We start from the raw sequence: 279374 nt of genomic DNA, 5'->3' as shown, positions 1-279374 counted from the left end.
TCATTAACTCCCGAACCACTTGACGTAGACTGACGAAATTTTCCTGAAATCTTACTTTTATCAAGAGAACATCTGGTATTGAAAATGGGGTCTCTGGGTCCATGTTTTGATATAGCCCCCATATAACCGTACCTCCCGATTTAAGGTATTTTTTACCTATTAGCCACATTTTACAATCATATTGGATGAAATTGGACACAGTGAGTTCTCAATATGTAGAAAATATCCTTGCAAAAAGTTTTCAACATAGGTCCACGTTTGCTAATAGCCCACATTTAAGGGTACCCCGATTTCGAGTATTTACCCAAAAGTTGGGTAAAAACTATTTATCTTCCGAACCAATTGACGTAGGTTGCAAAAAATTGAATGGAATCTTTGTTGTATCAACTAACTTCTGGTACTGAAAATGGGATCTTTGGGTCCACGTTTTGATATAGCCCCCATATAACCGCACCTCCCGATTTCAGAAACCCCATATTGGGGCTACAAGAAAACGTGGACCTACGTCGACAATTTTTTGCAAGGATATTTTATACATATTGGGTACTCAATGTACCAAATTACAGTCAGTATATCAGTATATATAGATGAAAAATACCTTAAATCGGGAGGTACGGCTATATGGGGGCTATACGAAAAAATGGGCCCAGGGACTCAATTTTCAATACCTTTAATACTATTGATATAAGAAAGTTTTGAGCCCGGTAAATACCATATCTAATCAGAAGTGACGCCATACTTTACTCACACGTTGTCGGTGGTTTTTTGCATTATTCTGCATCAGTGTATCAACATTAACCAAAAGGTGTTTTAATTTTGCCATAACTGTATTTGACCAAAATTTCGTTTACAAAAAAACAAACTAAATATATGTAAGTTTAGAAGCCCAGAAATTTTTGGGATAGGTCCACGTTTTTATATAGCTCAATTATTGCGCAAATACGGTATAGGAATAAAGAACGACAATGGAGAACGTCTAATTGAGTTATGGGGAACGAATGAGATCAAAATTGATCGCAGTGATGTTGTTTCTGATCATCATTTCTCACATAGTTGGACAAATAAAATTCTCTCTAAAAATTATGACATATAACCGAATTCCATCAGAGTATAATACATTACTATTAAGCTAAACACCCATAAACAACGGTGTACATTACCCGAGCTTCTACATGCAAGTATAAATGACCAACAATGTTGACCTCAACTGGAATAAATGTAATACCGCAGTTACGAAGGAATGCGAGGATGGTTTAAGACGTAAAAAGAAACAGGTACAAAAGCGGCGACCGGGCCGAACTTATTATACACTCCACAGTGAAATATTCTGTACTAAAAAATAAAATTTAGTTTTATTTCTGTTACGAAAGTCCATATTGTTGGCGGGGAAGTTTTCTGACCACTGGAAACCCTATATTCGGGAAGGTACCAGAAGAAGTGGACCGATATAATCCATGTTCGAACTTAAACTAAGTTTGGACAAAATCCGATCCGAGAGTTATCGTGCGCTCCAGCCAGACAGACGGTCGTCCATATATACTTGGGGTCTAAAATCGTTATTTTCATGAGACACATTTTGCCCGTATGAAAGTGTATATACCATCGTTAGCATAAATGCTGAGGGTATAAAATTTGTTTTGTTCAGTCTTTCCAGATTTATAATATTATCTTAATCGACTTTCATCGCCAAAAAGAATTTTTCACCCCAGTGATATTTTACATGAAAGTTTTAATCAGCTACTTGCTGTCATTTGATTGACCATTTTATTAGCTTTCTAACTATATACATATACGGTTAATCGGTTACTTAAAACCGGTTCCAAAATCGGTTTTAATACCAGAATATCCGGTTCAACAATTTAGATAACCGGATCTATCATCTACTAAAATTTGTTATTAACGTGTTCGTCATTACAAGAGCTATTTATGGTAAGAAACACCGCAGACCAATAACGAATATACATAAAAGAACAAAACATAGTTTTCTGAACAAAAACCGGGTAAATATCAAAAACGGGGAAATATCGATTGGTCATCAATGAGAACCGTACCTAAAATTTTCTGAACAAAATTTTTGCAGAATATTTTGATGCTGTAAATTGTCGTCTTGTTGTAGTTTTACTACGGTTCAAAAAATAAAGGACGAAAAGGACATGGAAGGAATTGAGTTGGAGGGATGAAATATTCTACAAAAAGATTCACCATTCGGTTTGACTGAAGACATGTAATCTCAAAAAGCTACAATAACGCGTAACAGAGATATAAAGCTATTTTCTCACAAATTAAGGGGCCAAAATTAAACCATTAATCACGCGATATCTCTGAAACTTGACTTATGGTGAAAATTTCCTTTTGAGTTCTTAGTACACTCACTAAGGGATTTCATCTCCACAAGGAATTTTCCACCCAATGACTCCGAGTTCCATTTTGTAGCACAGTGTCTTTTATCGATAGTTTCCGAAAAATTTGCACTTTCTCGAGGCCATAACTACCTGAAGAAGCGTTCCAATGATTTTGCGGTGCACTAGAGAGTTCTTAATTATTGTCTTGGCTACAATTGTTGTCTCTGTGTTGGATCGAAAATCTCAGTGGTTTGGTTGTTATACGCCAAAATATCCAAAAGACCTTGAAAAAAACTTCAAGCCAAAAATCGGGGGCTCGATTTTCACCGTAGACATATGGTCTAGTTGACTTTTTTGCTCAGTACAATACCAAAAAATCTGAAATTGCTGGTTGTTCGGCCAAAAAATGTATCTGAACTCCTCAAAATACCGAAAATAGGGAGGTGCCGTTAGATGGGGGCTATACCAAAGCATAGGAGAGATATTCTGTGACCACTGGGAACCCCAAATTTTAAATCACAGGTAGTTTGGTAAAAAAACTAACTCAAATCCTCAACCTGCCGATAATTGGGAGGTACCGTTAAGCCTATGTTAAAAATTTTGGTTGAGATTCAAAGAGAAAAACTTCAGTCGAACTTGTTTGTTATGTTGGCATAGATAATGAGCCGTAATTCAGTTGTTTGTCTGTCTATGATAAATACAATTTCTTTGTATTCCAATGATGTTCAGATTATAGTATCGAGTGATTTCTCAAATGTATATGTGCATATTTGTACTAGAGTCAAAAAATATTTTTTTTAATACAACCTCATAATTCTCCTTTCTGAGGAGATACCATTTTCACTACCATTATGATAATACTATGAAATATGATTTACGCAAAAAGACAACAACAACAATAAAATTATATCATAAAACGATGTAGGGTGTTAATTCCCAATGCGATAACGCATTAATTACTCTGCATTTTTATTAATTATCAGCTTTTAGGTATTAAGTCTGGTGGCAACAGAACACACACCCTTAATTGAATCTAATCTATGTCAATTATCATTCATTCGAATATTTACAGTATCTAACAAACATAAAATTAAGATTCAATAACGTCACAATTTAGATTAGACAGGTGTGACCTGGTGGGTGTAATTTTATTTGAATGGTTGAGAATACGAAGGGTATTCCTAACAAAGAAAACAAAATGTAAACAAATTGGTGTTATCAAAGAAGTTATTTTAGTTCTATGTTCGCAAGTTAAGAACTTGAATTATATTATTTCCGCACCACAATGCATGTAGCAATGCGAAACATATGTCTCACACGCCCTTAATGTATACAATTCTTAATATCTCCAGTCCGCAATCATGGAGCGATCCCAACGAAATTTTGAATGGAGATCGGAGATGGAGATTTGTTGATCTCCCCCATGCCAAACTTCCTCCCCATGCCAAACCTTTTTTAAAAACGCTATTTTAGCACGCCCACATTTTAACAGTGTTCGAAAATAAACACTATGGTATCGTACCGTACCGTTCTGTACCGTACCAAGGTGGATAGGTACACTACGATAATGTACCGGTACACAAACACTAAAAAATATTTTAGTGATACTGTACCGGAGCGGTACGCTACGATTTTTTAGTGAACCGACTGCGGTACAGTACGATGATCGTAATGTACCGCTGGTCGGTTCACTAAAACATAATGTACCGTACATGTGTGGTTTGTGAATTGTGATGAAAAATTTTATGTTTGATGTTTTGATAATAAGAGTAAGAATAGTAAATAAAATTCAAGACTATATAAATTAAAAGCACGAATGTGGTAAATTCGGTCGGTTACGAATTTTGCAAAAATTAGTGTGAAATATGAAGATAGCTAAAATTGCCAATGAATACATATTTTTAATTAATTCTATAAGAAGTTTTAAGTGAACCACTATTATGGCATACGGGTTGAAATCCACATTATTAATGTATATATTTCTATTTACTCCTTTGAGAAATTTTTATTATGGGCTCATTCGGGTCCTTAAAGTCAATGTACATATCAAAACATTATCATACCCTACACAACAATGTGGAAAGGGTATTATAAATTTGTTTTTCGAAAAATTCATGTAACACCGCGAAATATGTGGTATACCAAAATTCATAACTCGGCGAGCTAAAGCGATTTTGAGACGTGTGTCCGTCCGTCCACTAAAAATTGCAATTATGAACCAATCGTCACGAAACTGTATATGGAGGTCGGGTTCAGACCAGAATAGACCCCTATAGTTGGCGTTGATCGTGAAATATTTATTGGGTGAAATGGATATTGGATATTGATATGGATATTTTTAGCGACTCTGCAGGTCGCAATGGCAGTCTGAGAGACGCGAAATTTTAAGTAAGTTTTGGGTATACGACAGAGAAGTTGCTTGCGATATTACGTGATGATTTGATAATATTAAGGGGGTAAAATGAACCAAAACTTTTGTGTGAAATTTGCTAAAATTTTTAATTTAATGACTATATCTTTATTACTGGAAGGCATGTTCCTTCCTCGTAAGTTATATTTGAAAGAGGAACTCCCTATACTAATTATGTTGAAGTACGTGGTCAGATAACAGAGTTACAGCATAGTTTATACATAGATCCCACAGTTTCAATTGTGCAGTGTAATCATAATCAACCTAGATGTCGTAGTTATAGTTCAATACTCGAAAAAATTTTCACGAGTTTAGGGTTTTGGTCATACCAGTCATCTTGGATAATAACAGGATAGTATTTAGCGGATGAAATCGGCCATAATTTTTTTGTGAAAATATTCACATTTAGTTTTTGTTCCATATTTTCGAAACTTGAAAACTAACTCTTGACCTCTCCCCCATGTAAATTATAGCAATATAGTGGTTGAATAACAGAACTACTGTAAAACATATAAGTGGGTTCCTTTTCGTTAAGGTTTGTTTGCAAATAACTACATTTACCTCATGCTAGAAAATGTCGCAATCATTATAGAAATGTTTTTAAACCATGATAGAGAATTTTATATTTTTTTTAATTGATGCAAATTGCAATGCTGTACGGGGTCTGAAGTTTGTGTATCACCTTTGGTAAAAAGCGATACAATACCTCGATATATTGTTTAGTCTTCTTTTATCTCGACCAAATATGTGCCTAATAGAAATAACGGTTTTAGACCAAATATGTTTGAAGGGTATTCGTTTAGAAAATATGGACTCGATTTAGCCCTGTCCGTCTGCCTTCGAACAAAATTTTGAACTTCGTAATATTTTTCCCAAACTTCGTTAAAGTTCAAAGATGCGCCATATCGGGTCACTCCTTCCCCACAAAAGTTCAAAAATTTTCCAAAAAATTGTGTGAACGATAACTTTCGAAGGGAGATCTCTATTTGGTCCAAATCAGTACATTATGTTATTCCTCCTACATATACATACATCGGGTTCGAAAATATACTTTATCGATCCATTCTTTCGAGTACCGTCTACACTTAATTTGGAGAAAGTGAAGTTTAAGAGCTCCTCTCGGATTGTTTTGAATTTTTTTCAACAGAAGATTGAAGCAGATATTTGCTAAATAAAATTGTTGGCACATGCCAGTGATTTAGTATAGTCCCACATTATTCCACTAATTTTGAAGCAAACTTGTGATACAAAATCAATATATTTAATATACGCTATAATTATGGGGTTTGATTCTTTTTATTTTTTGGTCAGAGGCACAGCTAACTGGTGCTTTCTTACTTGATCTTTGGACAATTCGTTAAAAATCAAATTTTTTCTTAATACACATTCTAAAATGACATATAACGTGTCGCCATAAAATTAAAAAAATACAAGTAGTGTAGGGTATCGCATGTTCGGCCCCATCCGACTATAGCCCTCTCTTACTTGTTTTTAAAATATTGTTTGTTCCTTAGTTAAATAATTAGACAATTTCTACAAGTAACAAGTTAGAACGTCGTTAAGTTCGGCCAGGCCGAACTTGTTATAGCCTCCACCACGATTTGTATTGAAGCAAAAAGGGAACAATTAGTTTCCTTTCGTTTATGAAGAAGACTAAATACAAAATTTCAGCAAGTTCGGTAAAACAACGTGGCTAACCTTAAAAATGCCGAAATTCGGGAGATACCGTTCCTTGGGCCTATATCAAAAAGTCGATCTATAACTAAAAATTTCAGGCGGAAAGTTTTTAGACTCAAAGAACACTAAATACCAAATTTCCAATAATCCGGTAAAACCTTTAAAATATTCTTTTCAGGAATATTAAATAACCCCACGGAAGACTAAATAACGAATTTCACTCTTTCGGTGGAATAATGACTTCACAACCTTCAGAATTACGAAAATGGGGAGGAACCGTTCTATGGACCTATATCGAAATGTGGACCTATACCGACGAATTTCAGTCAGAAAGGCCTTTTCCTCCAACAAAGACTAAATACCAAATTTCAGCCATTTCGGTTGGTTGCTGCGGCCACAACCTTAAAAATATAGAAAGTCGGAGCTAGCGTTCTATGAGGGCTATACTAAGGCATGGACCTGTACCGACAAATTTCTGGTAAAACGTTTTATAGCTCCAGCGAAGAATAAGTACCAAATTTCAGCCATTTCGTTGAGATAATGATGCTAAATCCTTCAAAATACGGGAAATATGGTGGCACCGTTCTGTGGGGGCTATACTAAGGCGTGAACGTATACCGAAAAATTTCATATGGAACGTTTAATATCCCAAATGAAGACCAAATGCCAAATTTCAGCGATTTCGGTGTAATATTGAGGCCACAACCTTCAAAATACCGAAAATTGGTAGGTACCGTTCTATGGGGGCTATATGAAAGCGTAGGTCTATACCGAAAAATTTCTGGGCGAAAGTTTTTTACCCCCAACCATTTCGGTGTGATAATGTGGCTAAAACCTTCAAAATACCGAAAATCGGGTGGTACCGTTCTATGGGGCTATATCAAAACGTGGACCGATATAGCAAATTTGCAATACCAAAAATCCTAAGAGAATAGAAACTTCTACACAAAATTACAACGCTCTATCTTAAAAATTGCGAGCTGTGTCTTGATTTCAACAGACGGACGGACGGACGGACAGACGAAAATGGTTATATCGACCTAGAATTTTACCCTGATCAAGAATATATATTTTTTGTGGAGTCTCCGATGAATATTTCGTTGTGTTACAAACGGAATGACAAATTTAATTATATCATCCATATTATGGTGGAGGGTATAAAAAGGGGATACTGTTCACTACAAACAAAATACATGGGTATTATTTGTTGGTACAGGTAATATTAATGCGGATTGTATAGCAAATATTACATTTTTTTAATAATCTTTTTCGCAAAAAATGCTAATGACACGTAAATGATTTTATAATTCATGAATTGTCACCCTTTTTTACATATTATAAATGTCTAAGTGCCTAACTTGGTAAACAACATTATATTTTCTAGTATTTTTTTCAATATTTATAAACGATTATAATGTAATTATATAATATTGAATTTATTTATTATACTTGCACAGAGCAATTCATATTTCCTCATAAATAAAAAACACATGTGTGGTACATTACCGGTACGTTATTTTTTTAGTGAACCGACCAGTGTTACACTACGATATTTTAGTGTACCGACTGCGGTACGCTACGATTTTTTAGTGTACAGACTGCGGTTCACTACGATTTTCGTTGTGCTCCGGTACAGTACGCTAAAATATTTTTTAGTGATACCGTACCTGGAGCGGTACGTTATTTTAGTGTACTGTTTCTTTTCGAACACTGTAATAAACCCCAACTTTTAATATTTGCGATTTTAATTATAATGACGAATATCACAGCTTTTGTTGGAGACTTTCCAAAGGCAAAGCCTGACTATGAAAGAAGAAAATCCCATCATTATAATGATGCAAAGTAGGTTGGGGCAGTTGGCCAAACAACGGAGATATCGCTAAAGTCGATAATGCATCCAATTTTTTGCAATCACGCTACAGTTCGCAATTTTGATAGGATCGTCATTTTGGTGGTTAATAGGGCTCCCAGAGAAGAAGAATCATATTGAGATTGGTGACGGTCGGATAATATTGAAAAGTCTGAATGGGCAAAAACGTATGTGGGCAAAAATTCTAAGTTTTATTCTTATGCGAATATCTCCGCTTCTAGTAGGCGTATTCCAAAAGGAAAGCCCATTAATGAAAGAAGATAAGATTTCCTTTACATTGTTTCAAAGTAGGCTGGCGAAGGTGGTCAAACAACGGAGATATCGCAAAGTCGGTAATGCATCCCATTTTTTTCATTTTTTTAATCACGCTACAGATCGCAATTTTGATAGGATCGTCACAAAATGTTGGTGGTTAATAGGACTCCCAGAGAGGAAAAAACATATTCAGATGGTCTGATAATATCCAAGAGTTGGAATGGGAAAAAATTATGTGAACAAAAATTCAAAGTTTTATTCTTTTTTGGAGTAGTGTATTTTTCTCAGGGCTGTATATAACGTAACCTTTTAAATATTTTTTTTTTTATCTCACTAAATTTTAGTATTATTTTTAGTAATAAATATAGGATTTATTTTTTCCCGATTTTGGAGTAGTGAATTTCTCAATGTTATGCATAATGTAATCATCTCTTTTGGCCGTATGGCTTTGTTTACATGAAAGAATTTTTAAATAAATAAAATAAAAAAATAATATATCCGTGTTTAGTAGTCGTATTCCAAAAGGATAGCGCGTCAATGGATGATGAAAATGTCGCCATTAATATGACGCAAACTACGTCCCACTTTCCCATTCCCATTCCCATTTTTGGTTATATGCGTTTCAACAATGAAGACATTCTGATCTTGAAAATGTTCCCATTTGTGTTATCAAAATTGGTGAACTACTTGTGATGTTGAAAAATACCTTGGGATATCCCAATTTCCAATTTATGGAATTTTGTTATTCTGTTATTAATAGAGTTAAGTGTTCAGTATTTTGTGATAATTTGTGGGTTAAAAAATCGCAATAAGAAAAGTTTAAAGGGTAAAACTCAAATATGGAGAACAAAGATGATAGTAACTAGGTTAATTTTCCAAAAAGAACAGAAGAAAAATTCGGCCTAAGAACAAAGTTATCAACATATTTCTGGTACAATCTGAAATTATTGCCTTTTTTCAAAATTTAAAATTGTTCTGGACCAAACTAATTTTCATCGCTAGAGGTTGATGTTAAAAAAATATGAATTACTTTGATGTGTATACTTTAATAAAAAATCATTTCTAGTTGCGATTCCTTGCGATAAAAGAAGCAGCAATTTTTTCAGGATATGTCAAATTCTGAAATATTTCATATTCGGCTGGTTCAAACTTAATTCAAAGAAACACAATTTTGAACCGATTTGCCTGAAAATTCTGAATTTTTATATTGAGAGTCCAGAGAATATTTCAACCAAAAATTGTCGACATATGTCCACGTTGGGCTATAGCCCCATATAAGGATACCCAAAATTAAAAATAATTGCAACATTTTTGATATATATTTAAGCCGATTTGGATGTAATTTTATATGTTAATTCATTAGAAGATATGAACACTTCGCACCAAAAATTATAAATTATTTTATAATTTTTTTTACTGCGGGATCACCCTGTTTTATGTATTTTAAAGTTTTAAAAAACTAAATATCAATACAAAACGGACGAACAAATAGTATTGGCCGGAAAAATTGGATTTGGGACCAGTATACAATGGTACAGACGCTTCTCAACAACAGTTGTGAACACTGGTCCAGGTTTTGGTAACGGTACCACTCGATTTCAGGGCATTTTAATGTTTTTATCTACATTTTCGGTCAACATTGTAATTTGGTTTTGGGGTTATCAGTGGGCAAGAAAATTTTATTTACTAAAAAGTTAAAAATAAAAAATAATTGAACAAAATTAATCGACAGTATTTCATTTATAAATGCCCTAAAAGATTGAAGATGCTTTTTCGCTTAGCATCAAGTAGTATATTCTTCTTCATGATTGAATCTCTCAGATAAAACGCTTGCATTTAAAATAAAAATGGTGACAAAATTAAATAGCAATAAACGGCAAGTATTTTATTTGAGAGATTTCATCATGATGAAGAGTATACTACTTGATGCTAAGCGAAACATTATTTTCTATCTTTTAGGGCATTTATAAATAAAATACTGTAGGTTAATTTTTTAAATTATTTTTTTATTATGGATTGAATACTTTGGAATTATTTTTCCTTAGTTAATGAAGCCTCATTGTCTTCGTTTTCCAACAACAGGATGTACACACTGAATTGTTCAGTATACAGACATAGATATGTATGTACATATGTATACATTTATTTAATTTTTATTTATTGATGACTCAAAATATATTTATGTTTATATTTATTTGAATAAATCTCTGGTTGAATAATGTTCTTATTTTTTATGGATCTTATAAATTTATAAATAATTTATTTTTGTTGCTCAATTTAATGTAAATATATCCACGCAAATGTTTGGTTTGGCTTTCTTTTATACATTGTAATCGCCTTAATAGGTATTTCAAAGTTGCCATAAAATAACGCATAAACAAATCCCATGTTTTCAATTTTATTTTATTTTTGAATAATAAAAAAGTGGAGGGCGGCCAATAAATTGAGACACTTTATAACTTCCGATTACATATTTATGCACGTAAATCGACAAGAAACATATTAACATACAAATAAGTTAATACGGTCATACATATGTATGTACATATATTAAAGCAAATAGATGGCGCAAAATTAAAGGGATAAATCGAAATCGTCAAAGCAAATAGAAATTAAGATGTTAAACAAGTACGAGTACACACGAGAATCACCCAAATGCATATTTAATTCGATTTCATTATTTACTTTACAAATTAACACTAATTATATACTCACTCGTATGTTTTTGGTGTGAGAGAGAGTTTAAGAGGTTGAGATTTAATAAAGATCAAACAACAAAAGCCGCCACCTACCACCCTCTTTTAAATTAAATAAATAATCAGAAATTAAAGAGAGATAAATAAAAATAGCTGCCATGGCAATTTTACTGCTCCATAATATTGGTTAACAGATAAGTAGCTGGAAAATGGTGTACACACACACAATTTCCAAATGCAGTGCAAGTGTCTAATATAAATATTTATTTTTGTAATATACAACACTGTCCTACAGCCAGATTGTAATAAGCAATTAAATGGTATTTCAATTACAGGCAGAGAATGCACTTATTTAGATACATACATACATACATACATACATATAAAAACAATTTGGTTTTATTACCATTTTGTACTCTTGATGCCGATTGAATATCGTTTTGTCTTTTAAATAGCATTTATGTGTTAATTTGTAGATAAGTGTTTTCTTTATTATTTTTTCGCGTAAATATTTAGTATTTTCCCCTTACCTTCGCTTTGTAAACAATTTTTCATTATGATGAATGAATATCTAATAGCCACACATATTGTACAGTGAATTTCAGAAGAGCGGTTGAGGAAGTCTTAAAAAAGCAAACACACAAAACTGGGAACACACGTACTGTTATAGTTGTGCTTATACACAAGAAAAATAGGTTTACACACCCACATACATACATAAGTATGTATGTATATACACGGAGGAAGAAAAAGGCCTCACTAACATATCGACACCTCCAAATAATAGTATGCTAAGTCTGAAAAGTGAGTTTTGCAGGAGAAGCTCTCAAAGTTTACAGTTTTCTTTGACCTTCACTACTATTCTGAGTAAACATTTGTTTATAACTTCTGTTCGGATTGACCGATCATTACCAAAATTTGACAGAATTTAAGTTAAAGGACGTAAAATGTAAAAATGTAAAGAACTTGAAAACATGCTAAGTCGACTTAGCATACTATTGTTTGGAGGCGTCGATATGTCCAAAACATATTTTACCGGAAACAAATATGTGTTTGCAACAGTCCCTAACATAACATATGTTTGGTTCCAGCAAACAAATATATGTTTGGGTGAAAACAAATATGTGTTTGGGTGCAAACAAATATATGTTTGGATGCAAACAAATATATGTTTGGGTGCAAACAACCTTAAATCTTTCGATATGAAAGACATACTACAATACGTTGGAAAAAAACTGTCGATTGTAATATGTTGCAATATTGAAAAAAACTGATTTCTAGTAAAGAAAGGGGACAAATGACTCGTCTTTGAAAATAAAAAGTTTCAATTTAAAACCCACAAATGCAAATTTGCAATGGTGTATGTGTAAATGGGGTTCCAAATGACAAAAATTGTCTAGCAACAACAACATCTAATTTGATTGATGATGTTAACCTTAGCAGTTATTGTGGTTGATATATAGGACTTCGCTAGATATCATTTTTTCAAAATGAAATCTCCTGAGGTCATATAGCTCGATTAATTAAATTAATCAAAATAATATATGTTTGTATGAAACCAAAACACACTATGGCCCATCTTATTTTTGGCTGACTGATGATCTCATCAATAGCACTCACATCTGCATCTACGGTGGCATGGTTATGTATCGTTTGAACGTCAGTTAGTTCTGATACATCCGTGCAGTTAGGGAAGTGAGTGGTAGCAAGGAGATCTAGAGTCTCTAGGCCTGAGTTAGTCCATGTGCTGTCACCCCGTTTAAACACATTCAAGACCGGCCATAAACACAGTCAAGCCCTTTAAATCACCCGGACCAGATAGAATCATAACCGCAATGATACACAATGCCTTGGAGTCACTGATTCCACATCTGGAACTTATCTTCTGGGCTTGTCTGTGTTTATCGTACATACCGGTTCTATGGAGGGAAGTGAGTGTGGTATACATCCCTAAAGCGGGGAAGTCAAGCCACACCCTTCCAAAAGACTATAGACCAATTAGTCTCTCCTACTTTTTACTGAAAACTCTAGAATGGCTTCTGGATCTTGGCATTAGAGCCAAGTTTTCAGCCACAGACCTAAGTTCCGCCCAACATGCCTACCTATGAGGCAAATCGGTGGAAACAGCATTAAACGAGGTAGTCGGACATATTGAGAGAAATATGGAGGGCTCGGACTATACGCTAGCGGCATTTCTCGACATAGAGGGGGCCTTCAATAACTTTAGACCCGAATCCATACACAGCTCTCTAATAAACCTAGGTGTCTCGCCTACACTGGTCAATTGGATTGACGGCATGCTCAGTAGCCAAATAATCAATTCAAGCATCGGTGGAAGTTCCATTCGGAAGCAGGTCACTAGAGGTACACCTCAAGGTGGTGTCATATCACCACTACTGTGGCTTCTAGTGATAAATGAACTACTCAAGGATTTTGATAGGCAGCGCATAAAGACGATCGCGTATGCAGATGACGTCATCATCATGTTCAGTGGGAAGTTCCCACAGACACTATCAGAACTCTTGCAAGGAGCTCTACTCAAATTATCTAGATGGACACTTAACAACGGACTTGGAGTGAACCCACCGAAAACAGAGCTAGTTTTGTTCACAAATAAAAGGAAGGTCAGACCATTCACCATTCACCAGTGCTGGATGGAGTTAGTCTTGAACTCTCATCGGAAGCCAAATACCTCGGCATTATCTTTGACCACCAACTCACGTGGAAAAGAAATGTCGAGGAGTGCACCAAGAGAGGTCTAATAGCTCTATATTCCTGCAAGAACTCTATTGGTAAGAGTTGGGGTCTGAGACCAACGGTCGTCCATTGGATCTATACGACCATTGTCCGCACAATTCTTACATATGGCTCTCTGGTATGGTGGAATGCCCTGAACAAAACGACATATCTAAACAAACTGAACAGCGTCCAAAGAGCGGCATCACTTCTAATAACTGGTGCCATGAGGATCACTCCACAAGCTGCCATAAATGTGCTACTAGATCTACACCCACTGGACCTAGTAGTGCAGGAACTGGCAGCAATGAGTGCCCTTCGGCTGAAGGAGCTAGGTTCATGGCGCAGTTCCGAACACGGACGAACTGCAATCTTACGTCGATTCGGACTGTCAACGGCCCCGGGGAACATTAGTGACTATATGTCACCACAAATGTCGTTCGAGGCAACGAAGGTGCATATACCCCATAGGGATGATTGGACACTTAGCAGCCCACCTCTAGACAGTATAGATATTTATACCGACGGCTCTAAGATGAAAACAGGCACAGAAGCAGGTGTCTATAGCAATTCCCTGGATCTACGTATTTCATACAAGCTGAAAGAATATTGTAGTGTCTTCCAAGCTGAAATTTTTGCGATCAGGAAGGCCGCGGAACTGATTAACAACATGAGAGGGGACATATCTGGACCGGTGACTATTTATGTTTATAGTCAAGCGGCCCTAAGATCTCTCAGGTTCCTTTACATCAAGTCCGCGGCAGTTCTGGATTGCAAACACGCTTTGGAGCCACTAAAATCAATCGTTGTGTTGGGTCCCAGGGCATTGCAACATCGAGGGGAACGAGGCAGCCGACGAACTGGCACGCTGCAGATCGGAGTCACAAAGTATTGAAATCGACAACTCCATCAAGCCACCATTGTGCCACTTCAGGAGAGGGATAGTACAAAAATGTCGAGAAAAATTCTGCCAACACTGGCAAACTTGTCCAGCTGCAGCACATCAATGGCAATCTGGCCAACCCGGTCGAAGACAAGAACCGCCTGCTCTTAATGAGGAAACCAGACCTGAAACTAGCAGTGAGGATCATCACGGGTCACTGCAGAACAAGATCCATGACGAGTAAATGGGAAGAAGACTTGGCCGACTACTGTAGGCTTTGCGGGGATGAGGAAGAAATAGAGACGATTGAGCACCTTTTATGCCGCTGTCCTATGCTCATTTCTAGAAGACTGTGGATCATGGGGCTACATACCATCCAATCATTAACAGCATTTAGCCAAGCAGAGCCGTCGGATCTACTTCACCTTGCTAAAGGTCTGAAATGGCTCCAACGTACTGGGAATGCTACAAGCACCACCTCTACACAGTAGCATCGTCAAACGCATCCCAGCTACATCTCACCCAATTTCACCACCTCAATTCTAACAATATTCACTACATATATCCGTATTTAATGAACAACATCACTACAACTGTAGTCTCAACAACCTCTTCTTACCTTTACAGACGAACCGCTAATTGCTTCTCATCCACAGGCAACACCTTTACACCACATCACTACACCTATGGTCTCATCTACACACCCATAGTCTACATCTTCAACTTCTCTCTAACATATGCACATCTATATGCACATCTAAATTGCATGCATAACCATCAATCCATCAACAATCACGACCACTAACTAAGATGCCAAACAGTCGCACACACACCAGCCCAGAACCTCCAGAATCTACATCCACAACCACATCACCTACAATCTTCATCTATACATAACTACAGTCACACATATGTATCTGCATCATACCAAAACATCTTCAACCAGTTTTCAATATCCAGGATGAACACAATGGACCTGAAGGTCTCCGAGCGGAGTGGCTGCCCATACAGCAGCTGCGCATACTATAACCTAACCTAACCTAAAACACATACCTTCATAGATGGTGGCTTTCTTTTTATTACTTTTATTGAAATGCATAGAAATACCAAACACAAAAGCAACAACAGACGCTTAGGTACATAAAAAATTCCAAATACAAGAAACATATAACAGACTACAATGAAAGAAAAATAAAATAAAAAAAATTTATAAAAAAGTAAATTATAATGTAGTGGCACACTTTTAGGAAGAACAAGTAAACAGTCCTTAATTTCCGACGAGCCGAACTTTTTACACCATCATAAGACCACCATAAAATATTCTTAACTAAAATGTTGTAATTAGTTTCCATACCTTTTTCGACCTCGGATAACCAAAATGTTTAAATAATCTAATCAAATCTAAAAAAATGTGTTCAATCAGGTGGTATCTTTATATGCCGGCTACATCAAAATGTGGACCTATGTTGAAAATTTTTGGTGCAAAAGTTGTGTGACTTTAGGAAACCTAAAATGTCAAATTACACGTAGTTCCGTCAAGCAATGTAACTAATACCCTCAAAATACCGAAAATCGGAAGGTAACGTTATGGTGGAGCAGCGTAAATGCCAAATTACAGCTAGTTCGGTAAAAAAATTATACCTAAAACCCTCAAAACGCCGAAAATTTGGAAGTACCATAATATGGGAGCTTTACCTAAACATGAACCAACGTTGACAATTTTTGGGGAAGTTGTGTAGTGACCCGTAAGAACCTTAAATGCCAAATTACAGCTTATAGCAGCTCGGTTAAAAATTGCATCCAAAACCTTCAAAATACCGAAAATCGGGAGGTACCGTTATATGGGAGCTATATCAGAACATAGGCCGATATAGCCTATCTTTGAACTTGACCTGCCTATAGAAAAAGGTACTCGTGTGCAAAAATGTGTGTTATTGTAATAAATTATTGTAATTTATATTAATGTAATAAATAAATAATATTTCAAATATAACAAAAATATTGCAAACATATATTTGTTTAGACCCAAACATAATATGTTTGTAAATTTGTTAGTTGTTGTAATTCGATGCATATACCTTATGTAAATTTGCCTTGCTTGAAATACTCACACATATATTAAAAAAAATTATTAATACTATTACAAATGCTGTCCTGCATGCCGCAAAAATATTTTTTTTTTGTGTGTTTGCAAGTTTTTATGTTTGAAGTAAATCAAAAAAAATTTTTTTTTTTGCAAATTTTGCCTGTTAGGGCGAAAGTCATTTAATATTAATTTTAATCAATCTCTCGTTGATTTTAAAAATGGAACCCAGTTAATATGATTAGTAGGATTTATTTTCATAATTATCAAAATTATTTTTGGTAAATAGAAAATTGAGTTTGTGAAGAAATAAAATAAAATAATTCATCAATTTTTTTGAGGATTTTAAGATTTTAATTGCTGATTGAATGCTTTGCTACGCACCTATCAAGCACACACGTACAGATGGAGTTCATCGCCTGGACAATAAAAATTGATAGTGTTTTTGCACTGCTTAACAACTTAAAGTGCCTCAATAAATTTGTTACATTTCATTTGAAAACATTTAAGAGAATAAATCATTTTCATGAATTTGAAATTTAGGAAATGAAATCAATAATGAATTCCAAATGAATTTTTTTAGTTAGAATAATTGTCTAACGAACCATAAATAGAATTCCCGAAATGTTCTACTTCCAATTTAAAAACTATAAATTAGAAATGAAACTCTCGGAATGTGGAAATGAAATGTTCATGTTCGAGAAAAACGATAATATGTTCAGAACCACTGTACGCTCACCTGCATGTACATACCTATAGTCTCATGTTCTTGTCACATTTGTTGTAGCTGTCAAATTGAATTGTAATGATTCGAAAATGTTGAAGTGAAATATATTAAACGCTGATGGGTAAACAAACAATTTGATACTCAATACGGTCACTACTTGAATGTATAAAATAACCGTATGTATGTGCATTAATAAACTTCTTAACAGATGAGAAATCAATTGCTGATGTTAAAATTGTATCGGTAATTAATGAATATATTAATTATTTACAAGCAACTGACACCTACAAACAATGTCAGTGTATCTTAGTATAAAAAGAAATAAAAACGTATTTTCAAATTAATACTCCAGCTTAAGCAATCAAATGAGATAGAATCTTCAACAATAAACAAACAAAAAACAGCGAATGGCAAGGGAGTTTGTAATAAATTCCAACAACAATCACTCACAGGCAACTGTGAACTCGGTGAGTTCTTAGTTGATACGTGCTGATAGTTGTTTGCAAATATTTTTGTTCTGAAGTTTTTTTTTTGGAAAAGCCGAAAAGTGAGTGTGATTCTCATTTATGTGAGAATACTAGACACTTAAAGAGTTCGGTTTTTCGCTAAAAAAAGGCATAATTTCAAAAAGCGGAAAAAGCCAATTGATAATTCCCTTCGCCTGAATAAAATCATGATATTGGTAGCGATCAGTAAAATTTTGCAACACTGTCACTTTGTTTTGAAAAATATTACTCTCTGTAATAGATAGGATAATAAATGAAGTTAAGCCATTGGGGGAATACTCCAGGTTAAGCAATTTAATGAGATTGAATCTTCAACAATAAACAAAACAAACATTATAAATTTATTTTATTTATTCTGAGACATTTTGCAATGGAGTGCATTTTTATTGCACCTTTGAACTGATTAAAAACCTTTAAGTTCAACTGCTACATAAAATTGGAACACACGCCTAAATATGCAAGCTACCGCATATTTATTTTTGTGTATTTTTGCTTATTGTTGTTGTAAAGCCACTAATTGGAAATTAACACAAAAAACTCGTTTCCTTCAACGGTTTTTCCTATTTTTTTACATTAATACAACCACAGCTTCCGCTCAAATTATTACTTTAAGAAACCCATATGTGAATCGAGTTAAAACAATTTATTCTACCAAAATGCGTTCAAAAGTTATGGTGTAGTATAACTGTTCGCGAGTTACAATACCCCATACCTCAGTTTCAACATAAGTTAATTTTCTACAAAAAGATCGATTCATATATAGGCGAAATCTTCAGATCCCTGCCCGTATGTTACATACCGTTTTGGTATTGGTCCCATTCCTCTACACTAAGGTCTTTAATATCAAGTCAATACGAGTAGAAGATATTGTTCTCATATCCCTGAAGCCATAAAAGCCACTTATCCTCACCCCGTTACTGTCATGCAGAGAGAAAACTAATTATTTCATTTAAGTTAAGAATATTTAACGCTTTTGTACATGTTTCTTTTAACATGTTTTACAAGTTATTGTGTGGGGAACACATACATAACGAAGTAGACTTGCTTCCGAACTGCAACTAATATGAAAATAGACTATTGATAATTACTGTTTTTTGTGTAATAGAACTGACAATAGAAACATATTAATTAACTAATTGACACCTGTTAATTTTCAAAACAAACAAAAATAAAGCGTTGAAGTCGGTACAGATGATAGATACATACATATGTACCTGTTAATCTATATTATTGTAAAATTTCGAATCAGGAGTTTGTAAAGTGATTATGACGTTTTAGGTATTTGTGTACACTTTGGGAAAATATTAAATTTGTTATTCCATATCCCAGCAAAAGACCATTACCGAATAATGGGTTTTTATAGTACTTTTTTTGCTATAGACTGGTGAATTTAGCATAGCGATGTCATAGGAAGGGGTCTATTGTCTCCTCACTGCATTACCAGTAACCACCCAATTCGATAGTCGTGTGAAAGGCAATTGTCTCTTCATTGCATTATCAGTAACCAGTCAATTCGATTGTCTTGGAAAAGCCACTTGTCCCGTCATTACATTACCAGTAACCAGATAATTCGGTAGTCAGAAATGATAGCCAAAATCACTAGTAACTTGTAATCAGTATACCAGTTTAAACAATATAATTATAACAGTTAATCTGTATATTTCTTAAATGCGCTAACCACGCTTTATTTAATTACATGACGTGTATATACATATATTGCAAATGAAAATTTAATATTCATCAGGTTCCTTGTTGTGAATCCTTGATACTGGAGCTAATGTTTATTTGGTCCTGGGAATGTGCATCTCCAGTGTACTTCAGATAATTCAGTAGTATCTGAAATAAAATGTATAAAAGTTTAATTAGATAATGAAAAAGTGTATTGTCCCAAAAAAGTATCTATTACTTACCAAATATTCTCCTGAAAATATTCACCCTTTTTAATTGAGCTCATTAACACGTTTTTCGCAACATTATTTAACAATAAGTTTTCGCACATCAAAAAAAGTCTTTTTTTTAATTCTGAATAAAAAATAAGTTTTAAACAAAATGACAAAACATTTATTCTATTTTATTTTCAAAAACAGAAATTATGTTGAAAAGAGATTTCAAGAGAGAAATATTGTACATTACGCTATCCATCAGTATTATATAAAATAGTCAATATATTACACGCTGCATTACCTGCAACTAGAGAATTGACATGATAGGCAGGGGAGCCCATTTTCAGTGACAAAAACAAGCTATAGGATATTTTGTGTGCCATTTTTTGGGTGTAAAGTAACTAGGATCAATGAGTAACTAGTTAGATAACTATGTCAAAGTAGACAATAGCTATTTATTGAACAACTGGGTACTTACAAAACCCCCTACTAACACATTATTTTAACAAGGGTTTGTCGCACTGAATAACTAGTTATTCTACGACCACTAGAATAACTAGTTATGCTATGGCCACTAGAAGTTGAAAAATAAGCTAAAAACGTATCGTTACCATAAATGCCAAAATTTATGGAATATTAATCTTATTAAGCCGAGTATATGGGATATTATCAATCATATTCGAATGGGAGTAAGTAATGAAACCAAAACGGCGAAAACGCTTGGTTTTGGGATCCGTCATTACAACAAATTCTGCAATGTTATCCCATTTTCCGAAAAGCCTTTTCTCGATTAGGATCGTTATTTTTTAACGTAGAAGCTTGAAATTTTGCATGAGCATGTATTTTATTCGTATGTATTAGATTTAATTAAAAAACTAATTTTGACTTTTATGGAGATTCGACTTATGGCATTTTTGGTAACGATATGTTCTATTTAATTGAATTAATTGAGCTATCATTACCAGGGAATATAAACCCCTTAGGCCATCATAGCTCAATTAATAAAATTTAATTTGGTTTACATATGCGGCTACGAGAGTTTTTAGGTGTTTCGGTTGAATTCGCATTTAAACGAATTCATCAGTCACACTTATTCTTGAGCTCGAGTCGTCAGAAAATTGGGGAAGGGATCTTTGTTTCAATACAAATAACTAAGAGAACTGATGAGTCCAAGTGGCGTTGGACGAAACTAGTCTTCTCTGCCATCCCCTAAAGTAATCAATTTTAACTACACCCTAATTTAAACTTGTTGTTTTTTAAATTTGATAACAACAAATGAGAGATTAAGCTTGACTTACATACAAATAGTAAGTAAAGCACACATCTCAACAAAACTACCAAAGTGAATCTAAAAATTAAATAAAACTATCACAAATAAATGACTTTCGTCCTAATAATGTCATGTTCATACGAGCGTTTGAAGTACATTGTTCGCCTCTCGAAATACGTACACGAATTAACCCGTTTCCACGACATCATTTGTAATTATGAGAAACATAATTTATTTTTCCTTACTTTTTGTTTCCTCGTTTGCATGAGAATTTGAACAATTAACACGTGTAACACACATTAAATGAACAGGAAAAACACTAACCTTTCCTGCGAATGTATATTTTACATTTAATTGCACACTTCTCATTCATATTTTCCATTAATTCTGAAAATTTTGGTTTTTCTGTACATTTTTATATGTTTCTATTTTCAAAATTAATGAGAGAGACATGTCAAAACAATATTTGTGTATACAGACTTTCAAAGCAGGTATTTGACTTTTGTTTCTAGACTTGTACGCGAATTTGAAACAATGGGCAAAAAATGTAACTGCAATGAAAGACAATAGAAAATTTGCTATGCTTTGAATGTATACTAATCTTTGAACCGTTTACTTTTCATTCATGTTTTGTAGCTTTTCTAAAAAAGCCCTACATTTTTAAATGTTGTATTTTGTCTGTTATAATTAATTTATTTCGATAAATGCTCTCATTTGTTAGATATGGGACATATTTTATCGTTGTTCGGTGAGTATTTCTACTTGAACAACATAGAAAAATCATCGTTCGTTCTCAGAATTTTGTATGGGGAATCAAGTAATTTATTCGTATTTGGGGGTCAAACAACGAATAGAGTACGAACGACGCACACTGGTCGAAACCACTGATCTAGCGGCGCGAAAGTCAAAAAATCGAACGATAAAATTGCGAAATATTTTCCATTGTATCGATTACAGACACTTTGCAGACAAAGATTTTGTTTTTTCATTTTTGTTGTTGTAAATACTCACTCAGTTATTCACTATCAAATACAACAGTTTTTGTTGCATCAGATTTTAAAAAATTGTTGCAAAAAAATAACTTCATATTTGTTTAAATGTTAAATAAATACGTAATGAAAATGGACAAGATATATTTTTAATTAATAGCAGAGGGTGTGATTTAAATTATAAAAATTAGTTTGGGGTCTAGAGGTACTTAGTTATATAGCAATAAATTTTCAAAAAATTAATTTTTTTAGTGTTTTTATGGGTTGTACGCCCTTGTTCCATAGAGTGCATCTTGTAAACTTGACCGAACTTAGGTCCGATTATTTTTTGGGGAATGAAATTGGACTCTCTCCATATTCGGGCTGCAAATATTTGCAAATCTTTTGATGACTGTACTTTTAAAATAAGGGATTTTGCATAAACTCATACAAATTTAGCTGTGTATTTGTATGGGAGCTAAATCAAAATATGGACCTATCTTGAGAAATGTTTGCAAGGAGGAGTTCTACCCCCGGAGACACTATAAGACCATATTATAGCTAAATATGTTATTAAATATGGGGTAACAAGTAAAAATTCAACGAATCGGTGGTGCCATAAAAGGAGCTACATCGAAACATAAATCTGTATTGAAAATGTTTTTCAAGAAGATTTTATACGCAGTGAGAACACGGAATGCAAAATTACAGCCAAGTTGAATTATAAATGTGGTCATGATATTCAAAATACCTTAAATTGGGAGGTACGGTTACATGGGGGCTATATCAAAACGTGGACCAATGTTCATAATTTTTGGTGGAAATATTTTGTGACCACTAGGAACCCTAAGTACCAAATTACAGCTACTTTGCTACGAAATTGTGGCTCAAATCCTCAAAATACTAAAAATCGGAGGGTACCATTATATGGGGGCTATAACAAAACATTGGCCGATATTGTTCATATTTGACCCATTATTACCCACAGGTACAAGCTGAGTTTGTGCAAAATTTCAGTGACGTATCTCAATTCGTTTGCAAGTTATGAATTTCGCGCAGCTAGATCAGTGCTTTCGACCACCGTGCGACGTACCGTGGAAACGGGCTATAAGACAACAAATAAAGATATGTTCTATTTTTAGAACAGTTGAGGTGGAATTTATTTTCAATTTCAACATACTTCATATTTTTATTTTATTTTGCTTTTTGCTAAATTTGACCATGCAAACTTCTGATTCGTAGACAAACATACTACTCACTATTGCTATTCGTACGAACACAAAGGATTGTTGAAACGCTTACATGTGCACCACCAATAGAGATGGGAAATGGGAAAATACCCAAATGGTAAATACCCATTAAAATCGGTAAATTGGGTACAAATAGCTAAATACCCAGATATTTACCCAATATGTGGGTATAAACTACACAAACTAAAATCATCCAATTAGATGAGAAAACGCGATGTTTTAGCAAATTTTAGCTGACTATGAATAAATTTAACTTTTTTTGGAAAAAGGGCAAAATAAAATATGACTAATTTTGGTAAATCACAGCATAATTTTTGACATATGAGACTTTTAGAGCGTTTTGTTGAAGTCATCCTTGCGGAAAAATATAAATGCTGGACTGAGCTTGAAATTTTTATACCCTACACAACTATGTGATTGTAACTCATCGAAATAATGGTCGTAGACCTATACTTATATATACCAAAATGATTGTCTCGACGAGCTGTCCGTCTGTCCATCTAAACGCTACAGGTCGCAATTTTTTACAATGATGCAAAGTAGGTTGGCGTAGATGGCCAAATAACGGAGATATAGCAATAGTCAATACATCCCATTTTTCCATTTCTTTGTAATCACACTACAGGTCGCAATTTTGAAATGTTGGGGGTTATTTGGGGTCCTACAGAGAAAGAAGCCTATTGATTTTGGTGATGGTCGGATAATATTCAGGGGTCGGAATGGGCAAACAACTTATTTGGAGAAAAATTCAACTTTTTATTTCAAAGCAAATATCTCCGCTACTATAAGGGGTATATCAAAAGCAAAACCTGCTAATGAAAGTAGAAAATATCACCTTTGCAACGATGCACAGAGAGGATTAAAACTCCTGAAGGGTTCATTTATAATCCGATTGCTAAATCGACTCTAAATTGTCTGAAACACATTTCATCCAAACATACTTGGGGTCTAAAACGATTATTTCGATGAGGCACACTTTGCCCGTATGTAAGTTTATAAGTATACCCGTGTTAGCATATAGGCTGATGGTATAAAAAATTGTAAAGTCAAATTCTCACGCTTATTGAGACTTATTGAACAGAGTGGTCATCAGTTTTCAAACGTGAGCGTGGTCCGGTATTTTGGTTCCAAATATGTCGGAGACACATTGTGTCCCAAAATTAATGCTGAAATCGATAGAATCAGAAGTTTGGCTTATACATATAGCGTTTAAAAGAAAGGTGTGGGGAAGATACCCCATCTTCTTCGACATTTATGTAATATACATTACAACTGCAAACCTTGAGCATTTTCTGCAAATTTCAAGGAAATCGGTTTAGTAGTATTGGAGATAGATTCTAAATGAATTCGTAGGTTTTCAAACCGATACAATCGTTATAATTGCAAATGTAGCTGTTTTAATATTCAAAAAAATATACAGCCTATTTTCACAGGGGCCTTGCCTGTATATTTTCTGAAAATTTCAAAAACGGTTCAGTAGTTGTATAACCTATCCAAATTGGTCGAGCCGTTCTCAACTGATTATACACTACACCACAATATGGAGGGGGTATTGCAAGTTTGTTTTCCGAAAATTCAGGTAAAACCGCGAAATATTCATCGTAGACCCCCATGTGGTATACCAAAATTCAAATCTCGATGAGAGCGTTTTTGAGATGTGTGTTCGTCAATTAAAAATTGTAATCAAACTAGAGGCTGCATGGACCAATCGTCACGAAATTTTGCATGGAGGTCGGGATCGGACCAGGATAGACCCCTATAGTTAGTTATTGGTGATGATTGCAAAATATTTAGTGGTTGAAATGCACGAAAAACTATTGTTTTCGATTTTGTAGCGGCAAAATTTTCTCGCAATTATAAGCCAGCAAAATTTTGAGTAGTGTTTGAGTTTATGACAAGAAAGGAGGTTCCAATTTAACGTGATGATCAGATAATATTTAACCGGTTAAATGGGCCAAAACGTTTGTGTGAAATTGGTAAAATATTCAATATGTATCTTATATTAGGTTTGTCCTTTTACGTACTGAACTTTACTGAACATTGTTTCTTCAGTAATGTTTAGCAACATTTCAATTATACAATTGTCAAAACTTTACTGAAGAAAAAATGTTCAGTAAAGTTCAGTACGTAAAAAGACAAACCAATTTTCATACGGGCAAAATGTGCCTAATCGAAATAATGGTTTTAGACCCCAAGTATGTTTGGACGAAATGTGTTTTAGACAATTGGGAGTTAATTTAGCCATCTCCGTCCGTCCGTCTGTCTGGCTGGAGCGTACGATAACTCTCGAACGGATTAACCGATTCGATACAAAATTTGGATTTCGTAATATTTTGTCCAAACTTAGTTTAAGTTCGAAGATGGGTTATATCGGTCCACCCCTCCGGTACCTCCTCCACAAAAGTTCGAAAATGTTCGGAAAATTTGTGCGCACGATAACTCTTGATGGAAGTAACCGATGTGATACGTACTTTGTACATCGTGAAATTTCTACTAAACTTAGATGAGGTTCCAAAATGTACTCAATCGGTGCACTCCTTCGGGTACCTCTCACACAAAATTTCGGATAAGTTCACATTAGGACCTGCTCTCGATTTGATTTTGGTTGTAACAACTTGTATTCATTTCCCCGCATACAACGGTACAACCCAGCAAACCAATCGTACCGATATCGTAACGAAATCGGAACAAATTTCGGACGTTACGTCCGATATCTGATCCGAAATCGTAACGATATCTTAACGAAAGTTGTATGGAGTGGTTGACATAATTTCGGAACGAAATGTCGGAGCGAAATCGGATCGATTTCGGTCAAAATTCGTAACGAAATCGGAAGAAAATCCTTGGGAAATTCGGAATTCGAATTTTTTCCTCCGAATTTTCGTACAGATTTCTGAACGATTTCGGAATAATGTCGTATAAAAATCTGAGGTTCCTTCCGAACTTTCGTAAAGATTTCTGAACGATTTTGGAATAATTTCGTATGATTGACGAACGAAAAAAAAATTTCTCTGATGCCTCTTTTTTATTGATAAATTTTCTTTGTTATGTTTTTTATTGGAAGATTATAATTTCAAAGATATCTAATGATTTTCACTGTTGTTATCATTTTGTAGTTATAGTAGAACAATGTTAACTTTGTGTACGAATATGTTGAGTCTATCAGCACTAGCTTGAATTATTATATCTTGCATTTATATTTAAAATATTTAAAAAATGTATATGCGAATTTTATAACCAACCATTTTGTTTTTCGACAACAAACTAAAATGTTGCTTGTTAGATATATACAAAAGGTGGTTGATGTGCGAAAGGAAATTTGTTTCCGACATATCGATTCGAATTCGTAACGAAATCGGAAGAAAAACATTAGCAAATTCGAAGGGAAATTTACTTCCGACATTTTCTCTGAAATCGATACGAAATCTGAACGATTTTGCTTCCGAAATTGTTCCGATATGTCGGACATCCGACATTTGGTTTGCTGGGAAGTTTCATCAGGGGCAAGTACATACTTCCTAAGAAAATAGACTGAAAGATGCAAAAAGCCCCTATAACACCGTGTGTTGTGGATGGAGCGCAGGATAACAGTCCAAACATAGTTTAAATTCGAAGATAAGCCACATCGGTCCACTCCTTCAGGTACCTCCCCCACAAAAGTTCAAAAATGTTCGGAAAAATTGTGCGCAAGATAACTTTTGAAGGGAGTGACCGATGTAATCCATACTTTGCACAGCCTAATATATCTACCAGATATAGATCAGGTTCGAATATGGACTATATTTGTCCACACCTTACACACAAAATTTTGGATAAATACTCTTTAAGACCTGCTATCGAATCACTTTGATTTTTGCTGAAGCAACTTGCATTCGCTGCCTCAATTACGGCAGTAAAAGTTTTTTCAGGGGCAAGTCCATACTTCTTGAGAAAACAGCCCGAAAGTTGTAAAAAACCCCTATGGCACCATATGTAGTGACTGCAGAGCTAGAACCGAATACTGCGTTCGTCCACACTTTGGATATTGTAATATTTCATCTAATATCAGATTATATTCGAAGGTGGTGCTTATAGGTCCATTCCTTTCGGTACCTCCCCCACAAAAGTTCGAAAATATTTGCTAAAATGGTACGCGCGATTTCTCATAGACGTAGCAACCGATTTGGTCCAAACTTTGAATCTTTAAATATTGTCGAGACTTAGTTTATGTTCAAATGTAGGCCCTATCTGTCCAACCCTTGTTGTTCCACGCACACAAATATTCAACATTTTTGTGTGGTTAAGGGTCTGATCGAGGATCCTTTGTTCATTTTTACCGAAGGTTTTTTTAGTGGCCCTGTTTACAGCGATATTATGTTTTTCGTAGGATAGTGTGATAAAAAAGCCCTATCTATCGATATCCCCGCAAATTTTTGAGCTTGATTCCTATTCATACTTTTGTCGGTTCATACGGCCAAAATTTTTAAAACCCCCCCTAAATCTATAAGTTTTTTTATTTGGAAAAAAAGGATGAGGGTATATCTCTGTCGGCAAAACCGACTGATTCTTTTTGACTTGTTATTTCTGGAATACACATTCCTCTCACGTGAGTAATATTTAGATGAGGAAACTTTTACCTTTGCATTGATACCAATTACGTTGATGTACGTGATCAGATAACAAAGTTACAACCAAGAACATATAAGGATTCCACAGCTGCAATTGTGTGTAGGGTCCCCATAATCACGATAGGGGTCACATGTATCGTTCAATACTAAAAAATTGACCATAATTTTGTGTGGGACAAATTTCCAAAATTTATATACTTGGTCCATTTTTTAAATTCTGGGACATATTCCGACTAGCTACGGAAACAAAACATGAAAGCCAACTGTTTTCCTTTCCTTTTATGCTAATTATATCAATGTAGCAGTTAGAATATGAAACAGCTGTCTAACATACGAGGGTCAGTAAAAACCTTCTGGCCCTGCAACACGCAGTGTTGCCAGGCGTCATTTGACTTTTTTTTTGGAAAGTTTGACAGTTTTTTAGCCTAAGAGTATTCAGGACAGTACGACCATGTGTTGGGTTGTTTACAGTGGCTTGATTGAGACACCTCCAAAACATGGATTTTGAAAGTTTTTACAGCATCTTCTCACGATTGCTGCTATTTTCCGGGTTTCATACGCATAGTTCGATGGTTCGTCACCTGGATCCATCTTCTGAAGCGCCGCGATCGTATTTTTTCGAAATTTCATGCACCGATCGACAGGGGATCCGACGAGAAAAACCCAATTTTTATCGCGAAATTTTCATGCAATATCAAATGTTAGTTGGAGGAATAAATGTCCAAGGACTCCTCTATCTCCCGGTATATAGCACTGCGTTCTTGCATTATCCGTTAACAAACGGCTTAATTTTTTCTGGCACAACGGCCGTTTTATTTTGGCGGACTTCGTTTTGTTTTGGCGAGTGTCGGCCACGATTGAATTCATTAAACCAGTTTTCCATAGTTCTTTATCCTTCATCGACATACAAAGATTTAATCAGTTAGCGAATTCTGAAGAGGTGAAACTCGGATTCATCGACTGTAAAACATTTTTGGGTTTTACCATACAAATTGTGTGTAAAGGAACGCGAAATGTCTAAAAGTGGTAAAAACTTTAAAAAATTTTAATTCTGAGCAGAGCGATATTTGTTATTTTTTCCTGTGTGGGAAAAAGGATAAAACATACCCACAGAAAAAAAATAACAGTAACTTTTATCGATTAAAAGGTTTTTAAAATTTAATTTGTTTTAGTAACAAATACAATACAAACAAATGCACATGCTGTAAAATAAATAATGAGTAAAATTTTTAAAAAAGTTACAGAATATGCCATACTCAAATTATTGTATAGACAAAAATATGTATTCCATAATATTTGAGAGTATGTACATTGTACATATGTATTATCTATATACAAAATTCCAGTAACAACACATATCTTCCCAACATTTAACGTTGCTTGTCCTAAGTATGTTTTAATTGCCTTGTAGGATACGCGTGATTTTATGCTATTGTCAAGTGTCAAATTTCCCCCCTGTTATCATAAATGTTATGTGTGCGTGTGATGATGTTGTAATACTTTTTCATGGCACAATTATCCATGTAGAGGTATCACACCAGCTGTTCGAATATGAAAAGTCAACTCCCTTTATAAAAAAATGATTTTTGTTGTAATTTCCCCAACAACATAAAGAAAGTTTTGACATAACATATTCAAAATTTTACGATGCCAATACCTGGGTAATTGTACATGTTCTTTTTGTTGATATCAGTGATGCACAGTGGGTTTTGTGTCAAAAATTTATACAGTATAGTCCCGATATACTGTCGAATTGTCCGGATTACCGAGTAGTCACAAAAATACATAATTCTGTAAGTTCAAATGATTAATGTCGGACGTTTACTAGATAATAACCTAACATCTTAATTAAATGAATTCATATTAAGCAAATATCACGAGTTGCGACCATTTTAAGCAGCTTTCCTGGCTACCAAATTTACTTCTTAATTTTACTGCTCCAGAGTAATTAAGGTGACATTTCCTGTTTATTTATGTTGTCTAAAACTTCTCTGCAGTTGGTGTAATAATTGTTCCACAAAAGTCCCAGAAAGGACAAAGGAGACTTCTTTCATATCAATGAGTGCACCCCGATTCATATTAGCTCAATGATATGGGACTTACAGTTTTTCGCCGAGTCCGAACGGCGTGTCTAAGACACCACTTTTAGAGAAGTTTTACATTGCTGAAATACTCAGGAAATGTCGCCAACATTACTGTGGGGTATTTTGCCACCGTTGAAAAATGTTTGATGTTGCCTTGCCGGGGGATCAAACCACGACCTTCAGAGTGTAAGGCGCGTTGCGCCACGCAGCAGTTGGTGCACTCGTATATTTATTAATATTTATTTCATGTTAACATTGTTTCCCACGTACACGTATAGATTTTCAGTGTCCATGGGACATGAGCCTCTTACGACTTGAGATATAACTTCAGAATTCAAATGCACTCATCTCATTATGGTGATATATATTTTAGCCATTTCTATGAACATCCGTAACTGACTTTACCTTGTAGTCGAAACCAAAAAGAAAAGGTTTTATATACATGTTATAGTTATGGAATAAGACAATGGAATTTAAATCTATTGGTTGTATAATTACAAGAATACAATCAAGTAATTTATTGAAATTTCTATACAAGATGTGCGATTCTCCAACTCAGTCTTTTGCGTTACCGAAATAATCGATAAACTTAAATTGCTTATAATTTCGGTAATTAACGATATTATTCAGTAAGTTAACGACCAAAAAAAGTCGTCGTTAAGTTCTGCCTATAGCAAGAGTTAGGAATACGCAGTGAAATGCTATAATCGGTTTTTCAATCATTCGGTTTTTGTGAAAACTTAAAACTCGATTGTCGGTTAGTCGATTATTTGAGAGTGTTCATTAATCCTTAACCGCCGAAAACCGATTATAATCGACCATTTTCGTTGATGCGATCCGTGATGGTTATATGTATAAAAAAGTACGATCGATTACCCGGTTTTAGCATGCCCAATAGTCAACTACGACTAATAGTCGACCACGATTAATAGTCGACTACGAATAAAAATGGACTACGACTAATGGCTGAATACGAATAATAGTTGACTCCGTCTTCCGAAAGTAGATTAAGAATAATCGATTTTCCGGTTTTCGCACATTCAATAGTCGACTACAACTTTTATAAATTTTACGGCCAATAACCGATCAATCGATTAACCGAAATCGATTTTACGTATCCTTAGCAAGAGTGATGTCAAATTTTATTTAAACTTTTCATTCATAATTTCCCATTTAATTTTACCGATTTTTGTGGGTAACTCAAAAATGAGTTGCAGAATCTAAAAACAAAGCTATTATTCCCAACGCACAGTGGATCCACCCATTGGCCAAAAATAAAAAAAATTAATGTCAAAATTTTGGTACAACATATGGCAATTCTGACAGCTATGACATGGACCTTTTTAAAAATATATTAGTTTTTGTTTCATTCGAACGCGATCTTCTTAAGATCAGCTTCAAAAGTCGGAACATTTGACTAATATTTTTTGTTGTGAGTACAACCTATATTTTAAATGCAAGTAAATATATTCAAAATATCGCGAAACTGATACGTATAGCAAAATATTATAGTGGATTTTGAAGGTGGAGGTAATAGCTTAATTTTCATTAAAAAATAGTGTTTTAGCGTGTTGTGGAATTCTAGTTAACTGCATATTTTCTTAGTGAATTTTGTAATGCCAATTCGATCACATACTTAAATTTGACCTAAGGTTTTAGTCATGATGCCCACCAATGCCCACCTCGGGAATAATTTTCCAAAGTAGCTCATGGCTTTAAGATTATTCAGCATTAAAATCAGCTGCCATCTAGTTACGCTCGTGGTTTATTAAAACACTCTTCGCAGCAGCACAAAGCTGTAACCGGAGCATTGGCTTGAATTTTACACTCTAAATATTTTTGGCCACTTTCTCCATACAAGTGGATCCACTGTGCAACGCTTGAAATGTTTTAAACATTTCTAGGTACAGTTGCAAGGGACTTTCTCACTAATCGGAGGACTAATGAACTAATTCCTTTAGAGGAAAGGAACACGCAACAACGATTTTTAAGGGAACTTGGCTACCCAACACTTGGTTTAAAATACTGTGGCTTATCATAGTCAGCTATTGATGGTTAAAGAGTAAAAACATCATTCGACAGATTCAAATAGTTAAAATATTAAAATATTGTATGGAATTTTGAGAAGCTTGACAATACAAAAAGTGGAAATGGATAATAATTAGCAAATGATAAGTTTTATATTAATTAATATGTTTCAAAATAGGGTCAAGATTATCGATCGAAATTTCAACTTTGAGCTAAATAGGTTCGAAAATGTGCCGAAAACGCTTAAAATCGGTAAAATGGGCGGTACTGTAATAGGGGGGCTATAACGAAAAATTGACCTGCATTGACAATTTTTCTAAGGAATGATTTTCACTTGCCGAGAACCCGAAATATCAATTTGATTCAAAAATGTGACCAGAAACCCTAAAAAACCTTAAAGAGGAGGGTACCGTAATATGGGGGCTATATTAAAACATGAACCTGTAGTGACTCAAAGAAGACTAAATACCCAATTTCCGATATTTCGGTAAAACCGAAAATCAAGAGGTGCGCTTTTATGGGGATATATGAACCCGCGGACCTATACTGAATAACAAATTTCAGCCTTTTGGTGGGATATCGACGTCACAACCTTCAGAATTACGAAAATCGGGAAGTACCGTTCTGTGGGGCTATATCGAAACGTGAACCTATACCGAAGAATTTCGGTCAGAAAGGCTTTTACCTCTAATAAATACTAAATTGCAGCCATTTCGGTGGGTTGCTGTGGCCACAACCTTCAAAATTCCGAAAGCCGGAAGGTAACGTTCTATGAGCGCTATATGAAGGCGTTGTATACCCCCAACGAAGACTACATACCAAATTTCAGCCATTTCGGTGTGATAATAAGGCTAAAACCTTCAAAATACCGGAAATTGGGAGGTACCGTTCTATGGGGGCTGTACTAAGGCGTGGACCTATACCGACAAATTTCATGTGGAACGTGTGTACCCCAAATGAAGACCAAATACCAAATTTCCTTATGAAGAAGACTAAATACCAAATTTCAGCCATTTCGCTGCAATATTGAAGCCACAACCTACAAACCACCGGAAATATGGAGGTAACGTTCTATGGGGGGCTATACTAAGGCGGGGACCTGTACCCCCAACGAAGACTAACTACCAAAATTCAGCCATTTCTGGGCCACCACCTTCAAAATACCGGAAATAGGGAGGTACTGTTCTATGGGGGCTATTATAAAGGACCTATACCGACAAATTTCTGGGAGAAAGTTGTATGCCCCCAATGAAAACTAAATACCATATTTCAGGCATTTTGGAGGAATATTGAGGCCACAACCTTCAAAATAACGAAAATCGGGAGGTACCATTCTATGGGGGCTTTATGAAGACGTGGACATATGACGACAAATTTCATGTGGAATGTTTTATACCCCGAACGAAGACTAAATATCAAACTTCAGTCATTTCGGTGGGATATTGAGGGCACAACCTTCAAAATACCAGAAATCCGGAGGTACCGTTCTATGGGGGCTATATGAAGACGTGGACCTATACCGACAAATTTCAGGTGGAAAGTTTTATACCCACAACGAAGACAAAATACCAAATTTCAGTCATTTCGGTGGGATATTGAGGCCACAACCTTTAAAATACCAGAAATCCGGAGGTACCGTTCTATGGGGGCTATATGAAGACGTGGATCTATACCGACGAATTTCAGGTGGAAAGTTTTATACCCAATATGGGGGCTTTATGAAGACGTGGACATATGCCGACAAATTTCAGGTGGAATGTTTTATACCCCGAACGAAGACTAAATACCAATTTTCAGTCATTTCGGTGGGATTTTGAGGCTACCGAATATCGGTAGGTACCGTTCTATGGGGGCTATATGTAGACGTGGACCTCTGCGTACAGATTCCAGTTGTAAAGTTGCATACCCCTAACGAAGACTTAATACCAAATTTTAGCCATTACGGTGGGATATTTCGACCACAAATCCTTGAATATATTTTTGCATGTAGTTTTGCATATGCTAATTGTATGCAGATATGTTAAAATATGTATGCACGACATGCAAAATATGCAAACATTTCTGGCCCTAATTCGTTTTATTTTGTAATAAAACGAGTTTCTGTCTAATCAGATTTTTTCTACGACCATCCCAACCATATGAGTATATGCATTTGCATAGGATTCCGCTGTCTACAAATAACAAAGCTCTATCTTAAAAATTGCGAGCTGTATCTTGATGGTTATATCGACTTAGAATTTTACCCTGATCAAGATTATATATACTTTATAGGGACTCCGATGAATATTTCAATGTATTACAAACGGAATGACAACATTAATTATACCCCCCATATTATGGTGGAGGGTATTAAAAAGGTTCCAAAACAAATTCGGCTACTCTATACATTGTAATACGTTACGCTTCATACTATTTGATAGCAAAAAGGACCATTGAAAAATTCCAAATAACTCGTGATAATATGGTCCACAGAATATCAAAGAAGTTTCTTGCGATTTTGGGTATTTGTTTTAACGAAAAAATGTCATGTTATAGGTGACGTTACTTCAATTATAACGGTAAAACAACGAATTTTTTGTTTTTCTTTCTTAGCTAGCATGTTTTCTATCCCTTCGTGTAAAATTTTTAGGAATTTTCGAAAATTTTATTTTTGACACAAAATATTGATTTGGTCACACTGTGGGATGGTTTGTAAACCAACTGGTTTTGGCGTAGAAGGAAGGGAAGTTGTGTATTCGGATAGTTAACGATCACTTAAGAAATACATTAGGGTTACGACGTTTTTTCAACCTCGTATCCCTGTATCATATTTTGATGAGTTATTACATAAGTTTAGATAAAATCAAAGTCATTTGAAAATTGTTCTATATGAGCTTTTTTTGACAAATTTTGAAGTCAATATAAGCAGATATATAACTGAAAATAAGCTTTCGAGCCTGACATAACCTTTCATTTCTCAATAAACTTTTCATCATATCATTACATATATAATTGTATATAATTTAGTTTTATTTTATATCTGTGTTTCTCACTAACATTTACATTCACATTTAGTTTTACGTCGTTTTCACTTGAAATAGGATCAATAAATACTTTAATTTTTTTCTGCAAAATAGCCTAAGTCATATTGTGCTTTTTACGAATATGTTTGTGATTTACTGCTGCTTATGTTGATATAATAAGTTTATTATGACAATTATTTTATAAAAATGCCCACTAACGTTGTTTTGCGGCTAAAATACTTAAATAGAATAAATTTGTAGGGCCTGTTTATGTATGTCGATAAGAAAACGAATGTGTAAGAAACACTACCAAACTTGAGTGTGTTTTCAAATTGTCTCTTTGTTTTGAAGTAAAAGCAAAGGAAATGATATTTTGAAAACTAAAGTTTGTGTGTGTTTTAGTTACACACTTTTTCGTTTCGACATACATAAACAGGTTGTAAGTTTTTAGTAGGCAAAAGTTCATTCATTATCGCTACAGGAAATAATTTTTGAGAACAAAAAAAAAAACAACGTTCAAAAAGCCATAATCCTAATATACATACATACACTGGACTATATGGACGGAAAACGTATCGTTGTAATGTTGGCGACGTTTTCTGAGTATTTGAGCTATGTAAAACTTCTCTACAAGTGATGTTTCAGGACGCGCCATTCGGACTCGGCGATAAACTGTAGGTCCCATATCATTGAGCTTATATGAATCGGGGTGCACTCATTGAAATGAGAGAAGTCTCACTTCTGGGATGTTTGTGGGACAATTATTACACATCACGGAATAATAAGCCAGGGGCTCAATTCTGTTTTTATAAATATGTGAAATGAAACCTAGTATAAATGATACCCTACATCACTTCCCCCTGTGCATAAGCATTTCACTGGTTTGTTTAGAGAGCTTTTTTACCAAATGACTTAGGGCTAACTGAAGAAAAATAATTAAACGGTGATTTTTGCATAGAACAAAACAAAAAAATAGTGGTGCATTATTGTAAAGGTGATATTTTTTCATCCACTGACATGCTTTCCCACATTCGTTTTTTGCTCATTCCGACCCCTGATTGCCACCATTGCCAAACTCAATAGGCTTTGAAAAATAGGATGCATTACCGACTATTGCGATATCTCCGTCGTTTGACCGCATACGTCAACCTACTTTGCACCATTGCAATGGTGAGATTTTCTACTTTTATCGACAGGATTTGCTTTTGGAAGGCCATCAATCAAATCTGTGACATTCGTCATTAATTAAAATCGCAAAAATGAAAAATTGGGTTGGATTAGCGACTAGTACTGTATCTCCGTTGTTTGACGTCCTACGACAACATTCAACATTCCTACGACATACATTCATTGCAATGCTTTGCTTTTGGTATACACTTTATGGAAGAGGGGATATTCACTTTGGAAAAAACTTTGGGTAAAAGGGGTAATAATGAATGACGTCGCAATGTGGAAGAAGAATATTTAAGCTAAAGCTGAATTTTAAAGTTTACACTTTTGTTTTTTTTTTTTTCAAAATAGCCACATAAAACTGTATCTACCGATTTTCTAATTAAATTAGTTGTTATAAAATAATAGAACAACAACAATGGGATAAAGCCAGACTATTTTGAAAAAAAAAACATAATTATCTTCTGAAATATTTTATACCTCCATGGATGACTAACACCAAATTGAGGCTACAACTTTTAAAATACCGAAATGCGAAAATCGGTAGATACCGTTGTATGTGGCTATATGAAGACATTGACCTATACCAATAAGTGGTGAAAACTTTTATAATCCCAACGAAGACCATGTGCTAAACCAGCTACAACGTTTAAAATACCGAAATTCGGGAGGTATCCTTGTATGGGGGCTATACTCATAATTCTGGTGGAAAGTTTTATACCCCCAACGAAGACAAAATGTCAGCGATTTCGGTGGGATATTAAGGCCACCAACTTCAAAATAAATCCCGAACTGGAAGGTACTGCTCTATGGGGGCTATATGAGGACGTGCACCTATACCGACAAATTTATACCTCCAAAAAAGACTAAATCCCAAAGTTAAGCGTTTCGGCCACAACCTTCAAAATACCGAAAATCGGTAGTTACCGTTCTATGGAGACTAGATCAATTTGCAATACCAAACATCTTAGGAGTAATAGAAGATTTTGTACCAAATTATAAGCACTATCTAAAAAACTGCGAGCTTCATCTTGATTTCAACATATATAGACGGACAGATGTACATATAATACTTTATAGCTATAAAGCCAAATCACTTGCTCCCATGCATCTTTAACATTGAACACTTTGCTGGTTTATATACATTAGGGCGGCCCAAAAACAACAATTTTTTTTGAAATGCCTACCCTCTAAATTTTTTCCATTTGATCCAAAAACCTTATATATGAAATTTTATGACGATCGGTTAACGTTAACCCGTAGCACCCGAGCGATCTTTGTTTCCATAGTAATTTGTATGGGACCAAAGGTGAATTTTCAAGAAAATTCTCTAAATTTCTAAATTTTACCAGTTCATTGTTGTGGCTAAAAAACGACTTCTACGATAATCGGGCGACGCCGACCGATCTTTATTTCTATAGCACTTTGTATGGGTGCCATAGGCGAATTTTCAGGAAAACACTCTACAGGCCAGAATTATTTTCCAATCGATGACAAAATTTTACTAGTTCAATGCTTTGGCTAATAAACGAATTCTACAATAATATATGAAAATCGGTCAGATGTTGATATTGCTCCAATATGCATATTTGGCCAATTATAGGTTCCCCATGCAAAGTACTATGGAAAAAACGAATTTGTCGCTTTTTGTGTCGCCCTAATATAAATATGTATATGTATGTACTATGTTTTCCACTCATGTTCTGAGCGTAACAGTAACGCAACTCTGGTCGTCCTTATCCTAAAAAATAGTAGGAAACGTACATTTGCTTTTTTTCCTGATTAAATTTGTAGATTCTACTTAAATATTCTATACTCCACCTCTCTGCCTTTATCGTTGCTGTTGTGCTTTCTAATTACAACCGACAACAGAAATTTACGCACTGATAAAACAAATCGATGTGCCAATAGCGATAACGAGTCAACCCACGAACATATCTTCGTGGTATGAATGAATGCATTCTCACCTAGTAATGTGGGATGATTTTCATTATTTCATGTTCTAGATGTTCATTCTCAAGAGGCTTGCTTGCTTTGCCATACAACGACGTCAGTTGTTTATTGGCATTTTCAGTAAGCAGTCGCGCTAGTAAAACGCCGCCTATACACAAACGTTGTATTGGTGGGCTGGTTGACTCCTCACCATTGAAAGGGAAAGACAACAAATTTAAACAAACGACGGCAAATCTGTAAAAAAGTTACGCATTCTTGAACGCGAAAATGTGAAAAGTAATCAAATCATTTGTGATTATCGAGAAGGAATATAAAAAGAAAATTAACATTTTATTACCGAATACCGCAAACGGTTCTTGCATGCGTCGGTGTTGGGTGATTGACGTTTGATGATGAGTTTATGAGGTTTTTCTTTGTTCTTGGCTGTTTTTTTGTTTTCGAATGTTTCTGTTAATAGGGAAAACAAATAATATCGCTAATATGGATTAACCGAATTTAAATAAAATATCATTGGTTTTAAAGAGATGTTTCACCTTTGGAATGTGGCTACTTTTATTGTGGGAAATCAAATGAAAACGGCTTTTATGTGTCAATATGGAATGTTTTGTTTGTGTGATGCTATCTAATGAATAAAAGAAAAAATCTATGTACCTACCACATATAAAATAGATCAATTACCAATTTTTATAGCATAAACAAGTTTTTGTGTTATGTCGACAAGAAAATACCACAGCCACAATTTATTTTGTTATGATTTGAAAATGCAATTGGAATTTGATTCTGAATCAATGGTGAGTATAACATATATGAAAAGAAATGCTAATATATATGAGTGAAAATACAAAAAAAAAATAACTGCGTTGAAGCCCAGGTTTGCCCTATTACAAGTTGTTTTTTAACAAAACTCAAAAATTTGGCTGCCAATGTTAATTTGCGTGGTAGATATGACCGCGCAAATGAAGAACAATAGGTAAAAACGTGCTGTAGGTAACGAGTTTTTACACGTTATCACACGATTGGTGGTTAAACCATGTAAATGACGGATATCTGCCCAAAGTAGAAATAGATAAATACCAAATAGAGAACCCACTGGCCCGTAGATCTTTCGAAGAATTTTTCTGTCAAACACACCACACTTACCGAGGCGGAACCATACATCAGCAAAGGTAATAACATGGTACAGCCATCACTAGGTAGGGCAGAGCAACCAGCTGATACCAATTTTTTTCTTTTGGTCCCCTTATTCTTTCAAAATAGCCTTGTAGGAAGCCTGAGATCAAGTGTCGACATGTCACCACTTTGTCTACTATCAACATATCTTCAAAATGTTGTCTACAATCTTTACTTTTACTTTAGTGTTGTTTTAAACTTAGTTCAATGTTTTATAGCTCGTTTAATTTTACAAATTCCACTGAATTTCATTATATTTCCATTACATATACATTAAAGAAGTCCTCATCATAAATCCAGTAAATTTCATTTTACGTATACGCTATGAGTTGTCTACGATTTGCCGGTAGTACTGTTGACAATGTCAGTAGTAAGTCAGTATAGATTCAATATTGACATTTCCTACAGGGAGTATACACAATTTGCATATACATACATATGTACATATGTGTGTATTGTTTTGAAAAATATGACAACCCACCATACCATTGTTATCGAAAAATGATATCGTTTTCGAATGTTTCTCGATAGTTTTGCGGATATTTTGTTCGAGAACGACGATTCATTCGTCGCTCAATTTGTGGCAGGAAAACCTTCGATTTCGAATATCGGCAATAATAGTATTAGCGAATGAATGACGACAGTTTCTAAGATAGTGGCGAAAAATATTTTTTGTGTAGTTACTTTCTTATGTAACTCTTGATAAACATTGTTGTCTTGTGTTTGGCAACCTACCCATATGTTATCTTTATCAACACTTATTGTTTATATTATAAGTAGCATTTATATCGAAATTATTTGAAAAAAGCAAATGGTAATTTTATACAAAAACATAAAATCATTTTTTGAAACAAACTAATTTTCGAAGTAAAAAATGTTTCTTGAAACAATTTTTCTTGTGAAGAAAGAACATTCACCAAATGTTCGAAAATGATATCGTTTTCGAACTTTTGACGAAACACAAGAAAAACATTTGCTAAACATTCGACAGTGATTGTTGTTTTCGAATGTTGTGCCGAACATTCGAATAATATCAGCAACTGGTATGGGGGAAAGGGTGACGTAGGGGATGGAAGATACCAAGCAACGGTCCTGACCGGTTTTAACATGGCAAAGCCCAGGATTTATCTTGGTCCCTCTTTCATCCCAAGTGGACACTGACCTCCCCGTGGTGTCACCTGGGGGACTGCCTTTAACACCCGTTAAAGGTAGTGAGCTAACATGTGCCGCGCGTTCTCCCATAAGAACGTTAAAAACTTGGGTTTGGGCGTCGGGTTAGTAACCCTCCCCTAGAAAAAACAGCCTACTATGAAAAAACGAAAGAAAAGAAAAACAAACCCCTCTAAAGTTGACGAACCCCGCAAACGTTTTAAGAACCATGATCTGCGAATCTGCACCTGGAATGTTCGCACTCTTTATAGAGAAGGTGCAGTCTTCGCATTGGCAGACGTACTTGAAAAGTACAAGGCCGATATTACTGCCATACAGGAAATACAATGGATTGGGAAAGGCGTCACAACAACACCTAAAGGTGACGCACTGTATTATAGCTGCATTGACGTAAATCATGAGTTTGGTTGCGGATTTGTAGTTAGTCGGAGACTAAAACATCTGGTATCCAGCTTCACTCCAGTGAATGAAAGACTTGCTGCAATTCGAATAAAGGCTAAATTCTTCAACATCAGCTTTATTTGCGCTCATGCTCCCACTGAAGAAAAGGACGAACAGACCAAAGATATATTTTACGAGCGCTTAGAAGAAACACATGACCGTTGCCCTGCCAATGACATTAAAATCATTCTAGGCGATTTTAATGCCAAAATTGGAAAGGAGAATATCTGTGGCCCAACAGTCGGGAAATTCAGCCTCCACAGTGAAACATCTGACAATGGTATGAGGCTGATAGACTTTGCAGCTGCAAAAAACATGGTAGTTAGCTGTACCAGATTTAATCATCTCGATATTCATAAGGGCACTTGGCTGTCTCCAGATCAGAAAACAAGAAATCAAATTGATCATGTTGTGATAGGTGAAAGACATTCATCGAGCGTGTTGGATGTACGATCGTTCCGAGGCGCAAACATTGATTCGGACCACTACCTTGTTGCAGCAAAGGTACGCACCCGCTTAAACGTAGCAAACAAAGTACGAACAGACACAACACGAAAGTTAGACATCGGTAAGCTGCAATCACAACAGATAGCCACAGCATATTCCACTCAACTAGCCCAATTGCTTAATCAAAGCACTCCTCATCCCGATAACATATCAGCGCAATGGCAAAGCATTGCCCACTCCATGCAAACAGCCGCAAAATCCATACTTGGATACCAGAGACCTCCACCAAGGAATCCATGGTATGATGAGGAGTGTCGTGCTGCCACCGAAGAGAAAAATGCGGCATATAAGGCTACTTTACAATCCGTAGCAACGCGTAGCGCACGAGAGAGATACAGGGAGAAAAGGAGAGAGGAGAAACGTCTTTTCCGCAGGAAAAAGAGAGAGATGGAAAAGCGGGAGTGTGAAAAAATCGAGATGTACAGGAGCCAGAATGAAGTCCGAAAATTCTACCAAAGAGTCAAGCATCAAACTGATGGCTTTGGTACAGGCACATCCTCCTGTAGAGACCAGCAAGGTAATTTGGTAACTGATACAGATAGTGTACTCAGGATATGGAAAGAACATTTTTCAAATCTGTTGGTATCCAATAGCAGCGAAGACGACGAAGATACCACAGTCCCAATCCCAGAAGATGGTATTGAATGTATACCGCCCAGCCAAGATGAGGTAAAGACAGCAATAAATCGGCTGAAGAATAATAAGGCAGCAGGGGCCGATGGCTTACCAGCCGAGCTGTTCAAAACCGGAGGCGACACGCTGATAAGGTGTATTCATCAGCTAGTTAGCACCATCTGGCAGGAAGAACGAGTACCCGACGATTGGAACCTGAGTATCCTGTGCCCCGTCCACAAGAAGGGAGATAAGACTGTATGCTCTAACTATAGGGGCATAAGTCTACTCCCTATTGCCTACAAGATCGTGTCAGGGATATTGTGCGAACGACTAAAGCCAATGGTCAACGAGATTATTGGACCATACCAATGCGGCTTTAGACCTGGCAAGTCCACCATTGACCAGATATTTACCCTGCGGCAAATCCTGGAGAAGACCCAAGAGATGCAGATCGACACCTACCACCTTTTTGTCGATTATAAAGCAGCCTTCGACAGCCCGCTGCGTTCAAAGGTATTCCAAGCCATGTCTGAATTTGGTATCCCCGCAAAGCTCATCCGGCTTTGTAAAATGACTTTAACTGACACGAGGTCCTCAGTTAAAATAGGAAAGAACCTCTCCGAAGAGTTTGGTACCAAAAGAGGTTTCAGACAAGGAGACAGCCTTTCGTGTGACCTCTTCAACATCCTGCTAGAAAAGGTTATACGAGAGGCAAACGTCAAAAGAAGTGGCACAATCTACACCAATAGCCACATGTTACTTGCTTATGCTGATGATATAGACATCATGGGCCGATCAGTAAAAGAAGTAACTGATACCATTATGAAGGTCGAAGGAGAATCTGCTAAAGTGGGTCTGGCGGTAAACGGTGAGAAGACCAAGTTGATGGTGTCGACGCGCAATGCGTCCATTGAGCTCGGACCGACTGTGGAAGTTGGTTCCTATAATATTGAGGTAGTAAAAGACTTCGTCTACCTCGGCACCTCCGTAAACACAACAAACGACATCAGTTGTGAAATAAAAAGAAGAATTGTATTGGCCAACAGATGCTACTTTGGTTTAAGTAAGCAGTTTAAAAACAAAGCCACATCTCGTCAAACAAAAATAACGCTCTACAAAACACTGATACTACCCGTGCTAATGTATGGCTCCGAAGCCTGGGTACTTGCGCCAGCAGACATGGCAGTGCTTGGTGTGTTTGAGAGAAAAATTCTTCGAAAGATCTACGGACCAATCTGCGTTGACGGTGAATATCGACGTCGCATGAACCACGAGCTGTATCTGCTATACAACGACATCAATATTGTTAAACGTATCGAGATGCAGCGATTGCGTTGGCTAGGCCATATCATAAGAATGAGCTATGATGAACCCGCTAAAAAGGCATGCAGGTGCATGCAGAATTGGCAGACCAAAGAATAGATGGCGCAAACAAGTGGATGATGAGATGACAAGGCGCGGTATTCCAGAGCGCGAAGCAACAAATATAGAGGAATGGAGATCTCTTCTTAGTTCGGCCTATAGAACAAATGTTCTGTAATGGGCCAGCTAAGTAAGTAAGTATGGGGGAAAATATTTTAAACATACCCCCTATACCAGTTGCTGACATTATTCGAATTTGCTTTTTTCGAATAATTTCGAGTCGCAAACATAACAAAGAAACAAATAAGAACGGAGTTAAGTTCGGCCGGGCCGAACTTGTTATACCCTCCACCACGAGTTGTATGGAAGTAAAATGGAACAATTAGTTTCCTTTTCGTTTACGAAGAAGACTAAATACCAAATTTTAGCAATTTCGATAAAACAATGTGGCTTACCTTCAAAATACCGAAATTCGGGAGGTACCCTTCTATGGGAGCTATATCAAAACATTGATCTTTACCTACAAATTTCTGTCGGAAAGTTTTTAGACTCAAAGAAGACTAAATACCTAGTTTCCTATATTTCGGTAATATAATGTGGCTAAAACCTTCTATAGGAATATAGGAATACGTATACCTATACTGAGGGAATATTTTATAAGCCCATGAAAGACTAAATAACAAATTTCAGTCTTTCGGTGGGATATTGACGTCACAATATTCAGAATTACGAAAATCGGGAGGAACCGTTTCATAGGGCCTATATAAGCGTGGGCCTATACAGACGAATTTTAGCCATTTCGGTGGGTTGTTGTGGCCACAACATTCAAAATACCGAAAATCGGTAGGTACCGTTCTATGGGGGCTAAATACAGGCATGGACCTGTACCGACAAATTTCTGGAGAAAAGTTTTATACCCCCAACGAAGACTAAGTACCAATTTTCAGCCATTTTGGTGGATTATTTTGGCCACAACCTTCAAAAATCGAATCGTTTTCATTTCATTCCCGCGTGCCATTTCTATACCCTCAGCATTTATGCTAGCGAGGGTATATACACTTTCATACGGGCAAAATGTGCCTCATCGAAAAAATGGTTTTAAACCCCAAGTATGTTTGCACGAAATGTGTTTCAGAAATTTGGAGTCGGTTAAGCAATGTCCGTCCGTTTGTCTGTCTGGCTGGATGGAGCGCACGATAACTCTCGAACGGATAAACCGATTCGGTTCAAATTTAGGCTTTCGTAATATTTTACCCAAACTTAGTTTAAGTACGAAGATGGGCTATATCGGTCCACTCCTACCGGTACCTCCCCCACAAAAGTTCGAAAATGTTCGGAAAATTTGTGCGCACGATAACTCTTGAAGGGAGTAACCGATTTGGTCCATACTTTGTCCATCATGAAACGTGCACCAGACTTAAATAACGTTTCAATATGGACACCGTGTGAGGTGGTTGGAGCGCAAGATAACCCTCAAACTCTGCCGATTCGGCCAAAATTTGGCCTTAGTAAAATTTTGATCAAACATAGTTTAAGCTTGAAGATCAGGTATCTCCCCCACAAAAGTTCAAAAATGTTCGGAAAAATTGTTCGTACGGTAACTCTTGAAGGGAGTGGCCGAATTTGTCTATACTTTACACATCCTAATATATCTACCAGATATAGATCAGGTTCAAGTATGGACTATATTTGTTCACTCCATCTGGTACCTCACACACAAAATTTCGGATAAGTTCACTTTAAGACCTGATATCGAATCACTTTGATTTTTGTTGAAGCAACTTGCATTCGCTGGCTCAATTACGATGGTAAATGTTTCGCAAAACGTTTGATCTTTAATCCTAATCAACATGTTTGTTTGTTCAAACGCCCTAAATACATACGTATTTTGGGGACAAAATTTTTTCAATATACACAGGCTTACCCTGCGTTTACAAATGACAGGACAGTTGACTTCATGTATTGGTTGTTAAAATCCCAAAACTTGACTTTATGACGTAGGCGTCCAGACAACTGCAAAAACAGTTGTAACATTATGAATGAAAATCGTCGATTTCTTTTTGTTTTCCGTTCACATATTTTGTTTTGTTCATGTTCTTTTGTTTTCAACACATTTCAATTATTATCTCACACATTTTTACAAAAAATTTCAAAATTTTGCTAACCCGGCTGTCTGTGAAAGAATGATGGACAGCTGATGGACAGCTGGGAGACAAACGACAAATGTATGTATGTGTTAGTAAATCAGAGTTGTATTTAAAGACAAACTGTCTAGTGTAAACGCCTAGTTAGGGTATAGCTCGGTCGGCAAAGCCGACTGATACTTTTTTACTTGTCGATAAAAATATGCGCAAAACTATCGAGAAACATTCGAAAACGATATAATTTTCGATGGGTGGGTATTAAAATTTAGTTGTAATAGAGATTATTATTACAACGTTTATTGGAATGAAATTCAATAGCCTTGTGATGATATAAACTATTAAGCATATATAAAAGTTGACTCCGTAAAGAAAACTTGGCCGTCCATTCATTTTTTGTTTTTAACAAGGCGGCGATCCGAGTCGACGTTTGCTCCTCGGAACGATCATACATTCAACACGCTCGATGAATGTCTTCCATCTATCATAACGTGATCAATTTGATTTATTGTTTTTTTGTCCGGAGACGTCCAGATGCCCTTAAATCCATGTTTTGCCTGCTCCCATGTTTAAAATTCTGTTTTGTTGAAAATGTAGTTTTTATCCGAATCCGAGCTGGAGACGATATGTTTTAACATCCGACTAACTACAAATGCGGATATGCTTTATTTTGTAATAGCAGACACGGGTCCGCCTTGCTTGTCCGTCGTTTTGTTTTATTTTTTTAATGGCATAACAAGCCTTTTTTACTTTACAATTCCAAAATAGGTATTTTGTACCTCAATTTTTCGGGTCCATTGCCAAACCGAGTTATTCGATATGTAATCTTCCAAGGTGATAAAGGTGATGTTTAGGATTGATTCGTCCATGTTTGTCCTATCGCGATATATGTATATATAAAAGTTTTAAAAAATTGTTAAAGTCGAATTCTCTAGACCCCAAATAAGTACTTAAGGTAGGAGACACAGCCGCCATTGCTTGGATATTAATTTTCATTCCAATACATTATAATTTTTTTGGCAAACCTAGCGTTTAAAAAAGGGCCTCCACTATACCCTATTCCCCACTCCTTCTAAAATTCAACAAAATATGTTGCCTATTTTACATCCCTGTATATTCCTTGAAGATTTCAGGAAAATCGGTTCAGTAATTTTGCAGATATAACATATTAAAAAACAAGTAGGAAAAGTCTATAGTCGGACGGAGCCGACCATGGGATACCCTATACCACTATCCCTGGACAATCGCTCTCCACGGAACTTATTTTCAATGATTGTGAAAATTTAATTATCAATTGTCAGAGATGTAATGTATAATACTTGTGACCAAAACCAAAAAGTTGTCTAGCATGACAAAGACATTTTTGTAGCAGGAAAGGAAAATTTAGTTCACACAAACTAAAATGTAATGAAAACCACACATATGCAGTACTACTACTTCCATTGTTTAACCGCTGTTTCCATATGTAGGCTACTTTGCAAAATATATATGTCCTCAAGGAATTAAAATATCTACCAAAAATATAATTTTTATATTTTTCATGCAAAAGAAATGGTCCATTTCACCCGCTAAAGAATATCAAATCATCATTCAAAATTGTAGGCATCTTTTTCGACCTATACTCTTACCCGGTGCATAATGTTGTGACTATTGATGTATAATTGCGACTTCTAGCGCGTTTATTATTACACTACAAAAAACGGAATATATTAGGCTGTTACTCTGTTATCTGATCATGCACACCAACATAATTGGCATCAATTGAAAGGTCAAGCGTTCCATTTCCAAGGGTAGCTTACTTGTCCGGAATGTCACTTCCAGGAATTAAGATATAAGCTGTATATTAAAAATTTTCACAATTTTCACACAAAAGTTTTGGTCCATTTAACTCTCTAAATATTATCCGATCACCATCTCAAATTGCAAGCTTCTCCTTTGTGACATACTCTTACATTATTTAAAATTACGCGTTGATCGGACTATTATTGAGACCTAAAGAGCCGCAAGAAAATTGGATAAATATTATGTTTTTGGTCCATTTCACCCGCTAAATATTTCACGATCGTCACCAATAAGAATAGGGATCTATTCTGATCTGAACCCGACCTCCATACAAAATTTCGTGACGATCGGTCCATAATTGCGGCCTGGAGCGTGTTTACAATTTATAATGGACGGACGGACACACATCTCAAAATCGCTTTATCTCGTCGAGATATGAAGAATGGTATACCACATTGGGGGTCTCCGACTAATATTTCGCGGTGTTACATGAATATTTACCAAAACAAACTTATAATACCCTTTTCCACATTGTGGTATAGGGTATAAAAAGCAAATGGGAATTTTTTTACAAAGAACATAAAATTATTTTTTGAAACCAAAAATATTCCAAAGTAAAAAATGTTTCTCGAAACAATTTTTCTTGTGAAGAAAAAACATTCACTAAATGTTCGAAAGTGATATCGCTTTTTTTCGAACAAAAGAACAACATGCTTGTGTACACGCGAAAAACATTTGCCAAACATTCGACAGTGATTGTCGTTTTCGCAAATTGTGCCGAACATTCGAATAATATCAGCAACTGGAATGTGGGTTGTTTTGAAAAATCCCCCCATTCCGTCTAAAGGTGCTGTTTAGGATTGATTCATCCATGTTTATCCTATCGCGAAATATCTATAAAAGTTTAAAAAAAATTGAAGTCGAATTATCTAGACCCCAAATAAATACTTAAGGTCGGAGACACAGCCGCCATTGTCTCGCAAATGAATTTTCAATCCAATACATTATTATTTTTTGGCAAACATAGCGTTTTAAAAAAGGCCTCCCCTGTACCCTATTCCCCGCCCCCTCTGAAATTCAACAAAATATGTAGCCGATTTTACTTCACTGTACATTCCTTGAAGATTTCAGGAAAATCGGTTCAGTAATTTTGAAGATATAACATATTTCAAAAAATTTGCGTGTTCAAATTTTCTTTTCATAAAAACCTAAGTTATAACGAACACTAAAAATTATCTAAATAGGTGTAGCATTTGATTTTTATTTATAATTATTTTGGCGGTTTGGGAAACATCCATCGTATTTCCAGTATGGCAGTAATATCTGCCTTGTACTTTGCGAAAGCTGTACCTTCTCTATAAGGAGTCCGAACATGCCATGTGCAGATTCGCAGATCATGGAGCTTGCGGGGTCGGCAACTTTAGAGACGTTTGTTTTTCTTTTTCCTCATTTTTTATTGTATGATGTTTTCTTAGAGGTGGGTTACTTGCTCAACCGTCCTCATGTTAGCTCACTACCTTTAACGATTGTCAAAGTCAGCTCCCCAGGTGACATGACACCACCAGTTGACATCAGAGTCCACTTGAAATGAAAAATGTACCAAGATAAGTCCTGGGCTTTGGCATGTTAATGCCTGTCAGGGCCCTTGCTTATAATCACCCACATTTTAATTAAATTATTATAAATATAAGTTTACTTTATTAAAGCCCTTAAATGGGTTTTACTTTTTTTCTAAAATCCAACCAATAGCAAAAGGTAATCTACAATAATCAAATAGAGGGAAAAAAGTCGATTTAAAATCAACAACGTAAGGTGTCTCTATTTTGTATGTGTTGTCTTAGAGCAGACAGACATTTTTAACTTTTGTGAAGTATATTCGAATGTTCGGCGCAACTTTCGAAAACGACTATCGCTGTCGAATGTTTGGCAAATGTTTTTCGTGTGTACACAAGCACGTTGTTCTTTTGTTCATCAAAAGTTCGAAAACTATATCATTTGCGAACATTTGGTGAATGCCTTTTCTTCACAAGAAACATTTTTTTTAAACAAAAGGTGTTGATAAAAACAACATATGGGTAGGTTGCCAAACACAAGACAACAATGTTTATCAACAGTTACATATCGAGTCGCAAACATAACAAAGAAATAAAGACGAAAAAGGCACATAACAGAAACATCAAAGAAACTCCACAAAAAATGTTTTTCGCCACTATCGTAAAAAATATCGTCAATCATTCGCTAATAATATTCCCAGCAAAATAAATTGCAAGTAGTGCAATGTAGACTAGTTCTTTCACGGCATGTTTTTATGCAGTTCAAACGGAGTCGTAAAAAGGCACTCCATTCCTCACATTTTAACCGCATTTGGATGCAATCCAAAGAATCACATCCATTTGTCACATTTTAACAACATCCGGAGGCAGTTCAACGGAGTCGTGAAGAAGGCACTCTAATTCCTCACAATGTGACAGCATCCGGATGCAGTGCAAACGGAGTCGTGAAAAAGGCACTCCGTTCACTACATTTTATTAACAGTTGTTAGAGATCCCTACATGTATGTACATAAATCAGTTTGTACATCTCTACAGGCAGCGGAATACATTTCTAAAAAGAGATATTCCAAACATTTGTTAATACAAACTAAATAATATTTAATTTGTGAACATTTTTCCGGTAACTCACGAGAAGAAAATTTCCCAATGGAGTGCTGTTGGAGTACATGTCGAAATCTTAACTGGTGATGGGAAGACAATATCAAACCCATTTAGCAGTTGAAGCAAAAACACTTAAGCTTGAATTAAATGAAGAGCGGAAGAAACACACATGTTTGCGATTGAATTCAATAGAGAATTTTCATAATTTGTGTTAATTGAATAAAGTTATTAATATTTTTGTTTTACACAAATAATAAATGCATTTTATTTTGTTATTCAAAACACGTGCTCTGGACTGCCTCCTGTTCTACCCCAAAGGGTCAGTTAAAATGCAATGCCAAAGGGTCAGTTAAAATGCAGTGCCAAAGGTTCAGTTAAAATGCAGTGCCAAAGGTTCAGTTAAAATGCAATGCCAAAGGTTCAGTTAAAATGCGGTGCAATGGAGTGCCTCTTTCCGGGGTCAGTCCCTTGTAAAAATCATGAGTGAAAATGCATAACTTGATGCACTTCCAAATCACTTATACGTATCATTTAACTGCCTCTTTGGAGGCAAACTTTTCGCTGGGATTATTAATGATATTCGAAATCGAAGGATTTCCTGCCACAAACTGAGCGACGAGTGAATCGTTTTCAATTCATTCTCGTGTGTCGTTCTCGCAGAAAATATCCGCAAAACTATCGAGAAATATTCGAAAACGATATCGTTTTCGATAGCAATGGTATGGAGGGTTATTCTCCACCCCTTTTTCTAAAATAATTATTGAAAGCTTAATACTTTTGAAAGTTCATACATACATAAATACATTGTTATACAGTTTTTAGCCTTGAATCTTCTTTAGACTCTTAACAAAATTACTAATTATTATTTAGTTAATTTTAATTGACAATATTTCAACAGAGCATGACTTCAAAACCTACACTTCATTAATTCAATTTTTTGTGCCATTCTGGAAAGAATTTAAAGTAGGCAATGATGCAAGTTTCAAACAAGGTTTATTTTTTTCAGCCTTTTTAACAAACATAATAATTACAGAGAGTGGTAGCGATAATAAGAAAACTTAGGATTTTAATGTGTTATTCAACATTACAATGTTGGTAGATATGTGGACAGCACCAGTATTTTAAAAATATTAGAAAAAACATACACAATAAAATTAATGATAAAAAAGTTATAAATTTCTTGCTCCAGAGAATACATTTCTTGACTGTAAAGATCTCAAATTATCTTACAAACTAAAATAAAAACTTAAAATAAAAGTAAAAGAAAACATGCACATTAACCCCTGTGTGTACCAGATATAGTTTTTGTATAAAAAACATATCGCGTATTGACATTGATGTCAACATTTGGTGAAACCTCATTTGCGTGAGCGATAGGAGATAAATAAATAGTATTCGTTCAACTTTACGGTTTTTGGATTGCAAAAATCAATGATACATAACGATTTTGATGATCACTAACACGATTAACAAATTAACAAGTCACAAATGTATAGTCCTACAGGAGTAACCTTGGATTCTTTATATATTACATTTTTAGAAAAACGTTTGCAACTTGATTCATAATATTTACCAATACAGTGACATAAAACCTTCCTTTCCAAAATTTCCATTTCCTTACCACGGAGACACACTGAACCATATGGGAAATTCATACATAAACACTAGCCTTATACTTGTTTTATATAAAATAAGTTTCGTTCTCACGGGGAGAATTCTAAGACGATCTAGCCATGTCCGTTTGTTCGTCTGTTGTAATCACTCTAGCGTTTGCAATAATTGAGGTAGAGGGCTATATTTTTGCACCCCCGTTTTGGTATAGGCCCCATATAACGGTACCTCCCGATTTTTGGTATATTGGGGATTTTAGCTACAATTTTTGACCAAACTACTTGTAATTTCGCAGTGGTCACAAAATATCTCCACCAAAAACCGTCAACATAGGTCCACGTTTTGGTACCGCCCCCATATAACGGTCCCTCCGGATTTCCGGTATTTTCAGGATTGTACACCTAGTGATGACTATGTATATCAAATGTGAGGCATTGCGGTTCGATAATGTGGTAAAATCGTTCAAAATACCGAAAATTGGTCGGTACCGTTCTTTGGCGTTATATCAAAACGTGGACCGATATAACCCATTATGAATACCAAACGTCTTAAGAGTAATGTTAACTCCTGTACCAATATACATATAAACAGACATCTATATACTTTATTAAGTTTGCGACGAATATTTCGATGTCTTTCATACGGAATGACAAAGTTAGTATCTTATGGTGGAAAGTGTCTTTTGTCTACTACCTCAGAAAGAATACAAGTAAAACAAACGTTAAGTTCGGATAAGGCAAACATAAAATCAGAAATGATTAAATATAACTAGAAATAAATATATCCGCCATCATATAGAGGTAATGCTCATAATTTAACGTCGATTTGTAAAACATTTTTCCTTCCTCAGCATAAATCTATTGATAAATTTACCCCACATGCCTGACTTAATCGAAAAATCATTTGATCTCTTCTCATCGAAGAACAACAGGATACGAATACGTCCTTTCATAGAGAAACAAAGGGTTAAGTAGGTTTATTATAGATGACCACATACTATTCTGCTGCTTTTTTAAAAAATAGGTCTTTCACAGAATAATAATAAAAAAACAAGTAAAAAAGCATAATTCGTCTTTGCCGACAGAGATATACCCTCAGCCTATATGAATCGAAACTTTCATCTACGTACAGAATTTTGTGGCTCTTTTTGGACATTTGAACTTGCCGACAAAAATGTGGATTAGGATTAAAGTTCAAAATGTTGCGGAGGAGAACGGAACGACTCGTCCATTATGGAAGTTGATCTTTGTTTCCATTGATATAGCGCCCACTAGTCACTTTAGTGGGTTAGAGTATAACTTTTGGATCAGTATGCCAGAATGCATGGACTTGTCCACGGAAAACATAATGTCACTGTACACGGAACCACAACGAACAGCATCGGTATACATTTCCCATGGATCTTCGAACAAACCCTAAACTGCACTTAGACTTAAATGTTTGTGGGGGAGGTAACCTAAGAAGAGGACTGATATGGACCATTTTAGAAGTTAAACTAAATTTGGACAAAATTGGTTGCCCCGTTCAAGATATATCGTGCATACCTTTTTAGTGACATTTTTAAATATTTGGGGAAATACCAAAATATGACGAAGACCAAATTTTGGACCAAATCGGTTGATCCGTTCGAGAGTTATCTTGCGCTTCAACCACTACACACGGTGTCGTAGGAGTTTTTTGCACCTTTCAGGCTATTTTCTCAAGAAGTATGGACTTTCCTCCGTAACTTTTGTGGGGTACCTGAAGGAGTGGAACGATATGGCTTATCATAGAACTTAAATTACGTTTGGACAAAATATTACGAAGGCCAAATTTTGGACCCAATCGGCGGATCCGTTCGAGACTTATCTTGGGCTCCAACCACTACTAGCCACGGTGTCATGGGGTTTTTTTTTTGCACCTTTCAGGCTATTTTCTCAGGAAGTATGGACGTGTTCCTGATGAAACTTGTACCGTTGTATGGGGGACAGTGAATACAAGCTGCTACAGTTAAAATCAAAGCGATTCGAGAGCAGGTCCCAAACTGAATTTTTCCCAAATTTTGTGTGGGAGGTACCCGAAGGAGTGACCTGATTGAGTCCATATTAGAACCTCATCTAAGTTGGGTGGAAATTTCACGATGTGCTAAGTATGGACAAAATCGGTTACTCTCTTCGAGAACTTTTGGAACTTTTGTGGGGGAGGTACCGGAAGGAGTGGACCGATATAACCCATCTTCGAGCTGAAACTAAGTTTGGACAAAATATGACGAAGACCAAATTTTGGACCAAATCGGTTGATCCGTTCGAGAGTTATCTTGCGCTTCAACCACTACACACGGTGTCGTAGGTGGTTTTTGCACCTTTCAGGCTATTTTCTCAAGAAGTATGGACTTTCCACCGTAAAAACTCTTGCCGTCGTATGCAAGTTGCTTCAACAGAAATGATTCGAGAACGCGCCTTAAAGTGAACTTATCCGAAATTTTGTGTGGGAGATACCCGGAGGAGTTGACAAATATAGTTCATATTCAAACCTGGTCTATATCTGTTAGACATATTAGGATGTGTAAAGTATGGACCAAATCGGTCACTCCATTCAAGAGTTATCGTGTGCACAATTTGTCCGAACATTTTTGAACTTTTGTGGGGTACCTGAAGAAGTGGAACGATATGGCTTATCATAGAAATTAAATTACGTTTGGACAAGATATTACCAAGGCCAAATTTTGGATCTTACGCTCCAACCACTACTACCCACGGTGTCATGGGGTTTTTTTCACCTTTCAGGCTATTTTCTCAGGAAGTATGGACGTGTCCCTGATGAAACTTGTACCGTTGTATGGGGGACAGTGAATACAAGCTGCTACAGTTAAAATCAAAGCGATTCGAGAGCAGGTCCCAAACTGAATTTTTCCCAAATTTTGTGTGGGAGGTACCCGAAGGAGTGACCTGATTGAGTCCATATTAGAACCTCATCTAAGTCGGATAGAAATTTCCCGATGTGCAAAGTATGGACGAAATCGGTTACTCTCTTCGAGAACTTTTGGAACTTTTGTGGGGGAGGTACCGGAAGGAGTGGACCGATATAACCCATCTTCGAACTTAAACTAAGTTTGGACAAAATATTACGAAAGCCCCAAATTTTGGATCCGTTCGATCCGTTCGAGAGTTATCGTGCGCTCCATCCAGCAAGACAGACAGACAAACGGACGTACATTGCTAATCGACTCCAAATTGTCTGAAATGGATTTCGTCCAAACATACTTGCATAAATGCTGAGGGTATAACAAGAGGAGAAGACCAGTGAGTCTTCTATGAGATCACCAGTAAATCTTCTGGAAGATCTTCCCCAAGAATATGTGGGATATGAAAACATTATTCCAAAGTGTATTATTTTATTTATTTCAAATATTTATTATAAAAAAAATTACAATGAAATTATATACAGATAGCAAAATAGCACTAGCATCTAAGGCTATCGGCTATTATTAACAATCAATTGAGCCAAAAAATGTTTCCGATATGTTGAGATTAAGAGGGTTGTATTTAAATTATGATATTTTAACAGATTTAAAGAATTTTTGATTTAACAAATTGGGATATATGTAAAACAAATTGTTGTCGTGAAAAAAGCTCGACCCCGGCTCCGACTCTAGCACAATTTGCTAGACTCCGACTCCGAAAGCCTGCATTAAAATTTAGTACCTGAATATAAAAAAAAATTGCTCAATTTGATGTAAACCCTACGGTAATTAACAATATCTTTTATAGTTTCAGAGAAACAGCTCTTTCTTTCTCCAGAAATTTGCAAAAATTACGTATTTTCCTTCGTTTCAATATGAATACTATCGAATCCCATATAGAAATTAGCAATCGGTGACCACAAATAATTGGTGTTTTGGCCAGAAAGCTCTTCGTCATATGACTAAAATCTTAAAAACAAAAAAAAAACTTAAATCGGATATTGGATATTGAGGTCACAACATTCAAAATAAATAATATACGAAAACGTCAACCTATATAGTTTATTCCCCGTCGAAGAATAAATACCAAATTTAATCCATTTCTGGTTGATAATGACGCTGTAACCTTCGAAATACCGAAAATCGTGAGGGACCGTTATATAAGGGGTATATGAACTTGAATATTTCCAAATAACTCATAAATATTTCAGTACAGGTTTCCTACTAGCTTCTATAATCGAGTTGAAATCGTTTCAGATTTGGATATGGCTTCCATATATATTTTCTACCGATTTGAGGTACTTGTTGCATCAAACACATAATATCTGGCCAGTGTGGATGAAAATCGGAATGTGAGGCGGAATTCGATCTAAAAATAGGTTTAGCAATTTATTATGAAATCGCTACAGATTGCTTAAGATTATTCATTATTTAGTAGTTTTCTACAGGATATATATTAAAATATCTTGATTTCGATTGGAGAGTAATTCTTTTGGTTCAGCTACTGTTAAAAATTTAGTTGACCCACATATATTGGACAACTAAATTGTTAACAGTTACTGGTTGCATCATTCAATTTATTGAAAAAGAACAATGATACAACTAATTCAAAGTTCAAGCTGTGTTTGTTTTTTCGTATTTGAAATTAAAGCCAATTTTTCCAGTCTCTCTATAACGACGTTTTCCTGTAATATTTGATTTGGTTGATAGAAGGAGTTTGACTTTACTTGTATATATGTTCGTACATACATATGTTTGTACACATGATATGTGTGTGCCCTGCCAACGTTTGCTATTGTTGTAGAATAGGATTGTTGGAAAGGAAGTGACAGTCGTATTTTTAACCAAAAATATAAAGTTCACGGGAATAACTGTTGTGGCCTTGCCACTACAGAAAGTTAAAATAGCCATAAAGTTAGAGGTAATGGAAAAATTATTATGACAATATTTCCTTTTTTCTTTTTTGTTCTTTTTATACTCTATGCCATAATGCGGAAATGGTGTTATAAGTTTGTTTTTTTTTCGAAAATTCATTTAACCCCGCAAAATTTTCATCGTAGTATACCAAAATTCAGATCTCGAGGGGATAAAGCGATTTTGATATGTGTGTCCGTCCGTCTATTAAAAGTTGTAATCAAATTACAAGCCGCAATTATGGACCAATCGTCACCAAATTTTGCATGGAGGTCGGGTTCGGACCAGAATAGACCCCTATTGGTGATGATCGCAAAACATTTAGTGGGTGAAATGGACGAAAACAAACATTTTACCCGATTTTGTAGCGGCTCTGTTGGTCGCAATTATAGTACGTTCGGTGCGTTCGGTGAAATTTTGAGTAATGTTTGAGTTTATGACACATAAGGAGGTTGCAGTTTAACATGATGATCAGATAATATTTTGCCGGTTAAATAGACCAAAACTTTTGTGTGAAAATTGGTAAAATGCGTAATATGTATCTTATATTTTTATTTCTGGAACACACATTCCGTCCACGAAAGTTTTACTTAGAAGAGGAAACTTTGAGGTTTCGATTGATGTCAATTATGTTGATGTACGCGATCAGATAACAGAGTTACAGCTTAGAATAACCCATAACCCTTAACCCCTAGGGGTCGCAGGTATAGTTCAATACTGAAAAAATTTTGCACGATGCACTGTGGTTCCGCCCGTGGACAAAAATCGAAAAATTTATGTCGACAAATTTGATTGCGATTGAAATAAATATTCTCTAAACACATTAACTTTTTATTATCCAGTACTATTTTTGCCAATTTACAGCGGTAATATAAGTTAAGTCGAAGAAGTTGAGATTTGTATGTGCTACCTTAAAAACGAAAAAAAGATCCACAAAGCATTCGGAGCTTATGAGTGAAATTATAAAAAAATTAAGTGGCAAATGTACAATTTCCAAGATGAAACTTATAGTTGATGGCATTGACAATATTCTTACGAAAATTTAAATTCAAAAATCGTTTTCTAAGTTCCTTAAAAATAAATTCTTTGTAAATGACTTTTTGTGCTATTTTTAATAACATTGCTATAAATTTATGTTGAGTTTTACTAATGTTGGACGCGTAAGGGCTAGTCCATATTTTTTTGAAATACAGGGGAAAGTCTCTAGTTTACGATAAAAAGAAATCCAGCTGCCACCATCTGCCACCTTGTATGTTTTTCCCCTTATACCACGCCTGTAATAATAATAATTGTTCCACAAACATCCCATACGGGACAAGGGAGACTTCTCTCATATCAATGAGTGCACCCCGATTCATATTGGTTCAATGATAAGGGGCCTACTGTTTGTTGCCGAGTCCGAACGGCGTGTCTAAGACACCACTTTTGTAGAGAAGTTTTACAAGGCTGAAATACTCAGGAAATTTCGCCAACATTACTGAGGGGTATTTTGCCACCGTCGAAAAATGTTTGATGTTGACTGGCCTGGGAATCGAACCCACGACCTTCAGCGTGCAAAGCGGGTGTGCATACCATTGCACCACGGTGGCAACCTGTAAAATCGTCAAAATTCCGAAAATCGGAAGGTACGTTTATATGGGAGCTATACCTAAACTTGGACCTATATTGAACATTTTTTGCACGGACGTATGATCTTCCCTCCGAAGTCAAGATACAAAATTACAACCAACTCGGTTAGAAAATCTGGCTAAAATCATCAATATACCGAATACAGGGAGGTACGTTTATATGGGAGCTATACCTAAACGTGGACCTATATTGAACATTTTTGCAAGGTGGTATGTTGTTCCCTCAGAACACAAAATGCAAAATTACAGCAAATCGACCGGAAAATTTGGATAAAATTTTCAAAATATAAAAAATGGCCCCCTTTATATGGCGGCTACACCCACATCCATTAAATTAGTTTTGCACCCGTTTGGGCTCTGTTGGGCTGTGTTTAAAATTTCGAGGCGTTAACTCGATTAGAACTATTTTTTGGCACTCCTTTCCATACAAGTGGGACTACTGTGCGATGTAGGAGTTTTGGTCAAGGAAGATGCCAATAATTTTAGATAATGATCGGGTATATTTAGCGGGCGAAATTGTGAGAAAAATATCCAAAATGTAATAATTTGGTCAACATTTTAAATTCTGGGGCATATATCGACAAATTACGGAAACAAAACTTGAAACTGTTTACCTCTCATTTAATGCTAATTATATCAATGCACTGTGGGGCCAAAGGCAGGGTTGTGAGGCAAAACATCACAGGGGTAAGCTACCCTTCAAAATTTTGTACATATATTTATAGTGGGCTTAGAACCAAATCTGAAAATTTTGGTTCATGTCGCTTCAGATATAGATATAGCTCCTTTATATAATTTTTTCCAGATTTCAGGTTTTTGGCTCATAAAAGCCATAATATGCATCAGATCATAACAGAATTTGGTGTGCTACTTCATTATAAGTTAATACAAAGGCATTCAAAATTTGGTTCAAAACATGGCACAATTACCCAGGTAGTGGTATCAGACCAGCTGTTCGAATATGAAAAGTCAAAACCCTTTATAAAAAAATTATTTTTGTTGTAACTTCCCCAACAACATAAAGAAAGTTTTGACATAACATATTCAAAGTTTTACGATGCCACTACCTGGGTAATTGCGCCATGGTTCAAAAATAAGATATAATTTTTAAGTTATTTGTCCATTGGGAACTCTAAATGTCAAAATATGGCTCATTTAGTAAAAAAATTTACTTAAAAGCATAAAAATGCCGAAAATCGGGAGGTATCCTTACATGGAGGCATTACCAAAATGTTGAACCATGTTCATAATTTATGGTGGAGAAATTTTCTGAATATTGGGAACGCTACATGTCGAAAAATATAGCTAAAACCCTTAAAATATCGAAAATCGGACGGTACCGTTATATGGAGGCTATACGAAAACGTGAACCGATATTACCTATTTTCGAACTTGGTCTAAGTTAACACCAAAGACACATAAAGACAAAATTTCAGCGCTCTATCTCTATCCATTCGGAAGATAGCGTGATTAGAACAGACAAATGGACGGGCATTGCTAAATTGACTTAGAATTTTACTCTGATCATCATAGAAATTTCATGTGTTTTTAAGTTGATGCAAATGGCAATGCCGTACGGGATCTTGAAATCCTTTGCTAACGTTGGTAAGAAATAATGCAATACCTCGAAATAAATATTGGTCGTTTATAAATTGGTCGATAAAATCGGCCAAAAGCTATTTATAAAATTCTGTTTTAAGAAATACTCTGAAATGCGACTCAAAGGCGAATATGCTTACCATTGCACCACCGTGTCATACAATCCTGTGTAGGCAAAAAGCCTCGGTACATAAGAAGCATGGCTGTTTGACTTAAGTCACATGCAGGTATATTCGTATATGAATAAAGGACTTTCAAAGCCATTTTTGAACTAAATTACCCTTGCCTTTTGAATTTTTGGGCGAAAATGCCAGCTATGAAGCAGACGAAACAAACCAACTAGCTTCTGTACCGGCCCAGCAAAAATTTGGATCCGTTAGTCATTGTGTAACCCATTACAAAGAGATGTAAACAAAATAACTACTTATATTACCCCTTACTAAGTTATGAGTACGGTGGTGCAGAGCGTGTGTGTCCGACTACAAATCAGACGATTGTGTGTTCAACGTTCACCGCCGGCCGAGTACTTTTAGTTAAAAAAACAAAGAACAGTTGGTGGTGCACATGCAAGCGCATAAGCAACCTTTAATATTCGTGTGCGTGGCCTAGTGTGTAGTGTGTTCGGCTACAAATCAGCAGGGGGCGAAATAAAAACATAAAATAAATAATATAAAGTGTGTTGAAATTGAAAACAATTCCACCTTAACTGTTCTGAAAATAGAAAATTTTTTAAACTTTCAGTGGCCATGTGGTAATTCAGTGCGATATGCCCTTGTTAAAATAATGGGTTAGTAGGGGGATTTGTAAGTAGTTACGGCTGCCAAAAATCGCTTATAAAACACATTATTTTGGGAGGATTATTCCTGCTGGGGGGCTTAATGTAAGCTTTTCTAGGCACTTTATGAAAATAGATTGTCATTATACTAGTATAGCATTGTTATTGTTATATAAGAGTTATTGTTATTTGCCTGCATTTCTCTGCATTACATTTCGTAAAACTGTTTACAGTGTATATTTTTTTGTAAACAATAGGCGTGTTGTCCAATAGGAAGTCACCAAATAGTGACTGAATTTTAAACGTATACGATGTAAAAGCGATAACAATGTGATTGGTATATTATTTTTACTTCAGCGTCATAAATATCATCTGATTTGTTGGTTATGTGTGTGTGTTTGTTGTATGTGTGTTCTTTTTAAAATCATAATCTTGTTCAATCAAACAAACCTTACATAAAAACAAATAAAAGAGGGCTATAGCCGGACTGGGCCGACCATGTGATACCCTACACCACTTTCCCTGGGCACTAGTTTTCGCGGTATTTATTTACAAGATTGCAAAGTCTTCCTTGTTCCTTCGGGGATGTTGTGGGAATATATGTACATATGTATGATTGCGACATGTTATATACTATTTTCATTATTTCGTAATGGACAGCTGGACCATTTTGGCTACATATATGTTTCCTCATACATACATATTTCTTCAAAAAAATTTAATAGGAAAGAAAAAACAAGTGAGCAAAGGCTATAGTCGGGACGGGGCCGACCATGTGATACCCTACACCACTACCCATGTGCATAAGCTTTTCACTGGAAAACATTTCTTTTAGAGAATATAAACCGACTACCACCAAAAATAATGTGCCTCTTTGTGTCTGGGACCCCCATAAGCAACCAAAATTTCGTGACCATCCGATCAAAATTACGACCTGTAGCTTGATTGCAAAAAAATGGAAGAATGGGATGCATTACCGACTATTGTGGTATCTCCCTTGTTTGACCACCTTCGCCAAACTGCTTTACACCAATGTAAAGGTAATATTTTCTTCTTCCATTGACAGGCTTTGTCGTTGGAATACCCCTACCCCTAGAAGCCACTATATTCACAAAGAATAAAACTTTGAATTTGTCTCCAAATGAGTTTTTCCCCATTCCGACCCCTAAATATTATCCGGCTATCACCAAAATCAATAGGCTTCTTTCTATGTGGGACCCGCATCAACTCCCAAAAATTCGTGACGATCCGATTAAAACTAAGACCTGTAGCGTGATTACAAACAAATCGGAAAATGGGATGCATTACCGACTATTGCGATACCTCTGTTGTTTGAGCTGCTACGACAACCTACTTTACATCGTTGTAAAGATGATATTTTCTACTTTCCTTGCCAGGTTTTGCTTTTGATATACCTGTTAAAGAAACAGAGATATTGGCTTTGAAATAAAACGTAGAACTTTTCTCCAAATAAGTTTTTGCCCATTCCGACCCTTGAATATCATCCGACCATCATTAAAATCAGTAGGCTTCTTCCTCCGTGGGACCCCCATTAACCCCTAAACTTTCGTGACGATCCGATCAAAATTGCGACCTGTGGCGTGATTACAAAAAAATCGGAAATGGGATGCATTATCGACTATTGCCATATCTCTGCTATTTGACCACCTATGACAACCTAATTTACATCGTTGTAAAGGTTGTAAAGGTGATATTTTCTACTTCCCTTGCCAGATTTTGCTTTTGAAATACCTCTTGAAGAAACAGAGATAGATATTGGCTTTGAAATAAAACGTTGACCGTTCTCCAAATAAGTGTTTGCCCATTCCGACCCCTGAATGTTATCCGACCATCATCAAAATGAATAGGCTTCTTTCTTTTCGGGACCCCCATTAACCCCCAAAATTTCGTGACCATCCGATCAAAATTGCGACCTGTAGCGTGATTACAAAAAAATCAGAAAATGGGATGCATTATCGGCTATTGGCATATCTTTGCTATTTGACCACCTACGACAACCTGCTTTACACCGTTCTAAAGGTGATATTTTCTACTTTCCTTTCCAGATTTTGCTTTTGATATACCTCTTAAAGAAACAGAGATATTGGCTTTGAAATAAAATGTTGAATTTTCTCCAAATAAGTGTTTGCCCATTCCGACCCCTAAATATTATCCGACCATCACCAAAATTAATATGCTTCTTCATCTGTGAGACCCCCATTAACCCTGAAATTTTCGTGACGATCCGATCAATATTGCGACCTGTAGAAAAATGGGATGTATTACCGACTATTGCGATATCTCCGTTATTTGGTTACCTACGCCAACCTAGTTTGCATCATTGTAAAGACGGGATCTTCTACTTTCATAAACACGCTTTGCTTTTGGAAAATATTCAACCAAAGCTGTGATATTCGTCAATATAATTAAAATCGCAAAAATGAAAATTGGGGTTTTATTTGCTACTATTGCGATATCTTTGTTGTTTGATCACCTACGAGCACCTACTTTACATCATTAGAAAGGTGATATTTTCTGTTTTAATTGTCAGGTCTTGCTTTTGGTATACCCCTTACAGAAGCTGAGATATTGGCTTTGGAAAGAAACGTTGTCTTTTTATCCACCTAAGTTTTTTGTCCTTTCCGACCCCTAAATATTATCCGACCATCACCAAAATCAATAGGCTTCTTCCCCTCCGGGACCCCCATCAACATCCAAAATTTCGTGATGATCTGATCAAAATTGCGGTCTGTAGCGTGATTACAAGGTTTAGCTGGACAGACGGACGGACGGACGGACTGATGGACGGACATACATAGCCAGACTCAGCTCGTCGAGACATTCATTTTGATATATATAAGTATGGGTCTACGACCATTATTTCGATGCGTTACAAACTTTTTGGCCAAAACCAACTTATAATACCCTCCCCACATAGTGGTGTAGGGTATAATAATACCCTCCCCACATAGTGGTGTAGGGTATAAATACAAAACGGATTTAGAAATATATTTTGTTGACTTTATCCGATTCAATCAATGAAAGAGATCATTACTTCGAGGTATTACATTATTCCTCTATCATGATTTTAATACTTTTCTATCATGGTTGCGAAATTTTGTAGCATGGAAACGTAGAGATATACCCTCAGCCGGTGTGTATTGAAATAAATTTTTCCAAAAAAAAATATATTTATTTAGGGGGGTTTTCAAAAAACCGACAAAAGTATGGATAGGATTAAAGCTGAAACATTTCACACTAGCCTACGGAAAACATAATATCGCTGTGAACATGGCCACTAGGAAAACCTTCGATAAAAATGTCCAAAGGATCCTCGAACAGACCCTTAATCACACAAAAATGTTGCACATTTGTGTGGGTGGTACAACAAGAATTGGACAGATAGGACCCAAATTTGAACATAAACTAAGTTTCGACAATATTTAGAGATCCAAAATTTGGACCAAATCGGTTGCTACGTCTATGACAAATCGCGCGTACCATTTTAGCGAATATTTTCGAACTTTTGTGGGGGAGTTACCACATTCGAATTTCATCTAATATTCGAAGAAATATTATAATATCCAAAGTGTAGACGAAAGCAGTATTCGGTTCGAGCTCTCCAGACACTACATATGGCGCCACAGGGTTTTTTTTACAACTTTCGGGGTGTTTTCTGAAGAATGGACTTGCCACTGAAAAAAAAAACTTTTACTGTCGTAATGGAGGTAGCGAATGCAAATCGCTTCAACAAAAATCAAAGGGATTCGAGAGCAGGTCTTAAAGTGAACTTGTCCGAAATTTTGAGTGAGAGGTACCAGAAGGAGTAGACAAATATAGTGTATATTGGAACCTGATCTATATCTGGTAGATATTTTAGGATGTGCAAAGTATGGATGGCGACCGATGTAGCTTCCTTCAAGAGTTATCGTGCACAAAATTTTTCCGAAGTTTTGAAGTTTTGTGGGGGAGGTACCTGAAGGAGTGGACCGGTATAGCCCATCTTCGAATTTAAACTATGTTTGATCAAAAATTACAAAGGCCAGATTTGGAACCGAATCGACAGATCCGTTCGAGAGTTATCTTGAACTACACAAGGTGTCATAGGGGCTTTTTGCACCTTTCCGGCCATTTTCTCAGGAAGTATGGACTTGCCCCTGATGAAACTTGTACCGTAGTGTGAAGGAAAGTGAATACAAGTTGTTGCAACAAAAATCAAAGCGATTTGAGAGCAGGTCCTAAGCTGAACTTATCCGAAATTTTGTGTGGGAGGTACCCGAAGGAGTGGGCCGATGGAGTCCATATTGGAACTTCATCTAAGTTTGGCAGAAATTTCACGATGTGCAAAGTATGGACCAAATCAGTTACTCCCTTCAAGAGTTATCGTACCCACAAATTTTCCCAAAAATTTTGGAACTGTTGTGGAGGAGTATATACCCTTTCTAGCCTAAAGGCTGAGGGTATAAAAATCCAGTAATTTTAAATAAATCGCGGTCAAATGTCACATTTTTATGGTTTGGTAGGTTTGCAGGATTTTGCTAGGAAACCGCAAGTCGTATCGAAATGAGACTAATGAAAGTGTTGTAGCAGTGAATTCTCTACAACATTTTCTTTAGTCCCATTTCGATAGGACGTGCGGTTTCCATGCAATATCCTTAAAGCCTAAAAATCCTAAAAATGTGAACTTTGACCGCAATTAATTTAAAAATCCCTTCGTCGATTTTTTTGGATTTTTCTCATCTATGAACGTTGCTGTTTCAGAATCTGCGGTTTGAGGTTTTTATTTGAAGTTAGTTAAGGCGCACCGTACATGACATTGCTTTATAAGGAGGCCATACAGTCAGTGCAATGCACTATAGGTAATTTACCCAGTTTTTGAGGCAAAAAAGTCGATTTTGCAACTTTTAATAATAATATTTTTTTAGTTGACATTGAAAAAAGAACATGTCAAAATTTATTAATATGAATGATATTTTTCAAAATAGCGTCATTATCGCGGTTTAAATTGACGACAAAGTGACAATTTCATTTCACTAAAAACTTAACAAATTCTCACACATTTAACCCGCTATATGATCAGATAATAGATCATCACGTGCAAAATAATTCTCTGTCGTAAGCCCAAAGCTTTCATAAAATTTCGCGCCGATCAGGCTACCATTGCGACCTACAGAGCCGCTACAAAATTGGATACAAATTTTGTTTTTATTCCATTTCACACCCTAAAGATCTTCGCCAAAAACTATATTGGTCTATTCTGGTCTGAACCCGACCTGCATACAAAGTTTCGTCAAGATTGGTTCATAATTGCGGCCTGTAGCGTGCGTACAATATTTAATGGACGGACTGACACACATCTCATAATCGCTTTATCTCGTCGAGATATGAATTTTGGTATACCACATGGGGGGTCTACGAGGAATATTTCGCGGTATTACATGACTTGTTTTCGAAAAACAAACTTATAATACCCTTTCCACATTGTGGTGTAGAGTATAATAACATTATACAGCATTTTCCTATGGGAAATGCGACACACATCACTGAAGCTGGTAATAACAGCTAATTAGTTATGGTTTCATTGGAAATGAAATATTGTACCGAAGACATTCGTTTTAATCTTCTTAAAGCTTACCCTGCAAAAATATGCGTATTACGGTTATTAATAATAACGTTATAAAGAACTTTATCACAAAATTTTTCACGGGTTCTGGTGAAAAATTCTGTCCTCCATGGAAGTCAAAAATATATTTGGTTTCTTTGGGACACATCGTTTTTTATTTTATAAAGTTAAATGTAGTGAGAAACGGTGTTTCTTAGATCTTCAACTTTAAACGTGTACACCAAGAACTCGCTTTGCATCGTTTCACTTTGTGTTGTTTTCGAAGTTGCGTCGTTGCTTATTTAATACCAACTTTCACTAAGCGCAGTTTGATTTTCGATATTGCGTTGTTTTAAGTTTTGGTGTCCACTTTTTTCTGAAATAATCATTTGCGACCCTATAAAGTATATGGTAAAAGCAAAATTTCTTTTGCAAATCCATTTGAAAAAAATTTAAAAAAAAAATTTGCAAGCACATCTACGATTTTTGGTATAAAGGTTAATTAAATTTTCGATATTTTATAAAACTTGAGGCAATAAATGTAGTTTTTCGGGTTCATTATTATTTTGCAAGTATTTTATTCTTGCCCTTTTCTACAAATTTGCTTCAGACATCATATGAAGATTCACATAGGTTTCAGACATATAACCCAGAATCGGTTTAAAAAGTCAATATTTAACCTATTTAGATGGGGACACAAAGTCCAAGCTGGATCTTACACAACAAAACCCAACTAGGGTTTTTGTCGTTTGGGTCTGAACTTTTAAAAAAATCCTCAAATTGTTTGCCTAAGATTACCTTAAAAATTTTGCACAGTGTAATCCTATATAGACAAACAGCCTCTTTACCTAAGAATCATGGGTGTTTGACTTAAGTAAGTCACAGACAGGCACATTCGTATATGAATAAAATGCTCTCAAAATAATTTCTGAACTAATTTAATCTTGCCTTTTGTTATTCTTGTGCGAATATGCCAGGCTATGATGCTGACTAAGCAAACAAAGCTGCTTATATACCGAGGCCTAAAAGTAGACTTTCACTTTTGTATTCAAATCAAGTAACCAAAAAGATTAAAGATTAAAAACTCACTTCAAAATGCTGCAGGACCCAAAGTCATAAATGTCACCCGTTTTGTTGTACACGTGTGTGTGTTTGTATGTGTGTTCTTTTTCAAAGCATTCGCATGTCGGAAATGCGACACACTCGGTAATTAGTTAGGTTTTCATTGAAAGTAAAATAATGTACCGAAGATAATCATTTCAATCTTTTTAAAAGAGCTTACTCTGCAAAAATATTAATTACCCTACAAAATATTAATTAATAATATTGTTATATAAAGATTTAGCAAAAAATTATTCATGGGTTCTGATGTAAAAATTCTGTCTTATTGATAAATGAATCTAGACAAGACACTAGGTTGACTTGATAAGAAAAATGCTTCATATCTGCAAATTTGTAACAATGCTTGTATAAATAGACGTTATCAAAATCAAGCTTTGTCTTCTAGCCATTCACATCCGATATGGCTGATGAGCTGAATTAAACCACCAACCGAACGTTCGTAGCATATTGGTTGTGTGGGGGGGCTTCGCTAGAATTCACTTTTTCAATACAAACTACTTAGTTCATGTTAGCTCGATACAAATTCCATTAATTAAATAAATAATGACCTTCGTCCTAATAAGACAACAATAAATGAAAATACCTTTGGAATCAATGTTGCGTATGATACATATTAAGCTTTTAGTACTTGATATGTATCATACGCGACATTGCACAGTTGTTTTGCCCGTGCACAAACATCGACAAATTTATGGCAACAAATTTGATTTATTGAAATAAATATCTATATATATAAATTAGAAAAATGTTTGTATGTTTTATTTGTTTGAAATTTATGGACTCAAAAACCACTGAACCGATCTTGCTGAAATTTTCAGGGTATATTACTACATCGCCTGAAAGTAACATAGGCTATAAAAAGTTTTGAAATTCCACTCTGATCCGGAGATATAAAAAATGTCAAATTTTTATGCAAAAATCTATAGAGCCGTTAAAAATACTGTCTCCAAATTTGGCATGTGTGACGGAATTTGGCTTACAAATAAATGTGCCAAAACATATCGAAATCGGTTCAGATTTGGATATAGCTCCCATATATATTTTCGTCCGATTTCAAGTATTTGATGTACCAAAAACGCTATATGTGTCCGATTTCAATGAAATTCGGAATGTGTGACGGAATTTGGCCTATAACTAAATGAACCAAAATATATCGACATCGGTTTATATTTGGATATAGCTCCCATACATATTTTCGTCCGATTTTAAGTATTTGATGCACGAAAAATGCTATATATGTCCGATTTCAATGAAATTTAAAATGTTTGACGGAATTTTGTCTATAACTAAATGTGCCAAAACATATCGAAATCGGTTCAGATTTGGATATGGCTCCGATATATATTTCTGTCCGATTTCAAGTATTTGATGCACCAAAAACGCTATACACTCCGTTTCAAGTCAATAGCACATTTCAAATTGCTTTTTGTTACTTCAGTTTAGTCGATATCCGTGGAATGTTTATATATCTTGGTTTGTAATCTTATGAAGTATCTTTCAACAAAAAGTTTGGCTTCGATAACGTACCGTTATAATTTTTTTCCATTTTCTTTCAAAAAGCCCAAAATTTGTTCGGTTTAAAGTGTTTCATCGGAATAGCACATTCTTTAATAACTTGTGTAAAAATGCAAATTTTGAATGCTACTGTTACGATTCTTTAAAATTGGAATAAATAAAAGCTATTTCAAGTTTAAAACGCTTAAATTGGTCGAAATATGACCTTAATTCCGGGGAAATAAGACCTTATGAAAGCTGTGGACTTTAATTGTCTATAATACGCTAAAAATTTGGAATAAATTGACAGTTTTTTCTTAGTTTTATAAAAATCTAAAGAAAAACGAAGGAATGAAGAGAGATGGTGCAAAATAAACTTGAAATTCTACTGAAAATGGGGTATTTTTGATCGAGAAACTTCAAATTCTTATGACTCCTATTACATAATACGGCTCATTGTTAGCATTAAGATAAGTTAATCATTAAAATATCAGGTGATTGTTATTGCTCTGAGTCTGAGCCAACATACTACAAAGAAAAAACGAGATCCTTCCCATACACTGAACGAAAATAGGTTAGATTTCTGACACAGACATAAACTGGAGATAACCCTAAATGTTGTACCGCAATATTTTGTACTTTCCGATTCCATGAGGCGGTCACCTCGAAAATGCAGATGGTCTATTAAGTTCTTCTCTTCCAGGAGATCCAAGAAGTGAAAGTTTCTGCCATCGAGAACCTGCAAATAATGATTATTTTGCCTGGGGAAATGTCTACTGGCTTTTCCTTATAATATTCATTATACCTGCCGCAGAAATTCCACTTAATTTCTTTCTGTGTATAGGAAGGATCTCGTTTTTTCTTTATAGTATGTTGGCTTAGACCCAGAGCAATAACAATCACCTGATATTTTAATGATTAACTTATCTTAATGCTAACATTGAGCCGTATTATGTAATAGGAGTCGTAGGAATTTGAAGTATTTCGATCATAAATACCCAATTTTCAGTAGAATTTCAAGTTTATTTTGCACCATCTCTCTTCATTCCTTCGTTTTTCTTTAGTTTTTTTATAAAACTAAGGAAAAACTGTCAATTTATGCCAAATTGTTAACGTATTATAGACAATTAAAGTCCACAGCTTTCATAATGTCTTATTTCTCCGGTATTAAAGTCATAGTTCGACCAATTTAAGCGTTTTAAACTTGAAATAGCTTTTATTTATTCCAATTTTAAAAAATCGTAACAGTAGCATCCAACGTTTGCATTTTTACGCATGTTATTAAAGAATGTGCTATTTCGATGAAACACTTTAAATCGTACAAATTTGGGTCTTTTGAAAGAAAATTAAAAAAAATTATAACGGTACGTTATCGAAGCCAAACATTTTGTTGAAAGATACTTCATAAGATTGCTAACCAAGATATGTAAACATTCCCGAAGTTATTACACGGATATCGACTTAAATGATGTAACAAAAAGCAAATTGAAATGTGCTATTGACATGAAACGGAGTGTATATGACCGTATTCAATAAAATTTGGAATGTGCGACGGAACTTGGCCTACAAACAAATGTGCTGCGGGGTAGCGAATCGCACCGGGTTCTGCTAATTCTCTATAAACATGAAATTTGTAAAACTCACTTCAAAATGCTGCAGGACCATCCGTTGTTCATCATGTGTGTGTGTTTGTTTGTGTGTTCTTTTGCCAAAGCATTCGCATGTCGGAAATACGACACACATCACTGAAGCTGGTAATAACATTTAATTAGTTAGGTTTTCATTGGAAATTAAATAATGTACCGAAGATAAATATTAATTACCCTACAACAATATTATTTAATAACGTTTTTATATAAAACTTTACCAAACAAAATGTTCATGGGTTCTGTCTTATTGAAATCCATAGAAAACGAAAATACCTATATTTGAAATTTTTGCCTTTTTAGGCGAAGATAATTTTTAGTATTAATTTATCGTTGGAAATCGAGCTTAATGTTCAATAATGCATCTGAAAAAGGAAAGCCGACGACTCGAACCCACACAACCACCACCATGTGACATGACATGTTTCGCCTTTGGTATTGAAGGCTCCTCAGATATATTGGATGTGGGACGGCCTCGCTATCATCTAACTTTTACTCATTCAAATGCAATTTGTTTTTTTACAATGCTGAATGTTTTTTTTTCAGTCATTGTATGGCTTTCATGACAAACATCCTCAGGCATATTATTTGAAGCCCCTATTTATACATCCAAGATTTATTTCCAAAGACGAGTCATTCGTCCCCCCTCTATTCCAGAAATCAATTTTTCAATATTACATTCGTATTGCAGCCGATGACTTTTTTCCATCGTAGACTGTATATGTCTTTCACATCGAAAGATTTTAAGTGGATTGTGGTTCAGAATGCTAAGACGTCAGCAAAATTGTCTGTTAGTTGGCGACGACCCAAGTTCAAATCCCAGTCGGGCTCAGGTGAATTTTTATTATTTTTTAAGTTTTTGCCTTTTTAGGGGCGAAGGCCATTATTTGTGCGAAGATTGCGAAGTCTCCCGTGTTCCTATGGGGATGTTGTGGGAATATATGTTTGCATGTATGATTGCAACACGTTATATATAATTTACACTATTTCGTAATGGACAGATGAACAATTTTTGCTACTTATACATACATACATATTTCTTCAAAAAATAAAAATTTGTATTGAGAAAGAATAAAAAACAAACCCAAACAGCTTCTGATGACTTTGTCCGATTCGACCAATGAATGAGATCAATATTTCGCGGTATTACATTACTTCTAATCAAATATAGCATAAAAATTTCATAACCCCGTACAGTGACACAGTTAGTTCATTGTCCCAATTTCAACTTCTGCATCTCAAAAATGGTAAAACCTAGGAACAACTCATAGAGGTCAATTTTGTAGAGAATTTTCACAGCTGCAACACTTGCTCTAATCCCATTTCAATAGGACTTGCGGTGTATTTATTGCAGTACATTTATTTATTTCTGCAAACAAAGAAATGAAATTGGCTTTCGAAAATGCAAAAAATTAATAAAATCAGATAAAAAAGATGAGTTATTAATTTCCGTGTGTGATATGATTTTTTTCTTTTTAAGACATTTTTTACGTTGGAATTAATGTTGCGTATGATATATATTACGTTTTTATACTTGATGTGTACCATACGCAACAATGCACAGTGGTTTCGCACGTGGACAAACATCGAAAAATTTATGGCAACAATTTTGATCCTATTGAAATAAATAGTATCTATAAACATGAAATTTGTAAAACTCACTTCAAAATGCTGCAGGACCCAAAGCCATACATGTCACCCTTTTTGTTGTTTATTTTGTGTGTGTTTCTTTGTGCGTTCCTTTGTAAAAGCATTCGCATGTCGGAAATACGACACACATCACTGAAGCTGGTAATAACAGTTAATTAGTTAGGGTTTCATTGGAAATTAAATAATGTACCGAAGATAATAGTTTTAATCTTTTTAAGACAGCTTACTCTGCAAAAAACAGGGTTTCTTAGATATAAACGTGTATGTCTCGTTTTTTAATTACATTTTCTATTATTGTCATTAATTAATTGAATTAATCGAGATAACATGACCTAAGGAGTTTTGTATTGAAAAAGTGAATTCTAGCGAAGTCCCACACACCCAACCAATATGCTACGATCGTTTCGCTGGTGGTTTAATTCAGCTCATCAGGCATATCGGATGTGAATGGCTAGAAGACAAAGGCTGATTTTGATAACTTCTATTTGTACAAACATTATTGCAAATTTGTAAATATGAAGTATTATTGAAGCCTTTTTCTTATCAAGTCAATCTGCCTGATGAGCTGAATTAAACAACCAGCGAAACGAACGTAGCATATTGGTTGGGTGTGCGGGACTTCGCTATAATTCACTTTTTCAATACAAAATTCCTTAGCTCATATTAGCTCGACTAATTCAATTAATTAACAACTTTCCTAAATAATGACCTTCGTCCAGATAAGACAACAATAAATATTATTATTATTAGAACATTGGTAGCGTTTTTTATTGGGAAAGCTGTTACAATTTTGATTTTTCAAAATAGTCTGGCTTATCCCAATGTTGTTGTTTTATTATTTAAAACAACTAATTTATTAGCGAAGAAGGCTTGACATTGTTCGCCAAGGGGTAAGACAGGGAAGACTAGCTTCGATCCTCGCCAAAGGATCTCATCAGTTCCCTTGTTTTTGTTTGTGGTTATTCTCCACCGAAGTCATTATTCAATATCTTCTTCAACAAAAAATGATTTATACCCAAACATCAATCGTCAGCTCGAAGTATAAAGGTGAACCAAGAAAAAACTTGTCGAAGACTCAATCTCTCATGGAAACAACTGTATAAAATTAATGTGGATGGAAGCAAATAGTAGACACCCTAACGAGAACTATTTTATTTTGATATATAGCATATGTTTACACATTTTCCATATTAATAAATTAAATAAAGGCCAAAAAAGAGAAAATCGTGTTTTTGACGTTGGAATCAATGTTGCGTATGATACATATTTTGCTTTATATATCGACACCTCCAAATAATAGTATGCTAAGTCTAAAAAGTGAGTTTTGCAGAAGAAGCTCTCAAAGTTTGGAAATTTTTTTGAACTTCAGTACTATGCTAAGTCAATATTTGTTTATAACTTCTGTTCGGATTGACCGATCATTACCAAAATTTGACAGAATTTAAGTTAAAGGACGTTCGACACCTCCAAATAATAGTTTGCTAATTCTGAAAAGCGAGTTTTGCAGGACAAGCTCTAAAAGTTTGGAAATTTCTTTGACCTTCAGTACTATGCTAAGTAAATATTTGTTTATAACTTCTGTTCGGATTGTCCGATTATTACCAAAATTTGACAGAATTTAAGTTAAAGGACGTTAAATATAAAAATGTAAAGAACTTGAAAACATGCTAAGTCGACTTAGCATACTATTGTTTGGAGGCGTCGATATGTACTTGATATATATCATACGCATTATTGCACAGTGTTTTCGCCCGTGGACAAACATCGAAAGCTTTATGGCGACAAATTTGATTTTATTGAAAGAAATATTCTCTATACACAGCAATTTGTAACATCCAGTATTATTGTTGTCAATTTACAGCGGTAATATGCCAAGTTATGTCAAAGAATTTGTACTTTTTATGTGGCGCATTATAAACGTAAAAAAAATAAAATACTCCCAGGGGTCCCCGATACGGTTTGGTCCAGTAGCATTTGTGAGCTACTTTAACAAATTAGACAAATGTCATTACTTGTGAAAGTTTTAATTGAATGAATTAATTGAGTGATGATAGCTCGAAAAGGTTTATTGTTCTGAAGATTCTGTACTGAAAATGTACTTTGTTAACAAGTTCTGTAAGAAATATTTTACAATTTTGTTAACAGTCTCTCTGAGAGATATTTCCAATCAAATGTGAATTACTTACTTATATCATGAAATTGAACATACGGCATATTTGTTGTCATATTCGAGTTGTATAGATATCACCAGGCTATACCAGCTCATCCTGAATTCAAAAACAAAACAAAAAATACGGGTTTTTTGTTGACTATATTTCGAAAACCTTTTGGCTTATGAAGTTAAATCGAGCATCGGTTTACTCCTTCTGGTAGCTCTTACACAAAATTTCACAACATCCGATTTGAGCGAACGTCTTCAGATACCTCCCTCACCTTCATTACCCATTACAGAACATTTGTTCCATAGGCCGAACTAAGAAAAGATCTCAATTTCTCTCTGTTTATTGCTTCGCTTTCTGTAATACCGCGCCTTTTCATCTCTTTTTCCAATTGTTTGCGCTATATATTCCTTGGCCTGCCAATTTTGCGATTCGATAAGTTGAACTATATTGATGTCGTTGTATAGCAGATACAGCTCGTGGTTCATGCGACGTCGATATTCACCGTCAACGCAGATTGGTCCGTAGATCTTTCGAAGAATTTTTCTCTCAAACACACCAAGCACTGCCATGTCTGCTTGCGCAAGTACCCAGGCTTCGGAACCATACATCAGTACGGGTAGTATCAGTGTTTTGTAGAGCGTTATTTTTGTTTGACGAGTTGTGGCTTTGTTTTTAAAGTGCTTACTTAAACCAAAGTAGCATCTGTTGGCCAATACAATTCTTCTTTTTATTTCACAACTGATGTCGTTTGTTGTGTTTACGGCGGTGGCGTGGTAGACGAAGTCTTTTACTACCTCAAAATTATAGGAACCAACTTCAACAGTTGGTCCGAGCTCAATGGAGGCATTGCGCGTCGACACCATCAACTTGGTCTTCCCGCCGCTTACCGCCAGTCCCACTTTAGCAGATTCTCCTTCGACCTTCAAAAAGTATCAGTCACTTCCTTTACTGATCGTCCCATGATGTCTATATCATCAGCATAAGCAAATAACATGTGACTATTGGTGTAGATTGTACCACTTCTTTTGACGTTTGTCTCTCGTATAACCTTTTCCTGCAGGATGTTGAAGAGATCACACGAAAGGCTTTCTTCTTGTCTGAAACCTCATTTGGTATAAAACTCTTCGGAAAGGTTCTTTCCTATTTTAACTGTGGATCTCGTGTCAGTTAAAGTAATTTTACAAAGCCGAATGAGCTTTGCGGGGATACCAAATTCAGACATGGCTTGGAATACCTTTGAACGTAGTGGGATGTCGAAGGCTGCTTTATAATTGACAAAAAGGTGGTAGGTGTCGATCTGCATCTCTTGGGTCTTGTCCAGGATTTGCCGCAGGGTAAATATCTGGTCAATGGTGGACTTGCAAGGTCTAAAGCTGCATTGCATTGACCCAATTATCTCGTTGACCATAGGCTTTAGTCGTTCGCGCAATATCCCTGACACGATCTTGTAGGCAATCGGGAGTAGGCTTATGCCCCTATAGTTAGAGCATACAGTCTTAACTCCTTTCTTGTGGACGGGACAGAAGGATACTAAGGTTCCAATCGTCGAGTACTCGTTGTTCCTGCCAGATGGTGCTAACTAGCTGATGAATACACCTTATCAGCGTGTCGCTTCCGGTTTTGAACAGCTCGGTTAGTACGCCATCGGCTCCTGCTTCCTTATTATTCTTTAGCCGGTTTATTGCTGTCTTTACCTCATTTTGGCTGGGCGGTACACATTCTGGGATTGGATCTGTGGTATCTTCGTCGTCTTCGCTGCTATTGGATATCAACAGGTTTGAAAAATGTTATTTCCATTTCATGAGCACACTATCTGTATCAGTTACTAAATTACCTTGCTGGTCTCTACAGGAGGATGTGCCTGCTCCAAAGCCATCAGTTTGATGCTTTACTCTTTCGTAGAATTTTCGGATTTCATTCTGGCTCCTGCACATCTCCATTTTTTCACACTCCCGCTTTTTCATGTGTCTCTTTTTCCTGCGGAAAAACCTTGCTACTTATTGTAAAGTAGCTCTATATGCCGCATTTTCTCTTCGATAGCAGCACGACACTCCTGGTCATACCATGGATTCCTTGGTGGAGGTCTCTGGAAACCAAGTATTGATTTTGTGGCTGTTTGCATGGAGTGGGCAATGCTTTGCCATTGCGCTGGTATGTAATCAGGATGAGGAGTGCTTTCATTAAGCAATTGGGCTAGTTGAGTGGAGTATGCTGTGGTTATCTATTACTTTGTTTGCTACGTTTAATCGGGTCCGTACCTTTGCTGCAACAAGGTAATGGTCCGCGTCTATGTTTGCTCCTCGGAACGAACGCACATCGAACACGCTCGATGAATGTCTTCCATCTATCACAATGTGATCAATTTGATTTCTTGTTTTCTGATGTGGAGACAGCCAGGTGCCCTTATGGATGTCGAGATGTTTAAATCTGGTGCTGCTAACTACCATGTTTTTTGCCGCTGCGAAATCTCTCAGCCTCATACCATTGTCTGATGTTTCATCGTGGAGACTGAATTTTCCGACTGTTGGGTCAAAGATTCTATCCTTTCCAATTTTGACATTAAAATCGCCTGGAATAATTGTAATGTCATGGACAGGACAACGGTCATATGTTTCTTCTAAGCGCTCATAAAAAATATATCTGTGGTCTGTTCATCCTTGTCCTCAGTGGGAGCATGAGCGCAAATAAAGCTGATGTTGAAAAATTGAATTGTAGCAAGTCCTGGTGTGAAGCTGGAGACCAGGTGTTTTAACCTCCGACCAACTACAAATCCGCAACCAAACACATGATTTATGTCATGGCAGCTGTAATACAGTGCGTCGCCTTTAGGTGTTGTTGTGAAGCCTTTCCGATTCCATCGTATTTCCTGTATGACAGTAATGTCAGTCTTGTACTTTTCAAGTACATCTGCCAATGCGTAAACTGCACCTTCTCTATAAAGGGTGTGAGCATTCCAGGTGCAGATTGGCAGATCATGGTCCTTAAAACGTTTGCGAGGGTCGTGAACTTTGGAGGGATTTGTTTTTCTTTTCTTTTGTTTTTTCATAGTAGTCTGCTTTTTTCTAGGGGAGGGTTACTAACCCGGCGCCGAAACCCTAGTTTTTAACGTTCTTGTGTGTGAACGCTCGGCACATTTTAGCTCAACACCTTTAACGGATGTTAAAGGCAGCTGCCACAGGTGATACCACGGGGAGGTTAGTGTCCACTACAGATAAGAGAGGGACCAAGATAAATCGTGCACTTTGCCATGTTAAAACCGGTCAGGGCCGTTCCTTGGAATCTCTCATCCCCTACGTCACACCTCACCTTCATTGTAAGAATGAAAAGTTATATAACTTACTTTCAAGCTGTTGTAGAGTGTTTTTTTTTTTTGATGATACGTTTAATTAAATGTATATACTAAAGAATGTCTCTCATGCCCGAAAGGATTTTGTACTCACCAGAGCCTGAACATAATTTGTCACGCAATGACATTTCGCGCCAGAAGATAAAACAGTGCTTCATCTTGAATTGTTGCATCAATTGTTGTTACAAACGGTTCCATGACAGAATAGATTTGTTTCCTCATTTACAAAATAAATTCCCATTTACGACTATTTGTAATATTGCACGATTTCACTTAAGTAATATCATTTTACTTTTCATGTTTGATCAATAACACCTAATGCATTTCTCCGTTCACATTTGAATTAGTATGCACACAGTTTTACCTAGATTGATTGATATTGTTTGTTGTCGGCCTCTTTGATAAGCGCACTTCGTCAACATTTTGGATGAAATTGTTTGGCAACTTGTGTTAATTAAATTGAAAGTTATGGCGAAACTAAAATACGTGTTGTAATGGAACCTAATGTATTGGTGTATCGAAACGCAATAAACTTGCGTTTAAAATGCCTTTATTTATTTTTCTTTGTGTTAACTTAAAAAATTATTAACGCGTATGTAAAATTGCACGTAAAATATATTGATTTTTAATTAGAAATATTGTGATGAAAATTAAAAGAATTATTTCTTACTAATTTAATAGAAAATATAATTTGTTCATATAAAAAACCTCATCCAACGGTATTCGATTTCTATGAATACTTTTCCCTCAAATACTATTTAAACTAAACTTTGGTTTGAAAACATTGATATATGTATTAGGCGATTGAAACGATTAGGCATTATTGACGAATCTCTCTCTGAAATTATTGACGAATCATGAGGTATCATCCATCATGCCACAAGTATGATATGGGACTATAAAAAACATTGTTGTATGTAGACAATTTTTGGTCGAGAAGTTTTGTGTCTGCAGTGAACTTCAATTATCAAATAACGGGTAGGTAGCTAAACCCCTACAAATACGGAAAATCGGAAGGTACCGCCAAAGGAGGGGCTATACCGAAGCATGGACTTAATTTGAATATTTTTGATGGAGAAGTTTTGCTATCACCGGGAATCTCAAATATCAGATTATCGCTATTTCACTAAAAACATAGGTAAAATTCTTAAAATACCCATAATCAGGAGGTATCGTTATATGGCGGCTATACTGAAACATGGATCTATGTTTACTAGCCAGGGCGATTTGAAAACCTTTGTGGGCGCCTCTCGTTTCTGATTCCTGGGATTGTACTGAGCAAAAAAGTCAACTAGACCACCGATTTTGACTTGAAGTTTCTTTATCCACGTTTTTTAGATATTTTGGCATACAACAGCTAAACCATTGAGATTTTCGATCCAACTCTAAGACAAAAATTGTAGCCAAGAGAATAGTTAAGAACGCTCCTTCAGGCAATTTTGGCCCTTAGACTGAGCACATTTTTTTGGAAAATAAAGATAAATGACTCTGTGCTACAAAAGTTATGACCCAAACGAAGAATTTTTGAATCAGAACGCCTGAATATTTTTCTGGTCAACTGTGCTACAACTATCTAAAGACCAAAACTGCCCGAAGAAGCGTTCCAATGATTTTGCAATGTACTAGAGAGTTCTTAATTATTGTTTTTGCTACAATTTTTGACTTATGGTTGGCTGTTATATGCCAAAATATCCAAAAAAAAACGTGGATAAAAAACTTCAAGTCAAAATCGGGAGGTTCGATTTTCTCCATAGACATATGCTCTAGTAGCCTTTTTGCTCTGTACAATGCCAGGAATCAGAAACGCTCCGCCCCTGCAGGGAACCTATAACGTCAAATTAAGCGTAGTTCAGTCATAAAATTTAGCTAAAACCCTCAAAATACCGAAAATCAGTAGGTACCGTTATTTGGGGAAAACATAGACCTAAATTGGCGTGTATTTATGGGGATGTTTGTAACTGCAGGGAACCTTTACAATGCACGATGGGGCCAATAGCAGGTTTTTGAGGCAAAAAGTCATTTTTTCAAGTCAGTGATTGAAATCAAAAAATAACGGAATTATATTCTTAACACTTTCAAACCTCCAAAACCAAAAAATTACAATCTGGCAACGGCCCCCGGCGACATGCCAAGCTGCTAAAGATGTCATAATTGTCATTCCGTTTATTTCAGACATTCAGTCGTAATTAAACAATATAAGTATTTTGGCGCCGAAACCTGATCTGTTGATATTATATATTTTTTAAAACTGGAAAATACGGGTAATGGTATATAAATTAAGATTATTATTAAAAATGTAATATTAGATGTGGTCAATAATTTGTTGTGTCAGTAAGTGATGGTTTTTGATGTAGTCTGTGGTATCGTCCATGTGTTCTTTGGAGTAGAACTTTTGGCTTCAGGGTGCTTTCTCGTAAAAATATATATCTGGTGAAAGGTGACAATGTCGGCTAACAGATTTTGAAAACAATTTTTGCGTATACTTGCGAATAAAAAAATTATCAACTTCCAGATTTCGTAAAACTTAAAAATTTGGATATTTTTTATTTTTGGTTGGAAAATCAGCGAAAACCTAAACACCTTATAGAATGGATTTCTGCAAAATTTAATCGAGGTGTCAAAGACAACTTCATGACGGAAGTTAAAAAGCAAATTTATAATATTTGTGCACGCCTTAACCAAAAATGGATAAAAAATTGGAGGTCAAAAAGTCGTGTATTACAATTTGAAAGCTTATGGTTAGCTAGCGACACAGTATTTACGCTAGAACAAGGTAACGATACAAAGAAGAGAGGGCGCCCTAATGTGGATTATAGTGAAGGAAGAAAACTTGCTTCGGAATTCTCCTATGAACGCGGCAACAATACCAAGCTCTTGATACATGCCGCCTCTGTTTCGGCCAATTTGTCAAAAGAAAAATATTTAAACTATGTTCTCAAGGAAGTTCGGTATCAACCAACTAACATGAGAAAACAATTAACTTCGACAGAGAAAATTTATGAACAATATATCCAAATCTGAACCGATTTCAATATGATGTATCATAGACCAAATTCCGTCCGACGCTTTAAATTTCATCACAATTGGACATATATTGCTTGATTGCTGCACGAAATGCCTAAAATCAGGTGCAAATATATATGGGAGCTATATATAAATCTGAACCGAATTCGATATAATTTGGCGTACTTTTTTCTACACCTAATTCCTTCACACATTTTAAATTTCATCGAAATTGGACAGAATTTGAGTATTTGTTGCACCAAATATATCAAATCGGGCGAAAATATATATGTGAGCTATATCCAAATCTGAACCGATTTCAATATAATTTGGCAAACATATTTCTAGACCGAATCCTGTGACGCGTTTCAAATTTCAACGAAATTGGACAGAAATTGCGTGTTTGTTGCACCAAATACCTGAAATCGGGCGAAAATATATATGGGAGCTATATCCAAATCTGAACCGATTTCAAAATAACTTGGCAAACTTATTTCCAGTCCGAATTCCACCACATATTTCAAATATCATCATAATTGGAAAGAATTTTCGTGTTTGGTCCATCCATTACTCGAAATCGGGCGAACATATATATAAGAGCTATATCAATATATGAACCGATATCAACCAAATTTGGCGGATTAGTTCCTAGGCCGATTATAAACATCTGCACGAAATTTTGAAGGTCTAGCTTGTCCAACAAGTACTTTGGTCAAAACATTTAGCAAAATACCGAAAATTGGAAGGTGCCGTTGTATGGGGGCTGTAACAAAACATGAACCTGTGTTTAACATTTTTGGTGGAGAGGTTCCATAACCTCAGAGACTCTCAAATGCCAACGTGGAAAATCCTTAAAATACCGAAAATCGGGAGGTGCCGATTATGGGGGATATACCAAAACCTGTGCCGATATAGCTCATCTTCGAACTTGAACGCTCTAGTTAAATTTTTGTAGATGCTAGTGTGATTACAACAGACGGACATGGCCAGACCGACTCAGAATTTTATCCTGATAAATAATATATACTTTATAGTTTCGCAAATGCTTATTTCAATACGTAACAAACGGAATAACAAATTTAGTTTAATATAAAAATTGAAAAGTGGCGACCACCTGCGCCAACCTTATTTGCATCATTGTAAAGGTGATCTATATTTCTTCCATTAACTGACTTTGCTTTTGGAATACCCCTACTAGAAGCGGAGCTATTCAGATAAGAATAAAATATAGATTTTTTTGACATACGTTTTTTTCCCATTCCGACTCTTGAATATTATCGACCATCACCAAAATCAATAGGCTTCTACGTCGCTATATTTGCTAAACTTATGAGTACATCGGCTTGCAAATTAATTTTCGAGACAACGGTGGTTGCGCCTCGGACCAAGAAAAACGATATATTTACACATTTTCTTAAATGGAAAGGTTCAACGGTCCATCAGCCATGAAAAACTAAAACATATAAGTCTCAATAAGCGGGAGAATTTGACTTAACAAAATCTGTAGATACATTTAGAATCATCCTCGGTTTGACAATGGACCGAAGAAGTGAGGTAGAAAATACCAATTTTTGAATTGTCAAGCATAAAGTCCATAAACAGTTGTCATTAAAACTCATTACCACGCACAGTGTTGCCGCTTCCATACAAAAGTGGACAAAAATAGGAGGCGTTGACCTAGGTTGATGAATTTTTGCACAAGTACTTATGAGGGCATAGGAATGAAAAAATCACCTTTGGTACATATCGTTCAATTTTGATCAAATAGCCTTCAAATTTAATGTGTTCTTTTATTAGGCGGGTTCAGATTGGGATAGAGGCCCCATATATGTATATCTTTCACCGATTTTGCTATAACCCTGAAAATTTTAATCGAATAGTCTTTAGATTTTATACGTTATATTTTCTTAGTCCACTTAGTAGTTTCATCGATTTTTGATGAATAGCCTTCAAATTTAACATAGGATGTTTCCTCAGGCCCCTTTATAGTTTTACCGGTTTTGAGGAAACATCCCATGTTAAATTTGAACACTATTTATCAAAAATTGAGCGAATTATAGAAAAATCGGGCTATATCCAAATCTAAAGCGATTTTGTAAAAATAACACATACTAAATTTGAAGGCTATTTGAACAAAATTGAAAGAGTTGTAGCAAACTCGGGAAAAGATATATATGGGGGCTATATAAAATCTGAACCGATATATCTCAGAAGGTTGCAGGGATGGGCATGTCTAACTAAAGGAAATCAAGAGCCAAGGTGACAATAGGTGGCAATCAAAAGATATACTCTACGAAATATTAAGAATTAATATTTTTTTTCAAATTTAAATTTTTAATTCTTGATAACGGTACTTTACCCATGTCCAGTTGATGTCAACTTATTGTACTAAAATTTTATATTTATAACCCACCCACCAAATCCCCATCCAAGACTTTTGAAATTATCAACAACATTTTCACAAATAATTATTTTCATATGATTAACGCTTTAGATTATCTGGGAAATATTTTTCATATTTAAAGAGCTATAACTTTGTTATGGACGCATATATCGACAAAATTCTTTCAGATTCGTCGTATCTAATGTGTTTACTGTAAGAAAGAAACGTAAACATATATAAAAATTAACACCACATTTTTCGATTTTTGTCCACTGCGGCAACACTGTGCGACGGGCCAACAACGCGGACCGGGGTCTGCTAGTTAAGAAATACATTTGACACGTACATCATAATAATTTACATAAATGCCAAAACTGGAAATCCCCTAATTATATCTGTTAAATTTTGTATCGAATAAGGTGACCAGATTTAGCATGTAATATTACATTTATATATAACCGGATTTAATAAACCCAGTGGGTTTAAAATGTCAATTCCATTGCGTATACGTCAGATAAATCCTCGTAAAGAAGGTTATCCTCGCAAAAAGCTATAAATCAGGTAATCAGGATATTGCACTTTACAATTTAAAAGGTAATGCTTGTCTGCTCATCATGAACAATTCAAACAAAATTGAACTAAATTCTTGCTTACTCTGGAAGCTGTCCACAGTGAGTCATGACAGATACAGTATTTTCTTAATCTTTTGAGTCGACTGTATGTTATGTCTCGAAAACTAACGAGTTATTCGTTCCGTTAGTTTTCGCACTGAATGAAATGTGTGGTTTATATAGAGCAGAAATAACATTACCAATCGATATAGGTCACCGTTTAAGGTACTTTAAAGGTTTGTTACATAAGCTTTGTTATGTCTACAGTCTTATGTGGCAAACCAAATGGCATACGATGTATAAAAACTATTTTTCACGTACCCAGTTCAGTCTTTAATATTCTTTATCCAGAAAAGTTCTCTTCTTCCACTGCTAAGTCTTCCTTCAATTTTCTCTTTTAGGATTGTTTGGATGAGTTGGTATTTATCGTTTTTCATTATGTGCCCCTAAATAAGAGATTTTTTTAGACATCTCTAGTCTAAAGTCTAAAAGACTTTCACCAATTTATTCATAGCCAAAGCTGGATGATGAATGAGTTCATGTAAAATTTTGGAAGAATAGTTCGTTAAATTTTTGACAAATTTACACAAAAAAAGAGTGAAAAGAAAAGAGTAATTTTTACTGAAACAATAAATAAACAAACATGCAAACAAACATATTCTAATGTTTGGTCTTCACAAACATATGTGCGTATGCACATGTACACTAGGGTTATAAGCGAAAAAATACCAAGCCAGCACCATGTAGAATATTGTCATGATAGGATTTTGCATATTTGCATATTTATACCCTCAGCCTTTAGGCTAGAAAGGGTATATACACTTACATACGGGCAAAATGTGCCTCATCGAAATAATGGTTTTAGACCCCAAGTATGTTTGGAGTAGATTTAGCAATGTCCGTCTGTTTGTCTGGCTGGCTGGTGCGCACGATAACTCTCAAACGGATGAGCCGATTTGGTCCTAAATTTGGCTATCGTAATATTTTGTCCAAACTTAGTTTAAGTTCGAAGATGGGCCATATCGGTCCACTCCTTCAGGTACCTCCCCCACAAAAGTTCAAAAATGTTCGGAAAGGTTGTGCGTGCCATAACTCTTGATGGGAGCGACAGATTTGGTCCATACTTTACACATCCTAATATATCTACCTGGTATAGGTGAGGTTCGAATATGGACTATATTTGTCCACTCCGTCGGGTACCTCACCTACGCACGTTTTTGGATAAATTCACTTTAAGACCTTCCCTCGGATCACTTTGATTTTTGTTGAAGCAACTTGCATTCGCTGCCTCAATTACGACAGTAAAAGTTTTTTCGAGGGCAAGTCCATACTTCTTGAGAAAAAAAACCCGAAAGTTGTAAAAACCCCCTATGGCACCATATATAGTCACTGGAGAGCTCGAACCGAATACTGCGTTCGTCCACACTTTGGATATCGTAATAGTTATTCGAATATTAGATGAAATTCGAAGGTGGAAGGAGTGACCCTTCCGATACCTCCACCACAAAAGTTCGAAAATATTCCCTAAATTGGTACTGTAAATATTGTCGAATCTCAGTTTAAAAAAAACCCTATCTATCGATATCCCCGCAAAATTTTTCCGCTTTAATCCTATCCAAATTGTTTTGAAAACCCCCTATATACGTAAGTTTTTTTTTTTTTTTTTTTTTTTTTGAAAAAAAAAAAGTATTTCAATCCACACAGGCTTAGGGTGTATCTCTGTCGGCAATGTCTACTGATACGTTTTTACTTGTTTTTATTAATAAATATACGAAAATTCTGATTGGACCAAAATTCGTTTCGAAGAAAACTGAATGACAGGCTCATAAATGTTATTTTTAGCATATCTGCATATTTTGCATATGGACAAAATATGCAACATATGCAATGGTGGTAAACAAGGTTTCTTTATCTGCACCCCAAGTGCTGCTGGCTAGGGACTTGAGGACCTTGTTCTTACATTTCAGTTTATCGCAGATAGCTGTGGCATGCGCGGACGACGTGAAAGTGGTGCCGAATGTGACCCTAACGGGGCAGTTTGTAGTCGGAATTCTGCTACCATCGACCCTGATATTCAACTCTCTTCTATAATGCACCGTCCATATGGTGAACAGAGTGGCCGTCGATTTAGTGGCGGATATCTGCATATTCCTCGCTTGGAAAAATGTGGTAAGATCGGTTAAATAGGAGTTCAGTCTCTCACAGATGTCATCAGGGTAGGTACCTAGGTACCGCATACGTTACCACCTCAATGCCGTATGGAGGGGGCGGAAAACAGGAAAGGTAGATGTTAAACAGTTCCGGAGATATCACCCCTCCTTGGGGAACTCCCTCTTTCACTCTACGGGGCTTGGGTTACTTGTTCCTGAATTTCACATACAACTGGCGACCACACATATAGTTGATTATCCAACGTTTCAGACTTGGCCGGGGGGTTGTCTGCTGGATGTCCTCGAACAGCGTGGAGTGCTTGACAGTATCAAAGGCTTTTGATAAGTCAAGCGCCACCATTACTGTTCTATCACACGGCCGCTTCTGGTTGAGTCCTCGACAAATATGTGTGGAGATGGCGTGCAGCGCTGTTGTCGTGCTGTGCTGCTTACGGAATCCATGCTGATGATCGGCAACTTGATAGCTATTTCTAATGCTGGGGAGGACTAAGGTCTCAAGAGTCTTCGCTACAGGTGACAAAAGCGAAATCGGCCTGTACGATTCACCTTTGCTGGCATCCTTGCCTGGCTTCATTAGCGGGACCACCCTGCCCATTTCCAGACTTCGGGAACAATAAGGGTGGTTAGCGACAGGTTGAGAACTTTAGTGAGATACTCCACTCCCGGCTCATACAGCTGTTTCAACATTACCATGGATTTTCCGTCAGGGCCCAACGCTTTGGATGATTTAGCGTTCCTGATGGCATTCGCAACATCATCCATTGTAAACTGTGGTGGTTCATCCTCGGGAGGTAGAGATTTAATGCGACGTAACACTCTTCTCTTCGCCCTGTCACTCTCGGGGTGCTCGACAAATTGTCGATTGAAGTAACTTGCACACCTCTCCGGGTCAGTCAACGTAACGTCGCCAAACGTGACTGAGGTCCTGTCATCCCTCCTTCCGGGGTTCGAGAGTGACTTAACCGTTGGCCATAATTTACTTATACAGTCTCCAATGTTGCAATCGGTAACATTAAACGCCAAAATTATGAATGAAAAGTATCAATAAAGGTTGACAACACTGTTGGTATCGGTAGGATTTAGCAATAGCTTTATTTTGGTTGTTAACATACCGCAAAATTTCGTTAATTACCGAAATTATAAACATCTTAATTTTACCGATAATTGTCGGGAACATGAAAAATGAGTTACAGGATTCCACTACAGATTGTGAAAGTAGAGCTAGAAATATGAAGTTTTTAAAATTTACATCAGGATGTAAAAAAAGGGGGCAGGTGTTAAATTTCATCTTTTTGGAAATTTGGATTACTTGAAATTTTCTCCTTTTAGGTGTACCTTTGGAGACATTACTGACAAGATTGCGGCGAATATTTTTCTTAAAAAATAATATTTATTTATAACCTTAATACAAAACTAATGTGTCATAAATTAATTGTTTGAACAATAGGGTGATGACATTTCGAATCTTTTATAAAAACTATTTTCTTTCTTGTTTCTTCAAAATAGTCTGGCTTAATCCCATTGTTGTTGTTTTATTATTTTAAAACAACTAATTTATTAGTGGAAAAGGTTTGGCATTGTTCGCCAAGGGGTAAGGCAAGGAAGACTAGTTTCGATCCACGCCACTGGATCTCATCAGTTCCCTTGTTTCTTGTTTGTGGATATTCTCCACCGAAGTTATTTTTCAATAACTTCTTCAACAAGAAACTTTTTATACCCAAACATCACAACAACAATGGCATTAAGCCAGACTATTTTGAAGAAACAAAATTGTATTAGCTATCCCAATAAAAACGACGCCACCAATGTTCTAAAAACTATTTTCCTGTAGCAGGAATGAATGAACTTTTGCCTATCATTGACTAAAATAACGTTCATTATTTTTTAATGTTTAAAAGGGCACGCACAAATTTGAAATTATATTTTTTGAGCATTCCAAATGAATTTCCAGCAGACATTTGTGAGTGGTTTTGCCATGTTAAAGAGAATTGCAAGATTTTTAACTTGTTTAACCATCCTACTGTGTGGTTTTTCTAAGTGATGTTATATTGGGTGGTCTTCATTTTGCTTATTATTCGTCTTGGATGGATTTGACAATAATGTATAAAAAATAATATTTAAAAATAAATAATGTACGCGTGCAATCCTGACTCATATTATAACATTACGTATTTTTAGTACATTAAACTGAAACCATGTCATCAATATTATAGCGGCATTTCGATCATTTTTCCACAGAAGCCTTTTGGCCACATAGAGAAAAAAATTGCCAATTCATGTCTGAATATAGTGAATAAAGGACTAAAAATTATAAAATATATTAAAATCTAATATGTGGCTATACAAAACGTATACTTCTAATTATAGTTATATTCCAGAACCTGCAAAATAATACTATGTACTAAATTGTACTCTTGTACTTTTTCCCGTTTTGTGCTAAAAACGTACCCTTATTCCAAAAACTAAAAAAAATTGTGCGTTTCTCTAACCAACCGTCAATATATTTGGATACGTTGATTTTGACATTTCTGATTGAGTTTTTTGAAATTTTTGTATATTTTCCATTACAGTAAATTTTGAACATCTTTATATAGGAAACCAACTTATGTTGTTATAGGAACGCTGGTTTATAGAAAATTTTCTCACCTTGTGAATACTGATTTTGTTTATGTATATATTTAAGTCTTATTAGCCAAGATTTATTTCTGTGGCGGAATGTCTGGAGAGACTCAGTAACGTAATAATCTGCATGAAATCTACGTTAATCGACAAAAAACTTAATTTACAACACTTTTTAATGATTTTCCAAATATAATTGACCATTTTCGTCAAAAATGCTTACATATTTAGCATATTTTTCGCATATATGTATTTGCATATTTTTGTATGTTTTTGATATGACCCCAAATATCGACAAATTGGCCCTCAAACGTCTAAATCCAAAATTTGATTCCAATCGGATAAGAAATAAAAAAGACATGCTAAAATCCGATGTCTAGTCATGATAACGAAAACAAGTGTTTTACAGCCTTTTTATACCCTCAGCCTTTAGGCTAAGGAGGGTATATACACTTTGATACGATGAAAATGTGCCTCATCGAAATAATGGTTTTAGACCCAAAGTATGTTTGGACGAAATGTGTTTCAGACAATTTGGAGTCGAACTAGCCATGTCCGTCCGTCTGTCTGTCTGTCTGTCCTGCTGGCTGGAGCGCACGATAACTCTCGAACGGATGAACGGATTCGGTTCAAATTTTGGCTTTCGTAATATTTTGCCCAAACTTAGTTTAAGTTCGAAGATGAGCTACATCGGTCCACTCCTTCCGTTACCTCCCCCACAAAAGTTCGAAAATGTTCGGAAAGTTTGTGCGCACGATAACGCTTGAAGGGAGTGACCGATTTGGTCCATACTTTGTATAGCGTAAACTTTTTACCAGAGTAATAGAAGGTTCCCATATGGTCTCAATAGGTCCACTGCTTCAGGTACCTCCCACACAAAATTTCGGATAAGTTCAGTTAAGGACCTGCTCTCGAATCGCTTTGATTTTTGTTTTAGCAACTTGTATTCACTGCCCTCCATACGACGGTACAAGTTTCATCAGGGGCAAGTCCATACTTCCTGAGAAAATAGCATGAAAGTTGCAAAAAAACCCTATGACACCGTGTGAGGTGGTTGGAGCGCAAGGTAACTCTCGAACGGATCTGCCGATTCGGTCCAAAATATGGCCATAGTAATATTTTGACCAAACATAGTTTAAGTTTAAAAAAAGCCATATCGGTCCACTCCTTCAGGTACCTCCCCCACAAAAGTTCAAAAATGTTCTGAAAAATTGTTCGTACGGTAACTCTTGAAGGGAGTGGACGAATTGATCTATACTTTACACACCCTAATATATCTACCAGATATAGATCAGGTTCAAATATGGACTATATTTGTCCACTCCATCCGGTACCTCCCATACAAAATTTCAGATAAGTTCACTTTAAGACCTGATATCGAATCACTTTGATTTTTTTTAAGCAACTTGCATTCGCTGCCTCAATTACGGTGGTAAAAGGTTTTTTAGGGGCAAGTCCATACCTCTTGAGTAAATATCCCGAAGAGTGTAGAAATCCCCAATGGCTCCATATGTTGTGGCTGGAGATCCACTTCCATAACGGTCAATGTCGATCCATTCCTTTTAGTATCTCCTCCGCAAAACTTTTGATCTTTAATCCTAATCAACATTTTTGTCGGTTCAAACGCCCAAAATTTTTAAAACCCCCTAAATACATTTTGGGTTTTTTGGGGAAAAAAATTGTTTCAATATACACAGGCTGAGGGTATATCTCTGTCGGCAAAGCCGACTGATACTTTTTTACTTGTTATGTATGTCGAAACGTAAATGTGTGTGAGTGAAATACACCAAAATTTTAGATTCTTTTGTTTTGTTTGTTTAGTTTCTTTTGTTGCTTCTGGTTCGAAACAAAAAAAAAAACAAATTTGAAAAACGCATTTAGATTTGATAGTGTTGATGAGATATTCCATTTCAATAAGAATTAAATGATTTAATAACGAATTTATATCACAATGGAAAACATAAAAGAAATAACTGCAAAACTTGTATGCAATGTGTACAATATTAAACCATTCTTGATAAATCTAATATATAGCATATATATATATATATATATATATATATATATATATATATATATATATATATATATATAATGATTGTTGAAAAAATACACTTAAGTTTTTTATGAAGAAAAAAATTTGTTGTTTTGTTTTTTTTTCTTATAGCCCTAATGCACACACATAACACGATGTTAAACACACAAATGCTATTAAATTGCACCAACTATGTTAAATTCCCAGTTTTATGTCAAATTGTTATTTTCCATGTTCGGAACAGAGGCATAAACATTGTTTGTTGTATTCATGGAAATTAAATTTCTTTGCCATGATTATTTGCTTGGGCATTTTATTTGTGTTTGTTTATACAGTTAGTCAACTAAATTATTGCAAAACATAACATATTTTTAATTAGGAAATACTACAAGAAATTCTTTCAATAATGTTGGGTTTTTTGTACATATCTGTTGATTTACCTGTTAATGAAGACATCAAGCCAATAAATGCAGAAATGGGTCGGAAATAACAAAAATAACGGGCAAAAAGGATAGGTATCTGGTTTTTGTCGTGTCAACTAAATAATTGCAAAATGAATGAATGTGCAATAAAATCATGGGATTTTCCCCGCGATTTTGTGTATTTAAGGATTTTTATGGTATATGGGCAGGTATATCCATAACTTTTGGCAGACCCAAACAGGACAATGATTGAAGAAATTTACGAAATACCCCAAAGCAGCACCAGAAAAATGCTTTTTCTAATTAAAACAGATTTTGTAGTAAATGTGTCACATGGAAAAGTCAGAAAACTGCTACATAATAACACGACTTCATCACGAGTGACTAGGTATAAACAAACCATTGCCCTCCCAGCACAATATATAGAAGCTATTCAAAATTGTTACACACAAATTTTCACGCCATCTTTAGTTTTGGGATGGCGTTATATTTTCTGATGAGACTATATTATGTTGTACTATCAGCATGGGCCTCAAAAAGTATTGCGAAAACCCCTTACCGCCATGGAAAGCAAAAATTTAATCCATACCGTAAAGTTCGGAAAACTGTTGTATATCAAGCAGTGACGTTGATAACATCCAGATTTTGGAGGAAACAATGACAGAGGAGGTTTATTCATTGGGTCATTGGGCCTGCTGAAACTTGAAAATTCAAATAAATTGCAAAATAAATACTACCAAGACAACGACCCTAAGCATTAATCTTATTTTTGTAGGACTTGGTTCTTATACGACTGCACCAAAGTCATTGACACCCCAGTCCAAAATCTAGATATTAACCCCATCGACAACTCATGGGTACACCTGAAGAAAAAAGTCGGGAATAGGTCGCCCACTAACAAGAGGGACTAAATAAAATGCATTAATGACGAATGGGAAAAAATACCATTGGGAGTATGCCATTCAGAAACTTATTTATTATATTTAGAGACGCTTACAAACTGTTATTGATGCCCAAGGTAGGAATACGAAATATAAGAACCAGGGACGTACGCAGGGGGGGGGGCACAGGGGGCCCGGGCCCCCCCCGAAATGGTTTGGTAGACCAAAAATTTCTTTAGCTACTGTAACAGACCATTAGCTTTTTCTTTCTCATAAAATAGTTTTATGTTTGGATATTTCAAATGAAAACATACATTTTCTGAAGTTTCTGTACAGAAAATGTACTTCCTTAACAAATTTTGTAAGAAATAATTTCGATTTTTTTGTTCGAAAATTTTTAACTTTTTGCTTGAAATTTTCAAATTTTTCTGTATTACGGCTTTATGTCAAATCGTTCCAGTATAAAAAAAATGAACTCGGAGTTCCGTAATGATTACACTCCATCTTTGCTAGTTCATTTTTGAGGTTTATGGTATCCTGTATCAAAAAATATGACGAGTTCAATATTGTGGAAAGGGAAGTGCATGAAATGGGGTTTTCGTGGATTATATATCGAAAACCAATTATATATTTATTTCGACAAATTTGTTGTTCACATTCTTTATGGTATTGAGGTAATACTGGGTACCACGGAAATAATATAAACAACTTTATGTCCAGCTTCCGTAAAATATTAAAATTTGCGTATGGTATGGTATAGCCCCCATATATCGGTACCTCCCGATTTTCGGTTGTTTGAGAAGTTTAGCCACAATTTGTAACCGAACTATCTGCAATTTGACATTTGAGGTTCTCAGTGGTCATGAAACATTTTCATCAAACATCGTCAACATAGGTCCATGTTTTGGTATGGCCCCCTTATAACCGTACCTGCCGATTTTCGGTATTTTGAGCATTTTAGTTACAATTTTTAACCGAACTAGCTGTCATTTGACATTTGAGGTTCTCAGTGGTCTTGAAACATCTCCACGAAACATCGTCAACATAGGTCCATGTTTTGGTATAGCCCGCATATAACGGTATCTCCCGATTTTCGGTATTTTGAGAATTTTAGCTGCAATTTTTAACCGAACCAGCTGTAATGATCGGTATTTTGAGAATTTTAGCTACAATTTTGTCTATTCAAAATTAATACTCAATAAAGGTCCATGTTTTGGTATATCCCCCCATATAACTGTACCTCCCGATTTTCGGGGAATTTTCAGTGATCACGAAATTTCTTCACTAAAATTCGTCAACATGGGTCCATTTTTGAGGGTCTACATTGTTTTGATGAAACTACCCTCAATTTGACTCTTGAAGTTCCCTGCAGCTATAGAAATTTTCCGCCAAAAAATTTAAAGATAGGTTGACTCTTTGATATAGCCCCGTAGGTGGTACCTTTCACCTAGCTGAACACATTTTTTTAGATTAGATTAGATAACACTGTGCAACAAAATGGAGGTGAAAGTCTGGGGCACGGAAAATTCCTCTTGGGGAAGAAAGGCCTTGGTGAGTATATTATGAACCCCGAAGGACAGATCCGCCGTGAGAGATATAATGCTAATTCATGATGGCTTACATAGTCTCTTGCAAAAACTTCATCACGCCATAACGCGGAAGTTCGACTCACGGCGCATCTGTCCTTCGGGGTTTTTTAATAAACACACCAAGGGCTTTCATCTCCAGTCGCTCTGACCGAACATTTGTGTTCACAATGTAATTTAAGCAATAGTGGGAGGCAGTAGGATTCTATCCATTGTCGAAAAGTTGTTCCACCTAAAATTGCGAAAGGACCCTAATTATTCCATTTTAATTAAGACTATTTTATGGTGGAGGGTATAAAAAGTTCGGCCCGGCCGAACTTAACGACTTTTTACACGGTGCGCCTTAACTAATTTTAAATGGAAGGTGATTACACCTGGGCAATTGAAACTACAATGCTCATAGATGAGAAATATCAAGAAACAAAAAAATCGCCGGAGGGATTCTCAAATAAATCGCGATTTAAGTTCACATTTTTGGGGGTTCTTTAGGTTTTCACGATTTTGCTTGGAAGCCGCGAGTCCTATGCAAATTAGCCTAAAGAAAATATTGTAGCTGTGAAAATTCTCCACAAGATTGACCTTTATGTTATTTTCGTAGGTTTTGCCGTTTTTGAGATATAGAAGTTCAAATTGGGACAAGTGTCCTTATAAAACAATGTTATGACTGCAATTTCCCAACTTAAACGTATATATCTCAAAAATGGTACAACCTAAGCAAAAATAAATCAGCCAATCTTGTAGAGAATTTTTACTGCTACAACATTTTCTTTAGTCCCATTCCGATAGAACTTGCGGTTTGCAAGTAAAATCGTGAAAACATAAAAAACACCTAAAAATGTGAATTTTGACCGCGACTTATTTAAAAATCCCTACAGCAATTTTTTCTAGTTTTGGGATTTTTCTCATCTATGAACATTTGCTGTTTCAGAATTCACAAAAAGGTCCCGTGTGTAAGCGTTTTTCACTAAAAGTTAGTTAAGGCGCACCCTTCATGATATTGTTTTATAAAGGGGCGATACAGTCAGTGCATTGTCTCAATTTTAACTTCTATATCTCAAAAACGGTAAAACCTACGAAAATATCAGGAAAATCAATCTTATGGAGAATTTTCACAGCTACAACATTTTCTTTAGGCCCATTTACATAGGACTCGCGATTTCCAAGTAAAATCGTGAAAACCTAACACCTTGTTTACTTGTTTAATTTGATGATATATTTTTATCGTCTTCTAGAAGCTCTCAGATACATATAAATATTTACTAAAAATCCATTTTTAACCGAATTGTTCGATTGTGGAACTTGTTGCCTCCTAATATTAAAACGTTTTCGGTTTCTCAGCAGACTTTCAAAAACCAGATTAATTCCTTTGGATGAAAGCCGGGCCAGACAAGCATTTAGCTCAGTCCGCCTCTATGGCTGGAGACTTGGTCCAAATTTAGATGACGTAATATTTTCCAAACTCGGTTAAAATCACATTGGTCCACCACTTCGAGTTCCTCCCCCACAAAAGTTTGAATTGTTTCCTAAAATCGTATATATCCTATTTGGCCATTCTTTCTGACATAATGTACGGTGACCAACTAAAATGGATGGTGACCAACTAATGAGATACACTTGCTTAATGGACTAATTCGGCACAATCAGAAACACTCTCCTTTTGCGCTATGAGCAATAATTTGAAACGCCCACAAGCGCTAAGATAGGTACCCTTAAAGTTTTGATATTTTTGTCGGTAAGTTCATACGTCCAAAAAAGGCCACAAAATTTTGTAAACTCCAAGAATACAAATTTTGGGGATAAATATATTGTCTGTGAAGCCGATTTTGGATCTGTCGATAGTAAAGGTATTAATCCACACAGGCGACAAAGACGACTTGCTTGTTTTCTCAAATATTTATTCGACCATGTTTTGCCAAAGCCCAATCATGTGTTTCGTACTCTCAAAGAGTACTTACTACGAGTAGGATTGGGAGTTCATAGACTGTATTGTCCGACTCCGGCTAAAGCAGTCTTCTTTTTTAAATATATTTGTGAGTTAGATTCTCCAATCACTTCGCATTTAAAAATTTTTTTCTTGGGTAAATATTATGTAAGGTTATCCGCACAATAGCAGTAGACAATTTTCGATTAAAATTATTCGATGTCGGATGTATTCAATTTATAGAAATAACTTAAAAGATATTAAAATACCTTGACATATTAAAGTATACCATATTCCAATTAAAAGGTTTATAAGATGTTAATATGTAATGTATGGGCGTCAAAGATTTGTCCACTTAATACTTTTTGAAAAATGGATGTAAAAAAGGCGATATCTCGATATGCATTAAAACATAGATCTATTTTAACCACTTTCAGCATAGAGGTTCTCCAACCAAAAAAATCCAAAAATTCTTATTATAGCCAATATTCTTAGAAATTAAATTAAGATCTTCGAATACTGAAAATCTAGCGAAAACAATTGCGGATATTACAAATTCTGAGATATACCAAAATGTGAGCGAACGTGGTCTGATATGGTAATTTTAAATAAAAAATACCCAAGAACTTATACATAATAAATATTACTCTGTACCAAATTCCAAAATTGTATTTAAAATTTTTTAAACTCTCTCTTCATTGCATTTATACACCTTGTCTCAATAATTGTTAAAAAATCGACTAAAAGCCTTTAAAATAGCGCTATGTAACCCTACCCAACATTTTAAAATTTCATGATTTTTGGTCATGGTGGGCCCCCCCCGAAATGAAATCCTGCGTACGTCCCTGATAAGAACCAACTTTTCGAAAAATACCGGAAACACTGAAAAGTTGTAAATTTTGCAATTCTTTAGTTGACAGTACAAATAATGAGTTGTTCTCCTAAGAAAATTTTTAGTGAAATTTAGCTACTTTTTATACCCTCAACATTTATTCTAACGAAGGTATATACACTTTTATACGGGCAAAATGTGCCTCATCGGAATAATGGTTTTGGACCCCAAATATGTTAGGACGAAATCCGTTTCAGACAAGTTGGAGTCGATTTTTGCAATGTCCGTCCGTCTGTCTGGCTGGCTGGTGCGCACGATAACTCTCGAGCAGGTCAACCGATTCGGTCCAAAATTTGGCTTTCATAATATTTTGTCCAAACTTAGTTTAAGTTCGAAGACGGTACCTCCCCCACAAAACTTCGGAAATGCTCGGAAAATTTGTGCGCACAATAACTGAAGGGGGTAACCGATTTGGTCCACACTTTTCACATCGTGAAATTTCTACTAGGCTTAGATGAGGTTCCAATATGGAGCCAGTCGGTCCACTCCTTCGGGTACATCCCATACAAAATTTCGGAAAAGTTCAGTTTAGGACTTGCTCTCGAATCGCTTTGATTTTTGTTGTAGCAACTTCTATTCACTGTCCCCTATACGACGGTATAAGTTTCATCAGGGACAAGTCCATACTTCCTGAGAAAATAGCTTGTAAGTTGCAAAAAAACCCATATGACACCGTGTGTAGTAGTTGGAGCGCAAGATAACTCTCGAACCGATCTGCTGATTCGGTCCATAATCTGGCCTTCGAAATATTTTGTCCATACTTAGTTTAAGTTCGAAGATAAGCCATATCAGTCTAATCCCTCAGGTACCTCCCCCACATAAGTTCAAACATGTTCGGAAAAATTCTGCACATGATAACTCTTGATGGTACTGACCGATTTGGTCTATACTTTACACATCCTAATATATCTACCAAATATATATCTGGTTCAAATATGGACTATATTTGTGCACTCCTTCGCGTACATCCACATAAATTTTTGGAGTAGTTCAATTTAAGACCTGCTCTGGAATCACTTTGACTTTTGTTGAAGCAACTTGCATTCACTGCCTCAACTTCGACGGTAAAAGTCTTTTCAGGGGCAAATCCATACTTCTTGAGAAATCAGCCCGAAAGTGCTGGAGAGCACTATAACTCTCGAACTGATCAACCGATTTGGTCCAAAATTTGACCTTCTTCATAATTTGTTCAAACTTAGTTTCAGTTCGAAGCTGGGCAATACCGGTCCACAGCTTCCGGTACTTCCCCCAAATATTTAAAAATGCCACTATAATGGTATGCACGATATCTCATGAACGGGGCAAACAATTTGGTCCAAACAATATTTTGTCCAAATTTAGTTTAGGCCCATATCGGTCCTCTCCTTAGGGTACCTCCCCCACAAAAGTTCAACATTTATGTCTAAGTGCAGTCTAGGGTCTGTTCGAAGCTCCTTTGGAAATGTATACCGATGGTGTTCGTTGTGGACCTGTTTACAGCGATATTATGTTTTCCGTGGACAAGTCCATGCTTAATGGCGTACTGGTCTAAAAGTTATACGATGACGCACTGATATGACTAATGGGCGCGATATCTATCGAAAAGATATGACTCTCAAAATAAATTCCACTTCCATAATGAACTATGTCGGTCCATTTCTTCAAGTACCTCCTTCGCAACACTTGTGAACAATAATCCACATTTTGACGGGAAGTTTTAATGTCCAAAAAGGGCCACAAAACTCGGAAAGGACCATTAATATATTTGATCTGTCCGTAGATTAAAGTTTAAATTCGCATAGGCTGAGGGTATATCGCCGTCGGCTGATCCTGTTTTACTTGTTTTTTTTTTATTTTGTTTTATTTATTTTATTTTATTTTTTTTTTTCATTTTATTAATAAGCATGTGTATGAATTAAACTGTTAACAAAAATATTAATAATAATATTTATTTATACCAATAAAGTGGTGTTTTATTTAAATTTTTTTAATAATTTTGGGTTTGCAATAATTAAGTTAACTAACTGTATGTTGCTTTGTATTTGGTAAATATTTTAAAATGAATGTGATTTGTGTCAAACACTCATTCTGTGATAAAAAGAAAGATAGATGGATACACCAAATAATCCTGTTACAGATTTAAGTGTTCATACTTATGTATCGCAGACATGTTCGATTCGAACAAAATTCATGTTGGATATTTTGTAGGGTTACCAATTTCTATATATATCAAATGGTCTATTTATGTTGTAATAAAGTCATTAGCCCAATTTCAAATTTGCATGTTTTGATCTTCTTTTCGACGAACATGAGCAACACGTGCACCTAGAACATAGCCGAGCAAAATAGGATCACTCACATTTCACTTTTTCTAGATGTTTCATTACTTATTTCAAACTTTTTAAACGCTAATGTTTTCTAAAATCGTTCACAATTTAAATTATTAAAATATGTATACAAATTAAAAATTGCATAAACATTGAATTGTTTATGGTTCGCAAAAACTAAGAGTACGCATTCACAGTTTGCCTTTGTGACATGCGGGCTCAGCTATGAACTAGACCACAGACTTAGGATTTTTTGGAGATTTTCAATCGCATAGAGATTATCTGTTATTCACGCTGAATCCCCAACATAAAATATGTGTGTCCTCAAAGCGATTCATGACCAAAAGTCGCAGACGAATCATATGGAAGATGCGTTTTTGCAATACCCAATTCTCGCAGATAATTGTCCCAAATGAATAACGTTTAGCGATAGCTACACAGAATTAATGAAGAAAATTCAAACATTTTTGAATAGATTTTTTAAAAATAAATCAAAAGCTTTGTTTGTTTTTCCGAAAAGTCATTTATGACCGCGAATAATTCGTCGTAGTCCCCCCAAATTAATATCTCGACGAGATAAAGCGATTTTGAGGTGTGTGTCTGTCTGTCCGTCCATTAAAAATTGTAATCAAACTCCAAACGCAGTTATGGACCAATAGTCAGGAATGGGCTGAAAACAAAATTTTTATCCGATTTTGTAGCAGCTATGTAGGTTGCAATGATGATCTGATCGACGAGAAATTTTAAGTAAGGTTTGAATTTGGTAGTTATTTTATTTTTTTGGGTAATAACATGTTTTATTTGGGAAGCCAAATTTCAATCTCCAACTTAAAACGCGATTTTCTCGAAACCTGATTTTATGAGATGTGTCACTCTTTTTGTAAATGATCGATATGCATATATATTTTTCATTAACTTTGTTGTCTTTTTCAGTTAAACTTGGGAGTCAATTCTCGTTCTATGAAAACATAAAATGAAAAGCATTTTTACGTTTTCATATCATTTCTGATTCAGTTTCCTCCTATTTAAATACAAAAACTGCTGTTGACAGTTTTTCATATGAAGGAAACATTTTGAAATGGAATTTTTTTTTCACAATTACACAACGTATGCGATTCTTTTATATCTAACTGTGAATAAAAATTCAAAAACTTTATCATATGAAAATATTTCGTAAATATTTGTTAAGTGAAATAGGAACTCTATAACTATAAAATATCGAATCTGAAGGCTATAAGCGATTTTTAATATGTATTCATGGCTATATCTTCCTCTCTAATTAATATTACTTACATAACGGGTTTTTATGCGTATTTCGCGATTGTTTTTGGGTCACAAATCTTATTATGCACTCAAGTTTTAACTGTTCTTGGGTCATCTAAATCAGATAACATCATCTTTTGGGAAATGTTCGGGTATTTTTCGATCAAAATGTATATCCATTACAAATGACGATATAAATATCTACCTTAAAACTTCATAATACGTAATAGAAGAGTGATTAGAAACGCGTAAGAACGATATATTTACATAAAGTGGAATTTTGTTGAAATCTTGTGGCTTTTTTATGAATCTCAAAAAATTTTAGGCGATGCTTTTAGCTTTTGGAAAGGAGTATTGGAGTATCTAAGGTAAACAAGCAATTCGTTATTGTGAAAAATGTTGACGTTTGGTGTGGGAAATGACTCGATTATTGTTATCGATGTAACACGTTCTTATTCCACCATGGCTGGTACCGTTCTATGTGGGCTATATCAAAACGTGAACCGATGTACCCTTTTTGCAATACCAAACATCCTAGGAGTAATAGAAACTTCTATACCAAATTTCAAAGCTCTATCTTAAAAATTGCGAGCTGTATCTTGATTTCAACGGACGGACAGACGGACATGGTTACATCGAATTTTACCCTGATCAAGAATATATATATATATATATATACTTTATAGGGTCTCCGATGAATATTTCGATGTGTTACAAACGGAATGACAAATTTAATTATACCCTCCATATTATGGTGGACGGTATAATAGCTACTTGCGGTTGAATAAATCGCAACAACAACAAAGAACGGAACACGTGTGTTTGGCCGCATATTGCATACACGCCACCTAAGCAAAAACAAACTTTTTCACCATCCCGTCATCGCTTCTACGTACACACAGCTCTTTATTATGAAACAAGTAAGCAAAGGCTATAGTCAGACAGGGCCGACCATACGATACCCTACACCACTACCCTGCGCGTTAGCTTTCAGCAAATCAAAGTTTCTTTTGGACAAATAAGCTCATTTTAAGAAATAAATTTTTGGAGTCTGCCACCTTATCACATTAAGTTTAAATGACAATATGATAATTGTTCCACAAACATGGCAGAAGGGACAGGGCGTGCACCACCATTCATATTACAGCAATAGTATGGGGCCTACTGTTTATCGCCGAGTCCGAAAGGCATGTCTTAAAACACCACCTGTAGAGAAGTTGTACATGGTTGAAATACTCAGAAAATGTCGCCAACTTTACTGAGGGGTATTTTGCCATCGTTGGAAATTTGATGTTTGCTGGCCGGGAATCGAACGCCCGACCTTCAGCGTGCAAGGCGGGTGAGCAAACAATTGTACCATGGTGGCACCAATAAGTAACTTTAGAAGGACGTTTAGCCTGGACCTAATTTTTTGCATATTTTGACATATTTGCTAAAACATATGCCAGACTTTGTGTCCTAAATATCCCATCGAATTGGCTGAAAGTTTGTATTAAGTATTCGTTCATCACAATTTTCGACCTGAAATTTATCTGTATAGGTCCAGGTCTTCATATAGCTCCCATAGAACCGTACCTACCGATACCCTGTATTTTGAAGGTTGTGGCTTCAATATCAAACTGAAATGGCTAAAATTTTGTACTCAGTCTTCGTTGGTGGTAAAAAAAACATTCCACCTGAAATTTTTCGTTATATGTCCACTTCTTCATATAGCTCCCATAACCAGAACCTACCGATTTTCTGTACTGTGTTCCTTGAAGGTGTTCTTTCAAGGTTATGGTCTCAATATCCCTCCGAGTTGGCCAAAATTTGGTATTAAGTCTTCATTGGTATTAAACTTCCCATCTGAAATTTCTCGGTATAGGTCTAGGAGTTCATATAGCTTCCATACAACGAAAGCTCCCCATTTTCGATATTTTGAAGATTGTGGCTCTGGTTACAGATTTCTCTATTTTATAGACTTGTCTGAAGTGAATTTCAAACAGAAGAATGTACGCATAAACATTTTAGAAGAAATTATTGAAATATATGTAGCATACGAAAATATGTGAAATACAGAAATTTTCCATATGCAAAAATAATATTTGCATATGCATAATTTATACAATTCGCATACTTTTGCACATGTGATATATTTCGATTGGAATTTAATTAGAAGCCAAAAAAATGCAAATTTTACTAAAATAGGTGTTGCATAAAATTCCTCTGTCTACATATCTTTGAGCTGATATTAATCGGGGTGCTCTCATTGATATGAGAGAAGGCTCCCTTGTCCCTACTGGGATGTTTATGGAACAATTATATACAGTACATTTTAAGAAATATTCTTAAATTTGAAAATTGGCGTTGTTTAGCAATTTCTGCTACATCTTTAAATTTTGAACAATTGGAAGGTAATATGATAGGGTTCCACGCAATTTGTAAGAACTGGGAATTTGCCTGTCATGATAGAGAAAATTTGTAGCATGGGAGGAAGATGTGGCTCTCTTCACAAAACTCATTATATCTTAGGTAGTAGGTCCGTTACCAAGCACACATATTATTGCAATTTTCATCAGAGGAAAGATCGGTAGTTAATTTTTCAAATATAGGCGACTTTGCCGGTATATGGCCTCCAGGGATTCAAATATGGACCTAAAATAAAATGTTTTTATTTAGCATACAAAAGTAATGGTCCATTGCACCCGCTAAATAATATCAGATCATCATCAAAAATTGTAGGCATCTTCTTTGACCTAAGCCCCTACCTGGTGCAAAATTTCGTGACTATTGATCTATAATTGCGACCTCTAGTATGCTTTTGATTACATTACAAGCAAAACACTCGATATATTAGGCTGTAACTCTGTTATCTGACCACATAAATCAACATAATTGGCATTAATTGAAAGGGCAAGAGTTGTCCTTCAAAATATTATTTATGTGGGCGGAATGTGTGGTCCAGGAATAAAGATATTACCGGTATATTAAAAATTTTCACAATTTTCACACAAAAGTTGTGGTCCATTTAACCCTCTAAACGTCATCCGATCACCATCTCAAATTGCAAGCTTCTTCTTTGTCATATAATATTACATTATTTAAAATTTCGAGCCGATCGGACTATAATTGCGACATACAGAGCCGCTACAAAATCGGATAAAAATTTTGTTTTTGGTCCATTTCACCCGCTTAATATTTCTCGATCATCACCAATAAGAATAGGGATCTATTCTGATCTGACCCCGACCTCCATACAAAATTTCGTGACGATCGGTCCATAATTGCGGCCTGGAGCGTGTTTACAATTTATAATGGACAGACGGACGGACGGACGGACGGACGGACAAACACACACCTCAAAATCGCTTTATCTCGTCGAGATATGAAGATTGGTATACCACATTGGGGGTCTCCGACGAATATTTCGCGGTGTTACATGAATTTTTACCAAAACAAACTTATAATACCCTTTTCCACATTGTGGTATAGGGTATAATAAATGAGAGCCCTATTGTTACGCTCTTTGACAAAAATCCTCTCTCCACCCATAAGAAATATGTTCTAGTGTAAAAAATATGGCTTTGCTAGAATTCACTTTTTCAATCAACTCCTTAGGTTATGTTAGCTCGATTAATTCAATAAATTAATAAAGGCATTTTACCATACTGTCCAAATAATATTATTAGAAGAAAACAATGCGTAATTGTTTATATATTGCTGTCTTCAAATAACTTAAGAGAAACATTGAAATACGCTAATGTTGATTTTTCCGACATTTTTAGTTAATTGTTTTTACCAGAAGTATATAGAATCGTACTTCTGGTCGAATTAACATTCTTTTGGTAACCCTAAACATTTGGTTAGCCAACATCAGTAATGTATGAAAACAACACGTTGCCACCAAAGGAAAAATAAGGCAGGATACCTGTTGTGGTACCAAATATTAAATAGTTGCTAAAATATTCACGGTCGGTAAGGTGCTTCGTCGCTTGACGGTTTTCAACCAATTGTTTCGATAAATAAAAAAGGAATAGCAGCTATAGCTAAAATAATTTAAGAACACGATAATTATTGTCTTAATAATTTGTTGAGACATCGGTCAGATGTGATATCGAAGTGATTAACTTAACTGGTATATTAATCAATCTATGTAAAATTAATAATGACAGTATATACTCGTATGTATATATGTAGCTGTAACAATGGATTATTTATAACAAAAATCGACAAATTCCAATGAAGGATATTGCAGTAAAATGGTGGCAACAAATGTGTTTGTTAGTATGTGTTTGAATAAATTTACTTTGAATAAATTTTACACATTTTATATGAATATTAATTTGTTTGTTTTGTTCAGAAAAATGCCTTTTTGTAAAATCTAAATGAATACTGATACCCACAGTGAATATGTGTAATACATGGAATAACTACAATATTTCCCTTCAGTCTTGAATGTACTTAGCTCCATGGTCACTTCATGGCTTAATCCTCGGATTTACTGGCTGCCTTTTATGTTCCGTTACATTTACGGCTTATGAACTTATGAGCTAAAAAAATGTAAAAAGAGGTGCATACATATGAAATCTAACGGATTTATATCATAATAATTTTAACTAAATTTAATTATTAAAGACCGCTATCTGTCAGAATTTTATAATAAAAATTTAAATACACAGCGTGTTTGCGCTTAAAAAAATGAAATCGGGCGAAAATATATGAGTGTATTGAAACTATATCCAAATCTGAACCTATTTTAAAATAATTTTCAAAACTTCTTTTTAGACCAATATTCACATACACTACATTTTCAAAATTTCATCAATAGACATAACGTGTTTGGTGCATTAAATAAAAAAAGTCCGGCGATAACATATAAAAATGTATAATCTCAACGGATTTCAATATAATTTTTTAAGTTCTGTTTATATAAAATTTATATTTCATCAAAATTGGACATGAATAGATAGCGTGATTGGCGCACAAAATACCTTGAAACGGCGAAAAAAATATAGGGTTGATGTATTGTTGGTAGTTTTCTGCTGTGGATGATGAGAAGAGCCAATGTGTAGTAGTGTGTAGCCAAGGTTTAATAAAACCGGGACCCCTACAATAGAAAAGAGTGGACCAGGGACGTACGCAGGATTTCATTTCGGGGGGGCCCAACTTGACCAAAAATCATGAAAATTTAAAATGGTGTGTAGCGTTACGTAAAGCTTTTTTAAGGTTTTGTTGTTGATTTTATATGAAATATTGGCACATAGTATATAAATTCAGTAGAGAAAGATCAAAATATTTAGGATACAAATTTAGCTTTTTACAGAGTATAAAATATAAGTCCTCGGATATTTAGAATTGAAAATCGAACCACGTTCGGTATAGTCGCCATATAAAAGTTTCACCCCGTTTTCAGTATTTTGGACATACCTATATATTTGGACCTATATGATTAAAAAATATAGGTCCACAATATGCTATATCCCAGAATTTCAAAAGTACAGAGAATTGCCATTATTTCTGCTATCGCAAGATTTTCAGTATTTCAAAGCTCTTAATCCAATTTTTAGAATATCGGCTGTAATACAGATTTTGGGATTTCTTTTTGTTGAAGAACCTCCATGCAGAAAGTGGTTAAAATATATCCACGTTTTAATCCAATCCCTAAATAACTATATTCGCGAGAAAGACGAATTGAGTTATACAGGAGTTATATGGTATAGGGGTATAGTTTGACACCGAACATAACGCCTCATTTTTATACCCTTCACCATATGTAGGGTATAATTAAATTTGTCATTCCGTTTGTAACACATCGAAATATTCGTCGGAGACCCTATAAAGTATATATATTATTGCTCAGCATAAAATTCTATGTCGATTTAACCATGTCCGTCTGTCTGTCCGTCCGTCCGTCCGTTCGTCTGTCCGTCTGTCTGTTGAAATCAAGATACAGCTCGCAATTTTAAAGATAGAGAGTCAATAGTTGGTTGAGAAGTTTTCATTACATGCAGGATGGTTGGTATTGAAAATGGGCTATATCGGTCCACGTTTTGATATAGCCCCCATAGAACGGTACCACCCGATTTTCGGTATTTTGAAGATATTAGCTTTATTATCACACCGAAATTACTGAAATTTGGCACTTAGTCTTCTTTTAGGGTATAAAACTTTCCCCCAGAATTTAGTTGGTATAGGTGCACGCCTTCATATAGCCCCCATAGAACGGTACCTCCCGATTTTCGGTATTTTGAAGATTGTGGCCTCAATTTTCCTCCGAAGTGGCTGAAATTTGGTATTTAGACTTGGTTGGAGATACTCAAAATTTGTCGGTATAGGTCCACGCCTTCATATAGCCCCCATAGAACGGTACCTCCCGATTTTCGGTATTTTGAAGATTGTGGCTCAATTTTCTCCGAAGTGGCTGAAATTTGGTATTTAGACTTGGTTGGAGATACTCAAAATTTGTCGGTATAGGTCCACGCCTTCATATAGCCCCCATGGAAACGTACCTCCCGATTTTCGGTATTTGGCTTAAATTTGGTATTGAATTTTCTTTGCCTCTAAAATTGAATTGAAACTAATTTTTCCACTTTACTTCAATACATTTCGTGGTGGAGGGTATACAAGTTCGACCCGGCCGAACTTATCGCCGTTCTTACTTGTTTTAATTACATATCGAGATACCTATACGACTTCTAAAAATTAAATACCTTTAAAAAGAAGAATAACTCGAATCCACGAGCACAGATTGGACTTCTATATCTAGCTATTGTGTCAATAACCTAAGAATAAAATATTCTTTAATGCCATAAAAACGTCAAATTTGATTTTTTGTCAGAAGTGAAAGAGTCTGCGTAAGCCAATTATAAACTTTAGAAATTTAAAAACGGACGATACAGACTACGATTCATAGACTACGAAAATCGCGGTCAAAGTTCACATTTTTAGGTTCATTTCAGATTTTCAGGATTTTGCAGGCAGCAATTTTTATCGAAATGAGACTAAGGAAAATGTTGTAGCACCGAAAATCTTCTACAACTTTTTCTTCAGTCTCATTTCGATAGGACTTGACGTTTCCACGCAAGATCGTGAAAACCTAAAAAAAAAAAAAAAAAAAAAAGTTATTTATTTGAATATCTCCGGTGTTTTTTTGTTGTTTTTTAAGGGGCTTAAGAAATATGGAAAAATATTAAGAAAGCATTATCACCGCTAACTTCAAACCGGTATACATTTACCGTTATTTGTCTTACTTACTTACTTAGTTGGCCCATTACAGAACATTTGCTCCATAGACCGAACTAAGAAAAGATCTCCATTCCTCTCTGTTTTTCGCTTGACTTTTTGGAATACCGCGCCTCTTCATTTCTTCATCCACTTGTTTGCTCCATCGAAGCTTAGGCCTGCCGATTCTGCGTGCACCGCCATGTGGCATGTATTCATACGCCTTTTTAGCGGGTTCATCATCGCTCATTCTCATGATATGGCCTAGCCAACGCAATCGTTGCATCTCGATACGTTTAACTATATGCATGTTATTGTATAGCTTATATAGTTCGTGGTTCATACGACGTCGATATTCACCGTCAACGCAAATCGGCCCGTAGATCTTTCGAAGAATTTTCCTCTCAAACACACCAAGCACTGCCTTATCTACTTGCGCAAGTACCCATGCTTCGGAACCATACATTAGCACGGGTAGTATCAGCGTTTTGTATAGTGTTATTTTTGTTTGACAACATGTGGCTTTGTTTTTAAATTGCTTACTTAGACCAAAGTAGCATCTGTTGGCCAATACAATTCTTCTTCTTATTTCACAACTGATGTTGTTTGTTGTGTTTATGGCAGTGCCGAGGTAGACGAAGTCTTTAACTACCTCAAAATTGTAGGTACCAACTTCCACAGTTGGTCCGAGCTCTATGGACGCTTTGCGCGTCGACACCATCAATTTGGTCTTTTCGCCGTTTACCGCCAGACCCACTTTCGCAGATTCTGCTTCGACCTTCCTAAAGGTATCAGTTACTTCCTTTACTGATCGTCCCATGATGTCTATGTCATCAGCATAGGCAAGTAACATGTGGCTATTGGTGTAAATTGTGCCATTTCTTTTGACCTTTGCATCTCGTATTACCTTTTCCAGCAAAATGTTGAATAGGTCACACGAAAGGCTGTCTCCTTGTCTGAAACCTCTTTTGGTACAAAATTCTTCGGGGAGGTTCTTTCCAATTTTAACTGAGGACCTAGTATCAGTTAAAGTCATCTTACAAAGCCTGATGAGTTTTGCGGGGATACCAAATTCAGACATTGCGTGGAATACCTTTGATCGGAGGGGACTGTCGAATGCTGCTTTATAATCGACAAAAAGGTGAAATGTGTCGATCTGCAGCTCTTTGGTCTTCTCTAGGATTTGCCGCAGGGTAAATATCTGGTCAATGGTGGACTTGCCAGGTCTAAAGCCACATTGGTATGGTCCAATTATTTCGTTGACCATTGGCTTTAGTCGTTCGCACAATATCCCTGACACTATCTTATAGGCAATACGGAGAAGACTTATGCCCCTATAGTTGGAGCATACAGTCTTATCTCCTTTCTTGTGGACGGGACATAGGATGCTCAGGTTTCAATCGTCGGGTACGCGTTCTTCCTGCCATATGGTGCTAACTAGCTGATGCATACACCTTATCAGCGCGTCGCCTCCGGTTTTAAACAGCTCGGCTGGTAAGCCATCGGCTCCTGCTGCTTTATTATTCTTCAGCCGGTTGATTGCTGTTTTTACCTCATCTTGGCCGGGCGGTATACATTCTATACCATCTTCTGGGATTGGATCTGTGGTATCATCGTCTTCGCTACTATTGGATACCAGCAGATTGGAGAAATGTTCCTTCCATATCCTGAGCACGCTATCTGTATCTGTTACCAGATTACCTTGCTGGTCTCTACAGGAGGATGTGCCTGTACCAAAGCCATCTGTTTGATGTTTCACTCTTTGGTAGAATTTTCGGACTTCATTCTGGCTCCTGTACATCTCGATTTTTTCACACTCCCGCTTTTCCATTTCTCTCTTTTTCTTGCGGAAAAGACGTTTCTCTTCTCTCCTTTTCTCCCGATATCTCTCTCGTGCGCTACGCATTGCTACTGATTGTAAAGTAGCTCTATATGCCGCATTTTTCTCTTCGGTAGCAGCACGACACTCTTGGTTATACCATGAATTCCTTTGTGGAGGTCTCTGGAATCCAAGTATGGATTTTGCGGCTGTTTGCATGGAGTGGGCAATATGTTGCCATTGTGTTGTTATGTTATCGGGACAAGGAGTGCTCGCGTTAAGCAATTGGGCTAGTTAAGTGGAATATGCTGTGGCTATCTGTTGTGTTTGCAGCCTATCGATGTCCAACTTCCGCGTTGAGTCTGTTCGTGCTTTATTTGCAACGTTTAGACGGGTACGTACCTTTGCTGCAACAAGGTAGTGGTCCGAATCAATGTTTGCGCCTCGGAACGATCGTACATCCAACACGCTTGATGAATGTCTTCCATCTATTACAACATGATCAATTTGATTACTTGTTCTTTGATCTGGAGACTGCCAGGTGCCCTTATGAATATCGAGATGATTAAATCTGGTACTGCTAATAACCATGTTTTTTGCAGCTGCAAAGTCTATCAGCCTCATACCATTGTCAGATGTTTCACTGTGGAGACTGAATTTCCCGACTGTTGGGCCAAAGATATTCTCCTTTCCAATTTTGGCATTAAAATCGCCTAGAATGATTTTAATGTCATGGACAGGGCAACGGTCATATGTTTCTTCTAAGCGCTCGTAAAATATATCTTTGGTCTGTTCGTCCTTTTCTTCAGTGGGAGCATGAGCGCAAATAAAGCTGATGTTGAAGAATTTAGCTTTTATTCAAACCAGATGTTTTAGTCTCCGACTAACTACGAATCCGCAACCAAACTCATGCTCTACGTCATGGCAGCTATAATACAGTGCGTCACCTTTAGGTGTTGTTGTGACGCCTTTCCCAATTCATCGTTTTTCCTGTATGGCAGTAATATCGGCCTTGTACTTTTCAAGTACGTCTGCCAATGCGAAGACTGCACCTTCTCTATAAAGGGTGCGAACATTCCAGGTGCAGATTCGCAGATCATGGTCCTTAAAACGTTTGCGGGGTTCGTCAACTTTAGAGGGGTTTGTTTTTCTTTTCTTTCGTTTTTTCATAGTAGGATGTTTTTTTAGGGGAGGGTTACTAACCCGACGCCCAAGCCCAAGTTTTTAACGTTCTTATGGGTGAACCGTTATTTGTCAATGTATATAAATCGCATAAAAATTTATTAAATTTATAGCTTATTCACTAATTGACGTGTAAAATATTATTTACATACGAAATTCAACAAATAAAGGAAATTCATTTACATTGGCTTTGAGATTGTCAAAATGATACTCGCTTGATGTTCGTTTACGTATCCACACTCTCACAATTATGCAATAATTTTATTTATAATAATAGTTGTTCCACAAACATCCCATACAGGGCAAGGAAGACTTCTCTTATATCAATGAGTGCACCCCGATTCATCTTAGCTCAATGATAAGGGACTTACTGTTAATTGCCGAGTCCGAACGGCATGTCCTAAGACACAACTTGTAGAGAAGTTTCACATGGCTGAAATACCCAGGAAATGTCGTCAACATTGCTGAGGGGTATTTTGCCACCGTTGAAATTTTTGATGTTGCCTGGCCGGGAAATCGAACCCACAACCTTTAGCATGCAAGGCGGGTGTGCATACCATTGCACCACGGTTTTAACCTAGAAAAAGATAAGCGAGTCGGCCAGCTTAGCTTCGCAATACGTTTGAGCATTACGTTGAGCTATTAAGAAGATTTTCCCATAATTGAAATATTTTTTGAGGAACTATATTTCTCATATTATTATTTGCCTCAATAAACGATAAACGCAGATGGTTTTCAGATACGGCAAACAGGCAAAATACAATATTCCATGAAAACCCACCAATTGTCATAATTCCAGCTACACATTCATTGTCGTGAGGTTGAAATTATTGGAATTCTGTAAACTTTCAGTATCGGGTGAATGATATTGCTGAGCGTGTTCCATTGCTTAATTTATGTAGTTTGGTTGATGATGCCAAGGAAGCAATCTTGCAATGACATATTTTGTAGTGGCAAGTCAAGTACATCAACTCAAAAACTCAGTTGAATACTTTGTCGCCCTATAATCATTTATTTGTAGTTTAAAATGTAAGTAATCCATATACGAGTATGTACGTATTTGTTTCAATACATGCATTCATCCCAGCCAAAGCTTGAACTCAATGAATTCTGAATCCTCCCATACAATGGGAGTTTAAACTTACAACATTGTAAATCAATAATATTATTTGTACTTAAGTGGTTTTCTTTGAAAGAGAGTGGAATGAATAGGAAAACTTGGCGATTTGTTGGTATATTTGTAAATTTGTTCTGTGGTTGGCATTTATAACGACATGAGTCAAAATAATAAAAAAAAGAAAAACAGGAAAGCGAAAACAATTGTTTTTTCTAACATGAATATGTAAGAAAACCCCAAAACAAAATAATCTACATGTAATTTTCTTTTGTGGTTTTCTTACATATTCATAGAGCATGGCAAAAACAATCATTATGAATAAATATTTTTCCACTTTTTTATAAATGTACTAGCAAAATGCCCACTACAAATAAACAATATTTAATATAAAAATGGTGGACACTGAAATTGTTGATGCACTAATACCTATTATAATTGATATTTGGTTTCATTTTAGTACTGTTCCTATACCTTTAGTTCGAATTTCTAAAAAGAAACTTATCGCACCCCTTCACATCGACAGAGTATTTTTAAAGAAGTAGCTGTAATTTCGGAATTTGTGATATCAAAATGGAGAAACCCCATATTTCAAAAATGTTACTGTATGCGTACGCTTTGACATGGATGGCCTGTCATTTTAGGCCTTTTTGTTCTCTCGTAAAACAATAATGTACTTTCTAAAACATTCAGAATAAGCAATAAGAAATTTTGTTCAACGTATCTTTGACTTTTTGATTTCAGTGAATTATTTAGAAACCGCCTTCGCGTTAACATGAAAACAGAAGAAATATTTTAGGATTTTAGCTGGATGCGTTCACCAAATCTAAATTGTACCAAATTTAGTATCATTTACTACTTTTTATACACATAAGTATGAATTTTCGAAATCTTTCTCAATCCTCCACCCAACAGTAATCAAATTTTACGATTCCAGCTCCAACCAGATTGTAAATTGTACCAAATTTAGTACCACTTGGTACACATAACTACGAATTTCCAAAACCACCTCTATATATCAATCATCAATTCTATACGTTCACCCAAAACCAACATGCACTAAGTACGAATTTCCAAAACTACATCAATCCTACACTCAAACAGTAATCTTATTTCCAAATTTTAGAATTCCATCTCTATGCGTTCAATCAAATCCAAATAGTACCAAATTTAATATCTTTTTAGTACGAATTTCCACAAATACCTCCATACCTCAATTCTCCACTCCAACAGCAATCGTCATTCCAAATTTTAGGATTCCACCCCTATCCATTCACCCAATTCCAAATTGTACCAAATTTAGTACCATTTAGTACTTTTCGTACACATAAATACAAAAAAAACAGTCTCAATCTCAGTCCTGCAGTAAGCTTAATTCTAAATTTGAGGATCCGAGCTCTATCCGTTCACCCAAAACCAAATTGTACCAAATAAGTACCATTAAGTACTATTCGCACGCAATAAGTTCGAATTTTCAATACTACTTCAATCCTCTACTCCAACAGTAAGCTTGTTTCCAAATTTCAGAATTCCATCTCTATCCGTTCAATCAAATCCAAATTGTACAAAATTTAGTACATTTTAAGTACGAATTTTCAAAAATACTTCATATCTCAATCCTACACTTCATCAGTAATATTTATTTATAATGTCAGGATTCCAACTCCGTTCTCCAAAATCAAAATTGTACCAAATGTAGTACCATTTAGTAGTTTTAGTACACATAAATACGAAATTCCAAAACCACCTCCATATCTCAATTCTTAATTCCAACAGTAATCTTAATTCCAAATTTCAAGATTCCCCTCTATCCATTGACCCACATTCAAATTGTACCAAGTTTAGTCCCGTTTAGCACTTTTCGTATGCATAAGGACGAATTTCCAAAACTACCTCAACCCTATACTCCAACAGTAATCATTACTCCAAATTTTAGGTTTCCAGCTCTATCCGTTCACCCAAATCAAAATTGTACATTTTAGTACTTTTCGTACACATAAGTTCGAATTTCCAAAACTACCTCAATCCTATACTCCAACAGTAATCATTATTCCAAATTTTAGATTTCCAGCTCTATCCGTTCACCTAAATCCAAATTGTACCCAACTTAGTACCATTTAGTATTTGTCATACACATAAGTACGAATTATTTTGTTTTTCAAAATAGTCAGGCTTAATCCCATAGTCGTTGTTTTAATATTTTATTAAAACAACTTTAATTTATTAGTGGGAAAAAATTTGGCGGTGTTTACCAAGGGGTAAGGCAGGGAATACTATAGTTTCAGATCTCGCCACAGATCTTCATCAGTTCCCTTATTTCTTGTTTTTCAACAAGAAACATTTTATACCCAAGTGTCAATTGCTAGCTCAAATAGATACGTGCGCAAAGAAACACTCTAATCGAGAATTTCTTTGGCACAACCTAAACTCTAGCAACTTCACTTGCAAACAAAACCAAATTTTTCCCACTGCTATGCGTTCGTCGATTCTCGACGAAAAAACACATAACTAATTTGTTGGTATTGCATACTACAGCAATAAACAACATTTTGACGGTGCCCGGTCTCACAATTAGGAGGGTTGGCGTTTTTTGTTTGGGATGACGACTTCTATTTTGTTTTTCAAAATAGTCAGGCTTAATCCCATAGTGGCGAGATCTGAAACTATAGTATTCCCTGCCTTACCCCTTGGTAAACACCGCCAATTTTTTCCCACTAATAAATTAAAGTTGTTTTGATAAAATATTAAAACAACGACTATGGGATTAAGCCTGACTATTTTGAAAAACAAAATAGAAGTCGTCATCCCAAACAAAATACGCCAACCCTCCTAATTGTGAGACCGGGCACCGTCAAAATGTTGTTTATTGTTGTAGTATGCAATACCAACAAATTAGTTATGTGTTTTTTCGTCGAGAATCGACGAACGCATAGCAGTGGGAAAAATTTGGTTTTGTTTGCAAGTGAAGTTGCTAGAGTTTAGGTTGTGCCAAAGAAATTCTCGATCAGAGTGTTTCTTTGCGCACGTATCTATTTGAGGTAGCAATTGACACTTGGGTATAAAATGTTTCTTGTTGAAAAACAAGAAATAAGGGAACTGATGAAGATCTGTGGCGAGATCTGAAACTATAGTATTCCCTGCCTTACCCCTTGGTAAACACCGCCAAATTTTTTCCCACTAATAAATTAAAGTTGTTTTAATAAAATATTAAAACAACGACTATGGGATTAAGCCTGACTATTTTGAAAAACAAAATAGAAGTCGTCATCCCAAACAAAAAACGCCAACCCTCCTAAGTACGAATTTTCAAAGCTACCTCCATATTTCAATCCTACACTTCAACAGTAATCCTAATTCCAAATTTATGTTTTCCAGCTCTATTCGTTCAACTTAATTCAAATTGTACCAAATTTAATACCGCTTAGTACTTTTCGTACACATAAGTACGAATTTCTACAACTACCTCAATACTGTTCTCCAACAGTAATCATTATTTAAAATTTTAGGTTTCCAGATCTATCCGTTCACCCAAATTCAAATAGTACCAAATTTAATACCATTTGGTACTTTTCGCACACATAAGTACGAACTTACAAAACTACCCTCATATCTCAATCTTACACGTCAACAGTAATCTTAATTCCAAATTTGAGGTTTCAAGCTCTATCCGTTCATCCAAATCCAAATTGTACTAAATTTAGTACCATTTAGAACTTTTCGTATGCATGAATACGAATTTCCAAAACCATTTCCACTAGGGTGTCCAAAAAACCGTTTTTTCCAAACTAAACGGTTTTCGGTTAACCGACATTTTCAATTTTTTCAAAACCCGGTTTTCGGTTTTCAAAAATTTTCAAAACCGGTTAACCGGTTTAAACCGGTTTTGTTAAATAGGTACAGAATTGATCAAAATTGATAAGTATTTGAATCAAAATGTACGGCAAGGGATGAATTAAGTATACCGACTTCGTTATTATATAATTAGCTCATGATATCCTTTTTATTAGACATTCATTCTCGAAGTGGGGACGGCAAAATTAAGACAGAAATTGTGCCCTTAGATAGTAAAAACCCTTATAATAATAATTGTTCCACAAACATCTCATACGAGACAAGGGAGACTTCTCTCATATCAATGAGTGCACCCCGATTCATATTAAGCTCAATGATATTGGACCTACAGTTTATCGCCGAGTCCGAACGGAGTGTCTTAAGAGACCACTTGCAGAGAAGTTTCATTGCTGAAATACTCAGGAAATGTCGCCAACATTACTGAGGGGTATTTTGCCACAGTTGGAAATTGCTTGATGTTGCTTGGCCGGGGAATCGAACCCACGACCTTCAGCGTGCAAGGCGGGTGAGCATACCATTGCACCACGGTGGCACCCGAGCCCTTATAAATATAAAATTGTGTACCAAAAGAATTAAATTCACATTTTACTAAGTCTGTTTTTTCGCCTTGCGTTGCCAAACTAAAATTGTCGCGAAATGCCTGACGCAAACATACATTTTGTTATCGTTACCCTTCATAACCTGACATTCGACTAAAGATTGTGTTAATTATGCACAGACTTTGCCTAATAAGGCTGATCATAGTGAATATTAGACAGAACCGGTGGTCGGCGGTCGGTTGTATAATGACTAATATTATTTTTAACCGCCTTATATTGCGTATTCGCCCACAAATGATGTGGGGGTAGTGAACTAGATTGGCACAACTCTATATTTTATACAAAATATTTTTCAAATTTAAAGGTATCTGACATTCATAACTTTGCGGTACCTTGTGTTAGTTAAAATTAGTTTCCTTTCAAGAATACAATTGTAATGAAATATTAAAAATATTAATATTTTTTAAAAACCGGTTAACCGACACAAATAACCGGTTTTTCTAAATCAAAACCGGTTAACCGGTTTCGGTTTTGGACACCCTAATTTCCACATATCAACATTACTTTCCAACCTTGAGTATCATACCAAATTTCAAGATTCGACCTATGTATATCCGTTCAAAATATGCAATTGGTACCATATTTAGTAACTTTTCGTACGCTTATAGTACGAATATCAAAAAACCCTTCTGTATATCTTTCTAACACTCCATCAGTGACCCTCATTCCAAATTTCTGAATTCTAGCTCTTCCCGTTTGTCTAATACAAAGGGTACCATATTTAGTACCTTTTAGTACTTTTCGTACCCTTCTAGGTCAAATTTCCAAAAACCCAGCCTTATCTCACCCCTACACACCAGCAACAACCCACACTCAAAATTTTAAGCTTCTAGCTTCAGCCGTTTCGTCTGGGTGGTCATATGTCAGTCACTCACTCATCACTACTCGTAAGCTCTTTTATATAATAGAAGATTTTTTATTAAATTTCTTTAAAAACCTATCTTTGCGTGTGCGTTTTATTTTTTGTACAAAGAGACACATTTATACTTAAGTTTTTTCTTTTCTTTGAAAAATAGCGGAATGAATAGGAAAACACATGTACACTTGTGTTTCGGTGAAATTTATTGTAATCTTCCATTATCCGGGAACGAAAAACACACATTTTTGTTAATTTTGCACCAATTAACCGTGAAAATCTTATTGATCCGGGGAATAATTCATTCGACCAAATTTCAATAGACAAAAACGATGTATAAATGAATTATCTTAGAACAGTTTCAATATTTAAAACTTCAGATTAAAATCACAATTGCTTTTATTTATATTTGTTTTTGTTAGAAAGTATATTTTTGGATTAAAAATATATGAGGAACAGTGTAACTCCATTATCAGGGCCAATCGATTATCGGCAATGCCATGTATTACCTAATGTTCATAGAAACAAAACTTAGAAAGAAATATGCAAATTGAAATAAAAACAATATACCCTCAGCCACGTACCCGAAGAAAAAAAGTTAACACAATACCTCTGTAGGTTTCAGAATGATCCAAGACGAGTGCATTTTTTCCAAACTTTGGGTAGGGTGTACCCATAGGAGTGATCCCATACCATACCCATAGGAGTGATCCGATGTGGTATATACTCGGACCTAATACAAAGCTGTAGGAAATATTTTTTTTCTTTATTAGTCTATGGATATTTTCCTTGCAGACTATATAATTAAATATGTTTAACTTAATTTTCTGAATTTAAATATATTACAATATTACTTTCTCTCTTAAAGGGTTATTTTACACATTAGCCAGTTTAGGTGGTGCCGGTAGGATTTTCTGGACCTTTTTGGGTCATTATCTCAGGAAGTATGGACCTTCCCACGAAAAAAAAATTACAACGTCGTAACAGGGGCCGCCAGTGCAACCTGCTGCGTTGATAAGCGGTAGAAGGCTCTCTTGTCCCTACTAGGATGTTTATGTAACAATTATATTTTATACATTTCTAATGAATATTCCTAAATTGGAAAACTTATATTGTTTAGCCCCTTCTGCTATATATTTAAATTTTCTCTGAATATCAGCTTTCTTTTTGGAATACACCTAATATAAATAGATATATAAGCCCGACATTATACATTATATTTATAGAAAATCCAATAGGACAATTAATACGCTAGGAATCCACGTAAATGGAATGTGTGGTTCTCTACACAAAACCCATTATATATTAGGCAGTAGGCCCGTTATCTAACAAACACGTTATTGCAATTTCTATCAGGGGGAAAGGTCAGTAGTTCTTTTTCAATATTTCGCGGTGTTACATGAATTTTTACCAAAACAAACAGTTAGGGTTGTTCAAACTCAAACATGTACATCAACATATCTTCCTAATTTTGTTATCAAAAAACTCCTATGCCGGCGGTGAGCTTTGAACACACAACCCTGGTTTAATTTGCTATCTGGCGATGACATTCTTAACCTAGATAACAAAGTGACTCACACATGTCGTCATTCATCTGAAGATTGGGATTTCCGCAATGGAATGTCATTCCTGTATTTGTTATACCCTACACCACATTGTGGTAAGGGACATTGTCTTTATGCATTGGAAAGAAAACGCGATAGACACATAGTTCCCTTTTGGGTGTGACCGAGTTTGGTTTAGGAATTAATGTGCCAATTTATATCGAAACCGGTTCTGATTTGGATATAGCTCTCATATATATTTTATATATTCACAGCGGTGTAGGGTATCATATAGTCGGCCACGCCCGTCTTTGATACCTTTCCCAGTTGGAAATCGTTTTCAATGTGTCGTCATAGGTGTCCCAAATTCATAAAAGACGGCTCCACGACAGGCCTTTGGGAATATTGACGACATTTTCACACAAATGTCGCAAAACTCGTGTACAACAAGTTGAGCGACAAGGTAAGCGAAGTTGTCTTCAACGACGATACAATGTACATTGACTTGTAATTTTTCGTTGTTGAATCATAGACCACTTTGTTTTAATTTTGAACTAAATTAATGAAGGCTTTATTAATCACATTTTCGCCCACCTTGTCCTCTATGGCCTCTAAATGGATTCTAATCTGAAATAACAGAAACAAATCAGTAATTTTCCATAACATTTACTTACACTTTTCACTCTGCACTTCTGCAGAATATTTCCTCCACTCCGACTTTTAGTTTACCATTAAAAAAATTGAAAAGTCTGTAAAAAATTGAAAAAAGGTGATCATATTAAATACCTACATATTTAATATATTTTTAATTGAAGTTACAGGATATTTTCTTTTCTCCACGTAATGGAAAAATATTTATAAAAAAGAAATAATTTTGATTAATGTGTATACTATTACACCTTTTTACTTAATTGTTTAAACAACATTAAAAAAAAAAAAACATGACTGACTTGTCCAAATCTTTAACTTATACTGATTTCAAAGTCACGAAAAGAGAAGATACTTGCCATTCCATGATCTATTTTTTGTTTGCTCTATTTTTTCTGTATACATGACACATTGCAAGGCATTGTCGTTCAGAATCTCACACATCGTCCATGCAAGTGTGACAAATTCGGTGACACCATCTTGCATAAAGACAATTTTGAAATCTTGTCGTTGGTGAAATGGTCATCGCAGATTCAATTTCCAACTGGGTTCTTACTGGCTATGTATATATGTATTTGTTAAATACCAGTGAATTCGATGGAAAACACGGTGAACAATGATTGCATATATTGTGCGTACCTGGTATGAGGATGTGAATGAATGAACACGATGAATTCAATTTTCAATTGAGCTCATTTGCAGTACGAAGAAATTCAAATAATATTGAACCACGATTATTGACTATGACTTGAATTACTTATAATTTCTGTGAAAAACAACTGTATAAAAACCGCAAAGCGCATACCTGGATGCCCAGTTACTACATATCGTCGGTGTTATGCTTATGTGTTCCATACGCCATTTGCTTGATTCGAGAAAAACTCAAATTAATGTTTGAGGTCATACAGGATAAAAATGGTGCAATAATCCAGTACTTTAAGAGCTCAGTTCTACTTAACTAAACTCATAGAATATATCAGTAGTTTATTTTAGTCAGATATCTGTGATAGTCTAGAAGTTATGGCAAATTTTTATAATTGCAAAAAGTTGCTGAATTGTTCCATGGAATCTTTTTTTCATGTTTTTGGCAGTTTGTGTCACATGGAACACATTTTGTCACATTTCAACCAAAACACTTTTTATCAATCGTGGTCCACCTCCCTTATATGAAGTGCTACGGTGGAGTTTAAAAATCATGACTTTAAATTAAACATTTATTTTTCTCATATAAATACAATAAGGACCATTATTATAAGTTTCCTTAACATTTATTTAAGGGATTTCCTCCACTTATCACTATTTTTTGTGGTAAAAATTTCGATCGGACAAAACGGATTGATATTTTGCATTTCTAAGGTAACATAAAACATTTAAACGCGATTTTCTTATAATACCATTTTTGTAGTCGGTTAGCTTCAAGCCGAATGGACGTTTTTGCGTATATTTTTGTGGATTTACATCAAAGTTTTGTCTTTAAACTAGGGATTTTGTGTTTAAACGATTAATAAATTTTCGTTTTCATATAACAATACAATATTCAAAAATATTTGGATTTAGAAACTATTATTCTTCAGTTTTTAAACCAAGTCCTTTAAAACAATTTGTTCCATACGCCACACTTTTCCGTAACTTGGCAAAAATGGGCAATTTTTTGTTCCAAACGCCATCATTTTTGGTGCGGAACAATTCGTTTTTGTCTCTTTTTGTTCCATACGCCAAACGACATGGATATGGAACTAAAAAGTTCAAAGTTGTTTTGTTCCATACGCCAGGCTTTATGGATATGGAACAAAACGACAAGATTTTTTGGGTCACAAAGCGGATATGGAACATACTGGCATCTGAATATCTCAGAAACTATAAGAGATAGAGAAAAACCGACCAAAAAATCTGAAAGAGCATGGTTGAAAACCTTGCAGGGTACCTTTATCTCAAAATGTCAAAAATGGCGTATGGAACACTTAAGCATGACACCGACGATATATCGTCTGCTTTATTTGTGAAACAATTTCGATGAGGCATTCTTCAAATAGTTGTGCACTGTGTAAAGTCATATAATGGTGGAGTAAAGTGGAAAAGAGAATATTGTTTTTATATTCACTACATTAATACAGATTGGTTTTATCGTCGGGACATCGCGATAGTAACCGACCCCTATAAAAAACAAGTGGGCAAAGGCTATAGTCGGGTCGACTATGTGATACCCTACACCACTATCCCTGTGCAGTATACATGGTATTCTTGATTTGCAGGTTACATGTTTCGAATACATCAAATATAGTAGAGATATTTGTCATTTAAATAAAAGTTTCAAAATATTTAAATTGTAATAGTTGCCGCTTATTGCAATAGCTTTGATATTTGACCATCAACACCATGCACATTTCGTATTGGTTTACTTTGTATCATTGTAAAGGTGATATTCTCTTTTTCCATTGGCAGGCCTTGTTTCTAATGCCGCTACTAGAAGCGAAGATATTTGCGTAAGAGTTTGGCCATTCCAACCGCTGAATATTATCCGACCATCAATACAATCACAGAGGAAGAAGCCTGTCCGCTTTGGGACCCCCACCACTACCAAAATTTCAATCAGCCCAAAATTGCGACCTGTAGTGGGATTACAATGTTTAGATGGACAGACGGACATATATAGCCAGATCAAACTTTTGGGCCAAAGCCAGTTTATAACACCCTCTCCACATAGTGGTGTAACATATAATGAAAAACAAGTGAGAACGGCGTTAAGTTCACCCAGGCCGAACTTGTTATACCCTCCATATATTGAAGAAAATGAAAGAATTATTCTCATTTATGAAGAAGATTAAGAACGAAATTTCGGACATTTCCGTAAAACCTTCAAAATACCAAAAATACAGAGGTACGCTTCTATGGGGTATATAGGAACCCGCGGACCTATACTGATAATTCTCTTCTGGAATATTTTATAACCCCATGGAAGACTAAATAACAAATTTCAGTTCTTCGGTGGGGTATTGACATCAGAACCTTCAGAATTAGGAAAATTTGGAGGTACCGTTCTATGGGAGCTATATCTAAAAGTGGATCTATGGCGACGAATTGAAGTCAGAAAGGCTTTTACCTCCAACAAAGACTAAATACCAAATTTCAGTCATTTCGGTGGGTTTCTGTGTCCACAAGCTTCAAAATACAGAAAATCCGGATGTACAGTTATATAGGGGCTATATGAAGGCGTGGACGTATACTGACAAATTTATGGGGGAAAGTTTTATACCCCCAATGATGTCCATGTAACATATTTCAGCCATTTCGGTGTGATAATGAAACCACATCCTTCAAAATACCGGAAATAGGGAGGTCCGTTCTATGGGAGCTATACCAAGGCGGGGACCTGTACCGTCAAATTTCATATGAAACATTTAATACCTCAAATGAAGACCAAATACCAAATTTCAGCCATTTATAAAGGAATCTTTAGGCGACAACCTTGAAAATACCGAAAATCGGCAGGTACTGTTCTATGGGGGCAATATGAAAGCGAGGACCTACACCGAGAAATTTCTGGCAGAAAATTTTATACACCCAATAAAGACTAAGTACCAAATTTCAGCCATTTCGGTGTGTCGGTGTGCCTGTCAAAACGTGGACCGGTATAGCCCATTTGCAATACAAAACATACTCCTAGGAGTAATAGAAACTTATATACCAAATTACACAGCTCTATCTTAGAAATTGCGAGTTGTATCTTGATTTCAACAGACGGACGGACAGACGGACGTGGTTATATAGACTTAGAATTTTACCCTGATCAAGAATATATATACTTTATAGGGTCTCCGATGAATATTTCGATGTGTTACAAACGGAATGACAAATTTAATTATACCCTCCATATTATGGTGGAGGGTATAAAAACGCACACCTCTATAGTTCACGACAACCGCAAAGGTTTTAAGTACCATGATCTGCGAATCTGCACCTGAAATGTCCGGACACTTTATAAAGAAGGTACAGTGTACACACTGGCAGATAAACTTCCAAGTAGAAGGCCGATATTTCCATGCAGGAAAACCGATGGATTGGGAAAGGGTTCACAACAACAACTAAAGGTATTATCGGAGGCTAAAACCTCTGGTCTCCAGCTTGAATGAAAGTCTTGACACAATTCGGATAAAAGCTAAATTTTTAAACAATAGTTTTATTTGCGCTCCTGCTCCCACTGATATATTTTTCGAATGCTTAGAAGAAATATACAAGTGAGCAAAGGCTATAGTCGGAACGAGGCCGACCATGTGTTACCCTACACCACTACCCCTGTGCATAAGCTTTTCACTGGAATATAATCCGACTATCACCTCTTTCTCTCTGGGACCCACATAAGCAACCAAAATTTCGTGACCATCCTGTCAAAATTACGACCTGTAGCGTGATTGCAAAAAATGGAAGAATTGGATGTTTTTACCGACTATTGTGGTATCTCCCTTGTTTGACCACCTTCGCCAACCTACTTTACACCAATTTAAAGGTAATATTTTCTGCTTCCATTGACAGATTTTGTCGTTGGAATACCCCTACTAGAAGCCGATATATTCACAAAGAATTAAATTTGTCAGTGAAAAAATCCACAATGAAGTGCGAAAATTTTATCATCTTCATGTGGGGATGACCTAAGTTATCTGCTCACAGATACATGTAGTGTGCTCAGTATATGCAAATAACCTTGTTCCTAACTATTGGCATCCAATACTGGCGAAGACAACGAGCAAAGCCTGGTCGGTAGCTTACCAGCCGATCTGTACAAAACAAGAGGTGTGCATCAACTAGTTAGCACCACGTGAACGTGGGCAAACTGTGCCCCGTCCACAAGAAAGGATCCAGCAAAAATTTGGATCCGGTAGTCATTACGTAACCCATAACAAAGTAATGTAAACAAGCTTCTTTTCCCATTACAAGTAATCTGAAAAGTAATGGGATACTTCTTAAAAAAAATACAAGGCAAACCTACTTACTTCGCTCCTCACTAAGTAATGAGGACGGTGGCACAGTGAGTGTGTGTCCGACTATAAATCCTAGGGTTGTGTGTTCAACGCTCGCTGTCGGCACGCGAGTTTTTTTTAATTAAAAAATAACAGTTCGTGGTGCACCTCTGTACTGCACATTAAAGTTCTTAAGCAACCCTTAATGTTCGTGTGCGTGGCATAGTGTGTAGTGTCTTTGGCTAGAAATCAGATGGTTCGTGTGTTCAACTCGCACAGCAAGCGAAATAAAATATAGTAAAATAAAAGTAAGAAGTGTGATGAAATTAAAAAAAATCTCCACATCAACTGTTTTAAAAATAGAATTTTTTTCAACTTACTTTTCAAGTTCTAGTGGCCACAGAATAACTTGTTATTCTAGTGGTCATAAAATAACGACAAACTGAGTGCGACATGCCCTTGTAAAAATAATGGGGAAGAAAGGGGGTTTGCGAGTAGTTACGGCTGCCAAAAATCTCTTACAAAACCCATGATTTTGGGAGGACTTTTTTTGCTGGGGAGGTACGACTATGTGCTCTATTGCATATAAGGTAGTGTCTGGGATATTGTGTGAACGACCAAAGCCTATGGTCGATAAAAGAATTGGTCCATATTGATGCGGCTTTAGACTTTGGGGCAAATCCTGTCGATTATAAAGCACACGGCCAAGTTATTCCAAGCCATATCTGAATTTGGTGTTCCCGCAAAGTTCATTCGGATTTGTAACTGATACACGGTCCTCAGTTAAAATAGAAAAAACCTCTGCGAACAGTTTAGTAGCAAAAGAGTTTTAAGATAAAGGGACCGCCTTTTTGTGTGACCTCTTCAATATTCTGTTGGAAAAGTTTATAGGAGATCCAAAAGTTAAAAGAAATGTTATAATATACACCAATAGCCACATGTTAAATGCATATGACGATGACATAATGGGTCGGCCGGTGCCCGGACTTAACTGCCACGGACATAACTCGCAAAATGATTTTGGGCGTTATATCCGCTGCGCTTTGCGGACATAACTCCGTAAAGCAAAGCAGACATAGCACCCAAAAACATCGCGGAAATAACACCCAACGATTTTTTTCTTAATTTATAATTTATTTCTTTGCGTAATTTTGAAATTTACAGTTAAAATTTTTAAACATTTTGAGTAGAAGTTAAAATGTAAGCGGAGTTATACATGTGAGAAGGCCTAAGTGCCAACTAATGCCGAAGTATCAACAAAATTCTCCTGATTTCATAAAATTATTTAAAACTACATTATGTCCGAAATTACGTAAGTAGCTGTTCCTAGAAGTTTTACCATACTACGGTATTTCTTCAATTGTGAAAATATTTGTTAAGAAAATCGGGCGATTTTTTTTTCAAAAATTCTTAAGCCTTCGGCGCTTTTCAGAATGTATTTGGAAATCCTTACAAAAACTTTCTATCTTCTTAAATTGTGAAAATATTTCTGTAACAAATCGCGCGATTTTTGTCAAAAATATTTTCGCCTGCGGCGATTTTCGTTTTTCAGAAAATATTTGAGTATTCTTACAAAAACTTTTTATCTTGCAAATTGTGAAATAGTATTGTAAAAAATCGCGTGATTTTTCAAAAATATTTTCGCCTGCGACGCCTTTTGCTGTTCAGAAAGTATTTTTAAGTTTTTACAAAAACTTTTTTTTTGAAATTTTGCCTGCTAGGTCGAAGATCATTTTTAATGATTTTTTATTAATTTTCTCGTTTAGAGTTAAGTTTGATGATCGGAAATTATTTGCAAGTGAAAAAGGAAAGCCAAGGACTCGAACCCACATAGTCACCAAATTACGTTACCTGGCTTCGTTGGTGGTAAAGCAAATCTTCGGACGTATCGACTATGTAATGGCTTCTCTGTCCTAGAACTTATCGTTTTTCAAATGCAAATGTGTTTTATACATTTACGCGGATACTTGGCCACAGAAATGTATTTTCTTCACGACAAACGCTTTTTTTGCGCTGCCTTTGAAGTTATGAGTTTTGGCTTTGATCGCTAACACGCCGTGACAACATTTTTATTTTTTTACTTTTTGTTTTCCTACAGGTAGACCGGGTCGACCAGTAAAGCAGTCACTGTAGTAGAATTCTGTAACTCATTTTTCGGTAAAATTAAAATGCTAATAGTTTCGTTAATTAACGAATATTTTCGGTAAGTTAAAAACCAAAATAAAGCTGTTGCTAAATCCTACCGATAGCAACAGTGCTGTCAACTTTTATTGATAATTTTCATTCATAATTTTGCGTCTTAATGTTACAGAATTGCACTGCTGATATCTTCAATCTGCTAAAGTTCTAACCAATTGTGGAAGTTGGTACCTATAATTTTGAGTTAGCTCGGCGCCGCACACTGGTCGAAACCACTGATCTAGCGGAGCGAAAGTAAAAAAAAATCGAACTATAAAATTGCGAAATAATTTCTATTGTATCAATTACAGACTCTTTGCAGACAAAGATTTTATTTTTTAATTTTTGTTGTTGTAAATATTCACAAAATTATTCACTATCAAATACAAGAGTTTTTGTTGCATCAGATTTTAATAAATTTTTTCCCAAAATGTACTTCATATTTGTTTAAATGTTAAATGCATTCGTAACGAAACTGGACAAGATTTATTTTCAATTAATAGCAGGGGGTGAGATTTAAATTATAAAAATTAGTTTGGGGTCTGGAGGTACTTAGTTATATAGCAATTCATTTTCAAAAAATTAAGTTTTTTTGTGTTTTTATGGGTTGTACGCGCTTGTTCCATAGAGTGCATCTTGTAAACTTAGCCGAACTTAGGTTCGATCATTTTTTGGGGAATGAAATTGGACTCTCTGTATACGGATTAACCACATTAGGGCTGCAAATATTTGCAAATCTTTTGATGACTGCACTTTTAAAATAAGGGATTTTGCATGAAATTCATACAAATTTAGCTGTGCATTTGTATGGGAGCTAAATCAAAATATGGACCTATCTTGAGAAATGTTTGCAAAGAGGATTTCTACCCCCGTAGACACTATAATACCATATTATAGCTAAATATGTTTTGGAGTAGCTTCAAAGTAAATCTGTATATATTATTGGTATGCATATTTTTATATTAGTTTTTAGTTTCTTGGTCTTACATTATATTTTTCGAGTAGTTTTTCCTTTTTATTTGGTTAAGCAATTCTTATGCATTTTGTAATTTACACTGATGGGCCGGTTGGCTTTGAATTACAAGTTAAATAAATTGAATTGAATTGAATTGAAATATGGGATAACAAGTAAAAATTGGACGAATCGGGGTACCATAAAAGGGGCTACATCGAAACATAAATCCGTGTTGAAAATGTTTTGTAAGAAGATTTTATACGCAGTGAGAACACGGAATGCAAAATTACAGCCAAGTTGGTTTAAAAATGTGGTCATGATATTCAAAATACCTTAAATTGGGAGGTACGGTTACATGGGGGCTATATCAAAACGTGCACCTATGTCCATAATTTTTGGTGAAAATTTTTACCAATAGGAACCCTAAGTACCAAATTACAGGTAATTTGCAACGAAAATGTGGCTTAAATCCTCAAAATACCGAAAATCTTAAGGTACCGATATTGTTCATATTTGGTCCATTATTACCCACAGGTACAAGCTAAGTTTGTGCCAAATTTCAGTGACGTATCTCAATTCGTTTGCAAGTTATTAATTTCGTGCCGCTCGATCAGTGCTTTCGACCACCGTGCGCCGCCATAAACACAATAAACAACATCAGTTGTGCAATAAGAAGAGTAGTATTTGCCAGCAGATGGTTTAAAAGGAATTTGGTTTAAGAGGTAGTTTATACTAACCATCAATGTTATATTTATCGAAATAAAATATTCCATGTCTGCCCACTCACTTCACTGCATTTTTGCTGGTGTGGACGCAAAAAGTAAATGGCGTAAGGAAACTCCCTAATATTAGCGACTGTATAAGTGCCTGTTTTTATAACAAAAATATGTCTATTCGTTGGTTTACTTCACAAACAAAAACACATTTTGGTTTTTCCCATCCAGCATTTTTTGAATTTTTAAAATCAAATTCGAGTTTTTTTGATCCGACTGCACGATTAAAAAGCTGGAATATAAGCTCATTTTTTGATCATAAATGACTACTTTGTCGGGAGGAAAACTTAACCCCAGGCCACCCTTCTAAACAAATCACAAATGAGTCTTCCTCTGCATTAGTTTCGAGTCATTTTTGCCCTTTTTCTGATGGTATATAAAGACTTTTTCGAGTCGTATTTTAATGAGTTATTGGTGATATGTTGAATAATTTGTAAAAGCCTGGGTACATAAGCTGCCTAGCCTGCTTGCCTTGCTTGCTTCTGATAAAAGAATAAAAAAGAAAAGGGCAACCCAGTTCGAAATTTGCTCGGCTTTCAGAAATGAAGCAAGAAAGCAAGGCAATCAAGCGAGACAGCTTATGTACCCGGGCCTCTGCTCTTTTACGAGTCTTTTTTTGAGTCATGTTTATAATCGTTTATGAGTCTTTAGTGAGTCATTTATGAGTCTTGTTATCAGACGTTAAAAATTAAAAGAATTTTATATTTTATTCTTCTTTGTTTTTTGTTTCTTTCCTTTCCTTTCCTTTCCTTTCCTTTCCTTTGTTTTGTTTTCTTTTCTGTCTTGTTGTGAATTTTTAATTATCCTATTAGTATACTGTTTTAATTAAATAATTAATTTTAATCACTTTTCAAACACCTGCATAACCCTTTGTGATTAAGCATTTTCCAATGGTCAAAATGTGACAATAAATAACGAAAAAATAGTCACATTTTAAATGCATCAGTGCTTTATTTCTGATTGTTACACATTTGTTGTTGTATTTTAAATTGAACTCTTTTTAATCATTACAGGGAGTCACTTTCGAGTCCCTTTCGGATCATACAAGCGACTTAATAAGTTTCTGATCATCAAAAGGACTCTTAAAAGACTCCGCAATGTGATTAAAAAAAAAAAAAATCTTCCGAATGCTAGCTGGGTTGTAGCAAATTTTGTTTGTCTGTGTGTTTTCATAACAAAAAATATACAAAACAAAACGGGTATTATATAATCGGCCGCGCCGGATTTTAATCCTTTCCTTACTGGTATTTTGTTTGGTATTTGGTTTGTTATAAATACTAAGTATCCCTTTGTTACCATTATTTAAATATTTAACTCTTTATGTTTAGTACTAAGCTGTCCTTTGCGAACATTATAGAAGTATGAATACAACATGTTGCCACCAAAGCAAAGAATAAGGTAGGATGTATGTTGTGGTAGCAATTTTTAAATAGTTGCTAAAATATTCTAGTTGCTAAATATTCTTCGTCGCGTTATGGTTTACAACCACTTTTTTCGATTGATAAAAAAAGTAATAGCCCTGACATTAGCAATGTAGTGTTTAAATTACACTATGCTACACTGAAAATGCAAACAACTTCTAGTATACATTTTTTGAAAGTACATATTGAGACTACAAAAACCCTAGTAGGGTTTTTTCCTGTCAGACCCAGTTCGGATTTTATGGTTTCATCTAAACCGGGCTAAAACTACAGTTTTTAGCATTTATCGGACCTTTATCTCAGAAACGATTAGGAATTTGGCCTTGCTATCTTTGGCAATATTGTAGCCCTAAACTAGTAAAACTTATCTTTTGAACAGACCACATAAGAAAAACTCCATCTAGGGCATCAAAATCGATAAAATATAGAAAATTTTATATAATTGCTTAAAATCTGGTCAGTATCAGCTAAACTACTGGAAGTTGAACCAAGTAACCGTCTGCAAAAATATTCCAAATAAAGATCTCAGTAATTCTTCAGAACATTCTGAAACTCTAAAATGCTTACTTATTGTTGTTTCAGCGGTATTTTGCCTCATATATTTTACAACACGTATTTCAAATACAGTTCACACCAACAGGTGATTCGCGCATTTCGGATTTCACCGCATTATTTACGTATTTATTAAAAAGTCGTTGAAAAATATACTGAACACAACGTGATAGAGGCATTTTACAACAATGGCATGTTCTGTAGAGTTGTATATTACATTCCAGCGAATATTTTTCCAAAAGAAAACATTAAGAAAAAATTAAAGGTTTTGGAGATACGGTGCGAAATGTATAAAAATTTTGTAATTTTTGCTTATATTTTGAAATTTGAGGCAATAAATGCAATTTTTTGAGTTCATTATTTCTCCAAATATTTTATCCTTGTCCTTATCTACAAATTTGCTTCAGAGGTCAGAAGAAGATTCGCATTTAAATTCCGTTAAAAACTCAATATTTAACTATGTTTAGATGGGGTCATAAAATCCGAGCTGGATCTGGATCACCATAGTGTGGCTTAAAATTTTGTGGCTATGCTATTTAACATGAGACGTGATGTCCAATTAATTAACCGTTAACTTGTATAACATCCTGTTTTTAAAACAAAAATATTTCGTTCGTTTACTTCACAAACAAAAACACATTTTGGTTTTTGTAGCAAATTTTTTTGTCTGAGTGTTTTTATAACAAAACAAGTAAGAAAGTATCAGTCAGCTGAGCCGACAGAGATATACCCTCAGCCACGAACCCGAAGAAAAAAAGTTAATACAATACTTCTGTAGGTTTTTTTAGCTGTTGGGAAAATTTTCCAGGATGGAAAGGGCCGCAAAAAACTACATGTTGCAAAAAAATTCAGAATGATCCAAGACGATTGCATTTTTTCCAAACTTTGAGTAGGGTGTACCCATAGGAGTGATCCGATGTAGTACATATTCGGATCTAATACAAATCTGTAGGAAATATTAAATTACAACGTCGTAACAGCGGCCGCAAGTGCAACCTGCTGCGTCACAAATTAATAAGATCAGAGAGGAGTTGTTAAACTATACTTTTTCCAAATTTTGTGTGGGAGGTACTCAAATGAGTGGACCGATATAGTCCATATTAGAACTCGATCTATGCCTGAAAGTAATATTACCAATAGCAAAGTTTGGCTCAATTCAGTTATTCCCTACTAGAGTTATCATGCCCACAATCTTGGCGAAAATTTTTGAACCTTTGTGGGGGAGGTACCGGAAGGAGTGGACCGATATGGTCTATCTTCGAATTTAAACTAAGTTTGGAAAAAATATTGAAAGACCCAAAAATTTAACCAAATATGTTGATCCGTTCAAGAGTTATCGTGCACTCCAACTACGACACATGGTATTATATGGGTTGTTTGCAGTTTACGTGCTGATTTCTGAGGATATATGGATTTGCTCCTGAAAAAATTATATCGTCGTAATGGGGGTAGTGAATACAAGTGGCTGCAACAAAAATCAAAGCGATTCGAGAGCAGGCCTTAAACTGCACTTAAGCAAAATTTTGTGTGGGAGGTACCCGAAAGAGTGAACCAATAGGGTCCATATTGGAACCTCATCTATGTCTGGTAGAAATGTCACGATGTGCAAAGTATGGACTAATTCGGTTACTCCCTTCAAGAGTTATCGTGAGTACAATTTTTCCGAACATTTTCGAACTTTTGTGGGGGAGGTACCTGAAGGAGTGGACCGATATGGCCCATCTTCGAACTTAAATCAAATCTGGACAAAATATTTCGATACCCAAAATTTGAACCGAATCGATTGATCCGTTCGAGAGTTATCGTGCGCACCAGCCAGCAAGACAGACGGACAGACAGACAGACGGACGGACATTGCTAGATCGACTCAAAATTGTCTGAAACGGATATCGTACAAACATACTTGGGATCTAAAACCATTATTTCGATGAGGCACATTTTTGGCCGTATCAAAGTGTAAATACCCTCTTTAGCCTAAAGGCTGAGGGTATAAATATACGAAACAAAACGTGTATCATATAATCGGCCGCGCCGGATTTTAATCCTTTCCTTACTCGTATTTTGTTTCGTATTTGGTTTGTTATAAATACAAGTATCCCTTTGTTGCCATTATGTGATTTTGGAAAAAACAATCTTCCAAATGCTAGCTGTTTTGAAGCAAATTTTGTTTGTCTGTGTGTTTTCATAACAAAAATATACAAAACAAAACGGGTATCACATAATCGACCGCGCCGGATTTTTAATCCTTTCCTTATGGTTTGAAATGGTTTGTTATAAATACTAAGTATCCCTTTGTTACCATTATTTAAATGTTTAACTTTTTTTGTTTAGTACCAAAAGGTATAGTATAGTGGTAACCCTAAACTGTCCTTTGCGAACATTATAGAAGTATGAATACAACATGTTGCCACCAAAGCAAAGAATAAGGTAAGATGTATGTTGTGGTAGCAATTATTAAATAGTTGCTAAAATATTCTCGGACGGTACGCTGCTTCGTCGCATTATGGTTTACAACCAAAATTTTCGATTAATAAAAAAAGTAATAGCCCTATGTAGTTTCTGACATTAGTGTAGTGTTTAAATTATTACACGAGTAGTTTAAATAATTTCAAAATACGATAATTATTGTCTTAATAATTAGTTGAGACATCTGATAGCCAACCGATTAATTTAACTGGTTTATCATTCAAACTATGTAAAAATAATAATGACAATAAATAAAGGGGTAACAATGGATTAATTATAACAAAAAATCGGCAAATTCCAATGATGGATATTGCAGTAAAAATGTGTTTGTATGTCGTTTTATGAGTTTACTTTAAAAAAAACTTTGAAAATTTTATATGAATATAAAATTGTTTGTTTTGTTGTGAAAATTGTTTTCAATAAAATCTAAAGGTGTTTGGGCGCGTTTAATTCTACAACCAATTGTTAAATTAATAAAAACAAGTAGAAAAGTATCAGCCTATGTGAATTTAAACTTTCATCTACGGACAGATCGAATGTATTTAGGGTCTTTTCAGAATTTTGTGGCCGTTTTTGGACAAATGTGGATGAGGATTAAAGTTCGAAAGTGTTGCGGAGGAGGTACTTAATGGAATGGACCGACTTGGTCCATTGTGGAAGTGGATCTTATTTTGGGAGTCATATCATTTCTCTAGAAATCGCGCCCATTAGTCATTTCAGTGGGTCGTCGTATAACATTTGGTTCACGGAAAACATAATATCGCTTTAAACAGGACCACAACGAACATCATCGGTATACATGTCTAAAGGATCTTCCAACAGACTCTAAACTGCACTTAAACAAAAATGCTGAACTTTTGTGGGGCAGGTACCCTAAGGAGAGGACCGATATGGGCAATTTTAGAGATCCAAAGTTTGGACCAAATTGGTTGCCCCTTTCAAGAGATATCGTGCATACCATTTTAGTGATTTTTTTAAATATTGGGGAGAAGTACCGGAAGTTGTGGACCGGTATTGCCCATCTTGGAACTGAAACTAAGTTTGGAAAAATATGACGAAGGCCAAATTTTGGACCAAATCGGTTTATCAGTTCAAGTGTTATCGTGCTCTCCAGCCACTGCATATGGTTTTTTTTAGACCTTTCGGGCTGTTTTCTCAAGAAGTAGGGATTTACCCCTGGAAAAAAATTTTGCCGTCGTAATAGAGGAAGCGAATGGATGTTGCTTCAACACAACTTAAAGTGATTCGAGAGCTGGGCCCTATTCCACGAAACAACTTATCGCTTTTCATTTTGCACTTTTCAAAAAGTAGTCATTATGAAAAGTGATAATTTTTTTTGTTCCACAAAATTTCTTTTCAATTTCCCATGCACTTAGCAAATTTGTCTATTGTTGTTGTGCTCCCTTGCTTAATTTTTCCGCCATCTTGGTAAGTCTCTCAGTTCTCTTGCAAAGTGTGAATGCTATTTGTTCCACAGAACATTTTATCATCTTTGCATTATTTTTTACTCGGCAATAATAAATGAGACATCTAAAATTGAGACGAGAGAAAAAAATGAAAAGAAACTGATATTATTAAAAGTGAGTAATGCAAAAAAAATAAAACAAAATAAAGTACAATAAAATAAAGTAAAATGAAATAAAATGAAATAAAAAAAATAAAATAAAATAAAATAAAATAAAATAAAATAAAATAAAATAAAATAAAATAAAATAAAATAAAATAAAATAAAATAAAATAAAATAAGACAAATTAAAATAAAATAAAGTAAAATTAAATTAATATAAAAAAGTAAAATAAGATCAAAATAAATCAAATGAAGTAAAATAAAATAAAAAATAAAAAAAAAATAAATAAATATAAAACAATATAAAATGAAGTGAAATAAAATAAAATTAAGTGAAATAAATTAAAATGAATTGAAATAAAATAAAGTAAAAAAATAAATAAATAAAATAAAGTGGAACAAAATAAAATGAAGTGAATTAAAAATAAAATAAAATACAATAAAATAAAATAAAATAAAATAAAATAAAATAAAATAAAATAAAATAAAATAAAATAAAATGAAATAAAATAAAGCGAAATAAAACAAGTAAAAAAGTGTTAACTTCGGCAGCGCCACTATGAGCTAACATAGAGTAACTAGTTTTCTTTCTCCACAAGGCACAATGTTCCCAAATCCAAATTTTCTGGCCAAAACTATTTCAACGTCCATTTTGTATTGAAATTAATTATTATTTATAATAAATGTGTACAAACAGCAATTCTTACGTTTTATCGACCAACATGACCAAGAACTGCCAAAATTTGTTGAACAGGGTGGTCCCGTTGTGTGGGGTCTAAACCAAAACATTGACCTATGTTAATAATTTTTGGTACGAAGGATTCATATTTTCCAAGAGGTCAAAATACCAAATTTCAGCCGAATCGGTCATAAAGTGTCGCTAAAATCCACAAAATATCTAAAATCGGACGGTACTTTTATGTGGGGGCTATGACAAAAAATGGACCAATTTTCAAAAAAATTGTACATACTTGTTTTCTACACTCTGAAACACTTAAATATGAATTTTAAGGAAAATCGGTTGATATATGTGGGTATTACCGTTATATTTCAATTGGATACTACGTACAGTCACAACAGGTATTTACAAAAAATTCTCCCATCTTAAAATAGAAAAATCCACTTTATTTTAACTGTGGCAAATTTAAGCACGATTTGACTTCTGAATTTATTAGTACAGACCCCTGCTATCTTTCAAATTCGATTTGGAGGTGGACATATCTGGATATTTTTTTAAAAGTTTAAGTATATTTAAAAAATATTTGTAAAAAATAATTTTTAATATATATAAAAACATTGATTTTATTACGCTAATTTTACAAATTTCATCGTTCTTTTTGTAAATATTATGAAAGTACTCATTAACAGCTTCCCGATTCATAATAACTTTGGTCTCACTTCTGTATATTTATGCAGCGACGCAATACAACAAAAATTGTATATTTTACGGCACAATGTCTGTTTTATTATACCCTATACCACAATGTGGAAAAGGGTATTATAAGTTTGTTTTGGTAAAAATTCATGTAACACCGCGAAATATTCGTCGGAGACCCCCAATGTGGTATACCAATCTTCATATCTCGACGAGATAAAGCGATTTTGAGATGTGTGTCCGTCCGTCAGTCCGTCCGTCCGTCCGTCTGTCCATTATAAATTGTAAACACGCTCCAGGCCGCAATTATGGACCGATCGTCACGAAATTTTGTATGGAGGTCGGGTTCAGATCAGAATAGATCCCTATTCTTATTGGTGATGATCGTAAAATATTTAGCGGGTGAAATGGACCAAAAACATAATATTTATCCAATTTTCTAGCGGCTGTGTAGGTCTCAATAATAGTCCGATCAACGCGTAATTTTAAATAAGGTAAGAGTATATCACAAAGGAGAAGCTTGCAATTTGAGATGGCGATCGGATAATATTTAGAGGGTTAAATGGACCAAAACTTTTGTGTGAAAATTGTGAAAATTTTTAATATAGAGCTTATATCTTAATTCCTGGAAGTGACATTCCGGACAAGTGAGATATACTTCAAAGTGGAACGCTTGACCTTTCAATTGATGCCAATTATGTTGGTGTGCATGATCAGATAACAGAGTTACAGTCTAATATATTCCGTTATTTGTTTGTAGTGTAATAATAAACTCGCTAGAAGTCGCAAGTATACATCAATAGTCACCAAATTTTGCACCGGTTAAGAGTATAGGTCTAAAAAGATGCCTACAATTTTGAATGATGATCTGACATTCTTTAGCGGGTGAAATGGACCATTACTTTTGTATGAAAAATATAAAATTTTATTTATGGTCGATATTTTAATTCCTTGAGGACATATATATTTCGCAAAGTAGCCTACATATGGGAAAAAACTACTGACCTTTCCTCTGATGTAAATTGCAATAAAGTATTTGCTAGATAACGGGCCTACTGCCTAATATATAATTGGTTCTATGTAGAGAACCACATTTTTATCCCATGCTACATATTGTTTCTCCAAAAGTTTATGTAACACCACGAAATATTTGTCCTAGACCTCTTATTTGGTATGCCAAAATTCATATCTCGACGAGATAAAGCGATTTAGCGATGTGTGTCCGTCCATTGAAAATTGTAAACAAGCTTAAGGCCGCAATTATGGACCGATTGTAACGAATTTTTTAAGGAGGTTGGGTTCGGGCCAGAATAGAAATGATTAGTTTTGCTGATGACCGTGAAATGTTCAGGGAATGAAATGGACCAAAAACAAAATTTTAACCAATTTTGTAGCGGCTCTATAGGCCAAAATAATAACCCGCAAAATTTTAAACAAAGTTTGAGTTTATGATGAAGAAGAAGCGTACAAACCAACGTGAACTTTTTTCTGAAATTGGTAAAAACTTCAATAACGTAGCGGTTAAACAATGGAGGTAGTAGTACTACATAAGTGGGTTTCATTACATTTTAGTTTGTGTGAACTAAATTTTCCTTTCCTGCTAAAAAAATGTCTTTGTCATGCTAGATAACTTTTTGGTTTTGGTCATAAGTATTATACAATTCATCTCTGATATTTGATAATTAAATTTTCACAATCATTGAAAAGAAGTTCCGTGGAGAGCGATTGTCCAGGGATAGTGGTATAGGGTATCCCATGGTCGGCTCCGTCCGACTATAGACTTTTCTTACTTGTTTTTGCATAAAAAAGTGTCAACTTTGGTACTGCGCCAATCAACGAATACTAACGTTATTTACAAAAACTAATTATTTTCAGACGACTTGATGTGTTTTTTATTATTCTGTGCAAAAAAATATTAAAATTTAGAAACTTCAAAAATAGGGTTTTGGCCAAAAATTTCCTGATTGAAACCTATGGGCAAGGTGGAGAAGTTATTTGTGAAATTATAACTAATTAGTTCAGAAAATGTATCTAAAAACCTTAAAATAGCTGAAATTGGACGGTACTGCTATGTATATGGGGGTATAAGAAAACGTGCAGGTATGTCCATAATTTTTGGTGGAGACGTTTCTTGGTGATTGACTGAATTATACCTAATTCGGCTTAAAAATGTAGCTAATAACCCCAAAATAGCTGAAATCGGGCGGTATATGGGGGCTATAACAAAAGGTGGACCTATGTCGGTATGCTTTGGAGGAGAAGTTTCTCGTCACTAGGAAACCTAAACGCCAAATTATAACTAATTCGTTCTGAAAATTTAAAATATATGTATATACCTTATAGGGTCGCATGATTATTTCGATGAGTTACAAACGAAATGACAAAACTAATATACCCTCCATATTATGGTGGAGGGTATAATAATAAATAAAAATAGTCTCTCAAATAGAGTTTAGTCTAAGTGTAAAATCGAGAAACATCGATTTGTGAGGTTGTTCGCAGGGTGGAATTACGGGTGAGAGTGAGAGTTCGAAGTAGGATGGTTGATTCAGAGGGGGTGGTTCTGAGGGCGGAAGTCGGTAAAATCCTTACAATTTCTTGTCATAACCGTGTATTAACTATTTCCGAACAAAATCTCCCGTCGCAACGTTTTTAAAACTTTAGTTGCTTTAACAATGTACATTGGCAAAGAGAACGTTTACCTCGCAAATTTAAGGCAAACTTATCAAAATTTGATCTGCAAAATCAAAATGCAGAGTTTTCTGTGGAACAAAAGAGCACATTAGCAGAAAGAACGTTTGTGGAACAGAAATCAAAAAGAAAGCTAAATTTTTTTGAAAACTAAGCAAATTCACTTTATTATTAGCAACTTATCACTTATCTAAAAAAAGGGTTATGTGGAACGCCCACATGTGAGAATTGTCAAAAATATTGCTAAGTGCAAAATGAAAAGTTGATAAGTTTGTGTGGGAGATACCCGAGGGAGTGGACAAATATACTCCACATTCGAACCTGATGTATATCTGGTATATAATAGGATGTGTAAAGTATGGACCAAATCGGTCACTCCCATCAAGAGTTATCATGCACAAAATTTTTCCGAACATTTTCAAACCTTTGTGGTGGGGAGGAGTAGACCGATATAATCGAACTAAAACTATGTTTGGACAAACTATTACGAAGGCCAAATTTTGGACTGAATCGTTTGAGAGTGATCGTGCCCACCAGCCACTAGACACGGTGTCATAGGGGTTTTTGCACCATTCAGCCTATTTTCTCAGGAAGTATAGACTTGCCCCTGATGAAACTCGTATAGGGAACAGTGAATACAAGTTGTTACAATAAAAATCAAAGCGATTCGAGAGCAGGACTTAAACTGAACATTTCCGAAATTTTGTGTGGGATGTACCCGAAGGAGTGGACCGATTGAGTCCATATTAGAACCTGATCCAAGTCTGGAAGAAATTTCGGATGCGCAAAGTATGGATCAAATCAGTTAGTTTTAGACCCCAAGTATGTTTGGACGAAATCCTTTTCAGACAATTTGGAGCAGTGTTGGCTCGAATATGGCCTATATCTGTCCACTCATTCGGGTAGCTTCAAAAAAAAAATCGGAAAAAGTGATGTTTATTTCCATCAGGTTGTCCTTGCAGTCCCCTTTACGACGTTACAGTTTTTTCTGCGGCAAGACCATACTTCCTGAGATAACGGCTAAAAAGCTGCAAGAAACCCTGACGGCATCAACTAAAATGACAAATTCGACAGAAAAATCTCGCAGGAAGTTTCAGATTGAACCAAACTTTGCACATCGTATAATTCCATCTAGTCATGTATCAGGTTGGAATATGGACTATATCGTCCTTCGGGTACCTCCAACAGAAAATTTGCGAAAAGTGCAGTTTGAGGACTCGTCTCCGATCAGAAGTTTGTTTACAATGGTACAATTCTTTTCAGGAGTAATTCCATACTTCCTGAGATAATGGCCTATAAAACCCTGGCGGCACATACTAGAATAGAGAAAGAAAACTATCAAACTTTTTTAAAAATTTCTTCCAAACTTAGTTTTTCTTAATTTAATATTTCGAGTTCTCTATGCATCAGAAGTTTGGTATATGTCAATTTTGAATATACGACATAATTATTGTGTTTGCCGCTTTTTTTAGTTAGAGGTTGAGGGTGGGTTTATATCCGCCATACTTGTTTTCTCATAATTCCGGTTTATTTTGATTTTTAATGAGTAAAATATTCAGGTTACATTTCCGACAAATCTCTGAATATTTGTGGCTACAATTAACAAAATTAAATTTTTAACATTACATTTTGTTCAATATGTAACAAAGGTCTCGTCGTCTCACCAACGCATTAACACAACAACAACAAACCACAACACAACCCCCAACACCGTCTCACCATCACATTGAGACTATATCCCCAGCAAACCACAAGACACACACACACACTATAACCACATACCTCAACCACTGTTGGTCCAATTGTTGTTAGTTAATTGACAAACCAAACAACCACAGTGCGTTTGGTGTCGAAAAGTTCGCATCTGCAACTTTTTAATTTCTTTAATATAAAGACAACAATCTCAGCCTAGTGCTGATAGACTCAACATTTATGTACATATGGATCGTATTGTTCTGCTATGCTCACAAGACGATAACAACTACAGTGAAAATCATTAGAAGAAACGGTAAATTACAATAATACAAAATAAATAATATTAATTAATTAAAAGCAGCAAAATTTGGCTCTGCTTTGACTGGTGGGGGTATGTGGTGGTCAATAAAAACAAAAACAAATCGCCAAAATTGTTTTTTTTTCAATCTCTCAGAAAAAAACAGTATTTTTTTGTTTTATGAAAGGCATTCACGAAATGCAGAAATTTGAACCTTGGCAAGACTTTATGAACACTGGAATGCAGTAATTATTTTTTCTGTGTAGTACAGATAATAATTTTTTTTTGAAATCAGCTTATAAGCTGTGGAAAGCAGAAATGAAATAAATGAGTAATAAGTAAAAAAGCAAAGACGTATAGAAACTAAGAGGGAAACACATGCATTTTCCAAAAATATGTGATAATAGTTCCACATTTTTGTTACAGATGGCTAAACAATTTACTGGAATAGATAACAGCAATGTTAATCGATTTTGTTTCCCATTTGTTCCCCATAGAAAACATAAACGTCGTGTTTTGTGGCTAAAATTTGTTTCTTTACTTTTATTTGTTTTTTTATACCCTCAGCCTTTAGGCTAGAAAGGGTATACATAGGTATCACAAATATTGTCAATTATTTCATATTCCATTTCAAAAAAAAGGTTGAATTTTTTTCGCGCTACATCAAAGATTTTTGGTACATAGGTTAAGAATAAATTCCCCAGAACGAATACGCTCGCGAGCCAATTTTTGGTAGTTGCGGACAAAAGTTATGGCGGTTTTATTTTATTTATTTATTTATTTATTTATATTTCATCTACCGAGCTTGACTCTTACAGATTACATACAATTATTAGTAACTAGTTATATATCATTAACAATTTCTATAATATCTTTCTTTAACCTATTCTTATTAACATTAATATCAATTAAATTGGCAACATTACTAAACAATCGTAAACATCGAGTTAATGGCTCATTCATTCCATAGTTTGTTCTATGAAATTGTATTGAAAATAAATGTTGTTCTCTCAAGTTTCTAGGGGGAACATAGAAGGGCAGAAGACATAATAATTCGGGAGAGTCAATATTCGAATCCAATATATCCTTTATAAAAACTACACCTTGCATTTTCCTACGATGGCTTTTAAGAAAAAATATTATAAAAATGCTAATTTTTTGAATGAGCACAATTGTTACCATAAACTTCTCTCGAAGTAACTTCATCGAGTAGATTGCATATTACATGTAAAATGTTATTCAGAATTCGCGGAATGTACATAAAACGTATAAATAATTATGTATTGGATCCGGAACGTAAAAAACTAAAATGTGCAATCAAGTACGAGGAAGTCGAATGACCCGAAAAATATGATTTTTAGAAAAATGTTAGCACAAAATGTCCGCATTTGGATGCAGATTTCTATGAAGCTGTGTCGACTACATTCACGACACATATATCTAATAACTCAGAATCTCGAGTTCTATAATCCTTTATATGCTTTTTTGAAAAAAACCTGTTTGCGTAATGAAATTAGAAGAGAAATTCAAAAAAAACTGTAAATCTGGCTTCAAAATGTCAGCATCATTTAATGGTAGAAGCAGATGAAATTTTGAAAATTAATACATTAGTGAGATGATCCTTATTTAGTTTGCTTCTACTTTTACTATGACAGAAAACTCGTGGAAAATGTGGTTTAATGACAAATCGAGAGAAAAGAAAAAAAGAAAAGTTGGCTTCAACCCATTTTTACCAATTTTTTAACATAAATATAGTCACAGCTTCCACGCAAATTACAGTGTGAGACATTTTTAAGGTGATCTTGTGCAGACAATTCGAACTGAGGATTTTTTGAAAGTACAGACCCAAACGACAAGAAACCCTAGTTGGGTTTTGTCAGATCCAGCTCGGATTTTATGGCCCCATAAATATTGAGTTTTTAAAGAAATTCGGGGCTATATTTCTGAAACCAATGCGAATCTTCTTCTGACCTCTGAAGCAAATTGGTAGATAAGGACAAGAATAAAATACCTGGGGAAATAATGAACTCGATAAACTACACTTATTGCCTCAAATTTCAAAATATATGCAAAAATTCCACAATTTTCAAACATTTCGCACCGTATCTCCAAAACCGTTAATATTTTCTGAATATTTTCTGTTGGAAAAATATTCCCTGCCTCTTTGCCGTTGTTTTCAGTACATTTATCAACGACGATTTAATAAAAATGTCAATAATGTAGTGAAATCCGAAATGAGAGAATAAACTGTTGGTGTGAACTGTGTTTGAAATACGTGATGTAAATGATATGATGCAAAATACCGCTGAAACAACATGAAGTAAGCATTTTAGAGTTTCAGAATGTTCTGAAGAATTGCTGAGATATTTATTTGGAATATTTTTGCAGACGGTTATTGGTTCAACTCCCAGTAGTTTAGCTGACACTGACCAGAATTTCAGCAATTATATAAAATTTTCTATATTTGATAGATTTTGATGCCCTAGATCGAGTTTTTCTTATGCGGTTTTATAAGTTCTACTCGTTTAGGGCTACAATATTGCCAAAGACAGCAAGGCCAAATTCCTATTCGTTTCTGAGATAAAAGCCTGATAAATGCAAAAAAGTGTAGATTTAGCCCGGTTTAGATGAGGCCATAAAATCCGAACTGGATCTGACAGGACAAAACCCTACTAGGGTTTTTGTAGTCTAAATATGTACTTTCAAAAAATGCATACTAGAAGTTGTTTGCATTTTCAGTGTTGCATAGTGTAACTAGTTATTCTATGGCCACCAGAAGTTGAATATAAAAACCTAAAAAATTTAAGCTACAGGCTTATCGCTCATTTACTCAAAGATTGGCGTAACTCAAAAAATGTGTTTTCTGAGTTAGCAATTTATATTTTTTATACGACTTCTATTTTATCTTGTGTCAAATTTTCATGCACATATCTCTGAAACCCAACGAGTTACACCTCATTTACTACGAGTTTGGCATAATTCAACAAACACGTTTTTTTATGTTTATGAAGTACTAAAACACTTCAGATCATGCTTGATCTTGCACAGAAATTTAGCAGTGATATCTGGCTAGCTGTTTACAGAATATGTCCTTCTGTCTGTCCGGCTGGATGGAGCACACAATAACTCTCGAACGGATAAACCGATTCGGGTCAAATTTTGGCTTTCGTAATATTTTACCTAAACTTAGTTTAAGTTCGAAGATAGGCTATATCGGTCCACTCCTTCCGGTACCTCCCCCACAAAAGTTCGAAAATGTTCGGAAAATTTGTGCGCACGATAACTCTTGAAGGGAGTAACCGATTTGGTCCGCACTTTGCACATATTGAAATGTGTACCAGACTTAGATAAGGTTTCAATATGGACTCAAACGGTCCACTCCTTCGGGTACCTCCCACACTAAATTTCGGAAAAGTTCAGTTTAGGGCCATCTCTCGAATCGCTTTGATTTTTGTTTTAGCAACTTGTATTCACTGCCCCCCATACGACGGTATAAGTTTCATTAGGGGCAAGTCCATACTTCCTGAGAAAATAGCATGAAAGTTGCAAAAAACCCCAATGACACCGCGTGAGGTGGTTGGAGCGCAAGATAACTCTAGAACGGATCTGCCGATTCGGTCCAACATTTGGCCTTAGTAATATTTTGTTCAAACATAGTTTAAGTTCGAAGATAAGCCATATCGGTCCACTCCTTCAGGTACCTCCCCCACAAAAGTTCAAAAATGTTCGGAAAAATTGTTCGTACGGTAACTCTTGAAGGGAGTGACCGAATTGGTCCATACTTTACACATCCTAATATATCTACCAGATATAGATCAGGTTCAAACATGGACTATATTTGTCCACTCCATCCGGTACCTCCCACACAAAATTTCGGATAAGTTCACTTTAAGACCTGATATCGAATCACATTGGTTTTTGTTGAATCAACTTGCACTCGCTGCCTCAATTTCGATGGTAAAAGTTTTTTGTTAGGGGCAAGTCCATACTTCTTGAGCAAACAGCCCGAAGAGTGTTAAAACCCCCTATGGCACCATATATTGTGGCTAGAGATCCACTTCCATAACGGTCAATGTCGATCCATTCCTTTTAGTATCTCCTCCCCAAAACTTTTGATCCTTAATCCTAATCAACATTTTTGTCGGTTCGAACGCCCAAAATTTTTAAAGCCCCCTAAATACGTACGTATTTTGGGAATTTTTTTTTTCAATATACACAGGCTGAGTGTATATCTCTATATGTATATTTTTATACCATTCTTTTTATTATTAAACTATGCAAAAACAACAAGTAAGAACGGCGTTAAGTTTGGCCGGGCCGAACTTGTGTTGAAGTAAAATGGAATAATTAGTTTCCTTTCGTGTATGAAGAAGACTTAATAGCTCTGTTCCTTTACGTGCAAGAATCTTCAAGTTTTACCACTTTTTACTCGAAAAGCGTTCCTTTACTTAAGACACAATACAATTCATATGAGAACAGTTTACAATTTTTACTACTTTTGCCGGTTTTACCATTTTCAAAAGTAAAGGAACAGGCCAAATAATAAGTTTCAGCAATTTCGGTAAAACAATGTGAGGCACCGTTCTATGGGGGCTATTTCAAAACGTCGATCTATACCGACAAATTTCTGACAGAAAGTTTTTAGACTCAAAGAAGACTAAATACTAAATTTCCTATATTTCGATAGGAGAATGTGGTTAAAACTTAAAAAATACGGAAATCAAAAAGTACGCTTCTATGGGGATATAGGAAGACGTGGACTTATACTGACAACACTCTTCTGGAATATTTTATAACTCTTGGAAGACTAAATAACGAATTTCAGCCATTTCGGGGACGTCACAATCTTCAGTATTACGAAAATCGGGAGGTACCGTTCTAAGGGGGCTATATCGAAACGTGGACCTATACCGACGAATTTTAGTCGAAAATGTTTTATATCACATTGAAGACTAAATACTAAACTTCAGCCATTTTGCCACAATGTTCAAAATAACGAAAGTCGGGAGGTACCGTTCTATGGGGGCTATAGTAAGGCATGGACCGATACCGACAAAGTTCTGGACGAAAGTTTTATACACCTAAAGAAGACTACGTACCAAATTTCTGCCATTTTGGTAGGATATTGAAGCTAAACTCTTAAAAATACCGAAAATCGGGAGGTACCGTTCTATGGGGGCTATATGAAGGCGTAGACCGATACCGACAAAATTCTGGTGGAAAGTCACAATCTTCAGTATTACGAAAATCGGGAGGTACCGTTCTAAGGGGCTATATCGAAACGTGGACCTATACCGACGAATTTTAGTCGGAAATGGGGCAATATGAAAACGTGGACCTGAACAGATAAATTTCTGGCGAACAGTTTTATATCACATTGAAGACTAAATACCAAATTTCAGCCATTTTGCCACAACGTTCAAAATACCGAAAGTCGGGAGGTACCGTTCTATGGGGGCTATAGTAAGGCATGGACCGATACCGACAAAGTTCTGGGGGAAAGTTTTATACCCCTAAAGAATGCTACGTACCAAATTTCAGCCATTTTGGTAGGATAATAAAGCTAAAACCCTAAAAATACTGAAAATCGGGAGGTACAGTTCTATGCGGGCTATATCAAAAATTGGACCGATATATACCATGTCCAATACCAACCATCCTGCAAGTAATAAAAACTTCTGTACCAAATATTGACTCTCTATCTTTAAAATTTCGAGCTGTATATTGATTTTAACAGACAGACGGACGGACGGACATGGTTAAATCGACATACAATTTTATGCTGATCAATAATATGTATACTTTATAGGGTCTCCGACGAATATTTCGATGTGTTACAAACGGAATGACAAATTTAATTATACCCTTCATATGGTGGAGGGTATAAAAATTTTAAATTGTCAAATATTTTATGTAAAATTCAAAATTTTCTTTATTTTGTTGAATTTTGCAGGTTTTAACTCAAAGCGAAAAAATCGATGTCGGATTTTTAGGCGGCATCACCCAAAATATATTTAGTTCGGTTAGATTTTAATATTTTTAAAATTTGAACACAATTGGAATATTGGAATACGTGCCCCTGGGCTTCGAAATTATGAATATCCCGATTTTTTTGGCTATTTGGCGATTTCGGCAATCCATATCTCTGGAACAGTTCAAGCTATTTCTCCGTATTGTACACTAAATAAAAGGCCATTCTGTTCTCAACATTTTTTGCTGAACAATATCAATTTTTTGGGAATGAAATCAAAAGTCTTTTACATTTTGTTCTTATTTAAATTTATTCAATGTACTGACATAATGTGGTTTTGGAGCCATCTGGGTACTAATTGGTGATGAACTCGACTCCTTGCTTTATTATGTCATTCACAAAAAGGGGCAACCCTTCTTGTAATTGATGTTGTGTGGCCTAGTTGCAGGATCTTTTTCAAGAAATTCGGAGTTAATATTTAATCTATTGAATAACAAGTAAGTTTCACTTGTAATTAAGCCTGGTAGAACTTTTTCTAGGAATTTCGGCAGTTGTTCGTTTGTTAGTTTGGTTTGAATATTTCTGGTGAAATTTCCATCTTTTTCTGCTGGCTTTGTTAAGATTTTTGTCGCATTTGGCTCTTTACGGTGGTTTGCACTATCAGATCAAGCAAAGCCAGGCCAATAAGTTCAGGACTAAGATACCACAGATGATTTATTATTTTTCTATTTCCTTTATCTGATATTTGTTTGTGAATGCCTTTCGCATTTCAATAAATCTTCAATGCGGTTTAGGTCTTGTATTGGACTTAAAAACATATTTCTGAATATCGTTTTCACTATTTTTTGTATTAAACTCAATTGATTGTCTATATTCCTTTTCAACCTATTGATAATGTTTATCCAATATTTTCTATATTATATCTATATAAACATTATCTTCTTCAATATACGTTTTGTAAAATCAATAACCCAAACTCTTATTTATAACACCCTGTTGTTGTCGTCTGGGATACTAAATAAATAAATAAAATAAAAAATATGATTTCCCTACAATAATAATAAAAGACTTGATAAAACATGTTGAAAACAAAAATACAGATAAAACCATAACAAAGGTTGAAAAAACATACAAAAGATCAACGTACATTCCCGGATTCTCCGAAAGATTTGCCGCTTTCAACATTTACAATAAGGATAAATACCAACTGGCCTTTAAAAGCAACAACAACTTTTTCAACAGAACGAAATCAAAAATTGCACACGAAGACAAATCTAATGTTGTATATGATGTCAAATGCAATGGTGACGGGTCCAACATATGTCAGAAGACATATGTGAGGCTTCTTGTTGTTCAAGAGATTAAACATTAACTCCAAATTTCCAGGAGGCGTAACGGATGGTAAACAACATGAAAGTTGTGAACGACATAGCAGAGTGAGGAAACGAGCTCATCACAGATTACAACCAATTAATTACGAAGGTTAAACAAATAAAACAATGCGTACTCCAAGTAGTCATCTGTAACCAGGTAGCTCCAAAACCACATGATGTCAGACAAACAAATTTAAATAAGAATAAAATGTAAAAGACATTTATTTTCATTCCTAAAATTGATTTTCGCCCTAAGGCGTACCTACTCACAGAAAAAAACTGCCTCTCTAACATATGTCCCAAACAAAGGACGAACATTGTTTTAGTTGTTCGTCCTTTGTTTGGGACATATGTTAGAGAGGCAATTTTTTTCTGTGAGTGGGTACGCCTTAGGGCGAAAATCAATTTTAGCCAGCTGTAACCAGATAGCTCCAAAACCACATCATGTCAGACATATGAACAAATTTAAATAAGAATAAAATGTAACAGAAATTTGTTTTCATTCCAACAATTGATATTCGCCCTAAAGCGTACCTAGTCACGTTTTTCGGGACATTGGCTTTATTATCTCGAATTCAGTAATTTTGTATTTATTTCTGAGTATTTTGTTTTTGAACATAAAATGAACAGAATAACCTTAGTTAATGCATAATACGGGCAATAAACGGCTTTAACCGTTGCAGAGATATGAGTCGCCGTAATCGCCAAATAGCCAAAAAATCGAGATTTTAATAACTTCGAAGCCCCAATAGCACGTGTTAACATATTCAAATTCTGTTCAAATTTTGTCAATATTAAAATCTAACAAAACTAAACAGTTTAGGCGCCACCCCCGCCTAAAAAATCTGACATCGATTTGTTCCCTATGAGTTAAAACCAGCCTAATGCTACAAATTAAGACAAAGAAAATTTTGAATTTTACATAAAATGATTGATATTTTATCAAATTTTATTTTTGAATAGTTTAATAATAAACAAGTAAGAACGGTTTTAAGTTCGGTCGGTTCGAACTTGTTATACCCTCCACCAAGAGTTGTATTTAAGTAAAATGGAACAATTAGTTACCTTTCGTTTATGAAAAAGACTTAATACCAAATTTTAGCAATTTCGGTAAAACAATGTCTTTAACATCCAAAATACCGAAATTTGTAACGTACCGTTCTATGTGGGCTATATCAAACCGTCAATCTATATCGACAAATTTCTGGCGTAAAGTTTTAAGTCTCAAAGAAGACAAAATACCAAATTTCTGATATTTCAGTAGGATAAAAGTCGCGTAAATCAAAGTTACGCTTCTATGGGTGATACAGGAAGACCCACTATAATTCTTTTCTGGAACATTTTATAACCCTATGAAAGACTAAATAACAAATTTCAGTCATTTCGGTGGTATATTGACGTCACATCTTTCAGAATTACGAAAAATCGTGAGGTACTGTTATATGGGGGCTAAATCGAAACGTGGGCCTATACCGACGAAATTCAGTCGGAAAGGGTTTTACTTCTCACGTAGATTAAATGCCAAATCCCAGCCATTTCGGTGGGTTGTTGTGGCCACCACCTTCAAAATACCGAAAATCGAGAAGTACCGTTCTATTGGCGCTATATGAATGTATGGACCTATACCGGCAAGTATTATATATATGAAAATTGTATACCTGAAATGAGGACTAAATACCGAATTTCAGCATTTTCGGAGGAATAATGAGGCCACAGCCTTCAAAATACCGGAAATCGGTAGGTACCGTTCTATGGGGGCTATATGAAGGCGTGAACCCATACAAACAAAATTCTGGGGAAAAGTTTTATATCCCCAACGAAGACTAAATACTGAATTTCAGCCACTTCGGATGAATATTGAGGCCACCACTTTCAAAATACCGAAATACCAAAATACTCTTCTATGGGGGCTGTACGAAGGCATGGACCAATACCAACAAATTTAGAGAGGAAAGTTGAATACTCCCAACGAAGACTAAATACCAAGTTTCAGCCATTTCAATGGATTATTGTGGCCATAATCGTCAAAATACCGAAAATCGGTAGGTACCGTACTGTGGGGGCTATATGAAGGCGTGGACCTGTGCCGACAACTTTCTGGGGGAAAGTTTGGTACCCCCAACGAATACTAACTACCAAATTTCAGCTATTTCGAAGGAATATTGATCAAAACCTTCAAAATACCGAAAATCTGGAGGTACCGTTCTATGGGGGCTATATGAAGGCGTGGACCCATAACAACAAATTTCTGGGGGAAGTTTTAAATCCCCAACGAAGACCAAGTACCAAATTTCAGCCACTTCGGTGTAATAATGAAGTTAAAACTCTCAAAATACCGAAAATCGGGTGGTACCATCCTATGGGAGCTATATCAAAACTTAGACCGATGTGGCCCATTTGCAATACCAAACGTCCTAGGAGTAATAGAAACTTGTATACCAAATTACAAAGCTCTATCTTAAAAATTGCGAGCTGTATCTTGATTTCAATAGACGGGCGGATATACTTTATAGGGTCTCCGATGAATATTTCGATCCGTTACAAACGGATTGAAGTAGGTGAATAACATTTTGTTAAAATAAAGTTAGTAGAGGTTTTGGTATTGAAAATTGGCCATGCAGTTCTTAGTTTTGGTTTAGCCGCCATATAACCGTACCGACCAATTTAAGATATGTTAAGGTCTCAGCCACATTTTCCAACTGAATTGTAAATTCATGAAAAAAAAAATCATTATAAATACAAGCAAAAAAAAAAACGGCCTCTCTAACATATGTCCCAAACATATTTTGCAGCAAACATATATATGTTTGCAACAGTCCCGAACATAATATATGTTTGGGTCTGCAAACAAGTATATGTTTGGGTGGAATCATATATATGTTTGGGTGCAAAGATATTTATGTTTGGGTGCAAAGATATATATGTTTGGGTGCAAACAAAGATATGTTTGGGTATAAACAATTTTATGTTTGGGTGCAAACATTTTATATGTTTGGGTGCAAACAAATACAAACCCAAAAGGCACAAAAAAAAACAAACACATGCACCAGTGGGCGCTTACTGAGAGCAAGGGAGCGTAAAATTCAATGTAAAACACTTTAAAATGTGTGCTCACTTGCTCTTAGTAAGAACTCACTGGCTATCTCTATAGTATACATACAAATGTGGTTTTTTTATTAAAAGGTCAAAGAACAACAAACACATAGGTACATAAAAAAATTCCAAAGAAATACATAACACACTTTAATAAAAGAAAAACTGATTGAAATAATTTGAAAATAGTCACACTTTTAAAAAGCAAAAATATATAGAAACGTAGTTGAACGCTTCTCCTTAGTTGTGAAATAAAACAAATTGTCCTCATAGTTGAAATCATCAGCGGGGAATCGGCATCTAGAATCAAATGATTATGTAATGTAATAAATAAATATGGATATGTCATATTTCAAATATACATAAGTATGTATGTAATTACCAATATTAAATGCGATTTCTTCCTTGTCCAATAAAATAATTCCATTCAACTTTCCGATTCAATTATAAAATGTATTGGGCATTTAATTTACTAAAAAGCACAATTTCTTTAAGAAAACACAAAACACTGATTGATACTTTACCGTCTTGACTCTACAAAGGCAACTAAAACACTGAAGAAAGAAAAAAATATAATTCATATCATTTCTTCTTTTCTTCTTTGTCTGCTGCTAAGTTGGTTAACAACAACAAAAAAAGAAACACACGAGTTTGACGCAAACATGCCACCAAAGCCCCCTTCTTCGCTTCTACGTCTTCTATTATACCACTGTTGGGTAGAAATGCTCGGCCTCATACACAAAAGTGTAAAAAATACAAGAGTCTCTCGCAATTTGCCATCCATTGTATTATACAATACACACAACTCTTTATTATAAAACAGCATTCCACAGCCACGAGAGCACTGTTATTACTTTCGTTGACAAACATCCTCTCTCCGCCCATGAAAAAAATGTTCTAACATAAAAAATATGTTTTACACAAACATATCAAATTGAGATATGTTACAAAATTTTGCAAACATATATTTGTTTGGACCCAAACATATTATGTTTGGATCCAAACATATATTTGTTTGCAACCGGTCCCAAACATATATTTGTTTGGATCCAAACATATTTCTAACATACATTTTTCTACGTGTAGTTATACATACCTATTCTTAAAACATTCATAAAATGGTTCCGTTTAAGGCAAGGTTCATTCAGTAAGGTTACCCATGGCTTATTCAGACCTTATTCTTCTCTTGATGTTAAAAGTTTTTTTTTTTTTTGTAGGGAGGAATGCACCAAAAACTCAATGTTTCAACTCAGTACCGTATTATTGAGAAACAACTATTTTGCTAAACCTCTTCCAAACATAAGTATAATGCTTTGAAGTGTGTAACTCAAAAGCTTTTTTATTCAATCCACTTGTTTATTTGAACAAGTTTCAAGATAATCCCTCTTTTCTAATATGGATGAAGATTCCTTGTTCACCAGGATAGTTGCAACAAGCATTTGTAGGAAATAAGACAAACAAACAACAAATACGAGTAAAGATGTTCTAGTATCCAAACGCTACATAAGAAAGTTGCTTTTTGTTTGGATTTAGTTCATAATAATTAAAAACAATGGGTTTTTAGTTTTTTATTAATTTTTTATTCTACCAGTATTTCGACTTTCTTTGAACGTCATCATCATCACGATTTTAGTTTTGTAAATATAGTGGAATGGCCAAAGCTTCGTTGTGTTTTGTCAAACGAAATAAAATAAATATACACCGTAAACGTTACTGAGAATCCGGGGTCAAATTAAGAAGTAATGAACAAACTGTAGCTAAGACTAACTAAGAGTTTTGTACTAAATAAAAGTAAAACAGATTCACTTTTGGCAGTTTTGTTGAGATGTGTATTATTTTATTGTTGTAAAATAATTCAGTTAAATCCCGGGTTTTGCTGTTTTTAAATTTTAAAACAACAAGTTTTATTTAAAGTGCAAAGACCATAACAGTGGGAAGTAGTTACTTGGTTCACATATGCGGCTACGAGATTTTTTAAATGTTTCTGATGAATTCGCATTTAAACGAATTCATCGGTTAGGTTTATTCTTGAGCTCTGGCCGTCATAAAATTTGGGAAGAGTTCTTTGTTTCAATACAAAGAACTAAGAGAACTGATGAGTCCAAGTGGCGTTGGACGAAACTAGTATTCTTTGCCTTTCCCGAAATTAAATCTATTTTAACTACATCCCACTTTAAATAAAACTTGTTGTTTTAAAATTTAAAAACAACAAAACCCGAGATTTAGCTGAATTATTTTACAACAATAAAAGTAAAACAAGTAAAGTTAGACGGGCCGAACTTTTTATATCCTCCCCCATGAAATAATATTCTGAACTATTATGGAACAATTGGTATTCTTACTGTTATGAAGGTGCCAATGTCCACAATTTTTCTTGGAGAAGTTTTAAACCACTGAGGAACAATAAATACGAAATGACATCACTTTTTGACCCAAATTGTAGATTACAACAAAAACAAGTAAGAAAAGCATTAAGTTCGGCCGGACCGAACTTTTATACCCTCTACCACGAACTGTATTGAAGTGAATAGGAAAAAAATTTTATTACAGGAGTAGTACATATATCTCAACGGATAATACTCCCTTTAAAACAGCTCATATGGGGCGACATTTTTGGACCCATATTTACAGTTTTCCAAATTGAGCGAAATACATAAAATTGGGCAATACCGACTAGACATAAACCTGAATATTCTGGATTTGGATAGTTAACAACATCGAGAGCACCGTTCTATGGAGGCTGTACAAAACGTTGACCTATACCGATACATTTCTAGAGGACAGTTTTGTAACTCCAGCGAAGACTAAATACCAAATTTGAATAATATGGCTAAAACTTTCAAAATTCCGAAAAATGGAGGCATCTTTCTATGGGGGCTATATAAAAACATGGAACAGTATCGGAAAATGTCAGGTGAAAAGTTTTATACCTCCAACGGACTATTAAATATCATCCGTTTCGATGGGATATTGATGACACAACATTCAAAAAACCGAAAATCGGGAAGTACGCTTCTATGGGGGTTATTTGTAGAAAAGGGCTTATACTGATAATTCTCTTCTGCAATATTGTATATACCCATGGCAGTTAAAATACTAATTTCAGTCATATCGGTGGTATATTGAGGCCCCAACTCGGTAGGTACGGTCGTATGGGGGCAATTTGAGGACGTCGACACATACTGGCACAATTGGGGTGGAATGTTTCATACCCCTATCAAAAACTTAATACCAAATATCAGCTGTTTCGGTGGGGAACGAAGACTAACTACCAAATGTCATTGATTTCGATGGGATATTGAGCAGCAACCTTCAACTTACCGAAAATCGGGAGGTACCGTTCTATGGGAGCTATATGAAGACATGGACCTATACCGACAAATTTCAGGTGGACAGTTTAATACCTCAACGAAGACTAAGTACCAAATTATAGCCATTTCGGTGTAATAATGAGACTCCTTCCATATACCGTTCTATGGGGGGTACATCAAAACGTGGACATAAACCGACAAATTTCTGAGGGACATTTTAGCCACTTCGGTGAATAATGAGGCTAAAATCTTCAAAATACCGAAATTCGGGCGGTACCGTTCTATGGGAGCTATATGAAGACGTACCGACAACTTTCTGGGAGAAAGTTTTATACTTCCAAGGGGGACTAAATACCAAATATCAGATTTCTGAGGAATATTGAGGCCACAACCTTCAAAACACCGAAAATCGGGAGGTAAGTTCTTTGTGGGCTATATAAAGGCGTGGACCTATACCAAAAAATTTCATATGGAACTTTTAGTACCCCAAATGAAGACCTAATACCAAATTTCAGCCATTTCGGTTGATTAATATGGCCACAACATTCAAAATACCGAAAATCGGGAGGAACCGTTCTATGGGGGCTATATGAAGGCGTGGACCTAAACCTACAAATTTCTGGGAGAATGTTTTATACCCCCAACGAAGACTAAATACCAAATTTCTGCCATTTCGGTGTGATAATGAGGCTAAAACCTACAAAATACCGAAAATCGGGAGATATCGTTCTATGGGGGCTATATCAAAACGTGGACCTATAAAAACATTTTATGGTAGAAATGTTTCTTAGCCTTTGGAAACACAAAATACAAAGTTACAACCGATTCTGTGGTCAAATGGGACTAATACATAATACATCTTAAAGTGACCGTACTATATATGGGACGTTATATGGGGGCTACACCAAAACGTGGACCTATATAAGCAAACTTTGGTACAAATGTTTTTTAGCCTCTGGAGACACAAAATGCCAAATTACAACCAATTCGGTGGTAAAATGGGACAAATATCTTAAAAATTCCTTAAAACGACGACGCGTTACCCGTTGCTTTGTATGGGGGCTATACGAAAACATAGACCTATATAGCCCTCTTTCAATACCAAAAGTCCTACGTACATATAATAGATTTTACCAAAATTCCATCCACCTACTTCAGACGGACGGACATGGCTATATGTAGATGTAGAATTGCACGCTGATCAAGGATATATGTATATAGTTTGTGGGGTCTACAGTGATTATTTCGAGTAGTTACAAACGGAATGACAAACTTAATGTACTACCCCTCTTATGGTGGAGAGTATAAAAAGTGACATCGGTGGTACCTTTATGTAGGGCCATGCCAAAACAAGGACATATGCTCGCATTTTTCACTCGATAAGTTTTTTAACCACTTTGAACTCTAAATGCCAAATGACATCCTTATACCATAAATCAGCCTTCTCCGTTTTATGGGCCCTGTTCCCACAACTCTTGAAGGAGACGTTTTCTATCACTACGAATCCTAAATGCTTAATTACAATCAACATAGACCGAAAATGTCGATAAAAACATAAGAGCACCTGAAATCCCGTGGTACCGGTATATGGGGGCTATAACAAAGCCTGGACATTTGTTTCAAATTTTAGTTGATACATTTTAATAATACTTTAAACCCCAAATTCAAAATTACATAAAATTCAGACAGATAATGTGAGTTAAATCTTTAAAATAACTGAAATCGGGTGGTAGCGTTTTAAGGGGCAAATAAAAACATGGACCTACATATGTCCAACATTTTAAATTCACATAAATTCCGCAAATGGGGTTGTACAGTTATATGAAGACTATTTCAAAACATGGACCGATGTCCACAATTTGTGGTAGATAAGTTTTGTGACCACTAGGAAACCTAAATGACAAATTATAGCTAATTCGGTCCGAAAATGTAGCGAAAAACGTCAAAATGCCTGAAAGTAAGTTTTTTGTCCACTAGGAACCTTAAATGCCAAATAATTTATAATTCGGTTTGAAAATGTAGCTAAAATGAATATCAAAATACCTGAAATTGGGTGTAACCGTTTTAGGGGGCTATTCCAAAACATGGACCTATTTTCACATTTTTATACCCTACACCACTATGTGGGGAGGGTATTATAAGTTAGTTTTGGCCAAAAAGTTTGTAACGCATCGAAATAATGGTCGTAGACCCATACTTATATATACCAAAATGAGCTGAGTCGATCTGGCTATGTGTGTCCGTCCGTCAGTCCGTCCGTCCGTCCGTCCGTCCGTCTGTCCGTCTGTCCATCTAAACCTTGTAATCACGCTACAGGTCGCAATTATGATCGGATCCTCACGAAATTTTGGATGTTGATGGGGGGTCCCGGAGGGGAAGAAGCCTATTGATTTTGGTGATGGTCGGATAATATTTAGGGTTCGGAAAGGGCAAAAAACTTAGGTGGATAAAAAGACAACGTTTTTTTCCAAAGCGAATATCTCAGCTTCTATACGGGGTATACCAAAAGCAAAACCTGACAATGAAAGCAGAAAATATAACCTTTCTAATTATGTTAAGTAGGTGCTCGTAGGTGATCGAACAACGAAGATATCACAATAGTAGCAAATAAAACCCCAAGTTTCATTTTTGCGATTTTAATTATATTGACGAATATCACAGCATTGGTTGAAATTTTTCCAAAAGCAAAGCCTGACTATGAAAATAAAAGATCCCGTCTTTACAATGATGCAAACTAAGTCGGCATAGGCAACCAAATAACGGAGATATCACAATAGTCGGTAATGCATCCCATTTTTCTATTTTTTTGGAAATCACGCTACAGGTCGCAATTTTGATCGGATCGTCACGAAAATTTGGGGGTTAATGGGGGTCTCACAGGTGAAGAAACCTATAGATTTTGGTGATGGTCGGATAATATTTAGGGGTTGGAATGGGCAAACACTTATTTGGAGAAAAGTCAACATTTTATTTCAAAGCCAATATCTCTGTTTCTTTGAGAGGTATATCAAATGCAAAACCTGGCAAGGAAAGTAGAAAATATCACCTTTACAACGATGTAAATTAGGTTGTCGTAGGTGGTCAAATAGCAGAGATATGGCAATAGTCGATAATGCATCCCATTTTCCGATTATTTTGTAATCACGCCACAGGTTGCAATTTTGATCGGATCATCACGAAATTTTGGGGGTTAATGGGGGTCCCACAGAGGAAGAAGCTTACTGATTTTAATGATGGTCGGCTAATATTTAGGGGTCGGAATGGGCAAAAACTTTTTTGGAGAAAAGGTCTACGTTTTATTTCAAATCCAATATCCCTGTTTCTTTAAAAGGTATATCAAAAGCAAAACCTGGCAAGGAAAGTAGAAAATATCACCTTTACAAGGATGTAAAGTAGGTTGTCGTAGCTGCTCAAACAACAGAGATATCGCAATAGTCGGTAATGCATCCAATTTTCCGATTTGTTCGTAATCACGCTACAGGTCGCAATTTTGATCGGATCGTCACGAATTGGGAGTTACCCGCATCAACTCCCACAGAGGAAGAAGCCTATTGATTTTGGTGATAGTCGGATAATATTTAGGGGTAGGAATGGGGAAAAACTCATTTGGAGACAAATTCAAAGTTGTAATCTTTGTGAATATATTGGCTTCTAGAAAGTTTGGTTGCTTATGGGGGTCCCAGAGAGAAAGAGGCATATTTTTTTTGGTGGTAGTCGGATTATATTCCCTAAAAGAAATGTTTACCAGTGAAAAGCTTATGCACAGGGGTAGTGGTGTAGGGTATCACATGGTCGGCCCCGTCCCGACTATAGCCTTTGCTCACTTGTTTGTAAGATACATTTCTTGACCACTAGGAAACCTAAATGACAAATTATAGCTAATTCGGTCCAAAAATGTAGCTAAAAACGTGGGTGCTATACCAAACAGTGGACCGATATTGCCAATCATCAAACTAGACCTGCCCACAAACTTTCAAAAATTCAGCGTCCTATCTCTATTTTTGTGGATGCTTTATAATTTCTTAGTTTAAAGTTTACTTACAATTAGTTTCTCTTACATATCCGTGGTATTATTCTTAATTATAAGAAACTGGACTTCACAACGCAAATTTTTGTATAAATAAATATAATAAAAATTATAATCACAAACTTAAATAAAAATATTGCAGCAAAACCTTTTCAAATTATTGCAACCGAGTATTGTAATTTAGTATTGTCTTTGTCTTCTTTTGTATTCATAGATTCATACATTCTCTCTTGTATCCTTAAACTCTCAAGAGCATATCTCTATTATTCGTTTTTCTCTTTATCCAGTCTGTTTACATTTTTAAAATCTGCTACATGACCCCACTGTTTATGTTGGGATAAAGCTGTATTTTCTTGGCATTTCTTTATGTCGTTTTCATGTTCATGAAGTCTAACACTCAGGCTACTCTTCGTCGTACCGACGTACACCTTATTGCACATCTGCCCTTCTCTGCCAATGCATGGTATTTTATATACGACATTGCATTGTTGTAGTTTGTCTATTTTCGTTTTTCGGGAGAACACAGTGTGGAGTAAGTGGTTTGACTTATAAGCTACTGATGTCTTGTTGTCATTTATTATGGTTGCTAATATGTTGTTGTCGTTCAATCTGAGAATATACGGTGCACTGATAAAATTTCGTTCACTATCCAGATGTTTTTCTTCTGGTTTATTTTAAGAATTTGCAGTTCTCTGTTTTATTAGTTTGTTGATAATGCTTATGGGGTAGTTACTTTTTAATGGGATTTCCATTATTTTGTTTGTGTTTTCAGTCATGTATTCTTTATATGTTTGTAAATTATTCTTTGAACGGTTTACAAACGGGAAAACAAACTTAATATACCCCTCATTTGTTTGTGTTGGAGTACACAGAAAGGCCGGAAACTTGGTGGTATACTGATTTTCCTGCTTAGGCATTCAAAACTAACTCCATTTCAGCAAGTTTCTGATGTACAACAAGTTTTGTATGTATGTACATTAAGGCGAAACTTGAACTAGATTATTGGTTACATAAATAAGCCGACGGTTTGTGATGTGTTCCAAAGCTATGAGAAGCTTTAAACTTATGCTTGTTTGGAATGTAAGTGCATATTTTCTATCTTCTGAAAGTCATTTAGTACTCCGTGACCAATATAGAACAGTGATGGCTACCAACAACAACTTTCCTATGCCCGCGGGCATACGACACACACGTACACTGTAAACACATTCGTTCAGTTAACGCATCCCTGTAGGGACTGTAGTCGATTGAAAGCCCACATAAAGCTAGCTTTTTTTAAACATAAGTGGCTTTTTATCGATTATTTTCCCTTATGCCAACTGACTAATTTTACAAGGCGATGAGCGCCTAAGTAGTCAGTATTGTCCAACGCCAGATAACTTTTCGACTGATAATAAACTAACTTTTTTTTGCCTATTTGTAGTCAGTTAAAACATAATGTGAAAAAAACAATTTTTGTTTCTGTGTTTTTTTTTTATTTTTGACTTTTATTCTCTCTCTCTCCCTCTCTTTGTCTCTCTCTCTTTTTTGTTAGAGAGAAGAAGAGGCAAATTTGTATATTTCCTTTGTGTTCCTTTTTAATTCCAGAATAATATGAGTAATATGTACGAATATGTTCAGTCCATCAACACTGTATTCTATAATTGGATGCTGCATTTATACGAAGAATATTAAGAAAAAGCAAGTGTGAATTATTTATACTTTTGTGCCTTATTTTTTCGAAAAACACAAATACTTTGCAGAAGGTACATGTTTCTGTTTTCAGAGTTGATCTCTAAATTTTTTTCTGTTCAAAGTGGTTCATCTCTAGATAACTTTTCAGCCAGTTTTTAGTCAGTTTAAAAATAATCGATATATTATCAATCATTTTATCAACTGGTTGATAAAACTCCGGCAGGGAATGTATAGAAACGTTATTGTTGGCGTGATACCACTGACCGTCGATAGCTCAGGGATGAAAAGAGAAGAAATAAAAAACAAACACGAGTGTATAAGTTTCAAATATATTTTCGGTTTATTGTTGGTATAGGGTTTCTGCGAACGAGAAACATTACCTTTTGTATGACTCGACAACGAAATGATTGCAATAGGAGTGTGACTCCTTCGAAAGTTAAATAGCAAGTGTCGTTGCAGGTGGGCAGAATAACGTTCACAAGGCCGTGACATCAACTACGACTGCAGCATTGGAAAGCGCCCCTCTGCATCCGAACTGAGCGAATGTGACTTTTAGGAGAGAGTGTGGGAAAGAATGAATATTCTCTCCCAGCATCCGAACCAGGCGAATATGACTCCTAAAAGAAAGGCAGAGAAGATTTCCCCATTGAGCTCGAAGAGCGGCCAATTAATGCGGTTAATTGTAATACTGCAGAAGGGGAAACAAAGTATCGAACGTATACATTGGCGTAACCAATGTATCGAACTTATACATTAGCCGCCCACCTTGACGCGCTATCTGCAAGGCAACAGGGTTAGACTAAATTCGCGAGCAAACTTAAACTAGAGTTAGTAGGTTGTAAGGTGTGATTTGATTAAGAGGTACGTAAATACAGTTTCAATTGAGCATTTGAAATTTTACAAGTGAGTGCGAGTTTTCGATTTACTAAACAACGATTTTGTTAAAATGGTTCGCTTTGATCGACTATGTAATTTGACTACGAGGTATTGGGCCGGTGAGAATATAACCGAATATAGTTTTCTGAGCCACCAGCGAATTCGAAACGATGTGAGGCGACTCAGGCGACAAAATTTTGGAGTAGAGATCAGCGCCCAATAACAAATCAATTGGCTTGTCTTCGAATGTATCTGCTAATTCGTAGGGAGACAATTTAGTACGCAGATTCGATATGGAAGACAACGACAACAAGTTTTTCGAAATGTTAGGTAAGACTAACACATTAGCGTTTAGGATACTTTCCGAATTTTTAGGTGATGAAAGACTCAACGAACAAATTTCCTTTGAATTGCTATTACTATTTACGCCAGAGAGAGTGGCATTAGCAGGACGAGCTTTAACTCCAATTGTGTTTTGTAGTCTCTTTGTGATGATTGAGACTTCCGACGAAGGATCAATTATGGCTCGAACAGCATAATTTTTGTGATTGTGTACGATGTTAACGATGGCAGTTCCCAAGAGCACATCTCTATTTCGTGTTGTGTGCAGAACTTGCCGGTTGACGAAACAAGATTTAGAATTTTGATTGGAATTTAAGCGACTAGAGGTGGATTTCGGTGGAATAGAATGATTGGATGAAGGAGAAATCAACGAGTTTGTCGAAGTGTTACGATTTTTGCTACGATGGAGTAGCGTGTGATGTCTACATTTACAGACCGAACAATTGTGTTTGCTATTGCATTTTTTAACTTGGTGTCCATTCGAGAGACAGTTAATGCAAAGGCCATGTTTTTTAACAAACGAAAACTTGTTCTCAAATGAAAGATTTTGAAAGCGAGAACAGTGTCGAAGCAGATGATCTTGATTTGTGCACATCACACAAGAATGGTTCAACAACGATTTCAGTTTAGATGAGTTAGTTTTATAATTTGGACGACTAATTGGAGAAGATGATTTTAGCGGAGATCGACAATTTTGCGAATATGATGTTTTGGGATTTTCCATAGCAGTAAAGTTTTCGATGCACAACAAAGTTTGTATTCTATCTGTTAGGAACGAATCTAATTGTTTCCATGTCGAAAGAGACGACTTCTCTTTGACACTTTGTTCCCACAGAGCGATTGTATGTTGAGGAAGACGTTGCAAGCAAAGATGAACAAGAATTGGATCCCAATGATCCGTTACAACGTCGTAAACAGACATAGCGGAAATACAACTATTTATTCCGCGCTGAACAACTTTTAGGCCAGAGATCGATTCTTTTTCTATTGTTGGAAGGCCGAAAAGAAGATTGAGGTGATTATGTACGAGGATACGTTTATTATCATACACATCCTCCAACGCCTTCCAAGCTAATTCAAAACTACGATGGGTGAGTGGAAATTTCGAAACAATTTCTCGAGCCTCACCGCTGGTTTTTTGAACTAAGTGACATAATTTCTCAATGTCACTCAAGCGAGAATTTTTGATAAAAATTGTACTAAAAAGATCTCGAAAGGTTGGCCATGAAATGAAATCTCCACTAAAGACTTCGATGTCGATAGGAAGCAAAACTAAATTGTGCGATGGAGGATCGACAGGATTGAATGAACTAAGTGGATGTGGTTGAGTGGAAATAGATGCGAGTGATTCGCTTGTATTCAAAGGAGGCGTTTGACTTTGTTTACAAATATTGGAAACCGAAGGTATTGTATTCGAACTAGTGGATAGTGGAGCAGACGTACTTACTGGGAGTTCCTCCGAAGGTGATACAATTTGAGGAACCGTGGGTGGGTTGTTGTGTGGGATTGGTCCATTCAAAGATGGAGAAGTCTTGGACGATTTTAGCTCGTCTAGCTTCTGGTTTATTGCCGAAAGGCAATGTTGATAAGCCCGAAAGGAGCTGTCGTATTTACCCTCGACGACATTTTTGTCAGAGGGTTGAGGACTCTGTGATGTCGCCAGATGGTCAAGACACTTCTGATGAGTGCTTTTGAATGTTGTCCATAATTGATTAAGCTCGGAACCGTATATTTCGAGATTAAATACGGTGTGCTTATCAGGATTTAGTCGTTCGAAGTACGCATCAAATTTAATAAGAGCTTCGGCAGATCGAATGAAACGCACGAGGGGAGTTATGGACATAATTGCAACAAATTTAGAGAATGGGGACGAAAGAGGGAATCGAACCAGTTCCAAAAAGGTATGTGGGCTCAGAAGTGTAGGACAAGACTAACGAGTCCAAGCGTCGCAAATTTAGAAAAGCGATAACTATGGAAATACTTGAAGCGAAATTCAAACTATAGAAAATGCGAATCCTACTAATTGGGGAAAGAAAAAAACCAAGGATGTACAAACGAGTGTGAATACTCAACCAATGAAAGGGTCGAAAACTATTCTAATTTGCGACAATGAAATATAAAATGCAAAATTCCACCAGTAGAGTACGTGAGTAGACAGCAAAGTTGCAAGAAGGATAAGAAATTGAAAACAAGTACCGAACTGGGATAATTTGCCGACTAGAGAATATAGAAATTATCGATATTGTTTCTAAAAGAATTGAAGAATGGCGACAGATATGTAATTCCCAACTGAGAATTTAGCGCAAGCAACGAAAGACAAGAAGAAAATCTCCAAAAAGTGCAAATTTTGCCAAATGTTGTACCCAAACCTAGCTTGCAGGGTGTAGGGTACAATGAACAAGACGTCAAAAAAGTCAAACAAATTTCAAGAACGAGATTTCTAAACGAAAGCCGCAGGAAAAAATAAAAAAATGTTTAAATTTCCAGATTTTTTTAGAGTTTTTTGCTTCGACCAATGAGAAAATGTACCAGTACCGACTGTAGGGTACACGATTCTTAGATGCAAGATTTTTTTCAAAAACGACTAATTTGTATAAAAAATATAGATAAATAATATCGGTATTATTTGCAATTCAATTCAACCAAATTTAATATAATTATATTTATAAACTGCTTAAAATGCCGAAAGTAGGGTGCCTTAACCGAAGATAAACAACAACAAATGGTATTGTAGCACCACACGAAGTAAAGAGCAAAAAAATCTAATCGAAAATATTCAACAAAAAATATAAGAAAAAATAAATATTTTGAGACGATATGTCCCACTGTGCGAGTGTCGACTACGAATACCTTACAAAAGGTAGTAAAACACAAGCAGAGAAATGGCTATGCGTGGGCAGCGAAGCTCCCACTCAAGTACCGACGCTACAAACGACCAAACAGTGATCGACAGAATTTTGTTGGTATGTTTACAATGTAATCTAACCGACGCTTTATAATTGTGCGTGGAAAGATGTACGTTGTTATTGCAATTAGAATGCAAATTCTCAAATAGGAATATCAATACTTCCAGGAGAATAAAAACGAATGCGTTTGGTTGGTGAAGAACGAACTATACAACAAATAAACCAAACGACCGTATGACTGTAGCAATGTGTGTTGTTATTGCAAATTTGCCAATGCAAATTCTCAACTAAAGGGCTTCGTTAGAAAAGGCCTTGGGGAATAACAACAACAATAACAACTAATAAAAGAGATCGATAGTGCAAATTGGGTTAGAAACGAGATTTCAAAAATAGCAAAGTACTTGGAATGCGATGTTATTTCTCACTGCTGGCTGGGGATATCAACAAGAAAGCGGGGGTGTCTATGAAGTCTTTGAGTGAGAAATAAAACGAACGAAACGTATAGCGGATAATTGTAGTGAAATTGTTGTAATTATTTCTCTGAAAGGGTTCTGCCTTAGAAAACAGAACCAAACGAGAAAAGTAGAAAACAACAAATTCAAAGGAACAGCACTGCTAGAACTGATCTTTGAAAAGATCAACGACGAAGGAAGTTTGTTGTTGTGTTTATTATTAAAGTGTTTTATTTTCGAAAATAGAACCGAAATAATAAAGGGACAACAACAAATTGAAATAAGTAGCACTGTTGGCGAGAATCACTACAATTACTGCCACGACTAAGTGAGTGGACTGTATTTTATGCGTTGAAAGCAAAGAAATGACGATGTACAAACAAAGGACAATATCAAGACGACCAATGCGCGATGTAGCGAACAATTTTAAACCGAAAAAATGTATTTTTTCGTGCGACTTGGAATTCAAAAACAACAACACTCGCGGTTTTGCTCAATTTTTGCACAGAAACTGATTTACGTACCTGTGTTTTGTTGATGGTAATGAGAGATGATGACGATAGCAAATTGTTGTAAGGACAACAACAACGAATTTAAGTATCCAAGATTCTTCTCTCCTTAAACAAATGTAATTTGTTCAGCGGGCAACAACAAATGGCTTCGACTGGAACAGATGCGGCTCGACTGGATCAAAATGTTGGCGTGATACCACTGACCGTCGATAGCTCAGGGATGAAAAGAGAAGAAATAAAAAACAAACACGAGTGTATAAGTTTCAAATATATTTTCGGTTTATTGTTGGTATAGGGTTTCTGCGAACGAGAAACATTACCTTTTGTATGACTCGACAACGAAATGATTGCAATAGGAGTGTGACTCCTTCGAAAGTTAAATAGCAAGTGTCGTTGCAGGTGGGCAGAATAACGTTCACAAGGCCGTGACATCAACTACGACTGCAGCATTGGAAAGCGCCCCTCTGCATCCGAACTGAGCGAATGTGACTTTTAGGAGAGAGTGTGGGAAAGAATGAATATTCTCTCCCAGCATCCGAACCAGGCGAATATGACTCCTAAAAGAAAGGCAGAGAAGATTTCCCCATTGAGCTCGAAGAGCGGCCAATTAATGCGGTTAATTGTAATACTGCAGAAGGGGAAACAAAGTATCGAACGTATACATTGGCGTAACCAATGTATCGAACTTATACAGTTATCTTGTCTTAAACGCCGTACACATTAAAGCCTTTTTGCCGGGTTAACCTTCTTTGTGAGGATTTATTTGACATATAACCAATGGAATTGACATTTAAAACCCAGTGGGTTTGTTAAATCCGCTTATATATAAACGTACTATTATTTGTTCTTGTTCTATGTCGTAAAACTAGATTATATTAAATTCAAAAGCCATTCAGTGATGAATGATAACATTAAAATGTCCTATCTTGTTATATTTATGTCTTTGTTTAAACTCACATGTGAAATCATTCGTTTTTGTTTTGTTTTTTATTAAATAACAAGTAAAAAAACGTTAAGTTCGGCCGGGCCGAACTTTTCATACCCTCCACCATAAAATATTCTGAACTAAAATGGAATAATTAGTTTTCATTCCAGTCCCCAACTTTGAGTGGGTACGTTAAAATGTCAGATAATATACATAAAATGCTTCATTCGGGAGGTCCTTTTTTATGGTGCCTATATCTAACTATGTATGTTGACAATTTTTGCTGGGCTAGAAATTGGGAGGTACCATTATATAGGGGTTATAATAAAACATGGTCCTATGTTGACAGTTTTTGATGGGAGCCTTTAATGTCAAATAACTCCTAATTCGGTTAAAAATTGCAGCTAGAATCCTCAAAATACCGAAAATCGGTACATAACGTGGGAACTTCAAATGTCATTAACAGCTAGTTCGGAGGTATGTGGGCTATACGAAAATATGAACTTAAATGAAAAATTTTTGTGGCAGAATCTTTGTTGGCTTTTAAATTTCAAATTACAGAAAGTTCGTCCAAAAAATAAGGCTAAGGTACGGAAAATCTGGAGGTTTGTTTTGGGGCTATACCAAAACATGGACCTACGTTGGTTAAATATTTTAAGTAAAATCCTCAAAGTACCGAAAATCGGGAAGTATCGTTATATTGGGTCTATGTTGAAAATTGTTGATTCAAATGTCAAATTACAGATAGTTCGGTTAAAAATTGTAGCTAATATCATCAAATTACTGAAAATGGGAGGTATCGTTATATGGGGGCTTTATCAATACATCGACCTTTCTTGACAATTTTTGGTGGAGAGGTGTGGTGACCACAAGGAATTTCAAATGTCAAATGTTAAAATTACAGATAATTCGGTTAAAACTCGTAGGTAAAATTCTCAAAATACCGAAAATCGGGAGGTACCGTTATATGGGGCTATACCAAAACATGGACCTATGTTCATAATTTTTTCGAATATAAGTTTTTTGGGTACTAAGAACCCTAAATATCAAATTATAGCTAATTCGGTCTAAAAATGTGACTTAAAATGTCAAAATACCTGAAATCAGGCGGTAACGTTATATGAGGGCTATTCCAAAACGTGGATCTATGTCCACTAGTTATATAGGTTTATTTACATTTGAGAACATTAATGTCAATTTATAGCTAAATCGGTTTGAAAATGTAGCTAAAAACGTCAAAATACCGTAAATCGGGGGTACCTTTACACTGTGCAACATTTTTAAGGTGATCTTGTGCAAACAATTCGAACCGATGATTTTTTTAAAGTACAGACCCAAACGACAAAAAACCCTAGTTGGGTTTTGTTGTGTCAGATCCAGCTCGGATTTTATGGCCCCATCTAAACATGATTAAATATTGAGTTTTTAAAGAAATTCGGGGCTATATCTCTGAAACCAATGCGAATCTTCTTCTGACCTCTGAAGCAAATTTGTAGATAAGGACAAGAATAAAATATTTGGAGAAATAATGAACTCGAAAAACTACATTTATCGCCTAAAATTTCAAAATATATGCAAAAATTCCACAATTTTTATGCATTTCGCACCATATCTCCAAAACCGTTAATTTTTTCTGAACATTTTCTCTTGAAAAAATATTCCCTGGAAAGTAATACACAACTCTTCAGAACATGTCATTGTTGTAAAATGCCTCTATGCCGTTGTTTTCAGTACATTTTTCAACGACGATTTAATAACAATGTCAATAATGTAGTGAAATCCGAAATGCGAGTACAAACTGTTGGTGTGAACTGTGTTTGAAATACGTGTTGTACAAGATATGATGCAAAATACCGCTGAAATAACATGAAGTAAGCATTTTAGAGTTTCGCAATGTTCTAAAGAATTGTTGAGAACTTTATTTGGAAGATTTTTGCAATAGGTTACTTGGTTCAACTCCCAATAGTTTAGCCGATACTGACCAGAATTTCAGCAATTATGTAAAATTTTCTATATTTTATAGATTTTGATGCCCTAGATGGAGTTTTTCTTATGTGGTTTTTTCAAAATATAAGTTCTACTATATTATGGCTACAATATTGCTAAAGACAGCAAGGCCAAATTCCTATTAGTTTCTGCGATAAAGGCCTGATAAATGCAAAAAAGTGTAGATTTAGCCCGGTTTAGATGAGGCCATAAAATCCGAACTGGATCTGACAGGACAAAACCCTACTAGGGTTTTTGTAGTCTTAATATGTACTTTCAAAAAATGCGTACTAGAAGTTGTTTGCATTTTCAGTGTTGCATAGTGTTATATGGGGGCTATACCAAAACGTGGACCTATGTACACAACCTTTGTTATATAAGTTTATTGACACTTAGGAACCCTAAATGTCAAATTACAGCTACATCGGTCTGAAAATGTAGCTAAAAACGTCAATATACCGTAAATCTGGTGGTACCGTTATATGTGGGCTATACCAAAACGTGGACCGATATAGCCCATCATCGAACTTGACATGCCTGCAAACAAAAGACGCATTTTCCCAAAATTTCGGAGAATTTTGGTGGGGAGGTGTGGTGACCACTAAGAACACCAAATGTCAAATGTTCAAATTACAGGTAATTCGGTTAAAACTTGTAGGTAAAACTCTCAAAATAACGAAAATTAGGAGGTACCGTTATATGCGGCTATACCAAAGCATGTACCTATGTTCATAATTTTTTCGAATATAAGTTTTTTGGTCACTAAGAGCCATAAATATCAAATTATAGCTAATTCGGTCTAGAAATGCGACTTAAATCGTCAAAATGCCTGAAATCGAGGGGCACCGTTATATGGGGGCTATACCAAAACGTGGACCTATGTCCACAACTTTTGTTATATAAGTTTATTTACACTTAAGAACCCTAAGTGTCAATTTATAGCTAAATCGGTCTGAAAATGTAGCTAAAAACGTCAAAATACCGTAAATCGGGGGTACCGTTATATGGGGGCTATACCAAAACGTGGACCGATATAGCCCATCATCGAACTTGACCTGCCTGCAAACAAAAAACGCATTTTCCCAAAATTTCAGACAATTTTGGTGGAGAGATGTGGTGACCACTAAGAACATCAAATGTCAAATGCTCTAATTACAGCTAATTCGGTTAAAACTTGTAGGTAAAACTCTCGAAATAACGAAATAACGGCTATACCAAAGCATGTACCTATGTTCATAATTTTTTCGAATATAAGTTTTTTGGTCACTAAGAGCCATAAATATCAAATTATAGCTAATTCGGTCTAGAAATGCGACTTAAATCGTCAAAATGCCTGAAATCGGGGGTACCGTTATATGGGGGCTATACCAAAACGTGGACCTATGACCACAACTTTTGTTATATAAGTTTATTTACACTTAAAAGTGTCAATTTATAGCTAAATCGGTCTGAAAATGTAGCTAAAAACGTCAAAATACCGTAAATCGGGGGTACCGTTATATGGGGGCTATACCAAACCGTGGACCTATGTCCACAAGTTTTCTTAAATAAGTTTATTGGAACTTAAGAACCCTTAATGTCAAATTATAGCTAAATCGATCCGAAAATGTAGCTAAAAACGTCAAAATACCGTAAATCTGGGGGGTACCGTTATATGGGGGCTATACCAAAACGTGGACCTATGTCCACAACTTTCGTTATATAAGTTTATTGACACTTAAGAACCCTAAATGTCAAATTATTGCTACATCGGTCTGAAAATGTAGCTAAAAACGTCAACATACCGTAAATCGGGGGGTACCGTTATATGGGGGCTATACCAAAACGTGGACATATGTCCACAAGTTTTCTTAAATAAATTTATTGGCACTTAAGAACCCTAAATGTCAAATTATAGTTACATTGGTCTGAAAATGTAGCTAAAAACGTCAAAATACCGTAAATCGGGGGGTACCATTATATGGGGGCTATACCAAAACGTGGACCGATATAGCCCATCATCGAACTTGACCTGCCTGCAAACAAAAGACGCATTTTCCCAAAATTTCAGCGTCCTACCTCCATTTTTGTGGATGCTAGAGTGATTACCACAGACGGACGGACGGACGGAGGGACGTGCACAGATCGACTCAGAATTTTACCCTGATCAAGAATATATATACTTTATAGGGTCGCAAATGAGTATTTCAATGCGTTACAAACGGAAAAACAAACTTAATATACCCTCCATACTATGGTGGAGGGTATAAAAAACAAATAAATGTAAAGAAACAAATTTTAAACACAAATCACGACGTTTCTGTTTTTTATGGGAACAAATGGGAAACAACAAGTAAGAAAGTATCAGTCAGCTGTGCTGACGGAGAAATACCCTCAGCCACTGACTGACAACAAAACCAAACACAATAATTATGTCGTATATAAAATACTAGCAAAATGCCCGCTAATTCGTATGCGGAAAAGGAAGAATGTACAAATAAACAATACTATAGTAATATGAAAATATTATTAATATGAAAAAAAATTAAATACCGTTCGTACACCTTTAGTTCTAATTAAAAAAAAACCTTGTTGCAATGCAACGGTGCGGGTAGTTTAAAAATTTTATCCACGTTTTCCAACCGAAGTAGATGCAATTTCGGAATTTGTGATATCAAAATGTATTTCCGCATTTCTAACACCGGCTCAATACCTTATACCCAGCGACCTCCATACCTAATTTCGGAATATGCATGCATTTAAAAAAAAAAACTCCTTTTCTAAACACTTACACTGAACCTAATACAAAAATTCGAAACTATGTATATGCAACAACAAAACGGTACTAAATTTAAAACTAATAATAGGTAATAGTTTCAAAAATTACATCCCTATATCTAAAACTATATCGCAAAAGCAATACCTATTTACAGCTCTATCTGTCTCCTAAAACCAAATTTAATGAATTTCCAAAACATCCTCCTTATCTCCACTCTATACCCCAACTGCTATTCTAATACCGAATTTCACAATTTCAGCTCTACCTCTTATGGTACGTATGTATATCCACAATGACATCCATAACTCAAACCAACACACCAACAACAACTATAATACCAAATTTGCGAATTCCATATACAAAATTTAGTACCGTTTAATACTTTTCATACGAAAGTACAAATTTCAATGACTAACTCAATCCTCCACTCCGGCAGTAATCTTAGTCTTGTGCCAGACTATGAAAATTTTTTGAGCTTATGGGTAAGAAGGGAGAAAGGGAGCTCCTTCACCTCCGCTCTCTCCTAAAAGCTAAAATATTTTCATGTGTTTTTTTCAGTGTCTGGCACAAGAGTTAGTTCTATATTTCTGGATTTTAGCTCGATGCATTCACCAAATCCAAATTTTATCACCTTATGTATAATTTAGTACTTTTGGTACGCATAAGAACGAATTTCAAAGGTTACTTAAATCCTCCACTCCAACAGTAATCTTAATTTCAAATTTCAGTACCACTTAGTACTTCATCGTTACCTAATATTAGGCATTTCCAATATCATTTCAAACATCAACGACCCTCATACAAAATTTCTGATTTTGTACGCATTAAAAAACTACTTATATTATCGTTCATCGTACCAAATTTTTAATACTTTTCGTACACGTTTGTATAACCTCAAAAAATTACCTTCTTATATCAACCATCTATATCAACTGCCATTCTCATTTCCAGCTCTATCAGTTTCCCCAAACTAAATTATAGTACTTTACATATAAATACATAAGAACGAATTTCCGAAACCTCCTCCTAAATTTCCAAAATTTCCTGCTAACCCCTTTACACAATAACAAATTATATCAAACTAGCGGACCCGGCGAACTTCGTCTCGCTTTTAAGGAATAAAATTTCATACAAAAACTCAATTTTCGATTTTTCCAATTTTCCGACTTTTCCAGAGAGATTTTCCAAAATTTTCTTCCGTAAAGACCTTCTTCTCGAAAATACGAATAACTGACAAAAAATTTTACAGAAATCGGCCTAGCCGTTCTCATTTTATGGATTACTATACATTTTTTACACCATTTATATATATATATATATAGATAGATTCTATATTACACCCAACAACAAATTCAGTACCATTTAGTAATATTCGTAAACTTATGGTACGTATTTTGGTAACCACATATCTCAACCCTACGCTGACAATTATAAAAAATAACAACATTAATATTGATTACAAATCTCAGGATTCAAGCAGTATCTGTTCGTCCATTATCAAATTGTACAAAACTCCATTTCGTACTCTGCGTACCCATGAGTACGATTTTCCAAAACTTTAACAGTAACTTTAATTCCACTTTAACAGTAACTTTAATTCCAAATTTTAGAATTCCAGCTATCTCCGTTCACCCATATCTAAATTGTATGAAATTTATTTATCGTAACCATAAGCACGAATTTTACAAAACTCCCTCAATCCTACAGGCCAACTGTAATTTTAATTCCACCCAAAATCCAAATTATATCAAATTTAGTACCATTTAGTACTTTCCGTCAACTGTAATCTTAATTCCAAATTTCAGGATTCCAGCGCTATTCGTTCATCCAAATCCAAAGTGTACCAAATTCTGTACCATTTAGTACTTTTCATATCCATAAGTATGAATTTCAAAAACTTCCTAAATCATACAGTCCAACAGTAATCTTAATTCCAAATTTCAGAATTCCGTTCACCCAAATCTAAATTGTACGAAATTTAGTATCATTTAAAACTTTCCGTACCCATAAGTACTAATTTCCAAAACTACTTCAATCCTACACTCAAACAGTAATCTTAATTCCAAATTTCAGGATTCCAGCTCCATTCGTTCACCAAATACAAATTGTAACAATTTTAGTACCATTTTGTACTTTCTGTACCCATAATTACTAAATTCCAATTCTTCTTCAATCCCACACTCCAACGGTAGCCTTAACTTCAAATTTCCGGATTCCAGACCTATCCGTTCAATCAATTCCAAATTGTACCAAATTTAGTACCATTTAGTACTTTTCGTACACATAAGTACAAATTTTCAAAACTACCCCATATCTCAATCCTGCACTGCAACAGTAATGTTAATTCCAAATTTCAGGATTCCAGCTCTATCCGTTCATCCAAATTCAAATTGTAACAAATTTAGTACTATTTAGTACTTTTCGTACCCACAATTACGAATTTCCAAATCTTCTTCAATCCCACACTCCAACTGTAACCTTAACTCCAAATTTCAGGTTTCCAACTCTATCCGTTCACCCAAATCCAAGTTGTACTAAATTTGGTACCATTTAGTAATTTTCGTACACATAAGTACGAATTTCCAAAACTACCCCCATATCTCAATCCTATACTCCGTCAGTAATTTTAATTCCAAATTTCCAACTCCATCCTTTCACCCAAATACAAATTGTACTAAATTTAGTACTTTTGGTACACATGAGTACGAATTTCCTAAACCATTTCCTTTTATAAATACCACTTCCCAACCTTCATTTACATACCAAATTCCAAGTTTCTAGCTAAATCCGTTCAAAATATACTACTGGTACTAAATTTTTTCGTACACTTAGAGTTCGAATTTCCAAAAACCCTTCCAAATTTCAGAATTCTAGCTTTTTCCGTTTTCCTCATACAAAGGGTACCATATGTAGTACCTTTTAGTACTTTTCGTACCCTTCTAGGTCGAATTTCCAAAAACCCAGCCTTATCTCACCCCTACACACCAACCACAGTCAAAATTTCAGCTTTCTAGCTTCAGCGGTTTCGTCTGGGCGATGATATGCCAGTCAGTCACTCACTCAGTCATCACTATGCTCTTTCCCTGCAAGCAAAAACTATCGAGAAAGTGACTTAGGCGTGTCGCGATGAAAACAGCCGCGGAGATAGTCGCGGAAGTCACCCTGGAGTGACCTCCGTTGTGAAGAAATGAACCACGCCGGGGTGTCGCCTTGGAAGTCACTACAGCGACACTTCTAGAAGATCATTTCGGCGATAGTTCTTGGAATTAAAACATGGTAGAATAAGAAAAGGTAGCAGCAATACACAGCTGACGAAACTGGGTTGTAACGTTAGTGTCAAATTTCATATGACATTTTATAAATTTATTTCTATTTCGATGTACATTAGGGACATATATTTTTTGAAAAAAAAAAATATATCATTCGGAAAAAACCATTTCCCAGAAAGACTTCTTCATATCAATGATATGTAACCTCCTCCAAGTTCGAACGACAAGCCGCGCAGTAAATCCCCGCTTGTAGAGACGATACAACGTTTGTTAATATGTGAGTTATTTTGTTAAAATTTAAAAAAATAAAGCCCTAATAAACATGTACTTCTTTGATTTCTAAAGCAAAATATTGAAACAGCTTCTCCTTTTTCTATGAATTTCCAGCGACCCCAAACTTTTCTGCAAGAATTCTACTTTCTGCGAGAATTTATGCATTTAGTGGAATGATGTGGAAATATAAAAACTGAAAATGTAACGAATTTTCATTCATGTTTTCCAAAATATTCAACCAAATGTGAAAAATTATTAGTTTTTTAAATTCCAATAATTTATAGACATTTCCTTGTTTTGTTTACAAATACAACTGGCAGTGACGTTACAAACAAAAACAAATTCCTTTGTGGTTGTTGTTCGAGTTGTATTTGTTGTAGTATTAACTTTAGTCCCAATTTACATTAGGCGAGTTTACTTGCGGCAATTGTCAGTTTGTAGGTGAGAGAGGGTGCTGAGAGGCAAAGGGTTACCATATGTCTCACCTCTCTCTCCTACAAAATGACAATTGCCGCAAGTAAACTCGCCCAATGTAAATTGGGACTTACCTTATATTTGTTCTACCATGGAATTAAAAAAATATTTTTTTCTATTTATTTTTATTTTTGGTTTTTTATTTTTATTTATTTATTATTTTTTATTTCTTTTCTGCTTTTGAGAAATTATTCCTTGCAATTTCCACCTACATTAATTTTGTCATTTTAAAAATGCGATGTTTTTTTGCTTGACTTGGGAAGCGAACCCGGACCTACAGAGTGCAAAGCGAGTATGCTTACCACTGCACCACCGTCTCATATAATCATCAGATAGAAAAATTTCCCATATTAGTTCGACTGTGTTGAATCATTAAATAAATGTAAACAATCGCCTTGGAAGTCACTCGGAAGTCACTCGGAAGTCGGCATACGCGATAAAACGTAATCACAATAAGGCCATAGATATTGTTTGTGTAATTCACCAACGATCTTCCGTGGCGTGTCTCCGGAGTGACTTCCTAGGAGAGGGAGTGAGAAACTCACTTCCAAATGCTGGCAGGGTTTATATGTATAGATATTGATTTTGTGTTTGCTTTAAAACAGCAGTGTTAATTCAGTGTTAATTCAGCAGTGTCATTTCCTCACTCACACAATTAAAAAAGAGCGCTTTTGTTTTTGAAATAAACATTTTCAATACACAAATTGTTTCTACTACCAAAGACAATCCATTAAACCAACATTACTTGAGAAAATAATATATGTTGCTAAGTTTACATTTACGAAATCCACTCGATTTCAACTGTCAATTCCATAGCCCAAACGTCAAATGAAATCTCATCTGAAATCCATTGGATTTCATTTGACGTTTAACCTATGGATTTGACAGTTGAAATCGAGTGGATTTCGTAAATGTAAACCAAGCATTAGAATCGTAAATGCTTGTGTAGCAGCTGGAGAATTAACGAAACATGATTCTCTTGAAAATATTGAATGGGTATCCTATTTTGTATAATGTGTTTATACAAATTATTTTCGTAAATTTTAGACTGAACGATATGTTGGGAAACTATGTCTTATGTCAGACTCTGAACATTTTCATTAACTTGAAAATGAGTTTATAGATAAGAGGGGTGAAGGAGGTGAAACTGTGTACCCAAGGTTCTGTAATCTGAAATTATTCTTTGTGTTTTAATTCGTAACTCTCAAACCAATGCAAAGCAATGAAAATATCAACATTTTCACATGCTTTCATATATGTACGTGTGTGGACGTCAATGAAAATTTAAAAGAGAATAACAAAAAATTTTCTAATGAAAATGTTCATAGTCTGGCATAAGACTATCAAAATGTTTGTGTTTCAAAACGAACATAATAACAAAATATATTTGTATTTGTATTAGCAGATCTTCTTTAAAATCTGTATGTACCGTAATGTGTGCTATACGAAATCATTGACATATACCAAACATTTTTAGTAACCAAACTTCTTCATAAAGGACTCGAAATATTAAATTAGGTTTATCTAAGTTTGAATGAAATTTTTGAAAAAGTTTTAGAGTTATCTTGCACAATAGCCATTTTAGTATGTGCCGGCAGGGTTTTGGAGATTTTGGGCCATTATCTCAGGAAGTATTGATTTACTTCGGAAAAAATATATCGTTGTAAATGAGGCCGCTAGAACAACCTACTGAAAAAAGAATCAAAACTATCGGAGAGGAGCTCTCAAACTTCACATTTTCCAAATCTTGGGTGTGAGGTACCCGAAGGAGTGGACCGATATAGTCCATATTCACACCTGATACGAGACTGGATGAAATAGTACAATCAGAAACTCCCTTGCAGATTTGCCATTTCAGTTGGTGCGTTAGGGTTTCTTAGAGCTTTTATGCCAATACCTCAAGAAGTATGGACTTGTGCAAGAAAAAAATTGCACCATCGTAAAGGGAGCAGCAAGTACAACCTACTAAAGAAAATTTCAAAACGATTGGAGAGGCTCCCTTAAACTTCACTTTATCCGAATTTTGTATTGGAGGCACCCGCAGGAGTTGACCGATATAGTCCATATTCGGACCCGATCTATATCTGGAAGAAATAATACGATCTGCTAAGTTTGGGTCAAACCGATTGCTCCCTTCGAGAGTTATCGTTCACACTAGTTTACAGAAAATTGTTGACCTTTTGTTGGGGAGGTACCCGAAGGTGTGGACCGACATGGCGCATCTTCGAACCTATACTAAGTTTTGACAAAATATTACGATACCCAAAATTTGGTTCGAATCGGTTGAACCATTCGAGAATTATCGTGCGCAACAGCCAGCCAGGCAAACGGTCGGACATGGCTAAATCGACTCCCAATGGTCTGAAACTAATTTCGTCCAAACATACTTGGGGTCTAAAACCATTATTTCGATGAGGCATATTTTTGGTCGTGTCAAAGTGTATATAGTAGGCCCGGGGCGATTTGAAAAAAAGTCTACTAGACCATAGGTCTACGGTGAAAATCGAGCCTCCTGATTTTGACTTAAGGTTTTTTTTGACATGTTGGCGTATAACGGCCAAACCATTGAGATTTTCGATCCAACACAAAGACGAAAATTGTAGCCAAGATAGTAGTTAAGAACTCTATAATACATCGCAAAAGCATTGGAATGCTCCTTTAGGCGGTTTTGGCCTTGAGAAGGTGCAAAATTTTCGGATAATGTCGACAAATGGCACTGCGCTACAAAAGTTGACCAGAAAAAATTAAAGCGTCCTGATGCAAAATTCTATCGTGTTGGGATCCATGGAGAACGAAAATTTCTTTAGTTCGTTTGGGTCACTTCGTTTTATTTTTTTTTATAACGGTAAAAGTAACATCATTTTCATTTTCAAATTTAAACGGACATATCTCCTTTTTTTCACAACGGATTTCTATTGATCCTTCTTCCTTTTAAATGAGTGAATTATATCTTTCGAACGAGTTATTATTTTTTTAAATCGGTTAATAAAGGGCTAATTTATAGTGGTTTAAGTCTGCAAAATGAATGGGATGAATGATACCAAGCAATGGTCTTGACTGGCTTTAACATGGCAAAGCCCAGGATCTATCTTGGTCCCTCTTTCATCTCAAGTGGACACTGACCTCCCCGTGGTGTCACCTGGGGAACTGCCTTTAACACCCGTTAAAGGTAGTGAGCTAACATGTGCCGCGCGTTCACCCATAAGAACGTTAAAAACTTGGGTTTGGGCGTCGGGTTAGTAACCCTCCCCTAGAAAAAACATCCTACTATGAAAAAACGAAAGAAAAGAAAAACAAACCCCTCTAAAGTTGACGAACCCCGCAAACGTTTTAAGGACCATGATCTGCGAATCTGCACCTGGAATGTTCGCACTCTTTATAGAGAAGGTGCAGTCTTCGCATTGGCAGACGTACTTGAAAAGTACAAGGCCGATATTACTGCCATACAGGAAATACGATGGATTGGGAAAGGCGTCACAACAACACCTAAAGGTGACGCACTGTATTATAGCTGCCATGACGTAAAGCATGAATTTGGTTGCGGATTCGTAGTTAGTCGGAGACTAAAACATCTGGTATCCAGCTTCACCCCAGTGAATGAAAGACTTGCTGCAATTCGAATAAAAGCTAAATTCTTCAACATCAGCTTTATTTGTGCTCATGCTCCCACTGAAGAAAAGGACGAACAGACCAAAGATATATTTTACGAGCGCTTAGAAGAAACATATGACCGTTGCCCTGCCCATGACATTAAAATCATTCTAGGCGATTTTAATGCCAAAATTGGAAAGGAGAATATCTTTGGCCCAACAGTCGGGAAATTCAGTCTCCATAGTGAAACATCTGACAATGGTATGAGGCTGATAGACTTTGCAGCTGCAAAAAACATGGTAGTTAGCAGTACCAGATTTAATCATCTCGATATTCATAAGGGCACCTGGCTGTCTCCAGATCAAAGAACAAGTAATCAAATTGATCATGTTGTAATAGATGGAAGACATTCATCCAGCGTGTTGGATGTACGATCGTTCCGAGGCGCAAACATTGATTCGGACCACTACCTTGTTGCAGCAAAGGTACGTACCCGTCTAAACGTTGCAAATAAAGCACGAACAGACTCAACGCGGAAGTTGGACATCGATAAGCTGCAAACACAACAGATAGCCACAGCATATTCCACTCAACTAGCCCAATTGCTTAACGCGAGCACTCCTTGTCCCGATAACATAACAACACAATGGCAGCATATTGCCCACTCCATGCAAACAGCCGCAAAATCCACACTTGGATTCCAGAGACCTCCACAAAGGAATTCATGGTATGACCAGGAGTGTCGTGCTGCTACCGAAGAGAAAAATGCGGCATATAGAGCTACTTTACAATCAGTAGCAACGCGTAGCGCACGAGAGAGATATCGGGAGAAAAGGAGAGAAGAGAAACGGCTTTTCCGCAAGAAAAAGAGAGAAATGGATAAGCGGGAGTGTGAAAAAATCGAGATGTACAGGAGACAGAATGAAGTCCGAAAATTCTACCAAAGAGTGAAACATCAAACAGATGGCTTTGGTACAGGCACATCCTCCTGTAGAGACCAGCAAGGTAATCTGGTAACAGATACAGATAGCGTGCTCAGGATATGGAAGGAACATTTCTCCAATCTGCTGGTATCCAATAGTAGCGAAGACGATGATACCACAGATCCAATCCCAAAAGATGGTATAGAATGTATACCGCCCGGCCAAGATGAGGTAAAAACAGCAATCAACCGGCTGAAGAATAATAAAGCAGCAGGAGCCGATGGCTTACCAGCCGAGCTGTTTAAAACCGGAGGCGACGCGCTGATAAGGTGTATGCATCAGCTAGTTAGCACCATCTGGCAGGAAGAACGCGTACCCGATGATTGGAACCTGAGCATCCTATGTCCCGTCCACAAGAAAGGAGATAAGACTGTATGCTCAAACTATAGGGGCATAAGTCTTCTCCCTATTGCCTATAAGATAGTGTCAGGGATATTGTGCGAACGACTAAAGCCAATGGTCAACGAAATAATTGGACCATACCAATGTGGCTTTAGACCTGGCAAGTCCACCATTGACCAGATATTTACCCTGCGGCAAATCCTAGAGAAGACCCAAGAGATGCAGATCGACATATTTCACCTTTTTGTCGATTATAAAGCAGCATTCGACAGTCCCCTCCGATCAAAGGTATTTCACGCAATGTCTGAATTTGGTATCCCCGCAAAGCTCATCCGGCTTTGTAAGATGACTTTAACTGATACTAGGTCCTCAGTTAAAATTGGAAAGAACCTCTCCGAAGAATTTTGTACCAAAAGAGGTTTCAGACAAGGAGACAGCCTTTCGTGTGGCCTGTTCAACATTTTGCTGGAAAAGGTAATACGAGATGCAAATGTCAAAAGAAATGGCACAATTTACACCAATAGCCACATGTTACTTGCCTATGCTGATGACATAGACATCATGGGACGATCAGTAAAGGAAGTAACTGATACCTTTAGGAAGGTCGAAGCAGAATCTGCGAAAGTGGGTCTGGCGGTAAACGGCGAAAAGACCAAATTGATGGTGTCGACGCGCAAAGCGTCCATAGAGCTCGGACCAACCGTAGAAGTTGGTACCTACAATTTTGAGATAGTTAAAGACTTCGTCTACCTCGGCACTGCCATAAACACAACAAACAACATCAGTTGTGAAATAAGAAGAAGAATTGTATTGGCCAACAGATGCTACTATGGATTAAGTAAGCAATTTAAAAACAAAGCCACATCTCGTCAAACAAAAATAACACTATACAAAACGCTGATACTACCCGTGCTAATGTATGGCTCCGAAGCATGGGTACTTGCGCAAGCAGATAAGGCAGTGCTTGGTGTGTTTGAGAGGAAAATTCTTCGAAAGTTCTACGGGCCGATTTGCGTTGACGGTGAATATCGACGTCGTATGAACCACGAGCTATATAAGCTATACAAAGACATGCATATAGTTAAACGTATCGAGATGCAACGATTGCGTTGGCTAGGCCATATCATGAGAATGAGCGATGATGAACCCGCTAAAAAGGCGTATGAATACATGCCACATGGCGGTGCACGCAGAATCGGCAGGCCTAAGCTTCGATGGAGCAAACAAGTGGATGAAGAAATGGAAAGGCGCGGTATTCCAAAAAGTCAAGCGAAAAACAGAGAGGAATGGAGATCTTTTCTTAGTTCGGTCTATAGAACAAATGTTCTGTAATGGGCCAACTAAGTAAGTAAGTAAGTAAGTCTGCAAAACCCCGCAAAAAAACTATAACTGAATTTCTCATAATTTTCAAAAGTATAATGTTTTTTTGTTTTGTTCAATATTTATTTTGAAAATTGTGAGAAATTTCGATTAAAAAAAAAGAGTAACTCGTTCGAAAGATATAATTCACCCCATTAAAAGGAAGAAGGATCAATAGATATCCGTTGTGAAAAAAAGAAAATATACCCTTTAAATTTGAAAACATAAGTAACCCAGATTTTCACTACTTTTACCGTTATAAAAAATAAAAGGAAATTACCCAAACGAACTAAAAGCATTTTCGTTCTCCATGGATCCCAACACGATGGAATTTTGCATCAGAACGCTTGAATATTTTTGTGGTCAACTTTTGTAGCACAGTGCCATTTATCGAAATTTTCTGAAAAGTTTGCACCTTCTCAAAACCGCCTGAAGGAGTATTCCAATGCTTTTGTGATGTATTTGAGAGTTCTTAATTACTGTATTGGTGTTGGATCGAAAATCTCAATGGTTTGGCCGTTATATGCCAAAATTTCAAAAAAAAACGTGGATAAAAAACTTAAAGTCAAAAACGGGAGGCTCGATTTTCACCGCAGACCTTTGGTCTAGTGGACTCTTTTGCTCAGTTCAATCCCAGAAATCAGAAACGCAAAGGGCCCATTAAGACTTTTTTCCTTCCATACAAATCGCCAAGGCCTAGTATACCCTTTCCACCATAAAGGCTGAGGGTATAAAAAAGAAAAACATTGCTGTTATCTATTCTGCTGTCTTTCAAGTAACTAGGTTAAGTTTTTGGAAAATGCATTTATTTGTTTCTGTTTTTGTTTCTATACGCCTTTGCCTTTAAGTAGTAAAGGAATACCAAGACGAAAAAATGGCATAACAAATAAGTTGGAAATTATGTTTCATGACATGCTATTCAAAATTTGGGAGTTAACAGGAATTCCATTAATATTAAAAGAAACTTCATTCCAAAAGCTGAAGGAATTACACTGCGACAAAAACATATTTTTTTAACAAGACTAGTCATAATCTATTCTGTAACTTTGTTTCAACTTATTGCAAAAAAACTTCCCGTAGTCAAACAAGTAGCAAAACTATAACCCATGACCCACTCAGAAGAAACTAACAAACACTGCAATAGCTGTTACAATTTTGATTTTTCAAAATAGTCTGTTGTTGTTTTAATATTTAAAACAACTATGACCAACAACATTTTCGCCTTAATAAGGCAAAAATAAAAAAGCATTTTGTTATGTTGTCTTCCTTGAAACACAACGACACATAGTAGTGGAAGAAGATTTTGCTTTGTTTTGCAAACACTTTCGTGGGGTTTTGTGAGGTTGTCAAAGAAAAATTTCTCATTGGATTTTTTTCTTGATTCACCTTTATACTTCGAGCTGACGATTGATATTTGGGTGTAAAACGTTTTTTTTTTTTTTTTTTTTTTTTTTTGTTGAAGAAGTTATTGAATAATAACTTGGGAGGAGAATATCTACAAACAAGAAGCAAGGCAACTGATGAGATCCTGTGGCGAGGAACGAAACTAGTCTTCCCCGCCTTACCCCTTGGCGAACAATGTCAAACTTTCTCCACTAATAATTTAGTTGTTTTAAATATTGAAACAACAACAATGGGATTAAGCCAGACTATTTTAAAAAATCAAAATTATATTTCCTTGATTATATCAAGCATGTTTTTGGTATCTCATTTGCCCTTACCGTACGTTTCAAATAAATTTGTACGTCTGAGAAATTATTGACAATTCGCTATTTGCTAGCCCTACCCACAAAAAGTACGGGGACACGCACAACGTAATATCCATTTTTCATTTCTATACTGCATAAACTTTTCCACTTTATCAAAGTTTTTCCTTGGAAACATTCTTCCAAAGCATTGCCCTTTGATGAAACACAATTCTAAATTCTTAACGTTAACCAGGTATTATCTAAACATTCATATATATGTACGTCGCGTATTTTGAAATATACATAAATTAGAATATTAAAACGAAAATTCGAAGAATTTGGAGACGATGGTTTTGTAACCAACATCGGCTGTGGTAATGAACAAGTTTGACAGGAGAAGATTTGCATTAATAAACACAAAAACTTTAAACATTTTGGTAGAGGGGAAATGCCATATAAATCGATGTACAATACAGACATACAGTGGACGACAAAAGTTATGGTATACTTTTCAATATATTCCGAAAAGCAAAGCAAAGTTATATTTGAAATTTAGTACTGTTCGATATGTTAACATGTATTCTTTACCATTCTATATGAATAGTCATAAAGTTGTTTAAAAACAGTTTTACATAGAAATTATTTATTAAACAGATCGCTTTTGGTTGAAGCCAGTAAGGAAAGGATCAATGTTGCGTGATCAATATAATTTGGCGAAATTTTTTCTAGACACAATTGCGTTACATTTTCCAAATTTTATCCATATGTTTCTCCGATTTCGCGTTTGGTGCATACTTGAAAGCGGCCGAAAAGATATATAGGAGCTATATCTAATTCTGCACTGATTTCAATGTAGTTTGGCAAAAAAATTTAAATATTGATTGCCGTTTGAAGTTCGATTTAAAAAAACACAATGTTTTCCAAACTGGTTAAGGAAAATTACAGAAGATCTTTATCAAAGTTTATTCTAAAAATTATTAAAAATGCATATATTAATAATGTAACACGTTATTAAACAAAGCGGTGGTTCCGTTATGTGGTGGCTATATAAAAACGTGGACAAACATACTCGTATATTGACATATAAAATATCAATATTCTATCCAAAGCACTTGGATTTTTATAATCAATCACCTTTCCCCTTCACGATATACACCCAACCAAGGCCTATTTAGTAGGGTAACACAGCAGGCGAAATTTTCCACCTGAAATTTGTTATACATACGAGTATGTCATCGTCTTCGTATAGCCCCTATAGAACGGTATCTCCCGATTTTCGTTATGTATTTTGAGGATTGTGGCCTTAAAATCCACGATATACTCCCAACCAAGGCCTATTTAGTAGGGTAACACAGTAGGCGAAACATTCCACTTGAAATTTGTTATACATATGTCCTTGTCTTCATATAGCCCCTATAGAACGGTATCTCCCGATTTTCGTTTGAAGATTGTGGCCTTAAATTCCCACCGAAACGGCTAAAATTTGGTATTTAGTCTTTGTTGGGGGTATACAACTTTCCACATGAAATTTTTCGGTATTGCTCCCCGTTGAACTGCATTTGCACCGAAGTGGTTAAAATTTCGTACGAGTATTTAGTCTTCGTTGGGGACATGCAATTTGCCACAAATTGCCAAATTCAAAGCAATGTACAACCGCCTTGCACGCTGAATGTCCGGGTTCGATTCCCATCGAATTGTCTACGGTGGCAAAATACCCCTTAGTAATGTTGGCGATATCTCCTGAGTATTTCAGACATGAAAAACGTCTTTACAAGTGGCAACTTAAGACACGCCGCAAACAATGCATGCAAACAAATTTATAAATCCCAAAATTATTCATATTCAATTACACACCAAAGAAGATAGTATAAGTCAGATGCGCTTACGGTGATATACCCTCAGCCTCTGACCCATAAAGTTTGCTTAAAAATATATACCAAATCAATTGTAGTAAGGTAACTTCTGTGTTTTGGAAAAGATTGAGAATTATTTTGTTCAGATTTGTAATTTTAGTTAGAGCCGGCAGGGGTTTTTAGAACTTCTGGACTATTATCTCAGGAAGTATGACTTACCCCGGAAAAGGGACCAGAATAGGGACCGTGAAAAGAACCTTCTTGAAAGAAAAAAATAATCAAATAGATGAGAAATTTTTTTGTGTGGGAGGTACTCGAAGGACGGACCGAAATAGTCCATACTCCAACCTGATACATGACTAGATGAAATAATTCGATGTGTAAAGTTTCGACCAACCGGAAAATCCCCTTGAGAATTATCTTGCGGATTTGCGGCGCAAGTACAATCTGCTGAAAAAATTCAAAACGATCGGTAGATCCGTTCGAGAGTTATCGTGCGCACAAGCTAGCTAGACATTAAGAGAGACAGATGAACGGACAGGGCTAAATAGACTCCAAATTGTCAGAAACGAATTTCGTCCAAACATACTTGGGGTCTAACACCAGGAATTAAAATATGGACCAGAAATAAAATCTGTTTATTTTTCATACAAAAGTAATGATATCAGATCATCATGCAAAATTATAGGAATTTTCTTCTACATACACTCTTACCTCGTGCAAAATTTTGTGACTATTGAGCTATAATTGCGACCTCTAGGGTGTTAATTACTACACTACAAACAAAAAACTGGATATATTAGGCTGTAGCTCTGTTATCTGAATACGTACATCAGCATCAGGCAATTCATACCTACGCACATTGCCTTGTTTGCATTAGTATTGGAGACATAACATGCATAATACTATTTTAATTCTTCATTGCCGGCTCAGTAGTCCGGTCAAAATAGACATGCGTATAAGGGGGAAATAGCAAAAATTCCCACAAAGCTGAATTTTGGTGGAAAGCTAGGGTTGGTCATTGGAAGCAACGTCCTAAAAGTCCCCATCGATCCCATTTGTGCAAAACAAGTTATTCGGGGTCAAAGGTCATTTTTGGAGGCATTATTCAGTTTTTTTAATTTTTCTCAAAAACGGTAAGACTTAGCAAAAGCCGGCTAAGATAAAAGTTGTAGATTTAATAATTGTCTACAAGAGTGGTCTGTATGATTTTTAAAAGAGACTTACCATTTTCGAGATATCGTGATCTAAAGGTCAAATAAAAAATTGGCCGCGTAAGTACATTATGAGGCGAACCGGTTAAAGTAATGACACTATGTGTTAGATATTTTCATAAGCTTTCAAACGATATCCACTTTGCAGTAATCGGTTCAGTAGAACCGGGTCTAACCCGGTTTTTAAGTTTGGCCTTTCGGGTCGAATAACCGGCGAACCGGATCCGCAGCCGTTGAAAATTATACATTTCCATAATCAGCGCAACAAACCCTACCTTCTGACAAAACTTGAAAAAAAATCGGAGAGTTTTCGTTGGGGTCGTTCCCGTTGGGCTTACAATTACACATGTGGGTTAAATGGGCTATTTTTGCATAAAATGAGTCTAACATTGAATATCTCTACTAAACACGCTCCGATTTTGTTGGATTTTTTTTTAAAATATAGCTATAATTTCGCTCTTCAAGAAAATATATATTTTTTGGGGGACAGACCCGGTTACTTCGCTTATTTTAGCCGGTTCGTATGAATATGTGCATATTTCCCTTATAAGTGCATAAAAATCATGTGTTTTTTAGAACAGCTATATCTCAAGAATGGTTCCTTCTAGGGAAAAAATTATAAAGAACAAACTTGTAGATACTTTTTCTGTCTACAATATTTACTTTAGTCACTTCTTGATTAGATCAACCGTTTTCAAAAAATAAATCCGAAAACCTAAAAACCATTAAAATTTGACCTTTGACCCCCAATAACTTTTTTTGCACACATGGAATCGATGGGGACTTTTAGGACGTTGCTTCTAATGGCAAACCCCAGCTCTCCACCAAAATTCAGCCCTGTGGGAATTTTTGCTATTTCAATGTCTATTTTGACCGGACTAAGGCTGAGACTAAATTTTTTTGTTCTCTCCACATGTTGTATACGTGAATAAATGTACGCTCCAAAAGAGCGTGCGTGTTACATATGCAAACACCTTCCACAAACCTGATAAATTCCAGGAATTTTTAAACGAAATAAATAACCAAAATAAGTAACCCAAATACTATTTCCGGTATAAAACCTTTTTTCAAATTATATTCATTCAGCATAAATAAATTCCAAATTATTAAAGTCAGACCATAAACAATTCTACGAATAAAAATCAGCTCATAATATTTTGTTCACTTTAATTACAATCTAGCTAAGTAAGCATAAAATCAAAAACACTGTAAAGGTATATTATTGAAGTTAATAAAGTAAAACGACAGTCTTAATTTAGCACTGATTTCGTTCAGAACAAATTGTCTTATTTTTTAAAAACGTCTCGACGATGGGTTCCTACGTTTTTTGCGCGCACCCTTTGCCTGATGCTGACGAACATCAACGTAATCGACATCAGTGCAAACGTCAAGAGATTCCAAATATAACTCACGAGGGAAGAATGTGCCTTTCAGGAAGAAAGATATTAGCTGTATATTAAAAATTTTCACAAGTTCTGATCTATTTAACCCTCTAAATATTATCTGATCGGCATCTCAAATATCGAGCTACTTCTTTGACATATACTCTTACCATATTTAAAATTTCGCGTTGATCGGACTATTATTGCGACCTACAGAGCCGCTAGAAAATTGGATAAAAATTATGTCTTTGGTCCATTTCACCCGCTAAATATTTCACGATCATCTCCAACAGAAATAGGGATCTACTCTGATCTGAACCCGACCTCCATGCAAAATTTCGTGACGATCGGTCCATAATTGCGGCCTGGAGTTTGATTACAATTTATAATGGACAGACGGACGAACGAACACACATCTCAAAATCGCTTTATCTCGTCCAGATATGATATGATATTGGTACACCACATTGGGGGTCTCCGGCGAATATTTCGCGGTGTTACATGAATTTTTACCAAAACAACTTTTTAATACTCTTTCCACATAGTGGTGTAGGGTATGAAAAAAACTCATTTAAATCATTAGAGTTTTATACATAAAAATGCCGATTTGTGTTAAAAAGCTATAATTTATATGGGAAACGGTATGCAAAAAACACAAACAAAACAAAACACATATGTAATTTCAAAAAATTTAAAAAAGTCTTAATCGGACGGAACGGATCGGTGTACAAAAAAAAACTATGAAAAAAATATCTGTTCGTGATATTTTGTTCAAGCTTAGTTTAAGATTTAAGTTTAGGATAAGATTAAGTTTAAGATAAAACTCCAAACTCTAGAAGGAATAACCGAACTGGCCATAACTTTGCATATGATATAGTACTTCCAAACATAGACGGAGTTCGAATATGTATTATATCTGTCCGCTCCTTTGGGTACCTCCCACACAAAATTCGGAAAATGTTAAGTTTTTCAGAAGGTTGTCCTTGCGGCCCCTTCAGATCGTAACCTAAACGAAGCCTAGTTTTATTTTGCACAAAACGTATCAGGAAATTAAACAATGTATACACGGGTAATTTTAAACCTAATTCTGTAACAATATTGTCTTTAATGACTAAATTCCAGACAAAATCATTTATGTATTCATCAAGGGGTGCAAATTTTCATGAAAGTGTATATGGGAAATATTTTTGAAAATTTACGATAGCTGAAGTCATGGTATATCATTTTATAACCCGAGGATTGTGATTATATTGTACAAATTTAGTACTTTTGGATAAAATGAAATGTTTTTTGAAGTTGCAAAAAATATTGGCCTTTTAAGTTAATTTGAATGGAAGCTGTGGCTATATTTATGTTAAACAAATAAAAGGGGACTATAGTCGGACGGGGCCGACCATGTGATGATTATTATTTCGTAATGGACAGATTGACCACTTTGGCTACATATGCATACATATTATTAAAAATTTGTATTAAGAAATAAAAATACCAAACGCATTTAGAACAAAAACAAAATTTTTTAGTGACTTTCCGATTCGATCAATAATCAACATTTTGATGTATTACATTACTTCTAATCAAATGTAACTTAAAAACTTCAAAAGCCCGTAAAGCATGGCAATTTGCTTAAATTAAAAAAAAACTCAAAACTAGAAAGAAAAACACACTTATATGTCATAATGCACTTGAACCAACTTTAAATGGAAGGTGCTTACCCCTAGGTAATTTTTGGGGATTGTGAAACTACAAAGTTCATAGATGAGAAAAATCAAAAAAAAAAATCGCCTAGCGCTTTTTTAATTAGTAGCGGCCAAAGTTCACATTTTTGGATTTTTTAGGTTTTCACGGTTTTGGGAAATGGGATTAGAGCAAAAGTGGTAGCTCTCTACAAGATTTGCCTTTTTCCTAGATTTTACCATTTTTGAGATATAAAAGTAACTAACATTTAATGGAAAGTGCTTACACCTGGGAATTTTTTACAGATTCTGAATCTACAATGTGCATAGATGAGAAAAATCAAAAACACAAAATAAATTAAATAAATCGCGGTCAAAGACCACATTTTTAGGGTTTTCAGATTTTCAAGTTTTAGCTTGGAAACCGCAAGTCCTATCGAAATGGAATTAAAGGAAATCTTGTAGTAGTGAATAGTCTCTGCAATATTTTCTTCAGCTCAATTTCGGTAGGTCTTGCGGTTTCCATGCAAAATCGTGAAAACCTAAAAAGCCCTAAATGTGAACTTTGTCATTTTTTTGATTTTTCTCATCTATGAGCATTGATGTTTGAATATCCGCAAAAACATCCCAGGTGTAAACACCTTTCATTTAAAGTTGGTCAGGCGCACCGTGATGCTAGACAGTAGTTCCTTTCTTTAATTGCTACATTGATATAATTTGCGTCAAGTGTGAAGTCATGAGATGGGTTTCAAGTTAAGTTTTCGTAAGTTGTTCGAATATGCCCTCAGAATTTAAATTACTGATTAAAAATTAAATTTATGTATTTTTCCCACAAAAGTCATAATAGATTTTACAAACTAAATACTATCCGATCATTATCAACAATTATTGGCACTATTCTTGACCAAAACTATTACCTGGTGCATACATTGTTGTGTAGGGTATAACATAAAAATGGGTAAAAATTTCTTCATAAATATGACATATCGACACCTCCAAATAATAGTATGCTAAGTCTAAAAAGTGAGTTTTGCAGGAGAAGCTCTCAAAGTGTGGAAATTTTTTTGAACTTCAGTACTACGCTAAGTCTATATTTGTTTATAACTTCTGTTCGGATTGACCGATCATTACCAAAATTTGACAGAATTTAATTTAAAGGACGTTCGACACCTCCAAATAATAGTTTGCTAATTCTGAACAGTGAGTTTTGCAGGACAAGCTCTAAAAGTTTGGAAATTTCTTTGACCTTCAGTACTATGCTAAGTAAATATTTGTTTATAACTTCTGTTCGGATTGTCCGATTATTACCAAAATTTGACAGAATTTAAGTTAAAGGACGTTAAATATAAAAATGTAAAGAACTTGAAAACATGCTAAGTCGACTTAGCATACTATTGTTTGGAGGCGTCGATATAACGTAGATAATAATGCTCATGCTCAATATTTATTAAATATGTACCATTCGAATGCTTTACTTTCTTCATAAATAAAATAAATTCACGATAAGAGTGTTGACAAGTGGGTTCTCTTAAATTGCACTTCAGAGAAAGCCAAATAAGTCAAATGTACAATTTCTTAGTTTTATATGGTTTAATAAATAACGTATATGTATAACCATTTTTAACTATGTTATATGGTATGCTTATGTAGAATTGTAAAGTATGTATTTTAGCTAAACGAACAGAAATACAGAAATGTATATAGTTGTAATATTTTACGTTATTCCACGAATTTTGCAAGACACTATACCTACATTTGAACTGTCAAAGAAAATAAGTTTTTCTGTTCAATTTTAATTTATGGAATTTCAGTGAGTTTACTCTTCTAGCGAAATTCTTTTCATTGTCTGATTTGTCGATGACATTAAAAAGGATGTAAAAATATAAAACCAATATGTGTCGTTCCAATTTCTTGCTAAGCCATTTGCTTGACTCCAAGATTTGTTAAAGTGATGATACTCTCCTCACATAGCTATTTTGCCATATCTCCTTGTGGCATGTATGCCATCTGCCATCTTGTTCGAAATATTGGTTGTTTGTGAGAACTGTAATGGCTATAATCAGAAGGCAAGAATGTGCGTTGTATCTGTGTAAAGCAGTAGTTTTATATGTATTATTATAAATTTCCATTTTTGTAACGCAAACTGTCACGGTAACAAACTATTTGTTTTCCTGCGATTTTAAAGGGATCGACATTGAATAATTTTTTTCTTTGATATCTGCTGCAAGTGAATTAAATAAAAAATAAGTAAGAGTGGGCTATAAATATTTTTGCATCATTTATTATTGATACAATCATCATTCATGAAGAGTTGGACAAGTTTCGTGGTTTTGTTAACCAAAATTGTAAGAAAGCATGAACATGGATTTTTTACCATAACTTTGAAAAGCCATAAACGTGGATTTTTTTAACAATATTTTTGAGAGCCACAAAAGTGGATTTTTTTAAGAATATTTTTGAGAGCTATAAAAGTGGGTTTTTTAAGAATATTTCTGAAAGCCGTAAACGTGGATTTTTTAACCATCATTTTGAGAAGCCTTAAGCGTGGATTTTTATGCCCTCAGACTTTAGGCTAGAGAGGGTGTAGGTAGATTAAAAAAATACCACCACAGCAATATGGACATTGATGCCATTAAAGCATTCCAGAACACAATGAAATATTTTAAAGAACTCGATTTCAACCCAAAATGCCTTTGGGTACCACACAAATGTAATTGTTTTTAGCTATCCCGAGACAATGATTTTAATGACAAAATCCTTTGTAAAAAGAAATGATTGTCCAAAGTCCTGCAATACGATAACAATAAAGAAAATAACTTACAACTATCCTCAAAGTGAAAGTATTCCGGCTTATTGTTCTACATACAGACTTCTCTTTATATGACAGTGTAGACTCAGGTAGATGTAACCCCATCTGACGAAATTGTGTAAGTGCATAACATTTTGGCCAATACAACCATCGTACGTAATTATGGGTGTATACGGAGGAGTGCAACTTCCTGCAGTGTACAACAAATGCCATATCCTAAGCTACCAACATACACAGCCACAAACTAATTTCATTTAAAAATTAATTTCATCATTTATAAGTAATCCTAGTCCAGACTGCGAAGCGGTTTCAGCTTGTAGAATTCCGGTCCACACTAGCATCATTAAAACATTCCATGAAATTATGCGTTTCGATCTAAGAACGCCTAATTTCATGAATTTTCCTTAATGAAATTCACGCTAGTGTGGACCGGATCATACTGTGTTTCATACATCAACATTGTATTCCGTTATGAATTTTTCTATTCTTAACGGTTTTATGTCTTTCTCCGTTCTTTGATTTTCGTGATAAAATTCCAGTGATATGGCACATACATACCCAGCAAACCAAATGTCGGATGTCCGACACTTCTGAACAATTCCGGAAGCAAAATCATTTAGATTTCGTTCCGATTTCTATACGTCTTTTCTTAGGGGAATTCGATCATATTTCGTTCCGATTTCGGAGATAATGTCATATGTAAATTTCCTTTCGAATATACCAATGTCTTCCTTCCGATTTCGGTACGAGTTGGGAGTGAAATGTCGGAAACAAATTTCCCTTCTCATAACAACTACCTTTTGTATGTATCTAACAGCAAGGGTTTGGTTTCCCTTTAGTTTGTTTTCGAAAAACAAAATGGTTGGTTATAAATTTTGCATATACAATTTTTAAATATTTTAAATATAAATGCAACATATAATTGAAGCTAGTGCTGACAGACTCAACATATTCATACGTAAATTTTACATTGTTCTGCTGTAACTAAAAAATTATAACAAATCATTAGACTCCCTCTAAAGTTAAACAAGTAAAAACGGCGTTAAGTACGGCAGGGCCGAACTTGTTATACGCTCCACCACGTGTTGAAGTAAAATGGAACAATTTCCCTTCGTGTATGAAGAAGCCAAAATTCCAAATTTCAGCAATTTCGGTAAAAAATTTGGCTAATTTTCACAATAACCACATTCGGGAGGTACCGCTCTATGGAGGCTATATTAAGACATGGACCTGTACCGACAAATTTCTGGGGGAAAGTTTTATACCCCCAACGAAGACTAAGTACCTACTTTTAGCCATTTCGGTGGATTATTGTGGCCACAACCTTTAAAATACCGAAAATCGGGAGGTACCGTTCTATGGGGGCTATAAGAAGGCGTGAACCTATACCGACAAATTCCTGGGGGAAGTTCTATACCCCCAACGAAGACTAAGTACCTAATTTCCGCCATTTTAGTGTATTATTGTTGCCACAACCTTCAAATTACTGAAAATCGGGAGGTACCGTTCTATGGGGGCTATATGAAGGCGTGGACCTATACCAACAAATTTTTGGAGGAAAGTTTTATACCACCAATGAAGTCTAAGCACCAAATTTCAGCCATTTTGGTGGATTATTGTGGCCACAACCTTTAAAATACCGAAAATCGGGTGGTACCGTTCTATGGCGGCTATATGAAGGCGTGGACCTTAACCGCCATATTTCTGGGGGAAAGTTCTATACCCCCAAGGAAGACTAATAACTAAATTTCAGCCATTTTGGTGGATTATTGTGGCCACAACCTTCAAAATACCGAAAAGCAGGAGGTACCGTTCTATGGGGGCTATATAAAGGCGTGGTATCGACAAATTTGTGGGGGAAAGTTCTACACCCCCAACCAAGACTAAGTACCAAATTTCAGCCATTTCGGTGGCCACAACCTTCAAAATACCGAAAATCGTTAGGTACCGTTCTATGAGGGCTATGTGAAGGCGTGGACCTGTACCAACAATTTTCAGGTGGAAAGTTTTATACACCCAACGATGACTAAATTCCAAATTTCATTTTGGTGGGATAATGAAAATAGGGAGGTACCGTTCTTAGGGGGCTATATCAAAACGTAGATTGATATATCCCATTTTCAATACCAACCATCCTGGAAGTAATAAAAACTTCTGTACCAAATTTTGAAGCTCTATCTTAAAAATTGCGAGCTGTATTTTGTTTTCAACAGACTGACGGACAGACGGACATGGTTAGATCGACTTAGAATTGTATGCTGATCAATAATATATATACTTTATAGGATCTCCGACGAATATTTCCACGTGTTACAAACGGAATGACAAATTTAATCCATATAATGGACGGTAAAAAAATGTCATTGAAATGCACAGTAGATGCGCTCAACGACAAAAGTAAAAAAAATTCATGTCATTATTTTAAAAATTTAAAGATACAAATCGCTTTTAAACTTTCCAAATATTTCGAAACTCAACTTATTTTTTCATTTTTCGCGGTTCTTAATGAGAAAACAGCTTAAAAGCATGACTAATTTTGGAGAACAAAAATTATTTTAAAATGAAAAAAATGGTTGTATTATAATCGAGTTTCTGAAACAAGTGACTATTATTCAAGCCTTAACTTAAGTTGAGTTATTTAGTAAATCAGTTCTATATATTATCTAGAATTTTTTTTGTCTCACCTTCTCATGTAAGTGCCACTACTGTGCAATGCAGTTAAGATATTTTCATACTCTTACCCTTTGATAAGGTTAGAATGCTCCTCATCGTAATAAAGGTTTTAGACTCCATATACCTTTGGACGAAATCAGTTTCTGACAATTGGTAGTCGTTTCAGCCCTGTCCGACCATTTGTTTATCTGGCTGGTTTGAGTAACGGCGTAACCGATTTGATCAAAACTTTCCACATCGCAGTACTTCATAAAAAATCGATCCGGATGAAATATGGTGTTGTATTTCGTATGTTCTTTGTCTTAGTACTTTTACAAACAAAATGAAAGTGATAATTTTATTTGGTCCGGCCGTTTGATGAAATTATAAAAAATTTGGACTATAATAGTACGTTTATATATAACCGGATTTAAGAAACCCACTGGGTTTCAAATGCCAATTCCTTTGCCTATACGTCAAATAAATCCTCATTAAGAAGGTTAACTCTGCAAAAGGCGTTAATATACACATGGCCTAAGTAAGATTAACAAATTATATTGAAATCGATTAAATTTGGATATAGCTCACATATACTACACCTTGGCCCGATTTCAAGTATTTGATGCACCAATCTCGCTAGGTATGTCCAATTTTGACCAAATGTGTGTTGGAATTTGTTGGCATTAAGATAAATTGATCGTTAGTGATTTTTATTGCTTTGGATCTGAGGCATTTTTCTTTCTGTGTATAGGAAGGATCTGGTCTTTTTTCTTTATAGTGTGTTGGCTCAGATCCAAAGCAATAAAAATCACCAGATATTTTAACGATCAACTTATCTTAATGCCAACACTATGGAATAGGAGTCATAGGAATAGGAGTCTCATTTGCCGATGTACTTTTATTCCTGTTCTTTCATTTTCAATGGCTTCATTAAATATTTTCTTGGAATAGATGTTGAAAAGCAGAGGGGACAATATGCATCCCAGTCTCACTCTTCTTGATATTGTAATTTCGTCGATTGGTTCACCATTGCTCTCAATCCTAGCTTTTTGATTCCAATATAAGTTTTTTATACATCTTACTTCGTTCTCCCCAACTCCAATGTCCTTCAAAATATTGATTAATTTGTCGTGTTGGACAGTGTCAAATGCCTGTTCATAATCTATGAAGCAAAGGAAAACATCTTTCTGTAAATCTCTGCAACCCTCAACCATTAGCAGAATAGATAGCAAAGCTTCTGTCGTCCCCATGCCTTCTTTGAACCCAAACTGTGGGCACCCCATAGCTTTTTCACTTATACGGTATATTCTTGTATGTATGATTCGAAGAAATATTTTTAGTATGTGGCACATAAGGCTAATGAGTCTATACTCAATGCTTTTCCTTGCATTCGTCTTCTTCGGTATTGTAACAAAGGTAGACAATAACCAGTCATGAGGGTATTGACCATCATATACATGATTAAAGAGTTTTACTATTAATGGTATATTGCGTCCATCTATTAGCTTCAACACATCGGCAGGGATTTGATCAGGTCCTGTAGATTTTTTGTCCTTTAGCTTTATAATAGCTTATTTCACTTCAGATTCCGTTATTGTGTTTCTACCACTATTCATATTAATGTTTTCATTGTAGGATCGGGTTTCATCCGTAAATGATTCTTCAACGTATTTATTTCAATGGTTTTAATTTGTTCTACTCCAAAAATTGGGTGGTTGTGATTATCTATAGATTCCGGGCGCTTTAAATTTTTTTATGCAGATTGAAATCATGTTTACTTACAAGAGGTACAAATTTTCGACAATTCCTATTTAAGAGTGAATTTTTTTGGAAGCACGAGTTGCTGTTCGTATTTCTTTGTTGATTTCCCAGTATTTCTCGTAATCAACGTTTCTAAATTTACTGCGTTCTCCTCGTAGCTCTAAAATTTCATCAGTCATCCATTCTTCATTATTTTTTCTAGTGCAGTTTCCAAGAGTGTTTTCTGTTAATTTGCATATTGTGCCTTTCACATTATGCCAAAGAAATAATTACCAAATTAAAACTAGATAAGGATATAGTTCCCATATTAATTATTGCATATTCAAAATGTTATATCCTCTCATACAGTCTGCACTGCCCGACTTTGATCCTTTCCTTACTGGTTTCCACATTAATTATAGTTTTTTTACACAAATGTTCAATTTTAATATCTTAGTTTCTATATAAAAGTTTGTATGGGTATGTACATTAAAAACCTTTGAGTATTTTTATTCTTTGTTTAATAAATAGTTTTTGAAAAAATGTTTAAAATATTTAAAAAAAAAGTTTTTTAATATTTTTATTATTATTGTTTATTTGTTGGCGTCAGGACTTTTTAATAAATACAAAAACGCTCATAATTTTATGCAAAATATTAAAAAGACTTAAACGTTGAACTTTAACTTCGTCTGCAACTTGACATATCGATGCCATAATTCCTCAACTTCGTATCTTAAAAATTCAACTTTTCAGGAGAGACAAAAAACGATTTATATTTTGATGCATCGGTGGTTGGGTAAAAATGTAAAAGGTAATTATTAGAGAATTAAGTACATCTATGCATATTAGTGGGAATAATATGCTTATCTTTTTTAGTTTAAGCATGAAACGCATTTATTGAGATACGAGTTTGAGGCAGTAAATCAAATCTAATTTTTGGGAACCCATAATAGCAAAAGTGCATGTGATAGCGACAAACGCCGAGACAAGTATATCCTCTTTTTTGGTCTTCTATTACTATGCATTGTCAGAATATGGTTTTTTTTTTGTTCGTGGTACATCAACCATACACACAATCAGTGGCGTAGATAATAAATGTCATTATTCCACTTTTATCGCCCACTTACCACCATAAAGATTTCCTGCTTTAATGGTAACTATTGCATAGGTATTGTGAACCAGTCAGATGGTCTGCGGTTAAATCCCTGACCAGAACATCAAAATTTTCGGCGGTGGCAAATCCCCTCAATTTCCTCAGAATTTCAGCCATGAAAATATTCACTAAATAGTGGTGTCGTAAGACACGCCGTTCGGGCTCGGCGATAAGATGTGGGACCTCATTGAGCCAATATTAATTGACGTGCACTAGTTGATAGCAGATAAGTCCCCCTTGTCCCTTCGGGGATTTTGTGGAAACATATATATGTACTACACATTTATCCGTTCCCTCAATGCCATTTAGTTCTGAATTTAGTAGCTATCACCTCCTTACATAAACAAAATATCTCAACCGATATTAGCATAAAATTTTGGAGATTTTAACTTTATTCGTTCAAATAATACCAAATAGTACACTTTTAGTACTTGTCGTAAACTTATTGTTCGAATTCCCCAAAACCCTTTAATACAATTATCTTGAACTCCGTCAATGTTCCAATTTTCCGCTCAGAGTTCTAGTTCTACTCGTTCACCTAATACGAAGGGTATTTTTTTTTTTTTTTGCATTTTAGTACCTTTCTCTTACGTACACATGTACACTTCAACAGGAACCCCACTTAGAATTTTAAGATTCTAGATTTAGCCGTTTCGTGTCGACGTTGATTACCAGTAAGTAACATAAATGGTACAAATTTTAGTACATTTAAGTACTTTTCGTAACCCTTATACTACGAATTTTCAAAAACCCAGCCAAATCGACCACCTACGCCCCAAGCTAAACCCTCACCCAAAATTTTAAGATCCTAGCTTCCGCGGTTTCGCTTGGGCATTGATTGTCATTCAGACATAATTGCTCAGGTATTAAGGTACGAGTTTGAGACAGTAATGCAAATAGGAGTGAATGACATACAAGAATATATTTTATTAATATTTAGAGAACAGCGACAACTTATTAAGATAATCAGTGGTTGCAATAATAAAAGACAAAAATAGCTATCGTTTGATATAAAGAAGTAAAAATCGCATTTTTGTAAGATACGAGATTGAGGAAGTAAGTCGTCGATATGTATATTCTCAGCAAAGCAAATGTCGGATGTCCGACACATCAGAAAAATTTCAAGGACAAAAACGTTAAGATTTCATTTCGATTTCTATATGAGTTTTCGTAGGGGAATTAGTAGAGATTTCGTTCCGAATTCGGAGCAAATTTCCGAAGTAAATTTCCCTTCGCACAACAACCATCACCGCCACTGCCGGGATACCATCACTTTAGCTTTGTTGCTTTAATTTTTTAATGGTACAAGTGGTAAAAGAGAAAAAAAACTGTCAAAATTGCTCTCTCATGGCCAGTTTTACCATAGACCAGAGCTGAGCAAAATCGAGAGAGAGGCAAATTTAAGAGAGAATTAATATTTAATTTTTCTTGATGTTTCATTACTTATTTCAACATTTTTTAAACATTAATGTTGTCTAAAATCGTCCACATGCAACTTATTAAAAAAATATAAATAAAAAATTGCATAAACTTTTAATTGTTTATGGTTCACAAAAAACTAAGAGTACGTTTTCACAATTTGCCTGTGTGCTAGCACACAGACGTGCTCACCCTTACCATAGACTGATAAATGTATAGACTGCAAATGTTTCTCAGTTCTTATCATCGAAAATTTTTGAAACAGTCGATGTCGCGGACATTTGTTTACGGTTTGAGTTAAAGCTACACTCTTCTCTCAAACCAAAATTCACAAAAATATAAATATTTATGAAGTTATTATATTGCACGATCAAGTCGAAACAATTACAAAGACAGCAGTCACATTGTAGAAAAACGAATAAATTATTTTCGAAGTCGAGTAATTTCACTGGCCCAAGTTAGCTGTGAGTCAGATGACTAGCCCCAACATCGCTTTGTGCGACATCTGTTAGGAACAGAAAATGAAAGATTTTGTTGTCTATACATTTATTAGTCTATGGTTTTACCAGGAAATTAAAGGAAAGGAAAATGGTAGATCAAAAAGAAACATAAAAATGCCAACAAATCATTTCTACCATTTTTTAATAATTGCTTCCAGTTTTGGGGTTACGGAACGCCTTGCAGGTTAAAAATGGTAAGAAATGGTAAATATGGTAACCTTGGTCAAGTAAAGGAATAAAACTTTTGTGTATAACAACAAGGGGTTGGTTTCATTTTAGTTTGTTGCCGAATAACATAGTGGTGGTAATAAAAATCGCATATACAATTTTTAAACCTTTGTTGTGGCTACACAGTACAACAAAATCGAACTTTTTTTAAAATTACAAGAAACCCCGCCCAGATTATGAAAGAGGACCGAAATCAAGAAGACACGTGTATCGGCGTTTTAAAAGTTTACGTCGGGAAGTAACCTAAATAGGCGTGGCAAGTTCCGCCCATTTCTACAGGTTTTGAAATATGCGACATCAGATTCCTTGGAATCCTTGCATTTTAGGTATAAAGTGTCTATGGCAATATTACTGACAACAATGCGGGCTATCTTTCTATGAAAAAAAAATAAAATTAAGTGGTTCGCATCACTAAAGAGGTCTTTTTGGTCCCTTTTTTTAAAAACGTTTAAAAACTCCTTTAAAGTGTGCTCGTATCAGATCAAAATATTCTACAAAATTATTTGTCATAAAATTTTTCTATAGGTCCCCGAATACACCAAAAATCTAAATCGTACCTAAACGCCAGGAATCTGCCAAAAGAAAAATCACGTTTTAGGGTTAATGTTGTACTTTATCTGAGTTTATTAAGTTTTGTCTCACAAAACTTCATTCGAGATAGAAGACGTCAAAGACAAAAATAATATCCATCAAATTTCAATATAAGTCGCCGAATAAATGGAATATGTATTTTCAATATATATCAAGAAAATATATACAAGTTGTTGGCAAACTTGTATATATTTTCTTGATATATATTATTCCATACTAAGTCAAAATCTCCTAAAATACTTCACTTTTTGGGGATTGTGTCAAAAGAAGAAATGTTTCAAATCAAATTTCGTTATGAGTCCCGGAACAAAAGAAATGTGTAGCTATAGTATTTAACAACATCATTTTCTTAACAAAGTGTTTTACTTAGATATATAGTTTGTTCTGGCACTTATAGTGAAATTTTCTGTAGAATATTTCTTTTTTTATCGGCTTTCGTCTAAAACTAAATTTCATGTTACTTTCATGCATCAACCCGAAAAAAGAACAAAACTAATTTATTCAAAAAATATTTGGGTGTTTTGTTGGCAAACTTGATGTATATATTTTCTTGATATATATTGTAAATACATATTTTATTTATTCGGCGACTTATATTGAAATTTGATGGAGAATATTTTTGTCTTTGATGTCTTCTATCTAGAATGAAGTTTTGTGGGACAAAACTTAATAAACTCAGATAAAGTACAACATTAACCCTAAAACGTGATTTTCCTTTTGGCAGATTCCTGGCGTTTAGGTACGATTTAGAGTTTTGGTGTATTCGGTGACCTATAGTAAAATTTTATGACAAATAATTTTGTAGAATATTTTGATCTGATACGAGCACACTTTAAAGGAGTTTTTAGACGTTTTTTAAATAGGGACCAAAAAGACCCCTTTAGTGACTCGCATGAGAGTTAATTTTTTTTCATAGAAAGACAGCCCGCATTGTTGTCGGTCCTTTTTCATAATCTGGCCGAATTATCTTGTAATTATTTTTTGTGTTGTAAATAATTATTGTTGACCTGTTGGTGTCCTTATTTTTGGTGGTTTTATTTTGGCTTTTGGTCAAATGAAAACAAAGATGTTCGTGGTGTTTCTTTTTTATTTATCTGATATTTCGGCTGTCATCGACAGTCATCTTCAGGGATATTCTACAAAAATATAAACTATTATAAAAAGATAACGACAATAATAACACAGAAAATTACATTTGTATGAGAATAGCAACAGTGTTGTTATACCGTCTATGCTGAACTAAAGTTGTTTGAGTCTATTATGCTTACACACTAAATTCCTGTAAATATGTGCACAGTGGTCTGTGTCAGTTTTTTTCTTTGGTCATTTGGTACATTAATTATATGTAACATTTCTAAAGTAAAGAGTCGTTTATAACTATTTTCTTTTGTCAATATATCTACGTCTTTAAAGTTCGGTTTATGCCCTGTCAATGTGCAATGTGCTGCTGGCGCCGGCTTTTGTTCTAAATGTTTGTCAGTTTTTTGATCCGACTTATGTCCGGAAAGTCTAGTTTTTAACTTAGTTTTCGTCGTACCAACATATACATACCTTCTGGCACACGTTGGATTCGTCCCCAATAAATTTTATCTTATAAACTACATTGCACTTGCCTTCTTTTTTAAGCTTTGACATAGTTTTACTAAATAGATTATTTACCGTATTATTCGATTTCTGAGCTAATTGGTATTTGTCCTTGTTATAAATATTTGACTTCGGATAGTCCAGGAATCGTTCGGATAGTCCAGGAATGTATGTTATGCGCTTATTTAATTTTTCGTTTTCTGTTTCTTGCTGAATTACAAAACTGACACAGACCACTGTGCACATATTTACAGGAATTTAGTGTGTAAGCATAATAGACTCAAAAAACTTTAGTTCAGCATAGACGGTATAACAACACTGTTGCTCTTCTCATAAAAATGTAATTTTCTGTGTTATAATTGTCGTTATCTTTTTATAATAGTTTATATTTTTGTAGAATATCCCTGAAGATGACTGTCGATGACAGCCGAAATATCGGATAAATAAAATAGAAACAAAACGAACATCTTTGTTTTCATTTGACCAAAAGCCAAAATAAAACCACCAAAAATTTTTAAACATTTTAAATATAGATGCAACAAAGATTGATTAAAGCCATTGCTAATAGACTTAACGTACTCGTCTACAAAGTTTACATTGTTCTACTATAACTACAAAATGATAACAACAGTGAAAATTATTAGAAACCTTTGAACTTACAATCTTTGAATAAAAAAACATAACAAAGAAAAATTGGTCAAGAAGAAGTCGGCTTTGTCGACGGAGATATACCCTCAACTATGTGAATTGAAACTTTCATCTACTGACAGATCGAATGTATTTAGGGTCTTTTCAGAATTTTGAACATTTAAACTTACAGGAAAAAATGTGGATTAGGATTAAAGTTCAAAAGTGGTGCGGAGGAGGTACTTGAAAGAATGGACCGACATAGTCCATTATGAAAGTGGATTTTATTTTGGGAGTCATATATTTTCGATAGATATCGCACCCACTAGTCATTTCAGACAACAGACCCTAAACTGCACTTAAACAAAAATGTTGAACTGTTGCAGGGAATGCAGCTTAAGTAGAGGACCAATATGGGCCATTTTAGGAAGTTAAACTTAATTTGGACAAAATATTAGAAGATCCAAAGTTTGGACCAAATTTTAAATTTTGGGGGGAAGTACTGGAAGTTGTGGACCGGTATTCCTCATCTTCGAACTGAAACTAAGTTTGGACATTGGACATTACGAAAGCCAAATGATGGATCGAATCGGCAGATCCGTTCGAGAGTTATCTTGCGCTCCAACAACTACACACGGTGTCATTGGGTTTTTATACCCTCAGCATTTATGCTAACGAGGGTATTTACACTTTCATACGGGCAAAATGTGCCTCACCGAAATAATGGTTTTAGACCCCAAGTATGTTTGGACGAAATGTGTTTCAGACAATTTGGAGTCGATTAAGCAATGTCCATCCGTCTGTCTGTCTGTCTGGCTGGTGCGCATGATAACTCTCGAACGGATAAACCGATTCAGTTCAAAATTTGGCTTTCGTAATATTTTGCCCAAACTTAGTTTATGTTCGAAGATGGGCTATATTGTTCCACTGCTTCCGGTACCTCCCCCACAAAAGTTCGAAAATGTTAGGAAAATTTGTGCGCACGATAACTCTTGAAGGGAGTAACCGATTTGGTCCATACTTTGCCCATCGTAAAATGTGTACCAGACTTAGATAATGTTTCAATATAGACTCAATCGACCCACTCCTTCGGGTACCTCCCACACAAAATTTCGGAAAAGTTCAGTTCGAATCACTCTGATTTTTGTTTTAGCAACTTGTATTTACTGCCCTCCATACGGCCGTACAAATTTCATTAGGGACAAGTCCATACTTCCTGAGAAAATAGCCTGAAAGTTGCAAAAACCCCCTATGACACCGTGTGAGGTGGTTGGAGCGCAAGATAACTCTAGAACGGATCTGCCGATTCGGTCCAAAATTTGGCTTTAGTAATATTATGTCCAAACATTTAAGTTTGAAGATAAGCCATATCTGTTCACTTCTTCAGGTACCTTCCCCACAAAAGTTCAAAAATGTTCGGAAAAATTGTTCGTACGGTAAGTCTTGAAGGGAGTGGCCGAATTGGTCCATACTTTACACATCCTAATATATCTACTAGATATAGATTAGGCTCAAATATGGACTATATTTGTCCAATCCATCCGGTACCTCCCACACAACATTTCGGATAAGTTCACTTTAAGACCTGCTATCGAATCACTTTGATTTTTGTTGAATCAACTTTCGCTTCCTCAGTTACGATGGTGAACGTTGTTTTCAGAAGAAGTCCATACTTCTTGAGCAAACATCCCGAAGGGTGTAAAAACCCCCTATGGCACCATATGTAGTGGTTGAAGATCCACTTCCATAATGGTCAATGTACAGCCATTCCTTTTAGTATCTCCTCCGCAAAACTTTTGATATCTAATACAAATGAACATTTTTATCGGTTCAAATTCCCAAAATTTTTAAAAACCCCTAAATACATACGTTTTTTGGGAAAAATTGTTTAAATATATACAGGCTGAGGGTATATCTCTGTCGGCAAAGCCGACTGATACTTTTTTACTTGTTTTTACAACTTTCAGGCTATTTTGTTAGGAAGTATAGGCTTGCCCCTGATGAATCTTCTACCGTCGTATGGGGTGCAGTAAATACAAGTTTGTCCAACAAAAATCAAAGCGATTCGAGTGCTGGTCCTAAACTGAAATTTTTCGAAATTTTGTGTGGGAGGTACCCGAAGGAGTTGACCGATTGAATCAATATTCGAACCTTATCTAAGTCTGGTAGAAATTCCAGGATGTGCAAAACATGGAATAAATCGGTTATTCCATTCAAGAGTTATCGTGCGCACAAGTTTTCCGAACAGTTTCGAACTATTGTGGGGGACGTACCCGAAGGAGTGTACCGATATGGCCCATCTTCGAGCTCAAACTAAGTTTAGGCATAGTATTACGATACCCAACATTTGGTTCGAATCGTATGATTCGTTCGAGAGTTATCGTGCGCACCAACCAGACAGACAGACGGACGGACATTGCTTAATCGACTCCAAATTGTTCGAAACGGATTTCGTCCAAACATACTTAGGGTCAAAAGCCATTATTTCTATGAGGCACATTTTGCCCATATGAAAGTGTAAATACCATCGTTAGCATAAATGCTGAGGGTATAAAAAATGCGCCAGAGGAAGATTTTTCTTTCCATATTCATACAACATTATTCCGAAATCCTTCAATAATCTGTACGAAAATTCGGAAGGTACATCCGATTTTCACACGACATTATCCCGAAATCGTTCAGAAATCTGTACGAAGATCCAGAAGAAAAAATGTCCCTTCCGAATTTCCCAAGGATTTTCTTCCAATTTCTCTTGCGAAATCGGACCGAAATCAATCCGATTTCGCATCTACATTTCGTTCCGAAATTATGTCAACCACTTCATACAACTTTCGTTAGGACATCGTTATGATTCCATATCCGACATCGAAAGTAGTCACCGATTTTTGTACCGATTTCGTTGCGATGTCGGTACGATTGGTTTGCTGGGTTGATAAAAACATGTGGTTGAAATCATGCTAACACTTTGCGTGTGTATCATTTGAAGAAAATTATTTTTGCAAAACATTTATTGTGAAATGAGTTTTACCCAAGAGGTAGTGTGTACCAAAACTATTATCCTCCCATTCTATAAATCTGTTCCACAATTTAATGAAATTCCTTGCATTGTGAAAATTATCATTGAAATTCCGTGCAAATTAGTTTTTATATCCAATTTCTATGGAAATAATTATTATATAAGAATGTTTTTTTTTTCAGTTTATAGAAACCATATGAAAGCCTTTAAAACTGGCGAAAGAAATGTCGACAACACTCTGCTCCTTTTTGAAGTCATATACACACCATTTGTGAGGGCTTCCTGGAAATAAGCACGTGAAGGTGGTGAAACAACAAAACGGTCACGATTCCCTGGGAAATAAAAACCGTATGATTCGCGCACTAACATCGACAACAACTAGAAAAAGAAGAAGAAATAAAAGGATACTTAAAGGCTACAAATAAAAAAAATGGATGAATATCCAACAATAAAGTTGAAAGACACTGATATATTAGATGAGCAGGAATACGGTAAGTTAAAAACATGCGTATAGATATGTACATTAAGGTATAACCAAAAAAATGCCACACCAGTACCACCATATATTTAATATTGTCCTGATAACTAAAGCATGTTTTTAAGTCGATTCGGCCAAATGCAATTTTTTTAAAAAATTTTTGATAATTTTTATTAACAAAATGTTCATACCCTCCACCATAATATGGAGGGTATATTAAGTTTGTTATTTCGTTTGTAACTCATCAAAATAATCATTTGCGACCCTACAAAGTATATATATTCTTGATCAGCGTAAAATTCTAAGTCAAATTAGCCCTGTTCGTCCGTCCGTCTGTTGTATATTTTGACGTTTTTAGCCACATTTTCAGACTGAATTAGCTATAATTTGACTTTTAGGGTTTACAGTGAGCAGGAAACTTCTCCACCAAAAATTATGGATATAGGTCAACGTTTTCTTATAGCCCCCATATAGCGGTACCGCCAGATTTCCGGTATTTTGATGTTTTTAGGTATATGATCTGGTCGAATTAGCTATACTTTGGCATTTAGGGTTTTTAGCCATCAAGAAATTTCTCCACCATAAGTTATGGTCATAGGTCCACGGTTTGGTACAGCCCGATTTCACCTATTTTGACGATTTAGCTACATTTTCAGACCGAATTAGCTATAATTTGACATTTAGGGTTTCCAAAGACCAAGAAACTTCATCACCATAAATTATGGGCATAGGTCCACGTTTTCTTATAGACCCCATATAGCGGTACCGTCCGATTTCCGGTATTTTGAAGTTTTTGGCTACGTATTCCGGCCGAATTGGATATAATTTGGCAATTAGCCAAGGCCAAGTGTCTTGTACAGCTAAAATTTTGTGCATAGGTACTTTCGCAACAAAAAGAAAATTTGTAATTGCGTATTAGATCAGAGCATTTAATGGTGGAGGGTATAAAAAGCCGGCCGAACTTAAAGCTTTTTAACTTATTGATTTTAGTTTTTTGAACAAGCATTTAGCGTTTTGACTTTTTTACAACTTCGTGGGTTGTACAACCTCCACTCGTGGACTATGCCAAATTTAATTTGTTTACATTTCTATTAAACAAAATATCAGTCGGCTTTGCCGACAGAGAAATACTCTCAGCCTGTGTGGATTGAAACAAATTTTTCCCAAAAAAACTTATGTATTTAGGGGGTTTTTCAACATTTTGGCCGTAGGCACCGACAAAAGTACGGATAGGAATAAAGCTCAAAAATTTGCGGGGATATCGATAGATACGGCTTTTTTTATCACACTAGTCTTCGAAAAACATAATATAGCTATATTCGGTAATATATATATTCGGTTCGAGCCATCCAGCCACTACATATGGTGCCATATGGGTTTTTTTACAACTTTCGGGCTGTTTTCTCAAGAAGTATGGACCTGCCCCTGAAACAACTTTTACTGTCGTAATTGAGGCAGCGAATGCAAGTTGCTTCAACAAAAATCAAAGTGATACAAAAGCAGGTCTTAAAGTAAATTTATCCAAAATTTTGTGTGGGAGGTACCCGAAGGAGTGGACAAATATAGTCCATATTCGAACCTGATCTATATCTGGTAGATATTTTAGGATGGTATGCACCAAATCGGTCGCTCCCATCAAGAGTTATCGTGTGCACAATTTTTCCGAACATTTCCGAACTTTTTTGGGGGGGGTACCGGAAGGAGTGGACCGATATTACCCATCTTCGAACTTAAACTAAGTTTGTACAAAATATTGCGAAAGCCAAGTTTTGGACTAAATCGGTTCATCCGTTCAAGAGTTATCGTGCGCACCAGCCAGCCAGACAGGCAGACAGACGGACGGACATTGCTAAATCGACTCCAAATTGTCTGAAAAAAATTTCGTCCAAACATACTTGGGGTCTAAAACCAGTATTTCGATGAGGCACATTTTGCCCATATAAAAGTGTATATACCCTCGTTACCATAAATGCTGAGGGTATAATAAAAAGCAAGTAAAAAAGTATCAGTCGGCTTTGCCTTTGCATAGCCTGTGCAAATTGAAACACTTTTTTCACAAAAAAAACGTATGTATGTAGGGGGTTTCAAAATTTTGTTCGTATGAACCGACAAAAATGTTGATTAGGATTAGAGTTCAAAAATTTTGCGGAAAAGGTACTTAAAGGAATGGACCGACATAGACCATGGGGGTGCCATAGGGGGTTTTTACACCCTTCGGTCAAGAAGTATGGGCTTGTCCCTGAAACAACTTTTACCATCGTAATTGAGGCAGCGAATGTAAGTTGCTTCAACGAAAATCAAAGTGATTCAACAGCAGGTCTTAAAGTGAACTCATCCAAAATTTTGTGTGGGAGTACGGTACGGGATGGAGTGGACAAATATAGTCCATATTCGAACCTGATCTAATCTGGTAGATATTATGAGAATGTGTAAAGTATGGACAAAATCGGTCACTCCCATCAAGAGTTATCGTGCGCACAATTTTTCCGAATATTTTTGAACTTTTGTGGGGTAGGTACTTGAAGGAGTGGACCGATATGGCTTATCTACGAACTTAAAGTAAGTTTGGAAACAATATTACGAAGGCCAAATTTTGCCGGAATCGGCATTTCCGTTCGAGAATTATCTTGCGCTTCCACCCATAAACATGGTGTCATAGGGTTTGTTTTTCAACTTTCAGGCTATTTTTTCAGGAAGTATGGATTTGCCCCTGAGGAAACTTGTACCTTCGTATAGGGGACAGTGAATACAAGATGTTACAACAAAAACCAAGGCGAATCGAGAGCAGGTCCTAAACTGAACTTTTCCGAAATTTTGTGTGGGAGGTACTCGAAGCAGTTTACCGATTGAGTCCATATTGGAATCTCATCTAAGTCTGGTAGAAAATTCATAATGTGCAAAGTATGGACCAAATCGGTTACTCCCCTCAAGAGTTATCGTACGCACAAATTTTCCGAACATTTTCGAACTTTTGTGGGGGAGGTACCGGAAGGAGTGGACCGATATAATCCATATTTGAACTTAAACTAAGTTTGGGCAAAATATTAAGAAAGCCAAATTTTGGACCGAATCGGCAGATCCGTTCGAGAGTTATCTTGCGCTCCAACCACTACACACGGTGTCATAGGGTTTTTTGTAACTTTCAGGCTATTTTCTCAGGAAGTATGGACTTGCCTCTATTGAAACTTACAGCGTCGTATAGAGGACAGCGAATACAACTTGCGTAAACAAAAATCAAAGCGATTCGAGCAGGTCCTAAAGTGAACTTTTCCGAAATTTTGTGTGGGAGGTACCCGAAGCAGTGGACCGATTGAGTCCATATTGGAACCTCATCTTAGTTTGGTAGAAATTACACGATGTGCAAAGTATGGACCAAATCGGTTATTCCCTACAAGAGTTATCGTGCGAACAAATTTTGTGACAATTTTTGAATATTTGTGGGGGAGGTACCTGAAGGAGTGGAACTATATGGCCCATCTTCGAACTTAAACCGAATCTGGACAAAATATTTCGATACCCAAAATTTGAACAGAATCGATTCATCCGTTCGAGAGTTATCGTGCGCACCAGCCTGCCAGACAGACAGACGGACGGACATTGCTAGATCTACTCAAAATTGTCTGAAACGGATATCGTACAAACATACTTGGGGTCTAAAACCATTATTTCGATGAGGCACATTTTTGGTCGTATCAAAGTGTAAATACCCTCTTTAGCCTAAAGGCTGAGGGTATAATAAATTGTGGGCTCTCAAGGATTTGTGGTTCATAGGCAAAGAAAAAATCCTCGCATAAAATCTTTTCGTGTTTATGAAATTAGATGCTGCAACCAAAAGTTACGAAAGTTTTCATTATCGTATATATAAAAGAAAATGTGTGTATGTTTACATAGCAAAATTTGAAGGAAGGGGTTCCATGCGATGACGTGATTTCATGGCATCTTTTGCATTGTTTCAAACGAAGTCGTTATTTTAGCACGCCCAATTTTTTAAATATGTTATATTTCCAAAACTACTGAACCGATTTTCCTGAAAATTTCAAAGAATGTACATATATTTTGTTGAATTTCGGATGGGGCGGGGTATCTTCCCTATGCCCTATTTTTAAAAAAAAACTTTTTCAGCACGTCCACTCTTTTAAATATGTTACATCTCTGAAACTACTGAATCGATTTTCCTGAAAATTTCAGATAATGTACAGGGTTAATCCCTGCTGAAAATAGGACATATATTTTTTTTCGGAGGGAGCGGGGCACCTCCCCTAGGTCCCATTTTTTAAAAAACGTTATTTTTGCAAATCTTGCTAACGTATCGGTTTGAAAATGAATTTGCAATGGTGGTAGTGTCTCCCACCCAAGGTCCTTATTTGGGATATAAGGGCCCGACCATGCCTTTTTTAAATATGTTGTATCTCCAATACTTCTGAACCGATTTTCATGTAATTTTCAGATTATGTACAGGGATGTCCCCTGGTGAAAACAAGATATATATTTTGTTGAATTTCGATTTGCTTTTGAAAATTAATCCGAAAGACCCGACCACGCCAACTTTTCTAAATATGTTATATCTCCAAAACTTCTGAACCGATTTCCATGCCATGTCCCCGACCCTGGGTACATATTTTAGCCATAAGACCCGACCACTCCGACTTTCTTAAATCAATGGAAATAGAAGATGTTATGCACAAACAAGCTTTGGTTTTATTGGAAAGCAAGTGTTTAGAATAGAAGCCAATATATCCGTAGCTATAGCTTTATCAGGTATATAAGACACATTATAAGAAGGTGGAAGGGCGACACAGTCGTCCCTTAAGTTGCCACTGGACATTCATTTGAAGGGCTCACATGCAATTGTTAATTAGAAGAATAATAATTCCCTAGACGCTTTAGATCGATTCTTGAAAGATTTAAGAAACAATTCAAGTTTAGATTTTAGCAAACACTTCCAGTTACACTATTTCAGCAGATGAAATAAATCCATGCCTCAAGTCATCAGTTCATTAGCGGTATGTTAAAATTGCATATCGACACCAACATTTCTGAAAATTTTTTTATTTATAGGCACTTGCACATCCCGACTAATTAGCTAAGCAAGAAAAATATAATTAACTTAAGAAAAGGTAACATGAAACTGTTTCAAGGGCCAGCAACGCGGACCGGGTCAGCTAGTCTTATATAAATAAATAAATAAATAAATAAATAAATAAATAAATAAATAAATAAATAAATAAATAAATAAATAAATAAATAAATAAATAAATAAATAAATAAATAAATAAATAAATAAATAAATAAATAAATAAATAAATAAATAAATAAATAAATAAATAAATAAATAAATAAATAAATAAATAAATAAATAAGTAAATAAATAAATAAATAATTTTTTTTTTTTATTTCTCTCTGTCCCTTGGGACTTCTTTATTGATAAAAATATTTGACATTATATTGTCCTACGAAGCCAAATTGGCTTGTCTGTAGGATATAAAGTTTAAATATTCAACAATTATTATATTACAAAAACTAGGCTGCAGACTTCAGATATAGCCTCTTTGTTAAATTTTTTACATTTTATATTCACTTACATATTTAAAAAATAATTTTTCATATGTTTAATTTTAGTGAGTTTGTTTCTTATATCTAAGATCTCTTTTGGAAATTCGTTGAGAATAGTTGGCAGGGCGACATCTAGAGAAAACTTTCCATATTCATTCTTAAAGCTTGGTATGTTGTAACGACCTTCTGTTCTTCTTCTAGTGTTTTGTTGGTGATTTATTTTTTTGGCAAGATTTGGATCTCCTGAGAATTCACATGCTATTGTTATGGCATATAGTTCCTTTATTTTTAGTAGATTTTGGTTTTTGTACATCGCTTTTTTACTATCTTGTGTCCCTCGTTCGTGAGATAAGTTGTTGGATGCATGATTATATTTTGTGAACAATGACTTCACAATACGGTCTTGCGTGTCCTGTAGATATCTACAGCATCGTGCGTTTCCCCACGCTGAAATGCCGTGTCTTAACTGCGATTCCACTAGTGAATAGTAAACCTGTTTTAGGACGTAGTATGAAGCACAGTTACTAAGATGGTAGAGGGCAAAAGACGTTTTTCTTAATTTTTTCTGTATATTTTGAATGTGTGTTTTCCACTTGAAGTTTTGATCGAGATGAACTCCTAAATATTTGTAATTTTCGACCAGTTCTAATTGGGTAGTGCACTTTTCCTCTCGTTCATCTTCAGTTTCTCGGATTTGTGCGTGTAGGCAGTCATTATTATGGAAAACAATGTGAATGTTGGTTTTTGGTACACTTCTAGGCCAGATGTGCATTACTTTCGTTTTATTTGGATTGATTACAAGACCATTGTCGTGACACCATTTCGTTATGATATTGAATTCATTTTGCATTATGTGTGTTGCTTCGTCGATTTCTTTGTGTGAAACTATTATGGCCGTATCATCGGCGTATGTAAAGGACGTGCTTTGTTGTAGGTGTTGCGTCATTTCATTGGTGTATATTAAGTACAAAATTGGACCTAGTTTTGATCCTTGTGGGACTCCGTAAGATGTAGCTAATTTGATGCTGTTAGTATTTCCAATTTTGACGTTAAATTTTCTCGATGAGAGATACTCTTGGAACCATCTTAAGCAATGACCTCTTATTCCGATGTTCTCTAATACATACATTATTTTTTCGTGCGAGAGTGTATCAAAGGCTTTGCTGAAATCAATAAAGAGCACAATGCAATTGTTTTGTTGGCTGAGTTTTTTATTGATATGATTGCTGAAGTGCCCAAGAAGTTGGTTAATATTTTTACCCTTCTGGAAACCATATTGATTTTTGTTTATTATTTTATATTTTGTTAGAAAACCGTTTAGTCTTCGTACAATTATCTCTTCTAAAACCTTTTCCAGTATTGGTAGTATAGATATAGGTCTATAGTTATCATAGCTTGATTTATTACCTCCTTTATATATGGGTCTGATTATAGATTCTTTTAATATGTGTGGTATCACCGGTTCTCGTATACTACCATTTATAAGGGTTGTGATTATTGGTGTAAGCGCAGTAGCGTTATTTTTGAGATCAATAGCTCTTATATTGTCCATCCCTGCGCTTTTACTCGTGTTTAATGTACTTAGTATCGTATATATTTCAGATTCAGTTGCATATTCCATAAACATTGAGTTTGACAAGCTTCTGTCAACTCTGGACCTCAACGTAACGATATTGCAGGAATGAACTATTTTTAAGACATTTTGGTTGAATTTTGTAGCGAAATTGTCGGCAATTTCCTTTATGCTTTCACCGGCGAAGTTGAGTTTAATATGATCATCAATATTATTTGACCTTTTTCCGATAACTTCGTTTATTATTTTCCACGTTTCACGGGGATTATTCTTATTCTTGACGAACTGATTGTGTAGGTGGTTATTTTTAGCATTGAAAATTTCTTTATTTAGTTTATTATTAAAGTTTTTATATATAAATTCGTTTGTTATGTTATTTTTGTTTTGGCAATATTTTTTATATATCATGTCTCTTATGTTGCACGATTTCAATAATGATTCAGTTAACCATGGGTGAGGATTGCGTTTTTTAAATTTTGTGTTTTCTTTTTTAGAGCTCTCGTATATTTTGTCGAACGCACTATGTATATTGTTAAAAAGATCGGTTGTGTTATGGGATCTGTTAACAATATCATCCCAATTTATGTTTTTTATTTGGTTATTCACTTTATTGATATTGATTGCGTGTTTTGTGGATTGAATATTTTGGTTTGTTTTACATCTTGATTGTTCTATGGATCCAAATAACGCATGGTGATCCGATATTGGCGTGGTTACTATTGCAGAGTAGACTTCTTTCAAGTGTTTATCCCATCTGATACATAAATGGTCAATACAAGTTTTTGTCAACCTGTTACCATCTTCTCTAGTTGGTTTGGATATCATACATTTTAATCCATTTGAAGAAAGGATGTTCAAGTAGTTTGATGTTTTGGGGTTTTCCTTTATGATATCAATGTTTATATCACCTATGAGGATTAGTTTGCTATTTTTGTTAATGGTACCCAAGTTGTGATCTAATTCATTCAAGAAATGTGATATACTTTGGTTTGGCGGGCGATATATTGCAAAAACTATTGCACTTGTATCTCCTGAAATTGATAATTCAAGTCCTATGGTTTCTGCTGAGTTCATTATTATATTTATGTTTTTGAATTGCATTGTTTCTTTGACGAATATAGCGATTCCACCTCCTTTTCCTTCTCTGTTTACAAAAATAGAGTTAAATCCATTAATCGAGTAAAAAGAATTCTCCTCATCAGTTATGTTCGTTTCGCAAAGAACTATTAAATGTACTTTTTCTATTATCTTTGAGGTATTCGCAATGAATGTTAAAAAGTTCTTTCTCATTGATCTGATATTTAAGTGTATAATATTTAAATAGTAATTCATATAATTTTCATTAATTTCATTGAAATTACTAACTACTTCTTCAGTATAATTCATTTTTCACGATTTCTTTTATAATAAAAACGTAAAAGTTGTTAACGATATATTATTTTGTTTATTTATTTTTATTGAGCTCGGTTCAAATTGAATGACAGTATCTTTTAATTGTTGTTTTTTATAATTTGTGTTCAATGTGGAATGGAGTGCAAAATAAGATGCTTGTTTTAATTTGCTGAAGTAATATTTTCAATATCAGTAGAGTTGTTTATTAGTATGAAAGGGGAATTTTCGATTTTGCGGGCATAAATAGACCCATTTTTGACCCGCATTCCCTGGCTTTTGTTTTGGTTAACCAAAGCAAACGACGATTGTGCGGAGTGAGTTCATCGTTCAAATATATTGTATTGCTCTCAGATTCTCCGTTCTCATTAATTTCTCCATTTCCAATACCAATTTGCAATGAGTGTCTCTTTATTTTGCCCATTACTTCACGTTTTTTATTGAGTGTTGAGAATTCAATAATAATTTTTTTCTTTTTGTGTACCTTATACACTCTTTCAATGTCATTGTTGTTTATTGGTACTCCTATTTTCGCACTTATCTTGCTCACAACATCGTTCGCATCGATATTCATGTTGGGTATGTTGCTTATTTCGATATTTCTATCTATTACCTTTTGCTCAAGTCTCTCAATTTTTTGATTTAGCTTTTCTATCTGTTCCCTTTTTTCATTATCTCTTGTTTGTAGGTCTCGAATTTGTGTTGTGAGTGTTGCTATTTTTTTATTCATCTCCGTTGTGTGTTGTTCGATTTTTTCACTGTTTTGTTCGAGTTTCGCACTCATAGCAGTGATACTCGTCGTTAATTGCTTTATGCATATTTCTAGGCTAGACACACCAGACTTCAATTCTTCGATATCGTTGTTTTCATTGTTGTTGTTTAGTGATGATGTTGGTGTGAACGCGTTTCTAAACCTTTTGCTGCTACTGCTAGCCTCATCACTCTCACATCGTTGTTGCTTGCCTTGTTGTTGTTGCTTTTCGTTCTCCGGAGGTAAAACTAAGTATCCAATATTGGGAGATTTTTGCGAACAGTATTTGCATTTCCATAAAGCTCTCTTTGGTTGGCCCATGCCTTTATATGAGCTCTCGGAGAGTGAGCAGCACGGGGAGAAATGGAATTGACGATTGCAATGATGACAACGAACATAAAGAAATGATTTAATTTCTAATGAACATTGCCCACAAATATTATTTGATTGATTCTCGATATCCGACATTTTGAGATAGGTTTTTTGGAAGTATTAATTTACAATCCGGTAGATAAATATAACAATATGCTGTTTTATATAGTTTTTTTTTATCTTAAATATGCGGTCACAGACGAAACTGGATGCACGTAGTTTGCGCGTATGCGTGCGTTCACTTTGAAGGCTACAGCGAAACAAATAAATAAATAAATAACATTTTGACTTATCTTATTTGTTGTAATGTAAGAATTTGTAAAATATTTGCAACTGAAAAAATATTTTACATTTTTAGAACAGTTGAGCTGAATTTTTGTTCAATTTCAACACACTCCATATTTTTATTTTGCTCTCTGCTGGGTTTGAACATGAAAAGTACTCATTACATACTGTGCAACGCGTACGAAAATTAAGGGTTGTTTAAACGCTTACATGTGCACCACCAACTGTTCGTCATTTTGTTAACAAAAAACTCGCGTGCCGACGGTGAGAGTGGAACACACAACCCACAGACCACACACGCTCTGTGCCACCGTACTCATTATTTAGAGAGGAGAACAGTAAGTTATTTTGCCTTGTAAGAAATAACCCATTATTTTTCAGCTTACTGGTAATGCGGTAGCTTGTTTACAAAACACGGTGCTCTTGAACCAACTTTAAATGGAAAGTACTTACACCTGGGAATAGAGTTATAAAGTCTAGTTAATTTGAAAGATCTACTTCAATAGCTCTGCTCTTTTAACTGAACTAGTTCACTAATCTAGTTCATAGTTCACTATCCAGTTCAATCATTCGGTAAAGAATCGGTCACGGGCTTTTAATCGCTCGGTTGATGACGACACATACATACACCAAATATGAACAAACATTATAATTGTATAATTAAACTACAAAAATATGACATTTAGATATTTTTATTTCTTTCATAAAGAAAGATGAAGTGTGCATTAAGTTTAGAAAAAAAGTCCTTCGGAAAAAAATTTTAATTAGAATTCCATTTAAGTGGCTGGCAAAAATCTTATGTTGTGTGTACATTTGTGTGTAGAAATTATCACTGTGAAAAACACTTTGTATATGTATGTATGTACATATGTTTCTTTTTATTTTTTCCTTTCTTCTATTCAAAACAAAGCAGATTGAATATGTAATGCATTCGATATATTGGAATATGTTATGGCAAAAATGTTCTTTATGTAGAAATAACTTTTACTACAATGGGGATTGACCCAAACATATATTTGTTTGCAACCGGTCCCAAACATGTAGTTGTTTGGGTCCGAACATATTTCTAACATAAATTTTTCTGCGTGCATAAAGCCTGACGTATGGAACAAAACAACTTTGAACTTTTTAGTTCCATATCCATGTCGTTTGGCGTATGGAACAAAAAGAGACAAAAACGAATTGTTCCGCACCAGAAATAATGGCGTTTGGAACAAAAATGCCCATTTTTTCAAGTTGCGAATAATGTGGCGTTTGGAACAAATTGTTTTAAAGGACTTGGTTTAAAAACTGAAGAATAATAGTTTTTAAATCTAAATATTTTTAAATATTGTACTGTTATATGAAACTAAATTTATTTTCGCTTAATTTTAACGCCTCCTATTAACACGAAACATATACATAATATAAACTAAACAAAAAATCGCGATTCTTCATATTGACAAGTGGCTATCCCTTAAATAAACATTTAAAAATGGTATCTAATTTTTTTCTTTCTCATACCACTGTTTTATATAACCCCCTGAATTTCCGGTTCTCAGTAGCACTTCACGTAAGGGAGGTGGAACACAATTGACAAAAAGTTGGTTTGGTGAAATGTGACATAACGTGTTCCATGTGAAGCAAACTGCCAAAAACATGAAAAAAGAACCCATGGAATCAGCAACTTTTTGCAAATGTAAAAATTGGCCATTACTTCTAGACTATAACAGATATCTGACTAAAATCAACTTCTGATATATTCTTTGAGTTTAGTTAATTAGAATTGTGCTTTTAAATTATTCACGGTGAGCCTTAACTAATTTTAAATGGAAGGTGCTTACACCTCGGAAGTTTTTGCTGATTCTGAAACTACAATGCTCATAGATGAGAAATATCATGAAACAAAAAAAATTCGCCGGAGGGATTTTAAAATAAATCGCGATTTAAGTTCACATTTTTAGGGGTTCTTTAGGTTTTCACGATTTTGCTTGGAAACCGCGAGTTCTATGTAAATGGCACTAAAGCAAATGTTGTAGCAGAGAAAATTCTCCACAAGATTGGCCTGTATGATATTTTCGTATATATTACCGTTTTTAAGATATGGAAGTTCAAATTGGGACAATGCACTGACTGTATCGCCCCCTTATAAAACAATATCATGCACAGTGTCCCTTAAGCCGTACCAAAAATGTTCGACCTATATCCTCGTTTTGATATAGTGCCCATATATAGGTATCTCCCGATTTCCAGAATTAAGAAGGTTTTAGCGACATTTTCCAATAGACAAAACATCCACACGCCAAACATTATTCACTTAGGTTCACGTTTAGGTATATCCCCCATACAAATGCCCTACTTTAAATTACGTATTTTCATGTAAAAATGCATTTATAAAATTGTTGATAACGCGAAAAAGGCAAAGAAAAGGGCAGACGAAATTTTAGGAGTAGATAACCCGGAGTATGTAATTTAATATTAAAAAAGTCCGATAGTGTTTCCGTGTGTTTCCCATAAGTTGCACTTTACTCAAAATGCACTAAGTAGAAACAACCTCATATAAATATTTAACGATTTTTTCAGAATATTTACAACATCAAATAATGCTACAATTATTTTTTTAATAAACACTCCTTCCAAACTATCTGAAAAAATTAATTATGGTCATCTTTATTTACTTTCATTTGTCCATATTACTTGTCAACACGCAAGTTACCAAAAAAGTCGATTTTATCACATGCAAAAAAAAAAACTGCTAATAAATGTACCGTTATAACGGCCAATAAACATTAAATGCAATACTGATTGTTATTTTTAGGTCTACCAGTATATTTGGAAAAATACTGCATTAATGATTTTTACTTAGCTCTTGGTCAGTTTTCGGACTTTTCCCCCGCTAGATTTGTATTTCGCCCACAGTGCGACATGCTGAACTAAATTGTGAATCGTTCGTTGATCGATCTTCATGGATCTTTCCGTCGGAGTTCAGTAAGCTATTGAACTATAATGAACTATGTATATCGTTTAATCTAGTTCATTCGCTCTTTTCAATGAATCGTTCAATCGAACTAGTTCGTTCATGAACTATACAACTCTACCTGGGAAACTACAATGTTCATAGACGAGAAAAATCAAAAAGCAAAAAAATCGCCAGAGCTCTTTTTAAATAAATCGCGATTCAAGTTGACATTTTTAGGGTTTTATTTAGGTTTTCACGATTTTGCTTAGAAACAGCAAGTTCTATCGAAATGGGACTATAGACAATTTTGTAGCTATGAAAATTCTCTCCAAGAAAGACCTTTATGATATTTTCGTAGGTTTAACCGTTATTGAGAAATAGAAGTTCAATTTGGGACAATGCATTGACTGTAATGGTTTATTCGGCTCATGTGGCTCCCACATTTTTGCTGGGGACAAACTTACGTCAAATTCGTAAAGATCGGACGTCTTTTAAATTGTCTCCGAATTAATTATACCTCCCATCATATTATGGAGGCTATAATTAAATTTGTCATTCCGTTTGGAACACATCGAAATATTCATCGGAGACCCTATAAAGTATATATATTCTTATATGGTAAAATTCTAAGTCGATATAACCATGTCCGTCCGGCTATCCGTCCGTCTGTTGAAATCAAGATGCAGCTCACAATATTTAAGATTTTGGTATAGTTTCTATTACTCCTAGGATGTTTGGTATTGCAAATGGGCCATATCTATCCACGTTTTGATATAGCCCCCATAGAACGGTACCTCCCGATTTTCGATATTTTGAAAGTTTTAGCTTCATTATCGCACCGAAATGGCTGCAATTTGGTACTTAGTCTTTGTTGTGGGTATACAACTTTCCATCTGAAATTGTTGTTATAGGTCCAAGTCTTAATATAGCCTCCATAGAAGGGTACCTCCAGATTTTCGGTATTAGGAAGGTTGTGGCCTTTAATATCCCACCTAAATGGCTGAAATTTCGCTGGGGTATAAAACATTCCCCCAGAAATTTGTCGGTACAGGTTCATGCCTTAATATAGCCCCCATAGAACGGGTACATTCCGATTTGCGATATTTTGAAGGTTGTGGCCTCAATATTCCACCGAAATGGCTAAAATTTGGTATTTAGTCATCGTTGTGGGTATACAACTTTCCATCTGAAATTTGTCTTTATAGGTCCAAGTCTTAATATAGCCCCCATAGAAGGGTATCTACCGATTTTCGGTTTTAGGAAGCTTGTTGCCTTTAATATCCCACCTAATTGGCTGAAATTAGGTATTTAGTCTTCGCCGGGGGTATAAAACTTTCCCCCCAGAATTTTTTCGGTATAGGTCCATGCCTTAATACGGGTACTTCCAGATTTGCGGTATTTTGAAGATTGTGGCCTCAATATTCCACCGAAATGGCTTAAATTTGGTATTTAGTCTTCGCTGGGGGTATAAAACTTTCCCCCAGAAATTTGTCGGTACAGCTCCATGCCTTAATATAGCCCTAACAACATGGGTCCTCCCGATTTTCGGTATTTTTAAGGTTGTGGCTACAATAAGTCTTTGTTGGGGGTATTCAACTTTCCCCTCTAAATTTGTCCGTATAGGTTCACGCCTGCATATAGTAGAACGGTACCTTCCGATTTTCGGTATTTTGAAGGTTGTGGCCACAATAATATTGTTACGGAATTAGGGTTTGAACTTAATCCCGTGTAGACGTTGTTTTATTCCCCGATACGATTTTTACCAAATAAAACAGTATTCGTTTTAGATTACGATTCTACAATGCTTTATTGACTTTATTCACTTCAGCTATTCACACAAGACTTGACTTTAGTTGGTTTCCACTTTACTCCTTTACTTACATTTACGGTTTAAATATCGCGTTCAGATCATCACTAACTCCCAGCTTTTCCTTTCTCCTTGATGTAGGAGCTTCTACAATGTTCAGGCAAATTGCTAACCAATTGGCAAAATGAAGAAGTATAATCGAATAGTTAAAGTAAATAGAAAGAAAGGGTGCAACAACAATAACTAAGTAAACAATGTAAGTCAAGACTTAGCGATAATTTCATAATTGCAGTAATATTTGTTATTGCAGAAATAAATGAGAGAGAGAGAGAGAACTGAATGCGTACAACAATAACAAGATCAAATCCACAAAGAAAAGTAATGAATGGAATTCTTATAGAGTATTTGTTGTTCAAATCCTTTAATTAACAGAAATTAGTCTAAATTAACTTAAATCTACAAGTTACATTCGTAACAATATGGACAATAAACAAAATTAATTTATTGTGTTGTTGGATCACAGTAAATCTTTTGATTTTCTTATTCTTATCCGGAAGCATGAAAACTGTTTAATTTCTCCACTTCTGCCTGCCGTCTAATAAATTCTTATTTGCAAAATCGTTCGCAAATAGTTTTCAACAAAATCCAGTTTTCCTCAATTTTTTTCCTCAAAACATAAAATTTGTTCTATTGGACACTTTATCATGTATCACTAGCACTAAATCAAAAGAATTGTATAATTTTCATTGTGCAAGACCAAGGCAAATTTATTACACGTTTAGGATGAAAAGCAGTATTTTATGGTAGCAAATTTCGAAGTTTCAAATTTCATGAGTAGTCCCTATTACATTTTGAAAACTAAATTTACAAAAAAAAAATAAGAATACAGCTGATTGTCACTTCTACCTTATATAAATATGCCTTTGTCCAGACTAACATTGAATAAATAATGAAAACAAATAAATGTATTGTATAGACAAAGGAATGCTCTCACCAGTTCATTTAACATGTGAAAATGTCAATAAAAACAAACATGGTACAACAAGAAAAGGTAACAGCAATACCCAGCTGACTGAACTGGGCTGTAATGTTAGTGTCAAATTCCATACGACATTTTATATATTTATTTCTATATTAGGGAAATATTTTTTTTTGAAGAAAAATTTATTCATCAGAAAAAGAACTATTTCCCATAAAGACTTTTTCATATCATTGACATGTAACCTCCTCCAGGTCCGAACGACATGCCGCACACTAAAACACCACTTATAGAGGCGGTACAATATTTGTTAATATGTGTGGTGTTTGTTAAACATGAAAAAATAAAGCCCTAATAAACGTGAGCTATTTTTTTGATTTTAAAAACAAAATATTGAAGCAGCTTCTTCTTTTTCGATGAATTACCAGCGACCCCAAACTTTTTTTTCCAAGAATTCTACTTTCTGCGAGAAATTATGCACTTAGTGGAATGATATGGAAAAATTCAAATTGAAATTCTAACGAGTTTTCATTCATATTTTTTCAGAATATTCAATCAAATGTGAAAAAATATTAGTTTTTTAAATTCCAATAATTTATAGACATTTCCTTGTTTTGTTTACATTTACATTTGTATTTGTTGTAGTATTTACTTTACCTGGTTTGTTCTACCATGAAAAACAATCTTATACACATTTTGTTCCATCAAACGTACTGTTCGATAACCTAAAAGTTTATACCAACTTTTACAAAATGTACAACTTTTACAAACTTGTTCAGTAAACGAGAAATGAGAAGAAGTTGCATTTACTTGCAAGTACTGTTTACTCGCGAAGTTATCAAACATACCTAAAGTCTTATGGTATTAGTTTTTGGCAAAAACTAGAATCTCAGATACAAATTTGCAACGAAATGATGCAAATTTCCAACAAAATTCGCCTCCGAAAAATGTTGAGTGTTTTGGTTTTTGTCTATACAATAATTTGTCTATGCTTTTAGTGGCCATAAAATAACTAATTATTTAGAGCGACATGATTTTGTTGAAATAATGGGTTAGTCTGTAGGTGGATTATTAAGTAGTTATGACTACTAAGATGTGCTATAAAATCCCTTATTTGGTAGTGGGAGTTACTGTTGGAATATTTGCCATTGAATTATTTTTTTTTTCTATTTTCAAAGAATTCATTATAGTAACAAAATTTCCGTATTTGTATTTCTGTTGCAAACAGTTTTAATGAATGTTGACATGTTTTGTTTCTTTTCATCTCTCAAATAGAAGTTCTCTATATTGCTCCTGTTGAAATTGTAGTACTGCTATCTATTTTCTATGGCACCATCAGCTTAGTTGCCATAGTGGGTAACTCGTTGGTCATCTGGGTTGTGGCTACAACACGACAAATGCGTACCGTAACAAATATGTACATTGCTAACTTGGCCTTTGCAGATGTTATTATTGGACTTTTCTGCATACCATTTCAGGTAAGTTGAGCGTAAATAATGAGTGATATACAAATATTAATTTTTTTGGTTAAGTAGAATTGTTTGTTAACTCACAACATACAGCAGTATAGGATATCATGTGATAGTATATTTGTTACAACATTATATCGCCACCATAAATGTTCGAAGTCGTATCTCCACAAAAGTCGAAATTAGTTTTTTGGTTGAATCTAATTAATACATAAGACTAAAATAAATGCTCTTGCAAAAGCTTCTCCGTTAAAAACTAACGAACCTATTCAAGAAAAGGCAATTCGGAAAATAATATAACATTGCAGATTTTGCGTTTCCGCGGTTTTGGTTTCATCACTTACTCCCATTCATATATGATTGATAATATCCCATATGTATGTATATCGCCTACATAAGATTAATATTTCATAAACAGGTTTTCATTTTATAACGTTTTTTACTTCTCCTGTAAAGTTATTATTTTGTTAGTTACGACTTTTGGTATTTATGATGACGATATGCATGTATGTATGTGGGAAATGTCAATAGTGAATCTCTACTGACTTCCCAGCAAACCAAATGTCGGATTTCCGACACTTCTGAACAATTTCGAAAGCAAAATCGTACAGATTTCGTTCCGATTTTTCGCAGGGGAATTCGTTCAGATTTCGTTCCGGTTTCGAGGAGAATGTCTGAAGTAAATTTCCCTTCGAATATACCAATGTCGGAAACAAATTTCCCTTCGCACAACAATCTCCTTTTGTATGTATCTAACAGCAAGGAGTTGGTTTCATTTTAGTTTGTTGTCGAAAAACAAAGTGGTTGTTATAAAATTCGCATATACAATTTTTAAATATTTTAAATATAAATGCAACATATAATAATTCAAGCTAGTACTGATAGACTCAACGTATTCGTATACATATTTTGCCTTGTTCTACTATAACTATAAAATAATAAAATCATTAGAAACGTTTGATATTACAATCTTCCAATAAACAACATAACAAAGAAAATTGATCAATAAAAAAACCTTCGAATCTTTACGAAGATTCGGAAGGTACCTCCGATTTTCATACGACATTATTCCGAAATCGTTCAGAAATCTGTACGAAAATTCGAAAGAAAAAAAGTAGCTTTCCGAATTTCCCAAGGATTTTCTTCCGATTTCGTTTCGAAATCTGGCCGAAATCGATCCGATTTCGCTCCGACAGTTTGTTCCGAAATTTTGTCAACCATTTCATACAACTTTCGTTAAGATATAGGTACGATTTCGTATCCGACATCGGAAGTAGCGTCCTAATTTTGATCCGATTTCATTACGATGTCGGTACGATTGGTTTACTGGGTTACCACTGACATTGTCACCAGTACTACTGGCCAATTGTATATAACTCAATGTATTTGTCTAGTGACATTAGTACTAGTATAACAGTAATAAGTCACTAGTTGCTGAGGTACCATGTGACACCGGAGGAACCAAAGATTCACCACTAGTTTTTTGTCTATTTGGAACTATTTTGTAGATTTAAATGCATGACACATAATAGTTAGTTTAGACTTACGAAATCCACCGGATTATAAATGTAATTCCAAATAAAATTCACTGAATTTATTTCAAGAATTTTGACGTACACGTATTGGAGTTGATATTAGAAATTTAGTGCATTTCGTTAATCCAAACGTTCAAACACTACACTTTCTTTTAAATGTGTATTTTCTTTCAGAAATTAAATGTAAAGATTGTTGACTAAATGTTGCCATCATTTTGAAACCGCCAGCCTCGGACCTAAAGAAAAGAAGTAACACACAATACTTCTGACGTCTATATAATACGATGTACAACGTTTGGACCAAATCGGTTTCTTCCTTCTAGGGTTATCTTACGTACTACCCAGTTCAGTTGTTGCCGGCAGGCTTTTTTGGAGCTTTTGGACAATTATCTCAAGAAGTAAAGACTTGCCCCTGAAAAAAATCTAAAGGGATTCGAATCCTAAATTTTGGACCGATTCCGCTGATCCGTTCTCGGGAACTATGGACTTTCTTCTGAAAAAAGTGTACTGTCGTAATGGAGGCAGCGAATAAAAGTTGGTACAGAAAGAAGCAAAACGATTTGAGATCAGGCTTTAAAGTGCAAGGAGTGGACCTATGTAGTCCATATTCGAACCTGATCTATGTCCCGTAGAGATATTACGATACGAAACGTATGAACCAAATCCCTTCAAGAGTTATCGTGCGCACAATTTTTCCGAACATTTTCGAAGTATCTGACGGAAGTGGACTGATATTGCCCATCTTCGAACTTAACCTAAGTTTGGATAGAATATTACTAACGCCAAATTTTGGACCAAATCGGTTCGAGAGTTATCGTGCGCAACAACCACAGATGGACGGACATGGCTAAATCGACATGTCAGACATGTCATTTCAATAAATTTAAAAAAGTGTTAAACGGGCTGATCTTTTTGCGTACAAAAGCATATGTGGGCTGAAAGGGGATACTCTCAGACATATTTTTGCAAAACTAACCGTTGTTCCCTAAAAATTCTAATCCACTAAAGTTGAAATTTCCTTAAAATACTTGAAAAAAAAATAAAAAAATTGCGGTAATTTATTAAAATGTTTCTTAAATGCAATAATCCTACATACTTAATCAAAAAGAAAGAGCATAATATCTTTTATGGTTTTCTAAAATAGGGGAAATTGACGTATTTTCGTCGTATGGACATCGCTCAAGAACTGTTGAACATTGTCAACGAAAATCCAGATTACCGCAAAAAGGTGACGAATCATGGGTGTATGGCTATGACATTGTAACCAAAGCTCAATCGTCCGAATGGAAAGGTCTACAAAATACCATTAAGCACGTCAAATTCGGTCAAATGCGTCATGTCATGTCATTTTTGCCACAAGGTCGTACGGTCAATAAGGAATACAACCGTATCAATCATCCCCTGCTGACTTTTTCCTCTTTCCAAAACTGAAGACATCGATTAAAGGACCGCTTTTTGCTACGGTTGGGGAAATAAAAAATCGGAACAGAAGCTGTTGATTATACAAAAAAGCGACCTTGAGAAGTGTTGCGATAACTGAAAAAACGTTACAAATGAAGCAAGTGAAAAAGCAAAGCCGAAGATTCGAACCCACACAACCACCAATATGTGACCGGTTTCGCCGTTGGTAGCAGCTCATCAGACATCTCGACTGTGGAGTTGCTTCTCTGTCATCGAACATTTTTCTTTCAAATGCAATTTGGTGTTTATCCATTAAATCTGTATGGCTTCCATGGCAAACGCTTAGCGCAGCCTTTGGAAGTTATGAGTTTGGCTCTGCACTCTAACAAGATACAAGTAAGAACAACTTTCGGTAAAATGATTAGTCTAATTTTGCGTTGTTATGGAAGAAATCGAAAAGTCGAGTTTTCATAATCCAATTTCGATTTTCCTAATACATATCTATCGTGTATGTTAAAATGGCGTCCTATAACTTGATCTATATTTCTAATTTTCTTTTCATATTCATTGCATGCAAATTTTATGCCAAATTAGAAAGAACTAATTTAAAGATCTATCTTGATTTCAATCGATATAGAAATGAATATATACTGAAATACTGAAATGCTCATAATTTAATGTCGATTTGTTAAACTTTTTAGTCCTCGAAATAATCATTTTAGATCACACAAAGTATATTGATCAGCGTGCAGTTCTACATCGATATAGCCATGTCTGTTCGCCTGTGGCAATAACTCTAGCGCCCGAATGGATTGATGTAGGTGGATAAAAAAATTGGGGAAATCTATTGTAGGTCCGTTGAACTTTTGGTACTGAAAATGGGCTATATAGTAGAGCTGGCAATCTATCGATAGCCCGACCATCGTTTTAATTGCTCTCTTAAAACAGAGGTTACGGTGGTCACCAAAACAAGTTATTTGGGTTATCTGACGCAAATTCTTTAAAACATAACTGCTTCTGAGTCCTATATAAATAAAGATTTACGACAGTGACCAAAACGATAGTCCGACTACTGATAGTTTGCCAGTTCTACTATATATAGGTCCAAGTTTTAGTTTACAAAGTCCAAGTTTTAGTTTACAAAGTTTACAAAGTGACGCATGAAGCGTCGGGGCTTTAAGGAATTATGAAGGTATTTGAATTGGTTGTAGTTTGGTATTTTGTTGTTCCAAATGCTAAAAAACATTTAAACAAGATCCCCGTTTTGGTATAGCTACAATGTAACGCGACACGTCATTTTTTGGAATTTTTATAGTATTAGTCCGATTGACCACCAAATTTGTTGTAATTTGGTATTTCCAGAGACTAAAAAATATTTCTATCAACACATTTTTAGGTTATAGCAACCATATAACGGTACCAATCGATTCCAGGTATTTTACAGTTTGTATATAGCCCCCATAGGACGGTAATTGCCAATTTTTGGTATTTTAAAGTTTGAGCCTCTTTACTCCATCGAAATGCCTGAAATTTGGTATTTAGTCTTCGCTTTTCTCCAGAATTTTGGTGTAGGTCAACATTTTTATGTACCCCCATAGAACGATACCTCCAGATTTTCGGTATTTGAAGGTCTTCTTCTTCTTTATTTGCAAATCCGTGTTCGGATATTAGCGATCATAGAATGTTAATTATTACAAAGTTTTTTTGATTATACCCAGTTCTCTGTTTCTGGGGGCGCTCAAAAGACTTATTTCATCTTGGTGTCCTGTCCATTCCTGAATGGTTTTTGATCCATGTTATTTCTCGTCTCCCTCTCGGTCGGCGTCCTTTGATTTTAGTTCGTATAATTGCTTGGAGGATATTATATTTTCTTTTTCGTGTCATAAATAAGCAGTTTTTCTCGTTGAAGGTCTTACCCACAGTATTCTCATACCTTTATTTAATCTTCATTGTCGATATAGGTCCACGTTTTAGTATAGCCCTGTAGAACGATACCACCCGATTTTCGTCTGATACAAAGGTCAGCACAACCGTTTTCACTTGCTTCTTTTCGGTCGCTTCAATTATAACACTTTACAACTCCTAAATTCTCATTGATGAAGGGCAGGATTTATCATAGAGTAGGTCTTTTCATAGAACAACAACAGGCCAACTAGATTTTCTTACAGAGTACCCCTTGACCTCCTCAAATAAACAGTAGACTTCTTCAATAGTCCTCCAAAAGGTCTTATTTTAGGAAAATCAGTATCACTTCCTTTAAAGACCAGTTGTTTTTTTATTGAAAATCAGTAGGTCTTCTTTCATATAAGTCCAATATATCCTTTCATAGAAGATAAGACGAGAAAATCTGTGGACCTCTATCTCGTGAGTATGTGGGATCTTAAGCCAGTATTCCAAAGTTTATTTTAAACAATCAATCAAAATGGACATCAAGAGAGGAATTTAAAAGATAGTTCTCTAACAGAATTAATGAGTATAATAGATGCTTTGGATACATGTTTATCATAGTTTTCTTATAACATGAAAATTTAATATTCATATTTCTTATTTATAAGCGAAAAAAAAAACAATAAAAAAACAATAAATGTAGAACAAATTGTTGGCCGGGTTCGGAGAAGAGTTTTTTACGACTCCGGCTTCGATTTCAGAAAATTTTTCTAGACTCAGAGAAATATATTTGGTTGTTTCTTAATTGATCAAGATAATCATTTGAGTTACAAACAGAATGTGGAGGGTTTGTATGCCCTGATGACAGAACCATATATGCAAGTATCGTTGCACTCTGAAAATTACTACCATCACTATCTAGTTCATTTAATTCTTTCACGTACACAAAACAGATTCTTGTGATATATTAAAGTTTGTGTTGAATATAAAAATAATATCTATTATTATATACTCTTTTAGCATTTATGTGGAATTGCATTAAAATATCTCCATTCTAATTCATAATTGTCTTTAAACAAGAAATGAAGCAATTTTTCTCAATCATTATTCTTCTGTTTTCTTTTTCTATGAATTCTTAACAGTTTCAAGCAGCCCTACTACAACGTTGGACGTTACCATGGTTTATGTGCGGGTTCTGTCCATTTGTTCAAGCAGTTAGTGTGAATGTTTCAGTTTTCACCTTGACAGCTATTGCCATAGATCGACATCGAGCAATTCTTAATCCATTGAGGTAAGTTATACAAATTTCAATTCTTATGTATATTTCATCGTTTTTATTTACATTCACAACAACAATAAGAGGAAACAACAGGTTTCAACGAAGAGAATATTGAAAGGGTTTTAAAGGGTTGCCACCAGTTGTAGAGTTCAAGAAAGGAATTTCTAACACATCAAAATATTATTGACCACTGGTGCGATTCTCTAACTCATTTCTTGGGTTACCGATAAAAATTGGTAAAATTAAAACGAAAATTATGAATGAAAAATTCAAATAACAGTTGACAGCACTCCTGCTATCGGTAGAACTTTACGACTATTTTTTATTCGTCGCTAACTTACGGAAAACATAGTTAATTACCGAAATTATAGGCAATTTAATTTTACCGATATTGGTCGGTAACTCTGTCTGTTGAAATCGAAATACAGCTCGAAATATATAAGATAGACCTTTATAATTTGGTACAGAAATTTCTATTACTCTCAGGATGTGTCGAATTATAGGCTATATCGATATACGTCAGTCGTCATCACCACGAGGCTCGCGATCATAGACTACTGAATCGTATAGACATAGAATTGCTCTCAGCATTTATCTTCGAATTTTCGAAAATTTCTAGATGGCGTTAGTAGTTTTACTAATTACTATAGATTTTGAACTATTTATCTGATAAAAGACAATATGAGGATAATCTTTGGCCAGATCTACATCCTCATATAAACAAATTCAACAAAATATTGAGGTTTACCCCCAAAACATTGTGCAATTGAGTGAAAAGATTAAGCAGTTCCCGTAAGGGCGACACCTACAAAAAAGAAGCACACTACAATCTCTTTGTCTATACGATTCATTAGTCTATGCTCGCGAGCCCTTACTTACACACAATATAGTTTGTGGTGAGTTTCAACGTAAATCTCACCACCGATCATCCGCTTTGTTTTCTAACAAGAAAACAATGAATTAACACATACGATGTTAATCGAGAGAGGGAGATATCCCTGTAAGCAAAAACTATTGTGTAAGTGACTTAGGCGTGCCACCTAGGCAATTAAAACAGTCGCGGCAGTCACCCTGAAGTGACCTCAGTTGTGAAGAAATGAATCACGTTTGTCTCCAGCGACACTTCTTGAAGATAATTTCCGCCATAGTTCATGGAAATAAAAAAATATTTTTTATATCTTCAGCATTTATGCTAACGAGGGTATATGCACTTTCATGCTGGCAAAATGTGCCTCATCGAAATAATGGTTTTAGACCCCAAGTATGTTTGGACGAAATGTGTTTCAGACAATTTGGAGTCGATTGAGCAATGTCCGTCCGTCTGTCTGGCTGGCTGGCGCGCACGATAACTCCCGAACGGATCAACCGAATCGGTCCAAAATTTGACTTTCGTAATATTTTGTCCAAACTTAGTTTAAGTTCGAAGATGGGTTATATCGGTCCACTCCTTCCGGTACCTCCCCCACAAAAGTTCGAAAATGTTCGCAAAATTTGTACGTACGATAATTCTTGAAGGGAGCAACCGATTTGGTCCATAATTTGCAACTCGTAAAATGTCTGCCAGACATAGATGAGGTTCCAATATTGACTCAATCGGTCCACACGTCGGGTACCTCCCACACAATCAAATCGCTTTTTGTTTTAGCAACTTGTATTCACTGCCCCCCATACGACGGTACAACTTTCATCAGGGGCAAGTCCATACTTCTTGAGAAAATAGCCTGAAAGTTGCACAAAACCCCTATGACAACGTGTGAGGTGGTTGGAGCGCAAGATAAGTCTCGAACGGATCTGCCGATTGGGTCCAAAATTTGGCCTTAGTAATTTTGTCCAATCATAGTTTAAGGTCGAAGATAAGACATGTCGGTCTACTCCTTCAGGTACCTCCCCCACAAAAGTTCAAAAATGTTCGAAAAAATTGTTCGTACGTAACTCTTGAAGGGAGTGGCCGAACTGGTCCATATTTCACACATCCTATTATATATACCAGATATAGATCAGGTTAAAATATGGACTACATTTGTCCACTCATCCGGTACCTCCCACACAAAATGTCGGATAAGTTAAGATAAGACTTGCTATCGAAGCACTTTGAGCAAAATTACTTCTTGAGCAAACAGCCCGAAGGGTGTAAAAACCCCCTATGGCACCAATCCATTCCTTTAAGTATCTCCTCCGCAAAACTTTTGATCTGTAATCCTAATCAACACTTTTGTCGGTTCATACGCCCAAAATTTTAAAAACCACCTAAATACATACGTTTTTTGGGGAAAACATTGTTTCAATATTCAGAGGTTAAGGGTATATCTCTGTCGGCAAAGCCGACTGATACTTTTTTACTTGTTTATTTTTTTTATATTTAGTTTTTATATTTATACCCTACAGCATAACATGTATGTAACACATCGAATATTCATAGGAGACCCTATAAAGTATATATATTCTAGATCAGTGTAAAATTCTAAGTCGATATAACCATGTCCGTATGTGTGTCCGTCCTTCCGTCTGTTGAAATCAAGATACAGCACGCAATTTTTAAGATAGAGCTTTGTAATTTGGTATAGAAGTTTCTAATACTCCTAGGATGTTTGGTATTGCAAATGGGCCACATCGGTCTAAGTTTTGATATAGCTCCCATAGGATGGTACCACCCTATTTTCGGTATTTCGAAGGTTTTAGCTTCATTAACACACCGAAATGGCTGAAATTTGGTATTTAGTCTTTGTTGGGGGTATAAAAATTTCCCCCAGAATTGTCGGTGTAGGTCCAAGCCTTCATATAGCCTCCATAAAACGGTACCTCCAGATTTTCGGTATTTTGAAGGATGTGGCCTCAATATTCCTCCGAAATGGCTGACATTTGGTATTTAGTCTTCGTTGGTGGTATAAAACTTTCCCACAACAATTTGTTGGTGCAGGTTCTCGCCTTAATATAGCCCTATATACCATAGAAAGGTACGTCTCAATTTTCGGTATTTTGGTATTTAGACTTCGTAAGTCGTATATAATATTCCCCTATAAATTTGTCGGTACAGGTTCACACCTTTATATAGCCGTGTTTTGGAGGTTGTGGCCTCAATATTCCTCCGAAATGTCTGAAATTTGGTATTTGGTCTTCATTTGGGGTATAAAACTGTCCATATGAAATTTGTCGGTATACATAGGTCCACCCCTTTATATAGCTCCCATAGAACGGTACCTCCCGATTTTCGGTATTTTGAAGGTTGTGGTCTCAATATTCCACCGAAATGGTAGAAATTTACTATTTAGTCTGCGCTGGGGGTATAAAACTTTCCCCCAGAAATTTGTCGGTACAGGTCCATGCCTTAATAAAGCTCCCATAGAACGGGTACACCCGATTTTCGGTATTTTGAAGGTTTTAGCTTCATTATCACACCGAAATGGCTGAAATTTGGTATTTAGCCTTCGTTGGGGGTATAAAACCTTCCCCCAGAATTTTGTCGTTGTAGGTCCAAGCCTTTATATAGCCCCCATAGAACGCTACCTCCCGATTTTCGGTATTTTGAAGGTTGTGGTCTCAATATTCCACCGAAATGGCTGAAATTTACTATTTAGTCTTGGCTGGGTGTATAAAACTTTCCCCCAGAAATTTGTCGGTACAGGTCCATGCCGTAATATAGCCCCCGTATAACGGGTACCCCCGATTTTCGGTATTTTGAAGGTTTTAGCTTCATTATCACACCGAAATGGCTGAAATTTGGTATTTAGTCTTCGTTGGGGGTATAAAACCTTTCCCCAGAATTTTGTCGTTGTAGGTCCAAGCCTTCATATAGCCCCCATAGAACGGTACCTCCCGATTTTCGGTACTTTGAAGGTTGTGGTCTCAATATTCCAACGAAATGGCTGAAATTTACTATTTAGTCTTGGCTGGGTGTATAAAACTTTCCTCCAGAAATTTTTCGGTACAGGTCCACATCTTAATATAGCCCCCATAGAACGCTACCTCCCGATTTTCTGTATTTTGGAGGTTGTGGCCTCAATATTCCACCGAAATGGCTGAAATTTGGTATTTGGTCTTCATTTGGGGTACAAAACTGTCCTTATGAAATTTGTCGGTATACATACATAGGTCCACCCCTTTATATAGCCCCCATAAAACGGTACCTCCCGATTTTCGGTATTTTGAAGGTTGTGGTCTCAATATTCCACCGAAATGGTTGAAATTTACTATTTAGTCTGCGCTGGGGGTATAAAACTTTCCCCCAGAAATTTGTCGGTACAGGTCCACACCTTAATATAGCCCCCATAGAACGGTACCTCCCGATTTTCGGTATTTTGAAGGTTGCGGCCTCAATATTCCACCGAAATGGCTGAAATTTGGTATTTGGTCTTCATTTGGGATATAAAACTGTCCATATGAAAATTGTCGGTATACATAGGTCCACCCCTTTATATAGCCCCCATAGAACGGTACCTCCCGATTTTCGGTGTTTTGAAGGTTATGGTCTCAATATTCCACCGAAGTGGCTGAAATTTGGTATTTAATCTTCGTTGGGGGTATTTAACTGTCCCTTTTAATTTTGTCGGTCCACGTCTTCATGTAGTCCCATAGAACGGTTCCTCCCGATTTTCGTAATTCTGAAGATTCTGACGTCAATATCTCACCGAAATGACTGAAATTTGTTATTTAGCCTTCCAATGGGTTGTACAATATACCAAAAAAGAATTATTAGTATAGGTCCACGTCTTACTATATTCCCATAGAAGCATACCTCTTAATTTTTTGTACTTTTTACGATTTAGCCACATTATCCTACAGAAATATTGGCATTTGTCTTCTTCATAAACGAAAGGAAACTAGCTGTTCCATTTTACTTCAATACAACTCGTGGTGGAGGGTATAACAACGTCTTTCTTACTTGTTTTATTTAATTTTTGTTTACAGTACGCTCTTTTAGAGAATTTATTCTTTGGAATTTCCGCCTATATTAATTTTGTCATTTTAAAAATGTGATGTTGTTTTGTTGCCTGACTTAAGAAGCGAACCCGACCTTCATAGTGCAAAGTTAGTATTCTCACCACTGCACCACCTTCTCATACAATCATCAGATAGAAAAATGTTCCATATATTTTCAAATATGTTGAATTGTTAAATAAATGTAAACAATCGCATTGGAAATCACTCCGAAGTGTCGGCATACGCGATAGAAGGTAATCATAACAAGTAAGAAAAGTCTATGGTCGGACGGAGCCGACCATGGGATACCCTATACCACTATCCTTGGACAATCGCTCTCCACGGAACTTCTTTTCAATGATTGTGAAAATTTAATTATCAAATGATGTAATGTATAATACTTATGACCAAAACCAAAAAGTTATCTAGCATGGCAAAGACATTTTTGTAGCAGGAAAGGAAAATTTAGTTCACACAAAATAAAATGTAATGAAACCCACTTATGTAGTAATAGTACTTCCGTTGTTTAACCGCTATGTTATTGAAATTTTTACCAATTTCACATAAAAGTTTCAGTCCATTTAACCCCCTAAGTATTATCTGATCTTCACGTTGGTTTGAACGCTTCTTCTTCATCATAAACTCAAACTTTGTTTAAAAGTTGGCGGGTTATTATTTTGACCTACAGAGCCGCTACAAAATTGGTTAAAATTTTGTTTTTGGTCCATTTATCCCCTGAACATTTCACGATCATCACCAAAAACTAATCATTTATATTCTGGCCCGAACCCAACCTCCTTAAAAAATTCCGTTACAATCGGCTCATAATTGCGGCCTTAAGTAAACAATTTTTAATGGACGGACACACATCGCTAAATCGCTTTATCTCGTCGAGATATGAATTTTGGCATACCAAATAAGGGGTCTAGGAAGAATATTATGTGGTGTTACATAAACATATGGAGAGACAATATGTAGCATGGGATAAAAATCTGGTTCTCTACACAGAACCCATTATATATTAGGCAGTAGGCCCGTTATCTAGCAAACACTTTATTGCAATTTACATCAGAGGAAAGGTCAGTAGTTTTTTTTTCCATATGTAGGCTACTTTGCGAAATATCGACCAAAAATAAAATTGTTTATATTTTTCATACAAAAGTAATGGTCCATTTCACCCGCTAAAGAATATCAGATCATCATTCAAAATTGTAGGCATCTTTTTCGACCTATACTCTTACCCGGTGCAAAATTTCGTGACTATTGATGTATAATTGCGACTTCTAGAGAGTTGTAACTCTGTTATCTGATCATGCACACCAACATAATTGGCATCAATTGAAAGGTCAAGCGTTCCACTTTCAAGTATATCTCACATGTCCGAAATGTCACTTCCAGGAATTAAAATATAAGCTGTATATTAAAAATTTTCACAATTTTCACATAAAAGTTTTGGTCCATTTAACCCTCTAAATATTATCCGATCGCCATCTCAAATTGCAAGCTTCTCCTTTGTGATATACTCTTAACTTATTTAAAATTGCGCGTTGATCGTACTATTATTGATACCTACAGAGCCGCTAGAAAATTAGATAAATATTATGTTTTTGGTCCATTTCACCCGCTAAATATTTCACGATCATCACCAATAAGAATAGGGATCTATTCTGAAATGAACCCGACCTCCATACAATATTTCGTGACGATCGGTCCATAATTGCGGCCTGGAGCGTGTTTACAATTTCTAATGGAGATATGAAGATTGGTATACCACATTGGGGGTCTCCGACGAATATTTCGCGGTGTTACATGCATTTTTACCAAAACAAACTTATAATACCCTTTTCCACATTGTGGTATAGGGTATAATAAAGCTATAGAAATCGTTTGTGTAATTCACCAACGATCTTCCTTGGCGTCCCAGCAAACCAATCGTACCGACATCTTAACGAAATCGGAACAAAATTCGGATGATACGTCCGATTTCTGATCAGAAATCGTAACGATATCTTAACGAAAGTTATATGAAGTGGTTGACATAATTTCGGAACGAAATGTCGGAGCGATATCGTATCGATTTCGATCCGATTTCGTAACGAAATCTGAAGAAAATCCTTGGGAAATTCGGAAAGGAAATTTCTTTCCGACATTCGTTCCGAAATCGGAACGAAATCGGTACAAAATCTGAACTATTTCCGCTCCGAAAAATCGTTTAGAAATCGGAACGAAATCTGAACGACGTTGCTTCCGAAATTGTTCAGACTTGTCGGACATCCGACATTTGGTTTGCTGGGGTGTCTCCGGAGTGACGTCTTAAGCGAGGGATAATCTCGTGTGTGTGCCCAACACAAACGGAGCGGTTGCATTGTCGTCACACACACACACCCACGAGATTTTCCCTCCCTCTCTCGATGATCATTGTGTGCGTTAATGCATTGTTAAAACAAACCCTGCCAGCAATTGAAAGTGAGTTTTATCTAATTTTATAAATGAGGATCTTTTTGGTGTCTAATTTTCTGTAAAAATGCGACATTTGTCTAATATACAATAACAATTGCATTGTTATCCCATTTGTATCGTATCCAGTCACCATTTAGAAAAGAATACGATAGACAAATAACAACAATAACATATGTATCTAAAAATAAATGTAAGCTATCTCATTTATATCCCAATGAAGGATGGAAATTAGATAGACATATCTATTTTCCATCATTTATTTGGATACAAATTAGACAGCTTACATTTATTTTTAGAATTGTTGTAAGTTGAACAAATAAGACTTTTGTACACAGATGGTTATATATGCAGGTGGTGCAATGGTAAGCATGGTCGCTTTGCAATGTGAATGTCCGGGGTTCGATTACCAGGTCAGGCGACATCACATTTTTCAAATGACAAAATTAATATAAGCGACAATTCCTGAAACAATTATAAAAATATAATGAATTAAATTAAATAATAAAAAACCAAAAAGTTAAAAATAACCCAAACAAAGACTTAACGACACAACAACAACAATAAAACAAAACAAAAAATAAAAAGGAATTAAATTAAGTTAAAAAGAAAATCAAAATAAAATTTTGTTCTTTTTTATTTTTTATTATTTTTATCAAGTTTTTAGCTATATTAATGTTTTATAGTAAAAAAAAAGATTTGTCATTAAAAAAAATGTCGACTGGCCTGGGAATCGAACCCGGGCATTCATATTGCAAAGCGAGCATGCTTACCACTGCTCCACCGATATTATCGTTTTAATAACTTTCTGAAGTGTCCACTTAGACACTCAAAAAAGTATCTAATGAGTGGAACAGTTCTTCCCGAGAGCTTTATCTTTTTGGATAAGAATGCGACTATCGCATTCGTTTGTGCAATCTAATTGAAGTGACTCATTGGACAATAAACAGATAGCAAATGTTGGCAGGGAAGAAGATTATCTGTGGTAATGTAACGTTGAAACTCCCCAGCAAACCAAATGTCGGATGTCCGACACGTCTGAACAATTTCGGAAGCAAAATTATTCAGATTTAGTTCCGATTTCTAAACGATTTTTCGGAGGGGGAATAGTTCAGATTTTTTACCGATTTCGGAGCGAATGTCGGAATTAAATTTCCCTTCCGAATTTCCCAAGGATTTCCTTCAGATTTCTTTCGGAAATCGATCCGATTTCGCTCCAAAATTTAATTCCGAAATTATGTCAACCACTTCATACAACTTTCGTTAAAATATCGTTACGATTTCGGATCCGACATCGGACCTAGCGTTCGAATTTTGTTCCTATTTATTAGGATGTCGGTACGATTGGTTTGCTGGGTCACCACAATTGAGATTGTGTGTGTTTACACAACAAGGTCACTGTGCCCCCGTGGTGACGAGCTATGTTTTGGTCCCATTATCAGACCACAATGACTAAAAATACCGCCCGCCCCAAAAAATATTTGCCGTCAACGGTCCAGTTTGTGATACAGCCTCCATAGAAGGGTACCGCCTCGGTATTTGCAAGGTTTTAGCCTCATTACCACACTGTTGGAAACATTAAACTCTTCCAAATAAATTTGTTGCTTTTAGATCGCGTTTTGATATTGCCACCATCCCTCGCTGCCGCTCGGTTTTCAATACTTTTATGGTTTTAGTCTCATTATCAGACGGGAATAGCTGAATATTGGTACTTAGTCCTCTTTGAGGCAACAACACTTTTCCGCTGAAATTTGTCTGCAAAGGCCAACGTTTTGACATAGTCCCCACAGAACGGTATAGCGTGATTTTCAGTATTTTGAAGTTTTTAGCTTCACTATCACACCGAAATGGCTGAAATTACGTTTTCGATGGGATTGTTGTTGTAGGATCAATTTTTTATAGCCCTCATAGCACAGTATCTGCTGTTTTTCGATATTTCAAAGCTATAGCCTCTCTGTCTCACCGAAATGGCTAAAATATTGTATTTAGTTTTCGTTATGAGCACAAAACTTTCCCCAATAAATTTGACGCTTTAGGTCAACATTTTGATAAAGCCCCAAAGCACAGTACTTTCCGATTTTCGATATTTTCAAAATTTTAACCACATTATCACAGAGAATTGTCAGTATAGGTCCACGATTTAATATTGCCCCCATTTAACGGTACTGCCGATTTTTTGTGGTTGTGTGTTCTTTGTCACATTTTTGGACCGAAGTGTGGATATAAAAGTTTTATTCCGAATATTGTTAATACAAGACAATGTTTTGTTAGGAAAATCGTGACAAAGGACCTTAATACTTTCGGAAACTAAAGCAAATGATTAAAACGATCAAACATTCAAAAAAAAAAAAAAAATATATATATATATATATATATATATATATATATATATATATATATATATATATATATATATATATATATATCAGTCAATGTTTTTAACATTCAAAATAATGCCATAATTGTTCTTTGCAATTTACCAGTGGTGGTAACTCCTTAAATGCTAAACATAATTTCAATCGAAACGATATCATGTGATAATTTTACGTTTTCTTTATGAGGAAAACCAATTCTGAAACAATTTACGGACAGGGAATAATCGACAATAAGATGATTTCCATTTGTCTATTGATTTAAGGGGAAATATACATAGGAACGTATATACATACCTACATAACTCTATAACAAATATAAATGTTTGTAAACTTTGAACTACTACTGCCAATTAAAATAGAATTGGTTTGCGGTTAAATGAGATGCAATTTGAAGAAGATGGTAAAATTGTTAGAGTGTAGCATTTTCATTCTGTTTGTAACGAACCGGCGTAAGAGTAAAATATTTCAGATTATTACTTTGAAATAAGATAAACAAAATTTCTAAGAAATAACTCAACAATGCAATAAGATCAAAGGTGTTTTAATCCTTGTATAACTTTAGCGTTCTTGAAAAATTTGTAAAAGATCAAAAGTAAAAGCATGAAATGGCATCTCCTTGCCATCTGTCATAAATCATTCTGCTGGAAAAGGTCATACGAGGTGCATAGATATTTTAAAGTGCAGCACAATTTCACAAATTAAAACCAGAAATTAGAAAAGCGCTTTCAAATATATTGCACATTCTAAAAATAAATCCCGAACGACATGGTATACGATTTTAAATATGAGTGGGGAAGTGTTGTCGGCTAATAGTAGTGTTTCAAATTCCGATGGTTCAACTAACTGTAAGCCGCTAGTTATTTGAAAAAAGAAGAAAAAAACAAACACCTCTTAAGTTAACGGCCCACAATGGTTTTAAGTATCGATTTTCCTGGCCAAATTCCAATTTTTTGTAGTAACTGATATCTAATTTCTATATGGGATTCCACAGTAATTTTCAAAATTTTCATTTTAATTTTTTATGGTTCGTTCTTGGCGTGTTTGCTTTTTTCTTAGATTGAAACATATGAAAAACACAAAAACACTCATATTTCGATGCAAAATATGAAAAAAACTCACAATTTTATCTTGCTCTACAACTACTAGACCGAATTTGATCCCTTTTGATGCAAAATTATGAAAAATTCTCTATCCGTTCAAAAGTTATAGAGTTTTGACCAGAAAAACCGATTCTGAACCACTGTGCGGCCGCGCACTTTTTTATGTCGGGACGTTATTTGCCGACTTTTGCGCCCTGGCGGACTTACTTGGTAAGTTACAAAGCTGAAATTGGGTCGGAGGATATCTTTGTTTCCACGGCGGCAAGTACAGCCTTTATGAATGAAGATGATCGGTTTTAGATAGGCAAAAAATTCAGGGAAGTCTGCAACACCTATCAACACCTTGACACACAGAAGGCCACTTGATGCCTCTAGAGTCTAGACGGGAAAACAAGAAACCAGATCGATCATGTTGTGATAGACATGAGACATCCCTACAGGCAATTTGAAGTTAGTTTTATCTTATTTTATATATCTTATTTTATATATTTTATAAATGAGGTGTCTAATTTTCTGTAAAAATGCGACATTTGTCTAATATACAATAACAATTACATTGTTATCCCATTTGCATCGTATTCAGTCACCATTTAGAATAAAATACGATAGGCAAATAACACTAACAATTCTGTATCATTATGATGTCTATCTAATTTACATCGTTCATTTGGATACAAATGAGATAGCTTACATTTATTTTTAGAATTGTAGTAATTCCCTGCCAACATTTGCTATCTGTTTCTTGTCCAATGAGTCACTTGAATAAGATTGCTCAAACGAATGCGATAGTCTCATTCTTATCCAAAAAGATCATGCTCTCGGGAAGAACTGTTCCACTCATTAGATACATTTTTGAGTGTCTAATTGGACACTTCAGAAAGTTATTAATACGATAATATCGGTGAAGCAATGGTAAGCATGCTCGCTTTGCAATCTGAATGCCCGGGTTCGATTCCCAGGCCAGTCGAAATTTTTTTAATGACAAATCTTTTTTTAAGCTTTAAAACATTAATATGAGCTAAAAACTTGATAAAAATAATAATAAATAAAAAAGAACAAAAATTTATTTTGGTTTTCTTTTTTACTTAATTTAATTCCTTTTTATTTTATGTTTTGTTTTATTGTTGTTGTTGTTGTGTCGTTAATCCTTTGTTTGGATTATTTTTGGCTTTTTGGTTTTTTATTATTTAATTTAGTTCATTATATTTTTAGAATTGTTTCAGGAATTGTCGCTTATATTAATTTTGTCATTTGAAAAATGTGATGTCGCCTGACCTGGTAATCGAACCCCGAACATTCAGATTGCAAAGCGAGCATGCTTACCATTGCACCACCGTCGTATATCTGTGTACAAACGTCTTATTTGTTCAACTTACAACAACTCTAGAAATAAATGTAAGCTGTCTAATTTGTATCCAAATAAAGGATGGAAAATAGATATGTCTATCTAATTTCCATCCTTCATTGGGATATAAATGAGATGGCTTACATTTATTTTTAGATACATATGTTATTGTTGTTATTTGTCTATCGTATTCTTTTCTAAATGGTGACTGGATACGATGCCAATGGGATAACAATGTAATTGTTATTGTATATTAGACAAATGTCTCATTTTTACAGAAAATTAGACACCAAAAAGCTCCTCATTTATAAAATTAGATAAAACTCACTTCAGATTGCTTGTAGGGTTTGAACAAATAAGACATTTGTATACAGATAGTTATATGCGATGGTGGTGCAATGGTAGGCATGCTCGCTTTGCAATCTGAATGTCCGGGGTTCGATTACCAGGTCAGGCGACATCACATTTTTCAAATGACAAAATTAATATAAGCGATTCCTGAAAAATTCTAAAAACTTGCTCGCATAAAATAATGAGTTAAGTAATAAACAAGTAAAAAAGTGTCAGTCGGCTTTGCCGACAGATATATGGCGAATAACAAAATTCCTTTTACAATTCCATTTGAAAAAAATTAAAAAAATTTTTTGCAACCACATCTACGATTTTTGGTATAGAGGTAAAGGAAAAAAATCCGGTTTGAAATCTGCTCGCGTTCACGAAATTGGCCAATGCGCGCAAAAGTTATAGCGGTTTTTATTCTCATATAAAGAAAAAAAAATTAAAAATATCTTTTTTGTTGTTATGAGAAAATGTATGCATAAATCGTTAACAGCATTCCATATCTATTCGTAGATGTTTAAATAGTTATTAAATTTATTATTATTTTCGCGGAAAATCAACAAATAATAAAAACATTTTGAAGTAAATCCAAATTATCCTTTCCCAGAATCCGTACAAACCCTCAAAAATAAATTAAAAAATATATGCGGAATCTAGACAATGCGTAGAAAAATATGATACCAAATTTATAGAGATTGGGTACATAAATTGCATATTATAGCAACAACAAAAGAGAAAAACTTATTGTTGGAAAATATTGTTGCAAATATTTTTTTTGGTTTGATTCTAAAAATTAGAAAAAAATATTTGGGAGTTTTCCAACTATTTTGCTAAAATTCCATAGAATAATAAATGTATACTGTTAAAACTTCATCAAAAGATATGGTTTAACATCGCGAGAGTTTAACTGATTACTGTGATAACTTATAAGGGTAGGAAATTAAGAGTAATATTGAAATTACAATCATTCAATTAATATTAAAATTAAAAAGCCCGTTATACGCGAATTAGTTAAAGTCGGTTGATGCGCATTCGTTTTTGGATTCAGCGAATCAATCTCTTTCAATATCTATGCATATTTCGATGTTTCAGTCAGCGGCCATTGTGTGCCGCCAGTTGCATCATGCACTGCAAAAAACCTTAAAGTTGTCGCGCAATGTGCATACGATTTTGATGCGCATCCGGTTTCATGAGCGCCCATCAAAAATACGTCAATATACACCTATTTCATATAGATTCTTCAAAAACCGCGGATGTGCCTCCACATTAAATTTTTGGCGAAATACCCATATTACTCGCGTTTCTCTGTTTTTTTATGACACTTGTTTTCGCAAATATTATAATCGCGAGTAAAGGATTCCATTTATGTAAAAAATTTTAAAGAAAATCGCGGTTTAGTACGCGGATTTGTCAAAATATATTTTTGCTGATTTTCCGACTTTCAAGGTATCTATATCTGCGGTTTTAGTAGATGGATTCGATCGGGGAAGGCTTCATTAGAACCGTCGCGTAAAAAAACTAAATTCACGCGGGTTTCAAAGGAAATGGAATGACAGTTGTAAATTTTACACGCAAAAAATAGTTTTTGTAAGAAAATTCACGCATCAAATTTTGGCCTTTCGACTCAAATTACTTGGATGCTGTAAATAGCACACTCATGAGATATGCATCAAACGACGTAAAATCACGAGTTTTATAATGGTGTTAAGAGTTTGGAATACTATCTTCTTGCGCGTCCGGATTATTAAAAAAATTCAAAAAACCCCGAAATTCCGGCTTCAAAATGTCAGCATCAATTTTAGGTGGATGCAGTGGATATATCGAAAAATCATACACTACAATCTTGTTGCCCATGTAGTATTCTGTGATTCTTTCTTTGGGGATAGGTCTATAAAATGTAAGGTTAAGCCAAAAATCGTATGGGAACATAAAAAAACTTGTTGGCTTCAACCCGTTTTTACTCATTTTTCTACATTGATGCCAACACAGCTTCCACGAAAATTAATTTTAATGGTCGACATTACGGGATCCCTCCTAAAACACTTCATTTTAAAGAATTGTAGTCATACTTTATAGAATATATATACAGTTCGCGAATTCTGATAGGGTGAAACTCGGATTCATCGATTGCAAAACATTTTTGTTATTTACCGTATACCCTTAGCCAATGTGAAGTGAAACTCTCATCTACGGACAGATCGAATGTGTTTAAGGTCTCTTCAGAATTTTGTGGCCCTTTTTGGACATTTGAACTTGCCGACGAAAATGTGGATTAGGAATTAACTGCACTTAGACACCTTTGAACCTTTGTGGGGGAGGTACCCTTAGGGAAGACCGATATGGGCCATTTTAGAAGTTAAACTTAATTTTGACAAAATATTAGGAGATCCAAAGTTTGGACCAAATTGGTTGCCCCATTCAAGTGATATCGTCCTAGCATTTTAGTGACATTTTTTAAATATTGGCAAGAAAAAAAAGTACCGGAAGTTGTGGACCGGTATTGCCCCATGAAACTAAGTTTGGATAAAATATGACGAAGACCAAATGTTGGACCAAGTCGGCCATATATAGTGACATAGGGGTTTTTTACACCTTTCGGGCTGTTTTCCTAAGAAATATGGACTTGCCCCTCAATATGGACATTTACCATCATAATGGAGGTAGCAAATGCAAATCGCTTCAACAAAAATCAAAGTGATTCGAGAGCAGGTCTTAAAATGAACTTATATGTATAGTCCATATTCGACCCTGATCTATATCTGGTGGATATATTAGGATGTGCAAAGTATGGATTACATCGGTCACTTCCTTCAAGATTTATCTTGCGCTCCATCCACTACACACGGTGTTATAGGGGTTTTTTGAATCTTTCAGGCTATTTTCTCAGGAAGTATGAACTTGCCCCCGATGAAACTTGTACCGTCGTATGGGGGGCAATGAATACAAGTTGTTGCAACAAAAACCAAAGGGATTCGAGAGCAGGTACTAATCTGAACTTATCCGAAATTTTGTGTGGGAGATATCCGAAGGAGTGGACCGATAGAGTCCATTTTGGAACCTAAGTTAAGTAGAAATTTCACGATGTGCAAATTATTGATTAAATCGGTTACTCACTTCAAGAGTTGTCGTGCGCATAAATTTTCCGAACATTTTCGAACTTTACCGATATAGCCCATCTTCGAACTTAAACTGAGTTTGGACAAAATATTACGAAAGCCAAATTTTGGATCGAATCGGTTGACCGTTCGAGAGTTATCGTGCGCAGACAGACGGACGGACGGACATTGCTAAATCGACTCCAAATTGTCTGAAATACATTTCGTCCAAACATACTTGTGGTCTAAAACTATTATTTCGATGGGGCACAATTTGCCTCGTTAGCATAAATGCTGAGGGTATAAAAATAAGAAGATCGGTGTGTTTGGAAATCTATTCTTTTTTCGGTGCTATTGGGAAGGCAAAACTGTCAAGATGTTTTAAGGATATTGGTTCTCTATATCTATAGCATTATGATTTTTCAAAAAATCAAACTATTTTACAGACAAGATTATTTGGTACTGCTAAAGCGTACCAAGAGCTTTCACTCTACGTATTAAAGGTTGCCACTTCCATTTCGTTCCTACATAAAAACACAGAACAAATATGTATGCAAATGTCGGCTGCAATTAGACTATACTTTACTTGAAATCTTTACAAGAAAATACAAAGTCTTTTATTTGTCCAACTTAGCCGCATATTTAAATTGAGGAAGGTGACACCGCTTAAGTAAACCGCAATACAGTCTACTCCAGTCCAACTATATCTCAATTGAAAATGGTCCTTCGAGCCGCAAAAATAAATGATGATCAGTCCATATGATGATTCGTTCTTTTACTTTTGTAAATCAGTTTATTTGCCATTAAAAAAGTAAAGAAGCATACATAATATTTTCAACATTTATTTTTTGTGTTTTTCTTTGATTTGTTTTTATAACAAGTAACACGATATTTATTGCTTTTTTTCTCCAGCCACTTCAACTCTTACTGGATATTTTACAATGTCGAAATGGCTTGATTTCGTTTTCTTGTTCACATTGCGATACTGGTCGTTATTTTCTTATCATTCACTATAACATGAACTTTATTAATAACTGTTCTCTTGTTTAACATAAAGTGTTTCCACCTGGCTGATTCTTTCAGTTGTTTTTATGGAATAAATAAAACCAATATATTTCATATTTAACTTGGTTGGTCTTTTTCCAACTTCTTCTTTATACCCTCAGCATTAATGCCATTGGCGCTCGTTTCCTTACGGTAGCGTAAAAACAAACTACACGTATTCTCTCTTTATTTCTGATTTGCCATTGCTTAGCAATGGGGAGAGTGTCTTACTACTACTAATACACCAACTATTCTGAGCACCCCTAATTTATGCTACACTTTCATACGGGCAAAATGTGCCTCATCGAAATAATGGTTTTAGACCAGTGATGGCCAAAAACACACATTTGCAGATTATAACTTGAGCTAGTGTGAGTGGAAACGTAAACACTGCATTAACCGAACGATTGTGTTTACAGTGTACATGTGTGTCGTATACCCGCGGGCATAGGAAAATTGTTGTTGGTGGCCATCACTGTTTTAGACCCCAAGTATGTTTGAACGAAATGTGTTTCAGACAATTTGGATTTGATTTAGCAATGTCCGTACTACTGTCAGTGTGGCTGGCTCGAGCGCACGATAACTCTCGAATGGATTAACCGATTCGGTCCAAAATTTGGCTTTCGTAATATTTTGTCCAAACTTAGTTTAAGTTCGAAGATGGGTTATATCGGTCCCCTCTTTCCGGTACTTCCCCCAAAAAAGCTCGGCAATGTTCGGAAAATATGTGCGCACGATAACTATTGAAGTAAGTAACCGATTTGGTCCATAATTTGCACATCGTAAAATTTCTAGCAAACTTAGATGAGGTTACAATATGGATTCAATCCGTCCACTACTTCGGGTACCTCCCACACAAAATTTCGGAAAAGTTCGGTTTAGGACCTGCACTCGAATCGCTTTGATTTTTATTGTAGCAACTTGTATTCACTGCCCCCCATACGACAGCATAAGTTTCATCATAAGGTACAAAAAACCCTATGACACCGTGTGTAGTGGTTGGAGCGCAAGATAACTCTCGAACGGATCTGCCGATTCGGTTTAAAATACGGCCTTCATAATATTTTGTGCAAACTTAGTTTAAGTTCAAAGATAAGCCATATCGGTCCACTCCTTCAGGTACCTCCCCCACAAAAGTTCAAAAATGTTCGGAAAAATTGTGCGCACGATAACTCTTGATGGGAGCGACCAATTTCGTCCATAATTTACACATCCTTATAAATCTAGCAGATATAGATCAGGTTCGAATATGGACTATATTTGTCCACTCCTTCGGGTACCTCACACACAAAATTTTGGATAAATTACCACAAATTACCAACTATTTTGCGTGGTTCGAGGATTTTTGTAAATTTTTACCGAAGGTTGTCCTAGTGGCCCTGTTTACAGCGATATTATGTTGTTCGTAGTCTAGTGTGATAAAAAAGGCCTATCTATCGATATCCCCGCAAATTTTTGAGCTTTAATCCTTTCCATACTTTTGTCGGTTCATACGTCCAAAATTTTGAAAATAAATGTCTTTTTTTGGAAAAAAGTATTTCAATCCACACAGGCTGAGGGTATATCTCTGTCGGCAAAGCCGACTGATACTTTTTTACTTGTCTTTGTTAGAAAATCCTCACGGTGCTCTTGAACCAACTTTAAATGGAAGGAGCTTACACCTGGGAATTTTTTGCGGATTCTGATACTACAACACCGGAACGCTTTTTAAATTAATCGCGATCAAAGCCGACTGATACTTTTTTACTTGTGTTTGTGAGAAAATCCTCACGGTGCTCTTGAACCAACTTTAAATGGAAGGAGCTTACACTTGGGAATTTTTTGCGGATTCTGATACTACAACACCGGAACGCTTTTTAAATAAATCGCGATCAAAATTCACATTTTTAGAGATTTTTTAGGTTTTCACGATTTTGCATGGTAACCGCAAGTCCTATCGCAATGTGATTAGAGAAAATATTGTATTGTGAAAATTTTCTACAAGATTGTTCTTTATGATATTTTCATAGATTTTATCATTTTTGAGATATAGAAGTTCAAATTGGGACAATGCACTGACTATATCGCCTCCTTATAAAACAATGTCATGTACGGTGTGCCTTTACTAACTTTAAAGAAAAACCGCTTATACCTCGAAAGTTCTTTCGGATTCTAAGACAGCAATGTTAATAGGTGTAAAAAATTCAAAAACAAGAAAAAATCGCTGGAGGAATTTTTTCAAATGCACATTTTTATACCCTCAACATTTATGCTAACGAGGGTATATACACTTTCATACGGGCAAAATGTGTCTCATCGAAATAATGATTTTGGACCCCAATTATGTTTGGAGAAATCCGTTTCAGACTGTGGAGTTGATTTAGCCATGTCCGTCCGTCAGTATGGCCTTCGTCATACGAGTATTTTGTTCAAATTTAGTTTCATTTCGAAGATGGGCAACAGCATTCGGTACTTCACCCTCAATATTTAAAAAATCCCACTAAAATGGTATGCACGGTGCAACCAGTTTGCTCAAAACTTTGGATCTCTTAAGTACACTTTGGGGTCTGTTCGAAGATCCTTTGGAAATGTATACCGAAGCTGTTCGTTGTGGTCCTGTTTACAGTCATATTATGTTTTCCGTGGACAAGTCCATGCTTCCTGGCATACTGGTCCAAAATTATACGATGACCCACTGAAGTGACTAATGGGCGCTATATCTATCAAAAATAAGATCCACTTCCGTAATAGACTATGTCGGTCCATTCCTTTAAGTAGCTACGCAACACTATGAACTTTTATCCTAATTCACATTCCAAAAAGGGCTACAAAATTCTGAAAAGACCCTAAATACGTTTGATCTGTACATAGATGATAGTTTCAATTCAGATAGTCTGAGGGTATAGGTTTATTTTAGGTTTTCGCGATTTTGCTTGGAAACCGTCCTATCGAAATGGGGCTGAAGAAAATGTTGTAGCTGTGAAAATTCTCTAGAGAATTGACCGTTATGATTTGTCCCTAGGTTTTACCATTTGTGAGATATAGAAGTTCAAGCCCCAATTTTTAAGTTTATTTGTTAGGTTTTCACAATTTGCTTGAAAACGGTAAATGTTATCGAAATGGGTCTCGAGAAAATCTTATAGCTGTGAAAATTCTCTACAAGATTGGCTTTCGTAATTTATTCCTAGGTTGTACCGTTTTTAAGATATATAAATTTAAATAGGGAAATTGCAATCATGACATTGTTTCATAAGGAGACGACACAGTCATTGAATTGTCGCAATTCACATAGGTTTCAATCAGGAAATTTTTGGCCAAAACCCTATTTTTGAAGTTTCGAAATTTTAATTTTTTTTGCACAGAATAATAAAAAACACATCAAGTCATCTGAAAATAATTAGTTTTTGTAAAAAACGTTAGTATTCGTTGATTGGCGCAGTACCAAAGTTGACACTTTTTTATGCAAAAATAAAACAGACTTTGTGCTGTAAAATATACAATTTTTGTTGTATTGCGTCGCTGCATAAATATACAGAAGTGAGACCAAAGTTATTATGAATCGGGAAGCTGTTAATGAGTACTTTCATAATATTTACAAAAAGAACAATGACATTTGTAAAATTAGCGTAATAAAATCAATGTTTTTATATATATTAAAAATTATTTTTTACAAATATTTTTTTAAATATACTTAAACTTTTAAAAAAATGTCCACCTCCAAATCGAATTCGAAAGATAGCAGGGGGTCTGTACTAATAAATTCAGAAGTCAAACCGTGCTCAAACTTGCCACAGTTAAAATAAAGTGGATTTTTCTGTTTTAAGATGGGAAAATTTTTTGTAAATACCTGTTGTGACTGTAGGTAGTATCCAATTGAAACAGAACGGTAATACCCACATCTATCAACCAATTTTACTTAAAATTCGTACACGCAGAGAAAAAATATGTTTGATCCAACAATATTCCAAGAGCAAAATATGTATTGTTAACATATTGTTGGATTCCTTATGTAGTATTGTGAATCCAACAATCGTTTTTGTTAAATCCAAAAATAGTTTGTGTCAACTGAACAATATTTCTCTCTTTTCTTCGAAAATTTTTTTCTCTTCTCTCGCTATTCGATGCCGTGTTGAAAAAACAATTTTGGTGAGTTGAGGTGTTTGTATGACATGCTGCCCTTACCTTTGTTTTTGTGTGTATGTATACCAACAATGAGACACTTGTTATACCCTACACCACTATGTGGGGAGGGTATTATAAGTTGGTTTTGGCCAAAAAGTTTGTAACGCATCGAAATAATGGTCGTAGACCCATACTTATATATACCAAAATGAATTATTCGACGAGCTGAGTCGATCTGGCTATGTGTGTCCGTCCGTCAGTCCGTCCGTCTGTCCGCCTGTCCATCTTAACCTTGTAATCACGCTACAGGTCGCAATTTTGATCGGATCGTCACGAAATTTTGGGTGTTGATGGGGGTCCCGGAGGGGAAGAAGCCTATTGATTTTGGTGATGGTCGGATAATATTTAGGGGTCGAAATGGGCAAAAAACTTATGTGGATAAAAAGACAACGTTTTTTTGCAAAGCGAATATCTCAGCTTCTATACGGGGTATACCAAAAGCAAAACCTGACAATAAAATTAGAAAATATCACCTTTCTAGTGATGTAAAGAAGGTCCTCGTAGGTGATCAAACAACGAAGATATTACAATAGTCGCAAATAAAACCCAAATTTTCATTTTTGCGATTTTAATTATAATGACTAATATCACAGATTTGGTTGGGGACTTTCCAAAAGCAAAGCCTGGCTATGAAAGTAGAAGATCCCATCTTTACAATGATGTAAACTAGGTCGGGGCATGTGACCAAATAACGGAGATATTGCAATAGTCGGTAATACATCCCATTTTTCCACTTTTTTGGAAATTACGCTACAGGTCGCAATTTTGATCGGATCGTCACGAAATTTTGAGGGTTAATGGGGGTCAAACAGATGAAGAAGCCTATTGATTTTGGTGATGGTCGGATAATATTTAGGGGTCGTAATGGGCAAAAAACTTATTTAGAGAAAAAGACAACGTTTTTTTCCTAAGCGAATATCTCAGCTTCAGTATGGGGTATACCAAAAGCAGAACATGTCCATGAAAGTAGAAAATATCGCCTTTCTAATGATGTAAAGTAGGTTCTCGTAGGTGGTCAAACAACGTAGATATCGCAAAAGCCGCTAATAGAACACAACTTTTAATTTTTGCGATTTTAATAATAATGACGAATATCACAGCTGTGGTTCTGGACCTTCCAAAAGCAAAGTCTGGCAATGAAAGTAAAAAATCCCATCATTACAATGATGTAAAGCAGGTTGGCGTAGGTGTCCAAATAACGGAGATATCGCAATAGTCGGTAATACATCCCATTTTTCCACTTTTTTGGAAATCACGCTACAGGTCGCAATTTTAATTGGATCGTCACGAAATTTTGGGTGTTATTGGAGGTCCCACAGAGGAAAAAACCTTTTGATTTTTGATAATGGTCGGATATTATTCAGGGGTCGGAATGTGAAAAAAAATATTTGGAAAAAAGACCAACGTTTTATTTCAAAGTTAATATCTCCCTTCTGTAGGAGGTATATCGAAAGCAAAACCTGGCAAGGAAAGTAGAAAGTATCACCTTTACAACGATGTGAAGTAGGTTGTCATAGGTGGTCAAACAACAGAGATATCGCAATAGTCGGTAATGCATCCCTTTTTCCATTTTTGTGCAATCTCACTACGAAATGTTGATCGGATCCTCACGAAATATTGGGGGTTGATGGGGGTCTAACAGAGAAAGAAGCCTATTGATGGTTGGCATACATCCCACGTTTCCCTTTTTTATTTGGGTTGTACTGTCGATGCACTTAAATGCGTTTCAAAAAAATTGACCTGTGTTAATGAAGACATTCAGAGCAAAGGCGCTAAGCTATCCCAATTTTAATATTTTGAATTTTATTAGTCAAAAGCTTATGAACAGGGGTAGTGGTGTAGGGTATCACATAGTCGGCCCCGACCCGACTATAGCCTTGGCTCACTTGTTTTTATTTGTTTCTGTTTTGTTTCATTTTTCTTCTTTATTTCATTCTTCTTTCCTTTTCATGTTTGTTATGGTGTTTAATTATTCCTTATGTTGTGGTGGCTGCTTGTGGCTTTTTGTTTGTCTTTGTTGTCAGCTAAAGTAGCAAACCATGTATTGCGTTCATCAATGCGATGATATTTATATCAAAGTTGTGTGGAAAGTGTATATGAGAAGTATATACACTCAAATCAAAAAATTTAGTATCTGGTTTTCAGGGCTGACAATATGTTTTGTAAAATATTTAGATTATGATTGTTCCTACAATCGATATTGTTAACGATTTTTACAATATTGCGGAAATTCGAAAGTTGTTTTTGTTTTCTATGTTCGGAACAAAAGATGGTATTTTTGGATTTGGATTGCAATGTTTGTACAAAACAAACACATTTTTGGAACCAAAATAGATATTTTTGTTCCAACAAAACCGAAAAATATTTTTTCTCTGCGTGTATTTAAGGGTTTCAGAGTGTAGAAAACAAATATGTATAATTTTTTTTTTGAAAATAGATCCATTTTTTGTCTAGCCCCCACATAAAAGTACCGTCCGATTTTAGATATTTTGTGGATTTTAGCGACACTTTATGACCGATTCTGCTGAAATTTGCTATTTTGACCTCTTGGAAGATATGAATCCTTCGTACCAAAAATTATTAACATAGGACAATGTTTTGGTTTAGACCCCACACAACGGGACCACCCTGTTCAACAAATTTTGGCAGTTTTTGGTCATTTTGGCCGATAAAACGTAAGAATTGTTGTTTGTACACATTTATTATAAATAATAATTAATTTTAATACAAAATAGACGTTGAAATAGTTTTGGCCAGAAAATTTGGATTTGAGACCATTGTGCAATTTGAACTTCTATATCCCAAAAATGGTAAAACCTACGAAAATATCATACAGTACAATCTTATAGAGAATTTTGACTGCTACAGCATATTCTTTAGTTCCATTTTGATAGGGATTTCTGTTTACCAACAAAATCGTGAAAACGTAAAAAACTCTAGAAATGTGAACTTTGACCACGATTTGTTTAAAAAGCGCTCCTGCGATTTTTTTGATTTTTCTCATCTATGAACATTGTAGTTTGAGAATCCGCAAAAACTTCCCAGGTGTAAGCTCCTTTCATTTAAAGTTGGTTCAAGAGCACCGTGTCCTACGATAAAATTATATTGTTGTTCAAATACATTTTTCAGATTAAGGTTTCTGTTTACTTTCAATTAGTTTTCAATACCGTTATTTGAATTATTTCTTAAATTATACAAAAAAATGGACATCACAACACAGACATCTGAATAATTTTAAGCAATAATTACTAAAATATAAAAAAAATATTGCAGCAAAAAAGCCTTAATCTATATCACAGATTCGTAGTTGTTTAAATAATCGCAACTGAATATTGAAGTTTGGTATTGTATTTATCTTCTTTAGTGTGTATTCTCTTATGTTTGCTAGTTGACTTAACGAAAAAGAAACAGTGAATATCCTTTCAAAATTGAAGTGGCTAAGTTATCTGTGGAGGGTAACATTCCAAACTATTAAATTTCCCCGAACTTTTCTTTAGTCTCAATTTTTCTTTCGGCTCAACTTGGTTGTTTCCTTTCCTTTTGTTCATATAAAATTATTTCGAACCATTTTAAAAGTTCAGTTTTCCTTTTTGCTTATTTTCCTTTATTCATCTCTTACAGAGCACGTCCAACAAAATTTGCATCGAAATTTATTATTGCTACAATTTGGTTGGCATCGTTGACCTTTGCAACTCCATGCGCCATTGCATTTCGTGTGGAATTATTGCATGAACGCCGTAAAGGTACATAACCATGTAAAAAATATACTGAGTCAGACAAATACATACTTATTTGCATAAATAGTGATAATATTATTAAACTGTTTTCGTGATTTCCCCTTTTCAGATACACTTAATAATACAATTTACAATGTGACCACGCCGTTTTGCAATAATGTAAATCTATCCGAGAATCAGCTGCAGACATATCGTTACACGCTGGTATTTGTTCAGTATTTGGTACCATTTTGCGTCATCAGTTTCGTTTACATACAAATGGCCATACGTCTATGGGGTACCCGAGCTCCGGGGAATGCGCAGGACTCGAGGGATATAACATTGTTGAAGAATAAGAAGAAGGTAAAGCAATAGAGCCAGACTGGTGATTATTGTATTTACTATCATCATGATATGTATGTCTGTCGCTTTGCTATTTTGCTTTCACTTTCAAACATATTTGATGATATCGGGAGACGTGTGAGACAATCAACTGCTTACAGGATAATCGCCATGCTAGTTTTATTTTCATTTGATTGCTGTTTTCTTATTGCAGGTTATAAAAATGCTGATTATAGTTGTGATTGTATTCGGAGTCTGTTGGTTGCCACTGCAGTTATATAACATCCTTTATGTTACCATACCAGAAATAAATGAATACCAGTTCATCGGCATTGTTTGGTTTAGCTGTGACTGGTTAGCAATGAGTAACAGCTGCTATAATCCTTTCATCTATGGTATATACAATGTAAGTATACAAAGTAAGCAGTTTGTCAAGATTTGTCCGTACAACGAGTTTTATTAAAAGCTAAAATTGTCTTTGACTTTGAACGGAAACATAATAAGTAGATATCGGATTTTTGCATGTTTTTCTGTTTTTTTATTTCTTATCCGATTGGACTCAAATTTTGCATCTAGACGTTTAAGGGTGAATTTTACGAGATTTTGGGGTCTTATCAAAAATATGCTAAATATATGAAAAATATGCAAATAGTTTTTGGCCGAAAATCGTCTTAAAAGTCGTAAAATTATCAGTTAAAGTTGGAAAATGGTCAAAAACCTTCACAGAGTTCTAAATTAAGATTGTTGGCCGTTTAACGTCGATTTTTTAACATATTATTATGTTATTGAGTCCCCTTACCACAGTGTGGTGTAGAGTATAAAAATATGGTTATATGTATATTGTAATACCATTTTCATACCCTACACCACTATGTGGGGAGGGTATTTATTATAAGTTGGTTTTGGCTAAAAAGTGTGTAACGCATCGAAATAATGGTCGATCACCCATACTTAGTATACCAAAATGAATGTCTCGACAAGCTGAGTCGATCTGCCTATGTGTGTCCGTCCGTCTGTCCATCTAAACTTTGTAATCACGCTACATACCGCATTTTTGATCGGATCGTCACCAAATTTTGGGTGTTGATGGGCGTCCCGGAGGGGAAGAAGCTTTTTGATTTTGGTGATGGTCTGATAATATCTAGGAGTCAAAATAAGCAAGAAACTTATTTGGAGAAAAAGTCAAAGTTTTCCAAAGCGAAAATCTGAAAAGCAAAACCTGAGAATGAAAGTAGAAAATATCACCTTTTTAACGATGTAAAGTAGGTTGTCGTAAGTGGTCAAACAACAAATATATTGCAATAGTTGCTAATGAAACCCAACTTTTAATTTTTGCGATTTTAATTATAATGACGAATATCACAGCTTTGGTCGGGGACTTTCAAAAAGCAAAGCCTGTCTATGAAGGTAGAAAATCCTATATTTAAAATGATGCAAAGTAGTTGCCCAAATCACGGAGATATCGCAATACTCGGTAATTTCCATTTTTTTAAATCACGCTACAGATCGCAATTTTGATCGGATAGTCAGGAACATTTGACGGTCAATGGGGGTCCCATAGAGAAAGAAGCATATTGAGTTTGGTGATGGTCGGATAATATTCAAGGATCGGAATGGGCAAAAAACTTATGTGGTGAACATTTCACGTTTTATTCATATGCGGATATCTCCGCTTCTAGTAGGTGTATTCCAAAAGGAAAGCCGTCAATGGATGAGGAAAATATCACCTTTATTATGATGCAAAATAGGTTGGCGCACTTCCCACTTTCCCATTTTTTTTATTTGAATTGTACTAGCGAGTATCTCTGCTTTGGTTGGATGCCTTTCAAAAATGAAGACATTCTGAGCTTTAAAATATTCCCAATTGCATTACTAAAATTGGGGAAATACTTATGATGTTCAAAAATATTACACTGTACAACAAAATTGAACTTTTTTTAAAATCACAGGAAACCTCGCACAGATTATGAAAGTGGACCGAAAAAAAGAAGCCAAGTGTATCGGCGTTTTGAAAGTTTACGTCGGAAAGTAACCTAAATAGGCGTGACAAGTCCCGCCCATTTCTACAGGTTTTGAAATATTCGAAATCAGATTAATTGGAATTCTTGCATTATAGGTATAAAGTGTCTTTGGCAATATTACTGACAACAATACGGGGTATCTTTTTATGAAAAAATTAACCCTCATGCGTGTCACTAAAGGGGTCTTTTTGGTCCCTTTTTGCAAAAACGTTTAGAAACTCCTTTAAAATGTGATCGTATCAGATCAATATATTCTACAAATTTATTTGTCATAAAATTTTACTATAGGTCGTCGAATACACCAAAACTCTAAATCGTACCTAAACCCCAGGAATCTGCTAAAAGTAAAATCACGTTTTAGGGTTAATGTTGTCCTTTATCTGAGGTTATTAAGTTTTCTCCCACAAAACTTCATTCTAGATAAGACGTCAAAGACAAAAATATTCTCCATTAAATTTCAATATAAGTCGTCGAATAAATGAATATGTATAAAGAAAATATGAAGAAAAGACAAAATTTTTTAGTTTTCCATAAAAAAAAAATTAAAAAAATTTTTTTAAGCTACATAAAAGATTTTTGGTACAGAGATTGGGAAAAAAATCCCATTCTTAAATCTGTTCGAGATACTAATTTTGGCTGTTGCGCGCAAAAGTTATGGCGGTTTCAATTCTGATAAAAAGAAAAAATCTTTAAAAGACTCTAATCATTATATTGAGAAACTCTCTTAATTAGGGGCTCCCTACATACTATATGTTTACTGAGGTCCCATAACTTTAGTGAAAAAGTTGTAAATGTTCGCGGAAATTAGGAAAGCATTCAAAACAATTGGTAGTTTACAACTTGTTCTAATAAAATTCAAGCTGTTTATGCATCTGAAAAATATATAAAAAGTATGTAGGTAATCTAAACATCGCGAAGATTCAAATGAAACCAAAACTATTCAAATCCGTTTAGCGGTTTGCATATTATAGCAAAAAACAAAAAATATATTGAGGAAATTTATAAAATTTTTGTAAGAGAAAATATTTATTAAAATTTATTTTGTGAGTTAGTTGAACAAAATGTAAGAAAAATAGGTCGGAGTTTTTCTTCTATTTTAGTTAAATTTCACGCAATAAATCACATTTTTTATTCTAATCACTTCTCGAAAACACGCAAACATCTAGCAGAAGATATAGATATCTTTCAAATAAATGTTGGGTTCCTTTAAATGGGGTATAATCTTGAAATAAAATTGTATCGGGTAATGTTCATTTTGAAATGCGTGTAAATCGCGAAATCCTCAAAATCACTTGATGCGCATGCGGTTTACCAATACAGCGAATTCTTCTCTTTTAATTTGTACACATTTGCCAGGATTTACTTTGGCCGCTAAGATGTAGCATCGTCTGCAGTTTAGTGTGCAACAAACTGTATAACGCTTATATTTTGCACAAAGTGCATACACTTTTTATGCGCATCCGATTTCACTATCAACCGCGAAAAAATACATCGATCTAAACATATTTCAATAAAATCCATCAAGAACCGTGGATGTAGCATCACACAGTATTTTTTGGATAAATCGGATACAGCTCCCATGCCACTAAATTTTTCAAACCGCTGTTTTCGCACAAACGCGAGTGATGATTCACTTTCTTCATTGAAATGGAAACGATCCACATAAAATGCGAATTAGTCAGCGATATTTTGAAAAACATTTTTCGCAATTTTTTCAATTTTTGCAGTAGCCATTTCCGCCGTTCTATTAGATGGATTTTTACGATCTGTAATTCATATGATCCAGATCGTCGAAAAACTAAAATATCGCGGGGTACCAGCACACTCAAAACGATATTGTAAATACTGTACCCAAAAAATAGGTTTTTTAGAAAAAATATCGCACTAAATTTTGGCCTTTGGCAGTAGATTACTCTGCTGCTGTGTGGGCTACATACCCAATATACATATCAGATTATGCGAAATCGCGAGTTCTTTAATCCTATAATTAGTTTTTCGAAATATCCGAATGCGCGTCCCAGTTACATAAAAAATACAAAAAACACCTGAAATCCGGCTTCAAAATGTCAGCATCCATAAAAGGTGGATGCAGTGGAAATTTTGGAAAGTGATACATTAGAAGTGTAATCTTCATTTTGTATTCTCCTACATTTACTTTGGACAGATGTCCGTCATTTGAATGGTTTAATCAGAAATCGAATAGCAATGTAAAAAACCTGTGTGTTTTTACCTATGTTTTTTCCTTTACGCGGTCGTAACTACCACGTAAATTAAATTTGTTTGCTAAATTTTTGAGCTTTGTACAAAAACATCTAAATTAATCCAGCAATAGTCATAGTTACTGGTAAACTACAATAGTTCGCGTATTATAATAGTGCAAACCTTGGCTTCATGGAAACTAAAAAATTTTGACTTTTCCTCATATATACATCAAGTCTGCCAACAAAACACCCAACATTTTTTTTTTTTTTTTTTGAATAAATTTGTTTTGTTCTTTTTTCGAGTCGATGCATGAAAGTAGCACGAAATTTAGTTTTAGACGAAATATGTTAAAAGAAGAAATATTCTACACAAAATTTGTTATGAAAATGGCGTTACAAAATTAGATATTATAGGTAGAAATTATTTGTTAAACTTTTAGCTTCTTAATTAAAATTTATTCCATACTGAGTCAAAATCTTCTAAAATACTTCACTTTTTGGGGATTGTTTCAAAAGAAGAAATGTTTCAAATCAAATTTCATTATGAGTCTCTGGACAAAAGAAATTTGTAGCTATAATATTTAACATCTCCAAAAGCTTTCGCTTTTTATATATGATTTAGTCAGCCAGATAGGTAAAAACTTTAGTATTTCCCTAATAGAAGTGTTTACGAGTAAACAACTTATGCACAGAGGTAGTGGTGTAGGGTATCACATAGTCGGCCCCGTCCGACTATAGCCTTTGCTCACTTGTTATAATTATTAATTATGCAAAAATATAAAATTTGATAAAATATCAAACATTTTATGTAAAATTCAATTTTTCTTTTACATTTTTTTTCTTATTTAATTTTTTTCAAGGGACTGATTACTTGGAGAACGCAAAGGTTTAGTTGTTCGTCCTTTGTAATTAATTGCTTGTAATCTGTGATGAACTCGACTCCTTGCTCCGCTATGTAGTTCACAACTTTCAAGATATGGTAAACAACCTTTGCCCCTCCTGGTAGTTGATGTTCTGTGGCCAAGTTGCAGGATATTTTTCAAGAAATTCGAAGTTAATGCTCAATCTCTCACAACAAGTAAGTCTCACTTGTAATTACGCCTGGTAGACATTTTTTTAGGAATTTCGGAAGTTGTTCTTTTGTTAGTTTGGGTTGAATATTTCTGAAGAAATTTCCACCTTCCTCTGCTTGCTTTGTTACGATGTTGTTGTTTTTCTGCAGAAATTTCCATCTTCCTCTGCTTGCTTTGTTAAGATGTTTGTTGCTATTTGGCTCTTTATTTATTTATTCAGTCTATGGAAATTACAATCCTTACAGACTAGTTTATATTATTAGCGGTGTTTTGCACTATCAGATAAAGCAATGCTAGGCCAACAATGACAGATGACTTTTTTCATTTTGTTATTTCCTTTTTCTGATATTTGTTCGTATTTCGTATTTCAATAGATTTTCAATGAGGTTTGATCCGACAGTGCAAACACGGTAAAGAGCCAAATGGCGACAAAAATATTAACAAAGCAAACTAAAAACTAAACCAATGCGTTCTCCAAGTAGTTAGCTGTACCCGAATAACTCCAAAATTACATTATGTCAGTCCCTTGAATAAATTTAAATAAGAATTGTTTTGTTTTCATTCCAATAATTGATAATATAGGAAGAAAAATGGATTTTTTCGCAATAGACTCAATTTTTGCCTAGTCACTTTTTTCCTGACATTGGCTTTATTATGCTGAATGTTATGGTTATATGCTCATAGCTTTAACCGTTCCAGAGATATGGGTCGCCGAAGTCGCCAAGTAACCAAAAAAAATCGAGGTTTTCATAACTTCGAGGACGCAGTGACACGTGTTAACATATTCCAATTGTACTCAAACTTTGGCAATCTTAAAATCTAAAAAAACTAAATACTTTAGAAAGGTGCCGCCTAAAAAATTCGGACATCGATTTTTTCCCGTTTTGCTAAGACCAGCCTAATGCAACAGACTAAGACAGACTAAGACAAGAAAATATTGAATTTTACATAAAATGTTTGATTTTAACATATTTTATATTTTTGCATAGTTTAATAATATCAAAAATGGTATTACAATATGTATATAACCATATTTTTATACTCTACACCACACTGTGGTAAGGGGTCTCAATAACATAAAAAATCGACGTAAACCGCCAACAATCTTAATTGAAGATTTTTGAAGACTTTAACGATTTTCCAATTTTAATTGACAATTTGACTTTTATGACGACTTTTGGCCAAAAAATATTTGCATATTTTACATATATTGCATATGCAAAAAATACAAACTATGGCCCCGTTATTGAATTCAGTTTTCTTTGAAAGAAATTTTGGGCCAATCAGAATCTTCGTATCTTTATTATTAAAAAATATGCAATTATGTAAAATCCAATGTCTAATGACTAGACTGCGGAATCCTATGCAAATGCATATATGGTTAGGATGGTCGTAGAGAAAATCTGATTAGACAGAAGCTCGTTTTATTACAAAATAAAACGAATTAGGCCCAGAAATGTTTGCATATTTTGCATATCGTGCATATTTTGACATATTTGTACATATCTGCATAAAAAGAGCATATGCAAAACCATATGCCAAAGTATATTCAAGGATTTGTGATCTAAATATCCTACCAAAATGGCTGAAATTTGGTATTAAGTCTTCGTTAGGGTTATGCAACTTTACAACTGAAATCTGTCCGCATAGGTCCACGTCTGCATATAGGCCCCATAGAACGGTACCTACCGATATTCGGTATTTTGAAAGTTGTAGCTTCAATATCCCACCAAAATGACTGAAAATTGGTATTTAGTCTTCGTTGGGGGTATAAAACACTCCACCTGAAATTTGTCGGCATAGGTCCACGTCTTCAAATAGCCCCCATAGAATGGGACCTCCCGATTTTCGGTATTTTGAGGTTGTGGCCTCAATATCCCACCGAAATGACTAAAATTTGGTATTTGGGTTTCGTTGGGGGTATAAAACTTCCCACCAGAAATTTCTCGGTATAGGTCCACGTCTTCATATAGCCCCCATAGAACGGTACCTACCGATATTCGGTATTTTGAAAATTTTAGCCTTAATATCCCACCGAAATGACTGAAAATTGGTATTTAGTCTTCGTTGTAGGTATAAAACTTTCCACCTGAAATTTGTCGGTATAAGTCCACGTCTTCATATAGCCCCCATAGAACGGTACCTCCCGATTTTCGGAATTTTGAAGGTTGTGGCCTTAATATTACACCGAAATGGCTGAAATTTAGTACTTAGTCTTCATTTGCAGTATTAAACTTTCTCCCAGAATTTTTTCGGTATAGGTCCACGTCTTCATATAGCCCCCATAGAACGGTACCTCAGGATTTCTGGTATTTTGAAGGATGTGCCCTCAATATCCACCCGAAATGGCTGAAATTCGGTATTAAGTCTTCGTTGGGGGTATAAAACTTTCCAACTGAAATTTATCGGTATTGGTCCACGTCTTCATATAGCCCCCATAGAACGGTACCTCCCGATTTCTGGTATTTTGAAGAATGTGCCCTCAATATGCCTCCAAAAAGGCTGAAATTCGGTATTAAGTCTTCGTAGGGGGTATAAAACTTTCCACCTAAAATTTGTCGGCTTAGGTTCAGGCCTTCATATAGCCCCCATAGAACGATACCTCCCGATTTTCGGAATTTTGAAGGTTGTGGCTGTGGTTATACATTTCTCTATTTTATTGACTTGTCTGAAGAGAATTTTAAACCGAAAAATTGTACACATAGACATTTTTGTACCTATTATTGAAATATTTGTTGCATAAGAAAATATGTAAAATGCATAAATTTTGCATATGCAAAAATTTATGCATTTTGCATAATTTTGCATATGTCATATGTTTCGATTGCAATGTAATCAGAACCCAAAAATATGCCCAGTCCCAAAATTTGACATGAATCGGACCGAAAATAGGGGTTGCATAAAGTTCCGCTGTCTACTAATGACCAAGCGTTTTCGATATAAAATTGACACCGCAAAATGCGATGTTAAAATCAGTGTTAGCTAGGGTGTCATTTGTCACAAAATTATGCAATATTTGCCAACAAAAAAATTACCAAAAGTGGTTTTCAGATGAAAAAATGATATTCTAAAAAACATTGGTAGTTCTTGGAGAAAAATCATGAAAATGGGATATTTTTGGTCTGCTCGACTAGAGGTAACGAATTAACTGAGTGTTTTATTTAACCCACACCACCCGTTTCCTAGTATCAACTTGTAATTACCGCCAGAATATTTGTTGTTTTGTTGTTGTAGCAGCATGAAACCTACGTAGAAGAATAGGTTAGATGCTGGGTTGGCCGCTGGCTGAAACAATATGTTTTCGGGTCAATCCGGTACGGTAAACAACTGATTTTGATTCTAGTTTTAGAGCGCCTAAAAGTACATCCAGCTGTATCGATCATGAACATTTCTTTTAATAAATACATATTATTAACATCTGATTGATACTTTCTTACTTGTTAAAGAAACAGACTTGATCCCCTGACATTTTGACTAAAGCCATCAAAATATCGAAAATCGGGAGGTACCGTTCTATGCGGGGTATATAAAAACGTGGGCACATATAACCGTTTTCAACACTAAACAGTATCCTATGGCAAGCTGTATCTTGATTTCATCAGACAGACGGACATAATTATATCTACTTAGACTGATGTTATTATTAGATATATTCATATACAGTGACTGTCATTGAAAATGATGCAACGTGAAATAAAAAAGTAAACGTTGATAACTTGGAAACGAGTTGAGATTTTTTAACAATTCAAAAAACAATTTTGTAGGCTGAAAAAACTTTAAGGTGGCATACAAAAATATTCCATTTACAGTACCGTTGTACTAAATTTTTACAGAAAAACTGAAAATGGATATTTTTATACCCTCAGCATTTATGCTATCGAGGGTATATACACTTTCATACGGGCAAAATGTGCCTCATCGAAATAATGGTTTTAGACCCCAAGTATGTTTGGACGAAATGTGTTTCAGACAATTTGGAGTCGATTGAGCAATGTCCGTCCGTCTGTCTGTCTGGCTGGTGCGCACGATAACTCTCGAACGGATTAATCGATTTGGTTCAAATTTTGGCTTTCGTAATATGTTGCCCAAACTTAGTTTAAGTTCGAAGATGGGCTATATCGGTCCACTCCTTCCGGTACCTCCCCCACAAAATTTCGGAAAAGTTCAGTTTAGGTTCATCTCTCGAATCGCTCTGATTTTTGTTTTAGGAACTTGTATTCACTGTCCTCCATACGACGGTACAAGTTTCATTAGGGGCAAGTCCATACTTCCTGACAAAATAGCCTGAAAGTTGCAAAAAACCCTATGACACCGTGTGAGGTGGTTGGAGCTCAAGATAACTCTAGAACGGATCTGCCGATTCGGTCCAAAATTTGGCCTTAGTAATATTTTGTCTAAACATAGTTTACATTTGAAGATTAGCCATATCGGTCCACTCCTTCAGGTACCTCCCCCACAAAAGTTCAAAAATATTCGGAAAATTTGTTCATACGGTAACTCTTGAAAAGGGTGGCCGAATTGTCCCATACTTTACACATCCTAATATATCTTCCTGATATAGATCAGGTTCAAATATGGACTATATTTGTCCACTCCATCCGGTACCTCCCACACAAAATTTCGGATAAGTTCACTTTAAGACCTGCTATCCAATCACTTTCATTTTTGTTGAAACAACTTGCATTCGCTGTCTCAATTACGATGGTAAACGTTTTTTTCAGGGGCAAGTCCATACTTCTTGAGCAAACATCCCGAAGGGTTTAAAAACCCCCTATGGCACCATATGTAGTAGCTGGAGATCCACTTAATGGTCAATGTAAATCCATTCCTTTTAATATCTCCTCGGCAAAACATTTGATCTATAATCCTAATGAACATTTTTGTCGGTTCAAATTCCCAAAATTTTTAAAAACCCCTAAATACATACGTTTTTTGGGAAAAATTTTTTCATTATATACAGGCTGATGGTCGGCTCTGTCGGCATAGCCGACTGATACTATTTTAATTGTTTGTATATCATTTTTGGAACATATAATACCTTCCAACTTTCTTTCTCAGCGGTAATAATTTCGAATTCCATACATCAGTAGACGCTCTTCAAAACACTACTTGATAAGCAATAATTACATGAGAAAGCACAACGACTGTGTGGTAAGTCCAGCGGGATATGTGTATTAGTTTCTGAATAATTTGCAATTTTAGAAAAATAAATCCCAAATTAATTTTTGGGGATTTATTTCATTTCCAAATTCGGGGAGTTATTTCATAATGAAATAAGACCCCAAATTTTTATACGAAATAAATCCCCAGAAAAATGAAATAAATCCCCAAAAATGTAAATTATAGTTGTAAAATGTAAATTAATCATTGAAAATGATGCACCACAATAATCATTAATAATTTCCAAATTTTCTGCTTTTTATGCCATTTTAGTAATCAGAATGGCGGAATAATAGGTTCCATATCGTTTTCAATTGTTTTGTCATTGATTCCGACAGAAAGAATGATGTTCCTGACGTAATAGTGGCATGTTCGTAATTAGTGTCCCTTTATAGCAATTTGTCTACACCTTTTTCAGATGTAATTCGAAACATTTTAGTTGTAATTCGTAACATTCCATTTGTAATTCGAATTATTCCATTTGTAATTCGAATTATTTTATTTGTAATTCGAATTATTCCATTTGTAGTTCGAATTATTCCACTTGAAATTCGAATTATCCCATTTATAATTCGAATTATGCCATTTGAAATTCGAATTATTCCATTTGAAATTTGAATTTTTCTATTTGCAATTTGAATTACAAATACAAAATTACAAATAGAATTCTCGAATTACAATTAAAATAGTTCGAATTACATCTGCAAAAGGTGTAGAAATTTCTAGTTTTTGAAGATATTTTCCAATAAATGACTATGAAAAATCGTTAGGGTTATGTCCAAAGTACGTACAAACAATTTAGTGATATATGGAATGTCCTGTATTAGCCAGGCTTGCCCTATATTATACTAGTCTTTAACCGCGTTGCCCTGATAGAGGTAGAAATCGGGGCATAGAACAATTTCTTTGCACTTTTCTTTGAAAATAGTTTTCAGAAATATTGTTATGGGGTTTCTACACGGTATGTTTTTTACATATTCATGCATAGCAACTGTCACTTTTTTTTAAAAAAATATCGACTCGTTTCCAAGTTATCAACGTTAACATTTTTTATTTCAGGTTGCATCATTTTCAGTGACAGTCACTGTATGCATTTAGATGTTATTTGAGCTCTTCGATTTTTTCATTATTTGTATACCCTTCACCATATTATGATACGCTAGAATGATTTCAACAGACGGACATGGTCTGAAAGAAAATTACGTTGTATCAAGGAAATTTGTCATTGATTTGGAACCAAGGAACAAGGGAACTGATGAGATCCAGTGGCGTGGATCGAAACTATAGTATTCCCTGCCTTACCCCTTGGCGAACAATGCCAAATCTTTTCCACTAATAAAATAGTTGTTTTAAAATATTAAAACAACAACAATGGGATTGAGCCAGACTATTTTGAAAAAACAAAATTGCAAACGCTATCACAATAAAAAAAAAACGCCACAGTGCTTCTAATTGAAGACACTGGCACGACGTGTGTTGTTTTTGCTGTAAAGCAGACCAACCAAATTTTTGGTGTGTGCATTCGTTGAAATTCGACGACAAATACTAGTGGAAGAGGTTTGAATTGTTTTCGCAGACACTTTCGTCGGAGTTGTATGAGGTTGCCAAGGAAAAACTTCTCATTGAACTTTTTTCTTTGCTTAGCTTTATACTTCGAGCTGACGATTGATGTTTGGGTATAAAAAGTTTCTTGTTGAAGAAGTTATTGAAAAATAACTTCGGTGGAGAATATCCACAAACAAGAAACAAGGGAACTGATGAGATCCAGTGGCGTGGATCGAAACTATAGTATTCCCTGCCTTACCCCTTGGCGAACAATGCCAAATCTTTTCCACTAATAAAATAGTTGTTTTAAAATATTAAAACAACAACAATGGGATTAAGCCAGACTATTTTGAAAAAACAAAATTGCAAACGATATCCCAATAAAAAACGCCACAATGCTTCCAAATGAGTTTCATAAAATAACTTTCATTATTGTTTCATAGTACTAATGTGAATATTTCATAGCATTACTAGAATTGTAACTTCTAATTACATTATTGAATTAATAAAGAAGTATCATTGCATAATTATGGAAATTTCATTGGAATAATGAAGAAAATCATAATTTTTATTTAATGAAACTTTTCATTTATTCAACGAAACTCTACGTTGATTCAGTGTGGCTATATCGATTCAGAATTTTATCCATATATACTTTATATGGTCGCAAATGTATATTTCAATGCGTTACAAACGGAAAACAAACATAATATACCCTCCATACTATGGTGGAGGGTATAAAAATTGGCCGTTGTCGGGACTTCGGGCACCAAGAAAGAACATTAAGTTGCAAGATGATGTATTCATAAGATTAGCAAATATAGCAATTATAAAACAACAAGCCCCCGAATCTCATCAACAAATATATAGCATTTTGTACCACGGGTCATTCCTGAACATTTTCTGAAGATTTCATGAAACTATGTTTAATAGTTTAAAAAAATGTTTTGAAAAGAGTAGGCGCGGTCATCAGTTTTCCAGACAAAAAAGTGATCCGGTATTTTGGCTGCAAATATGTACCTAAGGTCGGAGACACAACCCCATTCTCTCCCAAAATTAATGCTGAAACCGACATAATCATAAGTTTGGCATATACATATAGCGTTTGAAAGAAATGCGTGGCAAAAGTACACAAGCATTTGCTGCCAATTTCATGGAAATCGGTTCAGTATTTTGCAGATATAACATATCCGTCTTTAGGACCAAAAGAAGTACCTAGATTCTAGATTAATTCGTAAATGTTCAAACCGATACATTCGTTATTATTGCAAGTGTAGTGTTTTATTTATTTATTTATTTTTTTAATATCAAACAAAATATGCAGCTTATTTTCACCGAGAACCATCCCTGAAATTTTCAGTAAAATCGGTTCCGTAGTTTTGTAGATGCAATATAGTTTAAAAAGTGGGCTTTGCCAAGACTTTGGGTCCCAAATAAGTACGTTAGGTTGGAGACACAACACAGCCACAATTGTCTCGCAAATTAATTTCCAAATCGAAACATTCGTAATTATTGTAAATATAGCATTTGGCAATATGTAGGCTATTTTCAACGGGGACCATCTCTGTACATTCCCTGACAATTTCAGGAAAATCAGTTCAGTAGTTTTTGTAGAAAAGATTAAAATTGAAAATTTAAAAAAGTGAATCTCACTAATTTTGTGGTGTTGTGTACATTAAATTACTTTTAATAATTTTTTATAACTGTTCAAACTGAATATTCTAATTATTGTCTATTTCTCTTCTAGGAAAAATTCAAAAGAGAATTCAATAAGAGGTTCGAAACTTTCTTGTGTCATTTTAAGACAACTGGCGACATACATGAGCGTACAATGTCTATGCATACCAGAGCTAGTTCTTTGCGTTCAACTTATGGTGCAGCACGGTTGCGCAATCAGACACATACCAGAAGTATTTATAATCGCCAATGCTCAAACGAACACGACAGCAAGCCCTATGAAGGCCAACCAATTTGTAATTTTATAACCTATAATGTGAACAGCAATTGTGAAGAAACTGTGGTACATGGATTACAAACGAATGGTTCCGATGTTAAACCAACGGAATTTGAAACTAAACGAAACGTTTCCAACTGGCAATGGCAGCGAAATGATTTTAAACCCCTACATCCAGAATTGTTGGAATGTGAGGTTCAGGAGGAACAACTATTAATGGAGGAAAAACATCAACAGCAGCAGAATGCTGAAAACAACGACTTCCATGAACATCACGTCAATGGGCACAGAAATGAGTCATGTAATTCCCCAGCCGATAAACAAAAGTGTATTATACGAACACCACACCATACCATAGTTTAAGATGCATTGTTATATAGTTAAGATTAAAGCAAATAAGTTCAAAATGTTAAGATATAGTTTGTTCAACCTACTACGAATACTCTTCTGTAATTCAATATAAAATAATCTATACCATGTACTGTTCCCACCAATAAATATCAACGCCTGGAACGTAATTTTGTGAGTAATATCTTTGGTATACCATAAAAATGTGATCGAGAACTATTAACGAGGTTTATACAGACTGATGAACACTAAGAGTAGAATGCTTGCAGTTTTCCATTACCCTTTTCATATCAAGAAAACTAAAATAAAATGTATGTTCCAAAAAAATAAGTATGCTGCAAGGAGAATATTTTACAATAAAGGCATTTATCTCTTTAGATCAAATTTTTATTGTTTAATTAATTATAACAATTTCTAGATGAGAATACTAGTTATACATATGTATGAGTGAATATAGTTATAATGTATGTATAATTGTATATTATATGTATTATGTCAGTTTTATGTGTCAAATTACTATTGTAATTAATTTTATATTATCAATTAATGTAAGCTATCAGTATTATAGAAATACATAGTATGTATGTATCTATTGTTATGCAATAAATGTATTTATCCAATTATTCATTTGGAATGTTTTACTTTGATACGGTGGTATAAGCTGAGTTGTTGGAAGAAATTGTTTTAAGTCTATATTTGGAATAAGATGATTTAAAATGAAAGTATAATAGAGTGCATTTATAGGATCAACGTGGTTTACGTTTTTAGTGTTTACAGCCCAAACACCAAATATGTTTATTGGGTTGAATTTTAACCAAAATGAATATATGATTTTGAAACAACATACAGTGGATCCAAGAGAAAGTCGTACACCTAATGAAATTTATTTAATTGACTTATATCTCCGACACAAATAGGGATATGAAAAAAGTATTTACACAGCTTTTTAGTCCATTTAGTCGACAATTTATAAACACGAAATAAGAAAATATTCAACCCCGTTTACATTGTTATAAAATTAAATTAGCTTAAATACTAGCGCCAACCGAAAGTCGTACTGTAAATAAAGACAAAGTACTTGTTAATATAATTAAGACTAGTAAATTTTTTTCATTTTTTATTAAATCCTACGATCGATTTAGCGTAACATCAGTGCTTCTTTATAATCTGGAAACATAAATCGGATTAAAGGGACAGAAGTGTAAAAAATTATTTTTATGAAACCAAATGACAATTATTTATTAAACTTTACAAAAACATTTTTTTTAGATTTAGCAGATATCGAAAATTAAAACTGCAACACTATCCAAAACTTTGATGTGTGCATTATACCATGGATGTGTGTCAAACAAAAAAAAGAAGCATATAAAATATTTTAAATAATTCGAAAACTAACAGAAAAATATTTTCTTGTCGATAATTTCAAAATAAGTTAATTTTTAGTGTCCCGACTCTCTACTTGATTGAGAAAAATATTTGGAAGCTTATTTTTCCAATATACAGTCAAGTTTATACCCCATAAACAAATTGTCAATTTGCGATAAAAAAAATTTAAAACAGCTATAGATAAATGTTATACCAGAGCAATGTTTTGCTGTACGACTTTCGGTTGGTGCTAAAATTCTTAGCATTTTAGCTAATTTAATTTTTTAACAATGTAAACGGGATTGATTATTTTCTTATTTGGTGTTTTTAAATTGTCGACCGAATGGACTTAAAAGCTGCGTAAATACTTTCTTCATATCCCTTTTTGTGTCGAAGATAGAAGTCAATTAAATACAATTAATTAGGTGTACGACTTTCGCTTGGTTCCACTGTACATGTCAGGCTATGTGAAGATTGTGATGGCTTTAGACCAGTATCGGGCACCATCACAAGTGAAAAGTAAAACAAGTAAGATGCCATGTGATGCCCTACCCCACTTCCCCTGGGTACTAGTTTTCCACTGAAATAATGTTATATGATTGCGACATACTTTTGCCGTCCGGTCATACATACTTAAGTTGATATACACGATAACATTCCAAAGATATAGCACATACACCGTCATTGAAAGAAATGTTAGGTGTTATTTTCTTTATTTTATAATGGACACATATCAAGCTTTTGGGGTATTGTAACTCGCGATCAGTTTTTGACCGCATTTCGGTAAAATAAACTGTTTTAGCCCGATTCACCGAAGGGTTTCTTAAAATAATAATTTGAGCGGAAGCTGTGGTCGTACTAATGTAAAAAAATCGGAAAAAATCGTTGAAGAAAACGAGTTTCATTATGTTATTTTCCAATTAGTGGTTTTACAACACAATGTAGAGCTTAATGCTCAAAGGAGAAGTTAAAGAGTACACATCAGAGTTGAAGTTTCTAATGTATGATTTTTTAATATGTATATCCACTGTATCTACCTCAAACGAATCTACCTGGTTTTGAAACCAGAAAAATGGGATTTTTTGAAGTTTTGCTCTAATCGGGACGCGCAGCTGGATTTCCCTAAAAGCTTATTATTTGATTATAGTACTCGCGATTTCGCGTTTTTTAATGTATAACATGAGGGTGTAGCCCTCACAGGATTACAGTAATCTGCGCCCAAACACGAAATTTTTGTGCGTAAATTTTTCTCAAAAACCTATTTTTTGGGTTTAAAATTTACAAACGTCAATCGATTTCCGTGGAAACCCGAGTAAATTTAGTTTTTTTGCGTTCTGAATCTCTAAAAATCCACCCACTAGATCGGCGGATATGATACACCTCAAATTTCGAAAATTTGCAAAAAATTATTTTGAAAATATCGCATAATAAAACGCGTTTTGGATATGTCAATTCTACTCAAATAAATAGATCGAAACGCGTATTTAAACTGCGCGAAAACAGATATTTAAAAACTCTCGTAAATCCAGAGATATAATAGATTTTTTCTAAAAATTGAGTGCGATGCTACATCCACGGTTCTTGATGGATCGCATTGAAACGGCATAGAATGATGTATTTTTTAATGGTGATTATTGAAATCGGATGCGCATAAAATGTAAATAAACTTCGCGGAAATTATGACCATTTTACTGTGTTTTGCACCCTAATATGCAGCAGATGCTATATCGTGGTCGCCAAATAGAATTTGACAAACTGTACATCAAATAAGAGGGATTGATTCGCTGTGTTGGAAAATCGGATGCGCATCATGTCATTTTCGGTTTATATGCATCTCAAATGTTGTAATATTCAATATAACATTATTTTAACGTTATGCCACCATTGGAATTCCTTGTGATTTGATATAAGGTTATAATAATATTATCCAATAGGAAAACTATAAGCGAAAAATTTGTTACAACGGAATATCATATCATCATTATTGCGTGAAATTTTGACGAAAATGCCGAAGAACTCAAACAGTTTTTCTCCAACTTTTATTATAAAACCATAAAAAAATAAAATTAGAATAATATGATTTAAATTTTTTCGTAATATTTTCTTCGTATTTTTGCAAATAACTTGAATACTATAGCTCCAACCTTCACAACTTAGGTTTCATTTTACTCCTCAAAATAACTGGATGCTGTTATAATTTTTTTATATATTTTTCGTAAGTATGAGCGCTATTGTTTCAAAAATATGTTTGTAAATACGTGAAATTATTTAACAAATTTGATTTTTCGCGAATCCATTGAGACTTTGCGATTATTTTTTTTGCTTTATCGCAAAGGTTACGAATTCAGTTCACAATAATAGGATATAACAGCTAACAATATTAAGCCGCGATTTTTTTAGAATTTTTTCTAATTATCATAATTAAAACAGTCATATCTTTTGCGCGCAACGATCAAAGATAGTAACGAAAACAGATTTGGAATGCAGATTTTTTGCTTAATTTATGTACCAAAAATCATTGATGTAGTATCAAAACTTTTTTTTGATTTGTTGAAATGAAAAAGACAATTTTAGACATTTTTCCTGATATACCGTTTTGTTTTTATATACATAAAAGTTTTTTTTTTGTCAAAAATTAACATTTGTATAAAGAAAGAAATATCAAAGGAAATTTAGAAGTAGTTTTCGCTGATTTTTCCCAATCATCCAAAGAAAAAAAACGAAAAATTTTTTGTTTAGGTATTGCATTATTTTTGACCAAAGGTAGCACAAACATTTTAAGACTATTATATCATTGAAAATTGCATAAATATGTGTGTCATTGAAAATTGCATAAAAAACGAAAAATTTTTTGTTTAGGTATTGCATTATTTTTGACCAAAGGTAGCACAAACATTTTAAGACTATTATATCATTGAAAATTGCATAAATATGTGGGAATTTCTCTCGACATTTTGTAAATGTAGTTCGTTACAAGCAAACCAAAACAATAAAGAAACCCATTTATATGTTAGACAGTGCTTCAGTTATCTAACCGCTACATTAATATCATTTGCATCAACAAAGAGGCCACGAATAGGTTTTTTTCTTTCGTTTTCGTAATTTGTCTGAATATGTCCCACAAAAGATTTTCGTAATTTTTACCCGCTAAATATTATCCGATCATTATCGAAATTATTGGCATCTTCCTTGACCAAAACTCTTACCTCATAAATTTGTCCGTATTGAACTATAACTGCGACCTTTAGCTTGAATGTAATTACACTGCACACAATTAAAACTGTGGGATCCCTGTATATAATAGGGTGTAACTCTGTTATCTGACAACATACATCAACATAATTGACACCAATGGAAAGGTTAAACGCTTGTCTTCCAAATATAACTCACGTTGTCGTTCAGGATATAGTACAAATTTTATACAAACATTTTTGTTCATTTAACTTGCTAAATATTATCTGATCATAATGTTAAATTGCAAGCTTCTTCTACGTCGTAAACCCTTACTTAAAATTTTGCGCCGATCAGACTATTATTGCAAATTTGTAGCAACGGAGGAAAATATGGTTCTCTACACAAAACCCATTATGTAATAGTCAGTAGGTCCGTTCTGTAGCAGACACATTATTTGCAATTTGCAAATAAAGATCAGTAGTTATTTTTCCATATGAAGGCAACTTTGCCGGTATATGCCCTCCAGGAATTAAAATATGGACCAAAAATAAAATTTTGATATTTTTATACCAAAGTAATGGTCCATTTCACCCGCTAAATAATACAAGATCTTTATCCAAAATTGCAGGCATCTTTTTCGACCTAAAGTCTTACCTCGTGCAAAATTTCGTGACTATTGAGCTATAATTACGACTTCTAGCGTGGTTATGATTGTACTACAAACAAATAACTGGATATATGTATTAGGATGTAACTCTGTTATCTAATCAGTTACACCAACACAATTGGCATCAACAGAAAGGTCAAGAGTTCCCTTTCCAAACGTAGCTTACTTGCCCGGAATGTGTCTTCCAGCATTAAAGATATAAGCGGTATATAAAAAAATTTCACAATTTTCACACAAAAGCTTTGGTCCATTTAACCCTCCTAATCTTATCTGATCACCATCTACATTTGGAAACTTCTCCTTTGTAATATATTCTTACCATAATTAAAATTTCGAGGCGATCGAACTATTATTCCGACGTAAAAACCAGCTACAAAATCGGTTAAAAATTTGGTTTTTGGTCCATTTCACCTGCTAAATATTTCACGATCATCGCCAATAACAATAGGTGTCTATCTGGCCTGAACCCAACCTCCATCGACCTCCATGCTAAATTTCGTGAAGATCGGTCCATAATTGCGGCCCGGAGTTTGATTACAATTTATAATGGTCAGCCGGATGGACGGACACACATCTCAAAATCGTTTTATATCGTCGAGATATGAAGATTGGTATACCACATTGGGGGTCTACGACGAATACATCGCGGTGTTACATGCATTTTTCCCAAAACAAACTTATAATACCCTTTCCACATAGTGGTGTAGGGTATAAAGAGTGGTTTTATTGTGTTAAACAATATTCGTCTTCCCTATTCTCATGACCTAGGATGTGTGTACGAATGTGTGTCGGTGCCCATTGCTGCTTTAGACTATTTTGTCAGACATAATCGGTCCGTCGAGTGTCGTATTACACGATAAAACAACAGCTACATGACAACTACAAAAGAAAATATGGCATCACTTACATATCCACCCATGTGGTTGTTGTTTTAATGTGCACAACACTCAACACAAGTCGATTACACTGTTCAACACGACTTTTGTTTCAACTATTTATTTTTTTTCGTTTCTAACTGAAACTTGTTCTTGTTCTTGAGATATAGCTCAAATCGTTTTTTTTTTTTTGAGTTTTACCCATAATTTCGTTATTTTCGGATACAAAAAAATAGTTTTTTGAGGATTTTTCGACACTAATATATCAAGGAGATGTTGTACGCTCGATACATAAAGCTTTGGAAATAATTATGGTGAATATATATCAAAAAATATAAAAAAACTACTTGAGGATTTTTCGACACTAATATATCAAGGAGGTGCAGCACTCTAAATATGCAATTTTTACAAGGTCCGTCATAGTATTCAAAATATGCAATTTTTACAAAATCCGTCGTATGTTTTCTATATATATATATATATATATATATATATATATATATATATATATATATATATATATATATATATATATATATTCACCGTAATTATTTGAAAAACTCTTTGTATCGAGCGTACAACATCTCCTTGATAAATTGGATAAATTAGTGTCGAAAAATCCACAAAAAATATTTGTTTGTATGCGAAAATAACGAAAATTTTGGTAAAACTCCTAAAACACAATTTTGAGCTATATCTCAAGAACAAGAGCTGATGGAAAAAAACCGCGACCGGATTTGAAAACAAATCGACGATATCAGTTAGAAACAAAAAACTGCGGTTGAAACGTTTTTAATTTTGTTGAGCAGTGTTATCAATTAGTCAGTTTTTTATAACTTATACGAAAAGTTGAACTTAAAGCTGTTTAAAATTATTTTTATAGTTTTCATTTATTTATTTACATTCATTTAATAAGCTTAACATTCCACTTATCACGTTCATTGGAAAGTATTGCATTATTAATAATGTGAATTAATTTCTCCTGTGAATCACAGACATACATACATACATTGTCACGATTGGTATCAATAAAAATGTAAATTTTGATATTTCATAATAAGTGTTTTCCTGTATGAATAATCTACAAAGTGTATATTTTTGTGACAAATAATTATAATTTTTATACCTTTGCGCTAACGAGAGTATATATACTTTGATACGCTTAATAAAAAAGCGATGATTAAAATACAAATAATTAGTTACAGTGTTATATTTATTAATCCACAAAAAAGAAAATAATTTTTCTCTTAGCTCCATTATAGGACTCGATGTTTATTGCCAATTAATTTTGTCAACATTTTCAATTTAAATGCAAGTGTTTTATTTGAGAGATCCCATCATGAAGAAGAATATACCTATTGAGGCTAAAAAAATTATTTTCTATTTTTTAGTGCATTTATAAATCAAACACTATAAGTTCATTTTTATACCCTCAACCTTTAGGCTGACCAAAAATGTGCCTCATCGAAATAACGGTTTTAGACCCCATCCGTCTGGCTGGCTGGTGCGCACGTTTTAGATATCGTAATATTTTGTCCAAACTTAGTTTAAGATTGCTTAAGTCTGGAGTATTCCCCCATTGGCTTAACTTTATCATTACCTTTCTATACAGAGAGTAATGTTTACAAAACGCACTGACTGACAATATCTTGATTTCATCCCGGCGAAGGGAATTATCAATTGGCTTTTCAGTTTTTGAAATGATGACTTTTCTAGTGAAAACCTGAACTCTTTAAGCATAGAGTATTCTCATGTTAATCGGAAATTTGCAATCAAGTGCGAGGAAATCGAATGACAATTGTAAACATTAGGCCCGAAAAATATGATTTTTAGAAAAATGTTTGTATAAAATTTCCGTTTTTGGGTACAGATTTCTGTGACGCTGTGTGGACTACTTTCACGACACATATATCAAATACATTCCTATACATGATTTTTTGAAAAACCTTTTTGCGGAATGATATTAGAAATAAATTTCAAAAAAACACTTAAAATCTGTCTTCAAAATATCAGCATCATTTAATGGTAGACACAGATCAAATTTTGAAAAGTTATACATTGGTGAGATGATCCTTATTTAGTTGGTTTCTACTTTTGCTTAGGCCGGAAAATCGTGAAAAGTGTGATTTAGTCACAAATCGAGAGAAAACAAAAAAAAGACATGTTGGCTTCAATTCATTTTTATCCATTTTTTAACATAAATATAGCCACAGCTTCCACGCAAATTAGCATTTAACGCCAATATTGTTTGCCACGCCTAAAAACATTTAATTCTACCCAAAAGCATTTAATTTGTATAATATACAATCACAATTCACCACAACTTCAACTATGTTAAATTTTAAAAAAAATTTGTCCATATATATTCTTCATCAGGATAAAATTCTAAGTCGATACAACGATATATATAAAATTCTAATTTACTATTTGTATGTAAGTCGAGCTCAATCTCATATTTGTTGACAAAGAACCTTCCCCAATTTTATGACGACTCGAGTTCTTTGTTTCAATACAAAGAACTAAGAGAACTGATGAGTCCAAGTGGCGTTGGACGAAACTAGTCTTCTCTGCCATCCCCAAAAGTAATCAATTTTAACTACTTCCCACTTTAAACTTGTTGTTTTTAAATATGAAAACAACAAATATGAGATTGAGCTCGACTTACATACAAATAGTAAGTAAAACACACATCTCAACAAAACTGCCAAAGTGAATCTAAAATTCTAATTCTTTAATATTTGGTATTGAAAATGGGCTATATCGTTTTGACATAGCCCCGATAGAACGGTACCTCCCAACTTTGGGTATTTTGAAAGTTGTGGCCTCAATATCCCACCGAAATGGATGAAATTTAGTATTTTGTCTTTATTGGGGGTATACAACTTTCCACCTAAAATTTGTCGGTATAGGTCCACGCCTTCATATAGCCCCCATAGAGCGGTACCTCCAGATTTTCGGTATTTTGAAGGTTTCAGCGTTATTATCATACCGAAATGGCTGAAAGTTTGTATTTCGTCTTCGTTGAAACTAAATGAAACTTTCCATCTGAAATTTGTCAATATAGGTCCACGTCTCATATAGCCCCCATAAAACGGTTCCTCCCGACTTTCGGTATTTTGAAGGTAGTGGCCTCAATATCCCACCAAAATGGCTGAAATTTGGTATTTTCTCCTCATTGCGAATATAAAACTTTCGGTACCTCCCGACTCTCGGTATTTTGAAGGTTGTGACCTCAATTGCCCACACAAGTTAAAGTTAAAATTTTTTATTTCATCTTCGTTAAAGGTATGAAACTTTCTTTATATAGCCCCCCTAAAACGGTTCCTCCTAATTTTCGGTATTTTGAAGGTTGTTACTTCAAAATGTCACGGAAATAGCTAAAATTTATTATTTAGTCTTCGATGGGGTTATAAAACATTCCTTCGGGAATTTGTCAGAATAAGTACACGTCTTCATATAGCCCCCACATTAATCCACCGAAATGACTGAAAGTTTGTATTTCGCCTTCATTGAAACTGAATGAAACTTTCCATCTGAAATTTGTCAGTATAGGTCCACGTCTTCATATAGCCCCCATAAAACGGTTCCTCCCGACTTTCGGTATTTTGAAGGTAGTGGCCTCAATATCCCACCAAAATGGCTGAAGTTTGGTATTTTCTCCTCATTGCGAATATAAAACTTTCCACCTGAAATTTTGCGGTATAGATCCACGTCTTATATAGCCCCTATAGAACGGTAGCACCGATTTTCGATATTTTGAAGATTGTTGCCTAAATAGCCCACCGAATTGCCTTAAATGTTGTATTTAGTATTCGTTGGAGGTATAAAGCTTTCCACTTGAAATTTGACGGTATAGGTCCACGTCTTTATGGAGCTCCCATTGAACGGTACCTCCCGACTTTCGGTATTTTGAAGGTTGTGACTTCAAAATGTCATCGAAATAACTGAAATTTAGTATTTAGTCTTCGATGGGGTGAATAAGGATAGATTTTTTTTTAAATATGAGTTTATTATTTTATGAACGCTGTACATGTAGAACGATTTCAACTGCTTATTTGTTCTTTGAAATACAACTTAAACTTAAACTATATAATAATTAAAAAAAATAGACAACGGAATGCTTCTTCTTTATTGTTCGAAAAAATTGTCGGAAAAATAAAAAAACTCAACACTTTGAGCATGAATCGTATAGACATAGACCATAGACTAATGAATCGTATTCATTCATCGATTTATTAGTCTATGCTTTGAGTATGTACCATCCTCAAAATATGCTGGTGTGGCATCTGGCGGAATTAGGTAACAACATGAAAAAATCACCACTAGATGGTAGATCTGCATGTCCACGCCAACAACCTTTGGGCATTGCCAACCCCTAAGAGACGCTAATATTTCACAGCAATTCAAGTAATCACAGACATACATCTTTGTAGTTTTGAGACTTTCAGTCAAAAGTTGTGCTATTAAGCTATAGATGGCGCAAGGTATAATTGAAAAACAAATTTACAAAGACGACATACATAAATTGAATAAGTGCGTTAATTTTTTAATTTTGAAGTGTTGCAAAATTCGTGAAAATGAAAAGTTAAAAAAGTTACAAATATTTATATATCGTTATAAAATTTATAACCGTTATTTAAAATTTTTCAAAAAGTATTTATTAATTCCTCAGATATAATATGCTTATGCCAAGGTTTTTTCCAATCATCGAAACACTTCTCAAACGCACCTTTTGGTATAGGCAATTTCGATTTTCTTTTTGAAAAAGTCAGCGGGAGGTTGAGGCATGATAACGGTTTTGTTTTTGGGCACAAACTCACGCACGGAGAAAAAAACGCCTCTCTAACATATGTCCCAAACATATTTTGCAGCAAACATATATTTGTTTGCAATCAGTCCCAAACATTATATACAGTGTTGGTCACAGAATTAGCACACCCCTTTGGGGCAAAATGATTTCAGTCAGCTAAGAGTTTTGATAGGGCAAATTGAAATATTTTCGGAAACAAAATCCTTTTCTATAATGTATTTAACAGATTTAATGATATAACTGAATGGTATTATCAGGGGTTTTTTGAAAATAAAAGTTTTGTGAAGACGCCCAAATTATCAAGGGGACATATAATTAGCACACCCTAAGATTTTTTAATTTAATTCAATTAATATACAAATATTAATTTATATTGAAGTTAATTCATATTCAAAACGTATTAAACAAATCATTTTTTGAAAGAAAAAAATAATTTATCACCCCGGAATCTCAAAATATATCCCAATAGCGGACCATTTTTCGTAATGAACACTTAAACGTCAGAAAGTCGCCAAAACTTTAAAAACAAATGTACAATTGGATCTAAAATTATTGGAACTGTTACCGAAATTTAAATATAAAGTACAAAAACTTTTCAAAAAGTGTTTAAGGTCGATGATTCATTCAAGAAAATTTTCGATTTGGAAGGGGTTTATAGAAAAAATTTATTGATATGCACCCTTAACTGAAGAAAGATCGACTTATAACACAATTTTTAATTCAAAATTACACGTCTGAATAACACCAAGGACCTATCATTACAAAAGTGCCAACCAAGCACTAGATGAACACGGAGCACATGGGTATGTTTAATGGTATAACCCCTTTCTGACCATAAAGGATTTTGAGGTTTGCTGAAATTGGTTAAAATCCCTGAAAGTAGGCATATACTATTCAAGATAAATGTTTTCTGGATTATTGATTTTAAATTTAATCGGTTTAAGCTCCGGGAAACATATTATCTTGCGGTGTCACTAGACTATCTCCCATTTGCCTTTTGTTTAGAAAATTATTGAAATTTGCGTAGGTACCATAGAGATGAACATAGGTTTATCGTGGCATACACCACGACATATCGGTAAAATTCACTCCAGATGGATAAGTATTTATAAAATCAATAGCTCAAAGCATCATATTCCAGTGTCTTAATGAAAATTTTTGTGTCAAACGGACTTTGCAGATGCACACTGCTGGTGGGTACATCCCACTATTCTCAAATTTACAAAGATGAACAAGAATATGATGTTTTATTTGATGTTTCTATGAACTACTTGCCTCAATGAACTTGTTTACATGTGAGAAAATCGATAACAAACACTAAAATATGAAATTTCCATCAGTCCTTGGGACCCAAGGTGTACCCCATATTATTCCCTTCTGAGACTGAAATTTCGGAGACT

General features: G+C 35.1%; 1 protein-coding gene across 6 annotated transcripts; it reads left to right on the top strand.

Annotated features, from left to right (window-relative positions):
- Positions 1-38499: 38499 nt before the first annotated feature.
- On the top strand, positions 38500-267710 carry Lkr (Leucokinin receptor). 6 transcript variants are annotated; one of them, XM_073987762.1, is made up of 9 exons: positions 38522-38676; positions 38923-39191; positions 204377-204685; positions 221595-221797; positions 227754-227902; positions 252345-252466; positions 252570-252802; positions 252996-253187; positions 266529-267710. In XM_073987762.1, the coding sequence occupies exons 3-9, from the start codon at positions 204625-204627 to the stop codon at positions 267096-267098; spliced, it is 1530 nt and encodes a 509-aa protein (XP_073843863.1). In that variant the 5' UTR covers positions 38522-38676; positions 38923-39191; positions 204377-204624; the 3' UTR covers positions 267099-267710. The 6 variants fall into 6 exon arrangements, with proteins under 6 accessions (XP_073843869.1, XP_073843863.1, XP_073843868.1 ...); XM_073987767.1 differs by lacking the exons at positions 38522-38676; positions 38923-39191 and adding an exon at positions 103807-104084; XM_073987763.1 differs by lacking the exons at positions 38522-38676; positions 38923-39191 and adding an exon at positions 103807-104088.
- The last annotated feature ends 11664 nt before the right edge of the window (positions 267711-279374 follow it).

The sequence above is a fragment of the Musca autumnalis genome, unplaced genomic scaffold (genome assembly GCF_047663935.1).
Source record: "Musca autumnalis isolate F117 unplaced genomic scaffold, ASM4766393v1 scaffold_4, whole genome shotgun sequence".
Taxonomy (NCBI): Eukaryota; Metazoa; Arthropoda; class Insecta; order Diptera; family Muscidae; genus Musca; species Musca autumnalis.
Note: the sequence above shows the minus strand (reverse complement) of the source record. Positions and strands in the feature narration are given on the sequence as shown.

Coding starts and splice junctions, on each gene's coding strand:
- Lkr (XM_073987762.1), top strand. CDS start 204,625: ATGGATGAATATCCAACAATAAAGTTGAAAGACACTGATATATTAGAT. Junction 252,467..252,569: donor ATTGCATGAACGCCGTAAAG/GTACATAACCAT, acceptor TCCCCTTTTCAG/ATACACTTAATAATACAATT. Junction 253,188..266,528: donor TCATCTATGGTATATACAAT/GTAAGTATACAA, acceptor TTTCTCTTCTAG/GAAAAATTCAAAAGAGAATT.